The sequence below is a fragment of the Vulpes vulpes genome, chromosome 12 (assembly GCF_048418805.1).
Source record: "Vulpes vulpes isolate BD-2025 chromosome 12, VulVul3, whole genome shotgun sequence".
NCBI classification, from domain to species: Eukaryota; Metazoa; Chordata; class Mammalia; order Carnivora; family Canidae; genus Vulpes; species Vulpes vulpes.
In genome coordinates, this window is record NC_132791.1 from 105366425 (window position 1) to 105654782 (window position 288358).

The 288358-nt window shown below is 40.9% G+C and overlaps 1 long non-coding RNA gene and 1 other non-coding gene across 4 annotated transcripts; both read right to left on the bottom strand.

Moving 5' to 3' along the window:
• Positions 1–51650: 51650 nt before the first annotated feature.
• On the bottom strand, positions 51651–214562 carry LOC140594915 (uncharacterized). 3 transcript variants are annotated; one of them, XR_011996188.1, is made up of 3 exons: positions 214449–214562; positions 52913–53008; positions 51651–51931 (listed from the first exon to the last, which is right to left on the bottom strand). It is a non-coding gene; the product is annotated as an uncharacterized lncRNA (long non-coding RNA). The 3 variants fall into 3 exon arrangements; XR_011996189.1 differs by lacking the exon at positions 214449–214562 and adding an exon at positions 159485–159564; XR_011996190.1 differs by lacking the exon at positions 214449–214562 and adding an exon at positions 83868–84126.
• An 8410-nt stretch (positions 214563–222972) lies between these two features.
• On the bottom strand, positions 222973–223079 carry LOC112920399 (U6 spliceosomal RNA). The gene has a single exon (XR_003235060.1). It is a non-coding gene; the product is annotated as a U6 spliceosomal RNA (small nuclear RNA).
• Between the last annotated feature and the right edge of the window lie 65279 nt (positions 223080–288358).

A 288358-nucleotide genomic window follows, 5' to 3' on the forward strand; every position in this document is an offset into this window, starting at 1 on the left:
GAAATTCATAGACAATGGAATTGGGAAGTTCCAGCTAATTTTGCCCAATCTCAAGAGAGGCAGGAAGACTTCCGCTGACCCCTCGAAAATAAAAGGCAGAATCTAAAATCATAAATGTGTACAATGCACAGAATGCAAGAATATATATATATATATATATATATATACACACACACACACACACACACACACACACACACATATCATAGGGGGCATGGAGTGTCCTGAAGAATAAGTGTCCATGACTGGATAACTTTGGCAGAACAAGCACCTTCAGCCTTCCTTTCCAGTACCCCCAAAATGTACGTTCTTTAAGTGTAGACAGTACTGGGAAAATGAAGAAAGAAAAAAGAACTAACATAAAAGAATAAAGGAATTTTGCAAATAGCAGCTAAATATAAACTAGGATAGACAGGATCTACTGCTATGAAGATAGCCAGATCCAGTTAATAGGAGGGAGAAAGATACACCAATTTTAAGACAGTGAATTTGAAAGAATATAAGGCATTCTAATTATACTTAGAAAAAATACATTTATTTAACCACTGTATTTAATGGCTTTTTTTTTTTTTTAAGGTAAAGAGAAGTTCTAGGATCTGTGTGTTATTGTGCAAAGTTGCGATAGTGCATGAATTGACTTGTTGACCCCTGCTTCTGTCCGTTACTCAGCCTCTGGTGGAAATTCCAGCAGGATAAACCTTACCAGTCATCTCCAAGCTTTGCCAATTAATATTCTCTCCTCAGTCAGATCCTCTTAATTCTGACATAGAGCAGAGAAAGAGAAAACTGAGAAAGGCCAAAATAAATAGCCATTGTAAGCAAGATTTCTGGAAATGGGAGTAAAAGAGAGAAGGCTCCATAGCTTCATTAAAAAAAAAAAAAGCATCACCTATCTTTACCATCTTCTTCCCAATTCTCCTTCCAGAAGGGTCTTGATATGTATTTCAACTATGTCCTATGCCCCTAAACCAATACCTGTCTAATCGGGCCGCAGGATGGTCCCGATTAGAGAGCAGATTGCCAACCAATACGAAGACAGAGGCTCTGGTGGAGACCAAGGCTTCCTCTTGGTAAGAAGATTCATCCAGCAATCTTAAGCAATTTTTAGTGACAGACGTGTGCCAGAAGTCTTTGAGAAAGTTTCATCTCCCTCAGCATCTGCTAGAGTTTAAGGAGATTGAGCGGAAATGTGCTAGTTTAAGCTTGCTGGGCAGTGGCAGCACAAGAAGTAGAAAGGATTCTATTCTGGGTGTCAGTCGAAAGCACAGAGGTCTGCTCACTGGCAGCTTTCTGACCAGAGACAGATCAGCTTCCCCAGGCCTGAGGTCCTTCATCTATCAAATGACAGAACTGAATTCAAGGAAAGAATAGTGTGCATGCACGGCTCTGGCTACGTGCTTTACATTCAGTACATTTCCTCTGCGCCACAATCCCATGTGGTATGCACACTATCTCCACTTTACAGATGAGTCCTAAAATCCCTACTCGTACTAATATTTTTAGACTCTAGATAATTGTTTCATCGCCATCTGGATTCTTATTTTCTTTTGCAAACTTACTTGAATTTATTTTTGAAAGGGTTTATTATTGGCATTTCCAAAATGAAAAGAAGTAATTACCCCCATGGATTCAGGAAGTAAGATCGCTAATTTGGATGTTTAAACGGTTTCTGATTATACTGATGAACCCTGTACTCTTCCTAAATTCACCAGTAATTCATTTCTGTGCTTTTCTCTAGCTGTAGAGACTTGATTCATTGACACCATCCACAGAGATCGTTTCAGATGTGTCATTGTGCTAACTCTACAGATGCTCCTAGGGATCACTTCAGACAGGGGAGGGGGGCAGTGAGGACATCCAAGCTGGAGGTGATGGGACTGTGCTTCTCCCCACCTCTGGAGTCCCACTCAACACAGGTATCCACGTTGGCCTTTCCCAGAATTGTGGAATGCTCACTTTGAGTCAAGTGCAGCTGACTGAGGTCTTTAATTGGGACTTGGTCTTGGCTGGCCTGCTCTGATCCTCTGGAATTTCCAACAGGTGCAAAGTGGGGACTAAGCAGTCAGGTTTGAATGAAATGAGAAAAGCCCAGGGATAAAACTATCTTTGCTCAAGGTTTAAGAGAAATTTATTTTGAAGCACCTGCAATTTAGAATAATTAGTATTGGAGCTTCAGACTCCTGCTCCAGCCCAAGTCCCATAGAAATCCTGAGGGTTCTGAGGCCACCTGAAAGGTGTTAAAGATCTGGGAAACATATTCTTGGGAAAGTCATAGTAAAAACAACAACAACCACAACAAACCTTCCAGTCATCTTTATCTGTGATTCCTCTGAAAACCCCAGGGAAGTATATGACTATTTGGCTTTCCAGATGAAGAAACTAAAACAGTGTCTCAAAGACACTGGGGCAGCAAGATCAAAGGTGAAAAATAGGATCCCTGGGTGGCTCAGTGGTTTAGGGCCTGCCTTTGGCCCAGGGCGCGATCCTGGAGTCCCGGGATGAGTCCCATGTCGGGCTCCCTGCATGGAGCCTGCTTCTCCCTCCTCCTGTGTCTCTGCCTTTCTCTCTCTGTGTGTGTCTATCATAAATAAATAAATAAATCTTTTTTAAAAAAGGTGAAAAATATAAAACATATATATAAATAAAATAAAATAAGTTTTTAGAAAGGTGAAACATATGGCCAGCCAACCCATTAGTTTTATCTATGTGATGCCAAACAATGCTTCAGTTATCCAGCAGTCATCTTGGTTTTAGAAATTGAGAGTCTCAACTTCCATCCCAGCTCTTCCACTTACTAGCTGTCAGATTTGGGAAATACCAATCACCCATCTCCCTGGCTTCAGTTAGTTTCTATACCTCTAAAATAAGTGTTAGATGGCTTGAAATTCTAACAGCTGTAGCAAAACCAATTCTATAAAATATACAATTTGTTTTGTTGTCATGGAGACAGCCGGCTGCTCAATTAACCTTATCAACGTCCCCAAAGGCCTTATACCCTAAGGGCCAATTCCCCTTCTTCAGATGTTCTGGGAAGGGAATCTATGTGGGAAATCACAATGCAGCCTATGGGTTTCAGGGCATCTTTAGGTTGGGTCATTCTTGGAGCTAAAAGTGCATGTTCTGTAAGTTTGGAGGAGAGATGGATGAATTGCAAATAAGAGTTGTTTTTAAATTGGTATTCTTTGAACAAGGATACATGAAAAGGTTTCCAGGGACGATTCGGGCATTGACAGTCTTAAGGAAATTAATTTTCAAATTCTCAAGTTACAAATGAATACAGATGTATTCTTTCTGCCTACAAATATACCTTCTATAATTCCCATTTCTCAACTCTTTATTTTTCCCAGCCACCCTTTTCATGCTTTATAGCTTACTAGGGTGTCTTGCTTTCTAGGTGTGAAAACCTTCCGGGCACTACACAGAGAGAGAGTTCTAGAACCCAACTCTCCTAAAGGAGAGTCCCCCAAGTCATATATAAAGGAAATGCCCTCAGAAAATCCTGAAGGTGGAGGTACCTTACTTCGCCTAGGCGACAAGTTTCAGACAAAAGCTATTATGGCTAAGTAAGAATCAGGACTCAGGTGAGATGTTGATTACACTGTTGCAAGGAAACTTATTTCAGTTCGAAAATGAAGTCAGAGTTTTTCTGACTGGAATAGTCTGATTTGGCTCTTGGTCTGAGGAGGGACAAGGAGCTAAAGCTTCAAGATAGAAAACATATATTAAAGCACATGATAAAATAATAACCTACATTTTTAAAATATTGTATTTGCAAAGCTGTGTTGACATGAATAGTATTTCCTTTTTCCAGTCCTTTCCGGAACATATCTGGGTAAACAAGAAGTCAAAGGGAAAGAGGAACATGAATAAATAATTGACATCCTAAATAGCCTTGATAAAAACCTTTCTGGTGTTGATCCCCCAAATTAAGAGGACTTTAACACTGGGAAACAAATCTTCTGGAAAGGCAATCAGCTTCTACTGTGTTTCTTTCATTAACCTAATAGCAAGACCTTTGATTACAGATCAACATTATTTTGGCAAACAACTCAGATAGAATTCAAAGAATTGAGTAACACTGATACCCAAAACTCTTTCCATTCCCATCTATGCATTTATATGAACAAGATTTCTCAAAACTTACATCTATAAAAATGAAAAATAGCAATGCATAATCCAGAGTACTTCTTTTAAAAGATAGAAATAGGAATATCTATCATGTTAAATGATCCATTTCCATCAACATTTTACTGTAGTATATAATACTTGTAAAAATTTATAGTATGTTTAGGTGTTTTGCTCAATAAAGTACCGCCACTACTGCTATATTATTCAGAAGAAAAATTCTAGACATTGAGTCTTACGGTCTCAAAAAACTTTAGAAACAAATTTTCAAGTCATATACTTATTTTTGTTGCAGACATATATGATAGGATGATTATAAAAGACTTAAAAGACTTTAGGCCCAAAAGTATATTTTATTAAAACTACATTGAGAAGTGGAGTAGAAACACAAGTTTAAGGAGAAAATGGAGGTTTGTAGAATTCCCAACTGGTAAAGTTTGTAGCATCATGAAAAATTTTAAATGTGGACTTAAAAATGCGTGTGATATTTAAAAATTTTAAAGATTAGGAATGACCTTTTTTTAAAAAAAAAATAATGTTAAGAGATATATGAACCGAAATATTTGAAGATCACTCTATTGCTCACTTATTATTGAGTGTTGGCCAGCTTGACAATTTAGACAAGTTATCCAAACTTTTACGTTCTAGATAGGACAGCTGAATCCTAGAGAGACTACATGACTTGCCTAAGGACACACAGCAACATAGCAACACAGGCAGGACCCATCAGAGCATCCTTCAGACATACCCTGTCTCTCACCCCAGGGTCTTGAAACATGCTATCCCTCCTTAGACTAACTCTTACCATTGCATTTCCATCCCCCCCGCCCCCGCCCAAGATTGTGTTAAATGCTTGAAGCGCTTAAAATATTTGTTGACTGAATGAATGGATAGATGAATAAATGAATGAACCAAACAAATCACAGATTTTTTTTTAATTTTTTTAATTTTTATTTATTTACATACATATTTTTTTGGTCAAACGAAAGATCTCATTTAAGGTAAGTACCTGAGCTTCATATGGAGAACAATTGTCTTGGGACTTGCAAGACTCATTTCCATTATCCAGAAAGGGTATCCTGTGAGGCTTCAGACCCTTTTGTGAGTGCTTCATTTTGGACATGAAGAGGCCAAGAATGATGTGCAGAGGTATTCAGGAGGCAACCCATCGCCTCTCCCAGCCGCCCAGACGACGTGTCTCAGCTTTGTCTTCAGCTGGCCAGACCCTGAGGGCTCTCCTTCCACAGGGAGCCCATGCCAGAGCTCTGGGCCTTCCGGAAGCGATGCACACATGTTCAAATAGTCATACTTGGAAACTGTCTTTCCTGACAACAGTTGGGGACCCTGAAACCCTTTCAGGTAAAAGCTCCCAACAAGTTTTAAGCCTATTTCCTCTGAGACTTCCTGGGCTTAAGGCCTAAGGACAATCAGTAAGAATCTGAAAAGGAGGCTGAAAACTCTAGAATTGGAAAAAAAAAAAAAATCAATGTCCTTAATTATTTGTTTTGCTTTTATTTTCATTCCACTCTTTTATTTTATTAATTAATTTTCCTTCCACACAGGTTCCTAGCTTAAATATCTTCACCCAAGTCACCTCATTAGTGATTTGGCTACATCCTAGAACCCAGGTCTCTTTGGGTGTAATTAGCTAGTACCAGAGACCCTGGAAATTGGATCACATCAGAGAAAAGTGTACACTTAGGAATACTGAAATCTGAGAGAGACAGAATCTGCTCCCTTGGCCTGCTGCAGGGCCTTTGCACATACGAATTACTCTGCTCTGAGTGCTCTCCACAACCCATAACTTATTCTGGTCTCATCTTGGAGAATTCAACTCAACGTTACTTATTCTGGACTCACAGACCAAGTCAGGCCCCCATTACTTTCTCTTAGAACAGACTTTACTTCTGTTAATAGTCACTTTTAGTCTCTTAGAACAGACTTTACTTCTGTTAATAGTTAACTAGGTATTTGTTCTTGAGGATCTGCCTCCCTCTTCGGAATATACATTCCAGAAAAACAGACACTATCAATTCTATAGGCTGACCATTGAATTTCAAGCATATTACGCCATTCTACACAGAGTAGATGCTCAATAAATATTTATGGCATAAATGCAATTTACTTCCTTTTCACTTCACCTTTAAAAATATTTTCAAGATCTTATTCTCCCTGTAAGGCCCAAATCAAATATCATCTCCTCACTAAAGCCTTTTTGACAATGATCCAATATTTAAATTAATCACTCACACCTTTATATTTCTGTAGCAGGTTGTATTTAAGCATAATAGCATCTAATTGAGCAATATGAAATCGCTGTTTTCTTTAATAGACCAAAACTGTTGAATATCTGCAATTTCATGTGATTAAGTCTAACAGTTTGTGCTGTCATATCTCTTGCTAATATGTGAATTCCTTGAAAACAAGAGCTGTAATTGCTCACCTCCAAAATCTAAAACATCTAACATAGGGCCCAGTACACAGCAGATGCTTAATAAATGTTGGTTATAAGAATGCCTGAGTGATTGACTAATCATTCCTCTGGTTCCATGCTGATTTCCAAAGTGACTTTTATCCACTGGACTCTTCCAAATATTGGGCACTCCCTGATGACAAAATATCTTTATGAACTTTTATTAATTTTTATGAAAAAATTCTTTTTTTTTTTAATGTTTCCAATTGGACACCTTCACTCAGAGTCAAGGAATTCATTCCCAGCTTACAGAAACCACAGCCATGGAAAGCTGAGATTATTACTTGTTGAGAGAAATAACATCAAGATGGATGAGATCAGTGTAATGACTCAGGTTGTGCCTGCCAAGGGGACTGTGAAATTCCATGAAACACCCCCACCTTCCTCCACCCACCCAGACAGCCAGACCCCTCTAGTGTCCATCCATCCCTTCCATGGACATGTGTTCCAAGGGGAGCTGGAATAATTACACACACTAATGATTTTGCACTGCCTAATTGGTCTTGCCCACCTACCTGTGATGACAGTTAAGGCCTCAACACCTGTTGCTGGCACAGGCTCACTGCAAACAGCTCTAAATCACAGAAGAGATGACAGGTGTTGCTGAACTAGCCCTAGTGTTTTAGTTCTTCAAGAACTTAAAACTAGTTGTCTGGCAACTAAACTTGCCCTAAGGCACTTAACATATTAACCACTCGCTGTTGCTCCAAAGCCTCAGGAGCCTCTTCCATTCAGCTTCAACTTTAGGAAAATTTATTCTTAAAGTTAAGTAATGGCAAAAAAATTGCAGATAGGGCAGCCCGGGTGGCTCAGGGGTTTAGCGCCGCCTTCAGCCCAGGGTGGGATCCTGGAGACTCGGGATCGAGTCCCACCTCGGGCTCCCTGCATGGAGCCTGCTTCTCCCTCTGCCTGTGTCTCTGCCTCTCTCTCTCTCTATGTCTATCATAAATAACTAAATATTTTTTTAAAAATTTGCAGATAGATGAGAACCCACAGAAATAAGGAACTGAAATTGTTCTCTTTGTCATTCCTTTAGGCTGAGAAGACGAATAGCTCACAACACAACCAACAATAAAAAGAAGGAAAGTCTGATTGATTCCCTAAGAACCAGAAGAGATTCAAGGCATTTAAGTTCAACCCTTTATTTTTTTCAGCTGGGTACAATAAAAATCACACATTATGTTAGTTGGAGGGTCAAAACTAGGACACTGATCTCTTTGTTGTCACTTTGTCTCCTCTGCAGCTTGGCTGTGATGTTTGAAGATGATTCCATTTGTGTTCCTCTCAGAATTAATTGCAGCAGTCCTGGGTCTTGGTCTGCTTGAACTGCTACCACAAAATACCACAGATTGGGTGGCTTAAGCAAACAACTTCTCACAGTTTTGGAGGCTTAAAGTTCAAGATCAAGGAGCTGGCTGACTCAGGTCCTGGCAAAAGGTCTATTCTTGGCTTGCAGATGACTGCCATCTTGCTGTGTCTTCAAATGGCAGAGAGACAAAGCTCTCTGTGTCTCTTCTTACAAGGGCACTAATCCCATTATAAGGGCCCCACCCTAACGACCCAACCACCCCCAAAATGTTCCATCTCTAATAACATCACATTGAGAATCAAGGCTCCAATATATGAATTTGGAGACAGGGTACACAAATATCTATATATGTGTTACAATTGAGCTATTGAGATATTTTGTCCATGTTGTCCCAGTGTGAGCAATTTCATCCTAGGTCTTTGGAATCACTGATGGTGGGTAAGCATTCATAATCTGAGTGATAATTACCTTATGATCTCAGTCTCTACAGAATTTTCTTCCTAAGATATCATTTAGCATTTTCAGGGAAATTCCAAGGAACATTGAATCTCCCCTCTACCCTCCCACTCTATCTCCATCATCACACGTGGCAGAAACCATCTCTGATTCAGTGTATACTTAGAGTGAATTTCCCCAACTGGTCCAGACTCCTATACTGACGATGATGAATCACTAAGTAGGAGAAAATGAGAATGAGACCCACAACCGACCCTTCCTGAGTCAGCCTCATCTATCAAGGCTTTGGGCCTTGAGGTTGTTATATCTCTGCCCACTTCTCCCCAGCCCTACAAGAATTATGCATTCTTATGCTTAAATTATCATTTAGAATCGTTGAGAGCATAACCTGGTTCCTTCCTTCCTTCCCTCTTTCCTTCCTTCCTTCCTTCCTTCCTTCCTTCCTTCCTTCCTTCCTTCTTTCCTTTCTTCTTTCCTTCTTTCCATCTCTTCCATCTCTTTCTCATCCCCATCCATGCTTTTATCCTTTCTTTCATTTTGATCCATTTTTGCTGACTCTCCCCCTGTCTATTTGACTGATGGACCGCAGCCCTTGACAAATGCATATACTCATAAGATAAAGTTTAGCTCCTTAGCTTGACATGCAAGGCTCTGCTTCTGTCCCCAAGCCCATTTATGCTCCTTTCCTTCCTCACACTTTGCTCTCCCCTATACTAAGCCCTATATGAAAATGGTTAAGGACTCAAAGTTCCAGTTAGAGAGGTTACGGCAAATTATTTAACCTTTCTAATCTCACTTTCCTCTTCTATAAAAAGGAGATAATAATACCATCTCTGTGTTAAAAGAAATGCCAGATACTCAGGCCACTGCCTGACACACAGTAAGGACTTTATAAATATTAGTGATTATTATCTCACTAAACAGTGAATACCATGAAGGTACGATCTGTGTCTGCTTTATTGTTATTGTTGTTTGGGGGCATTTACAGTTTCACTGAGGTATAATTGATAAACTGTACATGTTTAAAACTATACAACTTGATGATTTTGGGGATATTTGAAACCATTGCTGCAGTCACGATGATAAATGTATTCATCACTTCTAAAAGTTTTCTCATGTTCTTTTGGAACCTCAATCCCCACAGCTATCTCCAGGCAACCACTGAACTGCTTTCTGATCCTATAGATAAGGTTACATCTTCTAGAATGCTTTATAAAAGAAATTATGCAGGGATCCCTGGGTGGCGCAGCGGTTTGGCGTCTGCCTTTGGCCCAGGGCGCGATCCTGGAGACCCGGGATCGAATCCCACGTCGGGCTCCCGGTGCATGGAGCCTGCTTCTCCCTCTGCCTGTGTCTCTGCCTCTCTCTATCTCTCTGTGACTATCATAAATAAATAAAAATTTAAAAAAAAAATAAAAGAAATTATGCAATAAAATATTCTTTTTTACGGGCTTTCTTCATTCAGTATATTTGAGATTCTTCATTTTGCTGTATATGTCAATAGTTCTTCCTTCTTATTGTTAAATACGACTTCATTATATGGATATACCACAATTTGTCAATGTCTCTATTAATGAGTATTTTGAGGGTGTTTGCATTTTGGAGCCATTAGAAATAAAGATGCTACAAGCATCCACATATAAATCCTTATGTGGACTTATGCTTTCTTATTCTTAGGTAAATGGGATGGCTAGGACATGTGAAAGGTAGATATTTAATTTTTTAAGAAATCACTAAACTGGGGATCCCTGGGTGGCGCAGCGGTTTGGCGCCTGCCTTTGGCCCAGGGCGCGATCCTGGAGACCCGGGATCGAATCCCACGTTGGGCTCCCGGTGCATGGAGCCTACTTCTCCCTCTGTCTGTGTCTCTGCACCTCTCTCTCTCTCTGTGACTATCATAAAAAAAAAAAAAAAAAAAGAAATCACTAAACTATTTCCCAAAATGAATGCATTAGTCAGACTTTTCCAGAGAAACAGAACCAATAGGATGTGGATATAGAGAGAGATTTATTTTAAGGAGTAGGCTCACATGATTTTAAAGGCTAGCAAGTCCAAAATCTTCAGGGTGGGAGAGCAAGCTAAACACTCAAACAAGAATCAATGTTGTGGTTCAAGTCTGGAGGGCATCTTCTGGCAGAATTTATTCTTGCTCAGGGAGGTAAGTGTTTTGTTTCAGTCAGGTATCTTAGCTTAGATGCCAGTCAGGTATCTTGAAAAAAGAAACATTTATTTCTCACAGTTCTGGAAGCCAGAAAGTCTGAGATCAGGGTACTATCATGGTTGGGTTCTGGTAAAGACCCTCTTCCTTGCAGCTGGCCATTTTCTTGCTATATCCCCACTTGTGTGAGACACAAAGTTTTAGGATCACTTTTACCTCCTATAAAGGCAATAACCCCTTTGTGGATTATTTAAACCTAATTACCTCCCAAAAGCCTCATCTCCTAATGCCATCACAGCAGGGGCTAAAGCTTCAACATAAGCGTTTTGGGGGGCTACAGGCATTCAGTCCATAACACCAGGTCTTCATCTAATTGGATGAGGCCCACTCACATTATGGAGGGCAATCTAGTTTAGTCAAAGTTTATGAATGTTCATTTCATCCAGAAACACACAGAAACATCCATGTTTGACCAAATATTTAGGTGCTATGACCCAGCCAAGTTTACACATAACACTACCCATCACAAGTTGTCAACTTGACACTACACATCTCTTTGAAGCATAATTAATGTCCAAATGAAGGCAATAGCAAGGCCATACTTCCATGTAACATGATACAACTAACCTGCAAACAACTGAAAATACGCTAATGCTTTCCCCAAAATGGGATGCAAGATCCTTGGGTGATGTTTACTTTTCTTATTGATACCCCATAGCTTAAATACTAGGATGTAATTTTAATAATACTTAAACACGATCATATAAAGTCAATACGTTTTACCATTACATGATAAAAGGACACAAAAACACACATGCACACATTCACAACAAAATAAGGAAGAAATATTCACAATTCAGTGACTGCTATTCCCACTGTGAGGTCTGGCCCACAAAGAAGAGTGATCACAGAGCCTTTCACAGATGTCAGGGCTCCCCTCACAAATTTATTTCTCACAGTAGTGGTGAAAGGTGTGTTTTCTGGATCTTCCCAGTGTGGATGAGTAGGTTTTAAATGACAAGTCTACTCTAATATTCCCATCTCCCTAAGCCATTGAATCTCTTCCTCTGCATTAAACCAAGGCAGCTCTAGCCTTTCCAATTCATTCATTGTGGGCCACCTTTTGATCCATTTTCAGCCAATCAATCAAACAAATTTAGAGTTCTTCCTAACTACTTAAGCTGTAACATCAAATGCAGAATCTTGGCTTTGTGAGCCCGCTCCAATGGGAATAATTGAATCCAATTTCCACCGTTACTCTACATCCTTAATATCCATTCCCATATGTGTTCTATGAATTTCTATCTGTATAAATTAGAAACCCAAGTAGTTCTTTTGGAATATAATATACCTCCTCATAGGTCACATGTACCTTCACCCTAGGGGCTTGCTGGGACTAGTCCAGTTATAGGTCTAGAAGCAAAGAGGTTTGGGAAGGGTGGGCCCTGAGAATAATCAGCATTGTCTTCCATGGCAACTGCCTCAGGGGAGACCACTACAGTTTCCTCAGGCAATGCAAGGTTAATCCCCTCAATGAGTATAATAGAGGCTATTATCATTGGTTAGGAAACTACAACCACTACTAGTAGAAAAACCACTTCCACTGGGGCTGGGCAACCACTTCTACTGCGGATGAAGAGACCTCTACTTACCAGCAAAGAAGACTCATCAGAATTTAGGGGTTCGGGCTGCCTGGGTGACTCAGCGATTGAGCATCTGTCTTTGGCCCAGGGAGCCTGCTTCTCCCTCTGCCTGTGTCTCTCATGAATAAATAAATAAAATCTAAAAAAAAAAAAAAAAAATAGGGGCTCAATACCCTCACCTTTATCTGCATCTTCCTACATATCCCCATGCCAATTTATAGGGTTCCATTTTTTTCCTAATCAATTCTCTAATAGTAGCTCTGAGAGGCTGTGCATTTTACTTGTGTTGAGGGAAAGAGAGATTTTTTTTTTTAATAAAAAATTGTCTCACATGATTATGGAGCCTGAGAAGTCCCATGATCTGTAGTCCAAAGGCTCAAGAACCAACAGAGACAGTGGTGTTAAGTTCCAGTCCAGGTCCAAAGGCAAGAAAAGACCAATGTCCCAGCTAAAGACAGACAGGCAGAAAAAGGGAATTCTCTTGTGCTCAGTTTTTTTTTCTATCAAGCCTTCAGTGGATTGCATAAAACCTACCCTCACTGGGGAGGACAATAAGCTTTATTCAATCGACCAATTCAAACGTTAATCTCATCCATAAACACTCATCACAGACACATCCAAAATAATGTTTAACCAAATATCTGGGCACCTCATAACCCAGTCAAGTTGACACATAAAATTAACCATCACACCAGAGAAGAGCTGATGTTGCATTTCAAGTCTGAAGTCCATGAGCCTAGAGACCAAGGAAGACACAACGTTGCAGTTCAATTTGGAAAATCATCAGGCTGGAGACTCTGGGAAGAGCTAATGTTGTAGTTCAAGTCCAAAGTCCATTGGGCTGAAAGAATTCCTTCTTGCTCAGGGGAGGTCAGTCTTTTGTTCTAGTCAGGGCTTCTACCAATTGGCAAACCACCTACATTATGGAGGCCAGTCTTTAAACCCACTGATTTAAATGTCAACTTCATCCAAAATACTCTCACAGAAACATCCAGAATAATATTTAAACAAATATCTGGGAACCATAGCCCAGCAAAGTTAACACATAATATTAACCACTATACTAACTATCATTTGAATTTCCACCAGAAATGTGCGTCAGTTCCAACTGCTCCGTATCTTCACCAGGGCTTGGTGTGATCAATCTTTTGACTCTTAACCATTCTAGAGGACATGTAGTTGTATCTCATTATGATTATACTTGTATTTCTCTCATGTCTCATAATACTGAGTAAATTTTCATTTGCCTATTTATTTTCTTGGTGAAGTGTCTCTTCAAATTTTTGCCCATATGCTATTGGGTTCTTTGACCTATTATTATGTTGTAACAAATAAGCAAATGTAACAAATATTTACATGCTCCAGATACACTGGATATATATTTTGCAAATACTCCCTCCCTATATATGGCTTGTTTTTACTTTTTCACATAATGACAGTATGTTTCAAAGAGCAAAAGGTAATTCTCATGAAATCTAATTTTGATTAAAATGTATGGTTACTATGTCTTAGTTAAGAAATCTTTGCTAACACCAAGGTCAACTTGGTTTTTTGTTTTGTTTTGTTTTTGTTTTTTTTAGCTTAAGTTTAAAATTCTTAGCTTTTCCATTCAAGTCTATGATCCATTTTGAGTTAGTGTTTGTACACAGTATGAGGTTAAGATCAAGGAACAATTTTTTCCCACAGATGATGTATCAGTTTTACTGCTGCCATAACAGAATACTATAAACTTCAACATTATTTATTATCTCACAATTTCCATGGGTCAGAGCCCAGGCATAGCTTGGATTAGTTGGTTCTCTGTTTAGAGGCTCACAATACCAGAATCAAGGACAAGGTTCAAGGGAAGAATCTATCTCCATAATCATTCAGATTGTTGAAAGAATTTAGATCTAGTAGTTGTAGGACTTCAGTCTCTGGGCTTTCTTTTGTTTTGTATTGTTTTGCTGTCCTTGGTTTCCAGAGGTCACCTGAATGTCCTGAGTAATGGTGGCCTTGAAAGCTGGCAGCAGTGGATAAATTTCTTCTTACACTTTGAACCTCTCTGGCCCCCCATTTCTGCCTTCTTCCACCACATCTCTCTTACTCCAGCCAGAGAAATTTCTCTGCTTTTAAGGACTCAACTGACTAGATTGGGACCATGTGGGCAGTCCTAGATAATCTTAAAGTCTTTAACCTTAATTACATCTGCAAAATCCCTTTAGCAGTAGTACCTACACTATTGTTTGAATAATAAGAATACAGAAATTGGGAGAGAGATTTTTTTTGCCTACCACACATGATCATTCCTTCCAGCCCTACCTGTTAAAAATATTAACCTGTCTCCATTGAATTACCCTGGCTGCTTTCTTAAATATTACTTAACAACACACATATGGGACCATTTCTGAATCCTCATTTCTGTTCCATTAATCTAATTATCTATCTTTATTCCAGGACTACATTATATTGATCACTGGGTTTTATAATGAGTCTTGATTTCACACAGTATAAGTCATAAACTTTGGTTTTTCTTCTTTAAAGATGTAGCTATTCTAGGTCTTTGGCATTCCCATAAATTTTAGAATCAGCTTGTCAATTTCCAAATAACACGACTAGGATTTTCAATGGGATTATATTGAAACTATAGATCAAAATAAGAAGAATTGACATCTTAAAAAGATTGAGTTCTTAAGTTTTGAATTTTTTGGTTCTCTTTTAATTTCCTATAGTGATGTTTTATTGTTTCAATGTGCAGGCCTTGGACATCTTTGACTATTTTAAAGAATTTTATATTTTTGATGCTATTGTAAATGCTATTGTTTCTTTAATGTCAGTGTCTGATTGTTTGTTGCCAGCATGTGAATATAGATTTAACTTTGCATCTAGTGTTCTGTCTTGCTTAACACTATTAGTCCTAATAGAATTTTGTAAATTCTTTAGGACTTGCCATGTGTATGATCATGTCATCTATACAAGTTGGCTTCTTCCCACCTTCCCAATATGAATGCCTTTTCATTTTTTTTCTTATGTTATTGCACTGGCTAGAACCTTTAATACAATGTTGAATACTGAGATCAGGTATCCTTTCCTATTGTTGATCTTAGAAGGAAAGCATAGAGTCTCTAAGCTATAAGAATTATTTTGGCTTCAGGCTTTTTGTACATACTCTTTCTCAGATTGAGGAAGTTCTCTTCTATTCCTAGTTTATTATTTCCATTTCTATTTTTTAATATATTTTTAATTTATTTTTTAAATTTAAATTCCATTTGCCAACATATAGTATAACACTCGTTGCTCATCCTATCAAGTACCCTCCTTAGTGCCCTTCATCCAATTACCCCATCCCCTCCCAACCTCCCTTCTGCAACCCTTTGTTTGTTTCCCAGAGTTAGGAGTCTCTCATGGTTTGTCTCCCTCTCTAATTTTTGAATTTCTAGCTGAGATTTATGTTTTAAAAATCAGGAATAAACATTGGATTTTTCATGATTTTCTGTGTATCATATGGAGATTATCATATGGAGTTTTTTCTGCTTGTTAATATGATGAATTACATTGTTATTTTCAGAAATAAGGAGCAAACCATATTGATACATGCAACAACTAAAATAAATCTCAAAGGCATTGCATTGAATGAAAGAAGCCAATTTCAAAAGGTTACATATTGTATAATTCCATTTGCATGACATTCTAAATGTTTTTAACAGCTTCTGGTAGAACAGTCCTCTCTGACATCACCAACAGAATAAAATTTGGTGAAAGGGTTTGCCCCTGATTCTGAGTGTTGGAGTAGGGAGGTTGAGTTTTTTGTTTGTGATTTTCCCCCCCTTTTTCATTGTTTCTTTTGTTTGTTTCTGTATGTTTGCTTTATTCTTTTTCCCATTTCTGTATATATAGTGGTGACTGGTTCTGTAACATTTTCAAAATAGTCCCACTGCAGAAGATCAAAGGAGAGTGTGAAAGTGTCATTCTTCTAATGCCTTGGATTCTGGCCCTGGTTCTGCCTTGGTAATCGTGGGTACCCATTCCACATGTTACTAGCAGCTGCAAGGGGAACGTCAATTGAAGAAAACTTGGCATTAGGGGATGGAAGGCTGGGCATTATCTCTCTGTGCCACCTAGAAAGCTTTACTCATAGGTAAGGAATGTGGCAGCCTGCACTCTGAGGAAATGTACCGCCCAAACATTTTTATGCAGATCATTCAATATATTGCATGGGATTTTCTGAGTATGTCTAAGAAAAACATCTACATTTTCCTGGAAGGCATTAAAATTCTCGCATTTGAAATGTAATCATTTGAGAATCTTGAGGGACTCTGATGATGTGTTATAAAACAGGTTACAGCATCCAGCGCACAAATTGTAGTAAAAAGCCTAATCTGGACTCTGGGAAAGGTTTTATGTGAAGACTTTGATAGTGCTGAACATCACAAAGAGAGCCACATTGGATTTGAAACAGACTTGAGCAATGATGTCAGCAGCAGCAAAATAGATTCTTCAATGATAGATTTTAGTGAATAGATTTTAGTGCAGTCTGCCAATCAGTATTGCTGACAATTAAAAAATAAATAAAAGCTTGGTGGAGCACCTGGATGGCTCAGTCAGTTAAGCATCTTGGTTTCAGCTCAGGTCATGATCTCAGGGTTGTGGGATCAAGTGCTGCATGGGCTCTGCACTCAGCGCACAGTCCACGGGAGATTCTTTCCTCCTCCCTTTCCCCTTCCTCCTTCATACACACTCATGCACGCACACATTCCCTCTCTCAAATAGACTAATTGATTAATTAATTAAACCTTTTTTGAAAAAATTAAAAGCTTGGTTTAATCCTTAAGCTTGACAGAAACTCATACTGAGTGTTTCAGCAAATTGCCTCACATTCCCATTTTCTCCTCTTTATCTTGACGCATGGCTGATATGGGCTGCTACTCAGCTGCGATGCTTTGAGAGTTCGGAAATACACAGCCCCAGTGCTACCAGGGGGTTGGAGTTAAGCCTGGAGTGATTTTGGAAGAATCTGTCCTCAGTCCCTGGATTCAATAACAGGTGTCTCCCTCTCATGTAAAAATGTCAAAAAGTGAAAAGTGGGCTGGTACAACCTGTGAGGAGAAGACAAAGGGATGGGATTGTTGAGAGAGCAAGTTGCACTTGCACCAAATAGTGAGGAAATAGGACTAAGTTTTCTCTTGGGCTGAGAGGTAAGCAGTGAGATATCAGGGCTCAAGTCAAAGGAGGGCTGCTTGCGGGGTGAGGCAGCCCCAGTGGAAAGGAGGTGTAGGTTGCCTGCCACCCCAGAAGAGGCTCAGCATTGGATAACTCCCCACTCAGAAGGCACCAACCCCAAGTATGGACCGCACCAACCATGTGTGCCTCATCATTCTTTCCTCCCGCCCCTTTACCCAAACTCAGGAGGAGCCATCGGCAGCAGGATGTAAGAGAGGAAAAGGTGGAACTAGAAGAGAATGATACCTCAATGCCTCCTGCCACAGGTTTCTGAACCAGCTGTGGGGAGAGAAGGAGAGAAGCTCTTTGAAATAGATAACAAATTACATTTTGATTTAAGTTGCATGGAAAATCAGACTAAACGGAAGAAACAAAGAGATTTTCCAAGACTTCCTCCAGACTTAGAGAAGGAAAATTGGATAGAGAAGATTTAATGGACAGTGGTGTAGATATAAAATTAAGTTATTCCTGCTGGGAACCTCATGCTGTTCTTCTGCACTCTTGGGCCTGAGCAGGATTTATGAAGGATGTGCTGAGATGATAACTCCCTCAGCTCTCAAGACAACCTTGTGGGGCCTGGAGGAGGCAGAGCTTCAGGGTCTAACATATCTGGATGTCTTTGGCCATTATACAGTTATTACTTTCTACATATGCCATCACCTGAACAGTATTGGAAGCCTTGACTATTGCTCTTTCAGCAAACTTGTTACAACTGGCAGCAAGTAATTGATTGGCATGACCTAACACAAAGACATTTCCTATCCATCGCCTCGGCAACCATAGAAGGAGTAAATAAATCACTCCTCTTGTTTAACCAAGTGTTTGACCAAGCCACAAGGAATGAGCCTCATATCCTTTAGGTGGAAATGATGTCTTTTTCCACTTGCTATATGTGAAAAATACAGTATGTGCATAATATATTTGATTCTGTAAACTGATGTCAGAATTCTGGAAGATTCTTAAGGCCTCCAGAGGAATGAGTCAAGAAAGGGAATTTGAGGAAGGGGGTCGTGCTAAAAAAACTGAAGCAGAAGTGATTTGATCAGTCATTGAGCAAAGAGGCTGTCAATCATTTCTGTTCAGCAAATCTGGTCCCAGAATATTAGCTCACAACAAATTAGATACAAGGAAGGAGAACTCAATGGGTGGTCCTAAAGGGAACTCAGGGCTTGAAAGGAGGTGACTGATGCAAGGCAGGCTGACCCCAGACAAAGATGTGACTGTCATAGAGGCCAGACCCAACTGCCATGTTAGGATGATGAACAAAGATCAGAAACTTAAGTTAGAGAAGGGTAGAACCAGCGTTAATTTCTGGCTGGTGTAGATGTCCCAGGCAAACAAAAACTGCACAGAGATAGAACAGGCAGAGAGGAAAAAAATCGAAAGCAAAAGTAGGATCTGGAACCACGGAAGACTCCAAGAGAGAGGTAAAGGGAGAAGCGAGCTTCTCCTAAAGCCCAGAGGTAGATACAGAGTGTCCCACTCACTTGAGGGACCAGAACAAAGTTGGTCTGTGTGACAGGGTCCTGAAGAGATGCATGCAGCCCTCAGGTGGAAAAGCTCTGCAGAGAAGTTTCCAGGAGGAAGCGAATCATTACCCGTCTTGGCAGCTGGACCAACCCAAACCTGTCATGGGTTAGAAGTTGTTGACTGTCATTAATCCAGGTTATATCAAAGACAGCAAGGTAAGGATGGAGCACATTTAAGCCCTGGCAACCGGTAACTGGTAAGTGTATTCCACGACATTTGAACTACTTTTGCTCAGTTATTTGTCTGTGTGAATGTGAGTGTGTGTGTGTGTGTGTGCTTTCCTTTTGAAATGTTAATGGAGGTCTTGCCTAAACTAGGAAGCATCAAAAGAAAAATTTCTCTCTATATATTGATATGGATGAGAGAAGGAATCTCATAAGATTTCTTTAAGAAGCACTATGAACACTTCAATATGAAAAGCAATATTCTCAACATACCTGCCTGGCCCCTTTCCACGCGTACAAAATTGAAATTGCAACTGATTAAAAAAGTTTGTAGGATTGTTCCTAACAATTTGAAATCCAGAGAAGAGCCAAAGTTCTTAAATATAAGAATGAATCAGATTATTGGCAAAAACTTAATACCCTCATTCTTTCTATTTTTTAGTTTAATAGTCACTGCAATGATAGGTGGCATCTACTCAGTGACACATATTCTTCTAAAGCCCCTTAAATAAATTGTCTCATTTAATTTTCATTTACCTTTCATCACCCTTGAGGGAGGCTCTATTTTGACCCTATTTTGCAGATGAGGAAACTAACGCCTAAAGAAGGTAATTTGCTCATAGTTGAGAGCCGTCTGAGTTCAGAGGCAACCTTCTTCGCCATCTGTGTGGAAGACCCAGATGTGATCTTCACATGCTGCTGAAATAGATCAGCTACTGGAGAGCAGGGTGATAGTCCAGTTGCTTGAGAGGAGTCACTTGTGGTCTATAGTAAACAGCCAATAACTGACATGATTTTGTACTTTTCAGCCTATGGGTTTTTGTTTGTTCGTTTAGAGAGAGAGCATGCATGCAAGCACAAGGTGGGGAGGGCAGAGGGAGAGTGAGAGAGAGAATTTTAAGCAGGCTTCACACTTAGGGTGGAGCCCGATGGGGGGGCTCTATCTCACAACCCGGGAGATCATGACCTGAGTTGACCAAATCAAGAGTTGGACATTCAGCCAACTGAGCCACCCATCAGTCTGTGGTTTTGTCATCATATGGACAGAAGGAATGAGGAGTAATGGGAGGGCAATGTGCTCACAGAGGAAGAGAGTGGGTAGTTTCGGACTTGGTGTAGCCAGTGGACAATTCACCTCCATAGGAAATCGTAGTGGCTTCTATTTTTTATTTTTTTAAAAGATTTTATTTATTTATTTATGAGAGACACAGAGAGAGAGACAGGCAGAGACACAGGCAGAGGGAGAAGCAGGCTCCATGGAGGGAGCCCGACATGGGACTCAATCCCGAGTTTCCAGGATCACGTCCTGGGCCAAAGACGGTGCTAAACCGCTGAGCTACCTGGGCTGCCTGGCTTATATTTTCTAATCTAAAAATTTGCAAGGTTGAGTTAACGGAACTTGGATAACTTTGCTATGGACCAATGAAGCTGACAGATTGTGACAGATTGCCAAAAATAGGGACTCTTTTTCATGTTCTTCCCAACGGAACCCTAAAATAACGTGTTTCCAGTTCAAGGAAAGGACGAGGTAAGGAGGTAGGATCATACAATGAATGGAGCACTGAGCTGGAAGGCAGGAGAATGGGTTCAGGTCTGTCTTAAAGGAATAATTTTGAACTCCCTGCCTCAGTTTCCCTTCTGTAAAAGAAGTCTGTTGGATGATCTCTAAAGTTCTTTTGGCAGCAAAATTCTAAGGCTCTCTAGCACATTTATTGCAATGAACAAGTAAAATAAGTACTTTCTAAGTAGTGAAAGCTTACAGAAAATGACATTTTTCAAGTTCATCTTTTTCCTGCCTATGGGCTCTGGCGCTGCATCTCGCCAGCTGCTGAGGCCGCCTACAAAAAGCTCCAAGCAGAATCCTACCTCCCCAATTAAACAGTAAATGGAACAGCTCCCCTCAGAGGGAGGCAATGGGTAGCTGTCTACTGGGAGGGAGGGTTTCCCTCCTATGCGAACAGACAGCTTGGAAGAACATTGGGAAAGTGAGCACTTTGATAAGAAAGGGACATTTTGGAGGAATATTTATTGGGAAGCAAATCTCCCTCCGTGCACAAAGTCTTGGCCTCTGCACAAGAGTGTACAGGAATCCACATATTCTTGCAAATGGGAAATGCAGCCCAAATTTTTCTGTTTCTTGTGTTTGTTTCATCCACAAGCCAGTTACCAGATCTGAAGGCCTCACGATTCCGCTCCATGCAGGCCCGCCTGTCATTTCTATAACCTATTACTCTTCTGTGGAGCTAAGTCCAGCTTGACCCGCTTATGCACGAGTCCTGAAGTTTACAATACGTTGCTTAGCTTCTTGGGCAAAACGAGGCTCTTTATTTTTCTCCCACGTCAGTTGCTTTGGGGGGCTCCCAGGATTGAATGTTTTGTATCTGCCTTTTCTCTGCAGCTTCTCTATTCCCTGCTGTTATCTTTGGCTCTGTTGCTATGGGCGGGAGTATTTTTTTGTCCTTGCTTAATAACTGCCTGGCTGCCAGAGGAGCTCATTTCTCATTGTATTGGTGGAGGATTAGCTGAGATGTTTGGGAGATATTTCCTGTATTAAGCAGCAGGGGAGATCTTGCTGGGCCTAGGCCTTCTTTTGACATAGCGTCATACTTTTTTTTTTTTTTTTTTTTTTTACTTTCTCCCTTGGAATGTGCTGAGGCAGTTATTTGCATCCACAGCAAGAACTCCTCCCTGACACTTTGCAAATCTGCATCCCTTTTCCAGGTGCCCTTGTATAAATACTTCTTGGGGAGGCAGCAGTGAACCACAGGCAATCACCGCTGTTGAGTTTTTGATATTTGGGGCTAAAGAGTACCCTGCATCATCAACCTACTTTCCAGGCTTAATAACCTTTAAATCTATTTCATACTTCAGATTCTTTGACAATTAACTCAGTGACCATCTACTGGAGCTACTGCTTCACTGACAATTTGAACCAGGTATTCGGTGTTACCTAGAAGCAATAGGATGTGCAGTTAACAGCTCTGTCTGGACCTCTAAATCTGCCTGCCTATAGGTCGTTGGTATTCATGCGCCTGTTTGTGACAATTTCAAAAGACTGAGAAAAACTGTCCAGTAAAGTATCCAAAGGAGGACAAAAACCTATGAATTTTGGGTTCTAGATTAGACTGAGGTAAAGAATAAATGCTCAAAATTTGAACAGAAGTCCATACTAGAAGTTTGTTGGTGTCGGTCGCAGTGGAAATGGTACGGGCTGGCCTCAGAGTGGGAGGCTCTGGGTTTGAAGTCTGAGGTCACCCCTGTAAAGCTCTGGGAACTGGGTGAGTCACTGCATCACTCTTTCCCACAATTTTCTCATCTGTAATATGGGGATAATGGTGACTCACAAAGTTGTTGAGAATTGTGTTTGAATGCCTTGTACACTATACACATAAGATTCTTAGAAATATATGGTAATGAATGTGAAAACATTTGCAAAGAACTGCATGAGTGCTAATAGCTCTAGAGACCACCGTGGAACTCGATAAATCGAGAGACAAGAGTGGGACCCAAAAAAGATTAAACCCTTCCAAGTGTTGGGAGAACATTTTCTCCTTGCAGTGAATATTTATCTTTCTTTTTAAATGTAATCTGGATCCCCTTCCTGAATTGGAGGGATCCCTCATTGTAGGAGGCACAGCCCACTTCCTACCAGAGAAGTGCAGCCACTAGGGCAGGGACCTAGGTCCTGGTGATGACATGTTCCTCCTGCCCTACACTTTGCCCTTAAATCCAGTAACCTGAAGACAATCCATTCTGGTGACAGGAGGATGGAGGTAACCGCTACAGCTGATTTCTGGACACAGTCATGGTAAGGAATCCAGAGGTGGCATCAGTTGTTCCCCCCGGTGACTTTTAAGCCCTCATTAATAATGATGACTTGACTTCTCTGGTGGACTTTGTCACCTTCGGCTGCCTTACCTCCCAGCCAGATTTTGGAGACAACTCAGAATTTCTCTTAAGCTACCCAATATCCCTTTATGTAAAACTTTATTATAGAAAATTTCAAACATACAGAAAATTGAAGGGAATAGCATAATGAACTCCTGTGTGCCCATCACCTAACTCCACAATTACCAAGATTCTGACAGTCATTTCCTCTGTTTCTCTGTTCCTCTGTTTCCTCTCCTCACCTCTTTTGTTTTTGAGTTTTGGCTGAAGTGTTTTAAAGTAGATCCAAGATCTATTATTTTATCCATAAATAGCTCAGTGTGTATTTCTAACTGAGAAGAACTACTTCTTAAATGTAACCATAATGTCATTTTTCCACTCAACAGGATTAATAGTAATGCTCATTAATAGTAAAGCTCATTTAAAAGTAATGCTTTTAAAAGTAATGCTCAGGACACCCCAATATTGATTTCTGCTCAGGTAAGCAAAAAATGCTTTGTCTTTGTCTTTCCCATAAGATATACACTCCCTACCCCGCCCCACTCAGTTCTACCGTCTTGGCCCGTGGAAGGGAAGCTTCACCATCTGAAGCTACTGAGAAGAATAACTTGCACTCCCCTCCCTACTAGCTCACTCTGTGCAGGAATGGCTTACCTGATGGGCTAGTTTTGAAGAAGAAGGTGCAATCAGGGGCTCAGGTCCTCCTGAGCAGCTCTCTGGAGACCCGTCGGCCGGGGGAACCACTGTATTTTGCCCAGCTCTAGCATGCACGGGCTGAGCACGTGTGGCCAGGGCCCAGGCACGCTGTGCAGTGTGTGTGTGCAGTGTTTGCCTCTTCCTTGAGGGGAGTGAGGCAGTGACTCTGGGTAAACAGACCTTCTTCCCAACCTGTGGTCTTGGAGCCAAGCTCTAGGAACCCGGCTTGACTCGCTCATCGATGTTGCACTCTCTAACTTTATCAGCAATAAAACTGATAGTTAGATCACCTCCTAAGTTTGATTTTAGCATCGGTCTCTGCTGTTCCCAATTTAGTGGAGAAGAAGAAAAAGATGATATTATTTATAAGCCATCAACCCTAACATACTTAAATTAATTCAAAAGTCATTACTATCAACCAACACCAGCACTAAGGACCAGGGACACAAAGATGAAGAGAAGAACATTCCTGTTGCACAGAGCCCACTGACCACAAAGGTGATGATAGGAAATCCATGGGATTCTGGGGCACAGATTCTGAGAAGGGCTCCACAGACACGGGGACAGCTGGATAAGCAACATTTCATCAGAGAGAGCAGGGGAACACAGGCATCCAGACAGAAGAGCTATGTGCAAAGGCCAAGAGAAAGGAAAAGCACAAAGCGCAGGTGACAGGAAGAGGTTTGGCGAGTGTCAGAGCACCTGAAGCTAGTGGGGGAGAGGCCAGGGTCAGGTGCTTAAGAGACATATGTGTGCACCCAAGAAACTGGGCTGCCATTTTCAAAGCAAGGGGGTGACATTGAAGTTTTATAAACGGAAGCAATTTTTAAAAGATCTTTTTAGCAGATTTGCAGAGAATGAATGCACGCAAATGAGACAAGACTCCGGAAAACACTTAGAAGCCTATTAACAAAAATCCGAAAGAAATCCCACAAGACTTGAGTAAAGGGGACAGCAGGCGGATTCAAGAGATGTTAAGGAAGACTGATTTCTATCTTTTTGTTCCAAGAAAGAACTTTTATGTGAATATATAGAGAATACAACAAGATTTTTTTTTAAAGTAGCAGACAACAAAGATAATGGTAAGGTAAGAATGTAAAATGAAGGCCAGCATGAGAGTAGCACCATAAGTGTGTGTGTGTATATAAAGAGAGGGGAATGGCAAGGGATGGATCACAAATTTGGGTCCAGCTATTTAGGAGTCAAACCAGCAGAGAAGAGTCCTTTACACACACTGCATTGCTTGTAAGATAAAAGTAGACCAGTTGTTCAGAAGAAAAGCTATTCCTGAATGTAAAGCCAAAGTACATTTCTCCCAAGAGTCCTCAGTATAATGTTAATTAATACTGTCCCCAACAGTATTCTTTAAAAAAAAAAAAAGATTTTATTTGTTTATCCATGAGAGACACACAGAGACAGGCAGAGACACAGGCAGAGGGAGAAGCAGGCTCCATGCAGGGAGCCCAATGCGGGACTCGATCCCAGGTCTCCAGGACCATGCTCTGGGCCGAAGGCAGCGCTAAACCTCTGAGCCACCCAGGGATCCCCCCCCCCCAACAGTATTCTTATTGTTGAAATAATATTTCCGATAATATTAAAGATTTTTAAATATCCAACCAAAAGCAATAAACTGAACGTGTGTTTTTAATGACTGGCTTCTTTCACTTAACGGTTTCAAGGTCGTTTGTGCTGTAGCCTGTATCCGTTCTTCATTCCTTTTTATTGCCAAATAGTATTCCATTGTATTTAAGAGTATTTGGTCTCCTCTGGTCCCAAAAGTCTCCCTGGGGTAGTTCAGTCTTTCAGGGATAGGTTCAATCTTTCAGGTTTCCTCTTCGTGGCTTTGCCTCTCCCGAGGCAGTGTCTAGGTGTATGAGAAGCCTAGGACCTCAAGACGTCCATGGATCGGCCCCCACTGCTCTCACTCTGGGCCCTGGGCCCTCTGGGGGGGCAGTAACCAGTAGCATTACTTACCTCCCTGAGCACTGGGCCCCCTGCTGCCTCTCACTTTGCTGTCCTGCCTGCATCTGTTCTGCTCCCTTGACTCAGAGAGAACTGGAGATGTCTCTACGTAACCAACCTTGCAGCCACAGGTGCCCCCTCAGAGTCTCCGCCACACCTTCCATCTTTCCACTCTGCTGACCCTGTACTCGCCTGGCACACAGGCATTTATGGATCTCTCCATGTAATCCAGAAGTATGGGAAGCTCCAGAGCCATACCCCAGCCATGCCACTATATTCCAGGCACACTTTTATTCTGCTGCAGCTTCCCCATGCTGGTGTCAGACTAGGACCCTGTCTCTCCTTAGATCTCAAAGTGAGGCATGGACACAACCTCTATGTTTTACATGTTTTTCTCCACTTCTCTACCACCGCCCCACTCTGAGGCTTCAGCTTGCCGAGGAAAAGTCAGGATACAGGTCTCCAGACTATGTCTGAGACCCTCTTCCCCTTCTCATCCCTCATTAGACTACAAGGGTTGGGCTTTCTCTCTGCTCGTGGAACGAGGGCACTTCCTGGAGGCTATAGATCCTAAAGCCTCTCCAGCCTTGACTTACAGTAAATTCAATACTTACCCCTTAACGGCTGGTTCTTGGTAAGATATTGGTATTGTAAGGAATTTAAAAAAAAAATTTTTTTTCCCCTGGAAAGTCCTACTTTGAAGACTAATTAGGAACTCCTAAATCCTGCCTCGATGGTCAAATACTGAATATTGGCCTCCTTTTCTCCATTTTCCTATTATAATAGAACTTCCCTCCCAACTACCACTTTAGAGACAGATGCCTGTAGCTGGCTGAATTGGAAGAAATCTTGCAAATGGAGATGTAAAAAAGAAAAGGAAAAATTATTATTTTTATTGCAAACTTCCCTGGGATAGGAGAGGGACCATAGATGAGAATTGGAATCCCCAAGACTCTTTGTTCAATAGGTGAGTTGGCGAATACCCTAAACCAGATAGGAAATATAAGAAGAGGGTTAGGGGAAAACACTGGATCTATCCTGGAGAATTTCAGAGGTAGTGTTCTCAGGCAGCACCTGGAATCATAAGCTCCAGAGAGGCTGGGCTGGGGATAAAGATTTGAGACCCGGTGCCAGGCAGGTGGTAATCAATATGGTGATTAGCGAATGCCTAAGGAGATGTATGCAGGTTACAGTTTAGGCAAGGTCAGGCTTTCCTTGTTTGGAGTTTATGCAAAAGCTTCCCAAATTGCTTTGCTCCGGGAAGAAGGTGATTTAGCAGTGGAAACAAATCCCATGGGACATTGCGTTAGCCTACCTTGTATCCCAGACACATGTAGACATGGATTTCAACATCTCCCCATTTTGGGAATTGTCCAAATTCAAGGTCCTCAACCCCATGGTTTTACCACATTTTTGTAATCCTCTCTCTCAGTTCTTCCAGTTACATACTCTATGATCAAATAACAGGACTTCCTCCAATCCCTGGAAAAGCCCATATCCATGCCCTTACTTTTAATAATTCTCTCTTCTGGGAGGTCGTCTCCCCAAAACCTGGTCTGCTAGTCCTGTTCATATAAAACTGCCCTCTCCAGCTGCCACTTCTTCTGTGAATATTTCTGACTTCCTACCAATGTTTGTTTAGAACATAATATGAGCAAAGCATTGTGCTGGGCACTGGGAAGGATGCTGCTATGGATGGGACACAGTTTCTACCCTCTAAAAGATCCAATCCAGGGGCAGCCCTGGTGGCGCAGCGGTTTAGCTCTGCCTGCAGCCCAGGGCCTGATCCTAGAGACCAGGGATCGAGTCCCACGTCGGGTTCCCTGCATGGAACTTGATTCTCCCTCTGCCTGTGTCTCTGTCTCTGTCTGTCTCTCTCTCTCTCTGTATCTCTCATGAGTAAATTAAATAAAAATCTTAAAAAAAAAAAAAAAAAAAAGATCCAATCCAGCAATCTGGGTAACTCACCAGCTCTATTACCAAGTAATCTGCATTTCTCTAAGATTAACCTACCCATACCCTGCACACTGTTAAAATTCAGATTCCAAGGCCATTCCCCGAATCCAGTGAACGAAAATGTCCACTGTGAAACTCAGAAACCTGCATTTTTAAACAAGTCCCTCAGTGACTATATGCCATGGGTAGAATGTTTGCCTTCCTTCCTGACAAGGGTAATTTTAAAGATAAAGTTAAGACATATGTGCCCATGCTTTGAAAGTGGCAGGGCGTCATTTCAAAGGATTGTGGTAAGTCTTCTTTAACCAAAGTGCATTTCTCATTCCTGATCAAAAATCGTTTCCCTCTGTCCTTGACTCTAAGTGCATCTCTGTCCCACCCTAGATATGGCATATGTGATTTTTAGGGGATTCATGCTGTCTGGGGGATGGAGACCCACATACAAGTGTCAGGTATTACTCATATCTTTACTGTAAACTCCACCCAGAATCTGAAAGCCTGGTTTTACTCCAGGTTCTTACATCACCACCAACTTTGATTAGGAGCCATAAAAAATAGGAAGCATCTGGAGGTCAAAATCAGAGCTGGCCCCGACCATCACTTCACAAGATGGTGAAGTTAGCAAGTTTTATCTCTAGTATCAACTGCCTTTCCTTCTCTGCTTGCTCCTACTCTTCGTTCCCACGTTGACCTTTCTAACCAAGGCACCTTCCCTATTCTGAGCAAGTGCTGATGATCTAATTTTTACTAAGATGTTAGGGACTTAATAGTCCACCTTTACGGGATTTTTTTTTTTTTTTTTAAGGGAGATGGACTCTGTGGTAGTGCTCAATGCAAAGAATGAATAACTGATGGTGGACTTGTAGTCAACAATGCTAAGTAAGGGATATTTTTAGTTAGAGGAATATTCTATAGCCCCTCCTATGATGATGCCACACAGGTGACCTACCACGACTTTGGGGGTTTTTCCTAGGACCAACCGTGGTAGCTAGGAACATCAGTCATTCACTGTTGGCACTAGGAGGGTATCACCTGATGGGCAAACTACCAGAACTCACTAAAATCCAGAGAAGAGAAAGACCATAACACAGTTACTATGAGCACATCTCAGGCTGTGGCTAATCCGAGCTTGGGAAACTTTCTGGGCTGGCTTAGATCCAAGGCCACAGAGCACTGCAGTTAATCCTCCAGGACTCGGATGGTGTCCAGAATCCTCTCCGGTATGGGCTGATCGCCTGTTTCTAGGCCCAGCCAGCCTCCACCCATATCCTGATGGGACACAGTAGGAGAAAGGCCATGTGGAAAAGGGAGATAGTTTAGTAAAATAGAAGGAATTTTTAGCTGATACTCAGGGAAACCTGGGGTCTAGACCCAGCACTGCTGCTATTAAAGTGGGTCACTGCAGGCAGATGACTTCCCCAGTGACAGGCCCCGTTTTCCTCATTGGAAAAGGGAATGTCTTAGATTAGGTGTCTTAGAATTAAGAACCGTGCCAGTTCTGAGAAGTAATTATCCTATGCAGCAAAATAAACAGCAGAATTTTACACATTGTCCATCATGAATGGGTATAGATGTTATATGGCCAGAAAGTTAACATTTATGCAGCACTTTGTGCCTTTGCTACTCAAAGTTTAGTCCCCGGAATCAGCAGCATGGGCCCCCCTTGAAGCTGGTGCAGAATCCCAGGCTCAACCTGCCGAATCAATCTGCATACTAACAAGATGCCTAAGGGGTTCAGTTGCATCTGAGAGTTTGAGAAGGACATTAAACGTGTGCAGCACCTGTCGGAGCAACACGGTACCTCAAAGCTCTGATTGGTTCCTCATAACCCCATACTAGCCTGAAGTCATAAGGGCTTCAAGGGCCACCACAATCTGGTCTCTGCCTCCAAATCCAGCTTCAACTTCACTTTCTCCAGTGCAGCTCTGAGGACCTCTTCTGCTCTGCTGAGCAGGTGACGTGGCAATCAGATGTGAAATTCCCTCTCTCTCAAATATTCTCCATAGAACCATTTCCCTTTGGTTAACTCCTGTTATTCCTTCAACAAATATTTAGGGGGCATTTCCTACATCAGGCTTCTTCTGGAGACTGTCCTCATGGAGCTTATACTGGAAGCACACCCAATTCCAGCTTAGGTCATCTCCCCAAGGATGCTTTCCCTGACCCCCAGACAAGGCTAAATCCCTGTGCTCTATTCTCATCATCACCTGCAAACCCCCTTTGTAACAGACTATATTTTCCTCTAGTTGGAGGTTCAAGTCTTCTGTGCCTATTGGACTCTAGCCCCAGGAGGGCAGGTCCTAGGTGTCCCATTCGCTGCCTGCACCCTCTAATTCCTAACCCACTAACTGGCAAGAGAGGGGCTCCACAAATATTCACTGAATAGAGGGAAGTGTTCCAAAGGCAGGGAGGGACCTGGCTGAGATATGAAGAATCAGTGCTGTGACAAAGGGATTCTGATGGTTCTCATCACAGACATGAAAGAACAACCATTATCTGTGGCCCTTATTTCTTTGATCTGAACTTCCAAAGAGATTATCTGTGCCCACAGTATGTACCATTTGGAGGAAGGAAATCTAAATTGGCATCCACAGTGCAGTTGCTATCTGCCCAGATCTGCCTGGGATCCAGGCCTCACTCTCCCTTCCAATGAGCAAAGTGTGGAGACTGTGGGGTGGAATCTGGGCTGTGCGCTGCTGTCTTCAAGCTTGGTGACAAGTATTACAACTTGTTTCCTGGTGACGGGAGGGCAAAGATGGCCTCAAATGTGTTGGAGACAGGCTATTCCCTGCAAGAGGGAAACAGGCTAAGACAGGAGCAGATGTGCAAAGACAGAAGTTCAGAGATTTTTAAAATCAAATTTTATTTGAAGATAGTGGAATATAAAAGTTTATTCTAAATTGGGACAGTCAACCAAAAAAAGAGAATGTCCCTTTTCTGCCTCCTATTATGGGCAGCTGCCATGCAAAGGCCACGGGAACCTAAGGAAATTTGGCCTGGTCATCAGAGACCACAGGGGTTGACTTTCAGAGCCTCTTGGTTTTATTGCTTAGCAGCAAAAGGTAACTGTCAAATAATAGGGCAGTGCTTTTTTCCACATCTTTCTACCCTCTGCTTATCTTTTTTCATGAATTTTCAAGGCAGGTGAGGCAGATGGTGTTGATCCCAGGTTGGCCAAAGAATAGTCTAAGCTCTGAGAGCTTAACTGACCTTCCCCAGGTCACACGAGCTCTCCTGCCTGCCAGTTTACTGTGGTTTCCATTAGCTATTCAGGCCATGGCATGAAATCCGCAATGAGGTCAGTCAGATAGCTCGGTGAGCTTGAGCTCGGAGCAAAATTGGTTACGACTGCAGCTGACATCCAGAGCCTGACATGGCACAGCAGTGACGGCCAGCAAAAGGTCACACGGAGGAAGGGCAGACGCGGTGCCTCTTTTGTGTTCAGGAAACCTTCCGATAAATTCCTTTTTCAGTAACAACTTCCCTTATGTAAAGAAAGCAAACCCCAGTTTCTGCACATTTGAATTGTTTTGTATTATTTTAGCTGGTCTTAAGAGTGTTCGTGAGTCAGAAGCAATTTCAGGAAATACTGCCCATATCACCAGCTGGAATCCAGGTTCCTGTTCTCCAGAGCCCTCAGACACGAGTACATGTGTTTGTGCATGCACACACACACACACACATGTGCTCTCACACATGCCTACACGCACTAACAACCTGGCACATTCACACACACTCATTCACATACACAAAACTCAAATACACACATACCTTCCCACACACACAAATTCGCACGACTCATACAGTCACAGTCAGACACCCCCAAACACACATATACATGCGCACGCATGATCACGTTCACCCACTCACACAAATGTACACTCTCACGTACACACACCACACACATGCAAACGTGCACACTTGGCTCTTGCCAAGTCTCCTTGATGCTAACACAAGCATGGCGTCCTCCATTCCAAAAGCACTTGTTGCATGAGAATTAAGACAAGATAATGTCACGGATTATTTAGGTACTTCCAAAAATCCACACACTCTGCTTTGTGGACGCCAAAATGTTTGGCTGAGGCAAACTTTTCCCTGCGATTCCCTCTCTATGGGGATAGACAGTTAGTCATTCCTACTCATCTCTTACCACCAAGGCAGAGCAGTGGGAATGTGAGGGCAATTAACCATCTCCATGACAGAAGATAGACGTTGGAAAGCCAACCCAACAGACCTGGGTGCTGAAGGGACTTTGCAAAGTGACAACTCAGAAGGGATCATCCCTCCAGAAAGAGGAATTGTCGTGCTCCCTACCCCCACCCCACTTATCTGCCCTCTTTCTCATACCTTTACAACAAAGGTCCGGAAGCTCTTCACACCTTCCGACTGGTCCAGAATGGTACACTGCAGGTCACAACACATTTCCTCAGGGACTTTTAATCCCTGTGGAATCCAGGAAGGCTGGGACACAATGGTGGCTCTCTGTCTGTGGGAACAAGGTTCTCTTCTGTAAAATGTGAGAAAATGCGCTGCTCTTTTGGCTTTTATCCAAAGCCAATATTTACTCTTATCTATTTGTGTTTGTCCACTGTTTGTTAATTAGTTGTGTCTACTTCCTTTTAGCATCTATCTGCTCAGTGTGTCTCCCTCAGTAGAAAAGGTAGACATTCTCTGAGCGATGGTGAGTATAAAATTCCCAGAAATTAAGCCTTCACTTAGTGCTTTTTGATGACGGTGGTAATGATGGAAGATTGTAACAATGGGCTTCTATGGTTTATATACATATAAAGGTGATTTTATTTCAGAACAAGGTGTCGTTGATTTGCTTTTGTGCACTTTGTCTCTCAGTGCTAACTCCAACATGAGTAACAAGGTGACACATCAGTGTGAACAGCACAAGAGCTTTTCTTATGACACTTTATACCAAATTTAGCACTAAGACGGCTCACTGGCTAAGTGGGAAGAAAAATTACACCCAGTTCTGTTAAAAAGATCTCTATCTTCCAAGCATGTGTGAGTACTAGAAGCAGATGCAAAGTTTTCTGATACCCAATGGGAGGAGGTAACCTCACCTCAGGGCAAGGCAATGGGACTGAATAACTGAAAGATGGTTCAATTTGATTTTCATTCAGCACTTTGTAGACTGCTTAGCACATATCATGTCATCAATAAACATGTGCAATTAATGAATTAATCCATCTTTCTCTCTGTTGTTGCATAAGGGTTTAGTCCTTAAATGTGTCTCTGTGACTTGCCTGTACATGGTAGCCATGTCTTCCCAGGGATAAGTTCCTTAAATAAGTACCACACCCTCACATCTGCTATGATCTCCTTATAATGCTGTTTTTGAGAACATGTGATGGAAATCCCCTCAGAAAAGAAAGGACTTCTTTTTTACCCCTAAACACCATTCTGCTGACCACAGCTTTCTATCACAGAGTTCCAGAGCTATTTTCATTCCCTCCACAATAGTAACTGAGCTCTTTACATGCACTCTAGAGTCTAGACTGTGAGCTACTTAAGACAGAGAGCACTTCTTATTTATCTCCTGGCTTTAGTGTTCACCACTTTGAGGACATTCGATGAACAATTGATTATGGACATATTTTTAAGGAAATCAGGTAGGATGGGAAAGGACTGAACTCATGTTTCATCAATCTAGTGACATCTATTATAAAACCTCAGGAACTCTGAGGAATAAATAGGCTGCCTTTCCTGGAAACAGGCAGGACAGAAAGATTGCCACTAGCAACGGATTCAGCAGTTATAGGGAAGATGGCTCTCCAATGTTCAATAGAGACAGTGTGAGAATAGTGGTTAGGAGTATGGACTTTAAGACCAAACACCTGAGTTTGTATGCTGGCTCATTAGTTTTATAACCTTAGAGAGGCTATGTAATCTCAGTGCACCTCAATTTTTTTATCTGTTAAGTGAGGTAATAATCATTGGGAAGAATATGTGAGTTCAAGTGAATTCTTACAGGTAAAGGGCTTAGACCATTACCTGACACACACTGAGTCTGCAAGATAATAACTAGTGTTCTTTTCACTAGGAGTGGGGCATCAACCACCATGGAGAGAATATTTTCTTAAACGTTTTGAACCAAATCCCATTTCTGGCTCTTTTCAGTTTTCTATCAGGTCTCTCTTCCTCCAGCCATGGTCTCCCCAGTACATGCTTCACAGCATTTCCAGGACTATCTTTCTAAATACAAATCTGACATATTTTCTTCAAGGACTCTTTATGGATCTCCTCCACAAGAATGTCTTTCAGCTCATAGCACATCACTCAACACCCTGCCTAGTTTGATCTCTGTCATGGCTCCACCTTTATCCTCCATCAATCCTCATCTCTCTCTCATAACAGGCTCCAGGGACACTTGGCTTTTGGTGCTTCCCATACTTGGTGCTATCTCATGCCTCACACCTACACTCCTCCTACTGTCCCTAGTGTCTTCTTCTCCACTCCTACTTTGCCTTCATCCTACTCGTGTGACTGGCAAGCTCCTATTACTCCTTCAGAGCCCAGTTGAGGTGTCACCTCATTGGTGAATCTGCCTTATACACTGTCAGGGGCTGAATTTTGTTCCCAAACTTCATATGCTGAAATACTAACTCTTAGTACCTCAAAATGTGACTCTGTTTAGACATAGGGCCTCTAAAAAGTTAAAATTTTAACTCAAGTTTTGATTAAGTCAAAATGGAGTCATTAAGATCAGACCTAATCCAATCTGGTGTTCTTATAAGAGAAGAAATTTGGACGTACAGAGAGACACCATGCATGTGTGCACACACAGAGGAAAGACCACGTGAAGATACAGAGTAGTGGCTGTCTGCAAGCCAAGGAGAAAGATCTCAGGAAAAACTAAACCTACCGACATCTTAATCTCAGACTTCTAGCCCTCAGAACTCAGAGAAAATGAGTTTTTGTTGTCTAAGCCACAGTCTATGATATTTTGTTATGGCCACGTGAGCAAACTAATAGGTTTAGTTTCAGTTTGGTTTTTTTAACATATGTGGCATTACACAGGCAGCTCTTGATAGGAGCTAAGAGACAGGGCTCAGAGACACTCTTTATTCTTCACTCCAAATCCCATGTGTCTACTGTAAAAATGTGTTAATAGATATTATAGTCAAGAACTTCTCAGTGTTTTTTACCAAAAGACCTGCCGGATGCACATGAGCATGCATTTATCATTGGTGCCTGGGGATATATTCTCCTCCAAAACTATATTATTTTTATATGTATATAAATGGTACCTTTTACTCTATTGAATGATTTGCTATAAAAATTCTTTAAATTTTAAATCCCTGGTCAAAATTCTCTAACTCAAGTCAAACTAGTTCTCTAAGGACATGTGTGTGCCATGGTATCAACTTAGTGCCTCCTGTTTGAGGACATGCTTTTGAGATTTTATGGACAAGTAGTCCCAGTGGGTAGGAAGAATGGAGGGGGTATATGCCAGGAACTGTTTTGGTTTTTTGATTTTTGGTGTTTGGGTTTTTTTGTTTTTGTTTTTGTTTCCTTGAGCCAGGAACTGTTTATGGACAACATAAAGTGGAAGGAGTCTAAAAACACCTGGAGACCAAGACTGATATACAGGACTATACTGAGAAGTTGGGAAACCTGTGATTGGCAAGTACTGTGCTTGGGAATGGTTGCCAGAAAATGAAACAGAATCTTTTACAAATGGTGTCATGATACCTATGGATCTGAGGTACATATAAGCAATCTGTGACCAGGCAAAACTACATGTTGACCACTTAGAGTGAATGGCATTGCTAATCTGTAAAATGAATAAATTAATACTTATAGGGTTCTCTTAGAGTTAAGTGAAATGCATGTAAAAGGGCTTAGCACATACTAACTATGAAATAAGTAGAAATGATTAATAAACATCATCATTATTACCCCATGAATATTCATCATTATTATCCCCACAAATACTCAGCAGGGAATTGCCCTACTTGAACTTACTGTGTTCACATATAAAGAAAAGAGAACTTACTATCTTTTAGTATCTTAGATCTTTTAAGATCTTTGGGAAAAAGAGCTTAGTATACTGAGCCCTGAATAACATGAACAGTAAATTTCCATCTTGAGCAGAAATGATTTGGGAAAGAGTGAAAGGGAAGAAAAATGGTGAAGACTGCCATCTGTGAAATGGCTTGAAAATTTCCAACACTTAGTTTCACAAATGAAATAAAAAATCCAGGTAATAACCATGGTTTTATGGGCACTTGTATTTGTCAGGCACTTTGTAAACATTTTCTTGTTCAATCACAAAACCCTATGAGGTAGGCATTACTATCCAAGAACTGTTCAGACCACATCAGAATCACTTCCTTTATCAACCCTCAGTAATTCACTCAGACTCCACCTTAGCAGCTGGACCTGGGACCCAAGCCCAACAATGGGACCCAAATCCAATAACAACCCAATGATTTCACCCCAATTTGGAGCAAAGAACCTCAGGTGGCCCACTTCCTCATCCTACTTTCTGTCACAATCCATAGAGTAATTTAGCAGAGGATGACTTAAATGACTAGGCTTTGGGTGAGACTCAGCCTGGGGTCCAGTGGCACTCTGCAATTTTGAAATAGATAGGCTACTTCATCTCTGGAAGCCTCAGTTTCCTCACAGCTAAATAAGGATGATAATAAGAGTAACTTCCACAGTTTACTTTTCTGTAGTGACATCAGACTATATAGTTGGCATATAATATGCACTAAGAATCTTTAAGGGTAATTGTTATTATAATCTATGTGTATCCAGAATCACTTCTTCAGCATCGAGCTCTGCAGTGAGCTCTCAGATCCAACGAGACAGCATTGCCAAACATCTTTGTGACTGCATGACCGTCACCACAAAGTGAGTCAGAGCTCATTTCCAGGTGGCTCCAGCTAACACCTATTTTAATTGCCTTTAGAGTAGATACCTCCCAGGTTAAAAGAGTTGCCTGAGATCCTACACAGAGTCCAGGGCCAGATATTGTTATGAAAGCCAGGTGGTGGATTACACAATTATTTTAAAATCTTGCTCACACTCCCTTTGCCTGTGGCAATGTTGAAGCTAGAAATATCACACAAGAGAACAGAAGATATTAACAAGAAGGTGTGAACCTCATGGTGACATTTCCTGTTTGTTTCTAAATTAGGGATTAAAAGCCATGCATCCATTACAGGCTTTCAGAAATTGAGAAATCCCCCTGGATATCCCTGGCACCATTACACAGCTCAATTCGCCCTGTTCCATCATTTACCATGTTATTTCTGGGCGCCTTTCTGTGTTTGTTTCCCCAGGTGCCATCTATCCAGTCAGCACACATGAGGGATCTTCAGAGGAAAGCAGGGCAAACAAAGGAAGAGAGGATGGATCCAGGGAACAAATTGACCTGTGCAAAAAGAAAGCCAAACAGAGACATATGGAGTTCATCATGGAAGAAGCAAAACTCCCCAAGCCATGTAAGTGTGTGTGAGTGCTGAGGGCACATCTGAAGCAACTGCGTTTCTGTGTGCCTTGCAAATTATTTTGTGGTTTCCGCAGACTTCCTTTTGGGTAATGGTGTTTAAGCACCACCTAAGCCCATCCCAGTTTAGCTCTTGGAAAGTGACATGGAGAGACATTTCTGCACACTGGAAGACCATCACTTTATATCAGTTTCACCCAAGGAATCAATACGGGGACAATTCTCATTGACCTGTTGCAATGAATCCCTGCACACTTGGATTGTCTCTACCGCATGGATCAGCCAGAAATTTCAGGGGGGAAAAAACCAAGCTAATAATTGGCAGTATGTAGACAAAACAGTTGATGGAGTTACTGTTTCTCTTTTTAACATCGTGTAAATCAGGTATAGTCTAAAGGCTTTTATTAAGTTGGTTCAAGTCCATTAATACTGTGCCATTGTGCCCTCAAAGAACAGACTGCAACGAAGGAGCCCCAAGTCAAGCACACGTTCACCTCACGAAGAGGGAGCAGTCGCCCTGTAATTACAAGCGTGTGTTGAGGGTGACTCTGGGAGTGACTGCTGGGCACCTTCCGTCTCCTTCCGTATATACGAATCCATCAAAAGTAATAAGAGAGGGAACACTGGCCAGCGAATGCACCAACACTCAACATTTTTCCTTTGAAGCCAGAACTCCTCTGACCTCAGGAGTCATTGATTTGCTGTCAAGCCACATAGGTGTCACACAAGGGTCAGCAGAGACGACTCCAGGGGAATGTTTTCTTACTTGGTAAATTTATCAAGACCGGGAAACTGAAACAATCCGAGAGCTCCACGTGGCCTTATGCATTCCCCTTTCACCTGCTTCCCCTTTGAAAGTAAATCTATAGCAGACATTAAATAGGTCCGTGGGTAGGGGGAGGGTTAGCCTGGGTTTCATCTCTTGGAACAGGTTTTAAGGACTTCTTAGCTAATAAAAAGGCTAAATTAGGAACCATTTTCCAGTGTAATTATAAAAGGTTCTATCAGGGTTTTGAAGCTAGGTTAGAGGCTCAGGCTGGGATACAGGTAAATATAACACAGCAAAATCTGGCCAGGAAACACACACACACACACACACACACACACACACACACACACAGAACAAGTTGAAAGTGATCACATCATGGATTATCAAAGGAATCGCAGGTGAGGCAAGAACACCAAGATGCAAGCTAGCAGGAACTGCGTCACAGGAAAATGTGTGAGGAGTTGAGTAGGAAACCTCTGTGAATCCAGAACTGAAGTGCCTGAAGAAAATCCGTGGAAGGTTTGGCACTCTGACTAAGTGTTTCCAAACCTCAGATCGTAAATTGTTGTACATAGAAAACTTAAGACATGAAAAATAAGTCAGGAATGACCCAGACTAAGAACTACACACTCACTCTGCTCCCAGACCATATATAAAATTAAGCCCTATGGATTCCATTTAGTAAATCTAGAATCAAGTGCCCAGCACATGCACAAACCTATGTTACTATGGGGAACAATGGAAGAGGAGGTCTCTGACTCTCAGCCGTTTAAAATCATATCTCCACAGACTACCTAAGTGGCCATCTCAGAATAACAGATGCTGATGGAAAAGTGTTGAACAGGATTAACCTTCTAGTCTCAGAGCATCATTAAATTATTTCTGTAGCCTTAAGGTTTTAACCTTCAATATGAGAAAGTTACTCTTTAAAGGTAATAGTTCTTCCCCCCCATCCTACTTGAGGATGTAACATCAAATTTCTAGTGTATGGGAGAGACCTGCCAACCCAGCTCTGAACTGGCATGGACTGCTCATCTGTTTAACGAAGGGGAAGCCCTGATTCCCAAGGAATGTCAATCTCTCAGCTTGAAGCGGGGGGGATGTTGCAAATTGGAGGAGTCATGTAACATCCTCCAGTAAAGCAACTCTTCCCAAATCATGCTCCATGGATATTTTGAAAAATCAGCATTCCATCATCAAATTTGGGAAACATGGGGTTAAATCAAGTTAAAAGTCTCTCAAGCATATGTTCTGAGTCCTTAATGGATATTGTTAATCTCCAAGCAGAGAAAGTAACATTTTTCAATCTTATTTAACCATGGAACTTTCTCCTCATAAAAATGATTTCCAAGGACAAGTGCTCCATGGAACACATTTGGGGGAATAGTGTGTTAGGGGCGCATATCCCAGCATATGCTCTCCTACAGACTTTTTGCATACATACTAAGGGTGGGCTTCAAAATGATTCCAGATGAGCCAGGCCCCTGGCAACCCTGTGCTACCATGAGTTTTCCTTATTATGAAAATGTCCGTGACTAATATTCATTATGTTTCCTCCAAATACTGTTTCTTGCAGTCACAAGATTTACTTTCTACCCAGACCTCTTGTTTGGGTGTGATGAGGAAACAGAGTTTGGTCTCCTGGGATCTGTCCCCAGTTCCATGTCGGCATGTTACTTTATGTCACGTTTAGCTGAGCTGGGAACAGTTTTTTCTTTTTCCTCTGAGGGGATGATATGGTCTGGGATGCAGATTCAGACCTTTGAAGGGCCACTATGCACAGAGAAAAACATGGCCCCAAGCCCCAGACTTCTGAACCCCCAGTTTTAAAGAGGAGGATGAGTTCCAAGGGAAAGACCACTGGTGACTCAGCCCCTCCTATCGCCACTCCTGGAGCAACTCCAAGGGCATATTCCAGACAGTGGTTCAGCATCTTCTGCGTAGGAGACAGCACATGAGGCTTAGTCAGCCTCCATCCCAAGTCTTCCTGCTGAAATGACAATGGCAATGGGAGGCAGGCACGCTTCTGGCAGAGAGCTGTGGCTCCTTCCCAGTTGGCAGCTGTGGTACTTCCATCTTCAGCAAGGTCTTTGCCAATATGAGAAATGCAGAATCAGGTCCCAAAGAGTCAGATGGGTTGACTCCTGGTTTCTATCATGCTCTTGGAAATGTGAAGGCTGGAAACCACAACCCATCTGTTTTTAAGTTTTCTTGTTTAAAACAATACCTTTTCCAAACATTAAGTGAGAAGAAAAGACAGCAACATGAATATTCTATAAGCCAGATATCTGCGAGTGGCTTGAACTCCTGTCCACCTGGAGGCCAGAAAGGGTGATCCACAGGTAAGAGAGGCCATTCCCACCGGAGCTGGGGCAGCTGCATAAACACCCTGAGTTTCTCCACAGAAACTGGTGAAAGGAAATGCATGAAGTCATGCTGGCAAGCCATGTGTCACCCTCAAGTAATTAGGACCCTTGCCCAGCCACCTCCCAGACCCAGCCTAGCACACCCACAGGTGTGTTGTCCTTCTCCAGCTGGCATAACAAGACCATGCCAGCATTGAGGCCAAAACAGCCCAGGGCCATCCAAGAGTAATATGGCCAGGCCATAGAAGCCAAGCCAGGAAGAGGAGGGAAGGCTCTCCTCTGCAAAATGAAAATAAATTGCAAAATGGCATTGTGTGTGTGGTTGCCCTGGAGAAGAAGGATCTGAAGAGAAGTAAAATTAGAAAGCTGTCAGAGCTCTTCAGTGAGGTTTCTTTCCACAAAGCCAGGTGGTCCCAAAGCACGGGACTAGTGTTAATTGCCACTGGGCTGGGATAAACAGGAGAATGAACCAGCTGCAAAGCTTGCCCAGGACCCAGACTCTTCTGTGAACTTCCAGGATGCCAGGGAGATGCTTAATGCTTTTTCCTTTTATATTATTATCTTCTTGATGAGGTAGGTCGAAGGTATTAACTCCACTTTATAGATGAAGAAACTCAAGACTGAGAAAACTATGGAACTTCGTGTTTGCTCCATCCATCACTGGGAGAGCCAGGATTCAAGTCCCTGCTTTTCTGACCACATCATTTGTGTTTTGTTCCTCTCTCAATGGCCTAAACCACAAATGCCTTCAGCTGAGCAACTTGACCTTTCCTGTTTGCAGGGGTCAGTTGGAGGAGGACAGGAATATTTTTCCCAAAAGCTGCTTAGAAGGTAGCATCTTTTGACTCATTCTGTACTTACCCCAACTGTTCATCAGTTTAGGCTCAGGGAGGACAAGGAGTATTTAATGGTACAGGAGGCCTGAGGGGGGAGAGGGGAGGTGTTCAATAGGATAGGTGGGAGCAAATGGAATTATTTCATCCCCGCGTGTTTCTGTCCCACCCTCCCCTTCATACCCTGCCCCAGTGACTCTCCAAGTCATATTCCTCCAAACTCCTGAGAAAGGGATTGTGGGTACACCGTGATAAGGCCAGCCAGAACCTAAACTATATCTACATAGTCAAACCCCTCTATTCAGATCATTTTGGATGGCCAAATGGCCTGATGCTAATCATTACATGCTTGGAATGTTTTTGGTGACTTTTTTGCAAGAGAAAAGCTATAATTGTTTCTACATCCCATCTTATGCCCTTGGTGGCTCCTAACTGAGATATTGCAGAGCTTGCCAACGTTGCAAATATATCCACAGTCAATCGGCATTTGGTGATATTGAGAGCTGTTGAGGGACAGCACATGATTACCTTCTATCCCCTTGGAACACGGCTCCAGTTTGTGTTCTATGTGGTTGATGTGCCTCATTTCATGAATTGAAATCCATGGCTCCCTGCTGTAACTCCTTTGTAACTAGCTCTTTATCTCCCAAACCCCTCTCCTTTGCCCTTATCCTTTTGAATCCTTTTCTTCTGTCTTGTCGTTTCCATCCTGCCCTACTTCTGTCACGTTTACTTTCATTTAGGTACAAATGCTGTTCCTTTATTACTATTGACAGTTAATCACAGTTAGTTTCACACTACATGGAAAACAGACCAATCATGGTGCACTAATAGAAAGTGGTAGGGTCCTTAGCTTTCAATAGCAAACAACTCAATTCAGTAAAAGTTTATTGGGTGCTCACCAGTTGCCAAGTGCCGGTGGAGGAAACAAGATAAATAAGATACAAATCCTAGCTACAAAGCATTTGAGCATCTATTGGGAGAGAGGCATCCAGTATCCCATTAGTGCTTCCCCATCCCAAGAAGGCTTAATCTTTGCATGACATATAGACAGTAGGCATGCAATACATGCTTGGATGAAATATTCTGCCTCCAATTATACTAATTTTAGACCCTAAAAATTTCCTTTAAGATGAGATGATTAAAGGACATGATTGATTGAACATAGAGAATGAGACAAAGTCCCTTAAATGAAAATAATTATAAACTTTGGACAAAAATGTTAGAACTGACATCTTCAGTATTCCACTTGCTCTAATCCCTCAGACTCAGTCTGTCTGGCTGAGGCTGGAGAGGGAGACATCTTTCCTGGAGAGAAGCAAGATTGCCTCTGGAGCTAAACCCTAGCCAGGCCATCAGACGTCCTTTCACCACCCGATACCTGGATGGGATGGACTCGTGTGTGGGGGATTAGAGAGAGGCAAAGCTCATTCAGTTACTTAAGCCACATACTCCATCCCGTAAGACATACCACATGCCAGGTAAAGGGTAAAGGACACACTGCAGCCCACAAATGATTCATAACCTGGGGTTGAATCTTATTCTGCTCTGCCTCTAACCACTTGACTATTGACCTTGCTGTTTGTTCACCTGTTGCCATCCTTGACTCCCCACGCATTTGACGCATAGAGCCAATACCACTCCAGCCCCATAATGACTTTGCATCATTCAAGGTGATATTTGGTATTTGATATTTCACATTCTCTTTGATTAATCTTCACAATTCAACTCTGTTTCCTAAAACCCACTTACTTTGGTGCTCTCTCTGCAAATAATAGCCTTTCTTTCCCCCTGAGTGACCCAAATAAAACCACCCAAAGACATTAACATGTCTTTGGGCAAGGCATGTTTACAGACAGCCTCCCACACTTTAGTCAGAGGGAGTTATGGTACAATGTAAACTGCCCATGCTCTTATATTGGAATTGATAAGTGAATTATCTGAGAGGAAACAGCTCTTTCCTTTGTCTATCTGCTCATTCTTTCCTTGCATCCAGGCTATCTGGGATCTCATTCAGACAACCATACATCTCTCCTTGCATTTTGGTTAAGTCCTGGACAACCTGAGACCATTGGAGGTCAGTTGTGTAAAAGAAAGATGATCAGGAATGCAGAGAAAGATACCCAAAGGTGAGAAAGGAGAGAAAATAAATAGACTGGGAGGAGATAAGCCATAGAAATGCAAAGTAGTCAAGCCTTGGGTGTAGTCAAGGACAGCCAGCTGGGAGAATAAGAAGAAAGAATAATATGGAGCAATTAAGGGAATTAAGAGATAGCTATTGGGGATGTGATATCCCCTACTTCTACTGCCTCTCTTAGGTATCTATTTCAGGAACAGGCACACTTAGAAAAGTGGTTATTTTAAAAAGAAATTTAAAAGGGAAACCAGGGACCCAGGGGACTGGAGAGAAGAGCTATTCAGAGATCTTTCTTTCAGGTCACCTGGCACAGGAGAAAGAGAAAGGATTCCTTGAGTCACAATAAAGAACCTGGCGTTTGGTGCAACTTTGTTCATGTTTAGTCCTCAGATATTTAAAAGTCCCAAATGGAAAAAAAAAAAACAGTATAGCCATGGTATCCAAAGGCCTTGTTGGACCCTAGAAAAAATTCTATTTCTATGATAGATACATACATCTATTTATGTGAAGCTCAAAGTATAGAAATGAGGACCAGCCTGAGCAACCTGAAACTTGGGTTTTCATTCTAGGCCTGAATGGTCCCCCTTGTGCCTCCTGAGGTACCTCTCAGGGGCTAGCTCTGATGCTAGATGCAGGAGATTCAAGGATGAACAAAATACTCTATTTCTACCTTTGAGAGCCTTATCTCTTTTTAGGCTTCCATTCTATCCTCAAGATAAGAGAAGTGGAGAGAAGATATCCAACTCTTTACAAATTCCATTTTTCTAGCCAAGGAAGAACAGCCTAGGTAAAAAATATGGAAGTAGTTTTGCTCTAGTTTCTATTTTCACTCATTAAAAAAAGACATTCAACTCATGGTCCATGGCTTCAGTTACTTGACATATAGTCATTCTTACCAAATGATGGCTTTTATCTTAAAAAAATAATACATACTAGCCATTGGAAGTTATCACATACATGAATATGTGACTTCCAAGCATTCCATAAATCTGAAAGAAACTCTTATTTTTATTGTATTGTCCTAACTAACATTAATCAGGATGTTTCCTGACCTCCCAAATTTTTGTGGCTGCTTGTTACTATTTATACTCAGTCTTACTCAGTCTAAGTTAGAATACTTCCACTGTTCTTCAAACTATTGTGAACCTTTATTTCAGACAGAGCTTGACGGTTAAGTTCATATCTCAAGTGTACTGATTTGGAGACCTAGAAAGGACTCACAAAGATTTAAACAGAAGGAGTAAACAAGAGACATATATCAAGGGCAAGACATATTTGGAGTGTGGGCAGACAATCCATCTTAACAGTAACCAAAGTAAACCAAAATCATTCACATTGAGGAATTGAACTGGTGAGACTCACATCAATTTTCAAACCCATATCAAGTCTGCAAAGGAGAGAAATAGAGATTTCTAATCTTAGTCTTCATGGCTATAGAACATGTAAAATGTAGAGGACTGAGAATAAAGGGGAAAACAAAAATCACTGATCCAGAAAGGGAGGTGGTTGGAACAGAAGTTAAGAACATTGGCTTTGTCTTCCAAGATGCTTGGGTTTGAATACTGCTCTGTCGCGTATTTGACATGTTAATGTTTATGTAGGCAACTTAAAAACTTTCGGAGCCCTATTTTCCTTAATATTTCATGGGATTGTTGTGACTATTAAATGAGACTATGTATATAAAATGCTTGCCCAGTGCCTCACAAGTAGATAGAACCTCAACACATGGTGGTGATTATCTACAAGACCTTTGCTTGATAAAGCATTTTATAATATATTATATGCATTTATATACATGTATATATATGAAATGCATTTAACTGTATTTAAAGTTTTAAAAACCTTTGACAAAAAGGTACCAACACTGAACCAATAAAGTCTAGGATCTGTTCTAATTTATAATCTGTTTCTAATTTATAGCAATGGCTTTTCTAAACAGTGAATACAATTTTTAATATACATGTTTAAAGCTGTAACTTTCTCTTTAAGCACTTCTTTAGCTGTATCACATAAATTTTTATATGTTGTCTTTTCACTTTCATTCAGTTCAAAATATTTTTTAATTTCCCTTGTGATTTCTTCTTTGATCTAGGTTACTTAAAAATGTGTTATTTAATTTTCAGATATCTGGGGATTTCTCAAATTTATGTTGTTGCTTTCTAATTTAATTTTATTGTGGTTGGAGAACATACTTTGAGTAACTTCAATCCTTTTATAGTTATGGATATTTATTTTAAGGCCTATCATATGGTCTAGTCTAGAAAATGTTTCACATGCACTTGAAAGAATATATTTGCTATTGCTGGATAAAGTATTCTATAAATGTCAGTTAGGTCATGTTGGTTAACAGTGTTTTTCAAATCTTCTATATCTTTACTAATTTTACATAAATTTGCTCTATCAGAATCAAGGGACTTGAAATTTTGAACTATAATTACTAAATAGTCTATATTTCCTTTCAATTTTTCTCAGTTTTTTGCTTTTTGTATTTTAGGGTCCCATTGTTAGGTGCATACACATTTAAAAGTCATTATGTCTTCCCGGTGTATTAATCCTTTTATCATTATGAAATTTCCCTGTTTATCTCTACTAATAAGTATTTTCTAAAAGTCTATTTTGTTTGATACTAAATAAGCATAGCCACTTCAGCTCTCTTTGGTTTCCTGTTTGTATAATATGTCTTTCTTATTCTTTTAATCTGGTTGTATATTTAAACTTGAAGTGTGTTTCTTGTAGTTAACACATAGTGGAATTTTTCTTTGTATCGAATCTGATAATTTTAATGTTTTCATTGAAGTATATAGTCTATTTAATGAACTACTTAATGTCATTAATGATATGATTGTATTATATCTGTCATTTTGCTATTTATTGTCAATATAGCCCATGTTTTTTTGTTACTCTGTTCTTCCTTTACTGTGGTATTTTGGATTAATTCTTCTTAGTATATCATTTAATTCCTCTGTTGATATTGGGAATTTATAGTTATTTTCTTAGCATTTGCTCTAGAGATTAAAATATAAATCTTAATTTATCAATTTAACTCATGTTAATGTAATACTAAATTTCAGCAAGATATAGAACCTCTGTTCCTATATAGCTCTATTTTCTCTCCTCTTTTTTGTGCTATTACTGTTACATATATTATATCTATATTAATGTTATAAACTCAACAATATAGTGTTACAATTATTACTTTATACAATCTGATGATTTTTTTAATGGAGAGAAGAAAAAAGAAAATATATATTGATACATTCTTTTATACTTATGCACACATTACCTTTTCCAGTGCTCTTTATTTCTTCTCCCCCCCCCCCCCCCCCCCCAGTGCTCTTCATTTCTTCCCGTGGACTTGCCTCATAGTGTTTTCTTTCATTTCCTATTTCTTATAAGGCTGGTTTGCTAAGAATAAGTTCTCTCAGTCTTTGTTTATCTGGGAAATGTTCTTTTTCTTGTAGGTTGCTATTAGTCAGAAAAAATATATATTAATGAACAAGTGTCTGTAAAAATTTTAAATCTTATCAAATGCTTTAAATACATACACACAGGGCAGCCCCGGTGGTGCAGCAGTTTAGCGCCGCCAGCCCAGGGTGTGATCCTGGAGACCCGGGATGGAGTCCCACATCGAGCTCCTTGCATGGAGCCCGCTTCTCCCTCTGCCTCTGCCTGTGTCTCTGTCTCCATCTGGGTCTCTCATGAATAAATAAATAAAATATTAAAAAAAATAAATACATACATACACACACACATCTCTTTACAGAATCTCTTTACACTCACAATTCTTTACAGAATCTTTGAACATTATCTTTTTTTTTTTACCTCAACGTAATGTGTAAAGATGTTTCTAGATAAAGCTTTACATGTGAAAAAAGAAAATCCATTGTCTTATACATATACACACACATAAAGACAAACACACTTATTATTTAAGAAGAACAAAAATACATGGTAAGAGTGTGAATTGGATTGGTCTGAATTTCTTATAAAGCTTATATAAAAGAACACTACATGAATCTTTGTGTTACCTTAACTTTTAAAGAATAGTTTACTGGAGATAGAATTAGTGATTGACTGCTTTGTTTCATCACTCTGCCTTCTGGTCTCCATTGTTTCAGGTAAGAATTTAGCCATTAATTGGATTATTGCTCCCTCATTTGGGATGGGTTGTTTATTTCTTGCTGCATTCAAGATTTTCTATTTGTCCTTAGTGTTCAGTAATTTTACAATTTGTGTAGATGGAGATTTTTGTGTTATCTTACTTAGGGTTGTTTGAGCTTTATTGATCTATGGATTTATGTTTTATATTAATTTTGTGAAATCTTCATTCATTATTTCTTCAAGTATTTTTCCTGCCTCTCTTCTAGATTCTCACTACATATTAGTACCTTTTATCTTGTCTCATAGGTTTCTGAGGTTCTGTTTTTGTTTCTTCAATCTCTTTTCTTCTTTATTCTTTAGATTGGCTAGTTCCTTTGATCTATCTTCAAGTTCACTGATTCTTTCTTCTGCCGTCTTAAATCTACCCATTTAGTTAAGTTTTTATTTCAGCTACTGTGCTTTTAAATTCTAGAATTTTCATTGGTTCCTTTTCTACTTTTCTGTTTCAATACTGAGAATTCTTATTTGAGGATAATTATCATCATACTTAAACTTTTTAAGTATGTCATAAGCTCCACTTTGGAGTCTTTGTGAGTAAACATAACATTTGGGTTTCCTCAGAGTCAACTTCTATGGATCTTTTTCTCTTGGGTATAAGTCACATTTTCCTATTTCTTTGAATATCCCACAATATTTTTTGAAAACTGATATTTTATATCATATATTGTAACACCTCTGGGTTTTTCCCCCATAAGGTAACTATTGGTTATAGAAATTTACCTAGACTTAATTTGCAGAATCTGTCTCCATGAAATGTGCAGCCCCTGATATCTCTGCTGTTTTTTATTTTTAAATTATTTTATTTTTCTGCCTGGCTTCCTATAAGTGCCCTGAGTCTGCATGGCTTACTAGCAAGTCAATGATTCATAAGAGGTTGTGTTCAAGAACTTTGAGCCTATAAGGCTAACACCCTCTACTGATAGATCTGTGTGTGTGTTGAGGTAAGCATTTAAAGTTCAGGCAGCTTTCAAGTCTCCCTGAGCTTTTGCTTTACTCTGGACCTTCCTGGGTGTCCTGTAACCATGAGCATAGCTTCCCATTAAGCCAGAGAGGTAAGGAGAGCTTATCTAACCTGACCGTCTATGATTCTCTCATTTCCATCATCTCCTTGTTAAGGTTTTGGCTAGTCTTTCACTTGCCATAACTGGGGCTCAAACTCAGTTTAACAAAGCTATGAGAATTCCCCATTCACTTCCTATCACATATGCTACTTTTACTGTTAATGCTGCCAACAATGGGTTTTGACTCTCCAGCCCAAATCGAGTCAGCTTGTTTTAACAGTGAAGCTTCTGGCTTTCTGGTTTTCATAGGGTATCATGCCCTGGTAAGGCTACTTTACTGACCAAGTTTTTGGAGGGGGTATGCAGGAGGAACAGTTACAAGCAAGAAGGCTGAGGATTGTCTGCAGACTTCCACTTTTCTCATCCAAATTTCTAGCAGTTTTTCATGAATAAACACTCTCAATTTCTTGTTTTTTCTCTGGTTGATTTGCAGAGCACTGAAACAGTTGTTTTTGATCAGTTTTTTTGTTTTTTCCCATTTTATACTTTTTTTCAGAAAAAGATTTGTTGAACTCCCCATTTTGCTATAATGGAGTCCTGCATCTGAATAAAATATTTAAGTCAATTGTTTCAACATGTATCAACAGTGTTGTTGTTTTTTTTCCCCCTATTCACCCTGTTTACTTTTCCTCAACAGATTTTTAACATTTTTTTGCCAAAAAAATAATTTTATGCTTATTTTGCTTTTTCATGGCTTTACTCTAATGATGGGAATAGTCTCTTAAAGATGATTATGAAAGTATCATGACTTATGTTTCTGTTGTCTGTTTCTGACACTTTTCCTTATATCTTTATATTCACATAAAATATACAATGGTGCTGGGATGTCTGGAACTCAGAGGTATTAACCATTTGTTGTTTACTTCTTTCGTCTAAGAAAATCATGAACGTAAATGATTATTGTATGCCAAATTTCAGCTGCACACTTTGACATGTGATTTCTTCAGTATTATAAAATAGTCTATTAATTAAAGCCCTGTGTATACTGAAATAAATTTCACATAATTTGAAAACAACCTCCACCAAAAATAGAGACATGAAAATTTCTACAACATTATTAACCACTAGAGAAATATAAATACCATAGTGAGATACTACTGAATATCTGCTGGAGTACAAATCTGTGAAGCAACTGGAATTCTCACACATATCTAGTAGGAATTTAAAATGATATGACATGACCACTTTGGAAAATGGTTTGGCAGTATCTTATGGTTAAACATATTATTATCATGTCACCCACTCTTAGGTATATGCCCATAAGAAGTAAAAGCTATGTCCATACAAAAACTACTACAGCAATGTTCATAACATGTTTATTCATGATAATTTCAAACTGATAACAATTCAAAAATTTGTGACTTTTCGTTAAGTAGTATTCCATTGTGTGTATGTGTATATATATACATATATATATATATATATATATCACAATTTGTTTATTCTCTTATTGACAAACCATTGTACAATTATATGAAGGAGTCTGAAAAACACAATGCAGAGCAAAAAAAAAGCCAGATATAAAAGACTATATACTATGGGATTCTAATTATATGAAATTCTAGAATAATAATTTTTAAAAACCCTATAGTGACAGAATGGATAGCAAGTGTACCTGGGCATGAGGAGAGGAGGATTATTTGCAAAGGAGCATAAAGGAAATTTGAGGGATGAAGAAAATGGAAATGTTGTATATCTTGATTATGGTAGTGGTTATCAGGTCTATATATTTATCAATAATCATCTAACTATCCCCTTTAATATGGTTACATTTTAGTATATGTAAACTATATCTCAATAATTAGGTGCATAAAGTACTCAGTGTAGATGCTTGCACCTGGTAAGCACTTCACAAATGTACTGATGTTTGTGGTAAAATAACATTAGGATGTCAGAGACTCATTCTTCTTCTTGCTTGAAGAACTGGAATTACAAATATGAAGAACCAGGCTATAGGGGTACTGGTTCCACAAGGAAATGGCAGGCAGGTAGAAACTTAACAAGGATTACATTATGGTGTATTTTTGTTGTTGCTGCTGCTTTTGCATTTAAAAAAAAATTTTGTATTTAAATTTAATTTAGTTAACATACAGCGTATTATTAGTTTCAGGGGTAGAATTTAGTGATTCAATGGTTGCATATAATCCAGTGCCTTCCTTAATGTCCATCACCCAATTACCCAATCCCCCCCACCCACCTCCCCTGCAGCAAGCCTCAGTTTGCTCCCTATAGTTAAGTCTCTTACAGTTTGCCTCCCTCCCTGTTTTTATCTTATTTTATTTTTCTTCCCTTCTCGTATGTTCATCCGTTATTTTCTTAAATTCCACATGTGAGTGAAATCATAGGGTATTTGTCTTTCCCTGACTGACTTATTTCACTTAGCATAATACCCTCTAGTTCCAACCACATCATTGCAAATTGCAAGACTTCATTCTTTTTGATAGCTGAGTAATCTTCTTTAACCATTCATCTGTTGATGGATGGACATCTGGGCTTTTTCCATAGTTTGGCTATTGTGGACATTGCTGCTATAAACATTGGGGTGCAGGTGTCCTTTCAAATCACTATGTTTGTATCCCTTGAATAAATACATAATAGTACAATTACTGGGCCACAGAGTAGTTCTACTTTAAGCTTTTTGAGGAATCTTCATACTATTTTCCAGAGTAGCTGCACCAGTTTTCATTCCCACCAACAGGTTAAGAGGATTCCCCTTTCTCTGCATCCTCACCAATATCTATCGTTTCCTGAGTTGTTAATTTTAGCCATTCTGGCTGGTGTGAGTTGGTAGCTCATTGTGGTTTTGATTTGTATTTCCCTGATACCAAAAAATGTTGAATATTTTTTCATGTATTTTGTTTGTTTAATTTTGCCTTTGTGTTTTTGCTAAATTGGTGATGTTTCTTAGATCTTCAGAAAGAAGATATTATGGTCAGTGGAAAGTATGATAGCTTGGGCTCTAGTCTGTCTCTAGAATCCTGCCCAAATTCATGAACTCTGAGTTTCATTTTTGAAAAAAGTGGATTGAGTTTTATGATCCCTAAGATCTCTTCCAATTTAAAACTTCCAAGTTTCTATGAACACACATATTTGTTGCAAATAATATCTGCAAAAGTAATTCAACTTTCACATTTCTGAATCTCTCTCTTTTAGCGCATTGTATTTCTGGACTCTCTCTGCTATACTCCTTTTTTCTACAATTAAAATTTTAATTATGTCCCACTTCCTCAGAGTGTTGCTAGGCAATAAGAAAGAATTTATTGATCTATTACTACCTAAAAAACCACCTCAAAACTTAGTGGCTTAAAACAACAACATTTATTTTGCTCATGAATCTGCAGCTTTAGGGCTCAGCAGGGACAGCTCATCTCTGTCTCACTTGGCAGCAGCTGGGGCAGCTTAAAGGCTGGAATTCTCTGAAGGATCTTCATTCACATGCCTGGTGCCTAGACTAGGAAGTCTCAGACAGCTGAAGGCTGAAACAGCTAGAGCCCAAGCATCTTTATGTCCATGTTTTTCTCCACATGGCCTTTCCAGCATGGTAGCTTCAGAGTAGCTGAATTTCTTACATGTTGGCTCAGGATTCCAAATATGCATACAGAGAGAGAAAGAGAGAGAGAGAGAGAGAGAGAGAATGAGTTTTAGGCAAAGGCTGTGTTGCCTTCCCTACCCTTGTTTGAAAAGCCACACAGTGTCAGTTCTGCCTAATTGTGCTCATTTAAGTGAGTCACTAAGGCTGCCCTATATTCAAGGAAAGGAGAATTAAATCCCACTGTTTGATGGTAAGAGTATTAAAGAATTTAAGGACAAGTTTTAAAATTATGGCCAACTAGTTTGAATTAAGACGTTTATGAGTGATAAATAGCTGAGGGGATTTCCCTTTCATCTTCCATTGGCACATCAAGATCACTACTGTCCTCAGAGGGATGGTGCTTTAGGCATTATGATGGCCCACGGTGGAAGGGAGAACACTTGGAACCCCTAAGTCACAACAAAAAACTATTCCTAGTGCACCCTTCAGAAGTCAACTGGGAGGAATGGTTTGGTAATCTCAGTTCTGCTTGCAGCTGGAAAGGCAAGGCAAGCTGTCAACTATGTTTTACCTCAGTGGAGGGTCAAAGAAACACATATTTCATGCAAACTCTATCAACAAAAAAATATACTGAGTAGCAGATGAAGAGTTTTAAGTGTAGCACCTCATAGAGGGTAAAAACTGCTCATTCTGTGACTAAAACCAAATAAATAGAGGAGATGTCTGGGTAAATACAGCATATTTATGGCATAGGTCCAATAGTGACGGTAGATCTTAAAGAAAGAATAGGATTTTTAACTCCTCACCCCATGCCCAGTGAATTTGCAGAACTTCTCAGACTTCTGTGCCAGAGTAATGGAGGGGAGAAAGTCTTCATCCCCCAGCATCTGACACAGTTGCTGTTTTGTTTATCGCCAAGGAGAATATTTTTAATTTTAATTTCTAACTAGAAATATTCATGTGATATTTGTATTCTATGACATAATTTATCAGTTTATTTAAAAATAAAATAAATATGATTTTACCCAAAATTTCATAGGTGAAATTGATGCCTGAGAAGTTGATCCATGGTCTAGTCTGAGAGTATTTCTTAATCCACATTCAGGTACTGTAAGCTCCATCTGGAAATATAATTTTAAAGTTTGAGAGAATACGTTTTTATACATTCCAGCCTCACATTGACCATTTAAATTGTAAATCCTTAAGCTTTGTTTACATTCACCAAATAGAAATCAAATACTACATTAAATTATAAGGTTATTAGAATTGTAGACTTCAAAGATCTAAATAATTCCTTACATCGTCTCATGTAACCTTTTGTCAGTCAGATAAAAATCTGAGTCTGAACATATATAGCAGGTTGCTTAAATTATGCAGCTATCAAATCAAGATAAATAATAAATTATAAATAATAATAATTTAAATAATAAATTATTCTTGGCCATATGTAATTTCCTATGTAAATCCTTGTTTTTGTTTTTATTTGCTGCTTCTATTTTAAATACCACTGTTTAAGGTTACCTTTGTTTTTACCCATTTTAAATATTTTAAGAATATATTTTATATATTATATAAATATGTGTGGGGGGGTGTTCTAGTTCCAACAATGGTGGAGCAGATTATACTGACTTATCTCCTTGCCAAAAGCAATGATAAACTGTAAACAATTTATAAAAACCAGTTGTTTGCAGGCTGTAGAGAACAATTGAAGCAGAGAAATGGACCTGATATTACCTTGAAAGTAAGAGAAACTCATTAGGTGAGATTCACACTTAACTTTCATTTAAGAGCTTGATTTTCTGGAAAGATGGGAGGGTAGAGAGCAAGAAATGAAACTTTTGAAAGACTTAGGAGTAGGTGGGCAGGGAACTGAGTATACTTTTAATATGAGATGAAGAGATATAATCCCTGGACTATGGCAGATTAAATATGATCCCTCCTCATCAAGAGGCAGAGTCTCCCTTCCGTTTGGGTGAGCTCTGTGCTGTTTTGACCAATAGCATACAAAGGAGTGATGATAATCCAATTTCCAAGTTAAAACGCTTCTTCTCCTCTCTTTCACTTTTCTTCTTTTGGACACTTGCTTCGAGAACCCAATCACTCAACCATAGGGACAAATTCACATGAAAAGGAACCAAGGCCCCAGGCTGATAGCCTCAGCTGATAACTCCAATTTGCTAAGCCTGTAGCTGATGCATCTTCAAGTGAATAATATAGCCCCAGTCAAGCTGCCCCAACTGATGCCACATGGAGCAGAAATTAGGTATTCAAACTGAGTTTGGCTCAAATTGAAGATTTTTAAACAGAACTTAAAATCTGTTGTTCAAGCCACTAAGTTATAGGGTTATTTTTCTTATACTGCAATAGATAACAGAACAATGGAGAGAACTTGAGCAGATATTTCACACACAGAAAAGATATAAAAATGGCCAATAAGCATAAGAAAAGACTAACAGAATTAGTCATCAGGAAAATAAACAGAAGGGACATCTGAGTGGCTCAGCGGTTGAACATCTGCCTTTGGCTCAGGGCATGATCCTAGAGTCCTGGGATCCAGTCCTGCATCAGGCTTCCTGCATGGAGCTGCTTCTCCCTATGTCTCTGTCTCTCTCTGTGTGTCTCATGAATAAATAAATAAAATCTTTTTGTAAAAAAAAGGAAAAGGAAATAAACAGAAAACCACAAAATATATTACTACATACCCATTCATATGTCTAAAATTTAAAATACTGATTCATACCAGCTGCTGAGGATGTGGAGGAACTGGGACTCTCATACTTTGATGAAAGCAAATGGTACAACCAATTTCAAAAATACTTAGGCAATCTTTTTTTATATAGACTTAAACATGTCCTATGACCCAGCAAATTCACTCCTAAATATTTACCCAAGAAAAATGAAAAGATATGTTTACCAAAAATTTGCACAAAAATATTCTTAGCAGCCTTTATCATGATAGCCCAAATGGATATAACCCAACTATCTATGAACTGGAGAATGGACCAACAAAATGTGGTATTATAGAATGGTAAATAAAATTGAATATAATACAAAAGAATAAACTGTTGATAAAAATAATAACATCAATGAACCTTAAAAATATGACATTGGGAGAAAAAGGTCAGACACATAGGGATGCTTACTCTTTTTAAAATGCACATACAAGATGTTCAAGGCTAGGCAAAACAAATTCAATAAATACTTGAGCCATAACTCTGTCCCAAGCAGGCTGGTGTCTAGAGCTTGTGACCTAAACCATTATGCTGTATCTATGAATTCATAAAGTTTTTGAAGGAGATATAGAAAATGGTTTAATTGGTTACATTAATGATGAGATCCTGAAGAAGAGATAATAATTAAGAGACAACTGAGGAAGGATAAAACAGGACTCTTAGTTTTGCTCTTTATAAATTTCTATTGTATAGAGAGAGAATAAGTATAAAGAAAATCATGTTAAAGCACATCATAACAAAATTGCTAAAACACAAAACTAAAAAAATTAAAGCACAAGAGATAAAATGGTATGTTATGTACAGAGTAATAAAGTCAGGCATGACAGCAGACTTCTTATGGTAAAGTGTGCAAACCAAAAGAAAATGGAGCAACATTTTAAACTACTGAAAGAAGGAACCTATTATCGAAGAATTGTATTCCCAAGAAAATTCTCTTTCAGAAGTGAAGGCAAAAGAGAGAGTAAATTAAAAATAGAGAATAAAAGCACAGGGATCCATTAACAGACCTATACCACAAGAAATATTAAGGAGAACTTTTTACACTCTCATTAAAAATCAGAGCTTGTCAGATTGGATTTTTAAAAAGCAACACATAGGGTAGCCTGGGTGGCTCAGCAGTTGTGTGTCTGCCTTCGGCTCAGGGTGTGATCCCAGGGTCCCTGGATCGAGTCCCACATCAGGCTCCCCACAGGGAGTCTGCTTCTCCCTCTGCCAATGTCTCTGCCTCTCTCTCTGTGTGTCTCTCATGAATAAATAAATAAAATCTTTTTAAAAAAGCAACACATACCTACATTCTGCCTATAAGAAACTCTTTTTGTATAAAGATGTAGAAAAAATAGAGCTAAGAAGATGGAAAAAGAATATCATGCAAAAATTATCAAAGAAATCTGTAGTGGCTATAATTAATATCAGACTTTGTACACTTTAGAACAAGGACTATTATCTAGGATAAAGAAAGACATTACATAATAATAAAGGGGTCAATTTGTCACATGGGCATAACAATCCTAAATGTACATACACATATACCTAACAACTTTAAGATAAATGAAACAAAAACAATTAGACAACTAGAAAACAGAAGGACAGATCATTCACAGCAATATTAGAAGTTTTAAAATCTTTTTTCTTAGTAATTGATGTACAAATAGACAGAAAATAAGCATGTGAACAAAACTATTAACCAGCTTTGACGTAACTGACAGTTATAGAAGACGTCATCCAGCAACAGCAGGATAGAAATTCTTTTCAAATGCACACACAGTATTCGCAAAGAAAGACTGTGTTCTGGGTCTCAGTATATTTAAGGTGATTTAAATCATACAAAGTATATTTTCTAATCATAACAGAATTAAAGTAGAAATCAATACCAGAGCAACTTCTGGAAAATTCCCAAACATTTAGAAAACAACATATGAATTTAAACTTAATCACTAAGAAAATTAGAAAATATTTTTAATCAAAACAAAAACATATAAACATAGGCAAAAAATAATAATAACCTATAAAAATGTCTGCAATGTAGCCAAAGCAGTACTTAGAGTAAATTTATAACTTTAAATCCATATATTTGAAAAAGAAAGGTCTCAAATCACTGAATTTTGTACTTAAATTACAAAAGAAAGGGTAAATAAATATGAAAATTATCAGTAAATCTGATAACAAATTATATGACCCTTTGTCTATTTTGGTCTAATAGTTTATCTTATATTGTTGTTTTCTGCTGCTTTTCTTTTATCATAGCTATAGATTTTTGTTATAAATCATAGCCTTGTTGAAGAAAGCATACTACCATACACAAGAATATATTCAGAAAATTTTTTGAATTTTTATGGTAGAAATTGTGTCAATGAATGACCATATATTAAGCCCCTACCATCTGCCAGCCCTTGCACATATGTTGTTTCATTTAATACCAAGGCTACAGTGGATCCTTAGGGAATTTTGATGATTTAATTTATGATCATCAGAAGCTGCCATTTAAACGTCCACATCCTGCAGAATTGGTGGATTTAGTTTATTTTTTCTGTAATGTGTGAATATTAGTTTCCATCACACAAGCACCATGGTGAAAAAAGCCTCTAATAACACTTGGGTTGTATGAGATCAACTTGCTTTCATGAATTATGACATCAAGCAGAATTGGTTTAGAAAACAGCAAACACATTTAGAGAAGTGGTAAGATACAGAGCGCGGATGGAATTTATTTCAACCTATTACTTCCCACAAAACTCAAAGTCAGCCATTACATGATATCACAATAAGTGAAAAGAGGGGGGACAAAAGTTGTGAAAAGCAAAAGCAAGAGACTATTGCTCCCCTATTGTCAGCAGTCAGCATTTCTTCTTATCAGTCCCAAGATAATGCATCTCCTCACCTGATGCTTATTTATGTTCATCTGTGGTGAACTTTCTTACTGTTGGACTCCAATTTCCCTTTCTTTGGTTCTGTTTGGGGCACTGTCACCTGGTTGCAACAGTAACCTCTTGGGGAACAGGTACAGTGTTCATGTAACATTAATAAATGTCACAGATTAACATAGAGGAATTATTTGTTTACTGATAAACTGTCAGAAGATGTCATATAGCCTGAGCTCTTCCCTAAATTAAAGCTAGGTTTAAGAATTATTTTTTCAAAGGTCTATTTTGAATTATGGGGCTTAATTCCATCTTGAAGGCTATTTGTGGGTCACGCTTCACTTCTTGTGGTTTATGACTTCAACCCAGGCCCTCGATGGAATTATAACCCAACAGTCACAGAGGCTGCTATATATCGTCTGTTTATTTTACAACCAAGCACCTAGTACACTTTGGTTTTATGTTCAACAAGAACATAAGGGGAAAGGACATGATGGGAGAAGAGGAGCAGGAGAAAAAAATAATTGAACCCAAGCAACAGCTATGTCTACCTGACTTTAAAAATTTGAGATAAAACTGAAAATCAGGGGGCAGTTCAAGATGGCAGCATAAGGAAGATACTGAACTCATATCCTCACACCAAATCTACAGCTACCTCTGAACCAATTCCCTCTGAAAATAACCTGAAAACTAACTAAACAGCTCATCCATAACAAAGGGTAAAAGGGATCCTGGTAAAAGAGGCAGAGATGTTTTCTCACCAAAAATACCACCCCTGGCAGGGCAACCCACAGTCAGGAGGAAACTCACAAATATGGAGCTCTTCTCTGAGGAGAAGGAGGTTTGTGCTCCATGTCAGGCATGTCAAACCTCGAGACCTGCACCAAAGAGATAAGCTCCTGAAACATCCAGGTTTGAAAACCAACAAGGCTGATGACCAGGAGATTCAAAGTGCTATAGTGAATGAGACTTTTCTTACTCTATGCTCACACACAGACTGGCTCACCCCAGGCTCAGTACAAAAGGAGCAGTCTGAAAAGTGCCTAGACCATGTGTGAAAGAGATTCATTTGCTAATCTTAAACTATCTGCCAGAGACGCAGGAGCCTGTTGGGACTCTCCAGAGATGGAGGCATTGGTGGGAACCAATTTTGGCTCCCTAGCCAGTGCTAGAAAGTGCACACAGTCACAGAGCTCTAAACACACACTCACTGCCCCACTAAACCCAGTGAGTGCCCCCCCCACCCCATGCTCTGTCACTCCCCCACTGAAACCAGTGGGTGCATCCTGGCTCTGTGCTCTCCTACTGCCTCCCTAAAACTGGCTGGCACAGGCAGCCAAACAGGAGTCAGAGCTGAATAATACAATAACTGGACTGAACTGAAAAATACACTAGTGTTTCACAGTGGATTAGATGAGGTAGAAGAAAGGATTAGTGATCAGGAAGATGAAGAAATGGAGCTCACCCAAACAGAATAGCAAAAAGAAAGTATTTTTAAAATTAAAAAAGATATTTCATGCAAATGGAAACCAAAAGAAAACTGGGGTAGCTATACTTCTACTAGATAAAATAGATTTTATTATTTTTTTATAAAATAGATTTTAAATAAAGACTATAATAAAAGACAAAAAAGTTCACTATAAAAAAAAGTTCACTATATACTGATAACAGGATCAATTTAAGAAGATACAGTAGACCATGTTTATCCATGGTTTTTATTTCTGTGGTTTCAGTTACCCATGGTCAATCACAGTCTAGAAGCAGATGATCTGCCTTCTGTCATCAATAGTAACCTAATGCTACATCACAATGCCCATGTCAGTCACCTCACTTAATTTATCATACAGGTATTTTATCATCACATCATAAGGCTGAGGTACAGTGCAATAAGGTATTTTGAGAGAGAAACCACATTCACATAATTTTTATTACAGTATATTGTTATAATTGTTTTATTTAGTATTAGCTATTGTTGTTAATCTCTTACTGTGCCTAATTTATGAATCAAACTGTATTATTGTTAAGTATGTATAGGAAAAAAAAAGTATATGTAGGGCTTGGTTCTATCCACAGTTTCAGGCACTCACTGGGGGTCTTGGAATATATTTTCCACAGATAAGAGGGGACTACTCTATAATATTTGCAAATATTTATATGCCCAATGTAGGAACACTCAAATATATAAGGCAAATATTAAACCTAGAGGGATAAATTGAGAGCAGTACAATAATAGGGGGGATTTTAATACACATATCAATGGATAGATCATACACACACACACACACACACAAAAGGAAACATTGGCCTTATGTGGCACATTAAAACAGGTTGACTTAATAGATACAGACCAAACATTTTATCCAAATGCAGTGGAAAAGGCATTCTTGTTAAGTGTGTATGAAACATTCTTCAGGATATATAACATAACTACAAGCAAGTTTCAATAAATTCAAGAAGACTGAAATAAGATCAAGCATCTATTTTGACTATAATGGTATAAAACTAGAAATGAATTATAAGAATAAAACTGAAAAAGTCACAAATATGTGGAAATTAAACAACATGCTACTGAACAACTAAATGGGTCAACAAAGAAATCAAAGAAGAAACCAAAAAATATCTGGAGACAAACAAAAATGGAAGTAAATCACACTAAAATCTATGGGATGCAGCAAAAGTAGTTCTAAGAGGGAAGTTTATAGCAATACTGCCTACCTCAAGATATTAGAAGAATCTCAAATAATTCAACTCTATACCTAAAGGAACTAGAAAAAAACAAACAAAACACAAAATTAGTATAAGGAAGGAAATAATATAGATCAGAGCAGAAATGAATGAAACAGAGGCTAAATCAATAATAGAAAAATCAATGAAACTAAGAGCTGGATCTTTGAAAAGATAAAAAAAAAAATTGACAAGCCTTTAACTAGAGGGCTCACATGAATAAAATTACAAAAGAGAGAGGAGAAGTTATAACTGATACCAAAGAAATATGAAGAATCATAAGAAACTACTATGAATAATTACATGCCAACAAATTGGACAACCTAGAAGAAATGGATGAATTCCTAGAAACATACTACCTTCCAAGACTGAATCACAGAGGAATAGAAAATATGAATAGACTGATTATTAGTAAGGACATTGAATCAGTAATTAAAAACCTCCCAACAAATAATAATTCAGGGCCAGACATATTCATTGGTGAATTCTACCAAACATTCAAAGACTTAATATCTATTTTTTCAAACTGTCCCAAAAAATTAGAGAGGGTTTGCTTCCAAACTCATTTTACAAGGCCAGTGTTATCCTGATACCAAACCAGACAAAGATACCACAGGATAAGAAAATTACAGGCTAATATCCCTGATGAACATAGATGTAAAATTCTTCAACAAAATTTTAGCAAACCAAATTCAACAATATATTAAGAGGGGGATGCCTGGGTGGCTCAGTGGTTGAGTGTCTGCCTTCTGCTCAGGGCATGACCCGGGGTTCCAGGATCGAGTCCCACATCGGACTCCCTGCGAGGAGCCTGCTTCTCCCTCTGCCTGTGTCTCTGCCTCTCTCTGTGTGTCTCTTATGAATAAATAAATAAAATCTTTTTAAAAACCCAATATTTTAAGAGGATTGCACACCGTTATCAGGTAAGATTTATTTCAGGGATGCAAGGATTGATCAGTATCAGCATATCAATCAATATAATATACCACATTAACAAAATTAAAGATAAAAATCACATGATCAGCTCAAATGATGCATCTGACAAAATTCAGCATTCATATATGATAAAAACCCTCAACAACACAAATATAGATGAAATGTACCTCAACATATTATAAAGACCATATACAATAAGCTAACATCATATTCCACAGTGAAAAGCTAAAAGCTTTTCCTCTGAGATCAGAACAAAACAAGGATGTTCACTCTCACCAGTTTTATTTAATGCTGTGTTGGAAGCATTAGCCAGAGTAATTAGGCAAGATAAAGAAAGAAAAGTCATCTAAATTTGAAAGGAAGTAATCTTTGTTACTATTGCCAGATGATAGGATTTTATATATTGAAAACCCTAAAGAATCCATCAGAAATTGTTAGAACTAATAAACAAATTCAGTAAAATCGCAGAGCACAAAATTCAGTAAAATTGCAGAGTACAAAGTCAGTGTGAAAATCTGTTGTGTTTCTATACACTAACAATTAACTGCCAGAAAGTAAAAATATTCCCATTTACTATTGCATCAAAAATAATGAAATACCTAGGAATAAACCTAACCAAGGAAGGTAAAGAACTGGGCACTGAAAACTGTAAAACATTGATGAAAGAAATTGAAGAAGATACAAATAAATGGAAAGACATTGGAAATACATGAATTAAGGGATCCCTGGGTGGCGCAGCGGTTTGGCGCTTGCCTTTGGCCCAGGGCGCGATCCTGGAGACCCGGGATCGAATCCCACATCGGCTCCCGGTGCATGGAGCCTGCTTCTCCCTCTGCCTGTGTCTCTGCCTCTCTCTCTCTCTGTGACTCTTGTAAATAAATAAAAATTAAAAAAAAAAAAAAGGAAATACATGAATTAAAAGAATAAATATTGTTGAAATATCCATATTACCCAAAGTAATCTATAAATTGAGTGCAATCCTTATACAAAAATGCAGTGACATTTCTCAAATAGAACAAATAATCCTAAATTTTGTACAGAAGCACAAAAGATCCTGAGTAGCCAAAGCAATCTTGAAAAAGAAACACAGGGCAGCCCAGGTGGCTCAGTGGTTTGGCGCTGCCTTCAGCCCAGGGTGTGATCCTGGAGACCCGGGATTGAGTCCCATGTCGGCCTCCCTGCATGGAGCCAGCTTCTCCCTCTGCCTGTGTCTCTGCCTCTCTCTCTCTCTCTCCCCCTCTCTCTCTCCTCTCTGTGTATTTTCATAAATAAATAAATAAATAAAATCTTAAAAAAAAAAAAAAAGAAAAGAAAAAGAAGCACAAAGCTGAAGGCATCATACTCCCTGACTTCAAATTATATTATAAAGCTGGATAATCAAAACAGTATGATATTGGCATAAAAACAGACCTATAAATCAAGGGAACAGGCTAGAGAGCCCGGAAATAGCCCCATGTATATATATGGTCATTAATTTACAACAAGGGAAGCAAGATTATATTGTGGAGAAACAGTCTTTTCAATAAATGATGCTTAGAAAATTAGACAGCCACAAGTAAAATAAGGAAAGTAAATTATTGTGTTACCCACTACACAAAAGTTAACTCAAAACGGATCGAGGACTTGAATATAAGACCTGAAACCATAAAAACTTATAAGAAAACATAGGGAGTGAGCTCCTTGACATTGGTCTTGACAGATGACTTTTTGAAAGGATTCCAATTTTCTTTTGGAAATCAACAAAATCAAAAATAAACAGGTGGGATTAGGTCAAACTAAAAGCTTTTGCACAGCAAAGGAAACCATCAACAAAATGAATTCAGCCTACTGAATGTGAGAAAATATTCACAAATCATATATCTGATAAGGCATTAATATCTAAAATATATAAAGAACTCATGCAACTCAATAACAAACAAACAGTCCAATTTAAAGATGGGTGGAGAAACTGAATAAATATTTTTTCCAAGAAAGATATACAGATGGCCAAAGGTGCATGAAAAGATGCTCAGCCTCTCTAATCATCCGGGAAATGCAAATCAAAAATACGATGAGATATCATCTCAACCAGTCAAAATGCCTAGTATCAAAAAGATAAGAAATAACAAATTTGGTAAGCATGAAGAAAAAGGGAACCCTATGAAGAGTTGGTTGATGGGAATATAAACTGGTGCAGCCACTACAGAAAACACTATGGAGGTTTCTCAAAAAATTAAAAATGGAAGTACCACATGATCCACCAATTCCACTTCTGGGTATTTAGCTGAAGAAAATAGACTAATTCAAAAAGATATACACACTCCTATGTTTATCGCAGCGTCGTTTTTAACAGTCAAGGTATGGAAATAACCTATTTATTGATGGATGAATGGGTGAAGATGTAGTTTATATATATACAACGGAATACCATTCAGCCATAAAAAAATTAAATCTTGTCATTTATAACAACATGGATGGACCTTAAGATACTACTACACTCGATCTTAGCCAAAAGCCCGAAATGCAATTGGATGGGCCTTGAGAATATTATGCTAAGTGAGGTCAGTCAGACAGAGAAAGACAAATATTGTGATTGTACTAATACGTGGAATCTGAAAAACATGACAAACAAAGAAAACTCATAGATACAGAGAATAGATTAGTGGTTGCCTGAGGGAAAGGGAATCGGGGAGTGGGCAAAATGGGTGAAGGGGTACAAACTTCCCGTTATAAAATAAATAACTCACGGGAATGTAATGACCAGCATGGTAACTAATTTCAATAATGTTGCATTGCATATTTGAAAGTTGCTAAGAGTAATTCTTAAAAGTTCTCGTCACAAGAAAAAAACTTTTCTAACTGTATGGAGATGATACGTATGGTAACTAGACTGATTGCAATGATTTCACAGAATATACAAATATCAAATCATTATGTTGTACACCTGAAATTAATATGTCATATGTCAATTATACCTCAATTAAAAAAAAAATCTGTAAATCAGACAGCAGTCCAGACATGTTATCTCCATGTTAATAAACACCTGGAAATATCTTTTTTTTTTAATGTGGAAATAAAATGTTCAGTTGATTGTTTTCTGTCTTTTCAAAAACGAACATGACTGAAACAGAAATCAGAGGGTCCAGCTGAGGGGCAGCCATCCTTCTCTTCCTCTCCTTCTTTTGTCGACTCTGTACCAATAATAAGCTCTCTGGCAGGAGGCTGCAAACCGCTGGGTCAGAGATCAGGCGGGGTCATTGCACACCCAGGCCTTGGGTTTCACCCTCTAGTCTCCGCAGTGCACTGGGAGGGACACTCCTTGATCCCTCCATGCCGTCACCCAGTTCTGCAGCACAGTTGGCACCGAGCCTTTGCAAACATTCTAATTTGATGCATAATTAATATAACAGTGATTCAAGGCATAGAAGCTTCTGGGACTAATTAGTGACCTGAATCTCCATGGTAGCCTGCATTCCATTCTTATCAGTGCCGGGAAGAGCTGCACTCTTAGAAATAATCAGTCTCCCACTTATTACTATGACACAGCCAAAAGGCAAAGATCATTTTTCCATCCAGTGTGCAAAAATTCCATCGGTGTGTAATCATCTCCCATAGGGACTAAACTTCCCCTGGAAGAGTCTCACGAAATTAGTCCCTCATGAACCTTTAGGTTTCCATATGGGCCTGGGGAGATCTTATTGCAGGTGAAGAAATAAAGATAGTCAGCAAGGGCTCACTGACCATCCACAGAATGGACAGCATTGTTCTGGGTTTTGGAGCTGGTTTGAAGGAAAATAAAAGCCTCGGCTCTCTTTCCAAAGACTTTGCAATACAATAATGGAACACAGAGCGATGAGAATGAATGACTTGTGTACTGCTATTCCTAATATGCATCTGTGGATGGTTCTGAGTGTTCCAGTCAGACACAGAGGACCTGTTCAAAGTCAGAAAAAGTTCACCCAAGGAAGAGAGGTGGGATTATAGTGACCATCAAAACCCAGTCTATCTCCAGCCCACTTGCCCAGGCCCAGCATGATCTAGACCAGGATATGTATCATATGTCAAATCTGCCTGACATTCATTAAATTCATGCATATATGGCCCATGGATGCATTCATGCTGCAATGGCAAAGTTGAATTGCTGTGACAAAGATCCTATGACCCACACATTCTAAAATAGTTGCCATTTTGGGGCACCTTGGTGGCTCAGTTGGTTAAGTTTCCAACTCTTGATTTTGACTGAGTTTATAATCTCAGGGTCCTGGGATCCAGCCTGGGCTCCACACTTATCAGGGAGTTTGCTGGTCTCTCTATCCCTCTCCCCACTCATGCTCTCTCTCTCTCTCTCTCTTTCAAATAAATAAATCTTAAAAAAAAAAAAATTTAACATCTTGCCCTTTGCCAAAAAGGTGTGCTGACCCCTGGTCTAGACCATCAAAAACTATCCAGCAAGTAGGTAACCTTGGCTTTAGTCTTAATTTTTTAGAATTCTTTATGGGAGAGTAGGTTATGGACAACCGCCCCATGAGCAATCTCTTCAACATGTATGACTTCCAACTTCTGTTCATGATCATGGAGATGAAGTGCTTATTATTTACCTTCCTGGGTAGGGGCCTTCATATTTCTCAAACTTTTATTTATTTAATCACCTCTTAAGTGGTACTTACTGTATGTCAAGCACTACTCTAAGTACCTAAATCATCTCATTTCATCTTAACAATCACTCCATAAAGTAGGTATTACTATTACTCCATTTCAAAGATGAGGAAACTAAGGAGCAGAGAGGTTGAATTGCCTCAGGTTATGTAACTAGCAAGTAACACAGCCAGGATTTGAATTCAGGCAGCCTTGCTCTTCAGTCTGCCCTTAACTATGGAAATACAAACTTTTGTACCCGGTATTCATGAGAATATAGTGGGATCACCCTTATTAGCTACTTGCTACTTGCTAATTTCCCATAAATTCTTTTCAAGCTTTCAATTTAAAATACATATGAATATTGCACTATATTTATCCTATGACTTCCAGTACCCACTAGCACAGTACCGGTATTCCCTGGAATATGGGCACTCTCATTTTGAAAGGTATAGCCTAGTTTATTTTTGGAATAGACATCTGGTTTTGCCATTCCTACACTTATTTATTTGACCAAGTCTACTGGTTTGAACACTTTCTGTTTTCAATCAATAGGCACTTTTTAAAAGAAAATCGTATACAGAATATATCACAGATAGAGGTAATTAAGACAGAAAGCTTCTAAATATCTTCACTGAGATATTCAAGTTCTTTGAAAAACTCTGTACTCATTCATCTTTCTGGAGCAACCCAAACCAAGTCTGTTCCCTTTCTTTCTTTTTTTTTTTTTTTTAATTAATTAATTTATTTATTTATGATAGTCACAGAGAGAGAGAGGCAGAGACACAGGCAGAGGGAGAAGGCAGGCCCCATGCACCGGGAACCTGATGTGGGATTCGATCCGGGGTCTCCAGGATCGCGCCCTGGGCCAAAGGCCGGCACCAAACCGCTGCGCCATCCAGGGATCCCGTCTGTTCCTTTTCTTACATGACCTTCCTTCAGATGTGCTAAGATAGTGATTGTATATCCTCTAATATCTCATATCTGAGAAAAACAAAGCCAGTTCCCAAGATCATTCCTCATAGTCTCCCATGCACCTCAACTGAAATGGGTGCCCAGCACTGGATATAACACTTCAGGATTCGGACTATTACAGAGACTATTATTTATAGAGAATTTAGTGGAAAGCATTTATTTATCAGATCTGAATATTCTACAAAGGGATTTGTGACAGATGGTATTTTCCAAAGATGGAGGCAACAGCAAATCTCATACCATTTTCTCTTCTAGAACTTTGCCACCCTCCCAGTAAATGGTAGAGTCTAATTTTCCTTCCCTGGAATCTGGGTGGTTTTATGCCTCACTTGTAGCCAATAGAATGCTGAGGAGATAACTTTGGATAACTTCAGATGCTAAGTCCTAGATGGCAAAGAGCAGCTTCTACCTTGTGAGTTGGAACACTGTACTAGAACACTGAGCCACCATGCAAGTGATCTGACTGCCCTGAGGCCACCATGCTGTGAGGAAGCACAAACTAGCCATGTAGAAAAACCACATGGAGAGGCCCTAAACCTATATGCAGAGAGAGAAATGCCTGGCCAGACTCCAGCTATTCTAGTCACACCCCCTCCACTGTTCCAGTTTCAACTACCATCTGATTAAAACCATATGAGTGACCCCAAGCAAGAATCACCCAGCCAAGTCCTTCCCAAATTCCTGAGCCACAGAAACCATGACAGATAATAAAATTATTGTTGTTGTTTTCAACCACTAAATTTTGACATGATTTGTTATGCATCGGTAGAGAACCGTAACAGGGTCTTAGTACTGATCTTTAATCTGAAGGGGATGAGGTTTGAAGTCAACTCCTCAGAGAATTCTGGCACTGTTTATCTCTTTTTCTTTAGAGTTAGAATCCTATCTCACCTAATAACCTACAGAGAGATTTTACAAGAGGTGATAGACTGCCGAGACAAAGCTGGAGACTTAAAGTCAATTCAATGGCTTATATCTTTTAAAACATCTATTTTAGTATTGCTCAAATGTTATATCAATAACACCTGCTTATTAGAGATACATATTGCTATACATTGAGTTGTTCTACCCAAAATTCATATGTTGAAGCCCTAACCCCCGATGTGACTTTATCTGGAAGTAGAGTCTTTAAGATGAAATTAAGTTTAAATGAGGTCAAGAGTGTGGGCCATAATCCAATAGGGACTTATAAGATCTCTCTCTCTCTTTCTCTTTCTCTCTCTTTCTCTTTCTGTCTCACTTTCAGTGAGGACACAGTGAGAAGATGACCCTCTGTAAGTCAAGAAGAGAGGTCTTACCAGAATTTGACCATGCTGCTACCCTGACCTCAAACTCTCAGTCTCCAGAATTGTGAGAAATAAGTGTATGTTGTTTAAGCCACCCAGGCTAAGACATTTTGTTCTGGCAGTCTGAGCTGGCTAACATACAAGTGTAATCTATATATTACTTATATATAATTAGATAGGCATATAGACATATACAACTAAACAATAAAGATAACTTAAATCCTAAGGGAATTAATTTGCAGAAACCCTGAAAAACAAACAATTTTACCCATATCTGTCATATAAAGTAGTTGTGCCATCTAAACTTTTCATATATGGTAGCCTCCACTTATTTGCGGTTTCAGTCACCTGCAGCCAATCGCAATGCGGAAGCAGATAACCCTCCTTCTGAAGTACAACCAGAAGGTCAAAAGTGGCCTAACACAACGTGACAATGCCCATGTCATTCACCTCACTTCATCTCATCATGTGGATATTTTATCATATCACACCATCACATGAAGACGGGCAACTACAGTACAAGATATTTTGAAAGAAGAGAGAGAGAGAGAGACCACATTCAGATAACTTGTATTACAGCATATGTTCTATTTCATTATTAAGTATTGTTAATTTCTTACTGTGCCTGATTTATAAATTTAATTTTATCATAAAATTGTATGTGTAGGAAAAAAACATAGTATACTTAGGATTCAGTACTATCACAGTTTCAGGAATCTACTGAGGGTCTTGGAACATATCCCCCATGAAGAAGGGGGGTACTGCTGTATATTTTGGACATGCTTATTGTAAAACCAGTCATGGTATAACTAGCTCTATCATAATTAAAATGGATTGTAAATATAATCCCAGAAGTTTAGGTGAAAACTTAAAGTTTATTCATCTTTGCCTACTAATTAGACCCTCTTTTATCAGAGCCTCCATAGTTAGTATGGTAACAGCCAACCTGGATCCTCCTGGACTACCCAAATCTTTAGTGTTCAATATACTATTATCACTCAAAGTGGATTAAGGTGCACTGAAATGGGCACTCTGATACATTTTTACAGGCTTGTAAATTGATATAAACTCTTTGGTAGAGATTTTTATTATGTTGCTTGGTATTAAAAAGATTTATATTCCTCAAACTGTGCTTAAGTAATAACCTGACATGCAGAGAAAGGTTCCCGTGCTGTGGTATTCATTGTGGAAATATTTGTCATATGGAAAAATTAGAAACACCATAATTGTGCAACACCATAAATAATAGTAGGGACATGGTTAACTAAATTATTATTCTACAAAGCATAACTATGTAGATGTGTAAAACAAGGCTGGCAGAAACTATATAAATGCCTGTCTGTTTAATGAGTTGAATAATAACAGCAAACTCCTGAATGTTCTACTCTCTCTGGTTATCAGATTTTTACTTGGAAAAAAAAAATGACCCAAATTCAGTTTGGAAAATATGGTCATTGGAGAGTCATGTGGTCATGAAGTCATGAAATCTGGAAGCAAGAACCAGTTTTATTGTTACACAGCTCTAATGGTTAAAGGAATCTGCCTTCTTGTAATTTCCACCCATGCTTACCAGGTCTGACAAGTGAGGTGACCAAAACAAAAACTTTATAAACCATGTCACATGTGTAAGATGTTATGATTTTAACAGTTCCCAGATAACAAAAGGCAGTCATCATATACTAATCACTGTCATGGCTAATATCACAGACATATAAAATTATTTTTTTTTAATATTTTCTATATGGGAACTTTAGGGAAGAGATTTCTAGTTGCTCCTCTCCAACCTGCCTTTTTCATCTGGAACATGGAGCTGTGGTTTAGAATTTGAAATACTGTCCAATATTTCTCACAGCTTGAGTCTAAAATATCCTTCCTCATAATTGAAGGCAAATGATTGTGTTTTCTCCCTTTTTTTTTTTTTTTTTGCTGAGTGTTTTTCTGGATTTTGTTTTTCACTGTTGACTGATGTTTGTCTTTGAGTTATGACAGGTGAAAGCCAAGTGTACACATTGCCAAATGAAGTGTAGTCAGGAACAGCCAGTCTACTGGCGAGTAGAAAAGGCTTGTTCCTTGGGACCACATGATGTCATGGGACTATTAGCAGAGTGATTCACATGTATTTAGTGTGGGAGCTGGAGCTAAAGGAAGACTGGAGGGATGGAATATGAGGCTGCTTGTCCATACTGGGAACTATAGACTTAGTGTGTGCTTGAGTTTTGTGATGCTGTTTTACATGATTCAATGATGGTATATGCTTTGGACACTAAAGCTTTCAGGCTTTTATGGTACATCTACTCTCAAAGTTATATATTATAATGAAAATGTCTTAGTATTTATCCTTGTGAGTATAAAATGGAACCAATACAAAGGCACACATTTAGTGTGCAATGATCAATTAGAGTCAACTATAATGAAGGTGTCTGGTTGAGTGACAGTTCATGAGAAGAAAAGTTGAAAGTTTTAGTTGGCCAAACTTTGAGAAAAATTTCTGTGGAAAATGCATTCTTTTATATCCTGATAGGATCACACAGATGTATGAATTTGCCAAAACTCAGCAAACATACAATTAAGACTGAGAACTCACTCTACATAAAAAAAAAAAATACTGTTAACAAATATTAGACTCCCGTTAATATGCATGCTGAAGTACTTAGGAGGAATTATACTTACATCTTAAATTTACAAAAAATAAAATGGATTGATGGTGGACACAGGAATGGATACACATCTGATAAAACAAATACATCAAAGGTTGGTGGTAGGATCTGGATGATGGTTTTGTGAGTGGTATTCCTGAGCTGGCTCAGAGAGGCTCACAAGAGCTGATTTTGCACACACCTTCCCCAACTCATGTTGGAAGCTTGATATTGGCCATGGTGGAATATCTATGCCGCAGAAATCAGCAAACCATACAAATTAGAGCTTTTTAATTTTTTTTCACCGAGAGAGAGCTTACCAACACACCACTGAATGTGTGGGTTGTTCATAATAAACTTCCTTCAACTTTGCTGTAGGCTTGAAAATTTTCGTAATAAAATATTGGCAAAACAATATGACTCAGTGTGCTTTTCATTGATGAAAAAATAGATTAATAGTTTTTAGACTTTTGCTTCCAAGAAGAATTTAGTAGGCCTTCTTCCACTGCAACAGCTAGGGAAAATAAAGACTTATTACAAAATCATATTTTTAAAAACAGTGTGGAGAACCGTAGAGGCAAAGATGACCAGAAGAAGGAAATTCCAGAGGGGAAGAGCACACAGAAAATGAGCTGAAGTTGCCTACAGTTTTCTTCCTGTGGGGGCCCTGGGGTGGGGCATTTGCTGAGGCCCTGCCTGAGGATTGGGCTTAGTATGCTGAAGGGAAGATACATCAGGAGAGTTCCCACCCGACTGCCCCCCACCCCTGTAGCCTGGTAAACCAGAACAGAATTTAAAGGAGTCCCAGTCCCATGGCTGAGTTTTCCCCACAGAACAATTTCTGCATTTGGGCTGGCACAGGAGCCTGGGGGGTTGAATCATCAAGGAAGAGTGAACTCTCTCTCAGCCTCAAAGTTTATTAGTGGGAAGAGCTTACAACCATAGCTTACAACCATACCCAATGTTTGACAGATATTGAATCTGGATGATGTGGAGGCTAAAGATTTCAACTTTTAGGTCAGAGATGACAGAGACACAACAGGATCTCAATCCAAAGCCAAAAAGGACTTTGCCCAGAAAGGGCTAAGGCCAGGAATGCAGTGTAACCTCCCTCAGTCTTACATTTTGTAGGAGACAAAACCCCACTGGAGGCAGTAAACAGCAACAAACATGCATCCTGAGACATATGCAATTAGGTTGAACAAAGTCTAACTGCAAACAGCCATGGCCCACTTTACTTTCTCAAGGCATTGAGGTGATCAGCCCTTTATGCTGTCTGTCCAGCTGAGGAAGAGCAAACCCTTTCTGAGGGAAAATAATATTATCAGTCTTCATTGTTCTTTTATATGTTATGTCTGGCAAACAACCATAAGCAATGAGAGAAGTAGGAGAATGAGACCAATAATCAAGAAAATAAAATTGACACTGAAGCAGATCCACAAAATATCCAGAGTTTAGAGTTAGCAGAGAAGGACCTTAAAAATAACTATTGTAATTTTTTAAATAGAGAAACTAATAGACAGAAAGATGGATGAAAGATGAAGAATTTCCACACATGATAGGGATCTATTTAAAAATAGAAGTGGACATTCTATTTTTTTAAACTACAGACTTTTTTTTTAAAGATTTTATTTATTTATTAGAGACACAGAGAGAGAGACAGGCAGAGGGAGAAGCAGATACCACGCAGGGCGCCCGATGTGGGACTCAATCCTGGATCTCCAGGATCATGCCCTGGGCTGAAGGTGGCGCTAAACTGCTGAGCCACCCGGGCTGCCCCACAGAAGTGGACATTCTAGAACTGCAGTATCTGAAAGGAAGAACCCATTAGATGTATTTAACAGCAGATAAGACATAGCTGAAGTTAAGCTAGTAAACTAGAAGACATGTGGATAGAAAAAAACAAACAAACTGAAGGGCAGATGGAAGAAAGGATAAACAGAGTATCAGAGACTTGCAGAATGCAAAGAGTCTAACATATGTGCAATTGGTATCCCAGAGGCAAGTGAAGAATTAGGAAGAAATATTTAAAGTCCAAGTCCTTACAGATTCCAGTGGAAGATGTATTATACTTGGATATTCATATCCCGGGCATCACATTTACTGATTATCTGTGACATTGAGTGAATCTCATATCTTCTCTAATCTTCCTTTTCCCTCATCGATAAAATTGAATCAATATTATTAATTACAATATTATTAATTCATAGTATTATCTATAGATGATAAAGCTATATAAGGTAATGTGAAAAAAAAAACTTTAAATTATTGTTATTGTCTTCATTACTCCTTCCTCACTCAGTGGGCCGGTGTGTAATCTCTAGCACTAGCACACACCAGACTAACATTGGCAATTGACTAAAATGAAATTGGATTTCACTTAGGTTGTATCTCTCTTCATTCTAAAATATTTCTACTTTTATCACATACATCCTCATATTTTTCCAATTTATGTAACAAGCAGTATCTATTCCAGAGATCACTGAAATAGGACTTCCCTTCTGAGATTATTTCCTGGGACTGAAGTTCTTGGGTGGAGGGAGAACATGAGAGGCAGAATGGGAAATACGCCTCTAATTTGAATTAGGGAGGGTTGAATTCATCTAAATTCTTTAGTCACTTAGTCTCTAGTCACATTAGAACTGGAGTGAAAGCCCAGAATCATATCAGGAAGGGTGGACCCATAAGACTCACCAAAATAACATGTAATTGTGAGCATATATATATATTTATAGGCACATATATTTTTTAAAAGCTCTAATGGAACACAAGCTTAGGAAACATGATTTCAGATGGAAGGTTTGCTACCATGGAAACCCAAACTTCCAGTTTTCTGATTCTGAGCTACTCGATAGAATTCTAAGCCACAGTCTCCAAATTAGTTTATGGTCTTCTGTCACTTTTGTTGCAGTTTTTACAAAGAAGTAAAGAAAATAAGATAATGGAAGCTGGAAATTGAGCAGAGGGAAATATATAAGAATAGGGAAAAGAAAGGAGTGGAGAAAAATATGAAAGCAGCAGGGTATTAGTCAGCTCAGGCTGCCATAACAAATACCACAGACTGGTGGCTAAAACAACAGAAATGTATTCTCTCACAGTTCTGGTGGATGGAAGTCCAAGATCAAGGTGCCAGCAGGGCTGGTTTCTTCTAACATCTCTCTCCTGGGCTTGTAGATGACTGTCTACTTGTTGTGTCCTCTCATGGCTTCTCTCTGTGCACCCACATACCTGGTGTCTCTTAGTCTTCTAATGACACCAGTTCTGTTGAATTGGGGCCCCAAATACAGTTATATTTGGGATTAGGGCTTCAACATATGGATATTTAGGGGGGACAATTCCATTCATAACACGCAGGGAAAAAAAAGATCAGTATTAACTAATGGCTTCATAACTAAAAAATGCTTTGCCATGTCCACACCAGCACCAGCAGATCAGAAAGCTATAGACTTTTATTTCTTTTCTTTATTGAGGGTTTGGGGATGGGGTGACAGTCTATTTCGTTTGTTAGTTTAGATGTGTCAGTTTGGAGTCCTGAGTCTTTCCTATCATCACCTCTCTGATGATCTGCTCTCTGTTGTTTTCTTCAAACATCCTATCTTCTAAGAAATTGAGGCTTCTTAGTCATTCCGGGTATGTCTCCAAGATTAAGCTACCCAACTTCGGGTGACCCAAATTGTTGGAGAGGAGCCACAGAGCACCTACCTTGGAAAATCAAGTTCCCAAAAGGGTGGGATGCTGTGTGCCTCTGGCTTGACTTCTCTACCCAAGACAACCCTCACCCTTTCCTGCCAATGTATATGAAATAGTACATTGATCCAAGTCAATTCAGAAAATATTTATTGTATGGGAGGCTGTGGATACTGGGATAAAAACATATCATGTGCTGTCCTCAGGGGCTCACAGTCAAATAAAGACAAACAATGAGGCGGAATTAAACATATCTCAATAGTCCAAGGAGCAGCACCAGTGAAAAACTCACAGATGAAAGTGATTCATTCTGCCTGGGAGAATCAGGGAATATTTCATGGAGAAGTAAGGTTTGGGAAGGACCTGGAATAATGAACAGGAATTTGGCAGGTGGAAAAATCATGGAGCGTAGGATGTAGGGGATGGAGTGTGAAGAAGGCAAGTCATTCCACTCAGATAAAAAAGCATTAGCAAAGTCATGAGGGCACAAAAATAATTTTAATTTAGAAAAATGCTAAATCTAGTACCACGAGAGTGGTGGTTCTCAATCTTAGAGTTCATCAGATCACCCGGGGTGGCGGGGGGCGCTGGTTAAAATATCGATTTCTGCCCTGTCCCCTCCCTCAGGAGTTTCTGACTCAGTAGGTCTGGGGTGGAGTCCAAGAATTTATGTTTCTAACAGGCTTCCAGGTGATGTTGACATACAGTTGATCCAGGGGCTGTGCTTTGAGAACAACTGGACTAAGAATAGTGAAGGAGGCAGTGGCAGATTAAGGTAGATGGTGGGTTCTATTCTTTAGACAATGGAGGGTCATTATGTTACTCAGACAACCATTTGAAGGATGAATTGTAAGCCTAGGGGGAAACTTGACAGCTGCCTAGGGATGGAGGCAAGTTCTGAAGCTGTTACATGTTTTTATTTTTGTTTTTTAAGATTTATCTAAGAGAGAGAGCATGTGGGGGTTGGAGGTGGAGGAAGCGGGAGAGAGAGAGAATCTCAAGCAGACTCTACGCTGAGCATGGAATCCAATGCAGGGCTCAATCATACAACACTGGGATCATGACCTGAGATGAAATCAAGAGTCGGACGCCCAACTGACTGAGCCACCCAGATGCCCCTGAAGCTGTTTTAATTGTCCAGCTGAGAAATAATAAATAATGAGGGCCTACCTTGGAATTTTCTCATCAGAATGGATAGAAAATTAAAGATGCAAATGACATTCCAAAGCAGAATCGAATATGGAAGGAGAAGAGGAGAAGGCAAAGACCAAAAATTACCGTTTCTTTTTAGGAGAATGGACAGATTTTAAAACATTCAAGAGAAAAAGCACAGGAAGAGGAGCAGGAGGGAAAAAATAGTTCTGGTCCTTAAGACGGGTTTCAGGTGGCCAAGCTGGGGAGTTGGAAACAGGCTGGAGCTCTACAGAGATGCAGGGCTGAAGACAAAAGTTAGCACAAAAGAAAATATGCCTAAAGCAGAACCCGCGGAGTGCCTATAAGAGGCCAGAAGAGGAAGGGGAACCACTGAAGCGGACTGAGGGGGAGCCAAAGGCGAAAGCTTCTGAGAAGCTCAGTGGAGACAGAAGAGGAAGCAAGTCAGCAGAAGAGGCGGTGGAGCTAGTTAGGGAGGGTTGAGAAGCACTTTGGCAGCCGGTGCCTTGGAAGCTCCTGTTTACTCGTTCTTTGAAAAATATTTGTTGAATGCCAAAAATATACCATATGTTGTATTGAATGCTGGGAGCACAGTGGGGAGCAAGACAGCAGTCTGCCACCGTGGAGCTTGCTTGATGGGGTTGGAGCCAAGGTGTTTTTACAAGTAGAAGCATCCTGGAATCTATCACTACATGCACAAAAGGAAAAGTTCAGGAGGGAGTAAGGGGGTGAGATGGTCACACTGTGGAAACGGCACTTAAGCTTGGGCTAGACAGATGAGCTGGGCAAAAAGAGGCAAGAAAATAATGTGTATGAAGCCCTGAGACAGGTGATACACATTGTGTCCCAAGAAACTGAATGGAAACCAGGTGACAGGGACATAGAGAGTAAGTGGGAAAGCAGTTTGAGATGAGGCTGGGCAAGGTGGGCAGGACCCAAAAGTGCCGGGCTTTGCTCAAAACCTTGTTAGGTTTCCCCTACTGCAGAAATGTCTTCAGCATGGGTTTGGAGCTCTTCACTACCACCACCTTGTTGCTTTACACTAACGCCAGCTTGCTTTTAAACAAAACCGAAAATTTGAAATTGATAATTCACCTCCTTCACTGAATTTGGCTCTGGATTGCCTTTGGATTTCTCTAGCATTCATAGCTAGCCTCACAGGACTAAGGCTTGCCATGATTGAAGATATATATAAAAATATATTTATGTGCCTGAGGCTCAGAAAGCAATTTCCAAAGAGAATTTCTAAAGCTGTTTTGAGCATTATATAGCCTCTTGAGATGATGGATTCTTTCCAAACACATAACAGAGCTCTATACATCCTAATGAAAGTTCACAGCAATAATATTGCTTTTTGTCCTCTGCTTGCATGCCTAGCACTTCTGGGGTCTGAGGGCACATAAAGCCATGTCAGGCCGGAGCTTTTGCTCTCATTAAGCTCGAGGTCTCCCTGAAAAATCAATCTTGCCAGAGGGAAGAGCTTGGCAGTTCCTCTATCCTATTATTAACATTTTTCTGCAACTGGATTCACAGTCTTACCTGGAGGGACAAGTGTAACGTAGTAATAAGGTGCTTGGGAGCCAAACAGACCAGGGTTTGAGTCCCATCTCTGCCCCTGGCCAGCTGTGTGACCTTGGGCAAACTGCTTTACCTCTCTGAAGCTCGCTGTTCCCTTCTGCGATGGTCATAATACCTACTTCATCATGAGGCTGTGAAGACTAAGTAAGCTATGTCTATGAAGCACTTAATATTTTACCTGGAACAAAAAAGTGGAGCTGTCATTACTACCCTGACAGACCAAATTAGGCAGAGGACACTGGTGATGGGCTCAGGCCCAGCCTGCTCCCCGCCCCCAACCAGAAGAAGAGTATGGCTCCTGCGCCTTCCATACCCACCCCCCGCCCCCTCTCTGCTCATGGCTCTGCCAGATGTGGGATGACTCTTGTTCCCCGGCCACCTGCCACTTTCATAGACACTGCTTCTCTGTGCCATTTTACGAGGCAATCAGGCATTCACAGGCTGCCCCCAGGTCAGTCAACTGCTCATACAGAATTCCACTCTTGCTCCTTTCCTGACAAACCACAGACTTTTACTGCTTCACCTCAACCTGGCTGCCCCCTCAGACCTTTTCACACCCCAGGAGTGTCAGGATTTAAGGCCCGCTCCTGGGTCTTCCAGAGTCACGTTTGCCTTCCTTCCATCCCACCTGGCAACTTGGCAAGGTCTGAGCGGGTAATGTTTCAGGAAACCTTTAGAGAGGTAAACTCCAGGTTCCCAATGATACATCAAAAGAGGCCAAAAGAACGTGCTGAGTTGGGGGGTCCCTGCAGCCCCGTCAGGGGTGGAGAGGAGCTGCGAGGTACTATACAAGTGTTTCCATTCAGAATGAATCACCTGCTCCTAAGTTGGCAACCCTTGGCCCCCGGAACAGCTTGCCAAATGGAAAACCAAGGGGAATGTTCATGATGTATGTTTGTACCCCCAGCACTGTGACTTAAATACCACCTTCCATACTCCTCCTTTTCCATACTGTGAACAGATGTGTGCACTGTCCCAACACCCAGCCTACCTGGGAATCTGACCATGAGGCAGGACAGGATCCCTAGGGACACCAGCCCCCTGAGCTACTCTGGGCCCTTGGGGAAAGGGTACCTGGGAGAAGGTGGGGTATTACACGGTTTCAGAAGAAGAGATGACACACAGGCCATTCCCAAAGAGGTAGACCCATGACTGTCATGCAAATATAGAATGAATAGGGGTCATAGAGTTTATCCAATTCATTAATTAATGAGGGAAAGACATTAAAACTGCTACAAATGGGGATCCCCGGGTGGCTCAGTGGTTTAGTGCCTGCCTTCAGCCCAGGGCGTGGTCCTGGAGTCCCGGGATTGAGTCCCACATCAGGCTCCCTACATGGAGCCTGCTTCTCCCTCTGCCTGTGTCTCTGCCTCTCTCTCTCTCTCTCTCTGTCTCTCACAGATAAATAAATAAAATCTTAAAAAAAAAACTGCTACAAATGACAATTTGAAAATTTTTAAATTTTATAGGCAATTTGAAATAGAAGTTAATGTAAGATCACTATGTTAAAATCAACTGGTTAATGTCTCACAAGGTCAAAAACCATAACCTTTGGGGTCCTTCTCCTCCCTCCTCTAGGAAAGAAATTATTTTTTGCCCATTGCCAAATTTTGAGTGATTTTTCTCCAGCATGCTCCAACCTACCCTTCAACCTACCATCTCTTGTCCTTTCACGTGGCCCAAATCTCTGTTCTGTCCAGTTTGAGACCCAGTTTAATCCTTTACTCTTTCCAGTCCAAGCTGGACTAATAGCTAATTCAGCAACTCCATATGAATTCATCTCTTCATTTATGGGAGGCCTGCATGGCAGGAACTGGGAGATACTGCAACGTCCACTGTGGACGTGATGTCTCTTAACAGCAAGCACCAGAGGGGCTCCAACTGCCCCACGTCATGGGTTGATCCACTGACTAGGATTGTGTTGAAGCCCCATCCACCAAGACTTGAGAGGCCATGTTTTAGTCTGGGTTCTGGCCATAAAGGAGAAACAGCCTGAAATATCAAGGCAGAACTAGGAAAAATGGCCATAGAAAACCACAGAGAAATTCATCAAAAAGGGACACATAAGTTATGTGTATTTCATTTCATGCTAATAATCGTGTTACTTTGATCTCATTTTTAAAAATTAACTTAAAAAAGGAGATCACATGGAACATCATTCTTCTTATTTACACATTCAGCTGTTTACCATGCATCTATCTATGAGCCTGTACTGTACACAGGTGTGCATACAACAGAGTACCTGCCCTTCTAAAGCTTATGGTGAAGTGACTCCAGAAAATACTAATCTTCCCTTACATATTTCTTACCTTCTCAAAGGGTTTTCATGTAAAAAGCCTTCAAGCTTCAAATCCTTTCAGCCGTTCCTCTGGAATACATCCTGCCTATAACCAACTCCTCCTGCACCCTGCCTGGGGCCTTAGCCCTTCTCAATGGCATTCCTGCATTTCTTGTCATCTCTCCCTGCCTATTCTTTTCAATATAGGCAGAGCATCTTTTAAAAACATGAGTCATATCAAGTGTCTCCATAGCTTAAAACTTCATCCACCACCTGCAAGGCCCTTGTCATCTGGTGCCTACCTTCTTCCTCATACTCACCTCTCTGTTCCTGGAATGGCACCAAACTCGCTTCTGGCTCAGGGCCTTTGCACATGCTGTTCTCTATCCTAATTCTTCTCTGACAGGCTACCTTTATCCTTCAAACCTTGGTTCAAATATAACCCTTAGAGAAATCTCTCTTCACCTCCAGTCTCGGTAATGCACCCCTGCCCCAGGTCACTCTACCGTATCTCCCAAGTAGTCCTTTCAGTAATTACCTTGTTTTTTATTTATTGATTACCTGTCTTTCTGCCCTCAATTGCAAGGTCCTTGAAAGAGGTTGTGTCTGTCTTGTTTACTGTTGAATACCCAGCACCTAAAGTAATACTTGGCCCACAGGGTGCACTGAATGCCTGAGATCATATGGTTTCCTATGAATATTTGTGGAATAAAAAAATGAAGATGTGATGTTCTTTTTTTTTAAATCAAAAATCCAAGTGTCAAAGTTTTTACACAAGGAAAAACTGGGCCATTAAAAACACAGAAACAGAGTTTATTAAGTTTAGAATTAGGCAGTAAGCTCTGTGAAAGGAGCTCCCATTGCTCCTGCTAACGATACACACCAAGGCTTAGAGTAGAGCTTGGCACAGAGCTGGTCCTCAGTATTTATGGAGGTTGGTGCATTCCTGGGTGGTAGGACCAGTCCAAGCAGAGTGGGGCCAGGCAAGTTGTTCTCTCCGAGCTGACAGGGAAGCCTGGGCTGGACGGGAACTGCACAGTCCTTGCCTGGCACGCATCCCTTCTAGAAAGGATTCTTGGGAAACCGGAGGTCATCCCTGCTCAGTCAACAGCTGAATTTGAGAATGATTTTGATTGCTCTCCTCCTAAGTCCCTCTCATTGTGAAGCTCCTTGAGTGTAGATTCAGGAGTTTATCATCCTAGCATTTTTCTTTGTCTGTTTCTAACCTATAATTCCTCATTTAGAAAAATGGGGGCTCTGGAATAGATCTTTAAATTCCCTTCAGAGCCAACATTTGATGGTTTTAAGTGAAAATGTGTTCCACCTGGATCCAAGGGGTATTCAGGTCAAGCCTTTAAAGAAAACAATCCAAGCTTAACTGGAAGGACATCCAGAGTTGGTTATAGAAGCTCCCTCACAGCAGGTGTCCCAGGTAATGAGGCACTCACTCACCTGACCCCAATGTAGTATAGAACAGCATGAGATGATTATGAAGCCCATATCCTGTCCCCTCCAGGGCTTGGCATTTAGGTTCCTGGAACTTCTCCACTCTAAGCAGAGATACTATTAAAGAATGTTTTAAATTGAGGAATGAGAAACATTCTCCACATGAGTTTTTAAAGTCCACATGTGAGACTGGTGTTCTTAAGCTCAGAGTCACCTGGGGGTGCTTGTTAAAAGTATAGTCTCCGGCTCACTTCCAGCACTCTGACTTGGTGGATCTGCACTTACAGAGTTTCCAGTTGATTCTGGTGCAGATTTGTAGTGGTAAACTACCCACATCCAGCATGACCTGGTGTGAAGGACACGGCCTTACACGGGCTCGGGGCCCTTCCCTGCCCATCTTCCTGTGGCTGCGTGATATGCATAGGGTCCCAGCAGCCTCTTCACAGGCCAACCCCAGGCCAGCAGGCTCATCACTCCCTTCAGTCACCTGAAGGGCCTGTCTGCACAATGCCAAAGAGCTGGATACTTCAAGAAGAAAAGGCCACTCATGTCCAGACATACATGCTAAGTAAACCCAACCTCTGATAGAAGCAAGTTCTTTGTAGATCAGTGAACACATGAGTAGATTATCTTAAGGTTATCAAAATTCTAGAAAATAACATGTGATTTTCTTTTCTTTTGGCCATCTCTTGCTCCCCTGTTAAGGTGACTAGAGGAACTTGAATAGCAAGCTTGATTCTGCATGAATGGTATTTTCTTCAGTCTGAAAATGTTCTGTTGCTCTACTCCTGCCTTCTAGATATGATGGCAGGGAACATCAAGCTCTTTTTACAAAGTCTCTCATCCATCATCACATACAGACCTATAAAACTAAGATTCATAGGGCATTTGTCCCCAAAGTTGGAGCATTTGACAAATATAGAGTCATTGGAGTCACATTCCCAATGGCAGTCATCCTCTTTCACACTGTGCAGATAACCAACAACCTATAGTAATATTGAAACCCTCTACTCTGAGTAGGAGCCTGGGGGAAGGGAAGCAGCTGGGACTCACACAGGATTATTCACTATGGGTCAGAGAAATGGACCCACCCACAGAAACAACCAAGTGGTCCCTCCCAGACCTCAACCCTATGAGCCTCCCAGAACTCTACGCACACCCAGACCCAGCACCCTACCCAGACCCAGACCCAGCACCCTACCCACAGGGATCTGTCTGGGGCAGATAGGAGAAAGCAGCTCTCACAGAACTTCTGCGCAGTTTTGAGTCCACTAAAGAGCCCATGAAGAAAAGAATCAAAGACTCTGGGCTGTTATCTTCATTCTGTGCCTTCACCTCCTCTCTGCTGTTGTGGTTTCACCTCCAGCCCATAAAAATAAAAAGCTGGAGAATGAGAGAGAGAGCAAGGAGGCTCCTTCCTGTCGTCATCCTTCCCACACAGGCACCACAGAGTACTTCTGGGTAGCAGCCAGCAGCAGCATCTAACATTGCGATTGAATTGACTCAAGGAGACTTGGAAAAACAAAGATCCAACCAAAAAGTACTGAGGCTCGTTACTCTTATGCCCAGACATCAGTGCCTACCCAAACTGCAAACCCGAGGTCGTGCCCATTTCAGACTTTGGAGAAAGAGCAAGGAAGACATGATACCACTAAACCAGTGGCAGGCAAGGGAGACTCCAGAGCCAGCAAGTTCTGACCTCAGGGGTATTGCTGAGAGCAATAAAGGCAACGGCTCTGTTGGATCACAAAGAAGAGGCTAGCAGACTTCTCCCATGTAAGCAGTAGAAGCATTATTGGCAAGGTAATCCTTTACTTGCTGAGTTCCAGAAGCCTTTACTACACATCATTGAGCCAAAATAACTAGAATTCTAAAGTCAGAAAGGACCCAACAGGTGTGAGGACCCAAAGGGGATATGCTCCCCGGGAAGAGAGAACACAAAAGCAAGAATGGGGGCGATGGCGCCCTGGAAGTGTAGACCCCCTGGAAAGTCGCCAGCTCCTACTCAGCCTTGCAGCTAGCCGCCTGTTACCATGCAAGAAACTGGTGCCAGGTTTGTCAGAGCTAATGATTTTTCAACATAAGCCCCAAATTCCGATTTTTATGTGAAATTTCCCAATTTTAAGATGTTGGCAACCAAGTCAATGTTATTTAAAATACAACACAATATCTGCCAAACAAAACCCATGTGGATCTGGGGGAAGGGCAGGTTCAGGCTGTGGGCCTCCAGCTAATAACTTCTGAGATATATATATAAATTAATTCATAGCCAATAATGGTAATAGCTAAGAAAAAAATTGGGTGCTTCACACACATTATTCCATTTAGTCTTCACAGTTGAGAAAGTTAAGTTTATGGAGAACAGGTAACTTCTCCGAGGTTATATAGCTACGCGCATAGCTACGTACGTAGGGGAGCCAGGATTCAAATCCAGGTCGGTCTGACATCAAGTGCTAAACTCTTCACCATTAAGTGATACTGCAATTCCAGAAGCAAACAATAGTTGCCCTTAAACCCACTTATCCCAAGGCATCTATTGAATGGGCCACTGAACAAGACAAGCAGCTGGGTTTTGTGCACATGGAGGCTTGAGGAGCCTTCAGCGGGCCCCACTGGCCCCTCTCAGAGCCGTTCTCCAGTTCACCTGGGCCTCCCATAGTTCTTACCATACTCTACATCGGACGGCCAACTTCCTAAAAGTAGAGCCTTCATCTTCCCTTTCTTTTTTGCCTCTTCCTGGGCATGGTACGCAGTCAGCTGGGCCCCATCAACCCAACCGTAGGTAAGGGAGGTTGGGGTGGTTCATAAAGCACACAGCAGAAGAGCTCCTTCCCTAAAAACACAACCCTGCAAATTAGCTCAGGTACCAGACTGGCAGCAGGCCGCTCAGAAAGCAAGAGTAATGGGTATCACACTTGGGGTTCCCCAGGTAGTAGCCTGGTGCTCTAGGGATATCAGTGGTAGCTGCCCCAAGGAAGTGAATGTCCTCTATAGGCACATTCTTGACATTGTCTGCCATGAAAGAAAACCAAGATTCCAGGTGTGACCGGATGCTGGGGGGCATAGACAGCTGCTCACCTGCAGGCTCTGACCGTGGCGGGCATGTCACGCAGCAGGACGCCTGGACCTCTATTCTCTGTACTGACCACAGACCTTCTTTGCTCCACGGCCTGTGAGTCCTTTCCAGAAAACGGGACAAACCCCTGTCCTGACTCTTCTGCCATTGCAGCTAAATTTTCAACTGTCCCTATGGGCTGCTTAGCCGCCGAAGAGACGCCTCATGGGAGCGCAGAGGACAGGCAGGCCTGTCGGCTCACAAGCCTGCTCATACCAACATGCCTTTCCCCGCTTGCCCAAGACACAAGGCCTCCCCAGTGACTGTGCCTTGCAGGAAAATTCTCACTGTCCCTAAGGCAGCCCAAATTCTTTAAGCACGTATGTCACCTCCAACTCCTTCTACAGCCCTCACCTGCCTCAGAGACCATAATCATTCAAGGAAAAATAAAGTAAAATTTCCCAACACCCTCCTCCTCCTCCCCACGGACCCGCTTTGTGCACACGTGCAGCTGGAAAGCAGCTTCTGGCTCTCAACCACCAAGGCTTTCCATTCCAGTTAAACTGTGATGTTGCCATGGAAACAACCAGTGAGGTGTTTCTCTGGCTGTGACCCAGGCTGAGGACCCGAGGCCCATATTGCAGACACCCTCATGGGCTGGCATCCCAGGAGCCCTATGCCACCCCCCTGCAATCCAGGGCAGCCCCCCAGACCTCTGTGGGGCTGTTGGTGTGGTGTGTGTTGGTGTGTGTAGGTGCACGGGCTCACATGTTTGTTTTCTTTTCAGCCCAGCCCCTCCCAGCACACAAAAGGCACATTCTTTTGGGGGGGGGGGGGGGGGAAGAAAGAAAGAAAAAAAGAAAGAAAGAAAAGAAAAAGAAAAAATGTATTTTTTTTTTCTGCATTCCAGCTGCCTGAGCTAAGCGGAGGAATGAATGGTTTGGGAAAAATCTCACACAGGAATAAATTTACAAGGGACAGCTGAGCGGATAAATTCAGTCCCCAAAGAGGGGCATTACGAGGCCTTTTGGCAGGAGACCTGCCCCTTGTGCAAAGCTGTCTAAAAAGAAAAACAGAGCAAGAGAGGGGAGCTTTCAAACCCACCCCAAAATAAACCTTTCAGAAATCCTTTTAACTCCCTCTAGCTGTTAGCATTTCAAGACAGGAGGAGGCCCATTAACAAAGGCCAATCAGTCCGTTCTTGGTGGCCCCCCTCTGTCCCTGGGCTTGTCTGGGATGCGGCTTTTGCTCCTCCCTGGCCCAGGTAAAGGGTTCAGGCTTACCCCAGTTTTCTGGTTCGACTTGTCCACGTTCAATGACAAAAGTGGAGTTTGACCTAGTAAGAGTCTGGCAAGCAGCTAGGGATGTCTCCTGAGGCAGCCCCCTCGGCTGAAAAGTGGGCCAGACAGGATGGGGCAGACTGGATGGGCTGGGGCTGGGAGCTGGATGTAGGCCCCGCCGAGCGGGAAGAGGGGAGCGCTAGGAGAGGATGGCTCAGTGACAGGGGAGGGCGGCTGCCCCCAGGGCTGGAAGATGCTGTGTCCAAACGTGATGCTTGTTCCTTGAGCGACCATAGTTGTTTTCTACAAAGATTGGGTAAGATTAGGCCAGAATCATTTTTTGGACATTTCCCCCCAAAAAGGGTGTCGAACACTTGCCTCTCCCCTGCTTCTTTATCACTTCCTTGACTCAGCACAGCTAGCAGCCGGTTACTAGAGTCAGGAAATCCCCCTCGGTTACTCCGAGATCTGAAAACTCAGCAAACCCATGTCCTCTCCCTTTTCTCTGGAAACCAAATCCTAGAACTTTTACAGCTGGCAATGAGCTTCTTGTTCCTTGTCGTAGCTTTTCCCAGGCTCCTTCACCCCCAGGAGAGCCTGAGACTCGGAGCCGGGCTTTACGGGCTCCTCCGGGAAAGCCGAGCTGCTGGCCGTCCCCAAACACGTCCACGCGGCCTGCCTCGAGCGGTGCAGAGCTCGAGGTACGTTGCCCCTTCTCCATGGTGTCCTCACTCCTGAAGTCATCGTGGGGCAGGGCCTGGGAAGCATTTACAGTGCTGTCCTGCTCTGTGTGCGCACCCGGAGACATAGAAAGGTGTATCTACACACGCAGTGATTACTCCCTGCCCCCAGTGGGCCCCGAATCCTGATTAGACAATAATCACCAGTTGCTGTGTGCTGGCTGTGTGCCAGGCCCTGAGCTCTTTACTAAGTTTTTACTGTGATGACTACTTTATTTGCATTCAGTACCCAGGCTGTCCCCGCTGGCCCAAAGTGGAGTTCCTATGAAACCCTTCATGAGCTGAAATGGCCTCAAGTGAAGAAGCAATACTGTCCCGTAAAAGTGAAAATGCTCTGCAGATTCCTTTCAGTTTGCAAAAAACAGGTACCTGTGCAGGTTTTTTGTAAAAAGCGAAGCGGCATGGGATGAGCTTTTGGGTGCAGGGAGATGGATGGTGTTCGAATGCTCAGAGGAATCCAACTGGAAGTGAATCCTGGTTTGGCCTCTTAGCTCTACGTCTTTGTGCATTAACCTCCGAATCCATTCACAAAGGTTTTCCTCATTTGTGAAGCAGATAAGAGTATCTATTTTGCACGACGGTTGTAAGAATTCAGCGAAACCATGTTTGCAAAGCTTCAGCTCAGCGACAAGCATGCAGTGCTCGAAATGCTATTGATCAAACAGCGCTCAAAGGGCCTGACTGAGATTCTGGGTTGGTGAACACATGGTGAGCAGTTCAGGGCATAGAAGCCCTGGTTCCTCCCCCATATCTTGTCTCATGCATCCCTTCCACCTGGCTATTCGTGAATTCCAGAAACACTTCCTTTATCCTCAGTGGGGGAAACCAGCTACCCTTCATGTGAAAATCCTGCCAGGTTCTCAGCCAAAACAGCAACAGTCCATGGTCATTGCTTAATCCTCGCATGTTAAACAAGGACCAGAATGTGTCCTACTACAAGAGGGAAATGACAGAGAGGCGCTGCACATGGTCCTGCACCTCTTCAAAGGAAGAATGCTTCACCAGTATCTTACTTTTGTCCATGTCTTTTGAATCATATGTAAATAGAAACTGGGTGAGGTCTACCATCCATATTCACTCTTTTTTAGCAATTAAATATTTTGCCTTAATAAGGAAAGAAAAAGAGGCACCTAAGTGGCTCAGTGGGTTAAGCATCTGCCTTCAGCTCAGGTCATGATCCTAGAGTCCTGTGATAGAGCCCCCGTATCAGGCTCCCTGCTCGGTGGAGAGTCTGCTTCTTCCTTTCCATCTGCTTCTCTCTGCACCCACTTATGCTCTCTCTCTCTCTCTCTTTCTTGCTCTATCTCCCTCTATCTCAAATAAAAAAACTAAAATCTTTAAAAAAATAAGGAAAGAAAAAAAACAAGGATATTTTAATGAGTAAAAACATACTTATATACATACTCATGCTAATATATGCAAAAGTAAATTGGAAGAAGAGTCCAGACACTGATGAAAATGGTTACCTAAAGAAAGTGGGTTGAAGAAGTTATGGATAAGAGTGAAATCTTCTGAGTGTATGTTTTGCAATATTTTATATTTCAATTAAGCAGATGTTTTACATATAAAAACCACAGTTAAACAGGAAAAGAAAACAAGTCATAAAATCAGACATAGAAAGTATAAAATAATCCAACTGCATAGCATATTAAATGATCAAAGAAATGAACAATTAGTAATTTTATGTTACTACAATATTGACAATGCAATTCGAAGATGTTTTATAAAAATTGTAGGAAAAAGTACTAATGCTTAAGAAATAATGTTCTCACTGAAGAGATACAATTATAGAATGAAAGAGGCCAAGAGAAAACTAACATTAAATATGAAAAGGAAAAAGTGGCATTAATATTTTGAGTAATAATCAAGGGTCCAAACGGCCGCCCCTGATGTGACCATCAGCGCCTGCCAATGGTGCTCGGCTAGGACTGTCGTGTGAGAAGATAATATCTCTGCGTTGCCAGCCCTTCCCAGCTAGTAACCCTCAAAAATAGCTGCCCTCTTCCCCCAGCTGGAAAGGAACTTGGGAGAAGGCAAGAAAATGAGTGACTTCTTGGCTACTTAGAACCTGTAGCTTTGTCCTGCAGGGACCAGCTGTGGCTCTGAGATGTTTCCTTCTGGTGGCATTTATATGACCCATGTGCGTCCCCTTTTTCTATCTTCTACTGGCTCCCTTAAGAGGCAAGAAATTATAGTGAAACCAAGAAAACACATAGAAACCCAACTTTGCCTCTTTTGAAAGTTGCCTCTTTTGTGCTTGTGTCTTTGGTTAAGTCATCCCTGCTTTCTTTCTGAGCCTCAGTTTCCTAATATGTAAAACTGGTATACAATAATGTCCATCTTGCTAGATAGTAAAATTTAGAGATGATGTGTATAACACACTTAGTATATATAGTCAATAAATGGTTAGTATTGTCAGTATTTTTATTAACATACAAAAATGCCTCATGAGTTGCAAAATTTCATATAAATGTCAAGTATCATTAGTTATGCTTCAGTTTTATCAGAGATCATACATGACGCCTCTGGTACTGTGTAAAGAAATCACACAGAACTTAGCTCCGCCTCAGTGTGACAGCAAGTACGACACGCGGGCAGGATCCACAGCCTGCAGAAGAAAGTCAGCCAGCGGATATCTGAGTTCACCGTATACCTTGTCATTTAGGGGCATAGGCTGGGGTATAGTTATCTTTGGGATGGAGATGCAGGAATAGCCTTAAGTGTGTTTCCTTCTTGCAATGAATAGCAGTTACTAAAAACCTTTTGGAGGAGCACAAACACGGGCCATTCGGTGTTAGGTAGAAAAGGTAGAGGTGGAGGCTGGGATTGTTTTTGGTGTTCTGTGACCACACCACAGGCTACAATATGTTTTTAATAAACAATCACTAATAAATGGACAATAACTGCCTTATGAAGCCTAAATCAAATGCATGTTTGAGAGAATGAAGCACTATTGAAGAGGGAATTCACTGATATGTTCTTGTTGTAAGCTCTTACTTTTGAAATGTCAGGGCTCCATTCTGTCCAGGAGATCTTGGCTTTCAGAGGAACTCAAAAATCCAAGCAAGAGATTCATCTATCTAAGGAGAAAATGATGGCCTTTCTGAAGGGTGTGGGTAATGGTCACAAGAATGATGACAGCCAGCTAGAAATCTCATTCTCACTAGGGCCAAAGGAAAAGGACATCCTGGGGAGGTTCTGCATTCAAACCAAACATTGTAATCATTAAGGTCTACCATAAGCTTCCAGTCATTTGCCAGGACAACCCTGTGCAATTTACAAACATCACCTTGTTTAATTTTGGTGACAATTCTCAGAAGGAGTTAGTATTAGTGTCACTTACTAATGGTGCTGAGAGAGATTCAGAAACATGCTTAACAGTGCACAGCTAGCATGTGGTAGAATGAGGATTCCAACCAGGTCTGGCTGCCTGGCCCCAGAGCTGACACCCCCGGCTGACTGGCTATTCCTAGGACATCAGCCTATAGTGTCCATCCTTATTTTTAGGGTGTGTCCTCCAACACCTGTCTCAACTTCTTCCTCGGTAACAGAACCCCACAAAAATTAGGTGGACGTGTTGCTACTCAGAGCAAAGACACATTTCCCAGTCTCTCAGCAGCTACATGGGGCCATATGACTAAGTATTGGGCAGCAGGATAGAAGTTTGAAGCAATGTGTTCAATTTCTGGGAAGTGTCCTTAAAAGGAAGGGATGTGGGCCCTTCCCCTCCCCTTTGCTCCTTTCCTTTTCCAGCTGCTTAGAATGCAGATGTGATGACAAAAGTTGGAGCCATCATCTTGGGCCACAAAATGGAAACTGTTTATTGAAGATGGCAGAGGAGTAGCATAGGAGTGTGGTCACTGACAATTAAGGAGCCATAGTAACAACCCTGGTGTGGCTCTCTAGCATTCAGTGTGTGAGTCGGATAAACCTTAATATACTGATTTTGGATTTTCTGCCTCTCAACTGGATAGAATCCTATCTATGACACTGGGAAACCCCCAGTCTTCCCCCATCTCTTCCTACTTAAAGTCATTGTTCTTCTCCAAATTATCTTCTTTTCCTCCCATACATTTCCTCCAAATGGATTCCAATTACTCATGTATCCTATCAAACAGATCACCAAAAGTGACAGAAAGACAGCCTGGGACCTCTGGAGAAGGCAGGTGTGAGTTGGAACCAAGGACTGGGCTCTTAGAGGCAATGTTCTTGGGTTCGGTCAGCAGAGAGAGAGTAGTTCAAACTCACTTATTCCTGCTCACTTAGCCTCCCTGCCCATTTATGAGGCAAAGCATGAATCTTGCCAACAAAATCTTTCCAAGAAAATAAATTCAAGTCATCCTGCTTCTCTGATTTCTCTCCTGCCATCATTTCCAGAAAGATGTACATGATGTGGTTGTCATGAAACATCTGTCTATAATCTCACCCACAAGTGCCAGGTTCCAGGCAGGACAAGGCCAGACTAGACTGGACTTTCCCCTTCTGTGTGTGTCATTCTTGTTTATCTTCCAGGACAAGTCTGTCTGAGTATGGCTCCAAAGAGAAAAGATTCTTACATCTCCCATGGGAGTGGTTCAAAGAGTTCCAGCATGGATGAGACCTAAAAGTTCCCTAAATCACTGAATCTTAAAGCTGCAGAAACTATAGAGGTTACTTGGTTGAAAAAGATGATGATCTTACAGTTGAAGGAAGCAACCTTGTCCAGGCCAAGTAGTTTGTTATTAGAGAAGTGAGACCACTAATAATAATAACAACAACAACGAGAAACATTTAATCAGCTCTTGCTATGTGCCAAACTCTTTGCCAAGCACTTAACATGGACTATATAATTTAATTCTCACAACAACCCAATGAAATAGTTACTTAAACCAGAAGCTCAGAAAAACTAAATAACTTGCCTGATTTTATAAGATGATAGGATTTTGAGTTAGGATTCAAACCCAAATGTGTTTATTGCTTGAGCCTGAACTCTGCTCCTTTTATAGCCTCATTCTATCAATTCATTACTTGTTAGAGTGAGACAATGTCACCATCTCCTTCTTCACAATTAAGCCAATCCAGGCACCATGTAGTCTCACTGATTGTTGTCATCAAGATTATTCACACACGGTACTGTCCTTGGGACACCCAAAGACCTTGACACAGTCCGTCTGTGGAAGTCGAAATCTACATCTGAAGGAAGGTTGGGCTTCACATCTTCACATTCACAGGCACCAACCTAAGCAACCACTTTCAAGGTTCAGACAAAAGCCTAATGCCAGGATCTTCCCATCCTTTCACCCCCTCACTAGCTTATTCAGTCCTACGAGAGGTAATTATTCCATCAAATAAGACTGTTCAGCATTAGGGATAAAGAATCAAACTAAGCAGATCTGGTGCCTGACTTTACGGGACATTTCCGTGGGAGAGATAAACAATAAATGAATAATTTCATAAACAGTTAGTGGCAATTGTGATAAGTGCCACAAAGGAAAAGTCCACGAGTGTATAGAAAACAGCATACTTGGCAAGGAAATGGAATGTGAGAAGGCTCTGAGATGGACAGAAACTTGGTAAATTCCAGAACCTGGAAGAAGCCAGGGTGCTGAAGACATGACTAAGAGCCAAACCATTTAAGACCTAAGAAGCCATGTTAGAATATTGGACTTGATCCTAGGAGTCAGGATGAGCCACAGGAGAGTTTCACACAGGCAAATAACGAAGTCTGGTTTGCACTTATAAATAATCACTTTAGCTGCTAAGTGCAGAAGACATCGATTGCAATGGAGGCAGAGAAGCCTCTCAGGCTGCCACAGTCACTCAAGTGACGGGTGGTGAGTTTGCCCAAACGAGGGAGCACAAGAGATAGACAAGTAGATGCGTTTAGGGTAGTAGATAAACTCAACAGGCCCTATGTGTGGGAGTGAAGAGCTCAAAAGAGTAGCCTTATCTGGAGACATAGATTTCAGAGCTGTCATCTTGCAAATAGTCATTGAAGCCAGAGAGGTAGATGAGATCTCCCCAAGGGAAGTAACGGGAGAAAAAGTGGTCTTAGGATCAAAACCTGAGAAGTTCTACAATTCAAAATCAAGCAGAAGGAAAAGATCCATCTAAGGAGACAGAGAGAATAAATGGCCAGAGAACCAGGAAGCCATCCAGGGGTGTGTGTTGTCACAGAAGGCAACAGAATGTTCCAAGAAGGAGGGAATAGTCAGTGGTGTGAACATGCCATAGTGAACAAGAAAGATGAAAAATCTTTTTGAGGGCACCTGGGTGATTTAGTTGGTTAAGCATCTGCCTTTGGCTCAGGTTGTGATCCCAGGGTCCTGGCATCAAGCCCCATGTTGGGCTCCCTGCCCAGTGGGGACTCTGCTTCTCCCTCTCCTCCTGCCCATTCTCTCTCTCTCTCACTCATTCTCTCTCTCAAATAAATAAATAGAATCCTTTTTTAAAAAAAAAAAAAGAAAGAAAAATCTTTCTTCATCTTTGAAGCTTGCAGGTTGGTGAATACATAGAAGTGCTGGGAAGATGGCATGACAGAAAAGGGCCTGGAAATTCCTCCCCAATTCTTGCCCCATGCATCTCCTCAAATTATTTTGGCTGTTGCTCTATCCTTTTATAATAAACCATTAAGCCAAGCACTGGTCTAGAGACTTCTACTCGAAGCAGAAGTCCAAAAGCCAGTATGTCAGTACCATTTAGAAATATGGCTATTATAGATCACCCTAAAATCTATGACAGCAGTGCTCCCAAAATATTGCTACTAAAAGTTATTTAGGGGTTGGTTAAGAAGGATGAATCAGAAGGAGAAGAAGATGTGTTCCTATAAAGGTGGTTGAGTATGTCCCAGAGCCAAAAAGCTAAAGGGTAAATTTTGAATCAGATGAGGATGATAATAGCGATTACTTGATGAACATTAGTTCTTTAAAAAGAAATGTAAGACAGTATATGTAGAAAGTTCCAAGATTCAAAAAAATAGAAGCATTGTAAACTAGTTTATAGTTAAAATATTTTTAAGTATTTCTGTTAATTAAAGACTTTGAAGGAGACTTAGAGAAACTATTGTATAAGAATTTATATTTTAGGGGCACCTGGGTGGCTCAGTGGTTGGGCGTCTGCCTTTGGCTTGGGTTGTGGTCCTGTGGGGAGCCTGCCTCTCCCACTGCCTATGTCTCTGCTTCTTTCTCTGTGTCTCTCATGAATAAATTTAATTTTTTTTAAATCTTTAAAAAAAAAGAATTTATATTTTTGAATATTGTGCCTGAACATGATTTAATCACTAGAGAAACTTCCCAGCTCAAAGACATATATAATAGCGTTGCTTCTTATATATTGCTGCTTTATGATCAAAGATATATACTATGTCAGTATTTTAATGTGGTTACATTTAGCAAAATTTGAGGATAAAAGCTTATAAATATTAACCTCTTTATAATTTTAATAGTTTCCAGAAATTCTTGATTTCCTGGTTAAAGGATCTATGAGAGCAGTGTCTAAAATCAGTGGTTTTTTTTTTTTTTTTTTACTAAGTATGTGTTCTTTCCAATGCTTATGATAGTATCAGCCATGGAGACTGAATAATTAGTCCAAAAATGTGAATTAAACAGCCCCCCAAAAAGATAATAATGATGCCCATTGAGTAGAGCACGTTACTGACTTTAACAAAAGCCATTTTAATAAATTGGTAAGGATCGAAGCCAAGTTGGAATGCAATCCAGAGTGAATCGGAGGGAAGGGTGTGGAGATGACCATTCTACAGACCCTTTTTCATTTTAGAGTTAGCCTGGATTAGCTCTGGCTCACAATCCTTTCAGGGTCACTCTAATTCTCGCCTCTCTCCCATAGGAGGAAGATGTTAGCAGATTGGAACCAAAACACTCTGGCTCTAGTCCAGCCCCAAGATTAAGATAATGACTGAAGAAGTAATAAAGTTCTAAGTCTAAGTTTGTATGAACTGGGTCAATATTTTTTAGAAACTTGTAATATTAAATTATCTTGTAAATATTATATGTCGGCTTGGGGAATGGTAATTTTCTAACAAGCTAGGACTTGACTACAGGATAATAAACATTATTTGATGCTAACAGAGTTGGGACAGGGAGTGTGAAGGAAATCAAGGTGTGACTAGTGGGATCAAAAAGGCAAATAGAAGAAGGACTTGCCAAAGACAAGAAGTGATTGAGTAGGAATAACATAGTCAAGGCTAGAGACTAAGGATTGGGTTAGCTGATGACACTTGACCAGATAAAGTCACCCAAGGTGGAATCCAGGGGTGTGAAAAACACACCTAAATGTTAGGTGGCAGGGCACCTGGGTAGCTCAGTTGGTTAAGTGTCCAACTCTTGATTTTGGCTCAGATCATCATCTCAGGGTTGTGAGACTGAGCCCCACATTGGGCTCTGCGCTCACTGCAGAGTCTGCTTGAGATCCTATCCTTCTCTCTCTGTCCCTCCCCCTGTTCATGCTCTCTCTCTCTCTCTAAAATAAACTTAATCAATTAATTAAATGTTATTGGCTAGAGTGGGAGAAGTTACCACTGCCTCCAGGGGCTGGGATTTTGACTATATTAACTCAGCCTTGATATTTCTTCCACCCGCCCTACGAAGTATCATTAGTCTCATTTTACATAAGACAACTTGCCTTAGGTCACATAGCCAGGGAGTGGCACACCAGGACACACTACCTTACTCTGTAATGTGTGAACCCAGCAAACCTCCCTCTCCTCCCAGTGTGACGTACCATCACTTATAGGTGGAGGATTCTTTGCTCCCGGCCTTCTACTCTAGTTTCTTAATCATACTGCTATCCATGGTTAGGGGCCAGGGGCACAAAGCAACCTTCACACGGTTACTGCAAAACTCACTCTGCCCGGCTCCTGCTTCTGATGTAGCAAGCCAGCAGAAAATTCTTCAGGTTGGCTGTCCTGATGAAAAATCTCTCTCCATTATCTTAAAATCATCTCTCTGTGGGAACTGAACACACAGCTATAGCAACTCCGAAGGCAAACCAGGACTACCAGTTGATTAGCTCCTGAAATTAGATCCTGGAAACCCACCCCTCCTCCCCACTTTGTGTGGCTGACAGCATCATTTTGTCCTGGATTTTGAACAACCCCACCTAGTGCAGTTTGTAGCCATGCAGAAGACCCAGGAAGGATAGCAGATATTCATCACAAGTGCTTGCAAAACATTGCCGACTGAGCAATTTTTGTCCTCATTCACTGTTCCAGACACACAGGATAGCTCCCAGGCTCTGACTGCAAACAGCTGACTCTGCACATCCTGAAAGAACACAAAGTCACCTCAAACGGTGTGTGCGTGTGCATCTGAAAGTATACATCGTTGCGTGTGCATGCATCGAAGAGGACTTAGACGTTCCAACCGTTGAAAGCTGATTCCATCTGACCTGACCCTTTTAGGCACATGTTGGAGCTTTAGAGAGAAGTTAAGCAGGATGCAAATAAGATCATTCCCTTGAGTGTCAGGCAACGTGAAGCATGATGTTTGGGGAGCAGTTCAGTTTGTTTGTATCTTTACTTCAACTGAAGCTCTTCCGTTTCCACGTGGCCCAGGGATGAAGTGCGGAGCCCCTCTAGGGCCTGCTGGAGCTATTTTCCCAGTTGCTAAGCAATATCAGTCCCACTTCTTGCCTGGTGAGCTCATGCCTGTGCTGTGGCAGTGACTGTGGGTGATCTGGGATTAGCTTTACAACAACCAGAAAAAGTGTGTGTGTGTGGGGGGGGGGGGGGCGTGCATGTGCAAACAGAACACATGAGCACTGACAAAGTGATGAAGGATGTCTCTGATGGGAGGCCGAGAGCCACGAGGAGCAGTAAAAACAAGGAGTGCCATTCTCAGGATCTACTCTCTGCCAGGTATTAGGCTAGGCACATGAGTTCACTGAAAGAGGGAGGACACAAACAGGGGAGGCGGCCACACGAGAACAGATTCCTGCCATTCACTGTTGTATTTGCCTCACGTGGTGCCTGGCACATGCTAAGAGCTGAGAAATTATTATTCAAATAAATGAGTGAGTCACAGTATTTAAGAGCAGGAAAGAGCCACCATTGAATCCAATTCTGTCATCTACTCTACGAGACAATCTTTTGGAGGAAATCCATATAAACACCCTCGGTCTATCCCTCGTACACATCTGACTCACATTTACAAGGCCCACACAGGAAAGTTGCAAATAGGGGAGGCTCTGGCCCTCTGCTCCCCACTGCAGAGGACCCAAACAACCCTTGGCAATCAAGAAGAGAAGGTGGGAACCATGCCTGATTGCAAAGATTTGCCCTGGCCCTTCATTCCCACTCTTACCACCCACCGGCCCAAGCCCTGAGACCTCGGTGTGGGCTGCTTCAGCAGGATCCTAGCCATTCCCCCTGCCTTCTTTCTCCTACTGTTTCTCTTCCAGACCATTCTGATAACACAGCAGCAATGGTCTCTCTTTCTGGCAACTAGTTCCTTCCCAAGAGCCTACCCTGGTCTCTCCCAGGCCCTACCAAGCAGCCGTCCTTCTCCTGCAGGCTCATCCCCACCAGCTGGGTTTATCCAATCTCCTCTCTCACAGAGCACCAACTCTGTATTCTGCTCCTGCCAGACCAGGGCTCTGTGCACGCACCACACACATCTTAGCCAGACCCAACGTTGAGCCCTTTACAAACGCCCCCCACTCTTCTCTTTGTCAAACTGCAACCATTACTTCTGTAAGTCCTCCTCCTCCAGGAAGCCATCCTCCTCCATTCTCTCCCAACCTGGTCATCTTATTTTCATCTGGATTTCCAGAGACTTTTTTTTTAACTGTGGTAAAATAAATAACATAAAATTTATCATTTTAACCACTTTTAAGTATACAGTTTGACAGCATTAATATATCCACGTTCCAGAATCCTTCCTAAAACTGAAACTCCATACCTATTAAATAATAATTCCCCATTTCTCCCTCTCCCCAGCCTCTGACAAGTACCATTTCTGACTTATAAATTTGACTATTCTGGGTACCTCATATAGGTAGACTCATACGATATTTGTCATTTTGTGTCTGGCTCATTTCACTTACCATAATATCTTTAAAATTTGTTCATGTTGTATGACATTTCAGATTTTCATTGCTTTTTAAGGACAAATAATATTCCATTATATTTTGTTTATCTGTTCATCTGCCAATGGATATTTGGATTGTTTCCACATGTTTGTATTTTGGCTAATATAAACAGTGCTACTATAAACATTGGTGTACAAATATCTGTTTGAGTTCTTGGTTTCAATCCTTTTGGGTATATCCCCAGGAGTGAAGATGCTGGATCATTTAGTAATGCAATGTTTAATTTTTTGAGGATTTATCATACTGCTTTCCAAAAAACTGAGCCATTTTACATTCTCATCAGCAAAGCACAGTGTGCCAATTTCTCTACATCCTTACTACACTTGTTATTTTCTGTTTTTGTTCTGTTTTTATAATAGCTATTCCAATAGATGGAAGTGTATGTCATGTGGTTTTAATTTACAATTTCCTATGGCTAGTGATGATGAGGTCTTTTCGTGTGCTTTTTGGTTATATCTTCCTTGGAGAAAGAGCTATGCAAGCTTTAACCATTTTTAAATTGGGTTGTTTTTGTTGTTGTTGAGTTACAGGCCAATTCATCTCTTCTTTCTTTTGTTGCCTTTGCTTTTCATATCATCAAAAAAATAATAATTGCTAAATCTACTATCATGAAGCCTTATTCCTACATATTCTTCTAAGAGCTTTATAATTTTAGCTCTTACACGATTTTTAAAATCCATTTTGAGTTAAATTTTTGCATATAACATTAGGTAAGGCTCTAATTTCATTCTTTTGCTGTGGATATGCAGTTTCCCCAAGACCATTTGTTGAAAAGATCATCCTTTCCTCTTTGATCTTGGTACTACTGTATAGAATCACTTGACCTTATACCCAAGAGTTTATATCTGGGATCTCTATTCTATTCTATTGGTTTATAGGTCTGTCCTTATGGCAATACTGTATTTTTCTGATTACTATAGCTTTGTAGTAAGTTTTGAAATCAGGTAGAGTGAGATCTTCAACTGTTTGTTTTCATGGTGTTTGTTTTTGGGTGTTTTGTTTTTGTGGGGTTTTGTTTTGCCATTTGTGCCCCCTTGAGATTATATATGAATTTTGGGAGGGATTTTTTTTCCTATTTCTGCAAAAAAATTGATATTTTGATAGGAATTGCATTTAATATGTAGATCACTTTGGGTAGTACCTTGGAAGTTTTAAAAATATTTTCTTGAGGTTATTTATTATTTTTGTGTATAAATGTCTTCTTTAGCCAACTAAATGATAGATTTCTGATCATAATAACTGTGTCTTCTGTCTTTTCTATCTCTCATTGTTTTTAGAACAATAGTGAAGACACTAAGCTATAGACAAAAGGATGAATTATTATCTTTCTAATTAGATTTCTTTAATTGAGAAAACTAGGAGCTATTAACACTATCCCCAGATTTTCTTCTAGCTTTGAATTTTTCTATTGAATGACTTGGAGCTGACCAAGAAAATAATAGGGGCCACCAATCCCTGTCATAAATGGAAGGCACACATTCCCTTCCTGGATCACCACTGAAAGCTGATACGCTGACTGCAGGACACACTAGAGAAGCCAACACCTCTTCCTTCCCTGATATTTCCAGATAGTGTTACCATTTGGGTATGACTATTCATAAGAAATCCCAACAGAGGGCCACCTGGGTGGCTCAGTTGGTTAAGAGCCCCACTCTTGATTTTGGCTCCGATCATGATCTCAGGGTCATGAGATCTAACCCTGCATTGGGCTCTGCTCTGGGCACTGAGCTTGCTTAAGATTCTCTCTCCCTCTCCCTCTGCCCCTTCTACCACTTTCCAACCCCCACCCCTGGCTCGCTCTTAAAAAAAAAAAGGAACCCAAACAGAAGGTGATTTTCAGACTGGGCAAGCCTCTGTTGATGTTACAGTTGTCATGTTGTGGGGGTAATGTAATTTAATTAATACCATTCATTCAGAGCTTGCTATATGTCAAATATTAAGCAATTAGTATGTTTTACATGCGTTAACTTAATGCTCAGGGACAATCAGGCTAAGGGTTTTGCAAGGAAAAAGGTTTGGTATCTAATTCTCGAGTGGGAGACCCTAAGGAAAGAAGTTTAGGTAGAGAGAATCCAGTGCATTGTAGCACACAGTGAGTAAAATGCTAGTTGTACACAAAATGGAGGTAATCACACATTAGAAGAGTATTTTCAGCTTGCATTTACTTTTGAGTTTGGGTTCTATCTGTAATAGGACCATAGTGCTGACCTCTGAAGAACCAACAATGAAGTCCTTCTAAACAGAGCTCTGCAGAGTTGAAAATACACAACCCAAGCAAAGGACAAAACTTGGTCTCAGCAAATCGGCCCACCAGAAAGGCCAGGCTTGGTTCCAAGAGTCAAGGCAAGAAAATCTTCCTATACCATGGCTCACCTTATGAGCTGAGCCCTCCAGGACCAATGGAAATTTCTGGCCACTGGTAGGTAGTGTTGACAAGTAATTACTAAGCCTATATAGTCTGTGGTAACTGTTGGGTTGTCCACAAGAATCATGTGGTGCCAGATGTTGCTATTGCACTGAGTGATGTGTCAGATGTGTCAGGCACTAGGACTGTGCTGATTTGTTGCCACAGCAACCGACAACTGAGATTAAACAGTAGTTTCCCTTGAAATTAGTTGGCATCATATAGACCAAACAGTTGACTGGTTGAGTACATTTTTAGTTTTCCATGATGTTTTGGTTCTTGTATGACCCAGTGCTGAGATCCTAATCAAGCACGGATGAAGAACCTGGGCAGCAAGCTGTTGCAGCCTATAAAACCTGAGCTTCCCGAGACCTCTCTGTGTTTTCTAGCATATCTTCATTCAGCGAGTCACCTATTCCTCTCAGAATTCCCCACTCCTCACCAGCATTTCCTGGTTAATACAGTCTGCCTGGCCTTTATGTATCCTCCCATCAGCCCTGAAAACACTATGCATTCCTTTAATTTTTATCTGATCCCCATATAAATCAAGGCAGGTGGCCCACAGACAGATGCTCATCTGATCATACACTAAACCCCAAAGTCCAACCAGTCAAGGGGCCGAATATAGCAAAGAGCCTCAGAGTGGATAGAAAATAAGTTTATTCAATCCAATTTCAATACTGCAAAGTAACTTGTATTCAACACACTAGTAACATCGATCTCTAGTGTCATTTTCAATAACTGAGGCAAATATTTACATGCGTCAGGTCTTATTTGAACTGCTTATTTGTCTTTGTGGCATGTGTCATAATCCTTCAATGGCTTCTTCCTGCCAAGAATACAAAGTGCAAGCTACTTACATCAGCAGTCAAGGGCCTTCAAAGTACTCCCTGGCCTACACTCTCCAGTCTATCTTGGCTCATTTCCTTACAGCATACCCACGCATTTCTGCCTCTGTATCTTTGCTTATCATACTTTCTGCCACTGTAGTGGCCCCTATGCCTCACCATCACCAAGTTCCTGGCAACTGCCAAGTCCAGGATCAAGTTAAAGTAACTGAAAGGATTAGAAGTTAAAGTTCAAGAAATTTCCCAGAACCAAAGTTAAAGAATAGAAACTAAGAGAAGAAAGGTAAGAAGTTAGAGGATGAATCCAGACAAATCTATATCCAATTTCCAGTAGAGGGAAGATATAAAATCAAAAGGAGGGGATCCCTGGGTGGCGCAGCGGTTAAGTGCCTGCCTTTGGCCCAGGGCGCGATCCTGGAGACCCGGGATCGAATCCCATGTCGGGCTCCCGGTACATGGAGCCTGCTTCTCCCTCTGCCTATGTCTCTGCCCCTCTCTCTCTCTCTGTGTGTGACTATCATAAATAAATAAAAATTTAAAAATAAATAAATAAATAAAAATAAAATCAAAATGAGGAAGTAATTTAAAAAATCATACAAGAAATTTTCCCCAAACAAAAATGAGTTCCTAGATTGAAGGAGCCCACCAACTTATAGAAAAATAATATCCACATACCGATATGTTACTACAAAATTTCAGAATAGGCAAATGAATGAGAAGATGCTAAAAGCTTCCAGAGAAAGAGGGGAAAAAAAAAAAAGAATCAGGAATCATAATTGCATTGGACTTTCCAAGAACAATAATAGAAACTAAAATACTGTAGAACAATGCCTTCAAAATAATGTGCAGAAAGCTTTTCCAAATAGAATGCAAAAGCCAGCCAAACTTTCAGTCAAGTGTGAGAGTAGAATAAAGACATTTTTAAAAATGTATCTCCCGTGTACTCTTTATCTCCCATGTACCCTTCTCAAGAAGCTACTGCTCCATCAAATAGAGTGGGGGAGGGGGAAAATAAAGCAAGAAAGAGGAAGATGCAGTATTCAGAAAATAAGGAATTTAAATCAGAGGAGAGCATGAGAGTAAGATAGTGGAGGGAATCCCAGGGAAAGCTGCACAGGAGGCCTGCAGATGAACCTGTGCAGTCTGAACAAGGTGGGGAAGGGCAGCCACTGAGGGGCCTGAAAGAGGGTTGGAGGTAGACCAATAATCTGCTTGATCCTTCTGACTCTGCTGAGAGGAGCTTTATGATTCTGTAAGAGTTTGAGGAAAAATTTTGTAAGATTCATAGAAAACTTGAAAAATCACTGTGGGAAAAAAGATGTATAAAACAAAGAAATGTAATTATATTTTGTGGCTCAACATTAATAATGTTTATATAACCATAACCATGTAAAAATGTAGTATTGGCCTAAGCAAAATTGTGACATAATTGTGGAATGTAGAAAGGGAAATGCTGTGTATATTGCAAGGGCAGAGAACTAAACTATGCTAACTATGTGCACTAAATATTGTGAGAGACCTAAAATTTTCATCTCCCATGTAGGAGGCCAATACATGATGTCTTAAGCAAAAGAAAGATCCAACAATAAAGAGAAAATTACTTAGAAACATAAAAGTAAAGCACAATTAAAAAGCCAAGAGTTGCAAATGACATACAGTCTCAGGGGTAGGACTTTGTTATATTCACGTATTACTTGGATTAAAAAAAATAAGGCAAGAACAAGGGGGAAAAAAGTGGCATAGTAAGAATAGATCTTCATGCCATGAAGCCTTAGAGATAAAGAAGTAGAGAGACTTTAGCATTCATTAGTCAGTGAAGCTTCACATGAAAATGGAGCAGATATAGGTGTGATGGACCAGGTGGGCTTTGACATCAAGTGAACAGTGACCACAGCAAAGACAATAAAGTCCCACATACTTGTGAGGGGGTCTAAGAAATACCTGCCTAGAAATGATGTGCCACTCAGTACAGGTGACCCAAAGCTTTTTCTACCTGGCCAGGGGACAGCATGTATCATAAAATCAGAAAGGTGGCACATGAGAGAAGCAAACACAGACAAAGTCCTCTGAATATGTCCATTATCTTCCACCTGGCAAAATGTGTTCACAACATCCCATTAAACCCCCAGTGAAGGGAGATTCTCAAGCTTTACAATCCCAGTGGCTACTGGAAATACTTTCAGCCACATTGAAGGTCATTGCCTATTAGCAGACTGTCCTTAATTTAATGAACGTGAAAACTTTTTGTAAAAAATTTTCATGGATTTACTCTGGCTAAAGTCTCCATCCAAAATCTCCCCTTAAGATTTCATGTTTGTCCCCTGCAAATTTACTTACAAAGGAGTTTTTCAAAGCAAGACCATAGACACGCAGTGTTGTTCACACCTCCACATTGTTCCTAAGCCTAGAATTCCTTCTCTCTTGCCACTTTCATCTGGCTCACTGGGCCCATTATTAAGACTTCTCAGGCATTCTTTTCCTGGAAGAAGGCTTCCTGGGCCCCTTTCTGTACTGTGCTCACCATCCAAGGTGGATAAGATGGTTTTCCTCTGCGCTTCCAGAATGTGTTGTGTATAGCTCTACTTTAAACTTAGTCCACTAAAACAGAATTATCCTATGGCCACCTGTCTCCTCCAGTGGATGGGAGGATCATCTGTCTATGTCACCTGTCTCCCTATAGGACTGTAAATCTCTGAGGTATGTAGCCATATTTGATTATTCCTGGGTTTCTAAAGCACCGGCACCAAGTTGGACCAGTGTAGAAAGTGGCAGTCACAGGTGGTGGTAAGTTAAGACCCGAAGACTGAGTGTTGCTCCCTATTGAATAAGAGCAAACGTGGATACAAATGGTTTGGCAAGCAAAGGCCTGGCTAGATTTAAATCTTTATCTACCCTACCACTCATGTAGGTAGGGTAGATAAAGACCACTCATGCCCTTGTGCAGAGTATGAGCTACACAACTTCATGCAATGTCAGTGCTTACCAGTTGTGTGACCTTGGTTACATACTCTCAATGTCAGCTTTCTCTTCAGTTAAGTGCAGAGAACAGTAAACCTCAACTGGTTAGGTCGTTCGGATAATCTTATCCAATCTCACTCAAAACTAATCTTATCAGAAGTATTACATGAAAAATACTTTGCTAAGTGCCTGGCACAGAGTAAGAGCTTCATATAACTAGTAGAAGTTACCGGGATTATTGTTTATAACAAGAGAGCAAGGAGCCATTGAGGGCTTTTAAGCAAAATAATGACATTTTTGTGCTTGACAAAGGTTGTTCCAGCAGCTGCATGGTGAATGGACTGAAGGGGAACAAGACAGAGGCAGAGAAAGGAGTTGGGAGCCTATTTCCAATGGCCTGATGAGAGATAATGGGCCCCAGTCAAAGTAGAGCAGACATGAGGGCTAGAGTGGCAGAAACATGCTTTCTGCACATCCTTTGGCGTTCTTTCCCCTGCTCTGCAGTCCTGCCTCCCTGCCGAGCCTCCCCCAGAAATCATCAGGAACCTGTGCAGAGAGCCCTGCTCTGAGGACTAATGCCAAAGCAATTAAGCATGTAACAATGCATTAAAATAGAAGGGCTGGTCGGAGAAGAGGAAAAACACTGTAACCCTCCTCAGGGGACCCAGAAGGCCCTAACATGCATCCATAATCCCCCGGAAACTTCTGCAATCCAAATGTCCAAATGAGAAGGTTTAAATGAGAACGAAACCCCATACAATGCACACGTGCTCACAGACACACATATATGTTTTTGAGATAGGTGCCAGACTAAGGGAGCCCAGGCCAGCTGAGGAATGCTTTCCAGACCCCTGGTACCAGAACTCTCATCCACTGGAGTGCAGGCAGGGAGTGGGATGTGGAGAAGCAGAGGAGGGGCCCTATGCCTGACGGCCTCTCTCTAGATACTGAGCTCACGGGTTCATTCCAGATTGGAAACACATGCGCTATCAGGCAAGGCAGGAACCAGAAATCAACAATGTATAAAAATATTTCCTTCCACAGACACTTTTCCCTCCACGCTCTTGCCCCTCCTCCCAAATCTCCCTTCACTTCTTTATTGGCAATGGGGCTTGCTAGGGAGGGACAGGCTCTGGTGCCCCATAAATAATAATATGAGTGGAGGCTTTACATATGGTTTGTGTCTCTATTTCTGAGTCATTCTGAATGCACCTGAAATTGTAACAGCCAAGGGAGAGATTTCCAATGGCACATAAAGCCTGCTTTGAGAAATGTGTAAAGAAGGCTTCTCTTTCTTCTTATTTCAGTGTTTTGTTTTTTCTACTAGTGCCATATGGTGGTGGCACCATCTCAACACTTATAGTCAGAACTTGGAGGGAAATCCACCTCCAAAAGCATGTACCAGAGCAGAAAGTATCTTTTGAGCAAGGGCTCTTCAACCCAGAGCCCACAGATGGTGTCAAGGGAGGCATGAGCATCCTCACTCTCTAAAATGTGGCCTCATGATGGTTTGCATCTGTGTGCACACACGGATTTCTCTAGGGAGAAAGTCCACATATTGTTGTCAAATTCTCAACAGAATCCATCACCAAGAATGTTTAGAATTACTAACTTAGCTGTTAACCAGCCCAGTGACCCCCATTCTCATCTGAGGTTTGAATCCCCTACTTATTGTTTCATTCATGCACTAATCCAATTTATGCTTGAACACCTCCAGTGATGAAAACCTGACATAATTGCTTAATAATTGAGAACACAGGCATTGGAGCTGGTCCTCCAAAGCAGGTATTCAAAGCCTGGTGCTGCCACTTTAACTGTGACTTCGTGCTGGGTGGTTAGCCTAGCTTATCCTCATGTTCACCATCTATATGTATGGATTATAAGATCTCTTAGGTATTTTGATATTAAATGAGGTAACGTATGCACAACTTTGAGCACGGTACATGGGAACGTCATAAGGGTGCAAGTAGTGTCACTGCTATTGCTGTCATCCTTAACTTTATCATTATTATTATAGAGACAATTCATTACTCCTCTGGGAAAATGATAATCTTTTCCGTTTCTCTTCCTTAACAAAATTCTTCCTTATGTGCAAGCAAAATAGTCTTCCCTGCAGCTTCGGGTGATTGATCTTCCTTGACACTTGATCATGCAGAACATGAGAAAGAGCTCAAGTGCAGTCTGGCCCATCACTCAATAGTAGCATTCCAGGAAAGCTTGCATTCTAAAATAACGCATTATAATAATAATCATTCAATGAGAAAGAGAATATTAAAGCTAGAGAGCTTTAGACTCAAGATAACAAAGCAGAATGCTTTGTTTCGTGAAGATATTTTGACAATAAAGTTTCTTTAGAGCTTTACGTGGAGAGTTTTAAAACTCAAACATCATGGAGCAAATCTAGTGCCTGGCTGAACTTACCCTGTATGCAAAATATCTTTCCCTGGTTTTCCTGTCATTACCAGCACTATAATCAATACAGAATTTCTTAGAGATTCTTCTAAGCCCTTATCTCCCACAGGTATATGATAGACAAAGTCTCTCATCGGCATGTTACACTCACAGCTTAGGTCCACCTAGAGCAGAGCTAGTTCCTGATCCCGATGCACTGGTATTCCTGATTCTACAATCTCCATGACAGCCAGGATAATGGCAGAAATAACTGTTCTCCTTTGAGTTCCCAGCATCTACCACAGTGTCTGGCTTCTCTTAGAAACTTAAAACATATTGTTGAATGACTAAATAGTAAATAAATGAATGAGTGAGAGAATGAATGAACAACGAATCAATTTATAAGCTAAGTAGCTTGCGCAAAGTAAATTACGTTCCTTCACCAATCCACTATGTTGTATCCAATTTGCATCATAAAAATTCATGTTTTCATAGCTTTTATAATTAAAGTGCAATTAAGACAGATTTTATGTTTTCTCACTCCTGAAATGACTTCTTTTCTTAGATAAATACGCACAGATCTTTAAATCATTCCTTATGTTGTATGCTTTTATATCCTTTCAGCCATCCTCATTCTTCTTTTCAGACATTGAAGACTGATTATTCCTCCACCCTAGAGATGTCGGGATCCTTAACTTGGGTCCTTGCCAGCTATCTAGCGTTTGCCCGATGCCCTTCATCCTGGGGAGCAACAGCAGCTTCTGAGTTTGAGGCTTCATTACAATCCCTTGGGAGTTGGAAGTGTAAAGGAAAATAGACAAATATTTAAGGTCACTGAGCTCAGTTCTTCTTTACATTAAAAGGATCTTTAAGAGTAGGTATACATGGCTGTGTAGTAGCAGAAATGAAACTTTTCCATGTAACCAAATCATGATTCAGAAGAAAAATTTTGATTCTTTAATCATGGTGGGTGCTTAAGATAATAAGACCAGAGCAAACTTGCCACCCTCCTTCTGGGCGGGTAACTGGTGAAGTCCTAGAAACCAGTCTCTTAACATCCTCTTACAGTACCTACCATGTTCTAGGTACTATACCAGGCCAAAAGAGCCCTGCTGTCAATGAGATAATGAGAAACAAATATTGAGACAATCAGAAAACAGTAGAGTGGCACAAATAAACAACAGGAAAAAGATTGCATGAATAAAATCTATTTAAAACTTCAGTCTCAATGGCAAGCAAAGACATTAAGACTAAAACTTCAGTGAGATGCCCCCCTTTTTAGTAGTTAAAACTACAAAGACTTATAAAGAAAAAGAAGTCCCAAAGCCAATGAGCATGCAGAGTCAGGCATTCCCCATACAGTGCTGATGGAAGGAAAAGTGGATCAGTGGAGCCTTTCCAGAGAGCAATTTGGCAATTATTTGCAAAAACTTTAAGGTGCTCACTTAAGGTACACATGGGATTCTCATTTGCAGAGGAAATTATCAGGGACATACACAAAAGATATATGTGTAAAAATATTAATTGTAGCATAATTCATAATAAAAAGTAAGAAAACTAAATTATCTAATGTTGGGGAATTTTTTTAAAATGCAATCTATCTATCTGATTGAATACTATGCCTAGGATACTTCTGTCAAAAATGAATTTTAACCAGGAAAATGTTTGCAGTTTATTGATAAGTGGAAAAACAGAAGGAAAAAAACTACAAAGTGGACCACACTCAACAGTATCAAAACTTCTGAACTAGTTAACTCCTAGTTTCTTTTCTTCTTTTCTTTTTTAAAAGATTTTTATTTATTTATGAGAAAGAGAGAGAGAGAGAGGCAGAGACACAGGCAGAGGGAGAAGCAGGCTCCATGCAGGGAGCCCGATGCGGGACTCAATCCCGGGACTCCAGGCTCACAGTCTGGGCCGAAGGCAGGAGCTAAACCACTGAGCCACCCAGGGATCCCCCCTAGTTTCTTTTAGATCTTAACTCATTCATCTTGATCTCCGGAGCAAGTCTGTTCTCTTTGTCTTATGCTTCACAGCTCCATTTACCCCTCCTTCTTCATAGTGTCACCTACATAAGTCAAGCTCCATCTAGCATTTATTTGTGTGACTCTTTGGTTAAGGTCTGACTGTCCAATTAGACTGCAGCTGAAAGAGAGTAGAGCCTGGGCCTGGCACATAGGAAAGTGCTTGATATATTTTTGAAAGAATTATGTACAATACCATTATTCTATACAAACCTGTATGTACATATACACATAGGGGACTAGAATAGTATTTCCACTATTCATATTTTGATAATAGAATTTCTAAGATGGTGGAATTGGAAGAATTTTCTTCCAAGTCTGCCAACTTAAGTATGTACTTCAGCCATTTAAAAAAAAAAAAACGTTATGGGAAAAATAAGTCTGAGAAATTAATGTGGTGAGTGACATCTGTCTACAAATGATATTCCTTGAGCACTGAGACATAGCTGCATCACTGGACATAGGCAAGCAGGAGTGGGGCAAGGAGCAGGGATTGTGTTGATAGCATCTATCAGGGAAGAGATTGTGGAGGAGAAACAAGGGAACTCCTATAGCTGAGAGAGGCAGAGAAGACAAAGGTCAGGGGATTGAGGGGCAGGAGCGGACAACACATGCTGCCATTTCTGGTTGCTAAGGGAAAGGAATTAGGCCAGAAATGGTAGAGACGTGTGATTAGAGAGGTAGATAATGGAAAGATACATATATCAGTTTGGAGCCTGTATCAAAGGAGAAGTCATGGGGTAAGGAACACGTACTTGGTTTAGGTTTAAAGAGATCAGTCTGATGACTCTGCGGAGAGTGAACAGGAGAGAGAGAGATCTAGAAAGGCAGTGTCAGTGTTAAGGCTGTTTCTCTCATATGGGCAGATGAGATGAGGATCTAAAATAAAGATGTGGCTATACGGATGAACTAGAAAGGAATGTTCAAGAACTACTGAGAAAAGAAAAACAGGAAAGATTGATAACTGAATCAGAGGAAGAAAGCATGAAAGACAACATCAGACTTCTGTCTGAGTGACTATATGGCTGTGCCAACAAATGAGGGTTCTAGGTATATTTCAGAAGAGGAAGAAGAGGGCATTCATTTTGAATATGCTGAATGTGAAACTTAGAAGAAAAGTTTGGGCTGGAAATTCAGACTTGAGGGTCTTCTACATATAAGTGATCATTAAAACTTTGCCAGTGGGTAAAATCACCCCAGAGAGTATTAGGGTAAGAAGGGAAGCTGGTCAAGCATGAGAACCTACAAAAAAACAATAGTCAGGGGGGAGGCAGAAGAAAAGGAACTCTGAAGGAAAGAGAAGGCGTGTTCAGATATATGGAGCAAAAGCCAAGGAAGTAGGGATTTTGGAAAAGAAAGTAATAGAGATGAGCCAACGCAGCAGAGTTCTAGTAAAATTAGTGCTGCACAAAGTATTTCCTGCAGGGTTGCAATTGGGAAGGCAAAGAGTGACCAGAGTGAGAGCAATTCCAGTAGAATGTACATAGAAGTGAGGCTTTGGGGATTTAAAGGACAAATGGATCGTGCAGAGTGAGAATCTGTGACTGCATACAACTTTTCCAAAATTTAATGAAAAGGGAAGAAGGAAAAGATGAGAATGAATGCCTGGGATTTCAGGACACAGAACTGCAAACTGTACTGGGCAAGCCATTGCAGGGAAGCCTGGAACTGAAGAATTTTAGTGCCTCAAACTAGGGCAAAGAGCTTAGTATGTATTGTTCCCTATTTTACTCTCATACCTGCCCCATGAGGAGGACACCATTATTACCATTATTGTACAAATGAGACCAAGGTTTTGAAAGGTTGAGAATCTCATGCAAAGCCTCACGCACTGAGGAAATAATCAGTGAATAGAAACTACTCCTCAGAGATAATTGTTCAAAGGAAGAAAACAGGGACAATGACATACAAAGAAGACAATGTAATGAGCAAGGTTTCCAAGATGAGGACACCTACACGTGCTTACAGGTAAAGAAAAGGGGCAGCAGGAGAGAAACAGGTGACTCGCTGGAGAAGGTTCTGCTAGATGGAGACACCCTACATATACCTTGAAAGCATGAGATGAAGAGTGATGTGGGGGGACTGAGGTGGCTCACTCTTGATTTCAGCTCAGGTCATGATCTCAGGGTTGTGAGATGGGCTCTGTGTTGGGCTCTGTGCTCAGTGGGGAGTCTGCTTGAGATTCTCTCCTTCTCCTCCCCTTACTCTGCGCACTCTCTTTCTCTCTCTCTCTCAAATAAATAAATAAATAAATAAATAAATAAATAAATAAATCTTTTTGAAAAGGGGAAGAAGAAAGATTTGCTGGGAACTGGGCTGGGAGAGGACAGAATGAAGTGGGGAATGGGCCTCAAGTCAAAGCTGGGGAAGGGGGGAGTGTTGAAAATAAAAGAATCTCTTTCTCCAGTAATGAATGAAGTCCCAAAGGAGTTGAGAGCGTAAGGGGCAAGGACACAATCCATGCGTTAGCCTGTGGTGAACAAGGAGTGTTTCATCTCTGTGTCTCTGTAAATAGGAAGAAACACGGAGTATAGTTTTAAGCCCGTGCAAAAGGATCATGTAGTTCCTGAAACGTGCTAGCTAGAGCTTTCATGACTATATAGGAGAGTTCAGTCAGGGCAGAAAATATTCAAGGGGCAATCAGGCACTAAAGGAAGACAATGAATAGCGTGCTATTCAGTTCTATGAGTCCCAGTGGGAAGTGTCTAACTTACCTATTCTCAAAGGCTTTTCTGACCCAGACCCTTCTCTACTTCAAGTTTCCTGAATTATTCCATATTTGTCATGGTTTTCTCAACACTTACCATCCTACTCCCTTTGACCACAGCCCTCTGTTTGTTGATGGCGATTTTTCAGGTAGAATTGATACGATTTTTTTATGTGAGTATGACCAGCACCGTGAATAATAATGTACCATTTCCCATACTCTGGACACTAACTAATCCTGCTTATAATGCAACCTAAAAATCCACCCTTTATTTTATTATTTCACAATGTCACCTTACTTTAAGTGCAGCCAACCAAAGTACAAGCCTTTTTCAGACCAGCTCTTTACCACCTTGTCTTTATATAATTTTTTTTTGTTAACCTCAAGTCAGGACTTGACATTTTACCCGGTTGAATTTCATCTTATTGATTTTGGCCCATAACTCAAATCTTTTGATATTATTTTGAAATGCCTCCCAGTTCTGGCCATGTCATATTCAACATTTTTATCAGCTGATTATAGGAAGACATAAAAGATATACATATCAAGCTTGTGGGTAACACAGGAAGTCCTACATCCCCGGAGGCCTCCCTTTGGAATGGCTCTAAAGCATTAATCAGCACATAAAAGAGCAAGAGAATGCCTCCCTTACTAAAACACAATACAAAACTTGCCAAGCTTTTTAGAGGAAAGCTCCAGAAATGTGTCTGGCTAAAGGCACACACTTCCCTAACTCTTCAGTTCAGAGCACTAAGGGTCAGACAGACCCACACTGGGGTCCCAGCTGTAGGATAGTTACTGTTTTACTAAGCCTCAATTTTCTTATTTAAAAATGGAAGTCATAAAAGCAAGCACCTAATAATTTATGGCTGTGGCTACCTAATAACCATTGCCTATCCAAGACATGCTCATATCCACACATCCGGAATACACAGCGATTCGCTCAATCTAGTGAGACCCTTTCCCGCGCTTAGGGAGACACCTTCACCTGTGATGGATCTAAAGTGTAATAGTGTTTCTTCGATACAGTGATCAAAATATAACTGTAAGCATTAGCCTACTCGTGGTAACAGGAAGTTCCTTTCTTGTGTACTCCTTGGCTGACGTTCAACCATATAATGGTGTTCAACTATTGTAAATTCATTTGCTGGTAGTTTTATGTATTCAGTAAATACTTACTTTTTCTCTTTCCTTTTTTTTTTTATAAGGGCTCCCCTCTTATCAGGATCAGGAACAGGCAAAACTAGTAGTAGTTAGAGGGTGGGCTCTTGCCAGACTACCTTGGTTCAAATCACAGGTCTGCCACTTACTAGCTGGGTGACCTTGCAGGGATCATGTTTTCTGCATCTGGATTTCTTCATTTGTAAACTGTGGTTACTAATAATTGGCTTGTCAAGATGTTTGTGCATAGACATATATAAAGATTTTGAAGTAGTGACTGGCACATTTATTCCTTGACACACATCTCTACTTAAGTCTATTCTCTTTACCTAAAACCTGAACCTTCTTCCTTTCTTCTAATCTGTGTTTCCACTTTCCAGCCAACTCCAGAAGTCAGCATCAAGAAGTCTCCCTTTCTTAATTCCCTCCTCCCAAGTCATTCCTTTATCATCTTCAACCTCCCATTTAAATCTTAGGGTCATTACCATATTTAACCTATTTACCAGCACCGTGAATAATAATGACCATCAATTATAAAATAAATCATCTAATTTAAGTACTTTTTCAAAGAGAAAAATAAAGGACTTGCTACCACAATAAATATATGTACTGTTTGTCTACATCCAATTTTCAAAGCCTAAGTGTAAACATATGTTTTAAAGTACTATAGTTAATAATACTGTATTACGTATTTCAAAGTTGCTAAGAGAGTGTATATTAAAAGTTCTCATCACAAGAAAAGAAGTGTAACAATGTGTGGTGATGAATGTTAACTACACTTACTGTGGTGGTCATTTCACAATATATACAAATAGCAAACCATTATGTTGTACACCTGAAACTAAATATAATGTGCATTAATTATATCCCAATATTAAATAATTAATATTAAATATTAATATGTTAGACTCACATATATGACAAGTGAGAAGTGATGGAGATAACAGAACTCTCTCACATAAGCACAGCTGGCCATGTTGCAAAGACCTTGATTGCTAGTAATCATAAAGGAGAATCAGGCCAATGCAGGGATGATTTATAATCCATTGTTTCTTGGAAAATACAAATTTAAAAGTGTTTGCTCATATTATAACATTATAGCTCTCTTTTCAGTGATAGTAAATCTTTTTTGAGTTTTTTTATTGTGATAAAATAAACAACATAAGTTTTGCCAATTTCACCATTTCCAAATGTACAATTTAGTGTCGTTGGTCCATTCACACCATCACTGCTATCCATTTCCAGGACTTCATCATCTCAAACAATAACTACTATTCTCCACTTTGTCTCTATGAATTTGCCCATTCTAGATACTCATATACTCATATAAGTGAAAACATAATATCTGTCCTAATAGTTATGGGTTTCTCATACATATTCTTCATGTTGAGAAATTGTTTTTTTATATTTCAATTTTATTAAATATTTTTTATTATGAAAGGGTATTGAATATTAACAGATTTTTTTACATCAATTGAGGTGATTGTTTCTTTTTTTTTCATCCTATTAATGTGTGTTTCATCCTTACCTTGCCACATTGTATAATCCTTTTCCTGTGCTGCTGAATTTGGTTTGCTAATATTTTGTTGAGGATTCTTACAAAAATAGTCATGAGAGATATTGGTCCATTATTATTTTCTTTTATTGTATGCCCTTTGTCTGGCTTTGATATCAGGGTTCTGATATCTGTTCTCATAGAATGATTCAGGAAGTGAATCACATCAGGAAGGGGAATCTTCCCCTTCAGTTTTTGGAACAGCTTGAGAAGGATCAGTGGTGATTCTTCTTTAAACGTTTGGTGGAATTGGGACACCTGGGTGGCTCAGCAGTTGAGCATCTGTCTTCGGCTCAGGTTGTGATCCCAGGGTCCTGGGATTGAGTCCTGCCTCAGGCTTCCTGCAGGGAGCCTGCTTCTCCCTCTGCCTGTGGCTCTCCTCCTCTCTCTCTGTGTGTGTCTCTCATGAATAAACAAATAAAATCTTAAAATAAAAATAAAAAATAAAATGTTTGGTAGAATTAACCAGTGCAACCATCTGGTCCTGGGCTTTTCTCTGTTATGGGTTTTGATTACTAATTCAATCCTCTTGGTAGCAGTATTCTTAGTAATTATATTTTGTATTTCTTCATGAATCAATTTTGGTAGATTGTGTGTTTCTAGGAATTTGTCCATTTCATCTAGATTAATTTGTTGGTGTACATGCTCAGTATTCTCTCATAATCTTTTTTTATTTCTATAAAATTAATGGTAATATTCCCAGATGTTCGTTTCTTACCTCAGTAACTAAAGTCTTCTCTCTTTTTTCCTTAGTCAATGTAGCTAAAGGTTTGTTGATTTTGTTGATCTTGAAAAAATCTTATTGACCTTTGTTGATCTTGAAAAGAAGGCTTGGTTTCATTAAATTTCTCTACTTTTTTACTAGTCCTATGTTATTTATCTTCATTCTAATAATCAAAAGATACTTTGTATTATTTAAGCTTTTTCAATTAATTAAGACTTATTTTTCTACCTAACATATTATCTGTCCTGGAGAATGTTCCATGTATATTTGAGAAGAAATGAGTAATCTACTATTATTGGGTGATGTGTGCTATAGATGTTTGTAAGGTCTAATTGGTTTATAGTGCTGTTCAATCCCTTTATTTTTTATTGATCTGTATAGTTGTTCTTTTCATTATTAAAAGTGGGATATTGATGTCTCCAACTATTATTGTAGAACTATCTTTTCCTCCCTTCAATTCTGTCATTGTTTGCTTCATTTATTTTGGGGCTCTGATGTTTGGTGCATATGTTTATAATGGCTAGATTTTCTTGATAAACTAATGCTTTTATTAATATCCAATGGCCTTTTAACCACCTGTAATAGTTTTTTATTTAAAATCTGTTTGGTCTAGGGATGCCTGAATGGCTCAGCGGTTTGGTGCCTGCCTTCAGCCCAGGGTGTGATCCTGGAGACCCAGGATTGAGTCCCCACATCAGGTTCCTCTCATGGAGCCTGCTTCTTCCTCTGCCTGTGTCTCTGCCTCTCTCTTTCTCTCTCTCTCTCTCTCTGTCTCTGTGTGTGTCTCTCATGAGTAAATAAATAAAATCTTCAAAAAAAAAATCTCTTTGGTCTAATATTGGTATAAGCACACAAGCTCCTTGTTAGCAAGGCTCCTTTTACCCCATTCTTTTACTTTCAATGTATTTGTATCTTTAGATCTAAAGTGAATCTCTTGGAGACAACATATATTTAGATTAACTTTTAAATCAATTGTGCTGATCTATGTCTTTATGTGGGGGGTGGGGTAATCTATTGATAAAGTAATTGCTGATAAGGAAGGTCTTACTCCTGATATTTTGCTATTTGTTCTCAGTTTCTCATTTGCTCCATCACTGCTTTCTATTGTGTTTAGTTGATTTTTTTGTAGTGACACATTTTGATTCCTTTCTCATTTCCTTTTGTGAATATTCTGTAGGTATTTTCCTTGTGGTTACTATGGAGATTACATACAATATCTTAAAGTTGTAACAATCTAATTTGGATTGATACCAACTTAATTTTAATCACTCTATATCTTTAATCCTATATAGCTAGCTCTGCTCCTCACTTTGTTATTAACATTACAAATTACATCTTTAAATATTGCCCAATAACATAAATTTATAATTCCTTTTTATATACTTGCCTTTCAAATGTTGTAGAAAATGAAAAGGATTTATAAACCAAAATTATAAAACTGACTTTTATGCTTGTCTATGCATTTAAATTTACAGGAGATTTTTATTTCTTTATACAGCTTCCAATTGTGATCTAGCATCCTTTTATTTCAACTTGAAGAACTCCCTTTAGCATTTCTTGTAGGGCAGGTCCAGTTATAATAAACTCCCTCAGCTTTTGTTTATCTAGGAATGTCTTAATTAACCTTTCATTTTTTGGAGGATAGTTTTGCAAGATACAGAATTCTTGACTGACAGTATTTTTTTCATTCAACACTTTAAATAAATCATCCCACTGTCTTCTGGCCTCCAAAGTTTCTGATGAGAATTTGGTTAATAATGTCACTGAGAATACCTTGCACATGATGACTTGTTTATCTCCTACTGCTTCCAAGATACTCCTTTGTCTTGTAATTTCAACAAGTTGATTATAATGTGTCTCAATGTAGATCTCTGAGTTTATCCCACTTGTCGTTAATTGAACTTGGATTTGTAGACTGACATTTTTGGCCAGATTTGAGAAGTTTTCAGCCATTAATTCTTCAAATAATCTTTTTCTCCTTTCTCTCTTTTCTCCATCTGGGACTCCTTTAACACATTTGTTGGTCTGCTTGGTGGTATCCACAATCCCTTAGGCTATATTCATCTTTCTCTCTTTCTTTTTATTTATGCTAATAATAATTTTAACCATCCTATCTTCTTCATTGTTTCTTTTCAATCTACTGTTGAAACCCCGTGTGTGTGTGTGTGTGTGTGTGTGTGTGTGTGTAATCCCAGCTATGGTGTGTATAATCTAGTTTCAGAATTTCTGTTTGGTTCCCTTATATAATTTTTAGATCTATTTTTTAATATTCTTACTGTGTTTTTTACATTACTTTCTGATTTCCTTAATGTTTGTTCATGTTTCAGCTCTTTGGCTCTTTGAGTATATATGATAGCTAATCTTTTTATCATGGGTATGTATTTGTTTTTTCAGTTCACTGTAAGCTACTTAAAAGTGACTATATTATATATCCATACTTAATAGAATTCTACATCACATAATAGGACAAAACTAGCTCCCCAACATTTATTGTACTTAATCTGTGATAGTAAACAAAGTATTTTCTAAATGGTACATACATGTTCATCTTTCTCATTTAGTGTTTCCTCTGTGCCAAGATTTGAGATCACCAAACCCAAACTAACCAAAACTCACATTTGTTTTTGACCCCATCCCAGCATTGTTTTGGCACTACCACTGACGATTTCAAGCTGCCTTGCTCTGGGTTTATTTCTGCATTCCATCTTGACTAGCTGGAAAGACAGATTAGGAAAAAATCAGTTCAATTAACAAGATCATTTACTCTAGGACACTCAAACTTCCTTCATTTCCTAGTAGTCCAGCTTCCAAGCACAGTAAATTCAGCTTAGGGGAAGAAAGTAACACCATCAATGCAGCCATCCCTTGTAATTCTTAATTTATAGCTCTTTATATGTGTGCATTTGTGCATACGTACTTATGTATTTTTAAACAATAACTCATGATTGATTTTGCCAATTCTAGTGATAGGAAATGAAATGGTTAGCTGCCCCCATCATCCCTATGTATGTTTGTAACCAACTGAAAAAGGGGAATAAAAATATCAACTTCATTACTGAAATAGGTATTGGAAAACATGGCTTAGATATGCTGCAACAATGAGCTTCCTAACACTGAACTCTGAAATTCTTTACTACCCAGCCATGGATGTTCTCAATGAGATATGCCTCACCTGCAGTGGCAGGATCTACTCTCCAGAATCAGAGCATAATAGAAGTGCTTTGGCAAATACAAGAAGAGGCGGGAGAAACTGAGATATACATGTCCAGCTTACCAGTCAGAATAATCACTTTTCATTCAAAAACAACTTAATTTACAAATCTTCTGGGATTTTTAACGTCTTTTTTTTTTTTTTTTTTTTTTTGAACACAGATAATCTGGACAAGAAGGGAGCTTTCCCAGCTGAATGGACCAGAGGCTGCATTCTGGAGATATGAAAGGTTGCAGCCTAACTTCTCAAAGGAAGAGAAGAAGTAGGTGCCCTTCCTTCCCAAAAGCAGCAAGGAAGAAAACTGTAGCCTGGCACAAAGCACTGCTCCTCCCGTTCCACTGCTGCCTTAGTAACAGTTTCTGACAACAATATGTGGATGGAATGTGCACTCATGTTAAATTACTGCTCTTGCCTGGTATAAAAGGCATTTCTCTTATGTGAGTTACTGAGAAATAAGTGAATCAGGTAGTATCGTATGATGGCTCAGGAGCTAAATTGCTAGGAATGTATATCAGCTATGCACTCTTGAGCCAATTATGTAAACTCTTGGTGCCTTAATTTCCTCATCAGTAATAAAGTGAATTATAATAGTGCCTATTACAGGTTTGTTTTGAAGCTTAAATAAGTTTCATATATCTAAACTATTTAGAATAGTATCTCCAAGTACTCCATAATTGTTACCTATTGTTATCACCTATTTTCAATTATCTTCACCAAGGAGAAAGTGGCAAGATGTGGACTATCTGAAATGGGTTTGTTGGGACACCTGGGTGGTTCAGTGGTTGAGCATCTGCCTTTGGCTCAGGTCATGATCCTGGGGTCCTGGGATCAAGTCCCACCTCGGGCTCCCCACAGGAAGCCTGTTTCTCCCTCTGCCTGTGTCTCTGCCTTCTCTCTGTGTCTCTCTGAATGAAAAATAAAATTAAAAAAAAAAAGAAAAGAAATGGGTTTGTTATACAGAAACCCACCCACTTAAACTTATATTCCTCATTTTACAACACTAACCTCCTCTGTTTGGAGAACCTGGGGGTTGAACTGGGTAGTCAACTCCAATATATCAGGAAAAATTCGCAATAACACCACTGAGATTTGACAGTGGAAAGAGAGACATGATTTTGACAGCACTCTGTTATGTGCACACGGGCAGTTCTAATTCTCACTTTCTCTCCTTTTTAAACAGCTGTCTCCACACCCAGTCACCCAGGCCATGGCTCACCTTGCCCCATATGTGAGGGGAGGGTAGATAGAGTTTACAAGCTTCTATTTTTTTTTTTTAAGATTTTGTGTACTTATTTGAAAGAGAGCATGAGTGGGGTGTGGGGCAGAAGGAAAAGCAGACCCCCTCACTGAGCAGGGAGCCCGATGTGGGGCTTAACCCCAGGATCATGACCTGAGCCTAAAGCAGATGCTTAACTGACTGAGCCACCCAGGCACCCTGAGCTTACAAACTTCTAAAGCCAAGGGCTTTTCTCCCCACCAGCAGTCCCATTAACCCAGAAAGGAATGAAGGCCTGAGGATGAGATGTCACTGAGACAGGGAAAGAACTTCCTGCCCTGAGGGTTTATGCTAAAATGTTGGCAGGAACTGTGTCAAGGGAAGCTTGAGGGGGCCAGGGAGGACATTAGAGCTGAGGGATCAGGGGGCCGATGCAGGCCATAGCCAAAGCAGGGCCTGGTGGCCATGGCTCAGAAGCCAGAGGAGTTCAACGGAGCTAAGTGGTCCACTGAGGAAGTGTCAGCTACAGGGCACAAGGAGTTAGCAGGGGGGGTCATCAGCTTCTGCAATCTTTCAGAGGGGGTTCTAGCTGAGAAACTAAGGATAGCATCTGGATTAATCAATAGTCTGTCACAGAAGCTCAGAAGTGAGGACCCTAGTTGGGAGTTTGAAGGTAGGTTAATGCAGTAATCTGGTCAACAAAGAGTTGGGGGCATTCCCAGAGGACCCCAGATACTCTGGTACTGGATAGGAAACTGAGACCAGGCCCTGCCATCCTAAGAGTTTGCCTTATTTGAGGAGACAGTGAATTTACATATAGTTGGAATATATAGAGTTTATTATAATTACACAGTGGCTGTTACCCTTTATTAAATGTTGACATTGTGCTAAGACATTCCTATTTACCACTTCATTTAATAAGGTGTACTATTATCCTTCACACACACTAAGATGTAAACTTTACTACATCTTAGGCCAAGGGACTTGGCCTGTCCCATTCCCTACTATGTACCCACAGGAAAAAACAGCATGTACCAGTCCAGAAAAAGTGCTTAATCAATATTTTCTGAATATTTATCTGTTTTCAGATGAGGACACTGAAGCTTAGAAAGGTTAACTGACCTTCCCAAAGTTACATAGGTTACAAGCAAAAAGTCAAAATCCAAACTCAGGTCTGGCTGATTCCTAGGTCTGTTTGCTTTTCCATTTTTCTATTCTGTGTATAATGGAAAGAATGCTGGCTTGGCAGTCAGGATGTCCAGCTTCCAGTGCCAGTTCTACCTCTAATTGTATGACCTTGTGCAAATGACTTCACTTATCTGAGCTTCAATTTTACCCACTGCAGATTAAAGGAGTCAGAGCAACTAATGTCTGATATTCCCTCCAGGCCTCTAGTTCTGTAACTTCCATAGACCAAGGGAGCCCTGTGGACTTAGTCTGAGTCACAGTAGAGTGCTCTTAAGGGAAGCAAGGACATGGAAAGGTCAGTTGATGGGTGGCCTGACCAAAAACTTGGAAAATATGGGGCAAGAAGCTCCACAGTAAATGGAAGGCCAATAGGAGTCTAGCTTGCTCTTCCATTAGGAAGGTATTTAGTTTCTTCACCCTCATGGGGGTAGTGCCTGCTGTGGCTCTACCCCAGGGTGGTGGACATTAAGCAGCTCACCATTGGCAGAGCCTTGTGACCAATTGAGGTATGATCTCTGATGACTGTAGCTAGTTAACATTTGGGGATTATAAGATTCTGAATTCAGAATACTAATTTTGGACATATTCACAAAACCCTTTTAATTAAAATTTTGTTTTCAACTTACATTTTAAAAACTCTTGCTCAGTAAGTTTCATCCATTTGAAACACAAGTGGTCCAGAAGACTGAACTTTGAAACAACCATGCAGTTGCTTTGAATTATGTGTAATGTTAAAGATGCCTAGTATCAGATTTAACAAGATTTTATGGCCTCAGCTTTAATACCATTATTAAGAATAATTTGTGTATGTTTGTACAGGCTTACTCCCAACGGATCATATCATTTTCTTCCCAGGAACTCCAAGGCAGCTCACACGCAGTCTTTGACATCTTTCCTTCTGTTCTGTGGCTGCCTTTGTTTAGTGAGGAAGATAAAGGCTGAATGACAGAAGAGTGGTGACCCTCGCTCTTTGAGGGTCAGGGGCCCTTTCCAGAATCTGGTGAATCATGGGGATCATCTCCACTTCTACCCTGCCATTCCCAAATGCATATGTGCATTTACAAAATGTTACATTCCACTTCAAGTGGAATTTAGGACCCCCTAAAGCCCATCAATAGAAGTCACTGACGCTAATTTAGAACTTGGATCATTTCAATACATGGTGCTGAGAATAATGGAACATCCCTTTGCAAAAAAAAGACAACACTGGGACCCCTGGGTGGCTCAGTGGTTGAGCATCCGCCTTTGGCTCAGGGCGTGATCTGAGGTCCAGGGATCGAGTCCCATATCAGGCTCCCCACTAGACGCCTGCTTCTCCTTCTGCCTATGTCTCTGCATCTCTGTGCATGTCTCTCATGAATAAATAAATAAAAATTTTTTAAAAAGATAACGCTAACCTTCACACCTGACACCTTATATAAACATGAACTCAAACTGCCTCATAGTCACAAAGTAAGTCCTAAAGCTGAGATTTTCTAGAAAACATAAGAGAAAATCTTTGTGACCATGGGTTAGGCAAAGACTTCTTAGATGTGACACAAAAAGTATGAAGTATAAAATTAAAAAATGACAAACTGGACTTCATCAAAACTAAAAACCTGTGCTCTTTGGAAGATATTGTTAGGAAAATAAAAAGATAAGCCACAAACTGGGAGAAAATATTTTCAAAACACCTATCTCTGTCCTCCTCTGAAGAAACTTGCCCAGAAGTCCTGCCCAACAGTGTTTACTTGCCTTTCATTGGTAACCTTTAGCTATATAGTAGACTGGGAAATGTAGCTTTTCTGGCAGGTTATGCAGCCCTACTGAAATAACACTGGATTCTGTGGCCAAGGCAGAGGAGGGGAATGCACACTGGGTGGGCAGCCAGGAGCATGCCATACCTACAATGCAAACTTTTGAATGAAAACAGAATCTCAACAGGTGGTAACCAAGCACTTTCCACAAGTTGGGCCTGTCCTCAGGCTTAGAGAATCCTATCTCTGGTTTGGAGCTCAGTCTATAGGGTAGGCCTAACACACAGGAAGGCATGAGGGAAGACTCAGCCCAACCTGGAATGTGAGCACTGTGGGGGATGGGGCTGCACAAAGAGGGAAGAGATAGTTCCTGGTGGGTGGAGCTGTCTGCATAGCTTGTGGAAAAAGCAGTCCTAAACTTGGCTTCAACAGCAAGTAATTTCAGAAAACAAGGGAAGGGAAAAGCCTTGGACTCAAGACGTAGGAACAAGCAGCTGGGGACTGCCTTCAAGAACTAAAACGGTGATAAGCTTGACATCAGCAAGAGGGCTGTGTTGAGACATGGAAATTCAAACTGGTCTGAGTCAGGCTGAGGTAAATCCGAAAATCCAGAGAACTTTGGGCTTGATGACAAGGTGGATGGATCCTCATTCTAGAACCAAGGGGTGACAATGAAAGTTGATTTATTCGGATCTGCTGCTCCTGCTCCAAACAGGCCCCTGGTCATTTTCCTTCTCCTTTAGGGGATACACACTCATTCTTTGCGGGGGAGGGAACTCCCTCTTGCTGCACCAACCAACCACAAGCGTTGGCAATTGACCCTCATCACTCCTTACCCCAGAACCATAGCGCAGTTCCAGGATCTTCCACCGCACAGCTCCAAAACTGTATCACCAAGTGATCAGAGTTGGCATCCTGGGCACTTCCTTTTGGTGGGGCTGATTACTAAATCCTGCCCTTCGCCCCCTACCTCCTCCACCCCACCTCTGTCTCTAGTGCCTCTAGTGTCTTTAGACCCTCTACCACCAACAACATTTTCAACCTCTATTCTTCATGCTGCGTCTGTCTTTCTTGTCACTGTTTGATATTCATATAAACCTGATTTCCCGTGGAAAGCAACGTTGGATGTGAACCAGAACCCAGTGTGACATGGCCATGACCAGATCCTGCAAGAACGACCGTGGGAAGATCAGTCTTCCTCAGTACAGAGGATCGCCAGCAGCTGGGGAGGAGAGTGGACAGAGGCCTCAGAAGAAAGGGGAGAGGTTGTGATTCTGCCCCAAGGATGCCGACCAGAGCGGGTGGCAGTGTGAACCTGGGTAGGAATGGACATGGGAGGTGTAGAGTCAGAAGCTCACCAGGCAAAGTGAGAGGACTCAGTGAGACAACAAGGAGCCTATGAGTCCAGTGTGGAGAGCCCTGGTCATCTATCAATGCCACTTCTCCACCAAACAACTGGCAAAGAATTTTAGGGGCGTGTTGAGGAATATGAAGCTCTGTTCGTCCTGGAGTCTTTTGCAGATCTTCTATAGCTTTAGCTCACTTCCACAAGCAAAGAAAAAGAAAATGGAAAGGACACCTAGTTGATGACTGATGTAGCTGCACTTGTGTGAACATCAGGGGATAAACAGGGTGGTTCTGAAAGCTTTTAAAGCTCCTTTCCCCTCCTAACAGGAATCAGAGGGGAGACTCGGCCTCATGTTCTTTCACATGCATGTATCTGTCCCAGAGTCACCATGGTGACGCTGTGTATGTTTGCACGGCTGGAAGCATACAGAGATGGAAAATGAAGCCAGCGTGGACCAGAGCAGGGAGCCCAGCAGGAATTTCCCTCTGATGCTCTGTAGGCGATAAGTTAACAGAAAGCCAACATGCCCTTCTGAGATTTGTCATCAAACCTGCTATTTCCAACAGTTCAAGGGAAAAGAATCACAAACCACAACAGTTATTCCCGGGAATGTTCATGGAAACCCATCTTCCCCACATAGAATTTTAGCAGGTAGGGGTGGGTTTCATAGTGAGAATTCCATAGGCCCTGAAAGCCGGGGTACCAGCACACAGATATGGAAAGGCATAGGTGCCAAGCCTCTGGTTGGTTAGTTGGGGCTGCCAGTCACCTGTAGTGGGTGACAGCATGCAAGTCAGGAGGATGTCTGTGATGTCTGTGCAACATGAACTTGTATATCTGTGAGAGATCCCTTTTTCTAGATGAGTCTCGTCACTTAGCACTGATTCTCCCACAGAAGATAACCTCAGTAATCTTGGCAATTCCTTAGCTTTTTGATCATTTCTTTGTCTGCTGGATCACCTTTCAACATCTCCTTAAATCGAGGGAAGCATATGCCAGATAACATGGAGAGTGTGAGCCAGCGTTTAGCCCAATGGTAGACTGATGTCCCTATAGCTGGAACTTATTTTTAGGTAGATGACATAGCATATTTAGAATGGCCAGCATTTGCTCCACTGTCAGTCATGCATTAGGTGCTCAGGGATATTTGTCAAACAGATGATTAAAGGTTTAATAGGTAAGTGGAATAGTGCTAAGGAAATATGGAAAATGATACCCACTTTCGTGAACTTTGTTTTCATGGGGTACAGAGACACTATTGAATAGGACAGGGTGCTAAACTAATCCACCCTTCCTTACTTACATACATTCATTCCTTCACAAACTTATGGAGCATAAGTTCAAAATTTACTTGGATATGAATTGGTAGATTTCAGTTGACCAGTAAACTATTTCTTTCCCACAGTGAAGGCCTAAGATTTGGGCAGATGGCAAAGTAGAATGAGGAGAGACAGACTTGTGGTAAGCTAAAAAATAATTTAAAATATACAAAACATCACTAGCAAGCTTCTCTTATAGACGGTAAAAACAACTTCCTAAGTCATCAGTATTGCTCCAAATAAAAAATGCAGTGAAATGTATTTTACAGCATGGAAATATTGTCTGAAATAGCACCTAAATGCTTTCCTGAATTTATTGCTGTTCGATTCTGCTAAAAAATGGAGAATTTAAAGTCCAGAAAGAGGCTGTTTGGACCGTGGCTAACTTCACAACTGGAGGCACCGTAGACCTTGTCCACTCTAGATCCTTGTCCACTCTGGAGTCCTGGAGCCACTGGTGAATCTGCTTACCATCCAAGACACCAAAATTGTTATCATCATCCTTGATGTTATCTCTTTTATCCTCCAGGCAGCAGAGAAGCTTTCAGAGAAGGAAAATTTGTGTCTTCTGATAGAAGAAATTGGTGGCATTGATAAAATTGAGGCTTTGCAACTTCATGAGAATCCTCAGGTTGCCCTGACTGCTTTGAACATTATCGAGAGCCATTTTTGTGAGGGAGAAGAAAGTGGTGCAATATTACCAGCCCTGGACCAAGATAATGAATTCTTAAACCACTTAACAAAAAAACACCAAGGCCCCACGACTTCTAAACAAAGGACCAAACAAACCTCAATGGGTAACTTCTTTGAGAACCTTCTATGAATTGGCTTGGCATGCGTGTAAAGCTTTTTAAACTAAATGTTAATAAAATTTTCAACACATTAAAAAAAAAGTAATAAGGTCATTTGGTCATTCAATGAACATTTATAAACTAGAACAGTGGTTCTCAGAAATCAGGGCGATTTTGTCCCCCAGGTACGTTGATAATATCTGAAGACACCTTAGATTGTTTTGACTTGAGGAAGAGTGCTATTGGCATCTAGGCAAGGCCAGGGATGCTACTAAACATCGTACAATACATAAAACAGACGCCAATGAGAAAGAACCATCTGGCCAAAAAACATTGAGAAACCTAAGAGGAAGACAGAAACTTACCATGGCACATTGTGATGTTTCTATCCAAGTTCCAGGGAGTCAGAGAAGTCTTATCAGATAAAGTAATAGGTACATTGAAAAACATAAAGAAGAATTAGAAGTGAACTTTATTAGGAAACAGGATCCTAAGCAGAAGAAACTACTTAGGCAAAAGCCTAAAGATAAGCATTTAAACTGCAAATAAAGTAGCCTTCCCTTAAATTAACTTATTTGTAAAACAAATTACTGCCCACTGCACACAGAGCATGCATGGCTGGTGAGCCTGTATACTCCACCAGATGAGTTATGTGTTTATCAAGGGTCAGTTGTATTTGTTCCCAAAGCTGTTTATACAGTTTTAATGTATTTTAATCATATGATTTAATTAGATACCATGTAACCTCATGAAAATAATTGCAAAAAGAAAGTTACTGTTTTTATTCTAAGTAGGGTTGCTTGAAAAGATTTCATACAGATGAGTCCTAAAAAGAAAATACTATCAAGTTAGATGTGGATGAACCTTTTTTTTTATTTATAAATTAATTTTTATTGGTGTTTAATCTACCATGGATGAAACTTTAATCATTTGGTGGAGAAAAAATGTCTTTAAAGTATAAAAGAATTATACACTCATATTGTTTTGCAAGCATCAAGTCTATGATCCATTTTTTAAAAAAATTTAACTGGAAATCATAAATAATCCATTATTGGTGTGGTTTATGCAAGAAAGATGACTCTCAACACCAATCAACTTACTCACACTCCAAGAAAAGTTCTTGGCCCTATTTCAAAACATTACTGAACAAACGCACATTTATGTGTTTTCAGTTAAAATAAAATACACATCACATATCATTTTTTATGATTCTCTGTTTTACCCAACTTTTTTTTTCTTTTTTTACAAATTTTATCAGGTAAGACAGCTTCCACCATATCTGGGCATAACTGGAGCACAGAACAAGCAGAGGACGTGGCAATAGATAAGGAACAAAAGGTAAACTTGGGTCAGATGAAGAGTCTTTTGAGCCATGATGTGTTTGGACCTTTGTAAGAAATAGAAACCATAAAAAATTTTTAACAAGGGAGTTACTTGACCACATGAAGTGCTTTAGAAAGATATCACCCTGGCTCCAGCATGGAGCATAGATTGGCGGCAAGCAAGTCTGAAAGCCAGAAGTTCCGTTAGGAGGGCTCTGTAGTGATTAGGGTATCCTGTGATTATTGAATAAAGGAGTAGCACTGGGGATGTAGAGACAGAAATGGATTCAAGGGATATTTAGAAATTTGTATCCTAATTAATTGAACATAGCCTATAAGAGAAAGCCTACTATAGAAAACCACACTCAGGTTTGGGGCTTGGATACCTGAGTTGTTGGTAGTGATAATCATTTGGTGGAGAAATTTGTAAAACAAATTACTGCCCACTGCACACAGAGCATGCATGGCTGGTGAGCCTGTATATTCCACCAGATGAGTTATATGTTTATCAAGGGTCAGTTGTATTTGTTCCCAAAGCTGTTTATACAGTTTTAATGTATTTTAATTATATAATTTAATTAGATACCGTGTAACCTCATGAAAATAATTGCAAAAAGAAAGTTACTGTTGAGGTAGAAAACAAAATAAAAGAATTCGGCCAGGATGGGAGAATGATGAGCTCAATTTTGGACATGTCGAGCCACATAATCCTATGGGACAGCTAAGTAAAGATGTTGAGTATGTAACCGGGTTCATGGGAGTGACGTTCAAAAGAAAGTATTGAATTGAATACTTAGATTTGTGAGTAATCAGCATATAGAAAGAATTTGAAATCATAAGAGTAAATGAAATTGCCTGGCTAGGAAAATAGTTGGCCTAAGAGAAGAAATGTAAAATATTCTTATGCATCAATGAGAAAAAGATCCAATGAAAGAATGTGCAAAATAAGAAAAAAATACTTCACAGAAGAGAAAAAGTATAAAACAAATAAATACCTGAAATTCAACTGCCTTACTAATCAAAGAAATGCAATTAATGCCAAGTGAGATAGTTTTTGTGCCACTAAAGGGCAAAAATTAATGCCTGACGATACCAAGTGTTGGAAAGGATAAGGATTTGGGGAAGGTCATACTCCACTACAGGTACACACACAACACAAAGGACTCTTGGAAACAATGTTGAATGGAAAAGAAAAAATTCTGAAGACTTCAATATGCACGTTATTTTAACAAAACTTCAAAAATAGAGGAAAACTGAACAAAATATCATTTATGTATTTATACATTTGGAATAAAGCAAAACAAAAAAATCCAAAGAATCATAAAGAGAATTCAGGATAGCGTTTCTCTCTGGTGGGAGAAGAGAAGCAGGACAGGGGAGTGAGGAAAGAGCCCAGAGGCAGATAAAAGGTATAGATAGAATGTATCATTCTCTCGTTGAGCACAGGTTCCTGGGTATTTACTATATTACTGTAATTTATAAGTACATATAGGTTATGAATATTCTTTTGTATGAATCAAATAGCATATTAAAGCTAATAAAATGGAACAGCGGGACTTAGAAATACAATTTACGTCCCAATTGAGGCAGAATTGTAGCTTCAAGACTGCACTGATTTTTTTTTCCCCTTATCAGAATTGCTTTTATTGAATTGTGTTTTAGGATTTTAACTTCCTTCACCCATAGGTACACATTTGTGGTCTAATCCTAGGACACATACCACAGAGTATGCATTTTGGGGTGATTAAATTACTCAAGGCCTTGTTTTACTAATATCTTCCCATCACCCTAACTCATTCAATTATTTATTTTCATTACTTCATATTACATGCATTGCATTTGTGTAACCCACCTCATATTCTTTGTGGAATGAGGCAGGATACAAATAATCAAAACTAAAATACTCTATCCCACAGAGGAAAAAAACAACTTGAATCCTGTCATATTTTTTCCCATTTATGGCAGAAAATGCAGAAAAATGGGCAGTTCTCTGATGGCAGGCTGCTGCAAGAGTCAACCAGGGCTTCTGACAGCTAGGAAGTAGCCAGAAAAGCCACTTATAAACTGTGTCAGAGACAGAATTGGTGGCCCACTGAACTCTAGAGCTCTGGCTTCTCAGTCAGATCTGGAGGAAAATAAGATATAGGTCTGAGGATACCAGAGAGCCTGTACCATGAGTTGGCCTGAGCACCTGAGCCAAACAGCTCCATCAGCTTTCTGCTCACCATGTGCATGGTTCTCAGTCCTCCAGACAAGGGGGGAAAGGGACCCCATATAGTAGCACCATCACCTATGACTCACTGGTGCCCAGAAAAGCAAAATGTGTATTTGTGCCTGTTCCACAGCAGGTCAGCCCACTCATCCAAAGATGCCAAATCCATAAGATACAATCCAACTGCCAGGAAACTGTTGGGTCCTTCCTGCATTGTGCCCCCTTTGTTGGCCATAGGAAGGATTTTCTGTACTTTCTGAGATGGTCAGAATCACTGGTTCCTGATTCTACATTAAAATAATGAGACTTGTGTATGTTCTCATTCATTTGGGGAATATAAATAATAGTGAAAGGGAATATAAAGGAAGGGAAAAGAAATGTTGGGAAATATCAGGAAGGGAGACAGAACATAAAGACTCCTAACTCGGGGAAACGAACTAGGGGTGGTGGAAGGGGAGGAGGGCGGGTGTTGGAGGGGAATGGGTGACGGGCACTGAGGTGGACACTTGACAGGTGAGCACTGGGTGTTTTTCTGTATGTTGGTAAATTGAACACCAATAAAAATTAATTAAAAAAAATAAAAATAAATAAAATAATGAGACTTGGGATCCCTGGATGGCGCAGCGGTTTGGCACCTGCCTTTGGCCAGGGCGTGATCCTGGAGACCCGGGATCGAATCTCACGTCGGGCTCCTGGTGCATGGAGCCTGCTTCTCCCTCTGCCTGTGTCTCTGCCTCTGTGTGTGTGTGTGTGTGACTATCATAAATAAAAATTTTTTAAAAAAATTTATAACCATGTCCTTAAAAAAATAATAATAAAATAAAATAAAATAAATAAAATAAAATAAAATAATAATGAGACTTATAGAAATGATAGGCCAACTCCAGATTCAGTAGTCCTGGCTCCCCACCCAGTCCAAGGGGGCTCCAGAAAATAAACTAAGCATGGAAACCCAATCATGGGGCAAGAGAATCTATTTTGAGCTATAAGAAGAGGTCTAGGAGAAGCTTCCCCACCTTTGTTTCCCCATGGTCCATAGATGGCTGTGACCACACATCTCCTTAATAAGTCCCATTAACTGTTTCCCTTAAGATGTCTGTCACCATATTAAGAGCCACAATAAGAAGGAGGACAAGGAGAAGGAGGAAAAGAAAGAGCAGGAGGAGAAAAAGGAGGAACTATATGTCCTCACATAAGAGATATGGCTATAGAATCAATCCATTCTGCAGCAATTGTGCTTTGACAAGATATCAAAATCACATTGTTGTGGGGGCTTGTTCAGACCCTCACCCTCCCTGTATGAGCCCCAGGGTTTTTTTAATGGAGAAGAAGGAAGAAGAGTTTGCCTCCTCCAGGCTTATTCAGATCTCAATACAGTCAACATTCTTTACCACCCTCTCTACCCATGATCCTTATTTCTTGAACCAGTTCTACACAGGACAAGCCTTTATGAAATCTGTGCTTGGAGGCACCTACAACTTGGTCTCTAGAAAGACAGCAAGTAGAGAATGGTTTTCTAAAGGTACCCAATTCATTTTGAACACACAAGAAAGTCATTTTGTCTACCTAATACCTCAACAATTTTCCAGAACTTACTGAATGGCATCTTGAAGGGCCCCTGTTCTGAAATTTTGTGGATGATATCCTCATCTGATAGTATTTTTAAAAATCTGTTTTTAGAAGGACTCAACCATTAAAAGCAACATACCCTTTGAGCCAGATCCAAAGTCAGAAGTCATGGGGTAGAGTTCTTGGACTTTGGCATGTCTATCTGAGAATCTAGACGTTATAGGATGGCATGTTACAAGTCTATAGTGACAAATTCAGTGCAGCATTCAATCAAACCGTAGCATCTGGTCTACCAAAGAAATGGTCATAAGATTCTGCTTCCCACCTGAGAAATGTCTCAGAGCCAATTAGGGCCTTAAGTGTGGGTAAGCCCAGCAACAGGTAGTCTCTTTCACCCAGAAAAAGAGATCTTGTGTGAAGGAGAAACCATGTTCATAGAGGACCACCTTTAATGGCTTTCTCCCTGCCTAAGCCCCTGGTTCTCAGCTCCAGCAATATTATGACCCCTGTACTCACTGGCCAAGGAGGTTCCTCCAGACTCTTCCTCCCACCTTTGCTCTTACTGATAGAGAACAACTTCAATTGCTAAGTCAAATAGTAGAAAGGTAATAGCATCTGTGAAAATTTTTATTGAAAGCTTCGGTTTCCTCCTACTGGCACATGCCCAGTTACTTCCTCTCTGCCTGAAGCCTTCTCATGGGCAGCCTGCCTGGCTTTCTCACTTGGCTTCTGGCCAAGACACCTCCTTCCAGATCACATGGAGGGGTTCCCATGCCTGACCCTGGCTGCTGACACACCATAGCCCAGACCCCTGCTCTTGGAGCTGTTTAATAAAGTTAAGAAATGATATATAAAGGTAAACGTTTTTGTCATTATTATCCTACATAGAGAAAACTGCTTAACTATGCACTGACAGCTGATTGATTTCTGATCTCACTTATATATTACATTTGCAGAACAAAAGCTTTTCTCTAGGTCAGCATCACCAAAGGTTATTTCATGGGACACTTGCCTGACAAAATGCTCCTAAAAAAAAAAAAAAAGAGGGATTCTGTGGTTTGAATATACATATCCATCTGCATGGTCTGTATGCCTCCCACAGTTTCACATGATTATTCATAATCTAACCTCTCACAAAGCCATTTTTACTGGGTTTTACCTTTTTCCCATAACATCCATGAACATCTCTAAGAACAAGAGTTCTGGGGAATACATCTTGGAGAATGCTGTCTGAAGCTTATCTTTGATCTAAGATCGCAAGGTAGGAAAATTCAAATGTCCTCTATTTTAGAAAACGAGTATGATGCATCAACATGATAATTTGCATACAGTTTCAAGATCTTTAAAAGCAAGCTTTACTCTTTAGGGTTTCTGTATACATTACAAGCATATTGTTAGAACCTTACCTGTCAGACAAACATTCTTTACGCTGTACGCCACAGAACATTCCTTCAATCTGTCTTTGGAGGACTTTATGAGACCCTTCCACAACTTCAGGGAATGGAGTGGTCAAAGGATTTCTTAATGAACATCTGTTACACTGCTTTTTTTTTTTTCCTTTTAGTAGTTGAGTTTTTTCACAATCACACACTAATTCAAATTTAAACCACAATGAGATCATTAGATGTCTATCAAAATGGCCAAAACAAAGTATGTGGCAATATTAAATACTTGTGAGGAGGAAGAGAGGCAAAATTACTCATACACTGCTGGTGAAATATAAAATGGTGCAGCCACTAGGAAAACAGCTTGGCAGTTCCCTGTAAAACTAAATATGCAATACGTACAACCCAGCAATTGTACTCTTGGGCATTTATCCCAGAAAAGTGCAAACTTATGTTCGTATAAAAACCTGCGCATGAATGTTTGTAACAGCTTTATTTCTAATAGTCCACAATTGGACATGGCCCAGATGTCCTCCAGCAGGTAAATGGCTAAACAAACTATGGCACGTCCATACTGAGAAATACTACTCAGTAATTAAAAGGAATGAGCTATTTTTATTACACAACAATAAGAGTGAATCTTTTATTTTTTTTTTAAGATTCTATTATTTATTCATGAGAGAGAGAGAGGGAGAGACACAGGCAGAGGGAAAAGCAGGCTCCCTGCAAGGAGCCCAATGCAGAACTCGATCCCAGGACCCCGGGATCACGCCCTGAGCTAAAGGCAGACATTCAACCACTGAGCCACCCAGGCATCCCAATTTGGGTGAATCTTAAGAGAATTATGAAGAGGGAGAAAAGCCATCACCCCTAAATTACATGTAGTATGATTCCATATATGTAACATTGTTGAAATGACAAAATTATAGAAAGAGATTAATGACTATCATAGGTTAGGGACAGGATGGGAGAGTAGGAGGAAAGTGGTGTGGATATAAAAGGGAAAAACAAAGGGTTCCTATAGTTAAGAACTATTATGGATCTGGACTGTGATGATGGACACAAGAACCTATATGTGTGATAAAATGGCATAGAATTAAATACACACACACACACACACACACACAAGTACATTTAAAACTGGGAAAACCTGAATTGGTGGATTTTATCAATGTCAGTTTCCTGATTGTGATATTATACTACAGCTTTGCAAGATATTACCACCGGAGAAAAAGGGCGAAGTATACATAGGATCTCTCCGTATTGCTTCTTACAACTGCATGTGAACCTACCTACAATTATGTCAACTTGAAAGTAGAGACTATGTAAGAGGTTTAAATGTACAAACACATTTTTTGTGCCTCTAGTGTAGGCAAGGTGCTATGTCATAACATATACTCTTCTGTCTCTTCTGGAAATGAATAATATTAACAATAATGAAGGGATTCATGTTAGACAGGCACACTTCTCCCAATTAGAGTTTTTAGATAGTAATGTTAATGACTAGAGGCTCTGCAATCCCTTCTGAAGACAGGACACAAATTTACACAGGATTTATTATTTTTCCATAAGCCCTTCTGCAAACTACTGGACCACCATCCCTTCTGCCTCATAACAGCCATCAATATTATTCTTTTTGTTTTTTAGTATTATTCTTTATCACACATTGTTCATAACTCCATTATCTTGTCTGTGCCCATATAAAGTGAGATCTGTGAGAGAAGGATTTTGCTGTATTGTTGAACACCAAGTGGCATGACACAAACATGATCAAAACTTAATTTTTTAAATAAAACGTCTTAAAAGTGGTACAGAATTCTTTCTTTGAAAAGCTTTCACTTGATTATCTTCATGGGGACAGGGAGATGAATAAGATGACCTTACTGGGTCCCTTGCAATAAAAGGGCCAGGGATCCTCTTTGTTCCCAGTTGTTTCCGGTAAAAGAGACTTTACAATACTCTTCCTTAATTAGGGAACAGCTTCCCAACAACACTTAGCTGCTCTTGTTTTTTCAAAGCTTTATTTGGGTCTAATTGACATCTAATAAACCACACTGATTTAAAACGTAAAAATTTCATGACTTCTACATAATCAAAGCTAAGGAGATATATATGTGTGTATGTATATTTAAATAAACATAATATGTATTATATATTATATGAACATTTGCTTACATATATCATGTGGAAATGATGGATGAGATAGATATATAGATAGATAGATAGATAGATAGATAGATAGATAGATAGATAGATAGAATGGATATGCATATATATATATATCACCCCAAAAGTTTCCTCAGCTCCACCTTGGCATTCCATCCCTTGGCAACCACTAATCTGCCTTCTGTCACCATCAATTACTTTATATTTTTCACAACTTCATATAGATGACATCCTATGGTATACACTCTCTTGCGCGTGACTTCTTCTGCTCATTGTAACTATTTTGAGATTCATTTATGTTGTTGTGTATATCAGTAGTTCATTACTTCCTTATTGATGACTATTATTCCATCCTATGAATATAGCACGACTCATCTATTCACCTGTTAATGGACATTTGAGTTGTTTCCAATTTTAAGCTATTACAAAGTTGCTATGACCATTCAAGTGAAAGCCTTCGTATAGACAGATACTTTCATTTCTCTTAAGTGAGTGCTAGGATAATTATGGCAAGGTCATACAGTACTTGTGTGTTTCACTTTTTAAGAAACTGCCAAACTTTCCAAAAGGGATGCATATTTTACATTCCCATGAATAGTGGATGAAAGATATAGGTCCTCCTTATCCTTACTTGCACATGGTATGTGGTCAGGCTTTTTAATTTTAGCCATTCTGATAGGACTGCAGTTGTACCTCATTGTGGTTTTAATTTGTATTTTAATTTCCCTAATAATAAATAATGTTGAACATCTTATCACATGTGTTTCTGCCATCTGTACCTTCTTTGGTGAAGCATCTATTTAAATATTTTGCTTATTTTTTAATTAGGTTGTGTGTTATCTTAATGTAGAGGTTTTATGTATATAAATAATTACATGTATAAATAACACATATTTATATACATATATAAAATATAAAAATGAATATTACTTATTATATATAAATATAGATACTATATACTTATGTTTATATATCTATGTAAATACAGAAATGTAAAAATATATAATTACATATATAATTCATGATATATTCATATATTATATGTATCTGATATATATATCAGATACATATTTTTTTCCTTGTGGATGTCCTGTTTTTTCATTCTCTTTAGGAGATCAGGGATTCTTAATTTTAGTAGAGTGTCATTTAACAATTATTCTTTCATAGATCCTCCTTTTGGTGTTGTAGATAAGAAATCTGTGCCTAACTGAAGTTTATGAAGATTTTTCTTCTAAATTTTTTTCTAGATGTTTCATAGTTTTAGGTTTTAAGTTCAGTTCTATGATCCATTTTGAGTTAACTTTTGGAGATTGTGCAAAGTAATGTGGAAAACAAAGACAAAAGAAAAATTAAATTTCTTTACTGTTTACAGCTCATTGACAAGTCCTTGCAACAGGCAGAGTGACATTCCTCTAGGAACTCAGCTGCCTCAATGTTAATACTTTGCTAAGGGCAAGAGGCAATCTTAGCCCGTCCCCTCAGGATCCTGTAAGTCTACTCTGACATATAGAAATTCCTTTGGAAATCCCTTTATTTCTACCTCTCAAGATACATACATCCTCCAAGCAAATGGCCCACTGATGATACATCTAAAGAGTCTCATGACCTAGTTTTGACTAAACAGTAATAAATTACTTTTTCCTAATAATAGCTAGCTCCCTCAGAATCCTGGAAACCTTGTTTCCAAAATACCATGAAGGCTTGTGCTATCCCTAACACCTTCCCAACATGAAAGTATATATTAGTAACCTGTCACAACCCCAGTGTGGATCTTTCTTCCCATGGCTCCTGTCCCTGCGTTTTAATAAAAACACCTTTTTGTACCTAAGACATCTCAAGAATGCTTTCTTAGCCATCAACTCTGAACCCCAACATTTCCTACATCACAAAGTATAGAAAAAAAAATCTCCTTTTTTTTTCTTTAATGTGGATATCTCATCATCCCATCACCACTTGTTAAAAAGATAATACTTTCTTCAATGAATTGCCTTTGTACCTTTGCCAAAAAAATCAATGGACAACTTCTGGTTTCCAGTCCCACATGCAAGGAGCTTTGAAGTTATCACCCCTGTCTAGTCAACAAGGAAAAAAAAGCTGAACAAACTGAAAATCAACAGCTCTTTTTTGATCAGAGAATTGAGGTCAAAGGGCAAACTACTGTGCTGAATACTGGAGTGACAGGTGGATACAGAGAAATAGAGCTTAAGGAGCAAAAGCCCCACTTGGAGCCTGGTCAGAGCACTGAAAGGATAATTAACTCATTGCTGAAGACCAAACTGTGGATTAGCTTGAGAGATAAAAACTCTTGAGGCCCAGTCTTAGGGGAGTCCCACACTTCTCATGGGTCTTACCTCCAAGAACCCCACCATGTGTTCACAACAAACATCAAAGAAAAATCTCCTCATGCTTCCAACAGGAGGAGAAATCATTTTGAAATATGCCCAGAGTTATCTCTCTTTAACAGAGCTCTCTCTCTCTCTAGAGGAACTATTCTATCAGAACCTCAACAGCTGGGGTTTGTTCCCCTGACTGACCTGAAGAAGTGATGTACTCAACAGCAGCCCATCTGGCTGTTGATGTGGGTAAAGGGAAATGCTCCGCTCCAGCCTCTCTCACCTTCCTGTCATACCTCAGGGGAAAAGGGAAAGTTGAGAAACAGTTGTGAAGGTCACAGCCCAGAGATATGGGCTCACTAAAAGACTGGCACATAATCATGGGATTATAGAATGCTTCTCTACCCCTCCAACCCCCCAATACCACCGTATCAGTAGTCTCCTGAATAATAATGGGATTTCAGCTAAAACAGCTGTGGACTTCATTAAAATTTAGAATTTTAGCTCTGCAAAAGATTTTGTTAAGAGAAATGAAAAGATAAGACACAGGCTGGGAGAATAGGTTTGCAAAACACACACCTGATAAAAGACTTGTATTCAAAATATACAAAGAACTCTTAAAACTCAACTTTCAAAACTCAACAATAAGAAAAGGAACCAAATCAAAAATGGACACAAGATCTGACCAGACAGCTCACCAAAAAAGATATACAGATAGCAAAAATACATATGAAAAGATGTTCAAAAAAAAACAAAAAAAAGAAAAGAAAAGAAAAGATGTTCAACATGTCATTAGCCAACTACAAATTAAAACAACAATGAGATACCACCACACCCTGTTGGAATGCTGAACACCCAAAACACTGACATCAAATGCTAACAATAGATTCGGAGCAACTGGAACATTCATTCATTGTTGGTGGGAATGCAGAAAACCATACAGTCACGTCGGAAGACAGTTTGGCAATTTCTTACAAAACTATATATACTGTTTCCTTATGATCCAGTAGCCACATGCCTTGGTATTTACTCAAAGACACTGAAAGGAAGTCTATACAAAAATCTGCACACAAATGTTTATAGTGGCTTTATTCATAATCTCTAAAAACTAGAAGAAACCAAAATGTCCTTCAGTATGTTTTTTTTTTAATTTATTTATGATAGTCACAGAGAGAGAGAGAGGCAGAGGGAGAAGCAGGCTCCATGCACCAGGAGCCCGATGTGGGATTCGATCCCGGGTCTCCAGGATCGCGCCCTGGGCCAAAGGCAAGCGCCAAACCGCTGCGCCACCCAGGGACCCCTCCTTCAGTATGTTGAATGGATAAACAAACCATGGCACATCCACACAATGTGATATTTAGGCAGCACTGCAAAGAAATGAACTATCTAGCAAGCTGGGAAGAGACATGGAGGAAACTTAAATACAAATTTAAGTGAAAGAAGGCAATCTGAAAAGGCTATATACTATACGATTCCAATTAAGGACATTCTGGGAAAGGCAAAATTACAGAGATAGCAAAGAGATGGTGGTTGCTAGAGGTTCAGGAGGAGATGGGGAGGGATAAACAGGTAAAGCCCAGAACACTACTATTGGAGCAGTTAAACTACTCTGTATAACATTGTAATTGTGGGGCAGCCCGGGTGGCTCAGCGGTTTAGCACCACCTTCAGCCCAGGGCTTGATCCTGGAGACCCAGGATGGAGTCCCACATCGGGCTCCCTGCATGGAGCCTGCTTCTCCTTCTGCCGGTGTCTCTGCCTCTCTGTCTCTCTCATGAATAAATAAATGTTAAAAAAAATGTAATTGTGGATATATGACATTTTGCATTTTTCAAAATCCATAAAAATAAAAAGAGTGAACTCTAATATAAACTATGGGTTTTAGTAAATAGTAATATATCAGTATTGGTTTACCAATGATAACAAATTAACCACACTGATGTAAGATGTATATCAGTTCATAATTTTTTATTATATCTTTACCTAATTTTGGTATCAGACTAATAGTGACCTCATAATAGTAGTTATTAAGTATGCCCTTTTCAGGTTTTTGAAAGAGTTTATCCAAATTGTAATTTCTTTCTTTAAATGTTTGAATGAAGTTATCCAAAAAGCCACCTGGGCCTATTAGTGCTCTTTTTGGGAGATTTTAAACTATAAACTCAATTTTTAAAATAGATATAGAGTCACTCAAGTTATTTTTCTTGAGTGCACTTTGGTAATTTTTATGTTTCAGGGCATTTGTTCTTTTCATCCAAGTTATCTCATTTGTTGACATAAAATTGTTCATAATATTGTTCTACTATCCTTTTATTATATACAGGACCTGGTGTGTTGTCGTTTCTCTCATTCCTGATATTAATAAGTTGCATATTCTTTCTTTTTAATTTCCTAACAATCCTAACTCTGCTTTTTTCAATTTTATTGATCATTTCAAAAAAAAAGCAATTTTTGGTTTTATTGATTTTTTCCTATATTTTTCTGAGTTTTATTTCATTGATTTCCACTCTGATCTTTATTATTTCCTTCCTTTTGGTTTAATTTGATCTTCTTTTTCTAGTTTTTCAGGATAGAAGTTGTTCTCATTGATTTGAAATCTTTCTTTTCCAGTATAAGTGTTTATTACTATAACTACCCCTCAAAGTATTGCCATAGCTACATCCCACAAGTTTTGATATTTTGTGTTTTATTTTTATTCAGTTTAAATTACTTTTTAATTTTGAATTTGATTTCCTTTTTGACCCATTGCTTACTTAGAAGTATGTTATTTTGTTTCCAAATATTTTGGTATTTTCTAGACATCTTTCCATCATTTATTTCCAACTTAATTCACTTGTAGCCAGAGAACATACTTTGAATTGAATCCTTTTTAATGTATTGATATTATTTATGGCCAAAAAGGTGTTATATCTTGGTCAATACTCTATGCTCATTTGAAAAGGAGTATATTCTTCTCCTATTGTGTGGAGTGTTCTAGAATTATAAATTTTGAGATCAGGTTGATTGATAGTCTTTTCAAGTACTCTTGATCATTAATTGTTTTCCGTCCACTTGCTCTGTCAATTTTTGAGAGAAGGATGTTAAAATCTCTACCATGTTTGTGCATTTTTTCTAGAAGTTCTATATTATAAGTTATCTATATATAGTTATTAATTTGTGTATTTTAAAGCTCCATTGTTAGGTGCATTAACATTTAGATTTGTGATGTCCTCTTGAATCGTCCCTCTATTGCTATGAAATGACCCAATTTATACCCAAAAGTATTCTTTACTTTGAAACCTTAGTTAATTGTAGTTAATTAAGTCAGTAGTGGTTAATAGTAATAGAGCACTCCAGCTTTTGATCAGTGTTATCATGTATATTTTTTTCCATTCTTCACTTGTAATGTTTGGGTTTTTACATGTAACTTGGGTTTTTTCTAGGAAACAAAGTTGGGTCTTATTTTTTATGCAATCAGATATCCTCTGCCTTTTAATTAGGGTGGTTAGACCATTTCCATTTAATGTGATTAATTATATGATTGTATTTAAATTTATTTGTTTTCCACATGTTCCACATTATAATGTGTCTTTTCCTCTGGCTGCTTTAACATCTTCTTTTTATTACTGGTTTTAAGCAGTATGATTATGCTCTGTCATTTTATTCATGTTGCTTATGCTTAAGTTTGTTCTTAGATCTGTATATTTATTATTTTCATCAATTTTGAAAATATTTTGCCATCATTTATTCAATTTTTTAATGTATGTCCCATCTATCCTTTTTGAAGGGCTCCGTTACAAAGCTAACTTCGTGGCCACTTGAATCATCCCACAGCTCACTGATGGCCTATTCTTTCTTTTTCCCAGCATTTCTAATTTCCACATTTCATTTGATAGTTCCTATCTTTATGCCCTTATGTTTTAATCTTTCCTTCTGTGGTATACAATCTTTAATCCCATCTAGCATATGTTATATTTCAGACATTGCAGTATTCACTTCTAGAAGCTTGATTTGAGTCTTTTTTTATATTTTTCCTGTCTCTACTTAACCTGTTCTATCTTTTCTCTACCTTTTTGCATGTAGAATACAGCCACAATTACTATTTTGACGTCTTTTCCTATTAATTATATCATATATGTCATTTCTGTGTCACTTCTGATTGATTCTTTTTTTCCTCATTATGGGTTCCATATCCTGTTTCTTATCACATTTAGTAATTTTGAAAGGATGCTAGACATTTTTATTTTTATCTTGTCATGTGCTGGCCTCTTTTATACTTATATATATTCATAAGTTTGATTCTAGAACATAGCTAAGTTACTTAAAGACAGTTTGATCCTTTCAGAACTTGCTTTAAACTTCGTTAGGTGGAAACCAGAATTCCATTTAGTCTAGGCATAATTTTCCTCACTAGTGAGGCAAGACACTTCTCAGAAATCTAAATGATGCTTTTTTTTTTTTAAGTTTTATTTATTTATTCATGAGAGACGCACAGAAAGAGGCAGAGACACAGACACAGGCAAAGGGAGAAGCAGGCTCCATGCAGGGAACCTGATGTGGGACTCGATCCCAGAACTCTGGGATCACGCCCTGAGCTGAAGGTAGATGCTCAACCACTGACCCACCCAGGTGCCCCATAAATTATGCCTTTTAACTCAGATTTTCCACTGTGGCATTGGGGAACAAGCAATATACCCCATATAATATTTAGTTATAATTTTCTCTAATCCTTTCAAGGTATTTCTTTCCTCAACCTTGGATAATTTCCTCATATGCATAGCCTGATCAATACTCAAATACATGAAGAATACTCTCTGGAATTCTCTTTGTGTGCAGGTCTCTCATGTATGGAATCCTACCTGTCTTGGCTTTCCTGGATTCCCAGCTCCATCTTCTTAACTCAGGGAAACAACTGGGCTCTGTCTGGGTTCTTCTTACCTACATTGTTATCTAAAACCTTTCCCAGATAGTAAGCTGAAACAATAGTAGGACTCCCTTCATTTGTTTTATGTCTTACTGATCAATGTCCTTTGTTGCTTGATGTTTAAAGCTTATGTTTTTCTTAGAGTGATATCTTTAGCTAACATGTCAGCTAAAGAGGGAACCAGCAGGTTGGCAAATTTCACTGTCTAGTATAGATTCCTCTTTTACCTTCACTCATGCCATGAAACCTGAGTCAATGAATATCTGTGTTCATCTCCTCAATACTACTTGATATTGAGGATCCAAAGAATTTCACCTATATAGGAAAAGTATGAAATGCCCTAATTTCCTTGTAGGTTATGAGATTACCCTCTCAAGAAAGAATGAGGAGTTCTAACAGTACCTGGACTACTTTTATTTAATATTTTCTCCTAAATAAACCATATATTTTCATAGGGCAAAAATTATCTATCTTCAAAAACTATTTAGGTTCAGCATCTATTTCGGTGTCTGGTATATTAGAGGAGCTTAGAAAATACTGGATGGATGAACAAATCTAAGTGTTAACCAGAAAATTCTCAAACTCTCTAAGAAATTTAGACATGAAAATAGCAGAGACAAAATATGAAACTCAGGTCCAGCCTTATAGTTCCAGCCCATTAACTCCCTTTGTTAGTTGGGCTTTAGGAAGCAGAACTAGATGAAAAGATGGTCCTTCACACCACTTAGGGCCCCTTCCCAGCACATTGCTGCATTTCTCTGCCAAACCCTAAAGCCTCAAGGCTCCTCTTAGCTCAGTAACATCTGTGTATTTTCTTAAATCCATTTCCAGATTTGATAAATATAAAAGGCAGAGCAGAGTTGAGCAGCTCAAGGAAGCAAGTAAGGGGATAATGGGTCCCTGTGCCTAGAAATCTGGCACCATAGGATTGTGTTAAATTAGGTGCAAAGAAGCCATCTGGTCAATTTAGTTTTAATCCCATCAAGTTTGTTGAAAAATATTTGCCAGTAGATCAGAAGTGAAGGGAGAATTTTAAAATAGTATAATTAGATATGATGCCAGAAAGTCTTGTCACAAGCCATCCAAGAGCAAGTAAGGAAAATAAAGAAGAAATTGCAAATACAATTAAATAAATACACCACAATAAATGATAATAAACTCAAGCAGGCTTTGGCCTCAGCCCCTGCATTCTTCTAGGCGGTTCACCGCACTCTGTGTGCTAGGTTGCTTGGCAGGCTGAGCTTAGTTGGGCTGGGTTCAGTAGTGCTCAGGAATGTGAGTGGGAAGAGATTGCCAGGCATTGCTGCCCTGGCAGGTTGTCACAGAGAGGCTAGTAGGGGTGGGACTGATAGATACCAGGCAGAGCTTTGTTCTCTGGGTACCCTGTATTGCCCCAGGTGTACCTGGCCCGGGGGACGCACTTACTCACCACTACCTCCCCCTCAGGAGAAAAAAGACAGGCTACAGAAAGCACTTCCAGGGCCAAGCTTGTCTGCTAAATTTTTCTGTATTTAATGACCACCATTCAGCAAATATGTTGCACACACTAATCCCTGAGAACCCATGCAACAAAAGCTTATGTGGATGCCAGATTCTTGCATTTAAATGGGGCAGTGCCAGGAAGCACTGGAGATCCTTAATTCAAGTGCTGGGATCACTTTAAGATCTCATACCAGACTTTCAGGATCAAACCTCCAAAGACAGGAACCAAAGAGGATCACCTATATTTCTCTAAGAGTAAATTCAGGAAGAAGCTACCAATTAAATGGGAAGTTACTATCTTTTCTCTACTTTACTGGTTCTGCATCTTGCTAGATGTATGCAGGTACAACATTCTCTGCAGAACTTGTATCTATCAGGTGATGTTATGTGATGTAGCTAAAAACAGCACCAGTCTTGGAGTCCAAAGGCATGTGTTTGTTCAGATCTATCACTTACTGACTCTACAAATATAAGCAAGTCAGCAAAGTCAATAAGCATCAACGGTTCATATATAAGATGGGATACCATTTCCTACCTTTTTAAGTTATAAACTAACACACAGATGTTAGATGTATTATTGTTAAAGGCTCTTGGAAACTTGCTGGAAGTTTTCAAAGAAGGATATCTAACAACTGGTGTACTCTTGGCTAACAGTCAGGAGAATGGGTTCTGTTTCCTAATTCTGGGTGATTTTTGTTTCATTTATGTCAGTCCCTGTTGCCTCATTTTGCAAAATTAATGACTGAGACTAGATGCTCTAAAGGTCTTTTTCAACACCAGCATCCTGATGCATATAAATAAATCATCTTGGGAAGACTGACTTATAACTCCAAGGATTATGTGCCCTGCTCAGAATCTCCATGTTCTCGATCAGGAGTTGGTAAAGTATGACCTTCCAAGCCATATCCAGCCTGACACTGTTGTTGTTGCTTTTTAATAAAGCTATTAGAACACAGCCATGCTCATTCACTTACTATTGTCTATCGCTATTCTGTGCTACAAGAGCCAAGAGTTGAGTAGCTATGACAGAAATCTTATGAAAGCAAAGCCTACAATATTTGCTATCTCACCCTTTACAGAAAGTTTGCCATCCCTTGTTTTCAGTAATTGCTGTATGGTTTCAACAAAAATATTAAACCAAAGCTTGCTAGCATTCTTTTCTTCAAAGACATAATATGACAATCTGAAATATGTTTATGCTTTTATTTTAAATTATTATAGACTCCTTGAGTTGTTAAACATAACATAATAAAATAACAATAATAAGCCTTCTCAATCTGGGGAGAAAAAGAACATTTATACCTTGGTATTACTTACGTTGGATAGAAAGCTTAAATAGACAGGGCTTTGGGGTAATAAAAAATAAGACCTTTGTTATGTTCACAAGAGAAATAAAATTTCTCTTCTAATTTCTCTTGTAAACCAGTGAAAAGAGGGCAGCATTCATATCTGGAAGACAATTAATCCTCATACTCAAATACAAATGTCAGAGTGGAAACTTCTCAACATGTCTAGTCAACCCTACCTCCATTCAAAGAAGGATCAGAGCACATTTTTCTCCCACGCCCCCTAGTTTCCACCCCCAGGTCCAGCAAAATCAAGAGACAGTGAACTCAGAACTCAACAGAAAGAAGGAAAGGAGGAAAAACAGTGAATTCTTAAAACATTTACAGCTCTGGAATTTGCAAAGCACAGGAATAGACCAGAGAACTAAGACTTTACGTGTGATAAGTCCTCGGGAAGTGCTACACTCCCCATCCCCACCCCAGTACAGGAATACTGGACCCCCTATACTCACCCAACACAAAGAATCTGGAACAAGAAGGTACTGAGAAGTAACAGGAAGAGGGGAAAAGATAGGAATGAAGGCACAGTCTGCCAGGTGACCCCCTTTGCACAGTGCAAAATAACAAAGTAACTAAATCAGGTGTGACTATCTTCTATCCTGCTTCTCCTGTGCCCACCGGATAGTGTTACCTTCCATATTAGTTATCTATTGCTATATAATAAGTCATCCTATTTATTAGCTCACAGATCTATGCATAATTAAGTTGGATTCAGGTGAGTGGTTCTCTTCGCTGTTTCTCTGCAGTCATGCAAATACAATCAGTTGGAAGGTCAGCTGGGAGCTGGTCCAAGATGACATCATTCCCCTTTCTGGTGGTTTGTACTAGCTATTGACTAAGCTACATGTCTCAGCATGCTATATCGTGGAGGAAAGGTTTCCAGTAGATAGAGAAGGCAAGTCCCCATGCACAAGCACTCTTTAAGCCTCAGCTAGCATCACATTTGCAAAAGTCATATTAGCCAAAGCAGATTGCTTGGCCAAGTCCAGATTCAGGCAGTAAAGACCAACCTTCTGCCTCATGATGGAACCGCAAACTCACAGCGCACAAACTATGCATGTAGGGATGGTAGAGTTTTTGTGGCCATTTTTCACAATCCTAATTTTGAGTTCAAAGAGGATGAACTTGAGATTGGAGTATATCATGTACTTGTGATTTGTTAAGCTATGAGGCATCAGAGGAAGGAAACTGGTGTTTGGAGTGAGCCTAATAAACTTGGGATCAAAGCTTAGCTTCATTTCTTACTTATTGTGTGACATCGGACATACTATTTAATCCCTCTGAGTCTATTTCCTCATCCCTAAAATGGAGAAGATTTTATCTATTGCACAGAGTGAAATGCCTAGACAGTACATGGCATCTCTGAGATATTCAGTTTCTACCCTCAGATATGTGTGCTTGTGTGAATGAATGTGTTTCATGGCCAGCAACTATAATTGAGTGAGAGTACATGAGGCTTTGGCTTTTCTGTGCACTGAAGTTTAGTGTCTGGCAAATAACAACACAATAATCCCCAAAATATAGCTTCTCACATCAAAACCACATGCCACATGGAACTGTTTGGACTGCAAGGGCCTGAAGGTTTGGGGGCCCTCCAGAGCTCAGTCTCTCCAAGAGGCTATGACTCACATAGCCCTAGGGAGGGGGGGAAAGGGTAACCAGGCAAGGGGGCATTAACCCAATCACACCCTGCTTTCTTCATTATCCAGTTTTACAAATTGGGTGGCCAAGAACCCATGACCAAAAGGAAAGGAGTTTCGTAAAGGGAGGGCCTTGATTTTGTATAGATTCTGTTGAAGAACTAGAGCACAGACATTCCACTCAAGAGCCAGTCAGAAGAAGGGAAGATGATATGAAACCCTTAGTTTCAGGGGTACTTGAAGGACTTATGATTGCCAAAAGTGAATTTACCAGAAAATTGGAAGTCAAAGCCTCAGCATTTGGGAAGGTAGGTTTTAGGACCTGTCCTTATGGATATGCAGCTGTGGCTTTCCCAAGGACTGGACCCGCAGGGTCTGCTGTGGCTTATAGCAACCAGTGTTGAGAATCCCAAGACTATTCTATGGCCAGAGTGTAAGTGCCCTTGCTGGCAGGAGACACGCTCATAATTTTAAGTGCTTTGGAGACATTTATGTAATGCTCTGACTGGTTCTTAGGTGCAAAACTAGGGCCTTGAAATGACATTTTTGTGATAGGGGCAGTGTGCTTATTGTACCAATAACCAAAATCTAATGGGGAATATCAGGAACAACTGTTTCTCAGTAAGTCCATCAGAGGTGCTCTTTATAATGTTCTCCAAAATGTTGGATATTTACATAGAAAAAAAAAAAATCAGTAGCCCAAATTATTAAATTGGGTTCCTAGGTTTCTCAGTTTTAGCCCTAATCATTCCCTATCACAGAAAACCCTCAGTCCCAGGCAAATCAGGATGGTTGGAAATCCTAAAGTTGGAATATCTCATAGTGACCAATATGGTCATCCATCCAAGATCAAATTTAGTCTTGGACATTCAATGAGTTGCTATAATGGTCTCTTGTAGGGATACATTAACCAATAAAATAAAGGGTACCTTCTTCTCTGTCCATATTAGTCCTTACAGGTATATTAGTCAGGGTTCTTCAGAGAAACAGAACAAATAAGATGTGTGTAGACAGATGATAGATAGATAGATAGATGATAGATAGATAGATAGATAGATAGATAGATAGATAGATAGATATTTATTTATTTTATGGAACTGGCTCACATGGTTGTAAAGAGTGGCAAGTCCATAATCTGCAGGATTGATCAGCAGTCTGGAGTCCCAGAGAAGAGTGATGTTTCAGTCTTGAGTCACTAAGAAGCAGAATTCCTTCTTACTTGGGGGACCTCAGTCCATTTTCTCTTACAGCCTTCAACTGATTGCATGAGGCCCACCCACATTATAGAAGTTAGTCTGCTTTACTCAAAATCTACTGATTTAAATGTTAATCTCATCTAAAAAAAGTACCTTCACAAAAATATTCAGACTGGTTGGTGTTTGACCAACCAAGTTGACACTTAAAATTCACCCTCACACCTAGTCAGATACCAGTCAAGATACAGTTCCATACCATGCCTGATAGTGACTTGGATTCTAGAAGAAAGTCCTAGGAAGGATATCCTCCAAGAACTAGAGGATCTTCTTAGAGGATTTGCTAACACCATGTGCACACCAACTACTCTGGCTGGAAAACTGGAGGGCTCTGACAGGGCTTCTTCAAGACTAGGAGAACACCAAGGCTGGAACTCAAGTCTTGGCCAGACCCATTCTCAGTTTGCTTTATGGTGTTTTGAAGCCACAGCAACACTGGAATGAGAGCACTGATATCTCATCTCCTCCCTAGACTGTGGGTGGAATTGGAAAGCAACAACCCTGGCCTCTCTAAAAGTTCTGGATGTGCTAGAGTTCCCTGGCTCTGGCTACAGCTATGACAAGAAGAGAGGAAAGCAATGTTTGTCAAACAAGCCTACAGAGCTTAGAACATGGCTGGAACATCTTCCTTTTAGCTAGAATATAAAAGTATGGCTTATAGTCACAATTAGAATAGACAATTATAGCACCCTTGATTGTAGACAATTCATGATCTTGAAATATTTTATCTGTAATACTCTCCCAACCATAGAATCTCAGCATTGGAAGGACCTTAAAGTTCATCTTGTCATTGTATCCAGCTGTAACATTTATTACAAATAAACTGCAATGAGCCAGAGGCAGCATCATTACTTGATTGGCTCTGATTTTCTCATTGTGTATTAAGAACAACCCAAGTGAAAGGAATTTGAATTCTTCTAAGAATTCAAATTGCTCCTGCCTATCATGGTATTTATTTTTCTTCAGTATTCTCTTGTGGTCTTCCTTACTTGTCCATAATTTTCCTGGGTTCCCATTCTTAGCACAGACCCAGAGTTTGTGGAGGAGAAGAAGGGTGGAGGATATGAATGGCCAAGAATAAGAAAGGCAGAGCATAAAGTCAAGGCAGAGACAAGAAACAATCGGGAAGATAAGGGCAAAAATAATGTTGAGCGGGGTGAATTAAGGTGGCACAGACTTTGCAAGTAGATAGATAGCCAGGACCTATGACAAAAAGAGATAATATTGGAAAAGAAGGGAGACAGTAGACAAGGCCCAAGAATGAAGGGGATGAGGTAAAAATCAATTATGAGGCAGAGGAAGATACCTGATGTAGCAGAGCTTAGGCTGGGGATGGGTTATACAAAAGAACTAAGTTCTAGTTGGTAGTGGCAGCACTGGACCCATTAGATGACCCATTAGATAGCAAAGGGGTTGGCATTTTGACCATGGACAAAAGTAAAGCTAGTTCTATTCTCTCTGCTTACCCCCCAGACAGACTGCCCCAGTTCCTAAAAACTGCCATGGCCTTACCCCAGAGCAGTGGAGTTTATTGTCTTCTTCCTTTCAGACAATAAGGCGAAAATTTTCCCAGTTTTAACAAACTTTCCATCTTCTCCCAACAGATATTCCCTGGCTACACCACCCAGGGGACACAATGTCTCCCCATGTTAAGTCTCCTATACTTAGGATATTCCTCAGATAAATGAAACCATATACACAGATCTTCCCAAAACATGTTCTGACATTTATTCATATCAGCAAACAAGCCACAGAAATTCTCCAAACCCTCTGAAACACATGCTAACCTAGCATTTCCCCCAGCAGACACAAAACTTATTCATGCTGACATAAACACACACACACACACTCGTTTTCCTGAACATTGCAAAACTAAGCAGCTGATCAACCTAAGTGGAGATATATTTTAGAGATGCTCCTGATAGCCCACAAGGGAGTCAATGCTGTGGCCTATGATGGTGTTGACCAGGTTGTATACTGAATGTACAGTATGTCAAAAGGAAAAATCATTTCCAAGAACAATGATGGAAGTAGCCCAAATATGTGCTTGGAGAAAACCAAGTGAATTTGGGGTTTGATCCAAGTAAAATATCAAAAGGATGAATCAGAAAAATATATATGTGGGGCTTTGAAAAGTTATTTTTCTTTGTACAGTTAAAATGGCAGAGTTTCAATTTGAGTTTCAAGTGCACGAAAGATGTGTCAAACGATCCAGTTTGTAGCTTGTGACCAGCCTGGAGGGGAAATGATAAAACATTGTTTTGATTATGGACCTAAGATTGTTTCAATAAACACAGCCTGGAGATCACGTTAATATCAATTTTTTTAAAGTGTCTTTCTCTTCTTACTGAGCTTTTAAAGAGAGTTTTTGTTTTTGATGGAGTCTTTGAAGGTTCCTGTCTTCAGCCTCAAAGCCTACCACATCATCCCCACTGTTTTCTGACGTCCTTTAGTCACATCTTTGCACAATTCCTTTGAGATGAGCTGAAGTCTGAAGCTTTTATAATACTAAGCAGTAAATCTCAATGTCAGGGTCAGTCCCAGGCCATGAGACATTATATAACAACCTGCAAAACTGACTCGATGTGCTTTTGACTTTGGGGGGATGTCAGTGAAAGAACATGGGATTAGGAGTTAAAAGTCCTGATTTTTAGTCCTGGCTCTGCTACTTCTAAGCTTTGTCTCCTTCCACTTTTTCATTCAGCAAATATTGTTAAGTATCTAAAATATGCCACACACAGTGGAAGCAACTAAATAGAGAAATAGAAGCAGAGTCCAGGAGTTTATAGTTGGGGGTTGGGTAATGTAAACAATAAAATATAGTACAGTGTGGGTAAGTACAACAACGGAAACACATGCAAGGTAGAAAGATTGCACACACACAAAAAAGTAAATTCCTCTGCTGAGGAAGAGGAGGGTAGGCTTCCACTAGGAGGTGATATATGAAATAGGTTTCAAAAGATGGATGTGTCTAATCAGGTAAATAAGGAATGAATGAAGGATATCCTTGGTTGAAGAGAGAGCAAGCACAAAAATCCAGAGATGGTACAGAATGAGTGTGTTTGAAAAGCTATATGCATTCTACATAACTGAAGCACAAAGTGTATGGGATGACTAGGAGGAAAGGACCGCAATAGGAAGTAGGGGTAAAGGGTAAGCAGAAGCCATTGCAATGATCTTAGAATTTTGATCTAATAACAACAGTGGCAAATACTTACGGAGCATTTTGAGGTGTCCAACACTCTACAAACACTGTATAACCATCATCTCACTTAATTTTTATAACAATTCTAGTAAGAAGGTACTATTATTTCCCTCCATTTAATAGATGAGGAAACTGGTCCTTGAAAAACTTATGTAACCTGTACAAAATAGAGACAGTAAAAGGAGAAGTTAGGACCAAACCCTAGTTGGTCCAACTGCAGAGTCAGATCCCTAAGGCTGCAATCCCTCACATACATAATAATTATTGGACTTAGTAAATGAAGATCACAATGACTTTTGCCAGGTCACTTTTGATAGCATTTATAAGGGCAGAAACTACATTTTAGCAGGTTGAGAAACAGACAATCTCAAGGAAAAACTTTAAGAAGTTCAAGCCCAAGTCTTTTGATCTCAATTTGTAATTTTCTCCAACATAAAGTAGTGGATAAAATGAACAGAAGGTTGAGCCAAGCATAGGAATTCAAAAAAAGAATGCTCAGATTCTAGAGTAGATTGACTTACCCTGGGGGGAAGAAAGTTTGCCTGGCTGAAAAAAAGAAGAGAGTGATGACTATGGTGTATAAAATGGGAGTGACACAAAATGTTACACTGCTCAGAGATGGAGAATCACATCCAATGGAGCCTACAGAGAAAGACACACATTTGAGTGAGAAAGAGAAGAAGTAAGGGTAGAGGGAAAAGATAATTCCAGAATGGCCAGTTGAGCAAACCACAAAAGCAGGAAAATACAACATATGTTTAAAGAAGTGAAGCTAGATCATGTTTTCTGGAGCACAAAGTTTGAGTATGAAATTAGTGCAAATCAACACTAGTTGGGACCAGGTTACGGAAGACTGATCCAAAGCATCTGGCTTTTATTAAGGACATAGAAGAGTATCACTAGAGATTTCTGTGCAGGGAGTGATGTGACCAAAGATCTGCTGCAGAGCAGCTCATTTGGATTTCTGACTCTGGGGGTATAAAGAGCTCTATCAATGCAGCCAATGCAGTAGCCCAGGTATGGGTGACAAGGTCTGAGCTAGAATGGTGGCAGACAAACAAAATAAAAGGGACATCCCAAGAAATATTGTGAAAGAAGAATCAACAGGACCCTATGACTGGTGAGATGAAGCCATTAGTAATAACGTAAAGGGTTCAAAGACTTCAAGGATGGCTGTAGCATTAACAGAAATGCCAAAGTCAGGAGAAGGATGTGTGTAGTTTTCTTTCCATTGCCTTTTATAATTGTACAAATAAAAGTATTTGATGAAGAACAGCCTGAAAACACAGTTAAGGGAAAATAATTGAAAAGTCTATAATCTCACTGTTATCATTCCCTTTTGATATACCTTCTAAAGTTTTTTCCTTCCCTACATATATATAGTTCTAATATTTCCATCATAAATTGGGGTCATTCCATTTTACAACTTCTTTTTCCTCTTAGTAACATATAGTGAACATCTCTCCAAATTAGTAATTGTAGTTCAGCATTGTTGTGCTGATTATATAGAATTCTATCTTATGGTTCATAACAATTTACTCTATCTGTTCCCTGATGCTAAGAATTCTGCATGATTCCAATTTTAGCTAAAATTAACATCCTTAATGCTGAAGATATCTGTACAAATTTAATAATTTCTCTAGTATAAATTCCTAAAGGTAAAATTTGAGGTCAAAGGAAATGTAAGATTTTTTTAAAGGCTTTTGAACTACATTGACAAATCATCTTCCAGAAAGAACAAACTATTTACATTCCCATTAGCAGTGTAGGAGAGTAAAAAGAGAGGGTTTTTACTGTAGAGGAAATATGAGCAGTTTCAAATATGTAGATTTTTAAATGCCTATAGGATGCATCAGTGGAAATGGCAAATAAATAGTTGGGAAGGAAGGAACTGGATTGTAAAAGAAAAATCCTGCTTCCTATCCCTATTCTTTCTCTTCAGCACCATTTCTTCACAGCTCTTAAGCTGTGAAAGGGGGCTGGAAACAGTAATACCCCAATGACAGTAAACTCGTCTAGCACCCAGATTTTGTGGTTTCTAAATACCATTTTTCATGAAAAAGATTCAGAGTTCTTTAGAAGAATGACTATCCCTAAGACTGAATAGAAAAAGTAACAGAGGAGCCTGAAACAGCTTTTTGTGCCAGAACATAAAGGCAGTTTTCAAAGAATGATGGTCATGTTGAAAGGACACAAAAGCCAGGCTGACAATTTAGTACCAAAACAAATAATGATAATAAATAATATTAGATTAAAATCCATCAAATAAAATAGGAAGCCGTAAGTTCATACTGACATAAAATTAATGAATAAATTGAAAGTTTGATGATTAACAGTGTATTTACAGAGTCTCAAAGCAACCTCCCATAAATATTCATGTATTACAAAGAGGAGAGAAGTAACTTTACAGTGGAGGAGTCTGAGAGACACAAAATTATCAAGTGATCAAAAGTAACATCATCAATAATGGGACAAATTTAAATCATATGCCTCTCAACACTGTAGTAGGATGAATGCAACATCACTTCTGGAATATTCCAACAAAGATGTATAACTGAAGTCTAATCATGAGGAAACCTTAGTAAACCAAAAGTGAGAGGGATTCTACAAAATAATTGGACTTGTTATCAAGATTGTGGAGTCAAGGAACGATGGAGAAACTACTCCAGACTGAGGGAGATTAAAAGATGTGACTTGATTCTAGACTAGATCCTGCTGCATAAAAGAATTTATTGGGACAATAAGTAAAATTCAAATGGGGTCTGAGAGTTAGATGGCAATAATGTTGATATCCTGGCTCTGATTATTGTATTTTGATATGAATAAGAGAATCCTTTTTTGTTTGTAGAAAATACACATTAAAGTATTCAGAGCTGATTATGCATCATGTCACCAATTTACTCTCATATAATCAAGGTGAAAAAAAGGGTTCTTTTTAATGTTCTTGCAACTTTTCTGCATACTTGAGAAAGTGAGATGGAGGGATAGAGTGAAAGAGAAAGACGGCGAGGCAGACCAGGGCTAGGATCACCCGTATGAACTTGGTAGCACATAGATCCTGGTCTAAGCCATGCTGTGGAGTCCAGAAACTGCCTGGGTCCTCCTGCTCATCCTCTAAACTAATCCTAATGAAGACAGGGATGTATACACTAAGAGCCTAATTCTACAGTGGGGTCTTGGTTCCCCTCTGAAAACCTATACCCTAATCTCCAGAATTTTCACCCATTGGCAACAGTGGGTGAGACACCTCAAACCAAAAACTTAGCAGCCACCTGACTCTGAGTATCTTAATCATCTGAAAATACAGGCTGCCCCACCCCACCCACCATACCCCCCTTGAATGTCTGTGCAGGTCCAGAAGAAGCTTGAATATGCCAAAGCTTTTATCCCATTCTTTGCTGAGGCTTCAGCAGCCTTCCCAGAGAAGCCTCCATTCCCAGACTGAAATGAAACAAATGGATGATACCTCTGAAGTAGAGGTAGGAAATGTACATGGAGGAAGAAGAGGATGAACAAGGAAAGTGTTGGAAGGGGTGATGGGGCCACAGCATGCTGTGCAAAGCAAGGGAGGAGTTCGAGAGAGGACCAGGGTTCAGCAAGCTATGGAAATACAAAGTCTTTAGATGTGACCTTTGGGAGGTAACTGGTGGCAGGCATCTTCCGTAGAGTCGGGGGCAGAAGTCAACCATGACAGATGTTGGGTGGGATGTAAAGTCATTTTTCAAAGAAGGACAGAGGTGAAAGAAAGTTGCTTAAGACAAAAAAATAAAATCAAAGATTTGAGGGACATGGGGAATCCCCATCATGTTAGGTGGGCTTACCAAAAATAACGATGGACTGAAAATAATAGTATGTGAAAGAGTGGTCAGGGGATAGAATTAAGAGGACAGGTAAAAACTTTATCTTAGAAAGCAGAGACTGTCTGAGACCCAAAAGGCAGAGAAGTGAAGAATATGTAAAGATAGTGATTTTGAGGCAGGAAAGAAGTGTGGTGACCAGTTGAGAGAGTATAAGACTGGGCACCACAGGCCAACTGACCTCTGAGAATTCAATGTCAGGGTTCCAGCTGGGTGATCAAAATGGATGCTGTGATTAATGATCCCACTATCCTGGGGGTGGGCCAAGGAAAGGCACAGTGCCTTGTTTACATTTCCACCACCAGTGTGTGCAGCACAGTCTCTGAGGGGGTAATTACCAGAAATGAGGTCACTGATGAAGGGAATCCTACTAGAGAAGATGAGAATGTAGAGAAAGTGATCAAAGGAAATACTGGAAACCCAGGAGAAAATCTTGTCCATGTGACCAGAAAACATAGCCAACAATATTTACACATTACATATTTACATTAATGCTTAAAAAGCATTACTTTTAATAGCATAATGGGAAACAACCAACATGCACCGGCAAGGGGATGGCAACAAAGTGTGACATAGTCATATAATGGAATACTATTCAGCAGCAAATATGAGTTAACTATGGCTAAATGCATCAATTCAAATGAATCTGAAAAAGGTACGGCACAAATAATTACTCTGTGTGATACTATTCATACAAAGTCCATTCACACAAAATTATAAAATATATTCATAAATATGCTTTCAAACTGTAATGAAAAACAAGAGAACAAAAAAACATAAAAGTCCTTGTAGGGAGGATCTAACCATCAGTGAGGGCGTGGGGGTGCTTCATTATTTTGGCAAACATTCTACTTCCTAGGTTGGACAAACGGATCCAGAAGTATTTACTTTATTATCTTGTATACCCTACATACATTATATTTTATTTTTGTATGCATGAAATATTTTATGAAAAAAATAAACACAAGCATTTAAAAGGGGGAGAGTTCCCAAGGATTGTCATATGAGATCCTGAAGACCAGGTTACTTACTGCTTAGGGATCTAAAGGGATCTAAAAATTCTGGTGTCCAATTCCCAACACGTAAAACGACCTCACAAAATTGGAAAGCTATCTTTCAAGTTGCAAGATTTCAGGTAGAACTCAGAGTTCTCCCTGCAGCAAACAGAAAGGTGCATGTAATAAACTTGCAGAGAAAACAGTCTCTTGAGAAGAGAGTCAGTCCCTCTAAACAATAATCTCAAAGTGACACCAGGAGGGAAGGAATACAGCAGCCCCACTTGTCTGAAGGTGAAGCTTGAGAAATCCCACAAAGGAAATCCTCCATGGGGACTATCCAGGTTCCCACTGAGGTGAGGAAAGAGGAAGGGTTCCTCCTGAACAAATCTGGGGACATAGATTTGCTCACTGTAGAGTCATGGAATGCTTGGCCTTGAAAAGAAGGGGCGTCAGCTATGCTGCTTGGGTTTTGTAAAGACCTCAAACCCTTCCAGGGGCAATATGGAGATTTGCTTAAATCCTACATGCTTACTTTTCCAAATGAATTCACACAGGACTGAAACTTCTCTCTTTTCCCTGCTCTGTCTCCAATGCTGAACTCACTGCAAAAGGTAAGTCAGCCAGGTGCAAAGGAAGGTGCTGCGAGCATGCTCAAAATCATGAGGAAACTGACCACAGAGAGCCGGAATTGAATCAAAAACATGGCTTACAGCAAGCTCTTGAGAAGTCACCCCCTAAGCTGCCAGGCCCCACGCTTCACATTTGCCCCCATTTCTTTTCATCGCCAAGATCATCAGCTCCAGCAGTGAAGGGCTATCTGACAGTATGGCACAGCTGGAGGCCCCAGGATGGGGCTGAAATTCACTGAAGACACTAGACTACAAATAAATAATAAAACATGAGAGAAAGGTCAGGCTCTAGGAAAGCACTCCTCATAAATCCTCTTGATCCTGATTGCTCCATCTAGAAACAGATTAAGTGCAAAATACTGATTTTAAGTGGAGTCCAGCCAAAAGTTATACAGTGTGTGAGGGCTTTCTGGAAGGACCATGTGCTTTGAAAGAACTCGGGTTAGGAAGTACAGTGCCGGCGAAAGATCCTAGAGGGGAAGGGGAGGCAATTTCATCAACCAAGTAGACTATTCCAAATCTATCTGTAAAAGGGCATCCTTTCTGTTGCAGAGTGGGTGCTAAATCTGATGGTGCAGATGGTATAGTCATTGGAGGGTACTGTGATATCATAGGTTTGCTGTAATGGGTGGAGGTTTGTGTTTTGTTTTGCTTTGTTTCAAGACAGTGCATTCTGTGAGAGGAAGGGGACAACAATTTAGGGTCACAAAATACAAAGTAGTTTAAAGTTTGAAGGCAGAAAGAATTATGCATCACTTTGGCCATTTCCCTGAGCCACTCAGTCTGTTTCTCTTCTGTGTGAAATGGGGACAATCAGGGGATCAATGTCAAAGGATATTGTGAGGATTAAATGAGATGATTTATATAAAGACCTTAGCATGATGCCTAGAACATATTCATTGCTCCATAAATGTCGGTTATCCATCATCACCAGGGTCATGATCATCATCATCATTCGCTGTGGTCAACAATAGTCTGTAGTGTACTGGGGGCAAAGAAGTTGACACAGGCCATGAAAGGACTTATTCATTTGATGGAACTCAGTAAGTTTATGGAAAGATAATAAGGTTACCCAGAAACCAGTAGTAAGAAGAAGGGCTCTAGGGCCTGAATAGTGACTTACAGATATCTGTCCTTGGAGAGCAGGACAAAAATGGACTGACAGACCAGCCCCTGGGTGCTGAGGAGAATATGAAGTCGCTATGAGATCAGTCATTCATTCTTCCATCCAATAAATATCTGTAAGCATCTACTCTCTGCTCCAAATACCAAGCTCTGTTCTTGGTCATACGGATGTAGTGCTGAACGAGCAAACAGCCCTTATCCCCGCGAGCTTACTGAGAAAGAGCCAGGAGCTGAGGGAGGCAGGCCAAGACCTAAAAATGTGCCAACAACCAGGGGTAGAGTATGGTTATCATGGGATATGCGGGCACCTGTTAAAGCTCTCTGCTCTTTCAACGAAGTCCTTTGGATGGGAAATCCAAGAGCAGGATGGATGGAAAAGTAAAGAAAGACTTTAGAGCCAGTCAGACTAGGTTTGAGTCTTGATTTAGCCTTGCTGTGTGCCTAAGGTCTCTGAACAGTTCCCTTGATTTTCAGGAAACACAGTAATAGTTTCCCTCCAGAGTATTGCGAGGATTAAAAATGAGATGTCAAAGACTTAGCTTCATGATTAACAGATACTATGCGTTCAATAAAGTAAAACTACTATTTTACTTACGCAACTTGTCATTATTTCCTCATTTATTTCTTTTAATTTCTAGTAATGTTCCTTTGAAAATATCAGCCTGTCTCAGCTGGGAAACGGGAAGGCACAGACATTTGCCCACGAGTGCAGGGAGCCACGTGTGGTGAGAGAGCATGTGCTGACAGTGAGGCTCGAGGCAGACCCCTGGAGGAGAATTTCAGCCTTGGATGAGGTTGTATTTTGGTGACGAGAGGACGCCTCTCGTCAGGAACCAGGCTGGGCAGGACAAGAGGTCAGAAGCACAGACACACCGTGATAAAGTGTACACTAGTACAGTCTTCACAGGGGACTTGCGCACACACTGTCCGACTTGATTCTCCAATCAGCTTGAGAGGAAGCTCTTTTGTCTCCTATTACACTGCTTGCATATAAGAATCACTATCTTTATTCTTGCTGCTGTTGCTGCTTAGTACTTTGCTGCTCATGTTGTCAGTTTCTTTTTTTAATTGTTGCAAAATACACATAAAATTTACCATCTGAGCCATTTTTAAGTACAGTCACATTGTTGTGCAATCATTGCCTCTTTTGAGTCTCAATGTCCCATGTCTGGTGGAAGCTAGACCCCGGTGTCAGCACTCTTGCTGCCCCGTGCATGCTAACTCCTAGCCCCGGGGATGATGCTGCATTCTGCTCTGCACCTTTGTGATGTGTTTCTCTCTGCATAACAGAAAGTGATTTGGGCATGAAGGCAAGTGGGGGCTGCTATGCTCCTCACCTTTCATCTGGTGCACAGTCTGTGTGAAATTTAACATCTTTCACCTGCTTCTGACACACATTTACCAGGATATGACTCAAATGGAGCTCCACTTGGCTAACATCTGCCTTTCCAGTCCTGCCTGCCTCGGCAGGGAAGCTAGTATCTGGCAGAGGAAGCATTGTTGGGTTGCTGTTCCTGGCGAAGGAAAGCAGGATTTGCTGCCTAACATAGCAAGGGACGAGGCAGGGCTCCTAGTTCTTTTCCCAAGGCCTCTGCTAACGCTCTGTGGGGTTTTTCAGGAAGTCACTTTGTGCTTAGCTATCTGTCAGGAATAAGAATAACAAAATCATTTTCTGTATAGTTCTTCTGTGGTGACTCATGCAATCAAAAATACTTTCAGGTCCTCCAGATTCAAGATGTTTGAGAATGGTTAACCCTATTTTAGAAAAATGATCTGATTTTTAATTATATGATATCATTTGTGTGGATTTAGTGCTTAGTAGGTGCCAGCCACTGTGCTAGGAATCCATGTCCCTGGATGACCCAAAAGATGGTTCTAGGGCCAGGCTTTATCAAGATAGATGAGAGATGGTGAGCTCCCTGGGACTCTTTCCAAGCACCATCCCCACTAAGTTCCTCAAGGGCCAGTTAGACAGGGATGCTCTCAGGACAAACAGATCCCTTAATATTGCCCAAGACTTCAGCCTCGAAAGCTGGACTTGCCCATACAGGAAGTTCCCTAAGTCCTTTTGCTACTCTTGTTTAAGGCTGGGGTCTGGAGAAAATGATGGGCCTCCCTTCTATGCTCTCTTCCCCTAGTGCAGAATCATGGCTCCTCAGCCTGTCAGCCCCAACAGTGGGAGGTACAATGGGAAGCCAGAAAGAGGCAAGGGGCAGAGACCAAGCCACTATGAGATGTCACCCTTCACTCCTCTCACCAATACTTTCCTTCTGACCCCAGGGGCTCTATTCTACCCTCACTTGTGTTGGAAAGCCTCCTCCTCCCCTGGGACTAGGAGGCGGTCCCCATCTCTGTTTTGAGTTTGTAACCCAAAATCTGCTATACCTATGACCACAAGATGCCTAGAGGATTATGGGAAGAAATTTGGGCCTCCCCACATCTAGGAAACTTTAAGAAGAGGGCCTTAGAAACATCCTTATGGTTCTTTTCCCTGTAGTTTCTCAGTGGTGAGCTGGGGTGTTAGCAAAGAACAGGTGAGACATTTTTTTTCATTTTGTCTTGATTGCAAGACAAATGTTTTCGGTTCAGGGATAAGAATTTATCAAGGTCTATAAATTGTACACTAAATGCTCACAGGTTATACAACGTCAGCTCAGAGAAGAGATATCAGGTCTAACTTTCTTCTCATCACATCAGTAAATGGAAATAAAGCCACTCATTGGGATTCCACTCATTCCTGGCCTTGGATATTATCTATCTCTGGTTTCTTTGGCAAATTCTATCCTGATTTTCATACCTAAATCAAGTACCCACATCTCATCCTGCTAAATATCTAATGAAACAATGGGCTTTTCTCTGTCATCTCAGACCCTTTGCCTTGTTTGAGAGTTCTCTCAGGATCATTCACCATGTGATTAAGTCAATCTCATGAGAGCATAGAGCCCTAAGCCTTTGTGCTGCTCACCAGTTATCTGCACAGATAGTCACAACTCAGAGAATGTCCCTCACTACTAAAGAAGACCATTCTACTTGGTCCACTCATTATCTTATTATTGGATCATAAAGGATCCAATATGCCTGAATAGTAGCAATCATAAGAAAAACTTAAGAATTTAATCTTAAAGGTTAACATGGAAGTGAAGCTACCCCCAAAAAAATAAATTAATTAATAACAGATTCTTAGGATATGGAACATGGAACATAGAAGTTATATCAACTGTGCCACTGTCTCCTTCTTAGCATACCTGGAAAAGGCCTTTATTCAGTTTTGGACTTATCCTCCAAGAGAATTGGGTGGTTGCTTTTTTTTTTTTTTTTTTAAGATTTATTTATTTATTTAAGAGAGTGAGAAAGCACAGGAGGGGCAGAGGAAGAGAAATTTCACTGAGCTTGGAGCCTGATATTGGGCTTGATTTCAAGACCCTGAGATTAAGATCCTGAGATCATGAGCTGAACCGAAACCAAGAATTGGACACTTCATCAACTGTGCCACCCAAGGGCCCCAAGAATTGTTGATAACACGTAGGAATTACCTGGATAGTTCAGTTGGTTAAGCAACTGACGCTTGATCTCAGCTCAGGTCTTAATCTCAGGGTCATGGGTTTTGATCCCTGAAAAAAGAAAAAGAATACATAGAAATCATTGAAAAAACAAGACATGTAGCCTTAATTTAAAAAGTAGATAATTTCTTGAGGTGGCTACTGGGGCAAAAGCCATGAAAGAGATCTTAAAGATTTCTCTTATGAATGAGAGCAGAAATGGAACTTAAGGGTAGATACCACATTTCTGCCCTATAACAGAAAAGTTTCTAACAGAATTGTCTGAAAATTGAACTGGTTGTTCCTTGTCTCTGACAGTATTTAAAAGCCATTAGATGACCACTTGGTATAAAGACCACTTTCATGTTGGGAGGTAGGCCTAACTAAATGACATCTAAACTCCATACTAACTCATAGGGTTTTTTTTCCCCCCTCATCTTATGGATAAATGGAGAGAGTTGTCCTGGCTTACTCATAAAGCAGTTCCTCCAGGAGGAAGCAACATTTTCAAGATGGCAGCTCTAGGAAAACAAAGTTTCTTGGGATCACTAGTGGAGATTGGCTAGAGGCAGAGGAAGAAAAATTGAGATGGATCTACTAACAGAAGAGGGAAGAAGACACATTCCAGCAGAGGAAATCATGAGGCATGCAGATGGAATGTGTAGCTCCCAAGAGTTTGAGTGAGTTTTGATGGTCTGGAGAGGAACTTTATGAGGGAACTTTCTCCAATAAAATGAAAAGACAAACCTCATGGAGGAATTTACTGCTCATAAACCAAATCCTGAGAATCTAACCATGGAGAGCTGGAATCAACCTGAACTGCTATTCCATGTCATTGGGCACTTGCTAGCTATTTTTGCCTCTGAATAAGAGTGATTGGTAGACTCCCTGAAGCATCCTTCTGTCTACCTCTAGGACTCCTTTTTTCCCTTACCTTCTATATTTATTTTCTCTATGCCCAGAAACCAAATAAGAACTGAGGAGCAGACCACCATAGAAAACCAAGACTCTGAAGACAGCCATTTGCCTGGGCTTTGCATGACCTGTTCCAATGGCTGACCCATCTTACTCTGACTAACCCATCTTACTCACCAAAAGGAGTCCTCTTGCAAAGTTGTGATGTGGCTTAGGAATTGGTCCTTCCTTGGGGCACCTGGGTGGCTGTCAGGAGAGCATCTGACTCTTGGATTCTGCTCAGGTAGTGATCTCAGGGTCGTGATATTGAGCCCAGCATCTGTCTCCGTGCTCAGTGGGGAGTCTGCTTCTTTCCCTTTCTCTCACCCTCTCCTTCTGCCTCTCCCCCTACTTGTGCTCTCTCTCCCTCCCTCTCTCTCTAAAATAAATAAATCTTTTTTAAATGATTGGTCCTTCCTCCATTGATGATAAACCACTAACTCTACTCTTAGTCCATTTCTTACATTATAGTTTGAGAATGGATGCTCACAATATGCTCAATTCATTATTTCATATCTTAGAATCATAAAACAAGAGTCAAAGAGTTAAAGTAGTTAAAAGAGTGCTGGGCTTGGAGGTACACTGCCTGGATTTGAAATCTCTATAATTTGCTAACTGCTGACTTTGAACAAGATACTTAACTTTTCTGGGCCTCAGTTTCTTCATCTGTAAAAGGAAAACAATAACTGTACCTACTTCATAAGACAGTTGTGAAGCTTGAGTGATGTAATAATAGTACACTATTCAGCATAATGCTTGGCATTCAGGAAGTACTAAAAATTTGTGATCTACTATTACATTGTTTTAGAACTTGAGAGATAATGGTCAACACCTATCCTGCTCACAGTGCTTGATTGCAGATGAGTAGCTAATCTGTTCCTGTTGTTGAGTTAAGGCTTTCATGGGCCCCTGTTTTTAACCTCATCCATATCTTAGTTTATAGGAGAGTAAAAATCTATTATTATTATTATTATTATTATTATTATTATTATTATTCCCTGGTGTTATAAGAGAACTGCATCTTCATTTCATGTTGATTTTATCTGGTATTAATTATTTTTTACAAAAGGCTTTAGTTTGCCCCTTCTCACTTCTTTCACATAAGTGCAAAAAGGCAGACTCAAAAGCTAGAAATGAAATTTGGGTTTCTGCAGGTGAGGACCTGGGAAGACCCACACTTAGTGACAGAGCAGGACAAAAAACCGGTCCTGTTCTTCTTACGTTATTCCAATAAATTTGTTTATTAAGTGTACTCTTAAAGGTATATAAGGGATTGTTAAGTGAATGCACATTTCTCCTATACACATAAATGTGTGTTTTATATGTTTGATACTGTCTTTAATAACACAGATATACAAAGCCATATATATGCAAGTGTGTATTACTTTAAAGATTTATTTATTTATTCATGAGAGACACACAGAGAGAGAGGTAGAGACATAGGCAGAGGGAGAAGCAGGCCTCTGGCAGGAGCCTGATGCGGGACTCGATCCTGGATCCCAGGATCATGACCTGAGCCGAAGGCAGCCGCCCAACCACTGAGCCACCCAGGTGTCCACAGCAAGTGTGTATTATTGACTGAGTACAGTCCTTACTATGAACATTCCCATAAAACCTGCCACAGCAGTCTCCGGCCAACTCCCTCAACTGCATGGCTTAGAGACAGAAGTGAACCCGTGGGTCTTCCCCACCATTAGGTCAGAACAAGTCCACCAATAACTGCAAGATCTGCTGTTTCCTTCTTATGGTCTGGCTTAGCTCCAGGCCTCGCTGTAGGAGACGAGGCAAGGGAGATTCCTAACCTTGTGCGGAGCTATGCAGAGGGCTGAGGGGCCAGGGCTTAGCTTTTCTGTCCAAAGAAGGATCCTATTTCAAAAGGTAAAGCAGGCTTTCTTACCTAATATCTGCAACTTTTCTCAAGACCTATCTCCCCCCTAAAATTGCCAAGGAGTCTCAGACAAGCTCCTGAAGTTTTAATCATTCATTTATTAAACAAGTCTCCACTGAGAACCCAGCAGTTATCAGGCACTAGGGATGCACTGGGGAGTAAAACCAATCCAGGCCAGAGTGAGGAGACAATAGGAGCATCTGGAGACAGTCCAGGCAAAAATGTGAAAAGAGGAAATGTCTTAGTTATTGTTTTCCAGGCTTTCCCCTTCCCAGATTACTCCCCCTCACCCTTGCTTCCTTTGCGTTGTAAAGAGCTCCCTCAAGCTTCTCTTGGTCTTTTATCTCTTCCTTCATGAAAACCTGATTCCTGGGGAAATAATTTGATTATTTATTTATTTATTCAACAACTATATGTTGATCACCTACTAGACAGCACCTGCCATGTATTGCAGCAGGTAAGCTATCAGTCATTGAAAGCTTCTCTTAGGAGTGTTTGCATTTCAAGTCTTTATAAAAATTCTTTCATACTTTGTTTACTGAGCTATAATTTACATACAATAAAATTCATCCCTTACAAATACACAGTTCATTGGTTGTTTGTATATTCACAAAATTGTACAACCATAACCATTATCTAATTCCAGAATATTTTCAGCACCCCAGAAAGAAAACCTATACCCATTAGCAGTCATTTCTCAATCTCTCCTTCCCATATCCCTAACAAGCACTCAATAACTTTCTTTATGGAGTTGCCTATTCTAGACATCTCATTAAATGAAATCATATCATCCATGATCTTTTGTTCATTCCTTTTGATGGCTGAATAATATTTTATTATATGGATATATTTTGTTTATCTGTTCATCACTTTTTGAACATCTGACTTTTTCCCATTTTTTGCTATTATGAATAATGCTAGTATGGACATTTGTGTACTTTTTTTGTGAACATGTGTTCTCAATTCTCTTGGCTATATACATAGGAGTACAATTGCTGGATTATATGGCAATTCTGTGTTTCACTTTTTGAGAGAATGACAATGTTTTCCAAAGTCATTGTACCAGTTTACATTCCTACCAAAAATATATGAAAGCTCCAAGTTCTCCACATCTTCACCAACACCTGTGATGGCCCATTATTTTTATTAAGACTATCCAGTGGGTTTCAAGTGATATGTCATTGTGGTTTTAATTTCTATTCCCTTAATAACTAATAATGTCGAGTATCTTTTCCTGTGCTTGTTGACCATTTATGCATCTTCTTTGGAGAAATATCTATTCAAATCCTTTGCCCATTTTTATTGAGCTAATTTTCTTTTTATTGTTGAGTTGAGAATTTGGTTTTCTTTTCATTCTGGATACTAGATCCCTATCAGATACATGATTTACAGATATATTTTTCCATTGTGTTGGTTGTCTTTTTCACATTCTTTATTGTGACTTTTGAAGCACAAAAGTTCATGATTTTGATGAAGTCCAATTTTTTTTTTTCTTGGTTGTTTGTGCTTTTGGTTTTCTATGTAAGGAATCATTGTCTAATCCAAAGTCACGGGAATTTATGTCTATGTTTTTCTCCAGGAGTTTTATGGTTTTAGCAATTATATTTATTTTTTTAAGATTTTATTTATTTAACAGAGAGAGAGAGAGCACAAGCAGGGGGAGCAGCAGAGGGAGAGGGAGAAGCAAACTCCACCCCCACCCACCCCTCGCAGCTGGGAGCCCAATGCAGAGCTCAATCCCAGGACCTTGGGATCATCACCTGAGCCAAAGGCAGATGCTTTAACTGGCTGAAGCACCCAGGTGCCCCAGTTTCAATACTTACATTTACGTCTAAGATCCAGTGTTAGCTAATTTTTGTATATGATGCAAAGTAGACATCCAAATTCATTCTTTTTTATGTGGATATCCTGTTGCCTCAGCACAATTTGTTAAAAAGACTATTCATTCTCCACTCAGTTGGTCTTTGCACTCTTGTTGAATGAAAATCAATCAACTGGTAGACCCTGGGTTCTATTCCTTTAATCTGTATGTCTTTCCTTATGCCAGTACCACAGTCTTCATCACTGTAACTTTGTAGTAAGTTTTGAAATTGAGAAGTGTGAACACTTTGTCTTTATTCTTTTCCAAGATTGCCTGGGCTATTCTGAGTCCCTTGCATTTACATGCAAATTTTAGAAACAACTTGTCAATTTTTACAAAAAAAAAGAAAAAGACAACTGAAATTTTGAAAAGGATTGCATTGAATCTGTAGATCAATTTGGGAAGTATTGCCATTTTAACAATAATATGTCTTGAATCCACAAATTTAAGATGTCTTTCCATTTATTTAGGTATTGTTTAATTTTTTTCAATAGTATTCTGTAGTTTTCAAGGTACAAGTCTTTCACTTCTTTTATTAAATTTATTCCTAAGTATTTTATTCTTTTTGATGCTACTATAAATTGTATTGTTTTCTTAACTTTATCTTTGGATCATTCATTGCTAGTGTATAAAAATATAATAGATTTCTGTATTTTGATCTTATAGCCTCACCTTGCTGAATTTGTCTATGAGCTCCAACAGTTTTTTGTGCATATTTTAGGATTATGTGTATACAACAAGATCATGATATCTACAAATAGCGATAGCCTTGCTTTTTTCTTCCCAATATGGGTACCTTTTCAAATCTTATTTCTTATTATGCAATAGGGCATTTTATTCCTCTATAAACTAATTTCAGGCATCAAGAATGTATGCTTCATTTAGGGCAAGAATTTGTTTTGTTCCCTGCTATGGACCTAGCAGCTACACTCATTCCCAGTACTTAAGAAGTAGTCAATAAATATGTGTTGAATAAATTAAACAAGAAATAGATGGGACAGTTTATTCCAGGGCTTTTCCCCACACCCTGAAATCACACCAGCAGGGTGTGGCTTATTCTATTACTATCCATAAGTGAATATATATTCACTAATACTGCCTACCCAGTGCCTAGTGATTAATTAGCACTCAAAAGTTATTTGTTTAATTAGCAAACCACAATATGTAAATAATATAAACCCTGGCATATAGGAGTGTATGAGTAAGACCATATGGTCTCATCTGGTATAAGAAACATCATCTGTTGAACAGGTTGTTATGCCATCAATTTCACCTTCGTGTACGGTAAATAATGTCCTCTGAGATCACAGGGACAGTAAAACTCTATCACTGAAGTTCCAACAATTCTACAGTGGTTTTTAAAACTGGTGCTCACAAAATGATACTATTATGTAATTCTCTTCTTATTTATATCATTTCAACAGCAATTCAGATAGTTGGCTGGGGCAGGGCAAGGGGATGGCAAGCCACCTAGGCTGTCTGCCGCACTCCAATTTGCTGGCCTTCCTGCTTTGCTTCTTCCACTTTGACTCTCGCCCAGGAAATACTTTAGGTGTATCTGGAAACACAATGAAAATACTTGGCATAGACACCATGTGAAACATCAGTGAGGCCCAGACAAGTCCAGGATACAGTGGGTGGGAATATTAGGGGGGCTTTGCCTTATGCTCCTACCCACTTTCTATTCTTTTAAGGAGATCTTCATTGTTCCTATTGTCCCACTCGACAATCCCAGGCTCTCTATATGTTACAGACTGAAGTCTATACTCACCAAATATGCATTTAATTCTCTTTTACTCAGGCAATTATTATATAAATAATTGCATTGCTATTGGAAACATATTTTAAGATTTTAATGACCATGAAGGAGATTTATAGCTATTACAGACTTGCTAATCCTCAATAAATATGTTTTTAATCAGGTTAACATTTTATATACAATAACTATCCTATTAATTTGGGGGTGGATTTTGTAGCCTTGACAGAAAGCACTGCAGTTGATTTGTTTTCCCCGGGGCTCTTTAAGTTACCCTTTAAGTTTGGAGATTAAAACAGGCAGATTTTCCACCCTCCAAAAATCAAGACTTAGGAATAAGATTGAATATAGCAGTGACGAGAAAGAGCTGGCAGCTTAGAGTTGTCAGGAGATGTCTGGACTAAGAATCAAGAGATCAAGATCTAAGTCTGCTTCTACTACTAATTAGCTCTATGGCTCTGGCCAAGTCACTTAACCTTTCTTAGGCACAGTTTCCTCATTTGTCAAATGGGGATAATCACACCTAGTCTGGCCACACATTTTTGTGGTGGGGAATCTGATACGTGAATGTATGAAAAAAATGCTATAAAATATTCCTAAAAGTGTGGGGTCTAGGGAATGCAGTCTTAGGTCTGTGCTTATTAGCAGAACCACCTTGGACACATCATCTAACCCTCTGGCTTTCAGTTTCTTCATTTGTACAATATAAAATAAAGTAGTAGTAGTGGTAGTAGTGGTGGTAGTAGTAGTAGTAGTAGTAGTAGTAGTAGAGTAGCAGTAATGCCTACTTTTCAAGGATTTGTCAAGTTTAGTGAAATGATACATATGAGCCTTTGCACAAGACCTAGCACCATAATAAGCACCAGAAAAACTGTTCCTTTCTCACTGTCCATCAATCAGGAATATACACACTTTCCTAAGATGAGATACACTTGAGAAACTTCAGAGTCATCCCATTTTCTGACAGAGAGAAACAGGCATGTTATGGTAAAGACACCACCACCATTTACACTTTCCTGAATCTCAAGGTTCATTCCCTTGCCACCGCACCCTTTCCAACACTCCTGATCTCTCTACACCTTCCCAGTCTTCAAACCTCACAGCAAACCTTGAGACAAACCACCTCACCAACCTCCTCAGACTGAGCAAGAAAGTACAAAGAGTATAGGCACAGAAACACAGCCCCAGTGAAAGGCTGACATGGTGATGAATAAACAGCACAAGCAGCACTACAGACTTTATTATGCTTTTAGTTCTCTTGACTGAACAGAGCCCCTGCCCATGCATCCCTCCCTCTCTTACCTCCCAACACACACATTCCTCTAGGGACAAGCAGAAGAGAGATTAGCTACATAAACCAGGCAAGCTTGTAAAACAGCTAAAGAATTAAATACTCGAGAAAGTTTTGGCCAAGCTGCTGACCCATTTCCCGCCCTGCAAAGCCCAGGGAAAGAGAGGGAGGTAGAAAGAAAAATAAAGAACCAGGGGGAAACAAAACCAAATTATTAAGTTCTTTTCATTAAATAAATAAACTCCATCTGACAGGCCCTCCCCTGGAGTCCTGGGGTGCCATCAGCCCTGGGAAATGACTTGAGAAAAAAAAATACAACAAAGACTCCTTGGTCTCAACTGAAGCGAGAGAGGCCATTCCCTTCACTCCAGCCGGATTCACATCAGAGTTGGAATCTGGAGAAAGGGAGGATGAGCAGCACGTTGGTACAGGTGAGAGTATGAACGTGGGACCCAGTACATTTCACTTTGCCCTGTCACATCCACTTCTAAAGTGGTAACGCCCAGGCCTATATGTCAAGCCTCCTGCTGGCCTTTCCTCCTGAAAGAGCTGTATCCCACTCAGACACAGCATCTCTTCCCTCACCTCATTCTCTACCCATACCTACTCATCCTTCTGCACTCCTTAATCTAATGCCATCCCTCCAACATTAATGACCAACACATAAAGCTAAAAATATCCATCATCCTCCTCTCTTCCTTCTTCCTCATCCTCCAGATCCATTTTGTTACCAACTGCTGTCCATTCTACTTAGACATATCTCCCAAAACATGCCAACCTTCTGCAAATATGGTATCACCAGATTAATTCAGGACTACATCAGGATTTAAGTATCAGTCTTCTTATTAATGTCTCTAATATCAACCTTTCATCCTCCATGTCATCTGTCATAATATCATACATGTTCTTATACCAAAGAAAAACATCAAATCAGATCATTTCCTGATGAAAGACTTCCACCAACTTAATGTCACACTAGCAGGGCACTTCTGGCCCTTTGCAATATGACCCCTACCTTCTTCTATGGCTGTAATTCCCACCAGTCCTTGCCAAGGACCCTCAAGCCACAATGTACTCTACCATTGCCAAGCATCCTTTTCCATGATTCTCCCCCGCCTGGAATGTCCATGCTTCATATCTGCCCAGTGACCCCTTCCCCATCTTTTAAGACCTAGTTCTAAAGATATCTCTGCCATGATATCTTCCCTGGATTACCAGGCCAAGTTAACCCCTTCCTCCCCACTCTGCTCATGTCACTATTCTATCATGGGTAGTAATTCTCTATTTCTAATTCTTCCCCAATAGAATGTGAATTCCTCAAGTTTATTCCTCATGTTTAATTCATATTTGCTTCAGCGTGTGGCCTTTATAGGCATTTAAAAATGTTTTACTAAATGAACAAAAGGGCAAATTAATGAGGAATTAGCAAGTCAGTAATGTAGACTTGGGTAAATGACTACCCTCTCTGGGTCTCAGTTTCATCATCTGTGCAATGAGGAGGTTGAGTGAATACACTGTAGAAATCCCTTCTAGCTCTGACATTATATGATTTTATGACTTTTAGCTAAGAGATACTGGATGACTGGACTTTTCTGTGTGAGAACTGAAGCAGAGAATTGTAAATACATAAAGCAGTCAAGAGCCTTCTGTAAACACAGAGGCGCAGGGGCACTCGAGAGCAGACAGGTTTACGCAGAGGTAAGCCAGATGTTTTAATTAAGAGCACAGAAATGTACAGTATCCAAACATTATATTATAACTTGCAATCTGATATGCCCACACAAATCCAACTCCAATCCTTCAGAGGAAAAAGTATTGAAGGGGCCAGGAAGAAATAGAAACTGCCTAAAAGCAGGTGGGAAGGTAGGCAATAGGAGCCAGTGTGGGTGAGCAACCATGGAGTTTCTCCAACACAAAAGCCTTCCTTCCCCACCCTTATCTTCCAGGACACCCCAATACAAACAGAAGCCTTCTACTTTAGCCAGACTCTACGCACTCACTCCCAGAAGCCAATGCCCATGCTCCTTGTTTGTTCTATTTTTCTTGCCTGGAAAGCTTCTGCAGCCCCTCTCTGTCCTTGTGTCCAAATGCTACACAATCTTGGTGTCCACTCCTTAACCACTCAACCCAAAGTGATCTTTTTCTCCTTTCTTAAACTCCTCTAACAGTTTGACTATTTGGCTTGACCAGACTTGTTACTGATATCTAGCTCAACACAGCCTGACAAGTAGTAGATAGTCAGTAAAAATTTTTCTGGATTAATGAATGAGTATAGTAGGAGCTAAATGGAACCTGTACAGATGAAACTCCCTGCCTCAAGGGGGAATTCTGAGTGTAGTGAAGAAATCAAATCAGTGAAGTAACAGCTGTTAAGAGAAGTAGTCACAGGAATATACCAAACCACAGTGTTGGTTTTTTAGTTTTGTTTGGTTTTGGGATTTGGGGAGGAAGCTTTCCTATGCACCTATGTCCTTTCTGCAAATACTCTGCAAGCTCTTTGTGGAGAGAAATCCAATTTCTCTTCTTCTTCTTTCTTTTCAAGACATCCAACAATGTCTTGTACATAAACACAAAGTACATATTTATCAGTTGATTTTTGTGGATAAATTCAGGATTACTTAAAAGAGAAAAACTACAGAAAAAGTGAATAGAGCAAAATGCTTCTTAGAAAAGGCCTCACCTGAACCAGCATGCTTTGGAGCTTGGTTAAGACTCAAATGTGAGGCTATAAGGAATAGAATGAAAGAAAGAAACTTCAAGGAAAGAGGCAAATGAAAGAATGTGGCTCCAAAAAGCAAATGGGAAAGGGAAGTGGGGGGAGGATGAATAATAGTTTCAAATAAACACTGGGGTCTAGTTAAGAATGGAAACAATTAGTGTTGATGGTGTCGGGTCACATAGTACTAGACACATAATGCATTTTGTTTCAGACAAAGTCGTTTTTCTATGTGTGGAAGACTGTAATGGGAACCAAAGCAAGTTTTGTCAGAAAATATTCATTCGGTCACTAGAAGAGAGGGAAGCCTTCAGAGGAAAGGAACCTAATCATTTCCTTCTTTTAATGATGTAAAAGCTGTGTTTGTGTGTGTGTGTGTAGCGAGAGATGTTTGAGAATGAGACGAACTGAAACAAGTAATTTAGTTCCTATTTCTTGATTCAGAAATGTTGAAAAGGCAAGAGGGAAGGAACAAAGGAAAAAAGGGAAGAAAGAAAGAAGGTCTACCTTCCAGTCTGGCTGCAAGTCCGGTACTGGTCATGTCTTCTGTTTCTCCTCACTTCCTTTCCAAAGCTCTGCTCTTAGTAGACACTCAGTAAAGATACTACCCAACTTGCCACATGGAAATTTATAAAAAACATAACAATGTTTTATACTCTATAAAATCTAAAGGAAGAATCTCAGAATCTTAAGAACCATTGAATTAATGGCCTTCCTTTAATTTTCTTCACACTATAGGAAACAATATGCTTTGTTTCAATGAGATTACCTTGTCATATGTCTTGACAAGCTTGGCATTAGGAAAAGCACCATATCGCCAGCATGGATTAATGCTCTCTTCCTGTGAAACACTTGAGATGTTTTTCTTTAGATGGAAAACAATACTATTCTATCCTTACTACTGTCTAGGACATGAGCAGAGGTGTCCTTATAAGGATGAGAAGTGAGGCAAATAAGAGAGGCCAACATTTTCTTTCTGCCAAAACTTTTAAACTCAGGAGGATTGACTAAAGTGAACTTCAAAGGCAGATAAAGGAAAGGAAGTCAGAAAAAGTTTAGTTATATATGGAAGAAGGAAGGGAGCCATTTTGCTTTGGTAATGGTGGAAGCACTGCACCTGGCTAAAAATGGATGCTTATTGTGTATTTGTTGGATGGATGGATGGATGGATGGATGGATGGATGGATGGAAGAACAGATGGATGGGTGGAGGGTGGAGTGTGGACAGGTGGATGCCTGGAGGGTAGGGGGTGGACAAGTGGATGGATGGGAAGATGAGTAGGAGGTGAATGGGTTGGCAGGAGGATGGATGAGTGGACGGATAGAAGGGTGGATGGGTGGAGAGGTGGCTGGCTGGAGGGGAGAGTGGATGGATGGATATGAGGAATGGATAGGGTGATGGATAGATGATATCTGGAAATTATAGCTCTATGTCCTAGATGGGTCACCTTCCTAAATCATTGCCTGGCCTACTGGTCATAGGGATAATACTAAAGGAATTATTTCAAATAGCTGCTTACACTGTGAGACAAGGAAGTACTTCAACTACCTTTAGTTGTTTATTTTTAATGAGTATGGATATATACATCTAGTGCCATAAAATATTTATTACCTGTGACTCAGTAACCCCAGTTCTGAGAATTTATCCTAAAATGTTTTTCTCAAAAGAAGAAAAAGAATTTATTTACATAAAGATGGTTTTGAAGCATGCTCTATAAATTTAACAATTATAGCAACCTACAAATATTAAATCATTTCAATATGATAGACTATTAGATAGCCTTAAAATAACAATAAAAATTATGATACGACATGGAAAAATATTCATGAAAAGGGAAAATTCAATATTATATGCACGTGTATAAGAAATATGAATACATTTAATAATAGTGTATTTAATAGTAATTACAGTTTTATGCATAACTGCAATTACAATTACACAGAGGTATATTTGCGTGTCAAGAGCCTGGAAAGAATCACCAAAAGGACAACAGTATCTATGTTAAGATGATAGAATTCTAGATGAATAATATTTTTCAGTTCAAAAATTATAAAAAGTAGACTTGAAGTATTTCATTTCCTTTAGCATAAGTATAATAATATTATCAAAAGAAATGAAAATAAGGAAAAACATTTTTAAATGATTATCAATGCTGCCCCAACTAAGGCCCTAGTTGGCTCAGCATTTCAGAAAAAGTCAGTGAGCTATGGGGCAGAGCCTAATGGAAGCGAGGAAGAAACACACAGCAGAGGACAATTTTCATGGAAGGGAAACCTAGAAACGTATAAGAACATCTCTGAGAATAAAAGGCTCTTATCCTCCCCTGCAAATTCTCTCACCTTGATTGTCTCTTCCCTTTCCTGTGGTCTCCACGACAGTGTCCTGTCAATTCCCCAGACCACAGCTGGCAGCCCTTCCCAACATTTTCAACATTACGCTCTCACATCCTCCATTACTCTATCTCTACGGCCTCCAACATGTTAGCCTAAAAATATACTGAGCATATTCGTTTTCTCTTGATGTACAACAAAATTATCACAAACCTAGTCTTTTAACACAACACACTTCCGTTATCTCAGTCTGCATCTGTCAGGGCATAATGTAGGTCTCACCAGACTGCACTCAAGGCATCATCTGGGCTGCATATTTATCTGGAGCCTCAACTAGGGGAGAATCTAACTGCAAGGTCATTTAGATCATTGGCAGAGTTTGCTTCCTCAAAGACACAAGACAGGATCTCCACTTCTCACCAGCTCTCATCCAGAGGCTGCCTCCAGGCCCCAGGGGCCACCAGCAGCTTGCTGCCACATGCCCCCCCTACACACACACACACACACACACACACACACACACACACATACTCAGAGGCAATCTGTGTCATCTCCTTTCAGACCAGCAGCTGAGTCGCTCACTTTAGTTGGCCTCCCACCCTGAGTCTCCCTTACCATAACCATGACTTCACTAAGACCAGTACTTCCCCAAGCTTCTTGTACCTCTGTCTTAGCTTCACTGACACATTTCTAAAGGCAGCTATTCCCTCCCATTCAAGAAGCCCCAAGGATTTCCTTTTAGTTCCTCCCTCTTTGCAAGTTCCTCTCATCTCAGGGCCTTCTCTGCCCCTGCTCCCTGTTCCCCAATGTCTCCCATTCCTCTTTCACCTGTTTAACTCCTACTTGGTCTTAGATTCAGTGGCTCTCCTTGATCTCCAAACTATGAGATCATTATGTAATAAAATAACCTCTTAGAATTTATGGGTTTAATATTTATTTCCTCTATTCAGTTGCAGCTCTACAAAAGAGAGAACAAAGTGTCTCTATCTCTGTCTTATTTTCTCCCTGCTGTGTCCCTACTGCTTACTTAGGTCACAGTAGGCATTCAGTGCATACATGGAGAATGAATAAATTGTAAACAACATACCAGAACCTTCTACCCATGACTTACCAAGGCTACCACCCAACTGGATCTTCTTTTGATCTTCCCTGGAACTTCCAGGGTGTCATCAGTGTCTTTCTAATGGTAAAGTCCAATTGTCTGTCCCTCTTCCTACCCTCCTTTACCCGGCTGCAGCTCCTAGCACACTGACACCTTGTGGCTCTCCTTCCCTTGGCTTTGTAGCTCTGAACTCTCCTAGCAACTTCCCTAGCTGTCTAATTACCCCTTCTGTATTGCCCCCTGTGATTGTTTTCCTCTTAGAATTTCTGCTTCTCCCACATCCATAGATATATATTAAAAAAAAAAAAAAAAAAAAACCATGCCCAAGTTCTGAGCTCTCTTTCTAACCCCACCTGCATGTCTAGCTGGTAGTTGGATCTTCTCACTCACCAGCACCTCAAACTCAATTTGTCAAAAGTCTCACTCCCTTCCTCTTTGGTTCCTCATCTTTCTTGTAGTGTTAATGTCATCAAAATCACCGAGGTTTAAAACCTCAGAGTCACCTTCAGCTGCTCTCAGTCCCTCTCTGAATTGTCTCCTGCACCCAATCCTTCCCATGTAACTCCCAGACAGCCTCCTACATGACTCCCATTCTCGTAGACCCTAAGGATCACTTACCAGTTGTCTTTCTAAAACACAGTTCTCTCTAGCAAATGATACTCCATAGTGACCATCCTTTGCCTAAAAACAATTCAAACTCCCTCCATGACCTTATGTGACTCCACTGCCTGGCTCCCAAGTGCCTTTGTCATCTTATCTTTGCCCTCACATGTGTTCTTGTCTGGTTAACCAGGGGAGTCACTATTTCCACAACTGCTCTCCTCTGGGCCTTTGTGCATGGAGTTATTCCCTGCTTGGAATGCCCTTCTCTCATCCCTGCTTATAAAAAAAACAAAAATAAAACAAAAAATAAAAAGACCTGCTGCCCCTCAAAGGCCAATTCAAATCTAATTTCCTCCATGAAGACTGTTGATCCAGAATCTGTTATTTCCTGTGTGTTCCAGCTACAGCCCTATGCCACTTTTTGAGTACCTAGTACAGTTTTTATAGTAATTTCTTGGGCATGTCTAATCTCCACAACTAGACCATGTGCTCCTTGGAGGTCCTGGTCATCTTCACCTCAGCTGTGTCTCCCATGTTGAGCAGAGGGCCTGGCCCATAACCAACTTGCTATAAAATGTTATTTTGAAAGACCAAGGTTGGCCTGGTGCAAGCCTTCCTTTGCCTAAGTTCTTGAGAGCTGCTCCTATTAGGTTGGAATGATTCAGATTTGCCTCTACCAAGGCTCTACCTCCAAAACTACAAACAGGAAATCCACAGGGAGGAAAAGCTGTGGTTAATAGAAAAGCAAACTCTCAACCCAAACCACCAGCTGCCTTGTTAAAATTAACAAGCAGCAAAGTGAAACATGTGGCTTAGGAGTAGGGTTTCTTATTGTTGTTATTACACACACACACACACACACACACACACACACTCAGAATAATACAGAGTACAACTTTCCCAGGAGTAAGCTGGCTTCCACGAGTGGCTGGATGAACAAATGGAAGCTGAGAGCTGAGTTTGGAGCATGGAATCAGTGGATGCTCTTTAAAATCCAAAATAGTAGAATGAAGTGTTACCATATAAACTGACCATGCCAGACAGTGTTAAAGCCCCTAGAATAAAACCAAGCCTCACTGTCAGGCCCACTCAGAGATGGCACAGCTTAGACAAGTCACATTGTGTTTTCCTCTTTCCTTCCTTGGTATATGTTCAAATCCTATGTCGGTTAAGAATGGGCGCTGTGGATTCACAACGTCCTATGCTGGCATCACAGGTCTGTCATTTCCAGGGGCTGTGCCTATGTTTCAGGGCACATGGAGTAGAATAATAGTACTTGACTCATAGGGTTCTTAGCCTTAAATGAAATAATATATGTAAAGCACACTGTAGAGAGCGTACTTAAACCCTCAATTTATATATACTACAGTAAAAATCTTAATGTGTCCATTATGTGCCGTCCACTGCTGAGTGAAATTCAAATTACTATATGGACCTTACCTGTTGAAATTTGCTCTGGTCCCATAAAGGGGAAAGGGTGGAAGGCTGTGGCACAAATGGGACAAGCATGGGAGGACCAAGCACAATACCGCGAACTATTGAGGGCCTGAGGCTGCCTTAGCACAGGCTGCTCCTGCCTTTTCCTTACCTACTTTGCTTCCTTGGAAACTCCAAATGGCTCAGTCCCAAGGCAAGCCCTATCTGTCAAAGCAACGTTGGCCCAAGGAGTTGTTGCCAAATTCCTGTGCTATAGCACTCAAAACTGAAAATAGAACAATTCTCAGCAGCTTGGGCCTGTGAACGCTTTTCAAAATGCATTCAGCAAGCAAAATTCCATTTCCCGGTGGTGTTTGCACAGGCCCCTGACACATCCCCAGGACTTCTTTTTACCCTCTTCCTCACCATCCTGTCTTGTTTCTTGTGGACATTTTTGGCCTTCAGTCAAAAATCAGTGGTGTGCTATGAATATTTAACAAGTAACTCTCCAGAGAGCAGGGAGGGAGCCTGGGTTTGTAGCATATGCCATTTCCCATGGTGTGAATATTCTTGCCATGGAGTTGGGAAGAATCCACCCAACTGGGTCTTGGAGCCTAGCATGAGCCAGCTCCAGCACACTGGAACCCTCAAAATCTCCCCCTACCTCTGTAGGCCTATCTCCAGAGGAGACACTGTTATTGCCTCAATCTTCCTACTACCTTCATTTCTTTCAGGCCTTTGAAAGTGAATCTTCCCTTGGAACGTGAGTCCTAATGTCAAGGAATATAAGTTGTTCAAATGCTAAAAGTGTCCAGGGCTGCCATATGGACACAGTTCTGCTGGGCACCACTGACAATGACTTTAATGTAAATGATGGCCTGGCGATGTGTGCAATGAGTGGCCTAGAACTGTCTTCACTGAAGTCATAAGGCCTTTTCTATCCTGGATTAGGAACAGAACAAAAATGGCAAGGCTTCCTAATATCCCCATTCCCAGGCAAATTCTCAGCCTCAGCAACTTCTCCAGCACCTGAGAACTTGAAGCATCCCCTAAGCAAAATGACTGAACACAGCACCTGCCTAGAGGCCTCAGCAGGTCATAACTTTACTCTGTTCTTCCAAGAGGCAGTTAGACATTCACTGTGTGAGCTGCCTCCCTCCCCACCTAATTAAATCACTTCATTATTAATTCATCCAACAAACATTTAGAAAGAATCTCCTGGTTTCTAGACATTGAGATAAACACCGAAAATGAACTGGACAAAACAAGAAATTCACAATCTAGAAGGTGGCACAGCCGAGCAAGTCAGCAATTGCCTGTAGCATTTACAGAGATATGTGCACCCCAAAAAAAGCAACATCACTCTAGGTGAATTTATATTTGCTAACAGCTAACGTGTATTGAGTGCTTGCTATGGCCCATGCCTTTGCTGAGAATTTCCTCAACATTATTTAATCATTACAGCAACCATATATATATAATGCAGACATTATTATCCCTCACTATGTATGAAGATTTGGAGACATTAAAAACCTCCCCAAGGTCACACGGGTAGGAAGCGTAGAGGTGGGTCTGGCTGCACAGCACTTGATCTTAAGTTCTGGGCTACACCAAATCCCTAAATCTCTTGGAAATAGGAGCAGTGGCTGATCTCTGGGTCAGCTGCATTCTCTGGGGGCTGCTCAGCTGTAGACTAGCCAAACGGAACCCAGAGGAAGAGGCAGCCTGACTGTCTAAGGACCACGTGGTCCCATATGTGGGGCAGACTGCAAGTCATCAGGCCACAGCAAGTTACCCCACCCCCTAGAGCCCACCCCAGATGCTTCCTTGGAAATTCTGACTTCAAGGTCTTAAATAGTAGTTGAGCACTATTTCTGGAAGGACACATGATAACCAGCCGAAGTCTTGTTTTCTTATTTTTAATAGGTTCTCGTTTTTAAAACAGAACCTGAAGAAGTCAGTAGCATAGAGACAAGATTTGAAATCAAGGGGAGGAGGGCAAAAATTTTACTCCTAGAAAATTTTTCTTGATTGCTAAGCTGGATCCTCTGAGATGAGTCAAAGGTAGAATTTGGGGATACAATGCCCTCGGGAAAATCTCAGGGGACTCCAAGTAACCTGGTTCCAAGGATGGATAATAGTCCTTCAGTCTAGCCAGCTCTAGATCCAGCTAAGTTTTCTTATTCCCAGTTTGGTCAATCCTCCCACTTGCTTCTCTTCCTGGATGTGTAGAGATCTTGGAGAAGGCATCCAATCTCGTTCCCCTTGGGTAAGAGAAGAGTCAAGAAGAAAGGGAGGATCTCTCAACTTTCTCTGAGGTCAGAAAACATGCCCTTATCCATTGCAAGCTTTGGAAAGTAACAGCACTAATTTCCCTGTGCTTTGGTTTCCACAGCCAATCTAAAGAAATCTAGGCAAAGGATCCAGGGCCTGAAGTAAACAAACAATAAAAAAAATTATTAAGAGGAGAGTTTGTGTGTCAGAGCAATTGAAAAAATCAGGACATAAAACAGCGTCTTCAATGTCTATCTGACTGCACAAAGTAACAGAAGGCGTAGGACCTCCTTTTCCATTCCTTCTCTGACCTCTGAATTTCAGGTATGCTGGAAATCCTGTCCCAATTCAAACATTGGGGAAGTCTAAGAGGGTTCCTTTTCTGAGCACAAAGAGATGGGAACTAAATGCTTGTGACTCAAAGAAAATGTGGTCAGGGTCGAGAAAATTCAGGGTGGATGTGTGCAGTAGAGAAGTTTTGAAAATTCTTCATGCTGGTGATGCTTCTGATTAAATGGTGCCCACACCACAACATCCGACCATTCCTGTGGTCCACAGGCTGTGGTTTCTTGGACAAGGCCATAAGCTCTGAGCCAGCCGGACTGTGGGAGCAAGTTCCTTCTGGCAGTAGGTTTGCAGGCTGCACGGTCCCTGAGCTCTGTAGCCAAAAGCCATGTGGGGACATGGCAAATCCAAACCTCTCGGCCCCTACCTGGAAGCCACAGCTCACATCTGGAACTCAAGGAAGTTTGCCATTGGACCTCTGGCCTTCTTCCTTCTGGCCAGCTCAGATCTCTGTTGCTGGGAGGTGCTCAAAGAAGGTCTCTGGTTTGCAGATAAAGGACTTTCTTTGGATTTTGTAGTGTCTTGAAATGGTGCTCTCTCAGGTCAAATAACAAAACAAACTTTTTTCAAGAAAAGGGGGAACACTGAGGTGGGGGCCGCATAAAAAGACACCATCAGGCCTCCTGCTTCCCCTGTCACCTTGCAGTCAATGAATGGAAAAGCTGGGCTAGCCCAGGCTGACTTGGATGGAGGGTGCCTGTCAAGTTCATGCCCAGGCTCTGCTGGAACATCCCCAGCTGGGACACCCGCCTGTCTGGGCTGCCCTCCTTTTGACCCTGTTTGTCTTTTTTCCTCCAAAGAGCCCTGGACAAGGAAGAGATAGTTAGAAATCACTTCTTTCCCAAGCTTAGAAGCTGATAAAGTTAGAGAAGTGAGGAAAAGGAAGGGAGATATTTGTGTCTCTCCCCATGACCCCAGTTGGTCTCTAAATGTAGTTGCAAAAGATATTCTGAGAGGACATCCCAATTGTTCTGAAATGCCACATTCACCAGCCCAGAGCCTGAGCCAATTTTATCAACCCAACATCTGGAGAAAGCTCTAGTCCAGAACTTTCTCCCCTTCTTAGGGGAGGGAATCTGGGGACATAGGAGTCCCTGTCCCTCACAGAGGCTCAGTTGAAGCCTGCAGACAATTTTCTCACGGGAAGAACATCTTTCTCCTTTTAGAACCCAGGGCCCCAGCTTCCAGATCTGCCCTCTCCATGTTTCTGTATGCTATTCTCATTTATTTTTAATATCATTTCAATTTTCTTTTTTTTTTTTCCATCAACTACAATCTGAAATTCATGGCAAGGTCATTCCCCAGGAGGCAGCACTAGGAATCCAGCAGTAGTGATGGAAGGGTGCCTAACCTCAAGTTGGGGTTCCAGAGCAAGTGATGTTTGAATTTAAATTTATTTCTCTCTAGGATTTAGCATAGAGGGGTCTTGAGCAAGCCTCCTAGGATTCTAAAACTAGAACATGGCAGGTGAGACTGACAGAGCAATATAGGGGGATCCAGAACTACTGTTAAAAACCCTGGAAGTATTTGTATAAAGCCTCTTCAACAACCACAAAACAGATATAAGAATCATCAGACCAGAGTGAGCCATCACCTGCTTATAAGACTGTCAACAGGGCACCTCTTAGACCCTTAGTTTCTCCATCTGTACAATAAGAGATTGGACTACAGTATCTTTAACACCTCTTCCAGCTTTGAAATTTGCTGTTTCTAACCCTAACTTAGAGCCCTGAGGCCTTTTCATTTATTTGTCCCATCAGAGCTCAAGATTAAGAGTTACCAAGAGCAGGAACTCCACTTTTATCATGTTCCATGTAAATGTGATATGTGCTATAGGCAAATATACATGCTATATATTAATATATACTTCAAGATGTTTCATCTCTATGGGCTCTTATCTCACACTTACCCACAGGGCCCAGTGCTAGGTCTTATGGAGACATAGCAATGAGAGAACAGGAAATCTCTCTTTTGGGGGATTCAATCCCGTGAAAGAGACAGGATCATTCATGAGCTACTGACAAAGGACAAACTAGTCTCTGTGCTATACGGGAGAGATCAAGAAGGTCCAGAGGAAACAGGCCTCAGAAAGACAGACAAACGAATTAGGAAAGAGGCAGGATATAATCACAGTCCCAATCTATGGGTGTGGTTTGGACATGAGGAAAGGACAGTGGGGACAGAGGGCAGTGAGAGCAAAGGCACTCGCGAGTGCCAGGAATGTTGCATGAAATCTGGGTGAGGATTGGGAGCAGGACACGGAGAATGACATGAGGTTGGGAAGGCAAGCAGGGCAGAGGCTGGAGGGTCTCGGGAGCTCAGGAGAATAAATTACTTCATATGATAGTGATGTTGGCTTCTGTGCTACTTCCACACTTGAAGGAACCTGTTCACAGCCCTTCCCATCTGCCTCCCCTGATAGGGCTCCAAGCCATCCATACCCCAGGATGGAATGAGCCCAGCTTTCTAGCTCTGAACTCAATGTGGCCTCAACACCAAGAAGTGGCTGGGTCCAATCAAAGCATCATCCAACACACACTTCTCATTTAACATGAAACTCTAAGAACAAGGAAAGCCAAAGAAAATGACACTCCAGAACTTTCCTCCATGGGGACAATGAGCCCACTCAAGAGTAGTCACTGTATAAGAGTGAAAAGCTAACAAAACCAGTAGGGACTAGTGCTCAAGTGAGGGCTGAGCCCCTCTCTGGGCCTCAGATTCAGGGTGTGCTGGTCGATGGCTCCTGACTTCATTTTGGCACATCACAGACACAGTACTGAGGCCCTCCAGCTCCCAACTCCAACCCCAAGCTACAGATCAGGTTCCAACTGAGGCAGCTCCAGCCCAGGCCCTGAGGAAGAACAGCCACGGGGCGGCTGGTCAGAAGCTACTTCCACAGGGGCCTCTCCCACGCGCACCGAGCACAGTTATCTCCAAGAGTGATTAGGAAGTAAAACAGCTCCCTTCCCCATTAGCTGCAAACTGGCCCATTTGGGCCATGAGACATCACAGGTCCAGGAAACCCAGGGCTCAGCTGACAGCTCAATTAGAGTGGAGAGTCTCCCCCACCCTCTACCTCCTGCTTCTGCCTTTTATTGGTTTTGGCAGCAGAGCTGGGGGGGCCTTGAGGTCGAACTTGTTGAAAGTGCAAGGGAGAGAAAATTGTTCTCATCTGAATAAATAGAGTCAGCTGTTGCCAGAGGGTGAAATCTGCCCATGGTGAGCTCCCCTAGATAAGCCACCGCAGTGTTGGGCTGCATGGGCACTTGAACTGGGGCCCGCACTATCTGGGTTATTCTGGATAACACTGCCAAGTAAGATGCTACATGGCTCATCCATGTGGCTTTGGAATGGCCCTCGGGGGAGTAAGAGGCAGGGGTGGGGAAGGTTGGGTGCAAGGAGGGCCATGCTTGTGTTGTGGGTGTTCAGCACACGCCAGCCCTTCTTCCATGTCAGTGACAGAGGGGGATGTGGAGAGTGGGCACCTGCCACCGTAGAACCCCAGTTCACAGGTAGCAATCCTCGAGCCCTTAAGGATGATGCAGTGAGCCAGTGCCCTGGATGCTCCCCAGTGACCTAACTCCTGGGAACACATCCACACTGCTTTGAGGACATCACCCAACCAGACCAAACAACCCGCCTGCCCCAGAAACTCAGAAAACTTTTCCATTCCAAAAGTTGCAACAAATGGGCTCAGGAAAGGGAAGTGAAAGGACAGAGGTGATGGGAGGAATGGGGAGTGAAGAGGGGTAAGTTGAAGAAGAAGAAAGGAAAAAGGACTATGTGGTGGGCTAGAAAGAGCTTTGGAACTGAGTCTGGAGAGGGGTTCCAGTCCCTGCTCCTTGCTGAACTAGCCGGCTGACTTCAGACGAGCCCCTGGTCTAAGGAGAATGCTGGACTGCGTGTTATCCGACGTCCCTTCAGACTCTCGGCTGATACGCAGTGAAACCCAAAACCAGGACCCAGTGCCTCTCTTCTCTGTACCGCCAACTCTGCCCCGTCATGAAGAACATCGGTCTGGCCACGACTTCCGGGCATCAGCTCCCAACACAGCCTCCCGGCCCTCTCTACTCCAGGGACTACGAGAAAGCTCCTCATTCAAAGACCCAGAGATGCTGCCGCACGTGGTAAGCGGGATAAGCCAAATCATATGGAAAATGCTTTTTCTGCTCTAGTGGAAAAGTATGCAAGGAAATGAAGACTCAGACAGCAGCATTCCTGTTTCAAAGGGGCAGAGAAAACCAAACAGGGCAGGCCACTGACAGACAGCAGGAGAAGCATCCCTTACACTGAAACATCTTCCAGAAAGAAAGAGGCCACCTGATAGAGTGCTGTTTGCTGATATTTTTCCCATCGGGGCCAGCTTTATGCCATAATAGCAATTCCTTACGTTTACGTGGTGTTTGACAGTTTCCAAGGCACAGCACATTTTTGACTTCAGTCAATCCACACAGCCTCTGAGTAAGGGAAGTGGCATCAGCCTCCCCGTGCAGATGAGAAAAACAAGGCATGCAGATTAAGGGATGTCCTGGGCTTGCACCAGAGCATGCACTCATCTCCCCACGAGGGTCATCTTCGGCGGGTGGGTAGAGGGCAGGCAAAATCAGAGGAGAGGGTTATGACAAGTGCAAAGGACCGGAGAAAAGGAGTCTTGGGTCCCATTTTAGGGTGCGTTTTATATCCCTGTTTCTCAATATCCCCTCCCTCTTCCCCCAACTCCCCAAAATGCATCAAAAATGTCAGTGTTTCCCGGTCAGGATATGCTGCTATAGGCTAACAAAACTTTCATAGAGCAATGAGAAGGGACCATAGGAATCATCCCATCGGCCTTGTCATTTTACAAATGGGGAGACTGAAGGCCAGAGAGGTGACGTAACTTGCCCAGGGTCACATAGCTAGCTCGTAGCAGAGCCCAGACTAGAACCTGCGATTCCTGCCCCCTAATGACACCAGAGCAGTTGGAATGCCTGGCCAAAGGGAAGGACCTGGAAAGGAACCGGCACTTTCCAACCACAGCTGGACCCTCTGGGTCTTTCCCTCATCTCCCGAAGTCGTATCCCTGGGCCCATGTGCTCCACATCAAAGTGGGAGGCTGAGCCAGCCAGCCTTCCTCTCAGATGGAATGATCCCAACATTCACGTCCGAGGCACTAATTCCAATTAGAAACCTCCTGCCAATCCAAACAGAACAGGCTGATCAGAAAGCTTTTGTTTTTTTCGCATTGTTTACAGAGCCACACTCTGGAGGCCTGAGCCCATCTGACAGAAATCCAGGGCTGGTGCCAGGGAAGAGCTTCCTCCCAGGGCTGTGACAGGCTGCCTACAACCAGAGAGTTCTCTCCTCTACCTCTCTGGAGCCTCATTCCTTCCTTCCTTCCTTCATTCAATGGTCACACATTGAACTCACTCTTTGCCAGCCCTTACACTAGGAGCAAGATTCGCACGTATGGATAAGGTAGAAAAATCACCTTCAAGGAGTCTTCGCTCTAGCTGAGAAGTAAACCACATCTACATCTTCTAGGCAAACTCCAGAGTCTAAGGGAATTGATTTCAGGGTTATGAAACCACAAGTGATGGCATTCCAGCCTGGCAGGTCAGTCAGACCCGGAAACGCCAACTCAGTGACCCGAGGCTATAAATTTATTAAGGACAAGGAATATGTCCACTCATGGGGGAAGAATTTATGGAGGAGGCAGGTCTCAAACAGATCTTGAGAAAGAAAAAGGATTTAGATAGATGGAGCCCTTCTGGGTAGGGAAAGGCCAGGAAACTAGTGTCTGGGTGCACATTAACGTTTCTCTTTTATTCAGCAAGCTACGCGAGCTATCTCATTCAATCCACCCACAGTCCATTCCTATTCTATAGATGATGAAACTGAGTCACCGAAATTAAGTGATCTATCTATCCATGATCATAGTTCAACTCCAGGCCTGTGTGACTCCAAAACTTATGCTCTTTTCACTGCACTGTGCCTGGGAAGGAGCTAAGAGAAGCTCTGGTGCTGGTTATTGCTAAACTGTTCAAAAAAGCAAAAGATAGCCAAGTTGGAGAATCTGCAAAAGGTCTGCTCTTTAAACAATTGTTTGTTCATAATATTTTTAGTGCCCATAAAGCCCTGCTACTCTTATCACCATCACCATCCCCATCATCATCATTCTGATGGGACTAGGCTAAGTTGTAGTTCCATTTAATTCTTTTAACAACTCAGAGAGTTTAATCCTACTATTACTGTCCCCATACTACAGGTGAGAAAACTCAGACACAGAAGAAAACCCACCCAAATAACCCAACTATTGGGTGACAGCCTAGATGCCAGGCCGTGTAGTCTGGCTCCCCATGGTCTCAAACACATTGTTTGATCTTTGAAGGAGGCTGACCTTGCAGATGTCACAAAGACAAAACAAAAGGCAGACTTTACAAGTAGGAAAGCTATTGATTTGACTGGGCCACCAAAGGTCCTGAAGTGGTCATTGTGGAGGGAAAAGACACTCCAAGTAGCCTTCATCTTGAGATGATGTTTGAAGGGAATAGTTCAGGACTTGCTAGATGGTAGAAAGATAAAGCCTAAGGGCTATGGGAACACTGGCATGGAGGATCCTGCGGGCAGCCAAAGGAAAGACCAGGTAACCTCAAGGCCATGCCTCTTGCAGATCCAGCCCCATCCTGAACTTCCTCAAGCATCCCAAAGGCAGCTTGGTCCCTACAGAGTTCTTTTGTCCCTACAAGTGATGGATGCCAGACACCATATCCTTCACAGGAGGAAATGTATCTTGGAATATGATCTCTCGTTAGAGTACATGTTGCTGCTTTTATAGGTTGTGAGTGGAATCCCACAGACCCTTGTCTTCCTTCCCTCCCCCTCTTGCTTCATCCTTTCCCGGCTCGGTGTTCCTTCATAAATCAGCAGCCCAACAGAGCCAAGTTCTGCTTCCCACTTTTTAAGTCTGAGGGCATTTATTCCTGCTGATAAACTGGATTTAGACAGCTTCGCAAACCCCCGACTGTGGCCAAGATTATGAAGGTGAAATATTCATTGAGCTCTGTCCTGTCAGGGAGAAGAATGTACAGTACAGGCTCAAACTGGCATATTTCCACGTGTTACTGTCCAAGGGAGAATTACTTTTGTCAGGGACTGGAGCTGTGTTTGGGGGCTGGCTAAAGATATAAATCAGGATTATTACATTGGTGCTTCCACCAAACTCCCAGAAAAGGGAGGCAATACTGCAGGCCCCCATTGCAGCCTGTGGGTTCACCATAACAAATAAGGCCCTTTGATCAAACTCAATCATCATCCCCGGCAGCACATGACCAGATCCAGACTGTAAAAATGGCCATGCTCTTCACCACTTCCGCAAAGACTCTGGGGCATGGCTGGCATCCCTCGTGCCTTTGTGCAAACAGGGAGGGCCAAGGGGTCATGGGCCAGAGTGCCGGCCATCCCACAGCATCTGCTCTTTCTTTCACTTTGCAGGATCCTGGCCAAATCTTGCTATGGAGTCTGTGTGAGACACCAGGAAATGGGGCTTGTCAGCGGGATGTGCAAGACTGAAAAATAAAACTGGTGTGTTTCATGGGGGCAGGAACGGGAAGAAAGCCAGGAACGCCTTCCTCCCATCAGACATGGTGCACTGCATGTAGATACCTAGCAAAGTTTGGGCAGGAGCACAGAAGCCTGCCTGACACCACTCTGAGGACCCAAGTGTTGGAGAGAAGCAAAGTGAGGGCCCGGGAGTCTGGGATTCCCAAGCCCATACACCTCTAACGCCTGTGGTCTCAGACAGCAGGGAGAAAGCCTCCATGATTGATGGAGGGCAGGTGGAGACCCCAAGAGAAGCCTCGGTACCTCCCATGTCCTGCGTATTTACCTTGGCATCCACCGCACATTCAGCTTAGTGGCACGGCTTATGTCACAGGAAGCTGAGAGGAATATCACCCCCCAGAGTAAGATGCAAGAAAGTTCACCTGACACGAGCAGTTGTCAAACAAAGCAAGAGGAAGTGGGGTGGGGGGAACCCAGAGTCATGCATACTGCAGTGGAGTCAAATCCCACCTCTGTCATTAGCCAGCTGTGAGGCCCTCAGCGTCTCACCTGCCCCCTCTGACAGTCAGGCCCCTTACCTGGAGAATGGGACCCGACAACCTACCAGGTCATGTTATGAAGTGAACAATACAATCAATGCGGTCAGGGCAGCACCTAGCACACTCAGACCATCAGCAAGTGACTTCTCACAGCTGAGCAGAGGGAAAACAAGCCCTTTCCCACCCCTGGCCCGGGTACTCTGCTTGGTTGCTGGACCTGCTGACCATCAGAGCATTTGATTTTAGTTTCTCTTTGTAAAACTTTAATGGCGTCTCTCCCTCAAAAGAGAGACAGGTCCTCAGAAGCTAACAAGGCCTCAGAAGCTAACACACTCCAGACTGGCCTGGCAATCCCCAGCTCAGCCTGGAGCCTGGCTTCCCCTCTGATGCTTCTCCTCCCAGCCCTCACTCTGCCCTCAGTGCATCCAATCTCTTTGCCATCCCTGGGCCCACCCGTCCACCTAAGCTCCCTGCTCCTACCGGTCCCTTAGAAAAAGGGATGGGAATGAATACTCTTCTCTGCCTCCTAGAGCTTATTTTACATTGGAAAAGTAACATATTACCATATGCAAATGGTATAAAATTCAGAGCGTAAGAATTTATTACACAATACGCAATAAGTCTGCTGTGCTTCGTAATTACTTTCCAGATAGTACCTATGTTTTACATACTCTTCTAGATAGATGGTAATTTCACAGTTATTGAAAATGTTTTAACAGTCTCCTACCCTAGACACTCAATCTAGTTCCCCAGAAGTGACCATGGTTGAAAGATTTTTGTGTATCCTTCTGGAAACTCTCTGTGTATAAACACTCCAACTCAATTGTTATGCAAATGAGAGTATCCTATATATACCATTCTTGGCCTTTGTGTTTTGCTTAATATTATATTTTGAAGATTGTTTTGATGGCAACACATACAGAGCTACCTTATTCTCTTTAATCCTGCATGGGGTTCCATTGCTTGGATGTCTTAGAATTCATAACCTGATCTCCAGTGATGAACACTTGGTTTGTTTTTGGTCTTTTGCTGCTACTACCACCATTGTTATATTGGTCTCTTGTTCATGTATATCTGCCCACGTATGTCAGAGCATTTGGAGCACCCAGTCTGAGAATTTTGAATTCTGAGAGTGTTAAATTGCTTTTCCAATAAATTGTAACCATTTCCTCTCTCGGAAGTGGGCTGGTGCTTGTTTCTCCACCTCACCAGCATTTGCTACCATGATACCGTATATCAAAGTAATGTACACAAAAGTCTCACACACTGTGAAGCTCCACATGCTATATTCAGAATGGTACCCCAATTGCCACCCTCTTCCCTGGACCCTTTCCTGACTTCTTACCCCCCAACCCAATGGGGCTGCTTGCCTCCTCTGATCCTCTACAGCACCCCATCTTCTCCTTCCTTGCAGCTCATGTATACACTTCGGTATACTGACTGCAGTTCTATACATACTAGTCTTCTATCTATCAGACCAGGAGACTCAACTAGTTTGCTCAGCTTTTACCTCCTGCAGCAAACTTTATAGTCCTTGCACAAAATGAAGACTTGCAGAGTTAAGCTTAGATCCTACCAACCCAAGTTTCTTGGGCTCTGACAACTTGGCCATTGTGGGCATGGGAGGGTCTGGGATTATTGGGCAACATCAAGATTCCTTCCATAGCACCCTGCAGAATGCTATTGGTGTCCCCATAGTTTTTTATGAAAGGAGGACCATTTTAATTTTTTAATTGGACCCAGAATGTGCTTTCCTGGATACGTGAGCCCCAGCAGGAGTAAGACATTTCATCATGGTCATGTGCTTAGCAGCAGATGGCTTTATGTGGGGGAGGAAGAAACAAAGAGAGTGAATGCTCATCTTCCTTTACTCCATGCTGCTCCACAGGCAATGTGAGCAGACCTCAAAAGGGAGTGAAAAGCCAACTCCTGCCCACTCCCCCAGCTACCAAGGTCCAGGACTAACCTGTCCTAAGCCTTTAAGAAAGTAGCTTCCAGTATGCCACAATAGGAGCACCAGATTTGGAGTCTCAACACACAACTCTTTAAGCCATTCCTATGCTTGTCTCCTCTTCTTTAGAGTAGGGACCACATTCCTCATTGGCTTATGAGGACAGAGGTAATAAATAGCTTTTCAGAGCTTTGAAAAGGTTTTCACAAACAAGTTTCACTGACGAAAATAAAAATAAAAACACTGTGCCCACTTCCTCAGCCAACTTGACCCTCACGCCGCACTGCTTATCTATCTTCCTGATCCGGGGAAGGGGAAGCCAGCATGGAATTTCTCTCCTCTTATTTCATAAATAGATCTAGAGGTGGCAAGCATTGGGGGCCAACTGCACATGTATACCCTGTGTCCCTCCCATGCCTTCTCAGGTCCCCAGTGGGGCCAACACATTGCCCAGCTTCAGAGTTGGAAGGATGGCAGCTACCTGGCTAGTGGAGGAGGGGAAGGCCCACCTTCAGCTCCATCAGCCTCTCCAACAGCAAGGAGAGACCAGGGTGGTGACAGGCACCAAGGCCAGGGTGATTGTCAAACAAGAATGCTTAACCCCACCCTGCCTATGCCTGTTTTCCTGGAGTGGTCAGGACATGAGAGCAGTCAGGCCTGTGCCTCCTGTCAGTCCAGAAGGAAATGTCCACAGCCCTCCTAACACAGTCTCCATTTCCCTCTGCACCCCACCCAAGTTCCCCAGCCCGGGAGCCACTCTTCTGGGAGGAGTCAGGATGCGCAAGAGAAGAAGCAATGCAGTCCAGAAATCGGGAGCCATGAGGTCGCCATTACAAACAATGGGGCACTAGATAGGCTCCCAGGTCATTTCCCTTCATTTTCTTTGTCCTCTACTCTCCTCTAACTCTTCACAATTTTCTCCCTCTCAAACTTGCTGCCACTTCCTTTGATATACTCATTCTTCTCAGTATCTCTTCATGTCTTTGTGTTTCTCCTCTTTCTCCCTCCCTCTGCCCATCTTCCTCCGCCCCACCTCATCGTCTTTGTCTCCCTCTCCTCCCACCTTCTCTCCATCTCTTTCTCCCCACTGTGCAACCCCTCACTCCCCCCACCTCTCTCACTCCCCCACCTCCCCCACTCCTCATCCCCCCACCACCTCCATCATTTTAGATTTTCTGAGCATTGGGAATAACTGTGTGCTAGAGCTAAGGCGAGGCCTCGTAAACCGTCATATGGGGAAATTCAACTTCCTGCTAGGGGGTTGCCATTTATTAAAAAGGTAGTTGGAGTGAATGTGTTTCATTCATTAGTCCAGGGGACTCAGAGCACATGTCCAACTGACTGCAGGCTTCTGAATATCTCCTGCCCAGTAGCTTTCCACTCCCTCTGCCTCCTACTCCCTCTTCTGCAAAGAGAAATATTACAAATACTTTCTTCCTTATTTTGCAGAAACCCATCATATCCTTTACCTCCAAACCCTACTCACAATTCTTCAACTCCTGTTCTTAGAGCATAGTAACTCAGGGAGACCTGCGCAAGGAGAGAAAGCTCTGTGTCAGACCAGAGTGACTTTACAGTGATAGGATGTATTCAACTAGACAGCAAAAGACAAGTTGTCAAAGAGAACCAAGCATCAAATGGAAAGAGAAGTGGGGAGCAGCGGAGGGTTGGCCTAGGTGAGCTTTTAACTTTTAAGACCCTTCTGAGGTCTCTATGTTAAAAAGTTGCAAGGCCCTTCGCTTGGTGTTGCTACCAACTCTCAGAGCTGAAATTCAGATCCCCATGGTCCCTAGAGAAAGAGCCACAACTAAATTAAAATTTTCCCTCCCTGACCCCTTCCTCCCAAACACCTCTACTTTTTCTGGTTAATCAGGCTCTCTTTATTCCTGTGAAATGCCCATGGGATATGAGAGGGGACAGTGCTTTGGGCCTTTTTCTTCATTCTTTATCTTTCTTCTGTTACAGAACTTTCAGATCTATTATCTCATTCTTCTCAAGAAACTGACTGTGTAATTTGAAGGTGAGGAGCTTCCAACCCTGAAATGAGGACAAATCCCTCAGAGATGGAGCTAGAAGGTTTACTGCCAAGACAAAGAGGGCAGCCAGAGATGCTGAGCTGGGCAGTTGGCACAGTGCAAGTGAGGCAGGGATTATGGATTAAAGAGGAAGACAGTTTAGAGCAAATTTCCAGAGCAGGGTGGTCAGGGGGTTCTGCTTGAGTTGCTGTGTATAGATGACCTGAGGCTCCAAATAAAACGTCCAAAGGGATCCCTTGCCTTTTGTTAAGTAGAAAATAAATCTTTCACCATCCCTCCTCTTGTGACCCCCCTGCCCTACAAGGCAGAGCTTCCTGAAGCAGCATTTATTGTCAGGAAGAGGAAGGGAGCATCTCATATGGAGTGACTCCCTTCCTTTCCATTGCCACCAGTGCTTCCTCAACACAGACCAGAGTCATAGGGGTGCTTACTCTTGGCAGGCTCAGTAACCAATCCTCAGCAAGCTATACTTCCTTATGGTGATACAATGTTAGGCTGAAGCAAAACATCCCAATACCATTTACTCTTCTGGTAAAGGTTTATAGTCAAATTCCTTTGCATTAGCAGTTTCTGTTGATTTCATTGGGATCTTAAAGACGTCTAGGGCAGTAAAAATGCCTCTGTTTTGATGGAAGAGGCAACAGAGGTAAGAATCAAACAAAAGGCAGTATTGATAAGGATAAAATCACAAATTTTGGAGTCAGGCCCAAGTCCAAGTCTCTTTTACTTTGCTGTGAGATTGAGGACATATTTCTTTTACATCTAGATGCGATTATGATAAGGCTAATAGTAACAAGAGCCTCATGGCATGGTGATGATGATTCCATGAGATACCACATTTGAAGCACTTAACACAACTCAACATAGTCAGTGGTCAACAAAAAAGCACTTGAAAAACAATTAGTAGTTCAATAGAAAGAAAGCTGTTGTCTATCTGTTCCTGGTGTCAGTGCTGGGTGGACTTCTAGAGCTTTTGAGGGCTTCCCCTGGATTCCCTAAGATACAAAGGAAACATGAGTAGAATTTCAACAAGGAACCCATTCTTCTCAGGGCATGTAAGGTACAGAGACCATCTCTTTACCTACTATCTTAGACTATTCATAAAGACTCAAAAAGTTGTCAGAAGTAGCCCAACAAGTGTTTACCAAAATTAACCTCCTGATTAATTTCTTTTACTTAAAAAATCTTGGAAAGCAAATTGCCCTTCAAACAATAAAATGGAAACATGGTTTGTGTAACAAAGATGGTAAGAGTTAATACCTGTGGTCCAAAGAGATTATTATTTGGAAATATTTATTCTCTCCTCTCTCCATCTCCATCAGCGGAGTATGCATCCTTGCCCCTGGGCTTTGGGCACGGCTGTGTGACTTGTTTTGACCAATGGAATGTTAGCAAGTTCAGTAACCCAAAAGGTTAAGAAGACATATGCAGTCAAACTTATTCTCCTGTGCTTCTGCAATCACCTTGAAAAGAGCCTGCCAAGAAGACATGAATAGACATTTTTCCAAAGAAGACCCACACAGGGTCAACAAGCACATGAAAAAATGCTCCACATCACCTGCCATCAGGGAAATACAAATCAAAACCACAATGAAATACCACCTTACACCAGTGAGAATGGCTAAAATTAACAAGACAGGAAACAACAAATGTTGGCAAGGATGTGGAGAAAGGGGAACCCTCTTGTGCTGTTGGTGGGAATGCAAGCTGGTGCAGCCACTCTGGAAAACTGTGTGGAGGGTACTCAAGAAGTTAGAAATAGAGCTACCCTACAACCCTGCAATTGCACTGCTGGGGATTTACCCCAAAGATACAGATGCAGTGAAACAACAGGTCACCTGCACCCCAGTGTTTATAGAAGCAATGTCCACAATAGCCAAACTGTGGAAGAAGCCACAATGTCCATCGACAGATGAATGGATAGAGAAGATGTGGGCTATGTACACAATGGAATATTACTCAGCCATCAGAAAGGATGAATACCTATCATTTTCGTGAATGGAACTGGAGGGTATTATGCTGAGTGATATAAATCAATCAGAGAAAGACAATTATCATATGGTTTCACTCATACATGGAATATAAAAAATAGTGAAAGGGACTATAAGGGAAAGAGGGAAACTGAGTGGGGAAACAAGCAGAGAGGAAGACAAACCATGAGGGACTCCTAACTCTGGGAAACAAAGGGTTGCAGAAGGGGAGGTGGGTGAGGGGATGGGGTTACTGGGTGCCGGGCACTAAGGAGGGCATGTGATGGGTTGAGCACTAAGTGTTATAATATGTTGGCAAATTAAGTCTAAATAAAATATTTTTAAAAAATAAAATAACATCAGTAAACTAAAAAAAAAAAGAAAAAAAGAATGCACTTCATGGCAATGGGCAGACATCAGAATAAAAATGCTTTTGTTAAAAGGAAAAAAAAAAAAGAAAAAAGAAAAGAGCCTGCCAAACTAGCCTGCTGATCCCATGAAAGGGATAAGAGACCCATGGAGCAGAGCTTCCCCAACCGGGTCTAGCCTGGAACAGCTAACCTAGAGAAGCGTGAACTTAATAAACGCTCATTGTTGTAGGAGATGTCTGTGAGTTTTCTTATGCGTTATTACTAAAGAAATAACTCAATGATGTAGAAATTGATAAGACTGGCATAAAAATGGGGTTTTGCCTTAACAAAAAGCTAAAATACATGGCATTGAAACTGGACAGTAGGGGGAGAACTAGAAAAATGACAACTTGTATTATCCAGTGGTGGGATGTACATTCAGCCATAGCTGGGGAGATAGCAAGTTTACCCAATGCACTTGGGCAGAATGTTGAAAACACAAGTGGACTTGCTGTGCTATATATAATAAGATCCTATAAAAAAGAAACAAACTTAGAGAAGAATTGATCACTTTGTGCTCAGAATTCATAAGGAATATAAATAACACAATTTCTTATCTCCAGTCCCTCTATCCATTGAAAATTCTCAAATTAAAACATAGCCGAGACTAAATTAAGTTAAAGCGTAGACCAAATACAGGAAGCTGCCAATATAGCATGGTAAGCTTAAGATAAAGACCTCTTCAAGGGTGTAACATCCTCTGTTAGGACCTCTAGAAGAATTAAGATAACACTGGTAGAGACCCCGACCTGGACAAAAGAAATTCTAGGGAGTCCCAGGCATCTTAAAGACATGATCCCTATGGAAACTGGAAATGCACTTTCTGTGTGTCCCACTGCAGGAGCACAATTAAGAAGCCCAGCTACCAGATTCAGAAAGCCATTTCTACTTCCATTCTGAGGCCACACTCCTGATGGGCTGTTCCCACCCAGTGATGGAGCACAGTGGGGATCCTGAGCAGGCCTGCACCTAGAAGACATGACACCTCTGACAAGCTACTTCAGCTGAACTTACAACCATGATGAACTCTCTTAGAACTTTACTGCAGACTAAGATGCCTCCACCCAACCTTCCTTCTTTTCCTCTTACCTTCATCTGGGGACAGAACTATATTACGGGCTGGCTGTTCTCCCAGCTTTCCCCAGCTCCCTCCTCATTTTCTTTCATCTTACCTTGGTGTATGCTTCTCCAAGGACACTTTTCTAACACAGTGGCCCTAGGAGTGGTCTAAGAAGCAAAGCATGAGGATTTGGGACTGGATGCCCACCCTCATCATCCTTGTTAGTAGATAAAGCAGAGTCTCTGGAATGAGATAGTGGTTCATGTTGCTAAAGATTCATCAGTGGTACTCTTGGAAATGTCCCAGTGAAGAGAAATGCTGTGACATTTTTAAATATATGGGAAGGGGCACCTGGGTGGCTCAGTTAGATAAGCATCTGGCTCTTAATTTTGGCTCAGGTCATGACCTCAGGGTTGTGAAATCCAGCCCTGTGTCAGGCTCCCAGTTGTGTGTGGAGTCTGCTTAAGAGTCTGTCTCTGCCCCTCCCTATCTCTAAAAAATAAAAAAATAAATAAAAATATAGGCAGAACAATGTCTAAAAAGACTCAGAGCTGACTAGTTACTGCTAAATTATAGCAATGCCCTGCAAAGGGACAGAGACTGAGGACCATTAAAAATGGCTAAGTGTGAGAGCTAGGGGGCCTCTAGGGCAGTCCCACTGAGGCCCTCATCTCCCACAATGGAATAACAAACACAGATAAATCTCAATGTTTAACTGTTAGAGTCACAGAGCTCCAGAAACATTTGGATACTCAGCCAATCTCTTGTACATAAGAGAGAGCTCTACTGGGCAAAATCTAGGACCCCAAAATATGGCAATAAACTTCCTGATGAAAAGTGTTGACTCTTCAGGCTTCCCTTCCTCCCCAGAGCCTCTAGGCTTGCTCAGGTGGCCCACCCTTCCCTATTAAAAGCTAGCACTTCAGTGGTGGATGATGCTGCAAGGCCCTCTCCCCATAGGACAATAGGTTTTCCCCTAGAAGCTGACCCCATGCATCTCCTTGGTTTCTAAGCCAATAACTATAGTTAAATTCCAGAACAACCCAACTAGGGACATGCTATGCCCAATAGGGGAGTAAGAAAGACTATAAACTGAAAGAATTGCAAAAATTAGCATATGCGTAGCAGCAGAAGCTCCCAAGAGGAGCACTCTTGGGATTGAGTTTGAAGACACTTGATCAAAGCAGCCAGAATGTAAGACTGGGTGAGCAAACATTAATTGGCTTCAGGCCATTTTCTTTCATTAATGGACTTAACACCCTAGGAAGAACCCCAGGGGATGGGGCAAATAACTGCTGGGATGGCTCTTAAGACCCTGGAAAGGCCGTGGCCATGCAGAGAATTGAAATACTTGAGTTGCCCTAGAAGACAGTAGAGGGATGTGTGAGAAGGCTGAGGAAAGTGGGTGAGCTGGAGTAGATAGAGTAGGTGAGGCCAGAAGACCTTCCACAAGAAGACCCCTCTTCCACCAGGCACTGAGAAGACTGGCAGAGGCCAGGGTGTCCAGATTTAGCAAATGAACTACAGGATTCCCAGTTAAATTAGATGGTAGAAACAAAAAAAAAAAAACAGTCACAAAACTGGGTTTATTAATATTCATAGGAATAAGAGAGCTCAAAAAAAAAAAAAAAAAACCAGAGTCAATAAGGGTGCTGCTTAATATTTATAGTCCAAAAAAGGCACAATCCAAAAAGGAGCAGAAGGCTAAAGGCAGACAGTCAGCTCAAATAAAAAACAGGATCCCGGGACACCTGGGTGGCTCAGTGGTTGAGCATCTGCCTTTGGCTTCGGGCATGATCCCAGGGTCCTGGGATTGAGTCCTACATCAGGATACCTGCAGGGAGTCTGCTTCTCCCTCTGTCTGTGTCTCTGCCTTTGTCTGTGTCTCTAATGAATAAATAAAATTTTAAAACCTTAAAAAAAAAAGATCCCTTGTTCAGTTTCCAGACCTCCCTGGACAAACGACTGGATTCCTAGTTGGAAAGACCCTACAACACCATGGCAAATACATAACACCTCATTCTCCAAGGGGTCCATACAGCCATTTACTCAGGTGACTATATGTCAGGGAAAGGGAAACAACCAGAATTTTCCAGGACAATTGAACATAGTGCCTAAACTGACATCAATATCCAGAGACCCAGAGCAGTATTATGGCTTCCCTGTTAGAACTAAGATCTCTGGAGCCAGGTAATAAATGTAGTCCTGGGAACCCCGGGGTGGCTCAGACATTGGGCGCCTGCCTTCGGCTCAGGGCGTGATCCTGGAGACCCAGGATCGGGTCCCACACTGGGCTCCCTGCATGGAGCTTGCTTCTCCCTCTGCCTGTGTCTCTGCCTTTCTCTCTGTATCTCTCATGAATAAATAAATAAAATCTTTAAAAAAAATAAAAATAAAAATAAAATAAAATAAAATATAAAATAAAATAAAATAAATTAAATTAAATTAATAAAATGAAAAAATAAATAAAATAAAATAAAATAAAATAAAATAAAATAAAATAAAATAAAATAAATAAAATAAATATAGTCCTGGTTAAACTTCAGCTCATTAAGGCCCATCAGGTGCACAGACTCAACTCACACAATCCTCAGGGATATAATTGGAACTGATAAACATGGCAGCAGGTAACCACCACACTAGATTCCTGGCTTATGGCATAAGAGCTATCATAGTATGAAAGGCTAGTTGGACACCTTAAAAGTTTTTTTAAATAAAACCAGTCATGCTAGTCTATGGGTCACTCATTTGTTTTCTAAAAGATTCTATTTATTTATATGAGAGATAGTCTAAGCAGGGTGGCGGGCAGATGGAGAGAGGTAGAGGGAGAGAGGGAAGCAGATTCCCTGTTGAGCATAGAGCCTGATGTGGGGCTCAATCCCAGGACCCTGAGATCATGACCTGAGCCAAAGTCAGGTGCTTAGCTGACTGAGCCACCCAGGCACCCTGAAAACCTCAGAGTTTTTTGTCCTGAGCCCTCAGCCTAAATATCCTATCCCTGGGAAAACAGCAGGCTTAGTGTCCCCATTAATGATACTGGTCTATAGTCTCTGTAATGTCTCCATTTAATTCCCTAGTCTGACCCCTGCAGAAACCAACAGACCCCAGAGAAGGACTATATACCGCCATAGGCCTAAGTGCCTAAGAGCCCCAACTGTAGCTGCTGTGTGCAAACATACCTATTGCTACAGTAGATTAATAAGGCCTCAGGGTGCATAACTATTGGTTTTGCAAATGTATTACATTCCAATCAAAAAAGAACTATTGGGACTTCATCAAGATAAGAAGCTTTTGCACAGCAAAGGATACAGTCAACAAAACTCAAAGACAACCTACAGAATGGGAGAAGATATTTGCAAATGACGTATCAGATAAAGGGCTAGTTTCCAAGATCTATAAAGAACTTATTAAACTCAACACCAAAGAAACAAACAATCCAATCATGAAATGGGCAAAAGACATGAAGAGAAATCTCACAGAGGAAGACATGGACATGGCCAACACGCACATGATAAAATGCTCCACATCACTGGCCATCAGGGAAATACAAATCAAAACCACAATGAGATACCACCTCACACCAGTGGGAATGGGGAAAATTAACAAGGCAGGAAGCAACAAATGTTGGAGAGGATGTGGAGAAAGAGGAACCCTCTTGCACTGTTGGTGGGAATGTGAACTGGTGCAGCCACTCTGGAAAACTGTGTGGAGGTTCCTCAAAGAGTTAAAAATAGACCTGCCCTATGACCCAGCAATTGCACTGCTGGGGATTTACCCCAAAGATTCAGATGCAATGAAACACTGGGACACCTGCACCCCGATGTTTATAGCAGCAATGTCCACAATAGCCAAACTGTGGAAGGAGCCTCGGTGTCCATCGAAAGATGAATGGATAAAGAAGCTGTGGTCTATGTATACGATGGAATATTCCTCAGCCATTAGAAACGACAAATACCCACCATTTGCTTCGACGTGGATGGAACTGGAGGGCATTATGCTGAGTGCAGTAAGTCAATCGGAGAAAGACAGTGTATGTTCTCATTCATTTGGGGAATATAAATAATAGTGAAAGGGAATATAAGGGAAGGGAGAAAAAGTGTGTGGGGAATAACAGAAAGAGAGACAGAACATAAAGACTCCTAACTCCGGGAAACAAACTAGGGGTGGTAGAGGGGAGGAGGGCGGGGGGTGGGGGTGAATGGGTGACAGGCACTGAGGGGGCCACTTGACGGGATGAGCATTGGGTGTTATTCTGTATGTTGGCAAATTGAACACCAATAAAAAATAAATTTTTTATTTAAAAAAAATCAGAAAGGGTCTGCATTTGTATGGGGCAGAAGACAACATTCCTTCACACATTCACCATGACCTTATGTTTACTCTACCGCCCTCTGTCAGATTGACTCCAAACACATCTGACTGCTTTAGCCCACAAAATATCACACGGACCCATTACATCAGCACCTCATGCTGACTGGGAAGGATGAGCAAGAAGCACTGGGAAGACGCGTGCTCCAGAGTCAGGTTATAACTAACACGTCATTAAGTAAGATATAAACCCTGCGAAGATTCAAGGATCAGCCACTTCAATTAAGTTTTCAGGGTCCAGTAGTAAGGGGCCTACCAGGATATCCTTCTAAAGTAAAGCATATCTTACCTTCCTAGCACCCAAACTGTCTGGTAGGCTTTTTTGGGTTCTGGATGTAACACATTTTTTAACTCAAAATACTGCCCTTTTCCTTATACTGGGTAACACAAGAGACTGCCAGCTTTGAGGGGGTCTAGAGCAGAAAAGGCATCTGCAGTAGCACCCCGTGGTGTTGGTAGGGTCAATGTTGTTAAAAGATGCAGCATAATAGATACTGTGGTGAACCTCAGTGGGAAAATTACAATGCAGGCCCTTCAGGCTTCTGAAGCAAGGCTGTGCCATCTGCAGCAGGAATTTATAAATTATTTGGGCTCAGTTCTTAGCATATTGCCGGGTCCTGGTAGAGACAGAATGCTTGACCGTTGGACACCAAGTGACACACTTGGAGCTGCTCATTATAGGCTGTGCTCCATCATCAGACTCACCATGTCATAAAGCTGATGTGCCTGCCAACAATCCACCCGAAATGGAAAGGGTATTTCTGGGACTGAGCTTGAGCAAGACCAGAGGGCATGAGTTGCTGCATGAGCCGGTGATTCCAAGTCGCCCATTAGTACTAATACTCCACCTCCACCTGCAGCACTCTCTGTATGACTATGTGACTTCCTATAAATCCAATTCAAGGAAAGAAAAACCTTCAGTCATTGCAATAGGCTGAAAACGGATCCTCAAATATATGTAGATCCTAATCCCTGAAACCTGTGACTTCTACCTTTTTGACCCCAGCTTTATTGAGGCACAGTTGTCAGATAAAACTGTAATATATTTAAAGTATACAACATGATGATCTGATATCAGTATATATTGTAAAATGATTCCCACAGCCAGGTTAATGAACACATCTATCACCGCACCTGATGGGGGTGGGGTGGAAACACTTAAAATCTATTCTTTTAGCAAATTTCAAGTGTATATAACACAATATTTTTTTAAGATTTATTTATTTGAGAGAGAGAAAGAACACAAGCAGGGTGAGGAGCAGAGGGAGACGGGGAGAGAGAATCCTTAAGCAGACTCCCCACTGTGCATGGTGCCTGACCTGAGGCTTGATCCCAGGACCCTAAAATCATGACCCAAGCCAAAATCAAGAGTCAGATGCTCAATTGATTGAGCCACCCAGGCGCCCCTGTAATATATATTATTACCTATAGTCATCCTTCTATACATTAGATTTCCAGAACTTACTCATAAGTGGAAGTCTATGTCCTTTGACCAACCTCTCCCCATTTCCCTCACCTCCCACCCTCTGGCAATCACCATTCTGTGAATGTTACCTTATACAGCAAAAGATACATTGCAGATATGATGAAGTTAAGGATCCTGAGATGGAAGGACTATCCTGGATCGTATCCTAAACGCAATCACAACTGTCTTTATAAAAGGGAGGCATATGAAGAAAGCAATGTAACCACTGAACCAAGATGTTCTGCTGCTGGCTTGGGAGATGGAGAAAGGGGTCACAGGCCAAAAAATGCAAAGAATGCAGTTTTAGAAGTTGGAAAAGGCCAGGAAACAAATTCTCCCCTGGAGCCTCCAAAAGAAACATATCACTGCCAGCACCTTGATTTTAGGCTGGTAAGGCTCATCTCAGACTTCTGACTGCCAGAACAATAAAAGAATAAAATCATGTTGGTTTAATCCACTAAATTTGTGGTGATTTATTAAAACATCAAGAGGAAACCAGTGCAATATGCTTCTCAGTTGCCCTTGGATCCCAAGGGCCATGTAGTAAGGAAGCCCAGGCCACTCAGGGAGGCTACATGTTGAGGTTCCAGCTGACAGCTCCACTAAGAATCAATGGCAGACATGTGAGAAAGTCACACCTCAGATGATTCCAGCCCTGGGCTTCCAGGCTTCTAGATGGGGTTCCAGAAATCATGGAATAGAGACAACTTGCTCTGCTGTGCCCTATCCAAGTTTTTGACCCTTAGAAACCAGATTTAACTACAATTCTTGTTTTGAACCAATCATATTTGGTTTTGGTTAGCGTTGGAGGTATTTGTTACACAGCACTATATAACTAACACATATTAAATAAGACCTAATCTAGGGTGCCCGGGTGGCTCAGTTGGTTAAGCATTTGCCTTCAGTTTAGGTCATAAGTCCAGGGTACTGGGTTCCCTACTCAGTGGAGAATTTGCTTCTCCCTCTCCCTCTGCCCCTCCCTCCTGCTCGTGCTCTCTCTCTCTCAAATAAATAAAATCTTATATAAATAAATAAACAACAAATAAATAAATAAAATAAAGACATAACCTGAAATCACATAAAACCTTGGAAATAACCTAAATGCTCCATCAAAATGGCAGCTTAGTGAATTCTGATTCTCCATATTTTGGGATATTATACAGACAATAATTTTTTATTAATTTAAAGATTTTTATTTATTTATTCATGAGAGACACAGAGAGTGAGAGGCAGAGACATAGGCAGAAGGAGAAGCAGGCTCCATCCTGCTCCATACAGCAGGAACCCAACATGGTACTCGATCCCAGAACTCCAGAATCATGCCCTGAGCTGAAGGCAGATGCTCAACTGCTGAGACACCCAGGCGCCCCAATAATAACATTTTTGATAAATGGTTTGTGAGGGTGAAATTTCTGTTTTTAGCACATCTTGGGGGAAATAGCTATATACTAACTTTTTAAAAAGTCAACAATATAAAGGAGTGCTTATTTCCCTACATCCTTCATGAGCCCAATTCTTTCTTCTTTCCCATTTTAATTGATAAAATGATCCTTTGTTTTTCACTTTGTATTTTTTTATCACTGTGAGGTTAAGATTTATCCAAATGTATACAACCTTTGTATATTTCTTCTTTTGTGAATTGAGTATTCATGACTTTGCCCATCTCTGTTGCAGCATTGTTTTTCTTACTGATTTACAAAAGTTTCTCCATGTGCCAGATATCATCCCTTTGTATGCATATAGTAAAGTTTTCCCACTTAATTTTTTTTTTCTCTCAGTTTTGTCATTTGCTTTCTCATTTTATTTCTTGTATTCCTCTTGTCTTTTAAGTAAGCCCAAATGTTGTGAGCACCTAAGGTTTGGTATGTGCTATGGAAGGTGCAAAGGAAGCAGAATGTGCAGTCTTTCCCACTGAGGCATTAGGATGTAATCGGGGGTCCCGGTCCTACACACATGAATCACCAAGTGAGGAAATCTCTCAGCCAACATGTAACCTATTTATCTAAAAGTGGAATTTCATAATCAAACATATTTAGGAAATATTAGAATAAACGAAGTTCAAAGTATTTCTTTACCAAGTACAGCTCAGAACCTTTGGTATGCTGAAATGTGTTAGCCTTTCAGGCAGGTGGGGAGTAGTGGGGGACACTGTAATGACCACAAGTATGTGCCACTTGAGGTTGGGATGGGCTTCCTGAGGAAAGATGAACTGCCTACTGTGAACTTGTTAAACATACACACACACACACAGATATTATAGGGAAGGGACCGGGGCAAGGTGGAACAAGCCAAGACTAACACAGATTTAATGGGGAATCTTCAGAAAACTGATTAGAACAGGACATAAAATGAAAGGACAGGACTACCCCATTCATCTTGTTCTCCCTGCCTGTATTTCTTCATGCATTCTGCCCAAATTCTCTACAGGAGAAGTGATCTGGGCCTATTTCTCCGGCCCATGTGGTCTCTATCCTGGAATTTGTCAGCCCTTAAACCCTTTGCTATGAGGAGATACCCAAACAGACAAGGGTTCCTGAGGGAGGAGGCTCTGGGAAAGATTTCCTTGACAGACTTAGCTCTGTGCTCCTTCCTTTCCCTTCCATGCAGGTTCAGCCACTGAGTTCTCTGGCACCAATTCTTCTCAAATATTTGCAGAATGCTCTCCCACGCCCTTCAGTTGGTGCTGAGGTCAAGCCGGCAAGTTCTGCTCATTTAGGTTTTACCCATAAATCATTCTCTCCCTTCCCCTTCAATGCTTCAGTGGTTCTTCCCGCCCATGCCTGTGGAGAATTCTGAAAGCTTACTGCCTCCCTCTAGTCTCCAGGGAAGGACCTGTTCCCACCATGGGCCTCTGAGAAAACCAGGCTGCAAAGCCCTTCTCTTGGAGCTCTGCTACCACTTCTCTACATCCAAACCAGAGCAGCTGATTGAGCTCACCAGATGCCCTGATGTCACCCTCTTGGCTCCAGAAATGTTCAACCCCAGATACAGGACACAGGAATGGGCCTTATCATTAGGCATAGGGTGGGGATTCAGGATGCCTGGGTTGCATTCCTGGCTCAGCTTGCAGTTTGCACAAATCACTGACTCTTTCCTGCTGGGACATGACTTTCCTAACCACACACTGCCCAGCCCTCAGGCTTCCTATAATAAAGTCTACGTGGGCATCCATCCATGGTGTCCCGACAACACAAGGCAGCATGATGAGTGAGGTAACCTCCAGGATGACCTCGAGCATGGCAATTCCCGCCACGTGGTCATCTCTTTCCTGATAATCACATTTCTTTGAGATTGATTTTCCTTGATGCCAGAAGAAAACAGCTCTGAGAGAACAGCATGAATTGCATACCAAGTCCTAAATCTGAACTGGTCTCACCCAGAGCTAATCTCAATCCACACCTACTCTTTGCCAGACGCTTGATAAATTGTCCTGCTAAAACTATGCAAAGTAGATATTGTACCTACGTTACAAACGAAGAACAAAATCCAGAGAAATTCAGTAATTTACCCCAAATCACACACTAGGAACTAGTGGAGCAAGGGTTCCAGAGCACTTCTCTACAACCCCTGACCTCAAAGGGTACAAGAGGCAACCAGAGGACATTTACAATAGTTATATATTTTGAAAGGTAAATAGAAAGTTCTTTGACTTGGAGTATTTGGCCATAGTTCCCTAACCTGCTTTCTGGACCTCCTTCTACTCTATTTTTACTTGGTATTATTAGAAGATAGAAACAAAAGTAAAATAAACCATTTTGAAGTCTCCTCTGTGCCTAGAACATTATGTTTGGCCTAGATGCATAACAGAATGCTTTTCCATATGGCTAGAACCCATCTACTAGTCGGTCTGTGTATCTGATCTATTCACTGTGATTTGTTCAAGTCCAGTTGATAAGACTAAACCTTTGGAATAAAAACTGTCACAATAGCCAAGAAGAGGAGAAGGACAAACGATAATTATTAAAGGTATCCAAAGATCAGGATGGGGTAGGAATCGATGAGAGATGGGATGAAGGGGAAGGAAAGCATAGACTCTGCCCTTCAGCTGCCTCAGGCTTCTAAAGCTGTGGTTTCTGGGTCTCCCTCTGAAAGCCTTCAGCACCCATCCTCATTCTGATAGTTGACACAAGGGCCCTTCCACTCTTTCCTGAGTGGGGGCAGCAGTCCGAGCCTAGAGCCACCCCAGCCTGCCCTCAGGGCCAATGCTGTTCATCACCCCTGCAGGCCCCTAGCTGTGAATGCACAACAGTGCCTTTGTTGCCATCACACAGGGATCTTTTATTCTCCCTAAGACCCAGGAGCTTCTGTGTGCACAGGGCCCGCCTCCTCCCTTCTCAAGACACTTTGATCCTTCTCCCATTTGAAATCTTGCTGGCTTTTCAACACCCTCCCTGACAATCAGGGTTTTTCTATTTTTTTTTTTTCTTTTCAATGACCAAGCTGTTCTCCTTATTTCTCCTCTAACAACTGACCAAGAAGAGTTCAAGGGGGCAGATCCCAAGAAAACAACAGAAACATCACACTCAGTTGGTCACTGGCTGGGGTGAATATGGAACACCTTCCACAGGCTCAAAAATGTTTATTGAAAGGAAGAATGAATACATGTGTGAAGGGCGAAGGGCAATTGACAGCAAAAGCCGGGAGAAAAGTATAAGGTGGTTTCTTCTATGGACAAGTGGTCAAGTCTGGACTTCAGAGTAGTCATTGTCTCCATCCTCTCTCATTGCCTGACTCTCCCATAGCCTCTCTCTCTCACATTCATCCTTTCTTCTTCATTTTCTCTCCTACCATCTCAGTTCATATTATCTCATAGCTGTTCTAGGTCTGGGGCCTCTTTAACTGGTCTCTCCACTTAATCCCTTCCATCCATCCTGCATATCGCCATCAGCTCAATCTGTTTGAGGTACCACTCTATGTGTTACCTCCCAGTTCAGAGGTTTCCCATACAAACATATTGTGTCTCATGCAAGGTCCTCAGTGATCACTCTATTATCACTTTCTTAGAGTCAGCAGGGTACAGTAAAAAATGTACTGGGTGAGAAGTCATGGGCCAGGACCCTAATCCCCAGTCTGCTCTTTGTAGGTGTATAAACTTGGGCAAGCCACTTTAACTTTCTGGACCTAATATTCTCAACTGTAAAATGAGGTGACTGAACTTGATGATCTTTGAAGTATCTCCCAGTTCTAACATTCTGTGACCCCAGGAAACTTATCACTTCTGCCAAATTGTTGCTAAATCACAAATATTCCTCTTGCTGTTCTAACTTGGCTCTTCTGAACATCTTTCTCCTTCTTAGAATGGCTTTCCTCTCCTTCCATCTAAATCATATACATCCTCCATGGCCCTCCTATAGGCCCACAACTTTTAGAAGCTTCCCTTGCCCATCAATAATGAGATCTCTCCTTCTTCTGTCTCAGCTCCCATCACACAGATGTTGCCTATCACACATGCCTGGAAGTATTGTTATGACTCCATGGTTACACACCTTATTTGTCTGACTACACACTAAGTGCCATGCTGTAAGGTAGGATGTCTTATACTTTCCATACCCTTATACCCAGAAGGCATCCCACAAATAGGTGACAATCTCTGATGCATTAGACCAGGCATCTGAAAAGTTGGGCTCTAGTCTCCAGTGATCTTAGGCACTCCATCTATGTGGATCTCATTTGTAAAATGGGTGCTTTGGATCAGGATATTAACTAATCTCTAAGATTCCTCCAAAGCTGACCATTCTGTGATTTTTTTTTTTTTTATAATGTCCAACCCTTCTTGGAATCTCACTTTTCCTTAGATCTTTCCCAAGCCCTTTGTCTGGCTCTTAGGCTTAGCAATAGAAGTAGGAACTTTCAAAGAAAGTATCTCAGTCTCTCACCTAACAATCTCTGGAATAAAATATTCACCTGTAGTAAATGGCCACACATGGATTTCCAGATTCTCTCAGCTAGCTAGATTATTCCTCAGAAGCAGATTCTGTTTCCCCAGGAAAGACTAGCTATTTGGTGTTGAAAGACTTTTCACTGTATTCCTTACTGTTAAAGCTGCTTGCAGCCACTTACAACATTAATACCAGTATCCTAATGATGAGGGCTGAATAAAGTCTCAGAATATTCCCCTTTATACATGGGCTCTTACACAGTACCCAGGATTCAGTTCCTGCTGGTATTTATAGAAACACAATTATTTCTATAGTTATTGGTTTTAATTAAAACCAGAAAAATGCTGGGGAGCTTTAAAAACCAAAGACTTGTATGTTTATCCAGAAAATGGAAGAAAAATCCAACCATCAAAATGATTGATTTCACCTGCTAGTGGCACTGTCGCAGTAATCTAAGAACTATAAATTTATTCTCATTCCCTGCTTGATACCATATATTCATACACACACCTCACCTCACCATACTCAATAACATCTTCTTCATTATGTCATTTTAGGCAAGACATTGCAATTTGTCAAGGTTTCATAGACATTAGTAAAAAGTGCAGTGAGGGGAAGACAGTGGAACATAAGAGATATTTCAATGCTAAATGCCCAGTTCTGTGCTAAGTCATCTACCCCTAGTCTTCCCTCCCCAGGCAATAATAACAGCTATCATTTATTGACTGCTTAAGGAGAGCCAGCACTCTTAAGGTGGGGATTGTTATCATTTATCTCTGGAGATGGGAACTGAGGTTCAGAGAGAGCTGAGAGTCCAATCTCACAGAATAAGTAACAGGGCCAAGAGTCAAATCCAGCTCTCTGTGGCTCCAAACCCATGGTTGTAACCACTTTGAAACACAGCCATACTCATATCTTTTTGGCCTCACAGGGTGTCCCAATCCATTTCACTGGCTCAGATAAGTACAGATGGCTAGGTCACCCTGAGTTTGCCTTAAGTAGTTTCTTAGCTATTCCTGGGAACTTAACAGGAAACTTTAGCCAAGGTTTCTCAAGGCCACTTAGGAACATGAAGTTTGATTTTTTTTTTTTTTTTTTTTTTTATTGATTTGGGAGAAAGGATCATTTTCCATCGCTAACACCTACCTATTCCCAATTCCCTGCCTGGTCTCCATAATGAAAAGGAAAAAGTGCTGGTTATCTAGAGTGGGATGAGAAACTGAACCCAAACCAGCAGGTTTAAATACCTTCTGTCTGTTCAGCATCCTGTGAAGTGATAAGAGAAGGCGTGGCTGGGAGGGGGAAGGTGAATCTTCTCACCAAATGTTCTTTTGTCTGCAGGATGAATGTGGCTATTAATGTTGAACAGCTTTCCTCTTCCAGAAAACAATGGAGCTCCACCGAATCACTGACTTCCTTTCAGGCATCTCCTTTTGACTGTCTGACCCAACCCCATAATTGAGACTCAAGCTGTTGTCCCTGGCTCAGCAACTGGTACCCATGCCAGTTGAGAGAATGGATCTGGTCCCACTGCCTGTGGCTATATACAGTGCTCTGAGCTAATCCTTTGATGAAGAAATTAGAACACAGAAAAACTTCAGGAAAAATCTCTTGGTACAAAATGGACAGTTCTACCTTTTAGTTCCCACTTTAATCCCCACCTGACCAAGGTGGTCCCAAATTGAGATTTAAGACCAGAGCAGAAGTCTTCATCTAGGCCCCCCATGACATGGGCTCCAAGGATTTTTTATCAGAGTTCTTAGTTTGATGCGAGTTATCCATGCTGATGGGCAAGTGACACTATTATTCGTACTCAACTATTGTTCCTTGGCTGTGTAGGGCCTAAGGAATCTCAGAAGGCTTGTTGGGAATGTGATTAGTCAGGCAGGATTTAGGCATTCTGGGTAGGTACCTTCCTTGCCACCGTTTTATCAATATGCCATTACAACCTTACTCAGCATTCAAAACAATTGTGCAGAAAAATGTAGTTTTTAGATGCCTAAGCCAAAACAATTTTCAGAAAAGTGAAGAAATTTTAGGAATACCTTAATCAGCTTATTTCACTCATATTTTCCTGTTTTTGATGCATGTATGAAAATGATTTATGACTTTCTAAAGCCTACATCTGAAAAAGTCTAAAAGAACATTTTTTAATGGAATAAAATAAAAATTCTAAATAGTGGGGGAGAGAGGGAGCATAATTCACAAAGTGAAAATAATCAAAATAATCCCCACCTTAAGAGTCCTGGCTCTCAAAGTCCTAAATCACATAGCTAGTCAATAAGAAAGCCAAGACAGGAATCAAAGACCCTTTTCCTCAGTCCCAAGATCTTTTTGTTGTGGATTCAGTCTACTGTGGGCTGACACCGGGTCTCCACATCAGGTGTCACTCAAATGCAGTCATCTGCTTGAAGCTCTGTTGGAAGCTTACCCACTCTGCTGGCTCCAACCCTCAGTAAAGAGACAATGAATTTCTACAGACACATCCTACTTCCAGGGTAAAGAGTTCTCCTTCTTCCCTGTCAGGCAATCACTCAGGGTGACTGAAAAGATATCATTCAGCTGGCCTGTGCACCACAGAGGAACTGGCTCAACCATTACAGCCTGTGGGCTTAAGTTCCAATCCTCTTCCCTAAGAAGCTGTGAGTCCTAAGCCACACTGGGACTTGGTGGGGAAGAGCTCTCACCTGGGCAAACAGAAAAGAAGCCAAGGAAAGGTAGGAGGCAGAAAGTACTAATTTTTAGAACTGTTTGAATGCCTCCTAGAGATGGAAGAAAGCCCAAGGGTTTCCAGGAAGGAGTACTAGGATTTCCTTTCTTTCCTTCTAGGTTCTTTAGCTGGTCTAATAATTGAATTGACATAAGACAAATTAACAAGAAAAACAAACTTAATTGTATTCTCATGGGAACCCCACGAAGACATGACAGGCTTTCTCTAACAGTCAGGTAGTTGAGGTTTATGTGTCCTCCTGAGCTAAGTAGAAGGTAGGGGTCTGGGACTTCAAATGAGAGGAAGACAATACACAAGATGAAAAAAGAAAATGTTTGGTGAACAAATGTATGCTATGCCCTGTGGAGAAATCCTTTTTATATAAAACACACACACAACAACAACCACACACACACAAACAAGTTATCTTTGGTAATAGCTTTTTTCCTGAAATAGGCTTCCTATCTAGATTCTTTTAGGTATTCAAGGGGAGGCAAAAAGCCCTTTTGATTCTGTTAAACTTGGCTGTCTTCAACAAAAAATAGTCCACATGCCAAAGCAGCACATTCTGGGAAGGCCTGCCCTGAACCCCATCAGTTCCCTCCTCTGAAACTTCCCTGGATGTTTCATATATTAAAAACTGAGCTAGTAGGTTGCTCCTTTATTTCATTGAATTAATCTTGTAATCTTAAAATTAGGTCAGTGCACTTAAACAGTAAGGTCTCATTTTAGGAGGTGGTGATCAGCTAGGATCCCAAAGTTAGGCCTATATTGTACAAGAAATCAGGTACTTAATGTATTTCCCAGGAAACAAAAGGAAAACAATGGTCAATGATTGGAACAAATTATAAACCAGTTTCTGAGTTCTGAGGGTAGCTAGTCAAGATTTCTAGATGTCAAGTTCAAAGCATCTTCAGATGGAGTGAGGGCAAGTGGTGGCCACATAGCCATAGGTGTGGAGATGGTCTATATATGAACTGTTGTGGTGATTTCTCTGTGGTTTATATTAGGTTGTCCAGGTATGGCTTGCATGGCTTTGGAAAAGGGCAGTTTTAGTTCTTATTGATTCTAAGTCAGAAGGGTGGGAGAACAATTAGGAATGCTAGTTTGGATAATTATAGCCAAATACTGGAGGAAAGTAGAATTCAGGATCTAGTCCATTTACAGGTAGAAAATGAAGCCTCAAAGACAATTAACAGACTAGAATGTAATTCCATGAGTGTGTATTACAGTTTCTACAGATATATAATTTTTCTCCCTATAATTCATTCCCATTTTTATTAAAGAGAACCATAGTTAAGTATTTAGTTTAGAAATTATCCATTTGAATCAACTTGCTTGATCATTTACATAAATGCAGCAAGAATAATGACTAACTATATACTCTTTTTTATTTGCTTTGCTGGAGCTTTATATAAGAAATCTCAGATGGGACTTTTAACAGCTTCTCGGGGCTAAGCAGCCAAGTCAAAGACTTGCATTGGACTTTACCTGTAATACCTATAGATTTGGGTGAATTTCTCTCTTATTGAGGTCCTCAAAGTATCCTGAGGTTCCTGGGCCTGCCAGGATGTATCCTTCCTTACTCACCTTATAAAGGCTACTGGGAACTCTGTAAGCAAGATACCAGACTGGTTTTTCAAGGGACTGGTTCAATTAAGTCAACTTTAGTTCCTTAAAGCTGTCTGGTCTTATCTGAGTCTGTGTGTTTCTCTCTCAAATATAACATCTCAGTCAAATCCTTGGTGATATAACCAATGTTTCTAACTGTATCCTGTTACAAGGACCACAAGCTGAATACGTGTAAATAACTATATTGCCATGAAAATAAGAGTACTCACTAAGAGTTTATGAATTCTGGAGGATCAAGCAAAGAGAAAAAGATAAATGTTTCATCTTTGTTCACAAAAGTAAGAAAAAAAGAAAAAAAATTTGTAGACTGACCCAACCAGGTGGAAGCAGGTGGCACAGGGAGTGAACAAATTCACCTGAGGCAGAACAAAGTAGAGAGACATTTATCGAATGCACTGCAAGGGAACAGCAAGTAGGACAGAAGAGAAGAGAATGTCTGACACAGGACAGTGGTAGGGAACTATAGTTAAGGACGGGGGATGAGGAGGTATGGAAACACATGGATTATTATTTTTTGGGGGGGGGGTACTGTGCATAATTCCAAGTAGCCCACTTGTCAGCTAGGACATACGGATATTTGGAGGTGGGTGGCCTAGTGAGCTTGTTTGCATTCAGACCTGTGGTTACTGTGGGCTCTTTTACCTTACTCAGGTTCCCACTGCTCAAGTCTATTGCCTAAAAGAAAGATTTCTTTCAATCTAGAAAAAAACAAATCATTTTTTAAACATCAGCAGTCTTTCAAACAAAAAAGTCATAAAAAACTATAATCCTCCTCAATTCAGTCCCGTGTTATCAATATTTGTTCTACTTGAATTCAGTTTTTCCATCAATTCTAGAAATTCTTACCCAGTTCAGTTTTTTTTTATTTTAAAGTTAGCAGAAACTTGTATTCTAGAATACTTTTCATGAGTCCTCTTGAAGCACTTTTGCAAACACATTCACAAAAGTATCAGAGTGAAACAATAACAATCTGTAAGTGATCAAAGACCTAAAAATGGCCATAATTAAAGACATGATGAGAGTTTATTACAATCAATTGGCAAGGAGATTTGTTTATTTCTTTGAAACATAACATTTTAGGATAATAGCTAGAATTACGATTAATAACATATTTCTAGGAATTTCATACAATTTATAGAATACTTATATACCTATACAACATGAAGAAGGCTTAGTATTACTTCTTGTTTGATAAAACCTTCATGCAATTTAACATATCAAATACTATTTTAACATCTTCCCTTTTTTTGTTGTTTGTTTGTTTTAAATAAGGAGAGAGAACAAATCTTTTGCAATTTTCCAGGGTACCTGTATAAAATTACAAAGTTAGCTCAAGGTCAAAACACTTCAGTGGAATTTGAGGGAAATTTGTCAAAAATATCAGAGATTTTTAACCTTTGTTCAAATAGGATCATAGGTCGCTGTGAAACAATACTTAGCTATCCATTTAACCATAGTAAAAAAGATTTCACAGGAGAATACAAAAAATTAAATAGCTGTCTAAAAAATTGTTATAATAGAGAAGACTTAGCCTTCTTAAGTAATCAAAGATCTGACAAAGACACAGAGGGAATTATTTAGACAAGACACAAAATCTTTGTCTTCTACTTATATTACATTAAAGGGGAAAGAAAAACATTTTATAATCTCTTATCAAGAGCACACTAATAATTCAAGAAACTATCTTTTTAATAGAGAGAAAATTAAATTCTAATTTTTGTAGCAGCTTATTCTTGACATTCAAACTTAATTATTAAAAAAGTGTAAAAAAAAAGTTTTAAAAATGTTTATGGGACACCTGGTTGGCTCCGTGGTTGAGTGTCTGCCTTCGGCTCAGGGCCTAATCACAGGATCTGGGATCAAGTCCCACATCAGGCTTCCTGTGAGGAGCCTTCTCCCTCTGCCTATGTCTCTGCCTCTCTCTCTATGTCTCTCATGAATAAATAAATAAATCTTAAAAAATAATAATAATAAAAAGTTTTTTAAATGTTAAAAATTTATTTAGATTTATTCTAATCTTAGCCAGCTTGACCACACATTAAAATTCCTTTCCAAAGATTCCTTTTCCACAAACCTTCTACAACTTTCTTTTTTACATTCAGATTTTGTCCTGTTTTTCCTCTTGCTCATTTTGAAATAACTAGCCTTTCTGTAGGAAAATATTACTTTTTCCTCAATAAAAATGCATTTCCATTCCTTATACCTTCTGTCACTGAAAACACATCTTTCTCTCCTTGTGTTTGGAGAAGTGTCCCTTGTTTCTAGCACCTATAATTACATATATTAGAATTTTAACCCTTAAGAACCTTGATTTTTAGGAAAATTTAAAAACAAATGATTATGAACTGTCTTTAACATTAGCATTCTGGGGCTTGGTAAATTCATGAGCACTTTTTATAATTTCTGAAAAGATATGTTTTCCCATAGTAAATTTTTCAGTATAGCACACTGTTTTTACTAATGGACCCAAATATCTTCAGTTCCTCTGTAAAAGAAAGTTTATGTTTAGTGTTTAGTAATTAAGTTTTAGTATTTTATCTTATTTGGAAATGATCTAGATAATCAATAAAATTCTACCGATTAATTTACCTTAGGAAAACTCTTATCTGTGGGAGTCACCAAAGAGAATTGGATAACTATTTTCGAATACACATCCATAAGACAGTTATAAAGTTCACCTAAAATTTATTTCATTTGCATCTATTTAATTCACTTGTTCTTAACAATCATACTTAGATCACTCTTGAAAATCTCAGGATTTGCTTTCATTTTAAAATTTCAGCCATGAATCAGGTATAACAATATAAAACTCACTAGTTTATAAGTACTGGTTGGAGTAAAGTTACATTTATGTGCTCAGATGGCTGAAGCTTTTTACTACATGTGGTGAAGACTTTAAGATTTGTACTGTATTGTTTGTATTTGTATTGTTCTTGACAGGTGATATTTAGGAGGCCATGATCTAGAATCTGGGCAAGAGAGACTATTTAGCATTTGTATTTTTAAAAGACCTCTTCCTCCCCAACTCCCCCCCCCCCCCCCACCCTTTTTTTTTCAGTCTGGGCAGTTTTAATTACCTCAGGAGGTGTTTACATTTCAAAGACATGGTAAGATTTACATCTTTAAAGAACAGAGAAAGAATGCATACCTTGGGCCTAGAGATTAGGCTGGAGTGCTCTGTGTAAATCTTGTAGCAAAAGGAAAGCTAAAACAGGCAGTGGAGTGTGTAAGGAATTTTCTGGGAAAGGTGGAGGAATTTGGGAAGTTAAGGGAATTTGCTGAGATGGGGCCAGACTTTAAAAAGAGGAATTTACATTGGATGTGGACTTTAATTTTGTTCTAAATTTAATTTCTGCTCTTTCACCTAGTTAAGGGAGCCCCCAAGGCTAGCCATTATACTTCTTTGCATCCACTTTTTAATTTGGTCTTTCCATAGATACCAATAAAATGATTGTTTAAAATGAGTGCTCTCTAAAAAAAAATTTTTTTTTCACATATAGGAGCCTTCTCAATGCAAAAGATCCATTCCCTGGCTATTGACAAGTAGAGTTTATTAACCTCAGTAGTAACTCAAACCCATAAGCCTTTTTATGGCTTAACCAAGAGCACAAGAGGTGTCCCACAAGAAAGTGCAAGAGATGCAGCCCTCACAAGATCTGGAAAGTTCACTATCAAAGTTAACCTAAGAAACTGAAGGCTTTTGTTGTCACCAATGACAAGAACTGTGTAGAGAAAACAGTCTCTCGGGACTGTGAGATGCCTTTGAAATCACTTAAAAACATAAAACTGAACAAAAATCAAATGCTTCAGTGAAGCTTGATTTTAAGGTAATCTTTTTCCTCTCTTCCACAAACCTCTGCTCCTCCCTTTTTAGCCTTTTGTTTCAAGAACCCAGTTCCACCGTAAAGACATGACAAAGGAGGCTGGTGGTAGCACATACACAATTCCTATTAAAACCAGCTAGAGCCTATATTTCCCTATAAAGCCCCCCAGTCCCTTCCCTCAGGAGGACTTGCAGGTTTTGAAGGCCAAAACCTGTTGCAGCCTCCTTTGCCTGCCTAAGCAATAAAGCTATTATTTCTCTGCATCCCAAACTCTATCTTCAAGTTAAATTTTGGCCCCGAAGCACAGAGGCTGGTTTTCGACACCACAGACATGCTAATCAGTGACACCAGGCAGGCACTACAGGAACAGGGCTTTCCCACCATTAACAAGACAACAAAGGTTGAGACAACAAAGGCCCGTATGGACAGGACCCCTCAAGACAAACTCCCCTGAGAGCCGGCACAGCTGAACAACATTTAAAAATGCTGTTTGTGACTTCACATCTCAGAACCCCTGACCATTTAGTGCCTGGCCACCAGATGCACACCAGTATGGACACTCCCAGATGGCAGAGACCAGAGACAATATTCTCACTGGTCACAGAGCCAAGTTCTCAGGACATAGAACAAGACAAAAGGAAAAACTCAGATGGTTTTTACACAGGGGACCCACAACAGAGTCCATCTAAACAGATGCCCTTCTGGTAAGAACCCTGAACTCACCAGTCTGTGAGGCCAGCTCAAACAATAGACTTCTAGGATCTATGCCTGCTTTCTACCCTGTGGTTTTTCTCCTGACAAATGTCACAAAAGACAAAGACAAAAGAAAACAATGATCATTTCTGAGATGAACGCGATCAGTAGAAATCAAGAGTACTCCTAAAGAATCTTTACCAGAGTCCCTATATCCAAGTAACTAGCTCACACAAATATTTTCGGCCAATCTAAATTTAGAAAAAGAAAAGGCTTATCACCTCTTTCACCTCCAACAGACCCCGCAGACAGGGATTCAGGAGGCTGACATGGTAAAAATTCTTACCTTCTGCTAGCTTCTGTCAGAGGTCCCAGGATCCCTCCCCTGTAGCAGCCCTGAAGTGAGCACTGGCCAGCCCCTGGACACCCCTATGTTAGGCACCAAAACAGTGGAAGACAAAAACTGTTCTTTCTTCCTTTCCCAATTTTTTTGGCTGATTTAATAATTAACTTGGCATAAAACATTAACAAGGGAAAAACAACTCTAATTATGTGCCTATGGGAGCCCCACAAAGATGAGAGGCTCTATCCCTTGGCAGGTAACTGAAGCTTATATGCCATCCCAAGTAGAAGGGAAATAGAGGTCTGGGTCTGCAAAGGGAAGGAAGACAATTTACAGGAAAAAGGGAAGAGCAAATGTTTGGTAAACAAATGTTTGCCATATCATACGGAGAAGTCTTCTCATGTAGTGGGGGGAAAACAAGGTTACCTTTGGGAATAGCTCTCTTCCTAGCACAGACTTCCTATTTAAATTCTTTTAGACAGTTAAAGGGGAGGTAAAAGCTATTGAGTCTGCTTGGCCTTGATTGTCTTCAGCTCAAAATAATCCACATGCCAAAGTGACACATTCTGGGGCCACCTGAACTCCATCACCTTCAGCTGGGGTTGGGATTTAAATCATACAAACCTCTCAGGACCCTTGGAACATTGGCCCAAGACTGTGGCTGTAATGAGTCTTATAGCTTGCCCTTAATTTGCTGCTGTCATGAAAATCCTTGGAAATCTTAAATCTTAATCTTGGTGGTTTAAGGAACATGAGGGGAAGGAGAACAGATATTGCTTTTGAGCCTTGCAACTGTCTGGAAAGACTAGGTTTACACTAGAAAGTTTTTGTCATCAAGGTTCAGAGGCAAGGAGACTACTACCCCATTGTTCAGAGAGCCAGGTAATAAACCCTTCCAAACCCAGAAAAGTAGCAGAGTGGAAGGATCCTGAACTTTGGATCCTAAAATCTAGTCCGAGCTCTATCATTTAGTAGCGATTTGGCCTCAAGAAACTTCAAACACCATGAACTCAGCTTCCTCATTTGAATACAGGGATAAAAATAAATACTTTGAAGGGGTGTTGGAGGACAAATAAAATAATGTACATAAAGTCCTTGGCTCATACCAGGTGCTCCCAAAATATTTGCTCTTTCTCTTAAACCTCAAGGACTCCACCAGTGTTATGTTTTAAAACATCCTTTTAAACAATAGAACCCTTTGTAACATTGTCAGGTGTTCCGCCTTAGAAGCTGTGAGATTTGCAGGATGTAATTGGATATCATTTTAATAACTGTATGAATTGTGTGGTCCTACTGGTCAGGAAGACTATGGAAAGAAGATGGAATTCCATTAATGTCGAAAGTCATTGGAGCTAGATGGAAAAGAAATCAGTACATCCTAGACAAAGGAAAGCAAAATTAAGTCATGTAGCAACTTCATGTAGAAGTTGCAGGCTTCTCTGAGTGGTCTGGACAGGGCTTAGTGGAATAAACGAGTGTAAGTAGGAGTGATAACCCTTGGAAGTAGCTGTGTGGCCACACCAGTTTGTGCAGCCCTGTATGCAAGCCGGACCACCTGTAGCAGGATGAAGTCCTGCTGTGGGCTATAAATAGGGCAGGCAAGGATCTAGGCTACAATCCTAAAATCTCTGAATTCTTCCCAAATTGCTTGGGATCACATTATTATTTCCTTAGTGGATAAGCATCTTTCAACTCTGGAAAAATTTAGAATTAAGAATAGAAACGTTTATGAGAATCACACTTAGCACATTAATATCTATGTATTAAGAATAAATCTTTGCCTGTTTGGTAGTATAAAATTTGAGTATTATTTGAGTACCAATTTTTTGGTACTCAAAAGAAGTTGTTTTCCCTATTATAAAATATACCTGAACTAAAAATCCCAATTTGAAATGTCTGAGTAATCGACTTGTATATTTAAGTGTAATCTTTCTAAGTTATATACGATATTGGAATAGTTAAGAGTACTTCAAGAATCACGGTCTAAGTTTATTTTATTAAAATTTAAAAGCATTACTTAGAAGTTGAGAAAGCTTATTTTGTTAAGATATTGAAGGACTTCAAATGAGATTAAAATATTCAATTCATAAATGATGTTTAAAAAGGTTAGAGTTATGTAAGTCTATAAATAGGTCTAATTATTAATCAAAGTCTCCCTTAAAAGTAATTGACATTTACCAAACTTATAAATAGAATAATAAGATTTGTAAATCGACCTTTAAGGAAAAACTAAGTCTTTGAATTTATAACTTTAATAAGTTAAATGTTAACTTTAGAAACCAAAGATACCTCTGAATAATATTTTCTCTGCATGAAATATTTGCTGTTCTTGAGAGTAAAAAAAAAAAAAAAAAATCTCCCATAAGGGAAAAAAAAGAAATCCTAATAAATCAGAATAAATAAAACAGATACTCCAACTGAAAATGGAGTAGGGCCCGAGCCTGAATCCAGCTCGGATTGGTCTACTTTTGGCTTCTCTCATTGCCAAACTGTGCACATCCCACCACCATAGCCACCCTCTCCCCATCCACATTTGGCTTGCACATACCCTGTGGAGAGAGAAGCTGAACAGCACAGGGCAGGTCAAGGGCGGAGACACACCAAGAAATGTAAAGATCATCAGTTTTGAATTCATGCAAACCTGAGACTGAGTAGCAGTCTCTGAGGACTTAGAAAAAGTATCTAAATTCTCTGACATTCAGTTTCCTCTTTTCTAAAGTGGAATTTTTTTAAATGCCTATGCCAAGGGTCATTAAGAAAAGTATATGCAATCCTTTATTTTCTTAACTTTCACCACTAGCCACTGGGGGTATGATTGTGAACAAGACACAACCCTGCCCTCAAGAACAGCTAAAGTGATGATTTTATTTATGATTAGTGCTCAGCCAAGGGCTGCTACATCTACAGCTCATCGTCACATGGAGGGAATCAACACTGCCACTGAGGTCAGAAAGATCTGAGTTAGAGCCCAGCAATGCCACTTACTAGCTATGTAACTGTGGCCTCTGAGCCTGTTTCCTCTTCTGCAAATGTGGACAACTGACTGTAATACAGAGTAGTTGAGGGAATCAAACAAGATGGTGTGTGTGTGTGTAACCTCTGGCACAGTGCCCAGCATATATAGGAGATTCTCACTGTATCGTATATCCTACATGCATATGACCAGTTTCTCCTGGCCCCATTGTACTGCACAAAAACCCCAAAGTACAGGGCTAACCCCAAGTCAATGTCTTGTTGACCTCCAGGGATATAGAGAATTTTGGAATTGATGCTAGCCAGGAAGCCTGGCATTCTCTCCTGTACCCATGGCCCTGACTGACCCTGAAGAACCAAGTCGTTAGGCTGGAACAGATAGCCCAACATCTGGTTCCATTCAGTTTCTCTCCATTTCGCCTCCTTAGAAGTTCATATAAAAAGCTGCATCCATACCTGCCCACTGCTAACCCCAGCTGTTTTTCTTCCAAAATTTCCTAGTGGAGATATTGGCTGTGATCTTCACATTGCACTCATTTTTCTGGGCACCTACATAACTACACACACCAAATTTAAGGGCCTTCTCTTGGCCTAATAGTGATAGGTCTTTAGGAGTGGTGTGATGGCTGGTCAGTCTAGAATTCACATTGAACCCTCAGCAAGATGCTCCTAGTACCAGCTAGATACTCCCCCTGCAAAAGTACTTCTTTTTAGAGCTTCCATTCCTGGACACAATCTTCTCACCCAAGTAGCAAAGTTTTGAACCCAGGGACTGATGGAACAAAATTCTCAATAGTCCTCTTTGCCAGAAACATCTTGCCATGCTTCCCTGATAGGAGGTGTAGGGAAGGAACACTTTTCCTTTTTCTTTTTCCCTTCTAGGTTCTTTAGCTGACCTGATAATTAAATTGACATAAGACAGATTAACAGGAGAAAAACAAATAAATTTGATTTTCTACAAACAGGAACCCTGAAGCTATTAGGCTAAATGACAGACAAGCTCCTGAGCCAAGGAGAAGAGGGAAGGGATCTTGGTTTCCAAAGGGAAGTAAGACAATCCACAGGAAGATGGGAATAGCAAACATTTGATAAAATTAAAAAAAAAAAAAAAGTGTGTATTGTGCCATGAACTGACAATGGAACACAGAGAGGAGTTCAAACAAACAGGCCCCTCCAAACTCCTCCTAGCCTATCACATCTAGTCCAGACTCCTGGTGGTTATCTCTGGTGGGCTGATAGCCCTCTCTGAGACCAGAACCCCCAACTAAATTCTTTTAGGCAGTTAAGAGAAAGGTAAAAAGCTCTTCCTGAGTCTTTCAGGTCTTGATTTTCTTCAGCTTGAAATAATCCACATGCCAAAGTGGCACATTCTCAGGTGGCCTACTTTCAATGCCATCAAAAGCAAACCCCCAAATCATGGAGCTACTTGGACTGTCGCCCCCCCCTCGGGTTTCCATTCTTTCCTCTCCTATTTTTCCCCCACTTATACACAAAAGGAATGATCCAATCATATTTCCAGAAAGGCTACCCTGATACCTGAACCCTCTGAACCAAGATACTATTCCTTCTGTCCAGAGAGAGAGAGAGAGAGAGAGAGAGAGAGCTTACCATGGATGTTTGCTTTGCTGTCTGCTTCCAATCACCCTTCTGGTAATGATACCTGGAATTTCCTCTGAGGAAACCCCACTCCACTCTCTGTCCAGATGCTTGGGTGAAGCTGCCAGGGTGAGCCTGGAGAAGGAGAGTCTACATCAGTCTGGGATTCCGTAGCAAAATACTATAGATTGAGTGGCTTAAGCAACAAGAACTTATTTCTTACAGTCTGGAGGCTGGGAAGCCCAAGATCAAGGTACCAACTGGTTTGGCTCCCCATGAGGACTCTCCTCTTGGCTTGCAGATGGCTGCCTTCTCACTATATTCTTACATGGCAGAAAGAGGAAGCTGTCTCATCTCTTCTGATAAAGGTGCTAACCTCATCACGAAGGCCCTATCCTCATGGGCACAGCTAAATTTAACTGAATCCCAAAGGCCCCTATCTCCAAATACCATCACACTGGAGGTTGAAATTTCAGCATATGAACTGATGGTGGAGGGAGACAACTCAGACCGTAGCAGAGAGCCTCGCACTGCCCCCACTCCAGAGCCTGGTTCAGAGCCAAACAAAGACCATAATCAGAGCCAATGAGGCCAAGCCTTCGCTCCTTCTCAGGACAACTGAAACCTGGGACAATGAGGCCTGAGCTGTAGGCAGGCATCTGGACACCCTACAGAGGACAGAAAAGCTGACAGAAAGAGAGAACAGGTCCTAATGACATCTGGCCTGAAGCCAGACCTACCTACCCTTCTCTATGCTTTAAATTTTGTGAGGCAAAATAATCCCTCTTGGCTTAGGCAATTTAGGTTAAGCTTTTATTACTTGCAATCAAAGAAGTCCTAACTTCTGCACATCTATACCAATTCCCTCAGTGGTGCGCTAAAGAGAACTTCGTGAGGACCAGTTGTTAAAGTTTCAGGAATTGTGCAAACTAGGTGTTACTCATGGCCATCACTCATAATTAAGTCATGCAAACACTTATGAACAATCAATAAATACTCAAAACCCATCACTTCCTAATAAGTTCACAGTTACTTGTGCTTTGAGTTTATTTCCATCCACTTTATGTGCATGGTGGAAAAACTGTCGAGAGGTGTGCTGCTGCGCACCTCTTCCCAGCTCCCATTCCGTGGGGTCACTCTGGTAGACTGACATTAACAGGGCAGAAAGATTTGGGGACCACCATAATTGACAAACACTGCAAATTGAGGCCTGACTTAATGGTTTGTTGGATGCCTGGGCTTAAGGAAATAGTGCACAGTGTGTCGATGACGTAAACTAAGTTGAAAGTGCTTCATGTCTGTAGCTGTTAAATTGTGACCAGAACAAAAACTTGAGGGATATTCCTCCAGTATTTGAAAAGTATTATTTGATTGAGCAAAGAAGATTTGCAGCCACCGCCACAGCCTGGTAGCGCTGTGCTAGTCTTCAAAAGTCCAAAGGAACAGGACACAGACAGCCCTGTGCACAGAGGACTCAGAGCTCAGGGTGATTTGCTCTAAGCCAAATACTACAGAAGAGACAGCAGTAAAAGACATTGCATCTGTCATCAAGAAGCGTAGAATTTAATTGTAAAGACAAGCCCGGCACACAGAAAATACAGTAGAGTCTCTAAGTCAGGGATGACAAATATCTGTTACGCACGCTGCCTCCTCCCTGTCCACACCTACGTGAATAAGTGCCGGCGCTCTGCCCTGAGCCAGGATGTGACTCCAGCATCCTGCCCAAGAGAGCAGTCCAGGCAGCCACGGTGGTGCTCACGGCAGGGGGGGCGGTTGTTACACCACAGGAGCACCAACCATAGGACAGCCTGGGGTAGAACAGGGGAGAACCAAGCTGGAACTGCAATACTTAAGAACAGCTTCATGGAAAAGAAACTTGAAAGGGGTCTTGGAGGATGGGTAAGGAACTTGTTCGAAATGCAAAGTCCCAGGCCTCACCCCAGGTCTGCTGAATTAGAAACTCTCACAGTGGCCCCAGGACTCTTGTTTTAACAAGCCCTCCAGGTGGTTCTAGCATCCTGACAGGAGAGAACCACTGGACTAGGCCCCGGCTTCCTCTCCAGCTGCTTTCTTCCACATGTCACTCAGGTCGAGCGTTACAACAGCACCCGGCAGTAGGTGGGCGAGCTAGAACATTGATCCTCCTTACGTGGCTGAGAAGAGCACTTCAAAGACATTGCAGGGCTCACCCAGGCCCACGCTGCTGATGTGCAGCGGGGCCTGGGCTAGGGCCAGGTCTCCAGATGCCAGAGCAGTGTTATTGCCATCAGCCCTAAGGTACGAGCACGATGGCGTGATTCCCTCCAGCCCCCAGCCTCCTAATTTCCTCTCTCACCTTCCCGAGGAGTTGGCCAGCTTCCTGGCAACAGGCTGTGAAGAAAAGCCCTGTGGGGTGATGACAGCTGCCTGACAGAAGGAAGGCGATAGGGCCTGGTGCGCAGCCCCCACCATGCTCATACCTGCAAGGATTGAAAGTGAACTTCAAAGCCAGCACCACCCAGCCGGGCCCCGGCATCCAAAAGCCTCAACTCATCAGATGCCACGGCCCAGGGCTGGCCAACGGCAAGAATGTGGAAACGCAGCCTCCAATGAACCCCAGGAACGGAGCCATGAAAGCTGGTCCAGGATGCAGCTCTTTGCGCCAAGCCCTCGCAGGCAGAAATGATCAGGTTTAAGGAGGAACTATCCCCAATCCAAGGCCGAGCTGGGGGTCAGCCGGGGGGAGTGGAAAGGCCATGGTCTCTGGAGTCCCACATCCCTGGGCTTAAAATCAGTTCTGCTGTTTACAAGCCCTGCAGACCAGACTCCTTACCGTCTCTGAGGAATCCCTCCCAACGCAGATCAGGAACACTAATACCCACAGTTTGTGTGAAGGAAGCGAAATAACATATGCAAAAGTGCTGGCAAAGCCTTTGGCCCTTTCCTTCTCTCGGTCTTCCCTTTGGGAGTCTTCTTTCTCCATCTCCATGGATCCTGAGAAGGGCATGCCAAGTCGCTAATGAACCAGGCTGAAGGGGAACAGCTCTGCCTAGAGCAGAAGACAACCTCTAAAAGTACCTTATAGCAATTAGATCATAAATCTGTCTTATGCTGAAACCGTATTTGTGGGCTGCGAGCTCTGTTAAGAGTGTATCCTACTGCTTTATCCAGCATTCAGCACTCACTACGCACACTAATGATTACTTTGAAACTTATGCAATATTGGGCATGAAGAAATTAATCGGGGATTCTCCAGAATTCTCCAATCTTCTGAGATGAATCAATAATCCTCAGTAATCAGTAATTCTCTGGCAACTAAATCCACAGGCCAAATCCAGCCAAGCGCTTTTTTGGTAAATAAAGTTTTATTGGAGCACAGCCATGCTCATTTATCCACATCTTATCTGTGGCCGCTTTCACACTACAAAGGCGAGGTTGGACTGCGAGGGCTAAGATATGGACTAGCTGGCCCTTTACGGAAAATTACCAACTGTTGCTCCAAAAGAAAGCATAGATAAGTTGAACTGTTACAGTTCAAGCTCTCCAGGAAGTAGGAGGAAGACTTTAGGGTTCAGGATGTGAAAGAGGGAATGTTTCTGGGATCCACACTTCTGGAAGGGAGGGAAGGGAAGCAGCGTGGGCATAGGGAGATGCAGGTCCAGCAGCCTCAGCTGATTCCACTGGGAATGTTGGAGCAAATAACCCCTCAGAGTTATTGGCCCCCCCTGAATGGGCCCAAATAGTTGCACTTTTATCCTCTGCCTTGATAGGTTATTAGAAGTGGGCAATCCCTTGGAATGTGTGCCCTTGAGTGAGGCAGCTCCCAAAGGGGCTGACTGCTGTAGACTGTTTCCCGACATCCCTCCTAGAACCGAGGGCAACAAATCCTCCCTCCAAAGGGACCTTGGCAGTGCATCGCCATGCCTAGCACAGCCACAGCCATCCAGGCTTGCTTTCTTTCTTTCTTTTTTTTTTTTTTTTTAATATAGAATGCTTCATGAATTTACAGGTCATCTTTGTACAGGGGCCACACTCAGCCTCTCTAGATCATTCTAATTGTAGTAAATGTGCTGTTGAAGCGAGCACCACCTGAGCTTTCTAAGGTTTTCCTCCATCACCTTCCAGAAGTTCCCCTGCCTCTACACCAGGTGGTCAGCCATCTTCTGAACCCCCTATGGAAATGGCAGGTGTCATCAGTGGGACACAAAGTCAAAGTGGACGCAAGGTGTTCAGAATAACAACTAAAATATCACCTTAAATTTATTTCCAATAATATTCTTGAAAAATTTTATGTCCATAAGCTTTATTGGAAATCAGAGAGAAACAGCCTACGACTCTACAAATGTCATTCTCAGGAAAAGTGGACGTTCTATGTCTATCAGAGTCACATGGAGATTTTTTGATAGATTGGTGAGATCTAAGATATATGATGTATATAAAATATAAAATGTTTTATATAAAAGAGATAAAATGAGAGAGAAGGTACAAAATGTCACTGCTCATTAGGGCAATAGCACAAGAGTAAGAGATCTGCAGTATACAAACCTAGGTTCAATTCCCCACCTGCCACTTACTCTGGACAATTCCTTTACTCGCCCCTCCCCGATGTTTTTACTCATCTATAAAATGGGACTGTGAAACTCTACCCACTTCACAGTGTTGTCACAGAATCAGAAGAAATAATCTATGTGAAACAGTGATGAAATCTAGAAAATTCTCAAAAAATATTTTTTGTCTATGTCTTCTGTAACACCTCCTTCATTCCTGTCTTATTCTACTCAAATATTTGTTTTAGTTTTTTTTTTTTTTAATTCTTCTTTGGTCGTACGAAGTATATCCCACCCATGTTGTCCCACCATGATTTCCTGAGCAAAAGTCGCCAGGTATACTACAGTAAAATCTAGGGCTCACCTACATTCTTTCTGTGTCTCAGTTGGCACACCTGTTCTGTCAATGAGTCATTATCCTTTCTGCATTTCTTCTCTCTTTCAGACTCTCTTCACTCCATGAATGCATCTAGTAATATAGGTCACTTGTTTCTTGGGTTGCATTAGCCAAGGGGAAAAGAGCACCATAACAATAGGATAATCAGCATTACTCAGGCTCTGCCAACTTCTATTTAATCTATCAAAATATCCATTTACCAGGTAAAGTCCCTCATAACTGGGAGTTCTTAGAAAGTGCTTGCCCACTGCCATATTGCCCAGGCCTCTCCGCTACTATGGGGCCCCTTCACTTCCTTTCACTTCTGCTCTAAGTTTGTAAAGCTCCATGAATGTGTTCTGGCTCTGCTCTTGGATGCCTGATGAAGTCCTTTGGAGCAACGTCACCAACAGGGGCTGGAGGTCAGTGATGATGAAGCCCAATCTGAGGAGAATAACTCCCCACGACCTGTTACCAAAACAGGACTGTCTGCTCCTCCTCGGTCTCTTAAGACTTTTATCCCAGCCCTCTTTCAATTGCATTTCCTTCATTGTCTCTTTCAGCTGCAGTCCCCCCTTCCCTCTCCTTAGAAGTCAGGGGGCAGGTGCTTGTAGTGGGGCGGGAATGGCCCTGGACAGCTGTCTGAGTTTCAAACTCCATCCACTTCAGAGAACCAACCTCCTCCCAGATACCTGTGGCGCCATCACTGGGCCAAGCGTGCTCACCTGGTTTCCAGCTTCCCTCACAAGAACCCTGGTTCCTTGCTGCCACATATGCCCACCTGATCAACAAACATTTGTTAAGCAAATACACAGGCAGGCCCAGTGTCAGACTGTGTATAACTGAAACCCTAAGGGAGCATGTCTTTATACTTCTAGGGCCTCTTCCTTTACTTAGGCATTCAATCTTTCAACAAGTGTCTTTGGCAGCTACTGTAAAAGAGACTTTAAGCCCTGTGTAGTAAAAGATGAATAGGACACAGTAGCTGTTGCCTTCACTGGGCTTATAATCTAGTAGCAGATATAGGAAGTTCACAAACAGCCATGATACAAAGCAAAACACAGTAAGTGCTACAGTCAGTGTTTCTGGTGTTCAGAAAAAGAAAACTGCATTTATTAAGCACTTTCATTGCTCAGGCATCTCTAAGTCCCAGAGAGAGGAGGAGGGAAGGATAATAGTGTATATGTGTGAGTGTATTTATAACATGCATATTACAAATACATAATAGTGCATATTTTTTTTCCATTTGAAGTTTATTACCCCCATTTTAGGTGAGCATCTCCATCTCAAAGTAACTCAATAACTTGCTCAGAAAGGGATCTTTGTCAATGGCAACATTTGGAAAGTTTTAACAAAAGAAGTATCATCTCCGCTTAACGGTTTGGTGGAATTTTAATTTATATGTATGATTCTTAGTACAAAAGTAATACATTTTAATTGTAGACATTTTAAAAATATAGAAAAGCACAAACATGCAAGTTAAAAAAAAAAACCATAAAGCCTACCACCTCGATATAAAAACACCATCAACATTTGGGTGCATATCCTTATAAACACTTTTCTACTGATTGGTGTATCTAAAGGAACACACTGTTTAGTCACCTGCGTTTTCATAAATGACCTTTCATTTAATCTTTACAATCTTATTCATCCGTGAAAAGTAAGGAGTGTTATCAATCCCATTTTATAAAAATAGCTTGAGGGACAGAGAGTTTAGCTTGTCCAAGTCACGTGACAAAGCCAAAATGCATATTCTGAATGTCTTTCTCCAGAGTCCATGCTCAGCTTCCTCCAGCTGCCTCCCAGGCCCTGAGCTGTGCCATGGAGATGGTAGGGCATGGAAAGGGAAGGTAAGAATCACTGGGAGGGATTGGTCTTAAAGAAATACATGCAACCTGATTCCAGACTCCAGACCCCAGTCACACTCCACCCCACAGACAAGGAAATGTAACCCTGTAGACAACAGACAAAGAAGGAACAGTGGGCACAGTTCGTCTTGGGACCATTGAGATCCTTGATTGGGATTTGGTGACTGCTTCTATCTAGGGCATAAAGAAAGGGGAGAAAATTTTAAATGACTAATTTTTCCACCGTGGGTAGTTGGAAGAAGGCTGATCCCACAAATAATACCAGTCCCATAACCTGTTCGACACTACATGTAACCTCTACTAGGCAAAAACTATTCCCTCTGTTTAGACTCACCCCTAACTTCAACGGGACTCTACGCACCATGTGATCCAGTGAGGTCTCATCAAATCTATAATCCAGGTCACTAAGGAGACCTAGCGCTGGCTGAAAATCTCATGGGAGCCAGCACGGGGGCTGGAGCACTTCATTTGTGCAAGCCTGGGCTTACCCACACTGAGCTTTCCCACAGTGGCTTGTCTGATCTGGAACAGGCACCAGGCTAAAATGCGGTCAAGCAGAATGGTCCCCTCCCCACTCCACACCAAGTGGACTTCAGTTCTGCCCTAGCAGGGATGGGAACAACGAGTCTTTGCCAAAAGAAAAGAAGAAATCAAAACATAAAATGTACTTCTTCCCTGGGCTGCATGTTCCTGGCTTGACTTATATCACTTACGTAACAGTGATATTATTTTTTAGAACAGCACAGAGAGTTTCAGGCAAGGCCAGAAATGCCAGCCTGAGATTTGGTCCCCTAGAGTTCTGACACCAAAAGAAAGAGAAAGACATGGCTGTGTGGGAGTCAGGAATGTCTCTTCTGATTCCAGCCTTCAGGCCCCAGCCTCACCCTGCCCCACAGACAAGGAAATGCAACTCCGTAGACAAAGGTAGAAGAGGGACTTTGAGGCAAAGAAGCAACAGTGGGCACATTTCTTCTTGGGACTGTTGGGATCCTTGAACCCTTTTCAGGTCTGGCTGATAGTTCATCTTTGATGGAGAAAACAGTGATTCACTGGACAAAGAGTTCTGCTTCAACTACTAGCTGAATACACAGCACCCAACTCCACCATCCACATCCCCCAACCCCAAGATAACTTATTCTATCTATTTTTTCTCTCAGGTCTTCTAAACCTTGCCACTTTCCAGAAATTCACCCTCAGGAAGCTAATTTTTATATAATTGTGAATTTGTTTTCTTTCTTTCTCTATTCTTTTTTTTTTAAATCAAAACTGCTCTCCATTTCTGGATGACATTTGATGACCTGCATCAGTAGAAAACATTAGCTTTGCCCTCTTTGACTCTAAAAACTTGGCAACAGAGTCAAATTCTCTCCAGGTCTCTCTAGTGTGAAACTTCCTGTAATCCTTTTCCCTAACACATACCACAAATCACTCACACAGATGCTTCAGAAAGAAGGCCAGGCCCTTACAAATATCCTACAGAGAGCCTTCTTCAGTCCTGTTTCCTCTAAATTCTTTTCAGTTTCTGATCCCCCTTTGCTCTTTCCTCTACATGGTAGCGCCTTGAATCAAACCAGCGTGTCCTCTACCGTGTACTAAGACAGATAGTGCCCAATAAATATGGATGGAAAGAGCAATTGTGAATGAATCCTTTCCCATCTTTTCCTGTTTCATTCTTTTTCTTTGTATATCCTTGTCGCTGACTATGGGTTTCCACCTGAGATCCATACGTGCTCACTGAGACTTGAGCAACTTGACCCTTACACATACCAGCGTCTATCACGTCTTTTATCAAGAATGTCTTAACAAAACAAACTTCATCGCACCCATACCAATGAAAGCTCATTTTCCTTTTTCATTCAATAGTAACTAATTTTTGACTACCTACTCTGTTCTGGGCATCACTCTAACAAAACAGATAAGAGTCCCCAAATACCAAGGAGCTTACATTCTAGTAGCAAGAGACCAACAACAGCAAATAGATAAACCAATAAACAATATACTCAGAAGAAAAATAAAGCAGAGTCAAGGGACAGAGTGACGGAGGTTGGCTAGGCCTTCTCCAAGCCTTGTAAAAATAGTCACTTGTCCCCGTATATATCAAATGCCTAATCCTCTCACTCCTTTGGCCTCAGGCACGGATGCATTGAGATAGCAGATCCACAACATCTGTTTCTGCCAACCAGCCCTCAAATGAGAAGAGTAACAATGTCCACTTTGTAAGGATTGAACGAAGTAGGTAATCCTTGTAAAGTGCTTAATGTAGTGTCTGGTACACAAAGCATACTAAATAAAGGGCAGCCAGAAAAAAATGGGAAGGAGCAGGAGCCACCTTTGGCAAAGGCCATCTCATTTGCACTAATTTTAGCTTACTCTCCATATTATTTGTGCTTCCTTCAGGCAGCCCATAGCTTTATGAGCAATTGACCCTTGAACTGAGAAGCTGCTCCAGATAAAGACCTTAGCTGGAAGTGACATGATAAATAAATAGCACGGGTTAGAGAGGAATGCAGGCCAAACTTGACAGTAGCTGGCATGTCTCACTTTTCTCCCTGGAGCTTCTTTTCACCCGCTGGAACACCCTAGTCTTCTGACATACAGGCAAACCTGGAAGTGAGGGAGATAGTACCCCCAAGGCAACTTTGACCAATGGGAACAGTAGCCAATAGATAAGCTACTCTCCTGGTCTTAAGACAGAAGAATCTGAAGCTCCTTCTCTAGTTTCTCAGAGGCTTTCCGAGGAACACAGGACTTCAATCACCCATGACAGCAACCAGCTCCATGATACCTACCATCTTTCCTTGTTCAGTCTCATGGTCCCAACCCAACTCCTGATCATTAGAATCATTAGAATCACTTCCCAAAATAATTGTCTTTACAGGACCCTCATATGGGGAAGAACTCAGGCTGAGACAGGCATACTATCCATGAGGTGATCTTTCCTTTCAGGTTCTACCTCCTAATATTAGATATGTCTTTGTTTATATGAAATTATCCGAGAGGTAGTCTTTTTCTCATAGCTTCTTCAAGTTAGAAAGTCTCCATTATCAGATTAACCCACAGTTTCTCTACCAAGGATCTCTTAAACTGCTCTTTCAGTGTGTATTTGGCTCCAGATTGGCCAAACTGATCATTACTGGTTTTTTTGTATGTAAGAAAACCCCAGATTCATGTCACTTGTTACAGAAATCCTCTTTAGTCCAAAATGTTTGGACCATTGCCTCCTTTATAGAACACAAGATCTTAAGTTGTTTCAAATTGGAAAACTCATTTGGAGGGTGGCAACAAACTTCTGTATTTTAGGGTGCAGCCTATCCCTTAATTCTGGAAGCAACATCTTGATGAACATTTGATGAATATATATACCCACACATATGCATATGCTTCAGAATGAGATGTAAAATATTCTGTTTGGGCATATAAATGGCGTATAACTAGCAAAACTATTTATCTGCAGCATGAGATTTTTTTTTTTTTCCTAAATCGAGATTTAAACTGTCTTATAACTAAACTTTTTTATTTGCCCTTGGGAAGAAGCAAAGAGACAACAGCTTGGAAAAGCAACAAAATGGCAAGTAGTGACCAGCAGAAGTGGAGCACTGCCCCAGAGCCAGAGACTATCAGACTGCCCGGCTGGAATGGGAGGGTTAGGGAAGCAGCTTCCTTAAGGTTCCAAAAAATTACTTGCGGATGAAATCCTAATGAAATACTGAATTTCTCGATGACAATAGAATAGAGACCTAGACTCTTGTTATGTGAGCATTAACACCTTCTAAATGGGGAAAGACCCAGTAATATCTTGATTACCCATTATCCTCAGCACTCTTATTGCCCTTTCTTTTCCCTCCTCATGAGGACAAGAGAAATCAAGGTTCTACTAACTCAGAACCATGTCTTAAGCTTTACAGGTATTTGGTAAGAATTTATGGAGTGAATGGATGAAATAAACCAACCTCTCTCAACAAACATAAAACTATCTAAATATTAAGTAAGAAAGTATAAAAAGGAGAAACAGGGAGTTTTTGTCAACTACTCAATCTCCTTTCTAGCATTTCTCAGTGGGCTCCTGTAACCATTAGTTCCTTGGTATGCAAGCAAATGATGGCGTGTGGAGAGAGAATATGTTAAATAGTTTAGAAATCCTGGTTAAATAAAGTAAAAAGGTCTTTGTTGTTCGGTTTTTTTTTTTTTTTAATTTTTTTTTTATTTATTTATGATAGTCACAGAGAGAGAGAGAGAGGCAGAGACACAGGCGGAGGGAGAAGCAGGCTCCATGCACCGGGAGCCTGATGTGGGATTCGATCCCGGGTCTCCAGGATCGCGCCCTGGGCCAAAGGCAGGCGCCAAACCGCTGCGCCACCCAGGGATCCCTGTTGTTCGTTTTTTTAAAGTATAGGAATTCTCAGCTTTTAAAGCACTAACAAATACTATGAGAGCATATATCATGTTCCGTTTCTACCTAGATGTTTGACCCTTGAACAACACAGGTTTAAACTGCATGGATCCACTTAAATGCAGATTTTTTTTCAGTAAACACGGTACAATACTGCAAATGTATCTTCTCTTCCTTATGACTTCCTTGATAACATGTTCTTTTCTAAAAACAAAAACAAAAAAAAACCATTCTTTTCTCAGGCTTACTTCATTGTGAGAATAGTATATGATACATAAAACATACAAAATATGTGTTAATCTACCCTTTATGTTGTCTGTAAGGCTGATAGTAGTCAAGAGGAGGCTATTAGAAGTCTTTAGGGAATCGAAAGCTATATGTAGGTTTTAGACCACACAGGTCAGCACCCCTAACCCTGCATTTTTCAAGAGTTGACTATATTTAATCATAACCTTTTTGGGGGGAAAACATCTTACAAGATAGTTTTCTTGGGTATACAGTTCCCTGAACACACTTGGGGAAACATTGGTTCGGCATCACCCAGATTTCTCCTTGGCTTTTGATTCATGTTTTTTCCTGGCCACCACATAGCCCTCAGACATAGACCATTCTGTACTCATTCTGCTTACAAAGCTCCTTATGTAAGTGTAAATCACTGAGTGTTCCCAAATATCCTTACTTCTGCACCCCAACTTTGAAGTTTAATTTAGGCCTGGTCCACCAGGAGGAAGGTCTGCTCAGACATCTTAATTACTAAGAGTCTTACAGAATCCCTTAATTTTAAACCATAGCCTATAAAACAAGTCATCTACCCATTCATGCATCAAAAATATGTACAAAGAACTTTTTATGCACAAAGCACTTTGGGGATCAATAGTATATGACACAGATCCTACCCTAAGGTAGGTTTAATTTGACAATAACTGTAACTTTAAATTAAAAGGCTTGGGAATGAAGTTAACCTGATTTTGTGGTCTTGGGCAATTACTTAACATTTCTATTTGTTCCACATCTGTAAAATAGAGATAATTATATCTACTTTCCCTCTTTGTCATGTTGATCAAATACAATAAGTACTCAAAAATATTTAGCATAGTGCACATTCTGGCACTAGAAACTGTAATAGCATTAATAGTGAGAGAACGCCTTGGAATCTACACAGCAGCCTTACCCAGAAACAGGCCTTGTCATCAACTGCTTCATTGAAACCTCCAAAAGCTGCCCAAATCACTGAGCTAGGAGCCATACACTGGGGAAATGCCACCACCTATACCAGTATATACCCTCCACCTCCATGTATTGTTTGCTAGCTGAGGCAATAGTGAACCAAAGAGGAAGTTGCCTTAGCCAAGACTGGCTGGTTGGTCTCTCTAATCCCCTAGCCTGGCCCAGCCTTTGTGGTCTGGCCTGGTTTTCACAGTTATTTTCAACAAATTTTCACAGAATTAGTAGGGCATTTTTTGTCTTTATCTACTTTTGACAAGTGAGTAAATGTAGGCTCTGAAAAAATAAATGCCTTGGCCAAGATCACCCTGCAAAGCTAAGATGACTCTATTTCATGAGGTCACCAGCATATAAATAACAAGAGAAAAGGTGGAAGGTTAAGAGGCTATTGTATTAATCCAGGCAAGGGGTGAGCCATTGCTACCATGGAATGGAGAAGAAAATAATGAAAAGGTAAAGTCAACGTTTTTGACAGCAGGGAAACCTGGGAATCCTACAGTGTCTGTTAATTTCCTGCCTTTCCCCCAACTACCTCCTTCCTTGTCCCCAAAAGAAAAGCACATTCTGGCTAACAAATATGCACACAGAGATATCCATGCTTGATTCAGTCTTCCACCACCAAATAGGAATGTTATGTTGATTTTTACACAATCCCTGCCTTCAGAGAGTTAAAAATCAGAAGGGGAAATGAGAGAGATCACATAAAGAGCATAAAGCCAAAGGCTCTGTCACACACAATCTGGCTACCTGGACTCCACGGTTAGTTCTGCCATTAAATTACTATGTGACCTTGGAGAAATCGCAGAGCTTCCATTGGATCACATGGTCTTCACTCATCACTCATCCATTCATATATTCAACAAGTATTTTTTGTTTGCTTACTAGGTGCCAATACAACAGTAGGTACTAGGACTACAAATGTCCCTGAACCCAAGGAAGTTAGAGGCAAACACCCAGATAATTCCAACTCTATATCAGACTCCTCTCCCTCACCCCCACGACCATTCAGTCACCAACTCCTACCCATTTTACCTCCAGAACATATCTGGAATCCACTCATGTTTCAGCCCCTCTCCACTACCATCCTAGTGGAAACCAGGACTCATGAACTCAGGTTTGATTGATTCCATCACACAAGCAGAAGCCCGATGAGCCAGAGAAGGGCTCAGCTGTGGTTAGCCACCCTTCCTCAGAGCCCTGCCTACTCCAAGAGTAAGACCAAGTCTTCTGGGCAACCAGCACCTTGCGCACAAAGGCAAGGAGGCCAAGAGCTTTAAGAAGGACATCCTTCAAAGCTTGAACATGATATCTGCATTCCAAAGAAACCACAGATTATTAAAAAATCACATTATGCACATAATTGTTTCAAAGGGAGGGGAAGTGAAAAGCCAGAGAGTTTAAGTACCACAATAACAAAGTTATGTTTCCTGCAGGAATTTTAATAATAAAAGTGTTTTTAATAGATTTAAGTGTTTAGCTATAAAACCACTACATCATTATGTAAATCCAGTCTTTGATGATTCTGGCTTTTCTGCTCAAGAGGAATAGCTGTTCTTTTTTCTATCATATCATAGCTTTTTATCATTCTTTTGAATGGAAAACAAAACACGAACCTCTCAAACAAAGCACATCGTCTTCCCACATACAAACCCAGTTCCCCAGCACAAAAGAAAACTTGCCTCAGTTTCCTGGTACATAAAATGAGGACAGTTAATAGGACCAACTTCAAAGAGTTATAAAAAGGGTTGCATTGGTTGGTGTTTGTAACGTGTTTGGGGCAGTGTCCAGCATACAGTGTATGCTGTAGAAGTGGTGCTAAATTAAATTAATTACTAGATAGATAAATCATATATCCAATTCCTGTTATGAAAATACTTGATTTGGGAGAACTAGGTCAAAAACAAAAAAATAAAATAAAATGGAAAGGGTAGGAAATGAGTCTATTAATATAAGCTATACAAAAAAGGTGGTCAGAATGCGATCCCCTCTGGACATAAACTATATCAGACCAAATACACATATTCCTAAATAAGTGTGTTATGTGCGTGTATACATATATCTACATACACCTACGTGTATCCATAGATTAACTCCTAACTGTCCTACTTAAAAAGCAGAGTCTGAATCAGAGGCAAAAATGAGAAATTCATTAATTGCGCCCTACTTCTCTCTATAATAACACACAAGAGGTTACAAACCTCAAATTGGGTTCAGTCCCAGAATTTGGTCAGTAAATTGAAAACAATAAGAACATAAAATGACTGAGATTCTCCATCTGCAGAAATAAACCACTCAGGAGATGGTTGTAAATGTGCTGTTGATGGGAGTAGGGCTTCTCCCCATTTTCCGTCAAAAAGAACAGGATGCCTCACAAATTTAATTAAGGACACTACAGTCTCCCCCAAGTCCAATCAGAGTGACCCCAGGGTGCCTCTCCCCAGGAAAACACGTTAGAATGTGGTTTATGGTAACCTACTCAGTTGAATTGCAATGAATCTGAGGTAATGTTGTGTTGTCATAACAGAGGGTGGGGGTCCAGAGGAGTCGGGATACTGAAAGCAACGCAGTGAAGCTCTGAGTGTCTCCACCACAGCCCAGGGCTCTGTTTCTAGATAATCAGTCCTGTAGGATTGAAGCATCCCTCCAAGACGGCCAGTGACCTTTGATCTAATTCAGATCTTCAAGGAAAATGAAAACTTGTCCTTCAGTGTCCTCAGTAGTGGGCCTTACAAAGATAAATTCCCTTCCTTGGTTCCATAACTAGAACCACCACTGCTGTAAATTTAAAATTTTAATTGGTAAAAGAGTCAATTCTGTAGACAGGCTGTGTGAGTTTGAATCCTAGGTCTAGCCTTTAATGCTTGGAAGACATTGAACAAACCATTTAGCATCTCTCCGTCCTCAGTTCCTCACTGACAAGGGGGATACTAAGTACCTGCTTCATGGGCTGTTGGGGGAGATCAAAATAGAATAATCCAGAGAACGTGCTATTTTGTGCCCCATAAATGCTAGCAAGCTTTATTATTGGTTATTGAATTCTTCCTGTTGGCCTGGTTAAATCCTAAGTGATCATCATCATTCTGTTTGAACACCTCTGGGCAAACCACTGAAATCAAATCTTATTTTTTTTTGCTTGTTTTTATTTAAATTCCACTTAGTGGGATCCCTGGGTGGCGCAGCGGTTTGGCGCCTGCCTTTGGCCCAGGGCGCGATCCTGGAGACCTGGGATCGAATCCCACATCAGGCTCCCGGTGCATGGAGCCTGCTTCTCCCTCTGCCTGTGTCTCTGCCTCTCTCTCTCTCTCTGTGACTATCATAAAAAAAAAAAAAAAAAATTCCACTTAGTGTAATATTAGCTTCAGGTGTACAACATAGTGATTCAACAATTCCACACATCACCCAGTGTTCTTCATGACAAGAGCACTCCTTAATCCCCATCACCTACTTAACCCATCCCTCCATGGGCCTCCCTTCTGATGACCATCAATTTGTTCTCTATAGTTAAGAGTCTTATTTCTTGATTTGCCTCTCATGCTCTTTTTTTACCCTCTGCTCATTTGTTTTGTTTCTTAAATTCCACATAGGAGTGAAATCATATGGTATTTGTCTTTCTCTGGCTGACTTATTTCACTTAGCATAATACTCTAGCTCCATCCATGTCATTGAAAATGGCAAAATTTCATTCATTCTTTTTTTATAGCTGAGGAATATTCTTTTGCGTGTCCCACATCTTCCTTATCCACTGATGAGTGGACACTTGGGCTGCTTCCATAATTTGATTATTGTAGATAATGCTGCTATAAATATCTATGCATGTATCCTTTGAAATTAGTATTCTTTTGTATTCTCTAGGTAAATACCTACTAGTGCAATTGCTGGATCACAGGGTAGTTTTAGGTTTTACTTTTCGAGACTTCATACTACTTTCAGAGTAGCTATATCAGTTTGCAACCACACTAACAGCACAGAAGGGTTCCCTTTTCTCCACATCCTCACCAACCCCTGTTGTTTCTTGTGTTGTTGATTTTAGCCTTCCTGATGGGTATGAGGTGGTATCTCTTTTTATTTTTTATTTTTATTTTTTTAATAAATTTATTTTTTATTGGTGTTCAATTTGCCAACATACAGAATAACACCCAGTGCTCACCCCGTCAAGTGCCCACCTCAGTGCCCACCACCCAGTCACCCCCACCCCCTGCCCTCCTCCCCTTCTACCACCCCTAGTTCGATTCCCAGAGTTAGAAGTCTTCCATGTTCTGTCTCCCTTTCTGATATTTCCCACTTATTTGTAATTCTGATTTGTAGTTCCCGGATGATCAGTGACATTGAGCATCTTTCCATGTGTTGTCTGTTGGCCATCTGTGTGTCTTCTTTGGAAAAATGTCTGTTAGAGTCTTCTGCTCATTTTTAATTATATTATTCATTTTTGGGGTGTGGAGTTTTATCAGTTTTTTATATATGTTGGATGTGAACCCTATCAGATATATCATTTGCAAATATCTTCTCCTATTCTGTAAGTTTCCTTTTAGTTTTGTTTCTTTTGCTGTGCAGAAGCTTTTTATGAAATCAAATTTTGTATCTAAAAAGTTAATCAAGTGCTTTAATCTCCAGTAGCCTTAAGAGGATACTTCTTTATAATTGTTAGTAACAATGTTAATATTGCTAACATTAATGTTAAGAATGATCTTGTATGCACAGGAATAAGTGATACTTTTTAAATAAATACATTGCTGTATAAAATATTTAATGTTATAGAACTATCCTCAATTGCTTCCCAGGAACCTAGACCCAATCAATGTTTTCCTATATTAGAAATGGTTGGGACCAAAGAGGTAAACTCTCTGACTCTTATTTTACAGTTAAGAAAACTGGATGAGAAAAAATAGGCTTTCTTTTCTTTTTCCAAATCATGGTCAAATGCTCATTGCCCTGTGCCCTCCAAGTTCACAAATCATTGACAACATAGCAGAACTGTGAAGAGAACTGCTGAGCCATGGACATGAATTCAGAACACTCAAGCTTGAACCCACTTCTATGTGAGTGACCGTGGGCAGGCCGTTAACCTCTCCCCCATCCCCCGTTCCCATTCCTATAGGTAAAAAATAGGGTAACGTTGGCTATTTCTGCTGCTCCAGGTTGTTGGGAAGATGTGATAAAATGAAATGTGAAGATTTTTTGTGAAGACTGGAATGCCATGTAAACAGAATTGTTTTGGTGTGGACTTCAGAGCAACGTTTTGCACAGTCTACTAATCCCCAAGAAGTCCTAAAACTGAACGGTGTTACATTAGTGGTGGAAATGGGAAGAGTGATAGGAAGGGACAGACACCACAGGCCCAGAGTGTCTAAGAAAGCTTGCTGAAGGAAAAAACAATGGATTTATACATTTGTCTACTTTCCTTATCTTCGGTGTCCCCCAACCATTCTTAACACATTCAAGAAAGAGAAGCTGAGAACGAGGGCTCAAGCTTTGCTTAGAAAAACAGGTGATAAATCATAAGGTAATCGAATCTGTAGCAAGGAATGGGAAACACATGGTGGGTCGTTCTAATTATTCGATACGTTACACGGCATTGGGGTGTTATTTCCAATGTTTTACGTTTGACTTGTCCCAGGCCACTCTCTCACCATAGCAACTCAAGTTTACCGGAAAGTGGAAAAGTCTGCATTTGAGAGAGTTAAAGGAGTCTGATACAGTTCAGCTAACCACAATTAATTTTTAAAAAGAAGCAGCAGCCAAGTATTTCCCTCTCTGCAAACATCCTTTGGGAGATATTCTCTCCCTTTCTCCTCCTTATATGCCTCATTCTCCCTCCCCTCCAGGTCCCCTCCCTCTCTCTCCACCTCCCTGAGAGTGTCTTTCCTGTGTTTGTTTCTCATCAACTGAAGACAGAGGGCAAGAGAACCAAGTGTACATATGTTCTGCGCAAATATCTGGTTCTATAAACACCATGAGGATTTATCAGGTGTGTTCTTTTCATCTCCAACAGCAGCTCAATAAAAATTTTTGAATGGATGGATGAATGAGGCTCCTCCCTCCTTTTGCTATGCACTGTGTATTTTAATATGATATTCCTATTTCAGAGGCAGTAGGAGACAGTACAGCAGCTCATAAACCTACCAGGAATCAATGATACCCTTTTTGAGTAAACACATTACTGTATAAAATAAAATGTTTAATGTCACAGAACTATCCACAACTGCCTCTCAGGGACCCAGCCCCAGTCAATGTTTTCCTACACTGAAACCACTTAGGGAATGTTACAGCTGGTTGGGACTTGAGAGGTAAACTCTCTTTCTGACACTCTCATTTTACAGTTGAGAAAACAGAGAAGGGAGAAAATTGGTTTTCTTCTTTTTTCTGATTCTTTTCCGAGAATCTGATGGCCAGGGGTCCAGTTCAACCTTGCCAACCCGCCCCCACATTCTGTATGGCCCTCATGTTAATCACTCCCATCTCCCTATGCTTTATTTTCTGCTCCTGAAAACATGGGTTTCCAGCAAGAAATTCTTTAAAGACTCTTCATAGTTGTCACCTTAGAGTATTTTACCAAATGACCTGCAGAAAACCATCCATCCCTTTATGGAAGAATGGGCCAGGCCTGTGCTGCTGGTCTTTTCTGACTTCAAACACGGGCCACCCTAGAAGAGAAGGCAAGAAGTGTCCAATCTGTCCGTCTGTACCTCTTACTCATGCTCATACTGACTGAGCCAGGAAGGTAAAACTGGAAATCGGGCCAACTTTGAATAATTGGAGGACCAGATCTCAGCCTGACTGCCCCCATCTGGGTTGGCTGCGCCTACTAATTCAATTCCTGTCACAGTCAAATGACCTGACAGCTCAGTTAGCTCTTGTAGGCAAAATTGTGAGCTTTCATAGACAAGAGATTCAAGAGGTCTCCCATCCTTTCCCACCTCCATGAAGGGCCTTGCCTCAACTACCCTAGAAAAGTGATTACATTCTGCACTTAACCATCATCAAAGGACATTTCAAAACATCTCCAGGCATTCCACCATCTTTGGGGAGGCCCTGCCTCATGCCATCCTCAGAAACTGAAATTTAACGGGGATTCTCTATGATACACATCAAGAAGCTGCTCAGGTAAGAAAGCTTAGGCTATCCCCACAGTGCTCTGGAAACTCACTGGTTTGCAGAGCAGATCTTAGGCTTTGGGCTCTCCTCCTGGGCCACGGCAGCTTCTCAGATGGAGCAGGGTGACATGAACTTGAAAATGTGGTTGATTTCAAGCCCCTTCTTGGGCATCTCTTCCATAACCACTAGCAGCTGAGCCATTTAAGAAGTCTGGGTAGCCAGGACACAGGTGCCCCCAATGGCTGGGCATCAGCCCTAGACCCATGCTCTCTCAGGGTACTGAACTGGATGGAGAGGACTTTTCCTCTATATGGCCTATGTCCATGAACTCCAAAAATTTTGGAGTGATTGCTTTAGACTAGCCAAGTTAATGTTTAAAGAACTCATAAATAAATAAATAGGTACTCTCTGGAGGAAAACTGCCAAAAGCCTCTCAGACCTTCCTGCTTTCTAAAAGCCCTTTCAAAATGGGCATCAGCTGGCAGGTCATTAAGAAAAGTGAAATGTGCTCATTCTGCAAAGCTCTTTTTCCCTCAATGCTCCTTTGTCCCTACAGGTTTCAACACACTCCATTTGACATTCTCAATTCCTTTGATAAGAAGTTCTTAGAAGTTTATGGCAACTCAGATCTCCCTATTCTGGAAGCAGGTCTATAGGAATTCTAGTAACTAGTTGAGCAAACTTGAACAAGTAGTTTCACTTCTCTGAGTCTCAATTTTCTTGTTTGAAAATGATTTGCTATCTGTAGGACCTTCAGATCCATGACTCTGCCAGAGGCATCACAGTCACATGGAAAGAAAGTGGCTCTGGGATCACACAGGACTGGGTTGGGGTTCTGAACCCCCCACTCTGTGTTTGACTTGGGCCAAATACTTCACTCTTCTAGGGCTCTGTTTCCACATTTGTACAGGAATAGATGAATTAATGTGTGTAATTAATCTATACAAACTCAATGTAAAAAAGCAAATGTTTTGTTTTGTGGATTTTTTGGTAAATTGTTCAAGCCCTGTGACACATTGACAGAAAGCCTAGTGTCTCTCTCTTACAGTTATTTTGTCCATGAGTTTTCCAGGAACTCCAAGCTTCACTCAATCCAAAGGTACCCTGTCCTCAACCAAATGGCTCATCTCTTTCACAGGATGTTGCTCTGATGACTCACGCTACACAGATCAACAGTCTGTGCTTGCTCCTGGAGCCAGGATGGATTTCACAGTCAGTATTACTTAGGGAACACCACATAGGTACCAGCATTATAGACCTTTGTTCACATTCCATCCTCAGCCATAGCTCCCCCATTTGCAATCCACAGGCAGGAGTATGAGGTACAAGAGGCCCACACCACACACACACACACAGAGTTTGCCCACAAGCCTGAGCCTTTGTCTTGAGTTTGGGTGACTGGTCCTAGTTGGAGGCTGGGCCCTTCCTTCTCAAGAAAGCCCTGGGATTAGATTTTTTTCCATAGTGATCCACTTGCTTCACATCCCTCACACCTCCCTGTTTTTCCGCTCTCCCTACTGGGCAAATGCATATCCCAGGGGAAGACAGCATTTGCAAAACCATTTTTCAAAAAATGTAGTCGCATCCTTATCTCATTACAGCACATGCTTACCTAAGTGCCTTGAATTTGTATAACTGGGAATGTGTTCCCTGAGCTTCCAAGGTCTGCTCTGCTCTCTCCTTCCCCAGCTAAATAAAGGAGGAGTTGAAATAATTTTAAATGTCCCCTTAATAGGCAGCCGGTTGGGTCTCTTCCTTATCCACAACCTTAATGTGTTGCTGTAATATAACACACCTGATAGCACCTGACACAAAGTAGTTTAAAAAGTGTTAGTGCATCCCAATCCAGTAAGAACCACACCCAAAGCAAATATTCCCTTTCCTGTAAGGAGAGTGACCTATTGTAAAAGTTTAGAATGCAGACCTCGTTATTTCCCTACCAGTTGTAACATCATAGTTATTTATTCCCTACTAAGCCAGAGGTAGGCAAACATTTTCTGTAAAGGGCCAGAAAATATTTCAGGCTCTGCAGCCCATTTACATCTTCGTCATATATTCTTTTTGCTTTCTTTTATAATGCTTTAAAAATGTGAAAACAATTCTTAGCTCTAGGCTGTGAAACAGGGTCGCTGCAGGCTGGGTTTGACCCAGGTGCTACAGTTTCCCTCTCCCTTGTCTAAACCAATGACTTCATAAATCTAAGTGTTAATCAGCCTCACCTAGGAATTGGGGTGGGAGACACTCCTTTTAAAAGTAGATTCCTGGGTCCTAACCCAAACCCACTCAGTCAGAATCTCTGAAGTAAAATCTTAAGCTCTCTGGCAATTAGGATGAAACCAATCTACTGGCTGACCACAGAGGCAGGTCTGAAAGACCTTACCAGACACACATTTGCTCCTCTCCAGCCTCTGTTACACCTTCATCCTCCATGGATGGTCCTTTTACCTGCTCAAATGTTATTGTGGAGTAACTTCCATTATGTTCTATCATCCATCTCCCCTCTTATTCCTGTCTATCTGCTTACAAATTAACCATGTGCACTTTATTTTTTATCAGTTCTTTCTAATAATACTTGACAGTTTTATTTATAGCCCTTTCCCTACAAAGCTTGCTGGTAGGACAATGATCCCCCAAAGTGCTGTCTTCACGGCATCTTAGCTAGCACTGTAAATCCTCCCCCGGCCAACCCTTTCAGCTGAGCATGGACCAGCTTCTGCCCCAGCCATGGCCGCTTTTGGGCTGAACAGTTTTCAGATCTCTGAGCCAGCCTTGAACTTTGCTTCAGGAGAATGAATATCCAGTTCTTCAGAAGTTTTCCATGATTACACTTCTGGCTTTCTGGTTCCTCAGGGTCATGGTACATAACAGACAACTTACCCACAAGAGACAAAGTTCAACCTCTGGAATTCTAGAAAAAGGTTTATGCACAGCGTGTAGCAAAAGCAAAGCCAAAAATAAAGGCAACTGGGAATGAAAGCCAAATTTTCAGGCTTTACAAAGTCAGCACAGAATTTTGAAATAATTGGCCATCAGTCCTAGATACAAACTGGATCAAAATGATGCTGAGGTCACTTGGGCAGAGCCCATAACCTTAGTGTAGGTGTAAGTGGGATGGGGATTTTCATGGAACTGCTGCTGTCAGCATCAGAATTTTCTCCTGGAACATAATATACCAGTCAGCTCAACATTTATGGTCTCCAGAACTTTGTCAACAGAAAGAAGCCTTGATCAAGGGTCCAAAAGCCAGTTCTATCTCAGTTTATTCTTGACTCAGACAGAATGGGAGAGAAGTCAAGGGTAAGTTACTGGGGGGACAGCCATAGACAGTAGGCACAGTATTATAAAATAGCTGAGGACATTTGAGAGAAGATACACATCTCTGAACAAAACAATAAAATAAGGATTAGCCTATTGGCCTGGATCTCCCCAGGTCTTCCAGCAGACTTAATTAGAAGTTAAATAATCTCCCTTTACGTCTGTTGTGCATAAGAATTTGAATCTGTTGGGAGTTGTGATACAATGTGTTTTTTACTCAAGTGAGGGGATATTAAAGAAGAGGTAAGGAGTGGGGGACATTGGGAAAAGTGAGCGGAAAGTTTGAAAGTCAAATAAAGTTTTTAAAGCACCAAATAAATCCAAACAACAATAACCCTAAAAGATATCGTAGGAAAATATCTAGGGGACTTTGGATTTAGGGAGGACTTTTTAGATACAGCAACAAAGGCACAGTCCATGAAGAAAGAACTGATAAGTTAAACATCATTACAATTAAAATTTTCTGCTTATGAAAGACACTGTTAAGAGAATGAGGAAACCAGACACAGACAATATCTTTGCAAAAGACGTGTCTGATAAAGGACTGATATGTAAAATATACAATGAACTCTTAAAACTCAACAATAGGAAAATGAACAGCCTGATTAAAACATAGCCAAAAGACCTGGACAGACCTTCCTCATCAAGGAAGATACGCAGATGGCAAATAAGCATGGCATCAGGAAATTGAAAATTACAACGAGATACCACCACATGCCTATTAAAACAACCAAAATCACAGACAACACCAAACACTGGTGAGGATAAGGAGCAACAGAAACTCTCACTTATTGCTGAAGAATGCCAAATGGTGTGGCCACTACAGAAGATAGTTTGGCAACTTCTTTTTCTTTTGGTTTTATGGAGATATAATTGACACACAAACTAAGTTTAAATGTACAGCACAGTCACTTGACTTATGTATATTGTAAAATGATTGCTGACCACAATAAATGTAGTTAACATCCATCATCACATATTGATACAAAGAAAAAACTGGGTTTTGTGTTAAGAACTTTGAGCATCTACTCTCTTAGCAACTTTTAAATACACCATTCAGTAGTGTTGACTATAATGTCATGCTTTATATTACATTCCTTGTGTTTATTTATGTTACAACTGCAAGTTTGTGCATTTTGGCCACCTTCACTCAGTTTCCCCAGTCCCTACCCTTGGCAGTTTGTTATGAAATTAAACATACTCTTACCATACCAATATTCCAGCAACCATGCTCCTCGGTACTTACCCAAAAGAGGTGAAAACTTATGTCCACATAAAACATGCACATAAACATGTTTTTAAAATTTTTTTAAATTTTTATTTATTTATGATAGTCACACTGAGAGAGGGAGAGGCAGAGACACAGGCAGAGGGAAAAGCAGGCTCCATGCACCGGAGCCCGACGTGAGATTCGATCCCAGGTCTCCAAGATTGCGCCCTGGGCCAAAGGCAGGCGCCAAACCGCTGTGCCACCCAGGGATCCCACATAAACATGTTTAAAGCCACTTTACTCATAATTGCCAAAACTTGGAAACAATTGAATTGGCTTTCAGTAAATGAGTATATACATAAGCTATGGTACATCCAAACAAAGGAATACTATTCAGCGCTAAAAAGAAATGAGCTACAAAGCCATGAAAATATATGGAGGAAATTTAAATTCATATCACTAAGTGAAAAAAAGCCAAGCTGAAAGGGATACATATTGTACGATTCCAACTATAAGACATTCTGGAAAAGGTCAAACTACAGAGGTAATAAAAAGATCAGTCGTTGCCGGGGTAGGAGAGTAGGAGGGAGAGAAGGAGGGGTGAATGGGTGGAGCTGGAATCACTAAGAGGATTCTTTAGGGTGACAAAACAATTCTGTATGATACTATAATGATAAATCCATTTGTCATTTGTCATTCATCAAAACCCACAGAATCTACAATGCCGAGAATAAATCCTAATGTAAACTACAGACTTTGGGCAATAATGACGTGTCAATGTAAGTTCATCAGTTGTAACAAATGCACCACTCTGGTCCACGATATTGGTAGCAGTGGAGGCTCTGTGCAGGTGTGGGCAAGGGATATATGGGAAGTCTCTGTGCATTCTGTTCAATTCTGCTGTGAACCTCACACTGCTCTGAAAAATAGTCTGTTTATAGGGTGCAGAGCAGCTTGCAATAACACTAAAGAATTGGATTGGATTTTTTTGAACTCAGAATGAGTTTAGGTCCCAAAACAATGATAGATTCTAGCTGGATAGAGAGGTGAAACAACCTAAAACGTCACCTAGAACCATACCATCACTGATGCTATGTAAGTATTTATAGAATGAATGAATGACCTAAACCTCACTTATGCCACCCTTATCTGGACCTGAGGCATAGACGGCAACCATCATTCCAGATGGCTTCAGATATCTGTGTTCATTTTGCTGTATTGTCTTTCTCCCCTCCTAGAATGTAAGCTTCATCAGATCTTGTCTGCTTGCTTACTGCTCATCTCCAGGGCCTAGAACTATGCATGGCACATCGTAAGTTTTTGATAAATATTGGGAGGAAAGAAGGGAGGGAGAAAGGGAAGAAGAAGGGAAGGAAGGAATGGACGAACAAAGGAACGAAGGAAGGAAGGACCTACCATTTGCTCACCGCTCAACAAGGCTGTGAATAATACAAAAGAAAACCAAAGCCCTCCCCTTGTCCCTAAGAATCTCAGTCTTGTGAGAAATGACAAAATATACTAAAACAAACTGAGTGAATAATAGAAGCAATTCGCTATGCTGAATATAATCAAAAGCTAACTATATTTGAACACGGACAAGTGTTATGGGAACCAGAAAAGAAAGAGAACTACATGGAAACCGGATATAGTTATAAAGACTCAGCTGCATATATTTCTCTGGTCCTACAGAGCATGTCCCCCTATAAAGAGTCAAGACACACTGTATCATGTTCTCTGAATTGGTTCTGCGGAAATTTGCCCAAATCTTTCTGAAACGCACATTACCCACAGTTTCAGGGGTGTCCAATGACCTAAAAATCCCTGAGCTCCTTATTCTCATTATTGCTGTTTCTTCCATTGACCTATATAAATCCAGTCTCCCCAGTTACCCCTCTCCCAACCCTCTCTCCTTCTAGAAGAGGAGGAGCAGGGTGCTAAGTCACTCCTGTGCTTTCTTTTACTCCATTATTGATATTTTCCTCACCTTTTTGTCCTCCATCTTTCTGCTCAATCTCAACAACCCTTCTTTACATATCTCTTGACCTGCCTTTAATCTTTTCTTTCTCTCCAGCAGTGGCCGCTCCATCTTCTTTGCCTTCCTCACTTCTGGATCTTTCTACACAGATGCTTGCATTTATAGCTCACCTCATTGCCCCATTTTTAATAAGTAAGAAGCATCCCCGCCAAAAGCATTTTGTTACAGTTAAAAAAAAAAGAGGTACATTCCATCATCTGCCTGCATCATTCATGCAAGGTGAAGGAAGCACCTAGTAAATCATTCTTCCACATTCTCATGTGGCCAAACCAATAGAGGTGGCTGGCCCAACATTATCTGCTGTCCTGCTCTCTGCTGTGCTGCATTTCCTGTTCCCCCAGCCCTCCTACTCATCAGCCTATAAACTGAAGTAAGAATTTTAACTCAGCGCTACTTTTCTGGAGAAAAAGTGACTAGAGGTCCCTAATGGAACGGCACATGTGAAGAAATGTTCTCCTGACACCCAAAATCATACGCCCAGTTCGGACCTGGAGATGGAGTTATATGCAGCAGGCGGAGAGGCTGGATCTCACCTATCCTCAAACTGAACGGAGCCACCCTTCTCAAGAGGGATCTACCATTTTTGCCCCCATGAGCCAGTGATAGAAAGGTCCCACATCTGTCCTCCACAAATTAAATGTGCCAATAAGTGCCACTAATACAGAAGGAGTCAAGAAAGAAGGCATCAATCAATCCACATTCCAGGACAGAAGGACGGTAAGATAAAAGGTAAAACACAAGTAGATTAAATTAGGAAAAGTCAAAACACATGAAACGCCTATAGCTTTAGCTTGTCTACGAGACTCTCTATGGGAAAAGTAATGCACTTGTTGGAGAGGCAGCTGGTTTTCATTACAGCCAAAAGGAGTTTAAAAATAAATACAGCCCCCCTTATGCCCACCCCAAATTCAGTGCACATTCAATTCTAATGGAATGGACACCCAGACTTAAAAGTCAAACAGTTTGAAACCCATACCATGGAGAATTGTTGCTGTCCTTGTTGCTCAGATGGTTTATTCCTTTGGAGGCCACTAACCAAAACAATGACAGCTTTCATGTCAAATTCCAGGAAATAAAAGATAGACAATAATGAGAGATTTTTTTCCCCCCCAAATACAAACAAATGAATTAGCACTGAGGAGCTGAAGGGAAGCGGAACAAATTAGACCAGAAGCTTCTACCAACCTGCCTGCCCCACCGCACAGCCCTTGGGAACATTCTCCAATCTGAGTTCAGGAGTGGTCTGGGTTTGGGGACAGATATGTAACAAAAGACGCAGGCCCACCCAGGAGATACTGGAGCCTGCTGAGAGCATTACAAACTCTGGCATGGGGCCAAGCCCTGCCTCCCTTCCCCCAACTATGGAAAGGAAGGGAAATGGCCAACCCCACATTGCAGACAAGACCCCCCTCCCCCAGACAAGAATGGGTTTTGTACAGTAATAATGCCTGGCACTGTGCCTCCAGAAGCTTAGGCTGGTAACAACATTTTAAAATCATTAATTTCTCAAACCCACTCGCCATTACCATATCAGAGCATCTCAATCAGTTACAGCCTGGTATGTTCATTGCACAGTAAATATTTGTTGTTAGAATTCATTAACTGTGTGAAAGAGGCCCCAGGCCAGGATCATTACACCACCAGCCCTTTACTTTCCCACAGAGAAAAATTCTATCCTTAAACAACAGTCTTTACCTCCACTGCCAACCAAACATGGAATAAGTCATTGTATAGACGTGATCACTGACAACCTGAGGGGTTCAAAGACTTCCCTAGAGCAACAAGCAACAATTAGGTTAGCCATGAAGTCTCCTTAGGTGGTTTTCATTAAGAAAATCTTCTTTTTTTTTTTAATTTTTATTTATTTATGATAGTCACAGAGAGAGAGAGAGAGAGGCAGAGACATAGGCAGAGGGAGAAGCAGGCTCCATGTACCGGGACCCTGATGTGGGATTCGATCCCGGGTCTCCAGGATCGCGCCCTGGGCCATAGGCAAGCGCCAAACCGCTGCGCCACCCAGGGATCCCTCATTAAGAAAATCTTATAGTTAGATTCAAACATTTTAAATCTCATTACTTACTAGTCCCCACCTAGAACCAAATACTTTCTTCAACTTCTGCCTTATATAATCCCACCACTTTCTGATGAATCTCCTCCCCATGCCTTATCCCAGGTCATTCAGGAAACCCCAATTTCCACATATAAATAGAATGATGAGCAAGGACAAGGAGGCCAGCTGACCTGGGTGGCCCCAGCAATTCATGGGCTGAAAGGATGCCATTCCCTGCCTGCAGAATGTGTGCCGTGTCGGGGTCATTGAAGGAGCCAGAGCGGGAGTCAATAGTAAGACAGCAGATCACTGGACCTCATGTTAAAAAGTGAACTTTGATGGCACAGTGATAACCTGAAGTCTTTCCATGTCACATATAAACCAAGACAGTTCCCTTGGGATTTGCTGGAGCAGCTACTAGGTTCGTACCTGGAGTTTTATGTTCAGCTCATCTTCTTTGTCTTCCAATCAGGGCATGTGCCCCTTTCACAGTGAGCTTCATCATGGACCATTCCCAGTCATCTAATAATCATAAACAGCCTGGCCTAGCCCCCACCCATGCTTCTCAAGGGGCTGCAACTCTACTACTTCATTAGAAATGCAATTCTGCATTCTAAAATACTTTGTGCATGTGGTCTGCTTACAGTTGTTCTGCTTTAGCTAAACTCACAGAAGATACCTAGGGGCAAATGAGATGTTATTTCATCTGCAAAGATTCCACACATAATCTTTTAGGCACATACCTGTTGTCTGGGGTATTGATTTCCATTCTGTGTCCCTGAAATCCTAAACTGACATGAAAATATCTCAGAAGACCAAGGAGGCCAAGCTGGTAGGGCTCTACTTATTCTTCAACCAGATTTATTCTGGTTTTACCTATTTTGTCTATTTTATTATATATTATATATGTATATTATATATTACAATATTATATAATGTGTATATAATACTGTATATGATAAAATTATATATATATATATAAAATCAGATGATTTCATGTAGAAAAATCCATTGCTAAATAAAATGCTTGAAAACCATGATTTAACCAAAGTACAATCTACTTATATTAGTGACTATAGTTTCTAAAGCTCTATCAGGCTGTTGTGATATGAATAGCCAACAGTGTAGGACTTTTTTTTTTTTAAGATTTATTTATTTATTCATGAGAGAGAGAGGCAGAGACACAGGCAGAGGGAGAAGCAGACTCCATGCAGGGAGCCTGACGTGGGACTCGATCCCAAGTCTCCAGGATCACGCCCTGGGCTGAAGGTGGCACTAAACCACTGAGCCACCCGGGCTGCCCCCAGTGTGGGACTTCTTTGATTGAAGCAGCCCTGGGGAGCCTAAAGACTCCCACTTAGGATCATCTTCCCTCCCTGCCTTACTCACGATCTCTCTCTTTCTCTTTCCTTGGAGAATAGTTTTGCAACTGTTGAACCCGATGATCTATGTGATTCCTCCACATTCAATGATCAAAAGACTCCTATATTCCAATAACTTTAGATGGAATGGATGAAAGGAATGATGATTTCACTGCCTGGGGATCTAAAGTTAAAAGATTCTAAATTATATTTCAAACCATCACCCAAGAAAGGAATTATTTAGGCAAGCAAGATGTTAGGATATGTTGAAATCAGATTTCATTGCACAATTGCATAGATGAGCTTTAAGTTGGGTTTTCTGACTTTTTGGTTTTGTTTTCCTTGTGGCCACCCAGCTGCTCAGAGGCCAAGCAAGATTTTTTGGTTTAAGATTGCAACAAGCCAGATATTATAGCAGAGGAGTGATGATGGTAGAAATAGACCACCAGATGATATTCAAGATCTTCCTTTGCCAGCTTGTCATCCCAAACTCTGTTACTTTCAATATCCAAAGAAAATCATTTGTTCCAAAATAAGAAGAAATTTAATCAGCCGCCTTAACATTGTCATTCAACATTTGGACCTTATTTCTTGTTACGATGCCACCACCATTTACATTCTTAAGATTTAAAAATCCCATGCCATGGTCATTTATAGTGACAACAATTTTCTCTTACCCTGCCCCCCCCCCCAAAAAAAGCATTTTTAACAAACACTTCTTTTCCCCCAAAGAATTATGTAAAGCATTTCCAATTGTTTTGATAAATGTTACCTAAATATTAAAATATTTGGGCTTTGATTTCCATGTGTGTATGTATGTGTTTTAATTTAAGTAATGTACAGATTGCAAGTAAGTAGAGCCCTTGGTTAAAGACATTTGCTTCACTTTTCTCTTTATTATCTGGTTCATTTTACTTGTATCTTAAATAGAAGATACATGGAATACACCCAAGGAGTTTCTAAGTTGCCAAAAGCTGAAGATACAGAATTGTAGGCAAAGAACAATTTCAAATGAAACACACCTGGTAACTTCTACAGAGGCTTCCCAGACCACTATTTGAGGACCCCACCCCATGCCAATGTTCCTTAAGGATTCCTTCATTAAAAATTCTCTGATCCAACTCAATATTTAAAAATGGGTAAGAAAAGGAAATAAGTGTTCAAAGAACCAAACAAGGATCAAAAAGCCATACTCATTACTAGTTCATTAAAGCAACCATCCTATTTATTTTTTCCTCCCATAACTCAGTGTTCCATAACTACAAAATGGAGAAAGTATGGAGCAAATGGGTAATGATGTTGGCAAAATGTGTTCCTTTCTCTTAATGGTTTTGTTATGCCTCTTACAAAGTCCCCACCCCCACCCCAATACTAAAACACATGGGCAGAGTTAGACACACAGTAAGAGGATGGTACAGCACAACGTCAGTAGAGGCAGGGTGAGTTGGGGTCAGAAGATAGGATGGGACAGGAAGCAGAAATCTCAGAATTCAATAGACAAGAGTAATGGGATGGCTCTCATTGGTTTTCCCAAGCCTCATTTGTGCCACTTTGATTGGACACAGTTAAAAAGTGAGAAAGAAAATACAAAAAAATAAAAAAATAAAAAAAATAAAAAATAAAGAAAAAGAAAAAGAAAAAGAAAAAGAGCAGCTTTTCCAAAAGGGTGGGCCAGGATCTGGTCCTCTGGTAGGGGACGAGGCCCACAGCCCAGGAGGCATGTCTTAGAACCAGCTGAGCCCAGTCTTCTGAGGCAGCTCCTTCCCACGGAGCTCAACGTGCTTTCTGCACCTTGAACCCATTTGAGGGACTTTTTTTTTTTTTTGAGGAGATTTGGCAAATTATTATATAAAAAGAACCAAAGAGGAGAAGAGGAAAAAAATCATCTCCTCAGCATAAAAAAAAAAAAAAATTATCCCTTTAATTTAGCCAAACAAAGAATTTTCAAACTCTGCCCAGCCATAAAATCAGTTCTCATGCCACCCACATTTCACATGCCTCCCCAATTCTTACTGCAGCTATTCTACTCCCTCAGCTCATCCCACCCACCCTCCCCTACCCAGCACTATGCCTCATTCACCATCTCCCACCTCAAACCAAGCATCCATCTGAAGCAAATGTGAGGACCTAACAAACACTGCCTCTCACATGCTCCTATTTAGGGGTTAGCTGTAGGAGATGGTGGTTCTGCCCAGTAAAGAGCCAGAGCTGACTGGACCCAAAGTAGGTAATCAAGGCGCTATGACAAATGACCCTGAGTGTGGCTGGGTAGAAGATAAATTGCACATATTCATTTATCTCTTATAATCCTCCCTGAGGGGTTTAGGCAACATTCATTTCATTCTCTCTTGTCCCTGGGGTGAGCTGTGAGTCTGCATATAATGCTCCATTCACACACACTTGGATTGCCTTTTTTATCCTCCTGCCTAAGCCTTTTTCTTTGGAAGAGCAAGTGCCAGAAGATAAACTTCTGAAACAAGTCAGATTCTGAAAGCAACATTCCCACCAGCCCTAGAGAGCTTTCACACAGATCAGTGTCCTGGCATGGGCCTATTCAGTCTACAGAAGGAAGTGTGATAATGAAGGAATGTGGCTTTCAGTCCCTGTCCCCCAGGGAAGGAGAGACAGGAAGAGAAAGGAGGAAAAGCAGAGTTAAGGGTCACGTAGAACTACTAGTTGATAATACCACCTACCGGTGACAGTAGAGTTACAGAGTTTCACATGGTAATGGGGCTTTGAACTCTGGGCTCTGTGTAACCAAGTCTTGGGCTGAAAGTTAAGTTCTAGTCCTGGTCTTCAAGTGACCAGGAATGTCTTCCATAATGCCGATACCCTAGGAACTAAGGACCCACAGCCTCCCCCAAGTTCTACTCCTCCAGTTGGACTAAACTTAAGAGCGTGATCTGTTAAAATGGGAAGGGGGATATTACCCTTTCTCTCTTAGCCCCTGTGAGACAAGCTTGATTCCGTAAAGTCCTGGATGTGAGGGTCTTAACTTATGACGTTTGGAGAAATTTAGGCCACTCAAGAAATTTTTTCCTTATATTTGAAACAGCCATAGCTTCTGCTGGTGAAAGGTCTACAGGGCTTCCTAAAGACACTGTGGTCATGCAGGCTTTCACAAGGTTCCTAGACCTAATGAACAGATAACATGAAGAGAAAGAAACTTTCGAGGACAGCAGAAAAATGTGGATAATAAACTATGTGTTGACTTCATTCTAACATACCACATCTTTAGCCATCCACATGGAAACTTTTTCTGGAGAGCTGGTAAGGTACAAGGGCAAGGGAAAGAGTTTTACCTCTTCTTCTTTCTTTCATTCTCCAGTGTCAGGATTAGGAAGTAACAAATTAAAGTTAGGGAGCAAAAAGGAGAAGGAAGCAAAGCAAAAGTTCTGTACTGACCCCTCCCTGGGTCATCCCAGTACTCTAACAGCCTCTAATTACAGGCTGGCCCTTTGAAACAAGATGAACTTTCTCAGTCCACATTAGGGCGAGAGCCAAATTTTCTCATTGTAGTAAATCAGGACAAGTGTCATCAGAATTCCAAAGAGGCTCAAAACTCACATCTCCATGCAGATCCCCCAACCATCCCCTCTGATTTTAGGAAGTACATCCACAGACAGATAGATTCCAAAACAACCCAAATTGGATACATCAAAGGAAGAAGGAAGGAAGGAAGGAAGGAAGGAAGGAAGGAAGGAAGGAAGGAAGAAGGAAGAAGGAAAAAAGGGAGAGAGGGAGGAAGGCAGGAAGGGAGGGGGGAAGATGGAAAGGGAGGGAGGGAAAGAAGAAGGAAGGAAGGGAGGGAGAGAGAGAGAAAAAAAGAGAAGGAAGGAAGGAAGAAGGGAAAAGGGAGAAAGAAAGGCTCTGGGTTTTTTAACTTGTGTCTGTCTAAACAATGAAAGTGTGATTTATACCATTTGTCAAAGCAGGGAAACAGCTTTGACATCTAAAACCTCATCTGAAAGCTGAAAAATTCAGAGAGGCTAAGTGGTCCTGTTCCTCTTACTAACCCCTGATGTACACAGTATAAGATAAGAAGAGGCTGTTGGCAGAAAAACCTCAGAGAAAGACAGAGTCCTATTTATAGTTCAGCAGTTGTATCCCTTTCACTCAATGAAAAATGGCATCCAATTATCAGGAAAGGAACTGGAAGAGACCAATCAAGAATTCAAGACATGGAAGCTTCCACACGTGACCAAGAAAACTCCTTAGCCCCTCAGAACTCAGAATTACTATGAAGCCAGAGGAGAGCGGCTTTGGAGAACAAATGCCTTTGAGCGTCAGGCCTGGAAGGTCAAAGAATATGGTAGATATTTGTTATTTGGGGCCACCCAGAATCCAAATACTCTCAAACTAGGGGAAGAAATCTCAAGTTAGGTGGAAGATAGGCCTCCGTCTTATGGAAGCCAAAGCAGCTACATGGTTCCTCTTCGCCCTTCCCTGACAGCTAGAGAAAGGACATGTGACCTAAGTGTGGCCAGTCAGAAGCTTCCACACAGAATTTAAAAGTCCAGGGTCAGTTAGAGATTATCAGGAGGCCGTTCTTGCGATGGCACGTTTTAGGGGCAGTAGTGTCCAAAAGTGTGATATCGGAAGCAGCCCCCTAAGTCCACTGCTTCCGTGGTGGGACTTTGGCAGAGTCTTGCCTTTCTTGCTGTGTGCCCCAAACTGATTTCACTAGCCTTCCGTAGATTTCAAGAACTACCATACTACTTAGCCATAAAGAAGGATAAGATCCTGCCTTTGGCAACAACATGGACGGACCTAAGAAGGTATTATGCTAAGTGAAATAAGTCAGAAAGAGAAAGACAAATACCATATGATTTCACTCATATGTGGAATCTAAAAAACAAAACAAATGAATCAACAGACAAATAAACAAAAAGCAGAATCCAACCTATAAATACAAAGAACAAGCTGGTGGTTGCCAGAGGGAAGGAGTGTGGGAGGATGGGCACAAGGGGTGGGGGAGGATGGGCACAATGGGAGCCACAGGCTTCCAGTCATAGAATGACTAAGTCATGGGAATAAAAGGCAAAACATTGGGAGTATAGTCAATGGTGACAGATGGTAGCTGTACGTGTAGTGAGCATAGCATATTGAGTCGCTGTTGTACACTTGAAACTGATGTCACATTGTGAGTCATATACTCATTAAAACAAACAGCTACCTGATATTGTTCCAATAAATTTATTTTCTGCCTAGGTTAGTCAGGTTGTCTTCTTCTCATTATGACCAAGAACCTCACTAATGCCGAATTATAACAGGAAATACATCGGAAAAGACTCCCCTGTTGGCTTTGAGTTGCCCATCTAAGCCCATCTAAGCCCATCAAGTGCCCTTTTCCCTGGGGATGTTCATCATGTCCTCTCTGGGCAGTAAGCAGGTAACTGAGAAAACTTATATTTGTATTGGCTTCACACGTCTCCTGGGACTCTGCTCCTAACACACAACTCAAGTTCTGCCCTCTGGGAGAGGACATGCTCACACTCATTGCACACTCATGGATAACCTTGTGTCATTTGGTGTCCTCTTTTCTTATTCCCTTTATTCCAATGCTATTTTCAGCAAATACCTGGGAGATGTAAGTGTACTCACAGGGAAGGGCCTGAGGAAGGAAGTAGAAGGGAAAGCCTTCTACCAGTTTTCACCATGGCCATCTGGTCAAGGCCTCTCCACTCCAAACCATTTGCTGTGCCCCATGCATAATTTTGTTGTTTCTTTCCTCAAGACCTTGTTCAGGAGAGAAATCTCCCTCTAAATTCTTTTTTTTCTCTTTTTGTCCAAATTCCTGTTCAAAATCCCCTTCTTCCATGGAACCTGGCTCCAGAAATCAGGAGCTGCATAGGTCTCTAGATGCATCATGATGCATGGTGCATTTTTTTCTCCTTTACCAGGAATTTCTCACCTGCTCTCCATGGACCCAAACCCAAAAATCTCCACCTGACTAGCTCAAGTATCACCAACTCCAGGAAGTATTTGCTGACCCCTCCAGGGTGTATTAGAAGCTTCTTCACTCCTCAAACACCCAAGCATACTTCCATCGTGACACTTACCACATGTGTCCTACCCTACTTATGTGTCTGTCTTCCTGGGCAGATCTTGAGCCTTTTGGCAGCTGACACTTTGTCTTACTCATCTTCTTACACCAATACTTGGTGTGGTACTTGGCATGTAGTATGTATTCAATAAATGTTTGTTGAATGAATGAATGAGGGAGGGAGGGAGTACTGGGATCCAACCCCAAATCTGAACTTACTCTGCCCCTGACGCCTCCTGTATCAAAAAAGTAAATGCAGAATGTTCACAAAGGTCACTTCTAGCCCCAATATCTTGGGAATCATTAAACTTTTCCCTCATGAATCCTGTGAACCACAGTAATAGTCATTGCTAATATTTACTGAACAGTCAGCAGGCCAGCCACATTGCCCAGCACCGTGTAGGGTCATCTTATTCGAGCCTAGCCAAAGCCTAAGCATGCTTCTGGTATGTTCATGTAGGATCTGTACAGTAACCAAGTGCCTGGAGAAACACAGCAAAAACTGGGAAACTGGCGTCCCTCTGCCTGCAAACCTCCCCTTCAGCTGGACAGATGGGCCAGAGAGCAGGGCTCATAGGACGCTAAACCCAGGTGACTAAGAGAGGGCTGAACACATGTATGGAGCAACTAGAAAAGGAGACAGCCAAGGAACGGGAAAAGAAGGAGGCCAAGCAATTGGATGTGGTTTTCTTGGCAGAAGAGGAACAAGCCAGGGGAGAAATTGGAAGGTCACAATTGTTAAACGCTTCCCTGTGAATCCTCAAAACCCCATGAGCAAAGCACTGTTATTCTTTACTGAGAGGAAGACTAAGGCCTACAGAAGTCAAGGAAACCATCAGGGCCCTGCTAAATGGAAGCAGAGTCCAAAAACTCAGGTCTGTTTGATCATCGAGGTGGGCTCATTCTTACCCAAGATGGTAAAGGTTTGACCTTAGGGAACCGTCTCTAGAGCAAATGCTCAGAGCTCTGTCTTAGAGGTTCCTTCCAGCCTGTTCTCCCAAAGGAAGCAATTAAAACCCCACAACCAGTCACAGCACAGCTGGCAATTTCCAAGGGGCTTCTAATGTTATCTAGGCTAACCTACCAAGGTGGATTACCACGAAGGCAAAGAGAAGAGCTTAACTTTGGAATCTAAGAACTTGAATGCCAGGCCCCCATTAACTCTTTGTTGGCTGGTGATCTTGGGGCTTTGGAAACTGTAAAGATTAAACAAATACTAGATACTGTCATTATGGATGCTCTGAGAACCCTGGCCTTACTCTACAGTCAGGTACGATCTAGCCCTGGATGTTGGTCCCTTCAAGCATACCAACGCCTTCAAAACAGGACAGCACGTCTCAGCTAAGCCTGATACAACCTCTCCGAGGCTCCCTGGTCTGTTTATTTGTCCTACGCATCTGTTTAGTTAGAGAAACACAGCAAAAACTGAGAGACTGGCGTCCCTCTGCTTGCAAACCTCCCCTTCAGCGGGACAGATGGGCCAGAGAGCAGGGCTCACAGGACGCCGAACAAGATGCAGATGGCCAGCTGACCCAGGCAGGCAGCTCCACGTGCCGGGGGTTGAGCAATGTCAGAGACAGCTCCTTCAACGCCCCCTCACCATTGCTGTGCTGACCCCTCTGGCAAAGAGCTGATGGCTGGGATGGGCATGACGGCTGGGAAATAAACCAGCCCCAATCCTCCCCCACCACCCCCCTTCCCACACTGGCTTGATGCAGCACTGTTGTCATCAGAAGCGCCTGGAGCCTGGACTACAGACAGCCAATAGGGACCTTGCGTGGATCTGGGGGGCCTTGACACTGCCGTCTATGACATGGAGTAAGAGGGCTTGGGCTGGGTAGTCCAGATGTGCTCCGGCCTCCTGTACCTAGCCTGGGCAGACCTGAATGAGGTGCTTGGCTCTCACTCACTCCCATACCCTGGGAAGTTTGGATTCTTTACTTGGAATACCTTCCGCCCTGCACTCCCCACCCCCCAACACAGACGCAGACACAATCTCCGAACAGCACTCTTGCCAAGACAACTTGTTCTCTGGGAAGCCTGTCTAATTCCCAGGGGCAAAGTTAAATATTCTCATTTCTAACCTCCTATTGCACCCTGTACGGACCTCTACTGAGAGGCTGCATGGTGGGGTAATTAAGAAATAGACCCTAGAGGAAGATTGCCTGGGTTCAAGCCCAGCTATGCCACGAACTGGCATAAAGTTGTTGCAGGGATTGTTGAGTAGGGCTGAAGGGCAAAAGCAGAGTACTTGTAGGTGCATCTATACCATGATACACATCTGTATCCAAATGCACCGTATCCAAAGTGTATGTGTATATACATATATACGTGATATGTGTGTATATATATACACTACGTGGTATGCATGTATATATGTACACACACAATAGCACGCATGTATGTGCATACATATATATGTATGTTTATACTTTTGATTTGCTATATATAGTTATATGACTTATATAATATATTATATATTAATAATAAATATAATAAAATATAATAACAAATTAATATGTTATTATTAGTTTATTATTAATAATGTCAGCTAGCGTATTATATCCTAATACATCCATGATATACTATTCGTATTCTCCAGGACAAAGAATACGACATCATAGCATCATCTATTTATCAGTCTGAGCAGGGACCATGACCTCGATTTGACCTCATCCGTAAGCCAGGGTTTGGAACATAGTAGGTACTCAAGAACCAATTGATGAATGAATAGAAAACAAAACACTGTGGTTGCCTACCCCAACATATATACTATCAACTGAAGCTAAAAAAATCCAACTCACCACCCACTCCTCCAGAATCTTTTTAATTTCCCAGCAGAATCTCAAGTGGAACGTTCCAGTGGAGGCCTGGCTTTAATTTTAAGAGATAAAGAGAGCCAAGTGCTAGAGAAATGCGTTATCCCAGTTTTCAAGCCCATTTCTCCTTAATCCCCCAAGACTCCCACTCCTGCCTTCCCTCCCCAGCCCCTCCCAGGCTACACCCCGTGCCGTCCTGTCCTCCACCCCTGGGCGGCCCTCCTTTCCCACACAGTTGTGACACCACCGCCTGCTCTCAGGGATACAGAGGAAACCGGCTACCTCAGAGGCCAGGCAGGCTGGTGCCATTCCCACAGCCATCATCCATGGCCTTCAACACCAACCAGCTCTGCTGGAAGCAGCCCAAATGCCTCCAACGCGGAGAGTGACATCCAAACCAGAGCCTCCCGTGGCCTGCAAGGCTAGAAAGACCACACACAGCAGGACGTGCACACCCCACCCTAGGGCCTCGCTCCCCACCCAGGCCTCACACAGACACCCACCTCACACTCTGTGCTACACACAAAAGCCCCTCTCGGGGGTATCCTGCTGCCTCTACCCCTAGACAAAAACAACGCCATTAAGTACACAGCTCACTTGACCCTGTCTCTTCCCTGAGTCTGCAGAACCTCCTGTCCATCTGACATCACAATCAAATGCATTACAGTAGGGCAGAAAGGAGAGCAGGAGCCCTAAGCAGAAATGTCACCTTCAGGGGCATCAGAGTGGTGAGGGCCGTCGAGCTCTTGGCTTCGGCTCAGGTCGTGACCTCATAGTCATAAGATGGAGCCTGGAGTCAGGTTCCAGGCTCAACGAGGAGTCAGCTTGTGATTCTCTCTCCCTCGCTTTCTGCCCACCCTCCCAAAATAAATAAATAAAATCTTTGTTAAAAAATCACTTTCAGTCGTATAACCTCATAGAAAGACATGAAATTTAAATGAGCACTGAATGTCAGGTCCAACCCACACTTAGGCAGTGAAAAAATCACTAGTATCCCTTTCTTTTGTTGTTGTTGTTTGTTTGGCAAGAAGAATGGGGTTTTCGATAGCAGTAATCTGACAGTGTACCTTGGGAAGCTTCCACGGTCTCTCTTCCCACCCTTGCGTTGCCTCAGAGCAGCTCCTCCTTGGTTTATCTTACTACAGACTTCTAAGTAAACTTTAGTTTGAAGAAAGAATACGATAGCTAAAAACTGATGTTCATGCAGCTCCTGTATCTCACTTCTTTGGTATATCCAACTGTAGGGGTTCAACCTGGATGAAGTCTCAGCGCCTCCTCTTCCCCTCCCCTCCAACCCTCTCTATGTGGGGGCGCGCGCACACACACACACACACACACACACACACACACACACCACCCCTCCCAAGCCAATGCTTATTTGTTCTTGGCTAGGAAAGGGCTACTTTCCTAGGCTTAAATGGCAAAGAAGGCCAAGGTGGCCAGCAGTCTTTGCTCCGGGACCAATAGTTCCTCTGGGAAGCATGCCTGTACTTCCTGCATCAGGCTCCTACCTCAGCTGCAGTGCGGCCTTCTGCAGCCTCCTTGGACCCTGAGGTCACTTCTTCCTTTGGGTTCCTATAAGCCCAGAACTCCATGTTGGGAAATGAGGCCGGAGGGTAGAACAGATGCAAACTTGAGGATATTATTGGGAAATAAAGGAATCTGTGGAGTAAACACTCCACTGTTTTCAAGTTTGTGTTACCACAAAAACTCAGTGTTAGGGAAGAGGATGCATCTGATTTTCTGTAAGTTGTCATCAAATACCACCACATGCATGACCCAGCACTTGTAGTCAGACGGGATAAAAAAGAATGACTTCCTGTCTACCAGCATCCAACCATCTCCCTGGAGACATAAGACCACGTCTGCCCTCGGGAAGGCACGTGCCAACCCGAAGCAGCACGTAATCAATGCCAAAGGAAGGAAGGAACTCAAGAGGACAGACGGAGAACCCAGGAAGTCTCCATGGAGAGATGGGACTCCAGTAGGGTCTTAAGCGCTCGGGCCAGAGAAAAGGGTGGATGGAAAGCATTTCAGAAGACAGAGAGTAACCTGGGGGAGGCGAGAGTGGAAATGAGCAGGAAGTGTGTGGAGGATGCTCAGTAGAACGGCAGAGCCACATCTGGGCCAGGCTGAGAAGAAGCGCCAGCATCAAGAGCGGCTACTGTGTAGGTTATTTATGTCAGGCACCTTGTTGATGGATTTATATAAATCATGTCTCACTATTCCTAGTCGTCCTGGGAGGTAAGTAGTGTGGTCTCAGTTTTATAGAGGAGGAGGGTGAGCTCAGAGAGCTTAAGTCACTTGCCCAAGGCCCCATCCCCACCTCCTTTCCTCAAAGACTGAGCTTTCTCTTCTTGAATCAACGGGTTCTTTGGCCCCAACCCTCATAGTTTCTACAACAGCTGGAGGAGTGTTTGCTCCTACTCAATCCGGAAAGCTTGTGAGGGCAGATTTGATGCTAAAATTCCTCTTAATTGTTTCCCCACAGCACATACCACCTTTAACAAAGCTAGTGATTTCTTCATTCATTCCATTCACTATAGTGAATACAGTAAACTGGTGACCTGAAAGAAATAGATGTTTAAAGTCTTGAATTTCAATTAACCACTGACTTAATCAAACCAAAGCTCTCCAAGAAAGTGTCAGGTGGAACTCTGTCTGGCTCAGTACAGCTCTGCTGAACTGAAACTGAATTAAATAAATGGCCCTGAGCTGCACAGAGGAGATGGGAACCTATCCATGTGCAAGGCATCTGCAGAGCCTTCATTTGATCTAATCTGAATGCCAATCTGTGTGGGGATTACTGTTCTCCCCCTGTGAAGAACCCCTCTGGCTCAGAGAAGCTAAGTAATTGATGTAAAATCACACAGCTAGGATGGAGCTCAGATGCAAACCTGGGATTTTGTCTGGTTTCAGGGCCTGGGTGGCTGCCACTAGAAAACATCATACTTCATATAAGGCCTACATCCCCGAGCTGCCGAAGTGGGGAGGAGGAGGAGAAAATATCCAGAGAGAGCAACTGCTCTCAGCTCACCCCCCTTCAGAGAAGCTACTGGCCATACTCCACCTCTTGGGGGGACCTTCCCAAAACATCCGTGCTCTGAGGGCTTTAGGCACCACAGACAGACAGGGGAAATGTGAGCCCTCCTGGAAAGAGCCTTGTCCCCTGCAGTTCAGAAGATTACTCGAGACACCTCAGGTACCCACAGTACCCACCCCCTCTAGGCATTGCCCTCACCCACAGCAACATGCTCAGAAAATGGGGACAGAAGAGCCTGAGACCTTGGGCAGCACAGTCCATAAGCATTAAGGAAAAGCTGAGCTTGCTGGCAGGCAACCACGGGGAGCTTGGCCGTGCTTCCCTTAGCAGCTCAAATCCCAGCCCTGGACGCTGGGCCCTGGGAGGCGTAGGAAGAACAGCAACGCATGGCAGATATTTTCCTGAAATTCCTGGGAAGCACTGGGACAGGGGGAAGTTTAGTGTGTTTTTCTCCCCAGTTCTGGTTACAGCGCTCAATGTGGCAGCCCAGTCACCCCACCCCCAAGTCAACAGCAGCATGGGCGGTGGGGGTAGGCAGTGAGAGGCTGCAGGGAAGGTCCGCTCGCTCTGCTCTCAGCTCACCACCTCCTCATCTGCAAGTGCAAACTTGGGGCTGAGCTAAAGGCCAAGGAACCGTGTAAAATTTGTCATCCACGCATCCCAAATTTGTGTCCTCTTTCGAACACAAGGAGGCATCATTAATAATTATGCTGGGACAACAGATGTAAACCATAACTGGGGCAAAGGGAGCATTTGGCCCCCTGGTTATAGGGCAGTCTGTGTGTGGGGCTAGCTACACAGGGACTTTGCGTTTTAAGGGAAATCAGTTGATTTCCCTTAGCAGGCAGAGTTTTCCCAAAGATTATTAGAACCCCTGAGATTTTCAGCTCCTTCTCCTCTCTGGTGTAGGTTTGTAGTCAGGGAAAGCAGGTAGGAGGGAATTAAAGACACTGACTAGAAACTAAAAAATAGATTGTGGCAATTGTCCTATTATTGGCAACTCGGTTACACTGGAGCCGTTTCCCCTGCCCTGGATGGTTCCGAGTTAGCATTGACTGAAAGTGGGACTTGCAGCAGTTTTGTTGAGGCAAATGTAGACCAGAGGCCATTGCTCACGAGGGCTGTCGCAGAGGAGCCCTGGGATACCAGCTTGTCCTTCACTCCGCATCCAACTCTTCCCCTGAACATTGGCCCTGCCCTCCATCGGGGCCCCCAGGCCATCACCAGGGGCTTGGCTTGCCTGCCACCTCCTGCTTTGTGGAGCCATTAGGCAACTCAGCTTCTCAAATTGATTGACTGTATCTCCAACTCTGCCCAGGACCTCCCACATCACATGAGGACTCATTCCTATAAGAAATCTCTGCTCCGAGCAAACCAAGAACAGACTCTTAACTGTAAAGAACAAACCGGTGGTTATTGGAGGGGAGGTGGGTAGTGAGATGGGCTCAATGGGTGACGGGGATTAAGAAGGGCCCTTGTGATGAGCATTGGATGTTGCATATAAGTGATGAATCGCTAAATTCTACACCTGAAACGAATATTACACTGTATATTAACTAACTGGAATTTAGATTAAAAATTGGAGAAAAAAGAAAAAAGTCTTTTCTCCCATAAGTCATAGTGGATCTGGTTAAACCCCATGTGACACATATCTCAAGAGAGATGTCTTTAAACATCTGAGCAGATGCAGGCAAATAATGTGCAAAGGCATCCTGGCCTGCTGCTATCCACACACACACCAGTGACTCCAAGGAGGGCTCAATGAGGAGAACCGGGAGGTAGAGGCAATGGAGCCCGGCCTGGTTCCAGTTCTGCCAACTAATAACTACCTTGGGCAAGTGGGTAACTCCTGTATCTCCATTTTCTCCTCTGTACTTTCTCTCACTCTGCTCCACCAAAAGGCAGACACACAGAACTGGACATTACTGCCCCTCTGTCCCCAAACTTCACCTCTGTGACTCTCCACGCTGGCCCCAAAACCCACATCCAAGGAGCGGTGGTGGGAAAGAAGAATTAGCAAAGCCAAACTAGGCTGAGTAGGAAGAGGAGGCAGTGAGAAGCGCAGGCGAGGAGGAGGCACAAGGGAGTGTCTGTGAGGAGAGAGGTGTCCTCAGGTGGCCTTCCTCAAGCTGCCTGGCTGGGTGGCTTTCAAGGGATGGATTTCAGAGCAGAGTGTCACTTTTCAAGATGTCCATCTCACACAGGGCCAGCATCTGTGCGCCGTTGTGGTTTTGGTGAGCTGACTCACTGTCCACCCCCCTCGCCCTTACTGGCCCCTGCTTCTCCGGCCCTGCTGAAAGATGAGTGGTCAGGCTGCCCAGATGTCATCTCTTCTCCACGTGAGCACTGACACCTCAGATCAATGCATCTTTTTTTCAGAACTCAGCCTGAACTGCACCCTGCATTTTGCTAAATAGGGACAAAGACTCTGCGGGCCTCCTAAGAGCTGGTGATCTGAACATTCAGACACGCAGCAGGGCTTCCGAGGCTGTTTGGGAGCTTGGCAAATGGGATCCTCAGCAGGTCTGCTGGTTTGGCAGTGAAGAAGCAGGACCTCCATTCGTTCCAGACCCGAGTAGGTAGGGGATAGGGAGAAGATGTCCAAAGGTAGAGTCCTCAATGAGCAGATTCAGGAAGTCGATGTTGGGGTCCCTCGGTGTCCCCAGAAGGTAGTCCTTTCATCAGATGCTTCAATCTCTGCAACACAAGACTCTTCCTGCACCACTCACTGAGAGACCACACTCATGAACAGATGCCCAGAGAGCAACGGGAGTTGTGGCCACACGTGTGCCCACAAACCAAGCTCGACAGGCTCTCTCTCTTTTTTTAAAAAAAGATTTTATTTATTTATTTATTCATGAGAGACACAGAGAGAAAGAGAGGTAGACATAGGCAGAGGAAGAAGCAGGCTCCGTGCAGGAAGCCCGATGTGGGACTTGATCCCGGGACTCCAGGGATCAATGAGCAGACGCTCAACCACTGAGCCATCCAGGCATCCCTAGACAGGCTCTCTACCAGATTCTGGTATTTAGGTTCTGAGACTGATCTGAGGATGATTAAAGAAATAAAGGGATTTGCCTCACGCCTACTTTGAAACTTGAGAGATCTACACTCCACAACAACTTGGTACTTGGCAATCCGAGTGCCTGCAATCTGTTTAGGACTCAGCATCTGAAAGTTTTCTTACCTAACCTTTCATTGGCCCAGCCTAAAGCCAATCAACCCTCTGCTTCAGCCCTGGAATCTGGTACCCCCCCCCCAACCCTTCAGAGAGATGCCCCATTCCAGGATTGGTCATAACCAGTGGTTGTCAAAGTAGGGCTCCCAGGCCAATAGCATCAGCATTACCTGGGAACCTGTTAGAAATGCAAGTTATTGGCCCTCACTCCCAATCCACTGAAATCAGAAATTCTGCAGGTAGGCCCAATAATCTGTGTTTTCAAAGCCATCCAGGCTTAAGGAACCACTGGTCTAGGCTTGTGATCTTCTCTCCCTGTGTCAGGGCCAGAATAAGAGGGCAGGTTCTAGAGGCAAGGAGGCCAGGTAGAGTCCCAGGACCCTGCCACACCGGAGGTAAGCAGCCATTACCTGGAGGTAAGGTCCTTTTGCTCTCTGATGGTCTAATAGGGAGCCTGGCTTTCCCCAGGCAGCAGAAGTCCAGGAGTCTGTCCCTCCATGAGCCTAATCTCTCCCCAGATGAGTTTTACCATATGTCACTGCAAACATCGCAGCTTGCTCTACCACAAAGCAGATGTTCCTAAGAGCTCAGCCGTTTGGACAGAGTTAATGGGCAGCCACAAATCATCAGCTGGAGCCAAGGGGAGGCTGCAGGGGAGATGAGGCCACTTGGCTTGAGCTCCAGCATGAGAACTAGGTGTGTGCCTCATTTGAGCCAATATGCAGGGCATCAGCCAAATGGGAAGGTCAGGCAGGGCTCCTCCCTGTGCCAGCTCAGAGCTCAGACTGCACTGACTCTCACTACTGGAGAGATCTCAAGCCAGGAAGGATGGGATCCCAACTGGCCAGGGTCATATCCTACTGCTTCAGTGGGCAGTATAGAAAGGGCACCATGCCTACTCCTTTCGTCCCCCTTCTTTCCTTTCCCCACATGGTCCTCCACAAAGTGCCTCACCAAAAGCATGAGTTAAGAAACGGGCTAGGCAGGGAAGGGAGTCTAGACAAAAGATAAGCCTAAGAAGTTCCAGGATATGGGGGAGAAGCCAAGGGAGGCAGCAGCCTGAAGGGGAGCCTTCTCCAACCTTACCATCAATCTTCCCAATTGCAATCTCCCTCAGCTCTGAGCTGAGCCTGATACCAGACACCTCACTGTCCTCTATGCTGAGGCTCCCCCGGGGCAGAGCCACCAGTGCTGAGCCCTGGTCATTATCCACCAATCATGCTGAAGGCTGTGAGCCACGCCAGCACACCAGAACTCATGCCCTCCTCTCTTCATGTCCATATTCTTCTCCACCCATGCCCATGGTGGATGGCCACTTAGATCTGAGTCTCCATCTGTGAGAGCCCCCTACTGTATCTGGGCTCAACACTGGAAACCAGTTCTACTCTTTTGGGACCATTTATCTAAAAGTGGGGGTGGGGGGTTGAAGAATAAGGTAAACTTCCAAGAGGGGTATGTAGGACAACCATACCCAGTCATTTGTCAGGAGGACAAGGGGAAGAAATCAGTTGGGATTTGGCAGAGAGGGAGTGTAACTAAAATTAAAAAGATTTAAATTCTGGGTCTATTAAATGTGTAAAAGGATGCTAAAATTACAGTTTGTGAAGAAGAATCCTCATCATAAAGACTAGTACCATCATGAATGTGAGATCGATCGGGATGTGTGGACCTCACACAGTTAATGTTCCAGAAGAAATTGCACCACTCTGGGAGCCTTGGGCAGATCAATGCTATAGAAAGAGAATAGAAAAAATAAAATAAATAAAATAAAATAAAATAAAATAAAATAAAATAAAATAAAGTAAAATAAAATAAAATAAAATAAAATAGAAAAAAAGAAAAGAAAAGAAAGAGAATAGAGGGTTAGGAACCCTCAATAGAGGGTTGTGAGAAAAGGTGGAAGAAGAAAGTTCCATGGAGAGAGCTGAGGATGAGCTGTCTCACCCCTATGCCATTTGCGGTTACCTTTCAACCTCAAGGCTAGTGAGATGAGGTTTCTAGGGGATTCCTCAGAATACAGTCAGTGTTTCCTGCTACTACAAGAAGATAAGAGATCTCATGTGTGAGTCACTCCTAAGAAAGTAAAGATGCTGTGGCTTAGGTAGATAGAGCTATGTGATCTATTCCTGGAGAATGTTCCACGTATGCTTGAGAAGAATTCGTGTTTTACGGCTGTTGCATGGAATGTTCTGTATGTTAGGTCCATCTTCTCTAACAAGTAGTTTAAATCTGATATTTCCTTATTGATTTTATCTCTATCCATTGTTTTTTTTGTTTACTGGGGTTGTTTTTAGTTTTTGTTTAAATTCCAGTTAGATGAAAAATAAATAAATAAAAAATAAAAATAAATTCCAGTTAGATGATACATAGTGTAATATTAGTTTCCGGTGTACAATTTAGTTTGCTTCAACACTTCCATACAACACCAGTACTCATCACAAGTACCCTCCTTGCTCCCCATCATCTATTTAACCCATTCCTCCGTGTACTTCCCTCTGATAACCATTAGTTTGTTCTCTATAGTTAAGAGTGTTTCTTGATTTGCCTCTCTCTCTTTTTTTTCCCCCTTTGCTTGTTTGTTTTTTAAATTCCACATAGGAAGGGCATCTGGGTGGCTCAGTGGTTGAGTATCTGCCTTTGGCTCTGGTTGTGATACTGGGGTCCTGGGATTGAGTCCCACATTGAGCTCCCCGGAGGGAGACTGCTTCTCCCTCTCCCTATGTCTCTGCTTCTCTCTGTGTCTCTCACGAATAAATAAATAAAATCTTTTTTAAAAATTCCACATAGGAGTGAAATCATATGATATTTGTCTTTCTCTGAATGATTTATTTCACTTAGCGTAACACTTTCTGATTCCATCCATGTCATTGAAAATGGCAAGATTTCATTCTCTTTTATGGCTGAGGAATATTACTCTGTGTGTGTGTGTGTGTGCGCGCGCGCACCCCACATCTTCCTTATCTACTCATCAGTTAATGGACACTTGGGCTGCTTCCATAATTTGATTATTGTAGATAATGCTGCTACAAATATCCATGCATGTATCCTTTGAAATTAGTATTTTTGTATTCTCTAGGTAAATACCTACTAGTGCAACTGCTGGATCACAGGGTAGTTTTATGTTTTACTTTTTGAGGAGACTCCATACTGCTTCCAGAGTGGCTACACCAGTTTGCATTCCTACCAACGGCACAAAAGGGTTCCCTTTTCTCCACATCCTCACCAAGCCTATTGTTTCTTGGGTTGTTGATTTTAGCCGTTCTGATGGGTGTGAGGTGATAGTTCATTGTAGTTCTGAACTGTATTTCCCTAATGATCAGTGACGTTGAGCATCTTTTCTTGTGTCTGTTGGCCATCTGTGTGTCTTCTTTGGAAAACTGTATATTCATGTCTTCTGCCCATTTTTATTTGGATTATTCATTCTTGGGGTGTTGAGTTTTAGAAGTTCTTTATATGTTTTAGATATTAACCTTTTATCTGATATATCTTTTGCAAATATCTTCTCCCATTCTGTAGGCTGCCTTTCAGTTTTGTTGACTGTTTCCTTTGCTGTGCAGAAGCTTTTTATTTTGATAAAGTCTAATAGTTTATTTTTGCTTCTGTTTCCCTTGCCTCAGGAGACATATCTACAAAGAAGTTGCTGCAAGCCGATCTCAAAGTGGTTACTGCCTGTATTCTCCTCTACAGTGTGTAGGGTTTCAGGTCTCACATTTAGGTATTTAATGCATTTTGAATTTATTTTTGCATGCGGTGTGAGAAAATGGTCCAGTTTTCCCAACACCATTTGTTGGGAAAGAGACATCTTTTTCCCATTGGATATTCTTTCCTGTCTTATCAAAGATTAATTGGCCATGTAGTTGTGGGTTCATTTCTGGGTTTTCTGTTTTGTTCTGTCGATCTATGTGTCGATTTTTGTGCCAGTATCATACTAGTGTCATCACTATAGTTTTGTAATACAACTTCAAGTCTGGAATTGTGATGCGTCCAGCTTTGCTTTTCTTTTTCAAGATTGCTTTAGCTTTTCAGGGTCTTCTGTGGTTCCAATACAACTTTTAGGATTCTTAGTTCTAGCTCTGTGAAAAATACTGTTGATATTTTGATAGAGATTGCATTAAATGTGTGCATTGCTTTGGGCAGTATAGAAATTTTAATACCATTTGTTCTTCCAATCCATGAGGATAGAATGTCTTTCCATTTCTTTGTGTGGAAGATCTATCCATTGTTGAAAGTGGGGTATTGAAGCCCCTCCTATAATATGTTTCTCCCTTTGTATCTGTTAATATTTGTTCTATTTAAGTGTTCCAATGTTTGATGCATAAATACTTGTAATTTTTATGTTCACTTGAAGAATTGATCCCTTTATCATTATATAATGACCTTCTTTGACTCTTTTGACAGTTTTTGATTTAAAGTCTATTTGTATGAGTATAGCTATCCCTGTTCTCTTGTGTTTTCCATTTGTATGGAACATCCCTTCACTTTCAGTCTATATGTGCCCTTAAAGCTGAAGTGAGTCTCCTGTAGGCAGAATATAGCTGGCTCATTTTTTTAATCCATTCAGCTACTCTAGGTCTTTTCATTGGAGAATTAATCCATTTACATTTAAAGTAATTTTTTATTTTTATGGACTTATTACTACCATGTTGTGCATTGTTTTCTCGCTGTTTTGTAGTTCCTCTGTTCCTATCTTCCTATCTTGCTCTCTTCTTTTGTGGCCTAATGATTTTCTGTGATGATATGCTTTGATTCCTTTCTATCTTTTGTGTATCTACTATAGATTCTCATTTTGTAGTTACCATAACGTTTATATAAAACATCTGTATTTTAAGCCCATAAAAACTATTTACCTTTACCAGTGAGTTTTATATTTTTACATGTTTTCATGTTACTAACTAGCATCCTTTTGTTTCAACTTAAAGAAATCTCTTCAACATTTATTGTAAGGCCAATCTAGTGGCAATGAACTCTGTCAGCTTTTGTTTATCTGGGAAACTCTTTACCTTTCTTTCAATTCTGAAGGACAAAACTTCTATTGAATTATTGTATTCTTAATCTCCATGATTTTGGTTTGGGACATTTCAGTATTTTTTATCTCTTTTGAAATTCTCAGTTTGTTCCTTCATTATTCTCCTGACTTCAGTGAGCATCTTTATTACCATTAAATTGTACTCTACATAAAGCAAATCACTTATCTCCATTTCATTAAGGTCAGTTGGTTTTCTTCTTTTGTCTGAAACATATTCCCCTGTTTCTTCATTTTCCTTGACTCTTTGTGCATTAGCTAAAACAGCCACCTTTCTCAGTCTTGCCAGATTAGTCTCATGTGGGAGATGAACCTCATCAATCACTCATACCTGGGCTCTTGGTTGCCTCCAAACCTTTGTGAGTGCCCAACCTACTATCTCTGTTCTTAGTCCCAGTAGATGTGCAAGTGTGAGAAATTCCCATAGACCCGTTCAGATTCCCAGGGCACTACTAATTACCTGCTCCTTCAGATCTGCAGTGTGGATTCATTAGAAACCCAACTTTCAGGCAGCAGCTGGGAAGCAAAACCAGGGTGTTAGATGTGCAGTCTAGCCTCTATGAGGAAGAAATTGGGAACTGGGTGTTTTTGCCTACTCACTCTGTGCTGAGCCAGAGGGAATAGTCATTGAGAATGTTTATGTACCCAAATAGAACCACCTCTTTGTTTTGTGTGGTCCCAGGGGATATTTTTTTTTAATATCAAGCCCCATTGACTCTCAGAGCTAGGTGATTTGGGATCCAGTCCCTTGGATAGCAGCTATACTAGTTGAAGTGCTGGATATGCTGACAAGCTCCCTCCAGAGACAATCTAGAGACTTGTTTTTATTGTTGGAGTGAACTGAGGGGAGACTGTGAGGAATTTACACACTTTCTGGCTCCCAGGAGGATCCTAGTTTATGGTACGTCTCAGCCTTTTTTATGTAACATTTAACAGTATATTTTCTCAGGCAGCCCCAGGTGTTTCTGAATTTCTTTCAGAGGTAATTGATCCATGTGTGGTTGTCTACTCAGTCTATCTGTGGGAAAAAATCAGGAGTCTCCTATGTTACCAAACTGGTGACATCAGAGGTAATTGCGTGGAAATCAAATCTCTTTCCCACAGATTGTCAGGGCAAGTGTGCAATATCTCTCCCAAGTATAGAGATATTAGCTTGAGAGAGAAAGAGGCAAATTAGGGCTGTCTTGTAAATGCTGTCAAGAAGTTTCACCTAATTGAAAGAGGGGCCCTGGCCTCAAAAAGATAGAGATCAATTCAGGGGTCTGTAGGACTTGAAAGCAACCACCTACATGAGGCTTTAAGTCTGGAAACATAGGCAAATAGAAATAACAAATATTACCTTACAGTACATAGCATGTTCAGTGACATCACATGATACCCTCAGTGTGATGAGGTACCCTCCCCCATTTGCAGGTGCATTGTGCAAAATTTCAGTGGATATTTTCCATTTTCATCTATTACTTTATGCTGATTTTTTGCTTCAAATTATTTATGGTTTTGATTTTCATTGAATAAATCTATGCTTTTTGCATATCCCAAAGGAATAATTGGAAAGATTCAATATTTTAAGAAAAAGAAAATAATATTGTCTAGGTTTCCTTTTTTTATGGTCTCTGTAGATTAAAAACACAGCCACTGGGTCAAGGGGTCTGCAGAGGGAGTGGTGCTGGGAATGTAGAAGAACCCACCAAAGTGCCCACAAGTAGAGAGTGCTCTACACACCACAAGCACTGAGCCACTTTGGGATATTTCCGGTCAACAAGGACCTTTCCTATGTCTTCTTACTGCTTTTTTCACCACTCTCCCCCACCCTCCCATCCACTGTGGGAACAGAAACCAACCAGGAGTTGAGGGAGGAAGATAAAAAGAAAGGGCTGGAAAAATAAAGAACCAAGCAAATACCTTACTTCCCTCCCACCGCCAGCTACAGGGGGAATCCTACCTGAAGCTCACTTGAGCCAAGAGTGTAGGAGACTTAACATTAAATCTAGTTCAAAATGATTACTGTCTTTGCTTAGATATTGCAATTTCTGAATTGATGCTGTTAAAGACTTCATGTGTTGGTAAGATATACCTGCTAAGCATTTCCTTCTAAGGCAATGGAAGATTACACCAGCTGAATAATTTTTAAGAGAAAATTAAAAGTTGTATTTTGATCATGTCATGAGTTGTGAATTTTTATAGAGTATTTGTTATATTGTGGCCATTTTCCTTGTAATATCTAATATAATCCTCACAACAGCGACTCTATGAGTCTGAGTGTTATCTTCACTTCACAGCTGAGGAAGTTGAAACTAAAAGAGGTTAAGAAATTTTTCCAAAGATACCCAAGTACAAGTGGAGAAGCTGAAACTGATCTAACATGTCTCCAATTCCAAAGCCCTTGCCTTTGATCATTTCAAGTTAGACACATTCTTTCTGCCTGTAGGTTCATCATAGTTTCTAAAATGTAGGTGTGGGAATCAGGGAGCCCCTACATGTTTGTTTGCATATCACCAAATTCCTTAGACCTCTAAATTTTGAACCCTCTTTGATAACCAGCCATTACCTTCCCTGCAGTCCAAGCTGCTTCCCCAGTAGAAGCAGGCCCCACACAGGCAACAGCATTAAAAGTGAGCTTTCAGTTCCAGCCAGGAACAGAGATGTGACGTATGAAGGGTGTTCCTTTTTTTTCTTCACCACATACTTTGGAGTTACAACTGCACTTTAAAGAGAATGTCAGATTGGTGGAGTTGGTTAAGGTCCAAGATAAATGTTAGATGTTTGTTTTTAAACCAGGCCTCCTGAGCTAAAAAAACCAGTAAGCTTATGACAGGGAAAAATCTCCTTTTACGGGCATTCACAGGCACAATGACAGAGCTCCTCAGACTGAGGAAGATTTTCTTTTCTTTTTTTATTAAGATTTTATTTATTTATTCATGAAGGATACAGAGAGACAAAGGCAGAGACATAGGCAGAGGGAGAAGCAGGCTCCAGGCAGGGACTCGATCCGGAGACCGCGGATCACACCCTGAGCCAGGGCTCAACCGTTGAGCCACCCAGGCATCCCAAGATTTTCTTTTCTAGTCTAGAGACTCAGTGGTACAAAGTCAGGTATGAGTTCAAAGGATCTGATCAAACTTTAAAGAAAATCCAAGTTCTTATGAAGTACACAGACAGGATGAACCCCCTGTAAAGGAGAGGACTTGCCTTAGTTTAGAAACCAGAAAAAGGAAAGAGATGACCCTGAAGCCCTGGGCTTAATCCTTGACTGTAAGAACTGTTCCCCAGTACCCTCCTGGGTCAGGGGAGTCCCGAAAGGCACCAACAACCACATCAATTAAGATTCTAGCCAAACCACATAACTCTTACAGTCAACAATCCATCAATAAGCCAATAACCTGCCAGGCCTCCCAGACAGAAGAACTTGGCAATTAGCATTTCAGTAGGATCTTTGAAATCAGGTGCAGGTTCAGAACCCAGCCCTGCACTCACCATCTGTGTGACCTTTGGTAAACTGCTTGCCAAGCCCCAGTTTTCTGATCTGTAAATTCAGGGTTATACCAATGCCCATACAAAGGGTGACTGTGAGGGTTAAATGACATGATATTTGTAAAACAGCTTCCATAGTTCCTGGCTTTAAATCTTTTTATTCCCCCTAGTTTTAAATCTTAATGTTAAGTGTTAAATACATTTTCACTAATAAAGTATGAAAAATTAAATTTAAAAAATTATAAAAGCTACTTTTCCCCAGGATCCCAGTCTGCAGTTTAAAAAATTGTGATGACTTTTGTGAGGCTCAGAAGGAGGGTTAAATTTTCCATTTGTGTGAAGAGGAGTAGATAAAGTTTTCCCTATGCCTTCCATCATGTACAACTAAAAGCCTTGGACAGAATATATAAAACAAACATAAAAAGACTCTGACAGGTAGAAGGCAGACAAGATAGGAACCTAGGGAACCAGAGACAACAGAGTGGTGAGTTCCCTGGGCTTATTTTTTGCCTAACATATACCAGACTTGGAGCTAAAGATAGTGGCAAACTGATCAGAAGACAGACAAACTCCCAACAAAAGCCTTTTCTCTCTTTGGCCAAAGAACCAGGAAAAAGAAGCCAAGCAAGACACAAAACTTGCGGACAATCACTGCTTTACTCCAGCCAGATGTCACAGAAAAAAGCTGTAGCCCCACCCTAACTCTGCCAGCATAGTCTCAATGGGGAGTTACTTTTCACCATCTCATTTGGCTGTAGAAAGACACCCTCAATGTCTCTGCATGGATTGTTACAAAGGTCAATAAGAGAGCCAGGAGCTTTACCCTCCACTGGGAAGTAACAAATACCTTCCCTCAAGGTGTAAGTGGAGACCAATGGGGAACTAGACTTCAAGCCCACATGGAAATAAGGAAGTGTCCCTCAATCCTGTGTCAGAGGAAATTTAGTGGAAAGTCAGGAATCACTGTCACCCATCTGTAATGTAACAAACACATCTCCCTTCCCTAGTGTCAGTGGAAGCCACATGGGAAATAGGAATTAGGTACTCCTACACCTGTCAGTCAGGAGATTTCAGTGAAGACCTAGTAAGGAGCCAGAAACCCCACCCCCTAGTCCAGCAGTAATGAAGAGTCTCACTTAGATGTCATTGGAGGTCAAGTGAGGGGCCCAGATATCTATTCTCACCTGACAAAGCAAGGTGTCCTTCCTCTGCTAGAACAGTGACTTAAAAAATAAAAGCTAAAATAGAAGGATTGGTTTTTTTTTTTTAAGATTTTTATTTATTTATTCATGAGCGACGCAGAGAGAGAGGCAGAAACTTAGCAGAGAGAAGCAGGCTCCCTGCAGGGAGCCTGATGTGGGACTCGATCCCAGGACCCCAGAATCATGACCTGAGCCAAAGGCAGACATTCAGCCACTGAGCCATCCAGGTGCACCCTCCCCCCTTTTTTAAATATTTTAAAATAGAAAGTTTAAACAATAACCAGAATCTCATAACATAACACTCAAAATGTGCACATTTCAATTGAAAAATCCCTCAATATACCAAGAACCAAGAAAATAATTTGAACGAAAAAAAGACAATCAATAAACATATACACCAATATAATAGAGATTGTAGTATTATCTGACAAAGACTTTAAACAGCCATCATAAAAATGATTTCATTTATAAGCATACTTGAGACAAGTGAAAAAAAATCTCAGCAAAAGAAAGAAAAAGAACCAAATGGAAATTTTAGAACTGAAAAATACAATAACTCAAATAAACAATTAGTGAGCACAATAGCATAATAAAGAGGACAAAGAAAAGAATTAGTGAACCTGAAAATAAGACAATTAAAAATACCCAATATTAACAACAGAGAAAAAAATAAACTGAAAAAATATGAACAGAGCTTCAGGGACATGTGAGATTGTAACAACAAAAATTTAACATTGAAGTCATCAGAATCCTGAAAAGAGAGGAGAAAGAGTCAGTGCTGAAAGTATACTTGAAGAAATAATACCTGAAAATTTCTCAAATTTAGTAAAAATTTGAAAAAAATATAGAGACTCAAGAACCTGAGCAAAGACCCAAAGAAACCCACACCAACACACAACATAGAAAAACTTCTGAAAATAAAACCGAAGAAAAACTTCTAGAAGACAGAAGTGAAGCCTGGGTGGGGGGTGGGGGTGGCAATTGAAATGACAGTGGATTTCTCACCAGAGCATGAATGCCATGAGAAGATGGCAAAATAAATTTCAAGTGCTAAACGAAAATAATTATCCCAGAAATGGACCTTCAACTCTATGGTCAACTAATCATTGACAAAGCAGGAAAGAATATCTAATGGAAAAAGTCTCTTCAACAAATGGTCTTGTGAAAATTGGACAGCCACATGCAGAAGAATGAAACTGGACCATTTTCTTATATCATACACAAAAATAAACTCAAAATGGATGAAAGACCTAAATGTGAGAACAGGAATCCATAAAAATCCTAGAGGAGGACAACAGGTAGCAACCTCTCTGACCGTTTTGCAAAACACCTCAGGTGGAAATTTTTTGCAAAACACCTCTCCAAAGGCAAGGAAAACAAAAGCAAAAATGAACTATCAGGACTTCATCAAGATAAAAAGCTTTTTGCACAACAAAGAAAACAGTCAACAAAACCAAAAGACAACCTACAGAATGGGAGAAGCTGTTTGCAAATGTGTTATCAGATAAAGAGCTAGTATACAAAATCTGTAAAGAATCTATCAAATCAACACCCAAAAAAACCCAAAAAATCCAGTCAAGAAATGGGCAGAAGACATGAACAAGAAGGAACTAGAGAGTATTATGCTAAGCTAAATAAGTCAACCAGAGAAAGAAAAATACCATATGATTTCATTCATATGTGGAATTTAAGAAACAAAACAGAGGATCATAGGGGAAGGAAGGAAAAAATAAAATAAGACAAAATCAGAGAAGGAGACAAACCATAAGAGATGCTGAACTCTAGAAAACAAACTGAGTATTGCTGGAGGGGAGGTGGGGGGGGGGGTGATAACTGAGTGATGGGCATTAAGAAGGGCATGTGACATAATGAGCCCTGGGTGTTGTATGCAACTGGTGAATCACTGACCTCTAAATAATATACTATATGTTAATTAATTGAATTTAAATTAATTAAAATTATATTTAAATTAATAAAAAAGAAAAGAATTGTCAACCCAGAATTCCTTATGTAGCAAAACTACCCTTCTGAAAAGAAAAGACATACCATGCTCATGATTGGAAGACTCAATATAGTGAGCATGTTAATTCTCCTCTAATTTATCTACAGATTAACATAATTCATATCAAATACCATCAAGGATTTTTGTAGCTATAGACAAGCTTATTTTAAAATTTATATGGAGGGATCCCTGGGTGGCGCAGCGGTTTGGCGCCTGCCTTTGGCCCCAGGCGTGATCCTGGAGACCCAGGATCGAATCCCACATCAGGCTCCCCATGCATGGAGCCTGCTTCTCCCTCTGCCTATGTCTCTGCCTCTCTCTCTCTCTCTCTCTCTCTCTCTCTCTCTCTGTGACTATCATAAAAAAATAAAATAAAACAAAATAAAATTTATATGGAAAGGCAAAAGAACTAGAATACTTAGGAGAAATTTTGGGAAAGAAGAATCAACAAGGGGACGACATTATATAGACACAGCAATAAAGACTGAGTATTGTCAGAGGGAAAAACATATAGACAAGTGGAACAGAATAGAGAACCAGATCCACACAAATATGTCCAGCTAATTACCGAAAAAGTTGCAAAAACAATTCGTGGAAGAAAAGATAACTTTTTCAACTAATGGACCTGGAATAACTGGACACCCAGAGGCAACAAAATGAACTTCAATCCAAGTCTCACACCTTATAAAAATTCACTCAGAATGGATCATGGACTTAAAATATAAAAGTACCAACAACCAAGTGTTGCATAGTGACAGGTGGTAACTACATTTATTGTGGTGAGCACTGCGTAATGTGTAAAATTGTTGATGTAGTATGTAGTATACCTGAAACTAGTATATTTAACATCAAATAAACTTTAATTTAAAAATAAATAAACAAAAATACGAATATTTGTTTAATCAAAAACAATTCACTCAGACTGGATCGTGGACTTCAGTATAAAAACCTATAAAACTTATTCTGAAAAAATAGGAGAGAAATCTTTGGGATCTAGGGCTAGACAAAGAATTCCCAAACTTGACACAAAAATTGCAATCCACAAAAGGAAAAATGATAAATTGGATTTCATCAAAATTAAAAACATTTGCTCTGCAAAAGACCTTATCAAGAGTTCTACAGACTGGGAGAAAATATTTTCAAACCACATATCTGGCAGAGGACTAGTATCTAAAATATAAAATGAACACTCATAATTCAGTCAAAAAATAAACAATCCAATTAAAAAATGGGCAAAAGACATGAAAAGACATATGCAAGGAGGATATAAGGATGACAAATAAGCACATGAAAAAAAGTTCAATGTGATTAACCATTAACAGAAATGCAAATTAAAGCCATGAGACATCACTACATACCTACCAGAACGGCTAAAATTTTTTAAAGTGGTAAGGAGAAACGAGATCATTTACACATTACTGGTGGGAATAGAAGATGGTACGGCCACTTGGGAAAACAGTTTGGCAGTTTCATAAAGAAGTAAGAGTGCAACTACCATTTGATCCAGCAATTGCACTCCTGGGCATTTGTCCTATAGAAATTAAGACATTTTCACACACAAAAAAACTAAACATGAACGTTTACAGTAGCTTTATTCATTATAGCCCAAAACTTGAACCAGCCCAGATAACTTTCAACAGATGAATGGTTAAACAAATGTGGCACATCCATACTGTGGACTACTACTCGGAAGTGAACAGTAACAAAGTACGGATGCGCAACACCCTGGATGAATCCCCAGAGAATTATGCTGACTGATAAAAAGCCAAGCCTGACTTCAGGTTTTCGGTCTGGCATGTAAGGAGCTTAGAAGTCATACTCTATCCTAACAACAAGTAAAAAGCTTAAAGACATGAAAAATCAGCAACTCTTCTAAGAATAATGAGTTCACAGAACGAATTGCTGCTTCCAAAATTTGAGCAACAGACAAGTACAGAGAATTACAACTTAGGAGAACAGAAACTCACAAGCAAAAAAACTCTGTGGGAACCAGTACTGAGGCAGGAATATCTAAACTGTAATTCCAAATTGCTAGAAGCTCTTTGTGAACAAGTGTAAGAGCCAACAACTCCAGGACAACTCCCATGCCCTTGTGATTTTTACCCCCAGGTTCTCACAGTGAATGTTAGAGAAAAATCCCCTTGTGCTTCCAGCAGAGGCAGGAGAAAAGGACCCATTTTGAAGTCCACGAGAGCATTCTTCTTAAGAAAACCTGTCCTCAAAGGTAACTATTTTACTAGAGCCTAAACTATGGAGGGTTTGGGGGTATTTTTTTAGCTTAATCCACATGAAGGAAGAAAAATACTCAATTCCAGATCACTCTAGCCTTCCATGTAGAAGGGAAGTACCCAACCCGAGTCCCTTCTAGATATCTTACCACCTAAGGGAGTGAAAACAACTGAGAAACATGTGTAAAGTTCACATTCCAGGGGCATAGACTCACTAGAAAACAGAGTTCTAATCATATGACTATAGAAAGCTTTGCTCCCCCCATACTTTACCACATTAGTAAAGGCCTATTTACTACAGTTCCTTTTACCCAGTACATCATGTTCAGCTATCAAGAAAAAAATCATAAGGCTTACTAAAAGGCAGAAAGTACAGTATGAAAAAACAAGGCAAACATCAGAACCAAACTCAAACATGACAGGGGTATTAGAACTACTGGGAATTTAAAACAACTACAGTGGTTCCCCTTATCCATGGGGGACACATTCCAAAATTCCCAATGGATTCTTGAAATTACAGATACTATTGAATGCTATATATACTGTTTTTCCTATATATACATACCTATGATAAAGCTTAATTTATAAATTAGGCACAGTAAGAGAAAACAATAACTAATAATAAGATAGAACAATTATTAAAAATATACTGTAATAAAAGTTATGTGAATGTGCTCTCTCAAAATATCTTATTGTACTCTAACTTATGCTTCTACTTCTTGTGATGATGTGAGATGATAAAATGCCTACATAATGACATGAAGTGAGATGAATGACGTAGGCATTGTGACATAGTGTCAGGCTACCATTGACCTTCTGACAATACATCAGAAGGAGGAGCATCTGCTTCCAGACCACAGTTGACCTTGAGTAACTAAAACCACAGTTATCCTCGAGTGGATAAGGGTGGGGGAGGAGACTACTATATGATTAATAAGTTAAGACAACTTAACTAAAATAGACAGCATGCATAAACAGATGGGCAATGTAAACAGAGAGATGGAAATTCTAAGGAAGAACCAAAAAGTAATGCAATAAATCAAAAACACTGTAACAGAAATGAAGAATGTCTTCAGTGAAGTCAGTAGCAGACTAGATATGGCTAAGGAAAAAAAATCTCTGAGCTTGAGGATATCTCAATAGAAATTTCCAAAACCGAAAAGAAAAGAGAAAAAACACTGAAAAAAAAAAAAAACCAGAATATCCAAGAACTGTAGGACAACTGCAAAAGTGTAACATACATGTAATAGAAATACCAAAAGGAAAATAAAGGAACAGAAGAAATATTTAAAGCAACAATAGTAACTCAGAATTTCCCCCCAAATTAATGATGCCAAACACCAGAACTATAAAGCCCAGAGAATACCAACTAGCATAATTATAAAAATAAACAAACAAAAGACACTTAGGCATATCATATTCAAAGTGCATAAAATTAAAATAAATTAAATAAATAATAAAAGTAAATAAAATTAAAATAAAGACAAGACCAACATATAAAAGACAATAACATATATTATAGATATTAATCCAACTATGTCAATAGTCACTTTAAATGTCAATGGTCTAAATATATTAAAAGACAGATTGTTACAGTGAATCAAAAAACAAAATCCAAAAAAAATTTTAATTAAATTAAAAAAAAATCCAACTATATGTTGCCTACAAGAAACCCACTTTAAATATAAAGACCATATATACTTAAAGTAAATGAATTTTAAAAATCATGCTGATTTAAAAATCAAAAGAAAGTGAGAGTAGCTATATTAATTTTAGACAGATTGGACTTGAGAGCAATAAAAGTAATAAGGGATTAAGAGGGCCATTACAGAAGGAAAACTGCCAAACTCATTCTATGAGGACATCACGACCTTGATCCCAAAACCAGAAAACGACTCCACCAAAAAGAATTACAGATCAGTATCTCTGATGAACATGGATGCAAAAATTCTCACCAAGATACTAGCTAATAGGACCCAACAGTACATTAAAAGGATTATTCAGCATAATCAAGTGGGATTTATTCCTGTGCTGCAAGGGTGCCTCAACATCCACAAGTCAATCAGTGTGATGCACCACATTAATAAAAGAAAGAACAAGAACCATATGATCCTCTCAATAGATGCAGAAAAAGCATTTGACAAAATACAACACTCTTTCTTGATAAAACTCTCTGCAGTGTACGGGAAAGAAGGAACATACCTCAATACCATAAAAGTCATATATGAAAAACCCACAGCAAATATCATCCTCAATGGGGAAAAACTGAGAGCTTTTCCCCTTAGATCAGGAACACAACAGGAATGTCCATTCTCACCCCTATTGTTCAACATAGTACTGGAAGTCTTAGCCTCAGCAATCAGACAACAAAAATAAATAAAAGACATTCAAATTGGCAAAGAAGTCAAATGCTCACTCTTTGCAGATGACATGATATTCTCTGTAGAAAACCTAAAAGACTCCACCCCAAAATTGTTAGAACTGATATAGGAATTCAGCCAAATGCAAGATATAAAATCAATGCACAGATGTCATTTGCATTTCTATTCACTAACAATGAAGCAGAAGACAGAGAAATCAAGAAATTGATCCCAATCACAATTGCACCAGAAACCATAGATACCTAGGCATAAACCTAACCAGAGAAGTAAAGGATCTGTACACTGAAAACTATAGAACATCTTATGAAAAAAAAATGAGAAAGTCACAAAGAAATGGAAAAACATTCCATGCTCATGGATTGGAAGGACAAATATTTTTAAAATGTCTGTGTTACCCAAAGCAATCTACACATTCAGTGCAAAATACCATCAACATTTTTTATAGAGCTGGAACAAACAATCCTAAAATGTATATGGAACAAGGAAAGACCCCGAATAGCCAAAGTAATGCTGAAAAAGAAAACCAAAACTAGAGGCATCACAATACCTGACTTCGAGCTATATTGCAACAAAGCTGTGATCAAGACAGTATGGTACTGGCACAAAAACAGACACATAGATCAATGGAACAGAATAGAGAACCCAGAAATGGACCTTCAATTCTATGGTCAACTCATCTTCAACAAAGCAGGAAAGAATATCCGCTGGATAAAGACAGTCTCTTCAACAAATGGTGTTGCAAAAATTGGAACGCCACATGCAGAAGAATGAAACTGGACCATTTTCCTACATCATACACAAAAATAAAATTGGATGAAAGACCTAAGTGTGAGAATAGGAATCCACCAAAATCCTAGAGGAGAACAACAGGTAGCAAACTCGTTGACCTTGGTTGCAACAATTTTTTGCAAGACACATCTCCAAAGGCAAGAGAAACAAAAGCAAAAATGAACTATCAGGACTTCATCAAGATAAAAAGCTCTTTGCACAGCAAAGGAAACAGTCAACAAAACCAAAAGACAATGTACAGAATGGAAGAAGCTATTTGTAAATGTCTTATCAGATAAAGGGCTAGTATACAAAATCTATAAAGAACCTATCAAATAAAAAAAATCCATTTAAAAAAATGAGGAGAATACATGTACAGACAGACATTTCTTCAAAGAAGACATACAAATGGCTAACAGACACATGAAAAAATGATCCACATCACTTGGCATCAGGGAAATACAAATCAAAACCACAATGAGATGTCACCTCCCACAGGTCAGAATGGCTACAATTATCAACTCAGAAAACAACAAATGTTGGCAAGGATGTAAAGAAAGGGGAGCCCTCTTACACTGCTAGTGGTAATGAAAGCTCGTGTAGCCACTCTGGAAAACAGTATGGAGGTTCCTCAAAAAGTTAAAAATAGAACTACCCTGTGACCCAGCAATTGCAATACTAGGTATTTATCCAAATGATACAAACTTAGTGATCCAAGGGGCACCTGCACCCCAATGTTTATAGCAGCAATGCCCATATTAACCAATGGATTGAGCCCAGACATCCACTAACAGATGAATGGATAAAGATGTGAGACAGACAGACAGACAGATAGATAGATAATGGAATATTGCTCAGCCATCAAAAATGAAATCTTGTCATTTACAATGATGTGAATAGAACTAGAGGGTATTATGCTGAGTGAAATAAGTCAACCAGAGAAAGACAAATACCATATGATTTCACTCATATGTGGAATTTAAGAAACAAGGATTATAGGGGAAGGGAGGAAAAATTAAAATAAGACAAAATCAGAGAGGGAGACAAACTATAAGAGAGGCTGAACTCTAGAAAACTAACTGAGGGTTGCTGGACAGGAGGTGTGTGCAGAGAAGGGATAAATGAGTCATGGGTATTAAGGAGGGCACTTGAAGTAATAAGCACTGGGTGTTGTATGCATCTGATGAATCACTAAATTTTACCTCTGAAACTAATAATATGTTAATTTAATTGAAATTAAGTTAAAAAAAATTAAAAGAGGGCCATTACATATATATAGGAGTTAATTCTCCAAGACATAACAATCTTTAAGGTGTATGAACCTACAGAGTGTCAAACCATGTGAGGCAAAAACTGATAGAACTGAAAGGAGAAATAGAATCCACTATTATAATTGGAGATTTCAATATCCCTCTATCAGAAACTGACAGATCCAGAAGACAAGAAATCAGTAGGGACAAAGTTGAACTCAAAAACACCATCAATAAACTGAAAACAATTGACATCTATAGACTACTTCATTCAATAATGGAACACAGATTTTTCTCAAGAACACACATTCTTATCTAGTTCATGTGGAATAGTCACCATGAAAGATCACACTCTGGGCCATAAAACAAACTGTAACAAATTTAAAAGAATAGGAATCAAGCACTATCTGCTCTCAGACCACAATAGAATTAAACTAGAAATGAGTAACAAAAAGATGGCTGGAAAACTCCAAATTATTTGGAGATTAAACAAAGCATTTCTAAGTTATACATGAATCAAAGAAGAAATCTCAAGATAATTTTTTAGACATTTTGAATTAAATGAAAATGAAATTTGTGGGATACAGGGAAAACCGTGCTTAGAGAGAAATTCATAGAATTGAATGTACATATTAGAAAAAAAGATTTAAAATCATAAATCAAACCTGTACCTTAGGAAACTAGAAAAAGGAAAGCAAATAAACCTAAAATAAACAGATGAAAGCAGAGATCAATGAAATTAGTAAGAGGAAATTAATAGAGAAAATCAATAAAGCCAAAAGCTGGTTCTGTGAAAAGAGCAGTGAAATTGATAAGCCTCTAGCCAGGCTAACTAAGAAAAAAAGGGGAGGCCTGGGTGGCTCAGTCGGTTAAGCATCTGCCTTCAGCTCAGGTCATGATCTCAGGATCCTGGATCAAGCCCCATATGGGACTCCCCGCTGAGCTTCTTTCTCTCACTCCTGCTTGTGCTCACGCTCTCTCTCTCTCTCTCTCTCTCTCTCTCTCTCTCTCAGTCTCTCTCAAATAAATAAAATCTTTAAAGAAAAAAGAAAAAAAAGGAGAGGACACACAAATGAATGGGGGACATCACTACAGATCTAATAATCAATAAAAGGACAATAAAGGAATATAACGAGCAACTCTATGCCCACAACTTCAATAACCTAAATGAAATGGACCAAATTCCCTGAGCGACAAAATCTGTCAAAATTCACACAAGAAGAAATGGACAATCTAAGTAGGGTTATATCTATTAAAGAAATTGTTATCAATAATTATCTCCCAAAAGAGAAAGCACCAAACCTAGATGTGTTCACTGGTTAATTCTACCAAAGGAAGAAATTATATCAATTCTCTGAAATCTCTTCCAAAAGATAGAACCAGAGGTAATAGTAGCTCATTCCATGACATTAGCTTTACCCTAATACCAACACCAAAGATATTATAAGAAAACTGAAAATCAATATCTCTCATTAACTTAGATGCAAAAATCCTCAATAAAATATTAGCACATAGGGCAGCCCCTGTGGCTCAGCGGTTTAGTGAGCCACCGTCAGCCCTGGGGTGTGATCCTGGAGACCCGGGATCAAGTCCCATATCAGGCTCCCTGCATGGAGCCTGCTTCTCCCTCCCTCTGCCTGTGTCTCTGCCTCTCTCTCTCTCTCTCTCTCTGTGTGTGTGTGTGTGTTTGTCTCTCATGAATAAATAAACAAAATCTTTAAAAAATATATTAGAAAAAAATATATATATATATTAGCAAATATAATCCAACAATGTATAAAAAGACACACCACAATTAAGCAGTATTTATCCCAGATATGCAAGCCTGGTTCAATATTTGAAATCAATTAAATATAATCCATCACATCAACAGACATATCTGATAAATGACTAATATCTAAAATATGCAAAGAACCCTAAAACTCAACAATAATAAATTGAACCCAATTTTAAAATGGACAAAAGACCCAAACAGCTCACCAAAGAAGATATACAGATGGAAAATAAACATATGAAAAGACGTTCCACATCATATGTCATTAGGGAAATGTAAATTAAAACAATGACATACCGCTACTTGCCTGTTAGAATGACCAAAATCGAAAACACAGACAACACCAAATGCTGGTGAGGATGTGGAGCAACAAGAGCTCTCATTCACTGCTGATGGGAATGCACAAATATACAGCCACTTTGGAAGACAATCTGGCAGTTTCTTTCAAAACTAAACATGCTTTACCATATGAACCAGCGTTACACTCCTTGGTATTTACCAAATAAGTCAAAAACTAGGCCCACACAATAGCAGCTTTATTCATAATTGCCAAAGCTGGGAAGCAGCTAAGATGTCCTTTAGTAGGTGAATGAATATATAAACTGGTACATGCAGACACTGGATATTAGTCAGCATTGAAAAGAATGAGCTATCGAGCCATGAAAACATATAAAGGAGACTTAAATGCATATTACTAAGTGAAAAAAGCTAATCTGAAAATGTTACATGTTATAGGATTCCAACCATATGACATTATGGAAAAGGAGAACTATGGGGACAATAAAAAGATCAGTGGTTGCTAGGAGCTAGTGGGGAGGGAGCGGGGAATGAATAGATGGAGCCCGGAGGATTTCAGAGCAGTGAAACTGTTCTGTGTGTTATCGTTATAATGGTGTATCTATGTTATTATACTTTTTGTCAAAACCCATAGAATATACAATACCCTAATGTAAGCTATGGACTTTATATGATAATGATGTTTTAATGCAGACTCATTGATTGTAACAAAGGTACCACTCTAGTGTGGAATTTTGATGGTGAGGGAGATTGGGGATATATGGGAAATCTCTGCACCTTCTGCTCAGATTTGCTGTAAACCTAATACTGCTCTTTGAAAGGCCTTTTTTTTTTTTTTAAACTACATTCTCCAATTATAAATACAGCTCTAACTTGTTGCAAAAATATTAATGGCAAAAAAATTATTGGTTTGGTTTTCTTTTTTTATTGAAGTATAGTTGACACACAAAAAGTCTATTTTTCTAAAATCTATCTCAATTTTTTTTTAATACTACTACCAGACAACCCAGCAGTTGCACCTCTTAGCGTTTATCCCAGAGAAATAAAGACATGTCACACAAAAACCTATACACAGATGTCTATAGCGGTGTTTTTCCTTATAGCCAAGAAACTTGAAACAGCCCAGATGCCCCTCAGTGGGGGAAGGTTAAACTGCTGAGCCACACCATGGAAGGTTACTCTGTAAGCAAAAGTAATAAGCTCTTGATAAGTGGAATAATACACGGGACAAGGAAACTGAAAGGTTACATATTGTGTGATTCCATCTGTATATAGAAATGGGAGACAGGTTAGTGGTTGCCAGTGGTGAAGGAGGCGAGGGAGTGAGAGGGAAGTCACTATAAAAGAGCAACGTGGCTCCAAAGAGCAACATGAAGATAGCACTGATAGAAATGTTCTGTGTCACTCTCAATATCCTGGTTGTGACATTATACTCTAGCTTTGCAAGATGTTACCTTTGGGGGACCTGAGTAAAGAATATCTGGGCTCTCTGTATAATTTCTTATAATTGCATGTAAATCTATAGAGTTATTCCAAATTTTAATTCAAAACATCACAAAAGGAGAGCTGGAGAGATCCAGAAATGGAACCAACATACAGCACCCTAAAGTCATGGTGGCAGGGAAACGCAAAATGCCGTGTGGAGGTGTTACGAACCACAAGCCACCGATGCTACGTCACCTTCCCTTCCCCTGTCCAAAGAACCGTATGAAGCCTGTTCTCCCTCAAGGCTGTGAGAAGCTTTGGGGAGAGGGGTGGATGGTACAAACGATTGCTTTTAAAGGAGGCAGACAAAGAATATGTTCTATGTCAATTCAGAGGAAGGGCAGACATCTGTGGGCTACAGGCACCAGTGTGCCAAGGTGTCTAATGTGAGGTCAGCTTTGAAAAATGAGCACCAGCTATGGAAGTGGGGAAAGGGGGAGAGGACGGGAAATGAACTTGACACCCTGGTGGAACCATGGATCCCAGACAGAGTGGCTTCCTGGGGCATGCCCGGCCTAGCACCAGCTATCTCTAAACCCCAAGCCATTTCTACCCTAAGTTAGCTCAAAATAATGTTTTGTCCTTTGCAAATAAAAAAAAGTACTGGCCCAGATATCAAAGCTTGGGCCTGGCATGTAAACACCATTAACTAAATGGTTGTCACTAAGAACATACTGAATCTGGCCTTCAGTTGCCCTCAAGCCACAGGACCAGCTTCAAGACAGGGAGGCAGTGGTACGATTACGACCGTAGTCACTTCTGCGTGATGCGAAGAAATCGCCTTCCTCTTTCTGTACTGATTTCATCCTCTATAAAACAGGAATGATAGCAAGTATAAGGTTCGTATATCGATGCCCATAAGTTCCCTCCCCCTCAAGAATCAATTTGAACGCCAACTATGTACACGCACAAAGTCTGTCCTCACTCATCTTCACATACCTTCTCCCTCCTCTCAACTCCTATGAACTTTATTTGAAACACGCTCATAACTTTTTATTTTGTGTTATAATTAGATGAACATTCTGATAGTCCCTATTAAGTTATAAATTCCCTAAGGAATTTGTTTGTTGTATCTTTGATATGATGCAGATAAAGTGGGCAGTGAATATTTGTTGAAAGAATTCATCAAGGACAAATTGAGACAATATGCTCAAGATATGAGGAAGCCTTTTTCAAAGTATAAACGATAGATTACAAAATGTAAATGCACTGCATATATATATATGTATATATATATATATATACATACATATATATATGGTCAATTTACACAGCTGCTTTGGGCTGGGGGGTCAGTGGGGGCTGGTTATATATATATACAGATAGATAGATAGATAGATAGATAGATAGATAGATGTAGATAGTCTGGTTATCCCTCCCCAACCACTTACTAATTGTGTGGTCTGGACCTAGTACCTTAACGTCCTTGGGCCTCTCACAAAGCCAGGCTCTATGGACAAGGATCATGGGGAAGGTGCAGTTGCATTCTGTTTGCTTTGTTTTTAATTTCTACCACTCCTGATTGCAAAGTAACGAAAATGAAATTTGGATACAATAAAACCCCTGTTCCCTAGGCATATAAAGATAAAAGTGAGAAATCGGAAATCATATAGAGGAAATGGGGGAAGATAAGTTCAATGGAACCACAGGTGACTATAGGTCACTGCAATTAGGCTCTACATTTAGTGCTAAGCTTCCTGGTAGCCAAGGCAAAAAGCAAAACACAATAACGTTCTTAGTTTGCTCTGTCAGAAAAAAAAAAAAAATCACACAGATAACAGGAAAGACAAACCCTTTCCCGGAGCAGACTTTTGCAAGAATTATGGTGTAATTCCTTTTAAAAGTCTGATGAATAACATTGTGGGTGACATCTTCAGCTGCCCCCTCCCTGAACCACAAGGTTGCAGGAGAGCCTCAAATCCAGAGAGGCCCTGCTTCTGGGAGAGGATCGGCAAGGGCTCCAGTAAAGAACCAGCCCCCACTGACCCCCCAGCCCAAAGCAGCTGTGTAAATTGACCAGTCACATCATTATTTAATACTGTCTGATTGGGTGTAGGAAAATGCCTGCCTAAAACAACTATTTTCCATTTGGCATAAGGTTGGGCTGTTCACTCCGACAATTATTTGCCATTGGATTAACTCTCTAGTAAAACAGATCATGTCTCCTGAGTGTAAAGCAAACGCCATGATAATAGCACTGGTTTCCTGTTTACTGTGGCAGAAAGGCGTGGGCCAAATGCATCTAGAAAGTCATCAATTGTTTGCAAGTTAAAGGGAAGAAAGTTGCAAAAAGAGAGAGAGCTAGGGAAGTGGGAGGCTGAGGACCCAGCCACACAGCCAGGGCTTTTTGAATCTGGGTGATGGTGTACCTGGACTCCCCTTGCTCTATTCTCTCTGCTTTTATGTGTTTGAAAACACCCATATTTTTTCTTTAAAAAAAAAAAAAAATTAAGCCTAAGAGCATTGCAACTGATACTGCAAGATCCTGGCTATGAAAAGTGATTTGAACAGGATGGTAAAGCAGGACCCAGGGGTTACCAACTATTTGCTGCCGCCATGTGACTCATCAGCTCCAGGAGGCTCCCAGCAGCTTTCTTGAGCTTACACACTGGCCTTGTCTCAGTCCTGGCTGAAGGCACCCGAGGACCCAGTGGACTTTGAATGCTTCTAGAAGCATCTCAAACAATGAGCTGTTTGTTCTCATCTGTGGCTAGGCCTTGGAGAGCTGGTCTCAACTCCCCTCAATGCTTGCAACAAGCAACTCCGACTCTCCATGGAGGTTGGGAGGGGGAAGTGGGGCACTAGCCCTGCCTGGAGGGGGTAGGGAGAGCGTGGTGTTGGCCCCCGGGGCTGGTGGCTGTGGGATGGGAAGAAGAAGAAGAAGAAAGGAGCAGAAACCCAAGGAAGGGAGGGATAACTTTCCTGTCAAC